Source organism: Stenella coeruleoalba, assembly GCF_951394435.1.
Source record: "Stenella coeruleoalba genome assembly, chromosome: 14".
Taxonomy (NCBI): Eukaryota; Metazoa; Chordata; class Mammalia; order Artiodactyla; family Delphinidae; genus Stenella; species Stenella coeruleoalba.
The window spans coordinates 553,644-825,581 of record NC_137160.1 but is presented as its reverse complement, the minus strand read 5'-3'; the positions used below and the strand labels follow the sequence as shown (position 1 = coordinate 825,581).

The following is a 271,938-nucleotide window of genomic DNA, read 5'->3' as shown; positions in this document are numbered from 1 at the left end:
CCACAAAATTTGCATAAACTGGTTTGGGATTAAATTCGATCACATATAATTCAACTGGTGACAGCAAAAATGCACAGATGTATAGGGAGCCGCTTGAGCATTCAGCTTGGTTTGTGAAGAGAATGAAGAAATGCAGTTACTCCTAAGAATCTATTAGGTAGAGGTCAATTTGAAGATCTTTGAATGTATATGGAAAGTGATGTTTGCATGCTTGTAGATTTTACAAATCTATGTTATCACACTGAAAAAACATAGTAATATGGAGACTGCAAAATACAATCGATTTTTTTCATTTGTTTTTATTTATTTTGTTTTTCTCCCAGTTTTATTGAGATGTAATTGACATATAGCGCTGTATAAGTTTAAGGTGTACAGCATAATGCTTTGACCTATGTACATCATGAAATGATTATCACAATAAGTTTAGTGACCATCCAGTATCTCATATAGCTGCAAAAGAAAAGAAAAAGAAAAAATACTTTTTCCTTGTGATGAGAACTCAGGATGTATACTCTTAACAACTTTCATACGTAATATACAGCAGTATTAATTATATTAATCATGTTGTACATTACATCTCTAGTACTTATCTTATAGCTGAAAGTTTGTACCTTCCGACCACCTTCTTACGATTCCCCCTCCCCCCACCCCCCCACCACTGGTAACCACAAATCTTATCTGTTTTTCCATGAATTTTTTGTTTGTTTTTTGAAGTATAATTGACCTACAACACTGTGTTAGTTCCTCGTGCACAACATCGTGATTTGCTATTTCTGTATACCACAAAACACAATTGAGTTTTGTATAGTGATCTTGTAGTCTGCAACCTTGCTGAATCATTTATTATTTTGAATAGTTTTTTAGTGGATTCCTTGGGATTTTCTATATATAAGATCATATCATCTGCAAATAGGGACAGTTTACTTCTTCCCTTCCAATCTGGATGCTTTTTAGTTTTTCCTTGTCTAACTGCCCTAAAACATCCAGTACAATGTTGAATAGAAGTGGCAAGAGTAGACATTTTGTCTTGTTCCTGATCCTAGGGGGGAAGCACTCAGATTTTCACTATTATGATATTTACTGTGGGCTTTTCACAAATGCCCTTTATGAGGTTAAGGAAATTCTCTTCTATTCCTACTTTGTTGAGTGTTTTTTTTTTTTTTTAATCATGAAATGTTGTTAGGTTTTGTCAGATGCTTTTTCTAATGCATCTGTTGAGATGATCGTGTGAATTTTGTCCTTTATGCTCTTAACATGGTGTACCGCATTGATTTTTGTGTGTTAAACTAGTCTTGCATTCCTAGGATAAATCCTATTTGGTCACAGTAACTTTTCAAAATATGTCGCTGGATTTGGTTTGCTAGTATTTTATTGAAGATTTTGTGTCTGTAACTCACAAGGGATATTGGTCTGTAGTTTTCTTGTGGTATCTTTGTCTGATTTTGATAATAGTGGCCTCAAAGAATGAGTTGAAGTCACCAGCCCAGACAAGAAAAATCGATTATTTGACCAAGACTCTGCATTTCTACTTCCATTTCCTCAAAAAGTATCTGATCATTTAGAGAATGGGAATAAATAGGCTAAATCATCTCTGAGTTAATCAAACTTCTTGAATTACATTTTTTAAAAAGATTTATTTATTATTTATTTATTTATTTTATTTTGGGCTGCGTCGGGTCTTCGTCGCGGCACTCAGGATCTTCCTTGCGGCATGCGGAATCTTTCATTGAGGTGCGCGGGCTCTTGGTTGTGGTGCACGGGTTTTCTCTTCTCTAGTTGTGGCACGCAGGCTCCAGGGTGCATGAGCTCTGTAGTTGTGGCGCGCGGGTTCCAGAGTGTGGGCTCTGTAGTTTGCAGTAGGCGGGCTCTAGTTGAGGCGTGCTAGAGCTCAGTAGTTGTGGCACACGGGCTTAGTTGCCCCTGGGCATGTGGTATCTTAGTTCCCTGACAAGGGATTGAACCCATGTTCCCTGCATTGTAAGGCGGATTCTTTACCGCTGGACCACCAGGGAAGTTCCTTTAATTACATTTTGTCTTTAGAAATTGAATTCTTCATTTAAGAAAATGACTAAACATAAGCATTAAATAATGCAGTCTCATGTTCTCAAGTAAGAGCAAGACAGATGTTTGGTGGAAGATGTCCCTGTGTCTCCTAACTGGGAAAGGATACACATGTCCAGACAGAGTGCCCATTCCTGCAGAGCAACTGGCTTGAGTTAAGTTGAGAAGGCGGCAATTTGACTGAACTAATTGTTACTAATAAAAAAATCACTGGAGAGGCTTATAACTTTTCTAGAGGGATTTGCATTTTTAAAAGAAGAAATGTTTTAAGTCATATGTAAGACAGTGTTACAGTGAGACTTTCCTCTCAATTTCAGCAGAGGCCCCAAATTGAAGATTAAATGATTGAAAATGCCATATTCCAAATAAAGAAGGCAGGCCAGCTTTTTCCAGATTTTGCAGAGGAGGTAAGAAAATGTGTTAGGGAAAAATTGTGACATCGTTTCTCTGGAGGAACTTGTGGAGTGATGTACAGTCCCGTTCTCATTCTCTTCTCTTTGGGAAAGAGAGGGATGCTTCCATCCTGCCTCAAGCCAAGCAAAGGAGTTCTAAAAGAACCCCTCACTTTGGGCGGGAAATGGTCAGGAGGCAAAAGACGCTGTCACCCAGGACTGTATGCTTAGCTGAAGAAATTTCTACATCCAGGCCTGCTAAAGGGACCAGAGTTGAACTCTTGGGAGAAACCCTCAAATTTATGCAGTGTGCTCTCTTTGAAAGTGGCCAGCGCTCAACCTTACTTACCCTAAGAGCAATGCAAATATCTGACTGCAGAAAAATAGATAAACTGAGGTGTATTTACTGATATTATATAGCTGTAAAGATGAATGACTACACCTCCATGTATAAACGGGGATGAATCTCACATACTGACAAGCTTAGAAAAAAAGCAGGTTACCAAAGACTACATAAGGTATAATTCCATTAACATAAAATGCAAAAATATGCCAAACCAGACAATATATTATTTAGGCAGATTTTCTATCTATCTATCTATCTATCTATAGCATAAAATTCAAGATAGGAGTTATATCTGGAGCAGCAGGGAGTGGCACAGGGAAAGTCAAAAGCAGCGGTAATGGTATATTTCTTAAGTTTGGTGGTATGTAACCAGGGGCTCATTTTATTGCTGTTTTCATAACATGCATATTTTATAACATTGTGTATTTGTAACGTGTATTTAATTTAAAAGTTAAGGCCAGTTTTATCAAATTCTAATTTTTTCATTATATTTACTCCCAACTGAACACAGCAGGGATTCTGGCAATCTGTGAATTCTTCTTGCTGGACCAAATTCAATAGAGGCCCTCTGGCTAGGTAGCTGGATGGTAATAAAACTCCAAATAATCTTTTGTGACAGGTAGTATTCACTTTTGCAAGGCGATGCTTTCTCAAGAGCTTTTTTATGATCTTGAGATAGAATAGTAAAACTCTATGTCCTCTTTCAGTCTAGACTTTCCAAACAGTTCTAAGAAGCTTTCCTCCCTTATTTGTATTTTATTTATTCTTTAGTTTTTCAACAAATATTTATTGAGCATGTACATGTGCCAGACAGGATATCAGGTGCTGTTATCAAGAAATAGAACAATAACAAGACTGAGTCCCTGCCCTCACGGAGTGTAGTCTAGCAGAAGGCCTGACGTTACACAGAAGATCGTACACTGAATTTGGATTCACAGCAAAGTCCTACAGGTAAAGAGTTTAGGGTATTAAGAGAACATTTAGCAGGAACACACTTAGTTTAAGGAGTTCAGGAAAGGCTTCCTTGAGGATATTACGCTTAAATGGGGACCTGCAAGATGAGTGAGAACTAGGGGAAGAGCTGGGGTCCAGTCCAGGCAGCCAGGGAACAAGTCCAGTGCCAGGAGCATGGCAGTTTGGGTAAATGTGCAGCTGAAATGATCAGCACACACAAGTGGTTTGCTGGGTGGGCAGGCCAGATAATGGGACCTCTGTGCTTAGGATTTTGTACTCTACCATATGAACAAGGGGCTTTAAGCTGGGGATTAACATGTCAGATTTATATGTCCTTCAGGCATCTAGGCTGCCATGTACAGGAGAAAGGATTGCAAAGGGAGTACTTGAAGAGAGGGAAGTAGGGAGACTAGCATCAGGGCAATGAAAGCTGCCAGAGAGGAGTGCTGGGCTGGAGATAAAAGTTTGAGAGCCATCAGAGTAGAAGGCAGCAAGTGAAGCCAGGACACTGGATGAAACGCTTATCAGTGTTTCCTAAAGAGGACTATACCTGTTCATTACCTGCTCTCAGTAGTACCATCTAGCCTAATTTTAAAAATACCAGAGATATCCCCAGATAGTATTATTTTTGACTAGGTAAGTAAACACTTGAGTTGATTTTTAATTTACTTAGGGGAGAAAATGAGTAAATAGCAACACAGATGGTGTGTGACTATGAAAAATGACTGAATTTGTGACACACTGACCCAGAACCGTGGAGACACAGGAGTAAACCCTCGCGGGTGACTTAGAGCAGGGCCTAGGCAGCGCCAAAAAGGAGGAGGCCTCTTGCCGCAGGGAGGGCCTGCGTCATCCCCTGCCCACTTTCCCGGGAAGAAGGCAGTCCTGATCTCAGGGTGAGACTTGCTCTTTACAGAAGCCAGCCAGGCGCCAGCGTGCAGACCCTGCCCAACAATGCGCCCCCGCAAGGTCCCCCCACCCGACCACCTAAAACAATAAAATAGCTGATTACCAGCAGAATGGGCTTATTCAGGAACAGCAAAAAAACTGCAATTTAAAACGTTCAACCTATAGCAAACCACAGGCAAGTGCAAAGAACAACGCAGGGGAAACCCTTTTATAGAAGAGAAGGGGGAGTTGGGCGTGGCTGCTTGTTATAAACAAAGAGCCCATTGGAGGGAACCCCGAGTTGGAAGTGTAGTAGCTTCCCATTGGCTGGGCTGTTTCCAGACTCGGAGAAAGGCTTCCTTCCCCGCCTGTAGCGAGGTTGTGCCCTTTTTCCTGCTGGATCTCCAATCGAGGGGGAGTGGTGCCAGAGCTATCCCTTCTGGACTCCCGGCTCCATCTTAAATGAGGTTTCTGTGTATTAATTTTCACACTCCTCACGCTGAAGCAGGCCAGCAACCTTCCCCACCACACAGTCCCCACACTCGACCACCCAGACTCCGCTCCTGAAGGAGGCTCCACCCCAAGCCCGCCCGCCAGGCCCGGGGCCTCGGCAACCTGCCCTCCAGGTGGCTTCTCGCATGCGCACTCCTGGCGCCCAGAGTTCCCGGCCGCGAACCGAGCGCCGGAGATGTGGACGCGGCCTAGTTGATTGGGCGGGGCTAGCAGACGAGGACCAAGCTGTGGAGCTTGGGGCGTGGCCTTGGGCACGGCAGGCGGGCTTAGGGAGTGGCTGAAGGTGTGTGGTCGGCGGTTTGGGGGCTCGGCTGGGAGGTGTGGTCGACGAGCTTTGGGGCCTGGCTCTAGCGTGGCTGGCCGTAGGACTGGGGCGGGGGCACTACTCTCTTTGACCTCGCGCCTTCGCTGTCCGGGTCTTGCCTGGGAGACTGGGCCTGCTGGAGCGTCCCTTAAATCTGGGGTCTTTTTAAAAGACCCGGATGTCGCGTTGTGGGCGGGAGACTGGACTGAGCTCTGCCGCGTGGTGTGACTGACCTCGAACTTCACCTGGGGCAGGTGGGCAGCATTAGAATCCTAAGACCCTTCTGGGCTTGCAGGGCACGATCCTGAAGAATTTAATAAGGAAAATACATTGTTGTTATTTGTACTTGCCTTGTTCGAGAGAAGACTTAAGGCGGCTTCAGACACGGCCAGAATCTAAAGGTCATTTTGCACAGGTACTGTTTTCTCAGCTCCAGGCCGTGGCAGATTAAGCTGTAAATGAATAGATTCAGGTATCCACATCAGATTTTATAGTTTATTCCCCTGCATGAATCCAGGTTGGTTTGGTTTTTTAAATATATTTATTTTTGCCTGTTTTGGATCTTCACTGCTGCATGGGCTTTCTCTAGTTGTGGCGAGCAGGGGACACTCTTCACTGCGGTGCGCGGGCTTCTCACTGCGGTGGTGGTTTCTCTTGTTGCGCAGCACGGGCTCTAGGCGCGCACGGGCTTCAGTTGTTGTGGCTCACAGGCTCTAGAGCGCAGGCTCAGTAGTTGTGGTGCACGGACTTAGTTGCTCCGTGGCACATGGGATCTTCCCGGACCTGGGCTTGAACCCGTGTCCCCTGCATTGGCAGGTGGATTCTTAACCACTGCGCCACCAGGGAAGTCCCTAGGTTTTTTTAATCTTGTCTTTCTTTTCCTTAATGTTTAGCAGGTCCTGACAAACCATTTCTTAGGAGGGAAGCAACTGTTTTTGCCGAGACACATTGTGACAGTATTGGTTTTAAATTACATTGGATTTGTTGATACCTGGTGACTGGAGAAACCTCACATAAAGGGTGTAAACAGTGCAGTTTTCATTAAGCTAGAACTAGCAAACACACCCTCAAGGATATGCCCTTTGGTATATCTTAAACTTTTAGGTACTCTTACCTAGTCATGAGTGAACAGATTGTTCTCCAGCAAATCCAGAATATCAAGCTAAGGATGATTATAAGAGCAGAGGGGCTAACCATGGCGTCACCTACCCCTCATTACGGAGAATTCTTTTTTTTTTTCCAAGCTGTTTTCTGAGCCTCTTTGGAGCAGAATCTGGGCTGGGGATTCGTAGAGGACAAAAAGCAAACAACTTTAATTTTATACCCATAGACAGGGCAGAGAACTGCTTGGTAGGTGAGGTGAGGATAGACTTTGAAAGGGATTGGAGAGAGGATAAGAGGACAGAGTGGCAGGGAGAGAAGTTAAAAGTCAGTTGGTGCCAGTTTGAAGCAAGTCTTGGCACGTTGGGTACGTGAGGATGATGGGGGTGGTATTGGACTCACCTCTCAAATATTAAGAGAGGAAGCTTCATGAGGAAATAGGATTTTAAGAAATGTTACTGTGTGGTATGAATTCAGTCTCCCTCTTTGGTGTAAGTTTGTTTCTAGACACCTGGGTAAATACCTAAATTGTCGTTCAGATTTAAACATTAGTAACTCCCATTCATTGAAGGCTTGCAGTAGGTTCTCCAGGCTCTGAGTGTTCTCTTTCACTGTCAGGGCCACCACGTCAGGCTGTCTGTTCCCCTCACTTTACGTTGGAGGATAGCGAGTTTCAGAGGGAAGCACAGCCAGGCCGAGCAGCCTGAACCCAACGCCCAGCTCCTCCTTTGCACTCGGTCCTGCTTTGTCCTCTTGCTGCCCTCACCCCGTCTTTGTTTCTTTCTCTCTGTCCCAAAAACTAAAACATATTTTTATTGGTTGCAGTTGGTTTTTATTTTCATTTTTGCTTTTCAAGTTAAAAATACCTTCCTTACTCCCCTGCCCCTTGCCTGCCCCCGTCCTTGCCCCTTCTGTGATTTGAATTTGTTCTCTCTGTGCTTGTGTTACCCCAGAACTCCTCCTGCCCTGTCCTCTTCTGGGCCCAGAGTCCCGCTGGGCAGTCACAGTCACTGGTCACGGGTCTGCATGCCTCCCTCCACACTTCCCTCTCATGAGTGCTATACAAACGTCGGTCTTACTTTCCTTTGAAAGAAGAGGTTGGAAGTTCATTCTACTTTTTTCTTTCTGGGTCTCAATTTTACAGGGACTTTAAAAGAAGAAAATCCTGAATTTAGAGCCTTGGGTCTGTTGAAGGCAATTTCCACAAAGTTAATACATATTCTTTTATTTTTAAATTAAGCAATCATTTCGCAAGGAGAAAACTAATTTTTAACCTGTGCTAGCAGTTCAAATTCAACAGTGTAAGGAGAATGCACGTAGCAGTTAGAAAACGTCGTCTAACTGCATTGTCGTGTCTCAACTATCACTCTGTTAACCAAAAACAAAATTTTTTTTCTGTTAACCAAAAACAAAAATTTTTGACTTTTCCAAATTTCACACATGGGTTTATCTTTTGACTTAGACGAAATGCAGTTGTGTAAAAATACACCTACTTTGTGGTGAGTTCCTTTGTGGTCAGAATGTTCCCAACCTAACCGTCATGTCAGTACTGTGCATGCAAGGACACCTGCCAGAGGCATGTCCACTTAGCTCTCTTTATGCAGAAATTAGGGGAGGAGAATGAAATGTGATCTTACGGTGCGACTGTAAAGCACTACCTGTTGATATCACTCCGGTTTCACCAAGAACGCAGGAAGCCCGGGAGACACTTGATCAGCCGCAGAGCTGTGCCGGAGCCAAAGTTCTCGTCGTGCGGCCCCGCCCGCTCCTCTGCGCACAGGGCTCGGCATCAGCAGCGAACAGGGCTCACGCTCCTTCTCAGGAAGCTGTTGACGGTGGGTCCCACTTCCGGTCTCGTGCTCCTTTGCTGGACTCCTGGCTGTGAGTGGAGATGGTCAGAGGCTGGTGCTCGTGAAAGGAATTATAGAGCAAGAGACAGAGCCCAAGGATGGAGCGAGCTCTTGAATGTGCCCGGTGCTCCCATCCCTGCTGCGTCTATCTGCCCCAGCTGGGACTGTCTCCCTCTTCACTTGTGGAGCAGCCACGAGTCACTTGGAGGATCTTGGGTCTTTTCCATGTACGACCACTGGCAATAATGGTGTGATGGCTGTGTGTCATTGCTCCATAACCAACGTTAAAGCAGTCAGGAGTTGAGACTCCTTTCTATCAAAATAACTGAGATCTTATCTTGAATGAAACTCTATTAATCTTTTACTGAAAGTCCAAAAAGTAAACAAGTTTTTTAGCCCATTGCGCTCTGAGCTTTGAACACATTGTAAACATTTTTAGCTAAGTTTGTGACCCAAAGATAAAATGCATTCACTAGCCTCGACTCTTGAAAGCAACTGGTTTTCTTTTTGGAAGAAAGCTATAAAATGTTAAAGATATCTTCTTTTTAATTAGGAACAAAGAACATAAAACATTATTTAATTTGTTTGACAGACAGTAAAAAGTATCTTACTTTCACAGTAAAAGATGGTCAGTTTTATTTGTTAGTTATTGTTGCATAAAATTACCCTAAATTTTAGTGGCTGAAAATCATAAACTTCTGTTACCCGCTATGTCTTCAGGTCGCAGTCCAGGAGTGGCTTACCTGGGCGGTTCTGGCTCAGGGTCCCTCGGGAAACTTTAGTCAAGGCGCTGGCCAGGGCTGCGGTCATCCCCAGGCTCCCAGGCCGTTGGCCAGCCTCTTAAGTCCTGCCTCTCACTCACTTGGGCCTTGGCACAGGGCTGCCTCCCAGCGTGGCCCTGGCCCCCCGGGAGAGGGGGGAGCAGGGGAGAGCAGGACCCGCCTTCGCTTCTGCTGCATTCTCTTCACGAGAAGTGCACTCCAGGCTGGGGGTCTCACGAGGGCCTGATCACAAGGAGTGCCTGTCGGAGGGGGCCCGGAGGCTGCCACCGCAGCCGAAGGGCAGAAATAAAGACCCCCATCGGGTGGGGAGGAAAGTGGCAGTGATGGGAGCATGGGTACCTTCAGAGTCCAGCTCTGCTGTGTTACAGGTTTTACAGGAATTTTTCCAGGAAATAAAATGAATTCCAGTCCTGTTGTAATTTAGAAAATCTAAAGAGCAGTAGAAGAGCATATGGGTTGTTCTCTTGAAGACTCTCTTTGACAGCAGAAATTGCATCTATCTTTCTGCAGGCCACGGGCGATCAGGACCTACCTGGAGTTTTGGTGTCTGGACTTGAAGGACAGTATGGTATATGTGAAGATCATATTTCTGCTGGAGACCTGCAGAAACGCTTTAATCTCATTACCATGCAAGAATTTTTGGAAAATAAAACACAGTTGGGTCCAAAGACCCGAGCCGTGTACATCTGGGGCGGAAGGCCCGCCGTTAGCCAGGAGCTGCGCACCCCGCCCTGCTTGAAGATCGTCGCTGGCGTAGGGGCGGGGCCGGACCACCTGGACCCGGGACTCGTTGCCAGCTTTGGTGTGAAGGCGGCCAACACGCCACACGCCCTTTCCAACCCCACGGCAGACCTGGGGATGGCCTTGCTGCTGGCCGCAGCTCGGAGAGTCGTGGAAGGTAAACAGGCAGGAGACGCTTGTTTTCCAGAGATCAGATGACAGATACTTAATATCACACCTGATAAGGCCCTGATCTCTTCACACTGCGTCCAGGACTTTGTTGCCCTGGACTTGGAGCGACTTTTGGTCGTTTCTGCCTAGTCAGGGCCAAGCTTGGCACCCAGGCACATGCAGTCCACGTGATCTGTCTGATACACTGTTTTCTCCTCCACCAAATTCCACTAACTACGCAACGTGTGAAGTAGTTTCAGCACCACTGTGGAAATGCCCTTGGAGTAGTTCACTGGCTGTTCAGCATGCTACCCTGGGGTGAAGGCCCCCAAGTGAGCAGGCAGAACCCCAGCTCCCCACACACTGGACCTGGCTGGGCACACCCCGCGAGGAGCAGCGCAGCACTTCAGCACTTGGCTGTCGTCCTGGTGGAGCTCTGGGGTGAAGGGGCTTGAGGAAAGGAGGCAAGAACCAAGCAGGTTCTGTTTCTTTTTTTTTTTTTCCAAAATTTTAATTTTTAATTTTTGGCTGCGTTGGGTCTTTGTTGCTGCCCGCGGGCTTTCTCTAGCTGCGGCAAGCGGAGTCTACTCTTTGCTGCGGTGCGCAGGCTTCTCACTGCGGTGGCTTCTCTTGTTGCGGAGCACGGGCTCTAGGCGCGTGGGCTTCAGTAGTTGTGGCACACGGGCACAGTAGTTGTGGCTTGCGGGCTCTAGAGCGCAGGCTCAGTAGTCGTGGCGCACGGGCTTAGTTGCTCCGCGGCATGTGGGATCTTCCCGGACCAGGGATTGAACCCCTGTCCCCTGCATTGGCAGGAGGATTCTTAACCACTGCGCCACCAGGGAAGTCCGAGCCGGTTCTGTTTCTGACTGCTGGTTCACGTGTGCACACTCACAGACACACACACACATGCACACACAAACAGATGCACAGTCACACACACATACATGTAGTAACAAATGTACAGACACTTGCACACGCCAAAACCAACAAATTTTTTTGTTTTTTTTGCAGTATGCGGGCCTCTCACTGTTGTGGCCTCTCCCGTTGCGGAGCACAGGCTCCGGACGCGCAGGCTCAGTGGCCATGGCTCACGGGCCCAGCCGCTCCGCGGCATGTGGGATCTTCCCGGACTGGGACACGAACCCGTGTCCCCTGCATTGGCAGGCGGACTCTCAACCACTGCACCACCAGGGAAGCCCCAAAACCAACAAATTTTAACCAGAAATCCTCCCTTAATGTGAAAGAAGTTGCTGGTTTTTTTTTTTTTATATTTATTTATTTGGTTGCACTGGATCTTAGTTACGGCAGGCAGGCTCCTTAGTTGCGGCTCACCTGCTCCTTAGTTGCAGCACATGGGCTCCTTAGTTGTGGCATATGAACTCTTAGTTGCGGCATGCATGTGGGATCTAGTTCCCTGACAAAGGATCGAACCCGGGCCCCCTGCATTGGGAGCCTGGAGTCTTAACCACTGCACCACCAGGGAAGTTCCAGAAGTTGCTCTTTTAAAGCATTCTGCCAGGAGGCTGGGGTTTGTTATGAGGAAACTTCCCTGTTCCTGTCATTCTTCCCTTGCAGAAACATTTTGCTGTCGGATAGGAATGAGTGAGCGCCCAGGGTCCGCCCTGGACTTCCTGTAGCCTCATCTCCCCTTCTGGCGGCCCAGTGAGGGTTGTGGGGATTTTGTGTGTGGTGCTGTCCACACTGCCCACTCTGCATCGTGTTTATTTTAGGCCATCATTTGGCCATTTCGCCACATACGGAGAACTTTTCTACAAACTGGATGGGTTAAGAAGTGACAGGGGCCACTCTGGGAATTATCGGCGTGGGGAGCATTGGCTGTAAGATTGCTCAGAGGGCCAGAGCATTTGAAATGGAGATTCTCTACCGCAGTAGGAAACGCAGGTAAAATTCAGAAAATGGACTTGAAATTGACTGAGCAGAACTTGCACCATCACTGCCTTAAATATAGTTTAGATATATTATTCCTCCACTTTTCATACAATTCTCCTATTCTGTTTCTCCAAAAAGCATTGATGATCAAGGAAGGGACTGTGGTGGTCTTACGATCACCCAGAAATGCAGCAGATAATCTTCTCTTCATTGAAAAAATTTCACCAGAGAGAAAAGAGATTTTGGCTCACCTACAGCTGTGCTCTGTTTCAGTTTGTACAGCGATTCTTTCTGATCATGGGAGATGCTGTCCACACTTGAACACACATAACACACAGGTGTATGCTTCCCCCCCCCCCCAGTATTCAGTCTGAAACCCTCTTCCTCATACTCCACCAGCAGCATTCAGCCCAACACCCAGTCCTGTTAATTTTGTCTCAGAACAACCCTCAGACCTGCCTGTTCACTCTCACTTCATCGCTGCCACCTGCCACCGGCCTAGGCCCCGGCCTTTCTCACCTGCCCTGCCCTCTAAGGGGCTGCTCTCTGCTCTCGAACTTCAGCCCCGTCTGCAGACCGGCCAGATGATGGCGCTGTTTGCAGCCTTTCAGTGGCTTCCGTTGCCACGGAATAGATTTCCACTCCCAGAGGCAGGGTGAGCTGGGAGACTTCACGTCAGGACTGCCCCCTTTTCAGTCACCCTGTTTGCACAGTGGATAGTGGCGAGGCTTCGGTAGCTGTCACCGCTCCCAGTGCGGCGAGGGCCGCCGCAGAGGCCAGGACAAGGCGCGCGAGGTGGGCAGGGCTTTCACAGTGGCAGCGTGTGCCGGCCGTTCCTCTTTCCTTCAGGTGCTCTGCTGGCCAAGATGTGTAGAAAGAATTCATGTATTTTTGTATTCCATGTTTGTAGGGCAGTAGCAGCTACCAGGGATGCTGTGACCTCCTGGAGCTTGGAATTTCTGTTGAATAATCAGCTGTCTGGGGTGCCCAGAGCAGGAGTTAGGATTGGACCCAAAACAGAGCACTCAATCCTGCCCGCACCAGACCCCTGGATCCTTGCTGTCTGTTGAACAGATGGCACTCCCAGGCTCTCTCCCGTTTTGTTATTTTTCTCTGGAAATTCTGATGGGTTTGCCCATATGCAGCAATGCTGGACGTCACTGAAAGCATGTCTGACACCATCGGGCTTGTACCAGACTCTGGGGGCTCAAAGTTGAGTGAGAGGAAGCTCCTGACCTCAAGGGGCTCGCAGTCTGGTGTGACACCCCACAGACACGGGGCTCAGAGCACCCAGAGACGCCCACGGCGTTTCCATGGGTGAGCCCTGGCCTCGGGGTCCAGCCGCCTCTGGACCCAGGTGGGGGTCTGGCCCACGGGAGGACAGACTGAGTCCATGGCTCCTCTCAGAAACTCCTTCCGGGAGTTGATGAATTTCTAACTAGAGAACGTGGTTTTTCTCCCTTGTTCCCTTCATAGAAAATCGGAGGAGGAGGAAGCCATTGGGGCCACTTGCTGTGAGAGGCTGGATGACCTGCTTCAGCGATCGGACTTTGTGATGTTGGCTGTGAGCCTGACGCCCCAGGCCCGGGGCCTGATCGGGAGGCGCGAGCTGAGTGCGATGGAGCGCACTGCTACTCTCTCAACATCGGGGTGCGGCTCCACCGCTGTGTGGAGGCTGGGGGGCTGTGGGGGCTGTGCCGGAGGGCCCCGTCCCCAGCCATGGCCATCCTCTCAGCATTCCCAGGCAAGCTTTTCCCTGAATGGTCTGAAAAATCCACTTAGACTGCTGGGTGGTGAGTTAAAGGGGTTTTACTTTATATTTAGAAATACGTCTGATTTTTGTCTTCACGTCATTTTGAACCTCAAATTAGTAACAAAAAGAATGAGAATCGTACACTGTGGCGTTTTCAGATCCAAGTACGGGCATCTCCTCGGGTAGCAGAATCACAGTTTGACCTTCCACGTAGAATCAAGCCTCAGTTTAAAAAAATAACTTTGTGTTAGTTAGTGTGGTTGGTTCTCTGACATTTTCGTAGAGCTTTGTGTGTTTGCATACAGGAGGCTTTAGGCCCCCCGCGATAACCAGATTTTCTGGTGGGTTGGTGTGGCATTTGTGAAGAAGAAAGCGTCGGAGTGCTCGACGCTGGGGGTGCCAGCACACGTGGGGATCGGTGCTGGCCTCAAACGTGCAGGCGGCTTGCCTTTGGGATCGGGGGCAGAAGACATGTGAGAGCTGGCGTCACCAGCAACCACCTGTGTCTCATCTGTAAAACAAGGAAAACAGGGCTTGCCGTGAAACCCCACAGGGCCAAGCTAGTATGCTTGAAGGTTTTCTGAAAATTCAGACCCTGTAGATGAGCAGGAAGGACCAGTGCATTATATGCTTTTGGTAATGTCAGAGGTCGGTGACGAAGTAAAGATTCTGGAAAAACAAACACCCCAGGTAGGAGCTTGGGACTAGGTTTCTCCACCAGCAGCACAGGCAGGCTGGGTGCCCTCTTGACCTGTAGGGCGGCTCAGCACACCAGCGGGAAGGAGGTTCCTTGAAGGTCTCTGCTGGGAGGAAGGGGTTTCCTTCTCAGCTGCTGCTGCTATCTTGTATTTGAAATGCAGTTATGGGTGATGTTTGTGGCTGTTTGGTTTTTGAACGTGTACCTAAAACTACTATCTGGGGGCTGTTTCCCGGAACCTGCGGTGGCTTTGGAAGGCGGTGTGGTGAAGTGGCAGGGCCCAGGCTCAGGGTCAGACAGACCTGGCCTCGGATCTGGGCAGATGCTTTAGAAGCTCGTGACTTTGGCTGAGCATGTAACCTACAAGCCTCATGTGTAAAAAGAGTATTGACTTTTGCTGGGTAAGTGGAGGAGGTGGCGAGACAGCATCTGTAAAGGGTTTAGTGCGCCGCCTGGCATGCAGCAGGCTCTCTGTGTCTGAGAACGAAATGGCAGAATGAAGTTCACATGCTGTCAAACCTGTGACAAGATCAAGACGTGTTTGAACAGTAGTGAATGTGACCAGAGTGCACTGTCTGTGGGACCTACCGAGGAGGGGTCTCGTCCACCCAGGTCTGTTAGTTGATCAAGACGCCCTGGTGGAAGCCCTTCAGACCGGGGTCATTAAAGCAGCAGCGCTCGATGTGACGTACCCAGAACCCCTGCCGTGGATGGAGGCTGCACAGGACAGCCGTTCTCAGATCAAGCCAAGTAGTCCTCCCTTCACCCACCGACCCTGGTTTGCCTTCTGCAGCAGCAAAGGCGAGCTCTGATTATTCTCCTCTTTACAAACCTTCATGTATTTTAAGACAACCACTACATTTCATCTTAGTCTCTTTTTTTTTGAGGCTAAGTATCTTCCTATCCTTCAGTTGCAGCCTAAATGATGTCATTTCCAGACACCTTGCCTTGCAGCACTTTAGCTTTTACAGTCCTTTGCAAATGTGCTCCTGAGAATGGCACACAGCATCCACGTTGTGGCCTGACCACTGTAGAGAAATCACACAAAGGCTGTGTTGGCAGCACCCTTCCTCGAAGCCTCACTGCACCTTAACTCGTTAAGTTTTCAGTCAGCTAAAATTGAAATTGTTATTCTCTCAACTGTTTTTTAAGTTTATGTGTGGAATTTTACACTTATTTGTATTTAATTTCATTTGCTTGTGTGTTTTGACCCAGTGATCCAGCCTGTTGGGACTGGAGTCTTGGTCTGTCACTTATTTGGAATCTTGATGCTGTCATTCATTAAACCAGCTATTCCTAGCTTTGATTCCTCCAGCTTTGATTTCTATCCAGTAAGCAAATTACTGTCAGATGAATGTTTGACATTATGACCAAATTTAATACCTAAGTTTATCAAGATTGGTCATAGAACTTACAGAGATTTCTGAGAAAAACAATAATTTATTCAGAGCAGAGTTTCTCAAAATGTGGTCTGGAGACCCTTTCAGGGGGTCTGTGAAGTCAAAACTAACTTTTTTTTCTTTTTAAAGGTCTAACTGGATTTATTTAATAATTCATGAATCAGGCAGCATCCTATCTAGCAAGTAGAGAGGAGCTCCCAAGTCAAAACTATTTTCATGATACTGTAAGATGTTATTTATTTCCACTCATGTTTTCTCACACAAGTGTACCGTGGAGTCTTCCAGAGACTTAAGGACATGTGATGACATCATCACTCTGACAGCTAATGAAATGTGTGCTTCCGTATGACTGTATTAAATTTTTTTCAGTTTCAATTTCTAATACAATAAATGTTGATAGGCATAACCCTCATAAACACATGTTCTTTGGGGTTCTCAATTTTTAAGAGTGTAAAGACCAAATAAGAGAGCAACTAATCTAGAACAGAAAATAATTTCAATATAAATGAAGAAGCATGACCATTGTAGACAGTTGTCAACTTACTCAAAAACGGAGAAGTCATGTTATCACCCCTGTTGCCTGCTAAAATGAACTTTTACTCACAAGTCACAAGGCAAATACTAGGGTTATATCCCAAAGCTTAGTTTATTCTAATAGGTGATGCACTCCCAGTGTCCCATGTGAAATCATTCTTGTGGCCAAGAGGTTTAACAACTATTTTATGAATAACTTATATTCAGATCCCATGTTAATTTCTAATCTGTATATTTATCAGATAGGTCTGAGTTTTCATCTTGGTTTTTCAGGGAGACATTTTGATGCCACTTACTGTGAAAAAAGTAATTTAAAAAGTCGGAAACCTGTGGTTATTTAGTCATACTACATAAGTATTCTTTGCTTTACAAAAGGATTTACTGTGGGTTTTTTTTTTTTTTTTTTTTGCGGTACGCGGGCCTGTCACTGCTGTGGCCTCTCCTGTTGCGGAGCACAGGCTCAGCGACCATGGCTCACGGGCCCAGCCGCTCCGTGGCATGTGGGATTCTCCCGGACCGGGGCACGACCCTGCGTCCCCTGCATCGGCAGGTGGACTCTCAACCACTGCGCCACCAGGGAAGCCCCCTGTATATTATTTTAAAAAGAAAAAATTCATTTGCCAATAGCGCCAGGAGTCCCCAAGATCACCTTCAGCCTTTATGATTTGCTAGCAAGACTCACAGAACTCAGAAAAGCTTTTCTACTCACAGTTACAGTTTATTACAGTGAAATGATATAGTTTAAAATCAGCAAAGGGAGAAAACTCATAGGGGAGTCGAGGAGAACCAGGCTTGCACTTCCAGTTGTCCCCCCAATGGAGTTGTGTGGACAGTGCTACCACCTCCAGCAATGGTGTGTGACAACACACGTTAAGTATTTCCAACCAGGGAAGCTCATCCCAGCGTTGGTATCAGGGGGTCAGTCATGTAGGTGTGGAGTGCCCACATGTCTGACACTGGCTTCGTAGTCTCCAGAACCTGCAGAGGTCAAACTGATACAGATTGGCCTAGAGCCCTAGGTGAACAAAAACAGGTATTCACCACAAATTAAATCACTAGCATAAACTATCTGGCTTTGCTCAAGGCCCCAAGTATAAGACACTCTTACCAGGCAGTATATCTCAAGGGCTCACAGGTTATCTTCCAGAGGCCAGTCAAAGGCCAGTCCTATCTTTGGAATGTGCAGGGTTCAAGAACTCCAAGCCTGCCTGCTGAGTTAATTCTTTACTACACAGGCCAGCCACTGGCCCTTGGCCTTAGCTGTCTCAGAGCAAAATGATGTTTATTGGATTATCTACACTTATTACAGTATTTATATGACAGATACAGTATGACTTCGCCTAACATTTGGAGGAGCCAATGTGGGGCAGGGATAGATTTAAAGAAACTAACCCATTGTATTTTTGTACCAATATGATGACTTGTTCCCCCCAACCCCTTGATCTACCACTATTTGTACATTATGATGAACTTGTGTAGCACTATTTAGTATATAAATTAGCTGGTATTGACCTAAATCCAGTATTTCCTCAGGCCAGTCATTTCCCATCGATCGTCAATGTCACTATTGTCATCTGACTTATTTACATGAGGTACTTAAATCTTACCAACAATGCCAGTGTTATACCATATTGCAATATTGTCGTGGTACAATGCAGTTTCATTACATAACAAATCGATAACAATTGCAGAGGTATTTGCTATGCCTTCTCAACAAAACTGTCTCTTGCCTATACACCAGATATTATTATGGGCAGGTGTTGTACAGTTGGCCGTGATTCAGTTCTTTCTGGGTTCCAAGTCAGTTGGGACAAAGCCAGTCACCCTGTCTCAGTTCGCACCCTTGTACTGTTTTCCAGCGTGTGATGTTATATAGTAGAACCCACCTCCTTCATAAGGGGAGGATGGGTGTTTTTCAGAATAGTTTCTACCACTGCTAACTGTACCACAGGATATGTCTTACTTCAGTCATTCCTGGAGGTGAGGGCAGTCAAACTGCCTTGATATAAATTACAGGTGCCCCCAGAGAACTTCCATAGGTTTGGGGGTCTGTAAGATTCTCAAGGGTGTGCCCCTTGAGCCTCAGTATCTATGATGGGGGACCACTGCCACATGTCTACTTTGGCCTCTATTAAAATAGTCAGGATGCCCGCTGGGCCAGATCATAGCACTTTCCCAATCCTGGGTGCTAATATTATCCATCATTATGCTTGAGTCTGCCTGACCCACTTCACTAAAACCTCATTATCTTTCCAGGCTAACTCCCATCCTTTGCCTTCTTCCTGGACGAGAGCTCCCTCTAATCTGCTAATTCTAGTTAATAAATCTTTCCCCTCTGAATGCTATTCCCATTACAGGCACATTCAGCTTGTCCCAAGATGCCTAGATCAACACCTAATTCCCCAAGGCCCTTTCTTGTCCTGTGGGTCAGTGTCATTTAATCCATCATGCATGTTGTGCAATTGTGAACTAATGGCCTGGGTGCAGTTAGGATATGTATTTTACACCCAGAAATGCTGGGTCACCCAAACCAGGGTTAGATGAGCAGTGGTCATACCTAGGTGTCATTAAGAGTACGCCATAAGGCTCCCACAGCCTTCCCCATCTCAGCGTAGGGGATATGAAACCATAACATGACATTAAAGAAATGAAACAACTCTGAATAGTTTTCCTCAATTAATCTGTTTTTCAGAGATCATCCTTTGTTGGAGTTGAAGAACGTCACTCTGACACCTCACATTGGAAGTGCAACTCATCAAGCAAGACGACAGACAATGGAAAATTTGGTTGAAAGCATCCTGGCTTCTCTCAATGGCCTTCCTATTCTTAATGAAGTGCTATTTAAATGATTTATGTGGGCTGAGAATTCAATGGGATGAAAACATGGCAGATTAAATGGACCAAAAACACTTACTTTGTATGTTAAGAGTCCATTATATAGATTGAATTAATACTACTTAGATGAAAAACTTAAGGAATAGTAATCATAGTTACCACCCGTTGAGAGTTTGTTAAATTCTTTCCTTACACTCTCACTTCATCCTCAAGGCAGCTGTATGAGGGAAGTTATGTTGTTATGATTCGTAATGAAACTGAGCACAGAGAATTACTTGTCCAAAGTCCAAAAGCCTGCACTAGGTCTACAGATTTCCCAGTGAGCTATGTTGCTTTCGATCCTGATAAATTCTGATACTTTATTGGATTACATAGTCCCCCTGATACTCTAATCACTATCCATTTGTTTCAATCATTAAAAAAAAAAAAAGGATTACTGAGCACCTTCTATGTGCCAAGTCCTGTTCTAAGTGCTGGGGCTGCTATAGGAAAAAAAGTCCCCACTGTCAATGCCCGGTATGGAATTATCAGGGATGACCATGAAGAGGGGTCTGAGGTGACTATGCCGCCTTTCTGGAGTAGTTTGGAAGCTGTGTCTTTCTCCACGTAGACTGGTGAGGAGGTATTACAGGAAGTGAGCAAACGAACTGGCAGCGTAAAGAGGAAGAAACTCGAGTCCTTCCTAGTGGTGCAGGCAGAAGGAGCTCTGCTCCGGGACGCCCACCCAGTTAAGACCTCTTACCTCCCTGCTCTTCATTTGATATTCTGTGGCAAGGGAGTTGAAATGCACCCTTCTCTGTTAGCTTCGTGCGTTTCCGTAAAGTGTATTCCTCGCTCCGCAATCTCCGCATCCGGGTGGTTTGTGCGCTTCCCCACCACAGAGTCCCAACCTCCCTTGCACTCGGCGGCATCTGGCTGAACCCAGCTCGCCGTGGGAGTACGGCGGGTGCGTGGCCCAGTCGCCCTGCCCCCGCACAAACGTCATCACGTCCCGTCCCCGCTCCTCAGTTACGTCATCAGGCCCCGCTCTCCACCACGTGTCGTCTGGCCCCGCCCACAGGCGTCCCGTCCTTCACGTCACCCGGCCCCGCCTACTACTAGCCGCCCCTCCCTCACGCGTCGTCACGCCTGTCCCTGGCCCTAGCCGCACGTCGCTCCGCCCCGCCGCTTCACGTCCCGCCTACCTGTCCTCCAGATGCCGCCTCGTCCTCTCGTCCCGCCCACAGTCTCCCGGCGACTTCGCAGGTCGCCTCGCCCCACGTCGCCCCGAGCCGCCTCACGTCGTTCCGTTTGCACGTCTTTCCGCCCCGCGTTTCCCCGCCCCACGTCTCACTGCCAACCTCAGCCCGCCTCGCGTCACCCAGTAGGCCGTTGCTCGGCTGAGATGTGGGCGGCTTTCGGCGGGGCCGGGGGTCTCCATGTGGGGCTCCTTCTGGGCGGCGCTCGAGGCCTGCACAGCTCGCCTGTCTCCTGCGGCAAGAACCTACTCAAGAAATTTGCTTCGAAAACCAAGTACTGTTACCCCAGTGGGGGCGGGGGCTCCGGGGACGGTGGCCCGGGATGAGGGCTTCGCGGGTGGGAGGCTTGGCGGGGCGGGGGATCCGCGGGCGGGAGGCTTGGCGGGGCGGGGGGTCCGCGGGCGGGAGGCTCGGCGGGGCGGGGGGTCCGCTGGCGGGAGGCTCGGCGGGGCGGGGGCTCGGTGGGGCGGGGGGCTCCGCGGGCGGGAGGCTCGGCGGGGCGGGGGTCTCGGCGGGGCAGGGTGTTCCGCGGGCGGGAGGCTCGGCGGGGCGGGGGGCTCGGCGGGGTGGGGGCTCCGCGGGCGGGGGTCTCGGCGGGGCGGGGTGTTCCGCGGGCGGGAGGCTCGGCGGGGCGGGGGCTCGGCGGGGCGGGGGGCTCCGCGGGCGGGAGGCTCGGCGGGGTGGGGGCTTCGCGGGCGGGAGGCTCGGCGGGCGGGAGGCTCGGCGGGGTGGGGGGCTTGGCGGGGCGGGGTGTTCCGCGGGCGGGAGGCTCGGCGGGACGGGGGCTCGGCGGGGCGGGGGGCTCCGCGGGCGGGAGGCTCGGCGGGGCGGGGGGCTCGGCGGGCGGGAGGCTCGGCGGGGTGGGGGCTCCGCGGGCGGGAAGCTCGGCGGGGCGGGGGGCTCCGTGGGCAGGAGGCTCGGCGGGGCGGGGCGTCCGCGGGCGGGGAGCTCCGTGGAGCGGGAGGCTCCGCGGGCGGGGCGCTCGGCGGGGCTGGGGGTCCGCAGGGGTTCCACCGCCGACGCATTGGCCGGCGCCAGAGCTCCCAGCCGTGTCAGTAAGCGCAGCCGCTGCCTGTTAGGTTAATGGCTGTTGAAAGCTCACCAGGGAGCCCACCTCTGACAGTTAACGTTTTTCCCACCCAGCCTTTTTCCTCTTCTTTCACACAGCTGTGACGGTAAAGTTCTAAGTCTCCTAAAAGCTAAGAGTGCATCATGAATTTATGAAGCAAAGTGATGTATACATTTACAGTCCACTCTGGGTCCGAGGTTCCCAATCCTCGGATTCAACCAACCTTGGATTGAAAATGTTCCGAAAAAACTCCAGAAAGTTCTAAAACACAAAACCTGGACTTGCCTTGCTGGCAACTCTTTACGTAGCATTAAGTAACCTAGAGATGAGTTAATGTATCCGGGAGGGTGTGCGGAGGTTATATGCAAATACAGCGCGTTGAGCATCCTCCAATTTTGGTATCTTTGGGGTCTTGTAACCAATTCCCCACAGATACTGAAGGATGATGATTCTTGTTACTAGAAGCGTTTTTCGGGAGAGTAGTTGCATCACGTAAAGAGAGAGGAAGAATTTCCTTTCCATATTAGTGCTTTCTCTGTGGGGTTAATTTGAGGAATAAAGAAAGCTTGTCACGATAGGTTTTTTTATGACGAGACGTAAGTATAATAAAATATGTTGACTTCATATCATCTTCATTTAATTGTAGATATGTATATATGTATGTTTTAATACACGTTTTTAAAAGTTTAAGGTTTACAGAAAGATTGGCAAAGATGAGCAGAGCCCCCTGTAAGCACACTCAGTTTCCCTTCTGTTAGCCTCTTATGTTAGTGCGGCACATTTGTTACAATTGATGGACCAGCATTGACACATTATTATTAACTAAAGGCCATGTCTTATTCACGTTTCCTTAGTCTTTCCCTAACGTCTTTTTTCTGTTCCAGTATCCCATCCAGGGACCGCATTACATTTAGTCGTCATCATTTTAGGCTCCTCTTGACTGTGGCAGTTTCTAACTGTCCCTGTTTTGATGACCTCGACAGCTTGAAGAGTACCGGTTAGATATTTTGTAGGATGCCCTTTTGTTGGGATTGGCGTGATGTGTTTCTCTTGAGGATACTGGGCTTTGGTTTGGGGGAGGAAGACCACAGGTGTGAAGCACCATTTCATCACATCCTGTGGACACACACATGCTCTCAACATGGTGTATCACTGTTGATGCTGGTCTTGATTGACTGCGGTCATCTGTGTCTGTCAGGTTTATCCACTGTAAAGTTACCGCCCAGCCCCCCAATTCCATACTGTCTTCTTTGGGGGGAAAGTCACCGTATGCAGCTCACACCTAAGGAGTGGGGAATTATTCGAAATTCATGAATTATTCAAAATTTTGCAGGGGAGGTGTGTTTCTTCATTTATTAACTCAGCAGGATGGACTCACGGGTTATAATCCAGTACTACTTAATTTTGCTCGAGTTGTTCCAGCTTTGACCATTGCAAGCTCTTTCAGGTGGCTCCTATATCCCTTTGACACACCCCGTTGTTATGGGGTTTTGAAGTAGTTTTTAAATTAGAAAACTTTTTTTTTTTTTTTTTTTTAGCATTTCCTTACTTTCTGGCACCACAGGATGCCTCGGCCCTAGAATCAGCCATTTCTCCAAGGAGCTCTGGTTCCTTGATTGGAAACAGGGGTCAGAAACCATGATCTGAGAGCTTAGTATGTTTATTGCTACTGGGGTGTCTGTCTTTTAGACCCTTTCAGCTGGCAAAGCAAAAAAAAAATAGTGTTTATGTTAATCCCTGTGTCTGTGCTTATCTACAAACGTTTCTGTGTGTCACCACCTGTAGCTGTAGTAAGTGAAACTTAAGTTTGTACTGATCTCCAGCCCTAATCCACTAGCACACGAATCATTCTCACTTCCTTCCCTTGCTTGTCTGCAATAGCGAGGGGCCTGGATCCCCCATCTGCCTTCTGTTTACTTAGCTGTTCAGTCCCAGTTGATGTGTGGCGGCATCAGGCGTTAACCCTCCCCTGGGAAACAGCTTTGTTCAGTAGAGGACAGTGCTCATGTGCAGTTTGGTAGGTGTGTTTTTAAGGTCCTCATTCTCTACCTTTGGGACTAGAGGTAGACTTTAGGTAAAAGTTACGAGCTTGAACTGAAACTGTTGTCTGTGTGTCCCCACAACCCGTGCTGCTGTTCATTGGGTATCTAAATCTTTTAGGCCCCTAGTAACCTAATTTCTATGTCCAGGGCTAGCCCCTTAGAAACAGTTACGACGTTAGCTTTTGTAACTGTTTGTTATTGATTTGCCGTCAGTATCCAGCATAGTTCTTATTTTCTCCCCATAGGAAGAAGTTTTGGTATGAAGGTCCTTCCTTGGGCTCTCACTTGGTAAGTATAGAGTAGTAGCGATGAGCCGCTTGAGAATCTCGGTGGGTGTGAGGCTCCAAAAGTCGGCAGCTCTCCAGCCCTTCCATTTCAGTATTGGAGGGGACACGGTCTGTAGCAGTGGGACTAGACACACTGGAACCACAGAATTTTTACCTTTAAAAAAAAATTACACCAGGGGACTTCCTGGCAGTCCAGTGGTTAAGACTGTGCACTTCCAGTGGTTAACCCTCCGCTGCAGGGGGTGTGGGTTCGATCCCTGGTTGGGGAACTAAGATCCCACATGCCGCACAGTGCGGCCGGAGAAAAAAGAAAACAAAATTTACGGGATGTCATATCTGTTATCAAATTCTAATATGGTAATGTCCATTCAGAGAGAGAGAGAGTGTGTGTGTGTGTGTGTGTGTGTGTAACACAGATACGTGTAGATACACAGGCATACCTTGTTTTATTGCATTTCCCGGATACCGTGTTTTTTACAAACAGAAGGTTTATGACAACCCTGCGTTAGCAGGTGATGTTAGCATTTTTTAGCAATATTTTTAATTAAGGTATGTATATTGTTTTTAGACATTGTTATTGCACACTTTAATAGACTACAGTATAGTGTAAACATAACTTTTTTTTTTTTTTTTTGCGGTACACGGGCCTTTCACTGTTGTGGCCTCTCCCGTTGCGGAGCGCAGGCTCAGCAGCCATGGCTCACGGGCCCAGCCGCTCCGCTGCATGTGGGATCTTCCCGGACCGGGTCACGAACCCGTGACCCCTGCATCGGCAGGCGGACTCTCAACCACTGCGCCACCAGGGAAGCCCTAAACATAACTTTAATATGCACTGAGAAACCAAAAAATGCATGTGACTCACTTTATTGTGATATTTGCTTTATTGCGATGGTCTGGAATGAACCTGCAATATCTCTGAAATATACCTGTACTGTGAGAGTTTATGTAATGAATGGTTCTTGATAGAAAAAAATACACTGTATATACTAGAAACCACCGAATTGTACTTTTTTTTTTTTGCGGTACGCGGGCCTCTCACTGTTGTGGCCTCTCCCGTTGCGGAGCGCAGGCTCGGGACGCGCAGGCTCAGCGGCCATGGCTCACGGGCCCAGCCGCTCCACGGCACGTGGGATCTTTCCAGACCGGGGCACGAACCCGTGTCCCCTGCATCGGCAAGTGGACTCTCAACCACTGCGCCACCAGGGAAGCCCCTCGAATTGTACTTTTTAAGAGGGAGAATTTTATGCTGTGTGGATTATATTTCAATAAAATTTTTTTTGGAAAAAAATATATGCTTGGCAGTACTCTTGATCTTTAAGGGATGGTAGGTGAAATCTAGAAGGGTCCTGGTCTGTAAAAATCTGTATCTTCATGAAAACTAAGATGGCCGAGAATGACCTTTATCGTCAGTTAGTACAAGTTTATGTACAGTTGTAATGTTGCCTGTGTGTCTGCCTTTCTTCTTAACGGAGACTCACAAGCCGTCTCAGTTGGCATCCCTGACAAAGAGCACCTCCAAGAGAGCCAGGAGGGAAGACCACGTGCGCCTGAGGGCCCTGAACGGCCTCCTCTACAAAGCGCTGAATGAGTTGCTGTGCACCCCGGAAGTGAGCCAGGAGCTCTGCGACTTGAATGTGGAGCTCTCCAAGGTAGGCCTCGGGGCCAGGGAGGGACTGCGGGCCTCGCGCCTCTGTCATCGCCTGACAGTTAGAAAAGGCGGAAGGGATGCTCAGCGTGGCCGTCTGGGTATTAAGGAGAGGAAGGTGCTTGTGGGGTGCAAAAGCAGTGTCTCACTGTGCACGGGTGGTGTTTGGCCAGACAGCACCGAGGGTGCTCAGAGCCCAGTAAGTGATGAAGTGGGGCGTCTGAAGGCCTGGGGGTCAGGTGAGCGGTGGGTGATCTGCCTTCATCTTGGTGGAAAGACACGGGAGGCAGCTTCTGCCGTCTGTGCCCCCAGAGCAGAGTGCGTGCAGCCAGAGGGAAAGGAGGAGGGGCAGTAGCAGCAGCTGAGGCGTTGCTGTGCGTGGGGTGAGGCTGGGCTCCCCCCGGGGAAGGGGACGTTTCCCCCGTCCCCAGCGGTGTGCTTGGGGCGCTGGCCCTGGCAGTGGGAGCCTGAAGCCAGGACTGCCCGTGAGTTAGTGCGCCTCTCGCGACGCGCTCTGTCTCCAGGAGCCCAGGTGAGCTGAGAGTAATTGGGGCTGGGCTCAGGTCTCTCTGACTTCAGACTTCTCCACCTGCCGCGTGTACTGGAGGACGACTGTCTCTGAGGCTCAGAACGCAAACGTGGGGGCCGTCCTGCAGAGGAGCGCTGCACACATGAGGTGAGGCCTCTCCTTGACCCTGCCTTCCAGCTGGTTTTGTTCACTATTTTTGCTTTTAAGGAAAATTTGGGAAGCATTTTCTTGAATTTCAGAGCAGAACTTACGCCTTCATATAAGCCATAACCTAGGTTAGCTGTTCTTGAAGTGTGATCCCGGGTCCTTTCTAGGGAGAGGTTGATGAGGTGAGAGCTTCTTCACAATGAGGTGTGGTTTTCCGTTCCCACCGTGTTGACATGTTGTACTGAAGCTATGGGGGTAAAACTGCTGGCCCAGATGTCCTGGTGGTCACTGTAGCTTCCGCACGTGCTTGTGGTAGTGCGCTGCCAGCTTTATTTGAGAGCATCCGTGACGCGTATCTCGACCCTTTGGCACATCTTGTTAGTATCTGTGGTGGGAAGTGCGCAAGAAGCTCTGGTGGTTGTCTCGGAACACTGCAGTTGCTGACTGTGACCCAAAATAGACGCTTCACTTCAAAGAACAAGTGAACCAACTGTGGTTATTCATTTTTTTTTAACATCTTTATTGGAGTATAATTGCTTTACAATGGTGTGTTAGTTTCTGCTTTATAACAAAGTGAATCAGCCATACATATACACATGTTCCCATATCTCTTCCCTCTTGTGTCTCCCTCCCACCCTCCCTATCCCACCCCTCCAGGTGGTCACAAAGCACCGAGCTGATCTCCCTGTGCTTTGCGGCTGCTTCCCACTAGCTAGCTACCTTACGTTTGGTAGTGTATATATGTCCATGCCTCTCTCTCGCCCTGTCACAGCTCACCCTTCCCCCTCCCCATATCCTCAAGTCCATTCTCTAGTAGGTCTGTGTCTCTATTCCTGTCTTACCCCTAGGTTCTTCATGACATTTTTTTTCTTAAATTCCATATATATGTGTTAGCATACAGTATTTGTTTTTCTCTTTCTGACTTACTTCACTCTGTATGACAGACTCTAGGTCTATCCACCTCATTACAAATAGCTCAATTTCGTTTCTTTTTATGGCTGAGTAATATTCCATTGTATATATGTGCCACATCTTCTTTATCCATTCATAACTATGGTTATTCAGATGTGGTATAGGACAGACATTTTCTGCAAAGTGGCAAAGTGAACCTGTCACTTCAGGGCACAGCTGACCATATTTGTTGCCAGTGGTAAAATTTAAGCTTTCAGTGAAAATCAGAATTTTAGAAAACTTGTATCCACCACTCTGAGTTTGACAGCCTCATGGTACATAAGACCCTTTTGATGAGATTGGAGGTGACGTATTGTAAAATACATCATCATCCTGAAAATCTGTGTGACCTGCTGAACCAGTATTTTCTAAAAGACCAAGGCATGAGGTTACAAAATCACACACAGGGAGAGATCGATTCGAAGGGCAAGAGGGCCAGTGGATTTTCATGTACAGAGAACGCGGTTCATGGATCTGGTTTCAGATTCCACATTGCAGTCTTTAATAAACTACTCTTTGTTGAGTTCTTGTGTAGCATCAGAGAAGATCTACACTTTTCTGAAAGGCTGTTCATATACGCTTTACCTTTCAGTTACAGATCTGTGTGAGGCCAGATTTTCTTCTATTTTAAACAAAATAACAACAGATTGAATACAGATAACAGATGAGAATCCAGCTGTTCCGTTATGCTGGGTATTAAAGGAATTTGCAACTACATAAGCAATGCCACTCTTCTCATTAATTTCTTCTAAAATATAGTAGTGGGCTTCCCTGGTGGTGCAGTGGTTGAGAGTCCGCCTGCTGATGCAGGGGACACGGGTTTGTGTCCCGGTCCGGGAGGATCCCACATGCCACGGAGCCCGTGAGCCATGGCCACTGGGCCTGCGCGTCTGGAGCCTGTGCTCTGCAACGGGAGAGGCCACAACAGTGAGAGGCCCGCGTACCGCAAAAAAAAAAAAAAAAGTTACTTTAAATGAATTAATAAATACATATTTTCAGCTTTAATTTCTAGTCTGGTATATATTGGTAGATGTAACCCACATAAACAAAAGGTCTTTGGCGTCCTCAATAATTTTTAAGAGTATAAAGGGGGTCCTGAGACCAAGGATTTTGAGAACCGCTGAGCTGGGTGAGAGTAAAGAAGCTACTCAGTTTTCTCCTCAGTCTTAAAGACGCAGAGAGACCTGGCAGAGCAGCCCTCGGGACTGGAGTTCCTGCTGTTTTCTGATTAGTTTTTAGGTAACAGAAAATTCAGTTGAACAGAATGTCCCTGTTCCCAATTCTTTTGATCACCAAGGTTTAGTGTAAAGGTTTTCCCATAACTGCGTCGCTGAGCAGATGTGCTGTGTGTCACAGCAGTGTTTTCACTGGATGCTTGTCGCCCCTGGATCCGCATGTATTGCATGACTGGGTAATATGAAGATCGTTTCTGTGTCTGACGTCCGGGAAGCACGGCCGGCAGCCACACTTCTGTGGCGCTGTTGCCGATGAGTGTCGGTCGGATGGAGGGACGAAATGCTGGCAGGTTGTTGGTGCCCAAACCACAGCCCAAGGCCACAGTGATGCCCAGGAATGTCCCAAGTTCACGTCAGACTATTTGTAAGGATCTCAGAAGTTGCATTTAGAGAATTAAAAACAATTGTGATCATGCATTTTGTATCCCTGTTGAAATGTGGCAGTTGGCTAAGGAAGACTTTTCATCTTTGAAGAATGTGATAAGCAAAACTCATGCCTCAGGGCTTCCCTGGTGGCCCAGTGGTTGAGAATCCGCCTGCCAATGCAGGGGACACGGGTTCGAGCCCTGGTCCGGGAAGATCCCACATGCCGCGGAGCAACTAAGCCTGTGTGCCACAACTACTGAGCCTGCCCTCTAGAGCTCACGAGCCACAACTCTTGAGCCTGTGTGCCACAACTACTGAAGCCCGCGTGCCTAGAGCCCATGCTCCGCAACAAGAGAAGCCACCGCAGTGAGAAGCCTGTGTACCGCAACGAAGAGTAGCCCCCGCTCGCTGCAGCTAGAGAAAGCCCACGCCCAGCAATGAAGACCCAATGCAGCCAAATAAATAAAATAAATGTATTAATTAATTAATTTAAAAAAATCATGCCTCATCTCTTTGTGAGATGACATTTTCTGTTTCTGGCACTGTCACCCCTCCACCAAGTGTCACCTGTGACTGCACAAATCTCTTTTTCTCTCCAGGCACCTTTTGATGTCCCAGCAGACCCTGAGGAACATGCCGCCAATAGTGTTTGTTCAGGACAAAAAAAATGCAGCTGCAGTGGAGGTAAGGCTTTTACATAATTACCTGTTTATGATGTAAACTTTTATATGGGTAAGATTTTAAATTTAATTTTTAAATATTCAAAAGATAACGTATACAGTTTTTAAAAGGTAATAGAAGGGTACAGATGAAAAGTAAGGCACCTGTGCCTTGTTCTCAGCCCTGTTCCCCAGAGGTAACCACTTTGTGTGGCTTTAATGTTTGAATGCTTGTCAGTATAGCCCTAACTAGTAAAGCAGATCCCTCTCTCTCTGTTTACAAACTTGAAGCAGTCAGAGCTGCCCTCCTGTGCTTACCTCCTTCTCTCACTTCCCTAGATTTCAGTCTGTCTCTGGTTACTTTACACTGTTAAGGCTGACACTTAAGTTCTGTCCTGTAACTGTAATTGTTTCATACTTATTTTCCTTGTTTTAGGTATAGGTTAATTATAAAGGTTAAAAACCTGTTAAAACATACATACGTTTTAATCTGGGTGGTGGTTGCTTTATGGTTATTAAGGTATGTTACACCTTTAAAAAGTTTACCGAAGAAACAGTAGCATTTACGGGATTATGATTAGGTTGCTGTTACTCACTGTAGGACTAGGTAGTATTCAGATTCACAGAGGGGAAAAAAAGTCTAATTGTACATTGTCGTCCTTTGTTATTCATGATACAAGCGATACTGAAAACATTATGTGGATAACTTTGATAGATGTGTGATTTCCTAGCTAGAAGGGGAACAGGAGTGAAGTTGCAGTGCCGCTTACAGCTCAAGTGGAGTTTAGGTCATGGGTGTGCTGTGCAGATACTCAGCAGGAATCCCCGGGCACGTCGGGTGGGGCTGGTGGGAGGACCCACCTGTCTCAGAGGATGAGCCCTCAGCTGGCTCGTCCCTCTCTCTGTGGAGGAAGAATTCAGAGCTGCAAGGTCCTACCTGGCTGTGTGGGTTCCTTTCCAGAAAAAGTCACTGGAGGGAGGGAGGTGCATGCGAGCTTAAGCGTTTCTGGGAGGGCCTTATTCTGGAGGCCGTGCTGATGGGTGTTTGCATTGGAGACCTCTAGCGTCTGTCCTGCCCCGTGTGCTCCGGGGAAGTGGCCAAGGGTCGGACACGTGCCACGCGGTGATGGTGGGTCCTGCATGTGCCCAGAACTCAGCTGTTGACCTGGGGGCCAAGGGTCGGTCAGGCCTCGGCTGGCGCCTCAGAGTCCTGCAGTTTCCGCCTCACTGTAGTTAGAAGTGAAGGCTGGACCAGAGGGGTTTCTGATCTGGGTAGGTGATCATTTGAGGACATGGTCATTGCTTCCTCTGGCGTAAGTCAGGGCAGTGTTTTTCAAACACTGTGTATGTTTTTAATAGATTGAAAGTCAGCTGTTGATAAAGCACTTGGCTAGAGACAGACATTTGAAATTGGGAGTCCTGGACGAAACTTTGAGTCTTCTATCAGTCTGTTTATTTCTGTCTTATGTTGGTTGCACCAAAAATCACAGGTAGTTGCAACTGCTAAAGTGTTACCAGTTTCAGCAGCTTACCTTGCATCCTCAGGATAATCTTCAGGTCACCAGTCTGGACATTTGAAAGAGAACTAGTAATGAGCTCTGTCCAAACTGCACCCTGAGTAATTCAGCAATATGATGGTACTGGCAGTAAACACACGTGGAGGCGCTCGTCAGGAGAGCGCGAACGAAAACCGGGTTCCAGCACGCACCCCTCCATGAGGGCTTTCCTTACAGGAGTGAGGGTGCGAGCGCCGAGGGGTGGGGCCTGGCGGAAGGGCGGCTCACAGTGCCGCGCTAGAGACTGGCCGTCCCCAGGGAAGCTGAGTCTGTGACCCTCGAGGCCCCCTACCCCCACCCCCCGCAGTACCCACGGACTTGGCCGGGAACGTTGGCACAGGGTCTCTGGCGAGTGCAGTTAGCAGAATGGACGGACGTGCTCTGGAACAGTCCCCTGACCCACCTCCCTCCGGCCGTGGAGCCAAGGAAAGGCCACGCGCTGAGAGCTTCTGTTCATAAAACGTTCAGGAAGAGCCTGGCTAATCCTTGGTGTTGGAAGTAAAAGTAATGGCTGTCACGGGGAGGGGAGTGAGCAGGAGGGGCCTGAGGAGGCCTCTGGGCTTCACCTTGTAAGTGTCGCGGCCGTGCCCACACGTGTGTTCAATGTGTGGGATGTCACTGAGCTACGCTTCATGGTTTGTGTGCCTTTCCCACAGATGTTGCGCTTCAGTCGAGGTTTTTAAAATGTTGACTTTTACTGTAACTATAGAGGAAACAACTTTTTTATCTGAATTTTTAAGGGAAATACATAAGCTCTGACGCCAGTGTTGTGGTACCTGCACACTCGTCTCCCCACTGACGGTCAGGCTTCCCAGAGCAGGTGTCGGGCAGCCGGCGACCACCGCGCAGGGGCACCCACTGCCCCACTGCGCATGGTCTGGCCCGCACCATCTGAGCTCAGAGCTCCCCTTCCACAAGAAGTTAGCCCGGCGGCCTGTGTTGAAAGTGTTAGAGTTTGAGGTTGTGTTTGGATTTGGTTCTTTGTTAATAAAATAAGCTTTACCGAGGCTTAATTTATGTTGAGTTGCGCCTCCTTTGACAAACGCATACCTTTGTGTCATCGCCACCCCTGCTCACCCCGGTCAGCTCTCCCCTACCACCCATCTGGTTTCAGTCACTGTAGGTTAGTTTTGCCTGCTGAGATTTCTGTAATTTCACATGAATAGAATCGGGATGTTGTCTTTTGCCTCTGGCTTTGCTCGGCACAGTGTTTTTGAGATTCATCCACGTTGTTTCACGTGTAAGTAGTTCCCTTTTTATTGGTAAGCGGCATCCATTGTACAGCTGTACTGCAGTTTACTAACCCATTCACTTTTTCATAGACATTTGTCTTTTTCCCCACTCCTTGGCTGTAAAGAGTGAAGCACTGTGAACGTTTGCGTACAGATGTTTGTGGATGTATGTTTTGTTTCATTTAGGTCAGTTCCTAGGAGCAGCAGGCGTATGTTTAACTGTCAGAAAGCTGCCAGGCTGCTTTAACCACGGCCGTGCTGTAGGCACTCCCACCGCAGCGTCAGGGTCCCTGGGCCTCCACGGCCTCGCCAGCCCCTGGCGTTGCCATCCTGATGGCTTAAGCTTGCATTTTCTTTTTTTAATTTTAGCTGCGCTGTGTCTCTGTTGCAGCGTGCCGGCTCTTCGTTGTGGGCTTCTCTCTAGTTGCAGCGTGCGGGTTTAGTTGCCCCGTGGCATGTGGGATCTTAGTTCCCCGACCAGGGATGGAACCCGCAGCCCCTGCATTGGAAGGCGGATTCTTAACCACTGTGCCACCAGGGAAGCCCCCTAAACTTACATTTTCTTGGTGACTAATTATATTGAGCGTCTTTTCATGTGCCTGCTGGTCATTCCTCCTTTTGTGGATCAGTTAAAGTCTCTTGCCCATTTTTAATAAGGTTTGCTTATTATTGAGTTGTGTAGGTTCATTGTATATCTGGTACAAGTCAGTTGGCAGAAATCTTCATTGTGAATATTTTCTCCCACTTTTAACTTTGGAGGAGGCCGCTTTGTCCTTGTTTTGTAGCATCGTCAGTCCTGTTCCTGGTATTTTCTGTGGACTGATTTGTCTCCAGTTCTTCTTTTCACCTTTGTGGTTTGATTGGTGTGTCACCGGTTGGTGATGATGCTTTAGTTCCTGCATATGACAGGGCCCAGTTGTGGACCAGGCTCGCCGGGGCTTGCACTGAAGCAGGAGGTCGGGTCTCAGTGCACGGCCCCAGTAGGACGACCTGGCGGCAGTCAGAAGAGACGTGTGAAGGTGGAGAGGCCCTTCACGGACCCTGCTGAGGAGCAGGGTCTGTCCCCAGCGTAGGCCCCTCAGCCCCTGCAGGACCGGAGCCACACGCTAGACTTGGGACGCTCACGTTACCGCACTGGGGGGTTTCCCCGCAAATTCTGCGGCAAAATTGAAGCATTTTATGAAACTTCGTTAGAAACCAGTAAGCGTTAGTAATTCAACTAATATTTAACTGGTTTCTTTGTAAATTTGACTGACATTTACAAGTTTTAAGTGTAGTTTTCAAGAAGCCTCAGTTCATTATCAGAGAAAGTGTGCTTGAGGTAGCGGGTGTGGGCAGCGGCACGGGGAGGAAGGGCGGCGGGCGGGCTTGAGGCAGCGGATGTGGGCAGCGGCACGGGGAGGAAGGGCGGCGGGCGGGCTTGAGGTAGCGGGTGTGGGCAGCGGCACGGGGAGGAAGGGCGGCGGGCAGGCTTGAGGCCGTGGTGGGGCTGGCACCGGGCAGCGGATGCTCACACTCAGCCGGCGCCCGGCTCCGACGCAGGCAGTGCGTCGAGCATCACCCTCTGTCTGTTCCTTTTCAGGTTGATCGGTTACTGGCAATCGCTGATTTTGGACCCCCGGATGAAAAAGACTTTGAGCAAAATGATTTCAGGTGATACGTGTGGGCATATGTTTTTGATTCGGGCAGACACCCAGGTGTGGACTTGCTGGTCTCCACAGCAGCTGCACAGTCCTGCCTGTCCCCAGCCAGGTGTCAAGGGGCAGCAGGTCCTGCTTTGTGCGCTTGGCTCTTGCCCTGGGGCCCAGCCCGGTGTCGGCGTGCAACTGGTGAGCTACCCAGCACCTGGGCGAGGCTGTCAGGAGGGCCTTGGGGGTCCACACAGAAGTGCTGGGGCCTGGACTCTGAGTGCTGGCAGTAGCGGTTCATCCTCTCCACTCCCTTGGCACACTGCTGCCTGGCAGGCCCTGTTCTCGTACTTAGGGAACATCTGTGAACAGTAAATGTCAGGTTAGGCCTCTGAGAAGGTGACGTGAGGATTCGGAGGTGGGGGGAGCCCCATTCCAGGTGAGGGAGCAGCTGCACCACGTGTCTGGCCTGTGTTGCATAGATCAACTGTGTCAGCATCATATGGGTACTGTCAGGGCCTCGGGGTGGGGACCCCCAGCCAGCCTGCCAGGGGATGGGCTGCAGCACTCAGACCCCTGAGCTAGAGCAGAGGCCCCAGGCGGCAGTGAGTCCCCGGGTTCCAGATCAGCAATGAGTGGACGTGGGGAGAGGCAGGTGGGGAGCCCTTCCAGATCAGAGAGTTGGGGTTAGAGGCAGGATGTGGCCAGATTTGGGTTTTGAAAAGATTGCTCTGGTTTTGCTCTCAGAATAGATGCTTCTCTTTTGGTTCATCAAGTAACCTGAGCGACAGATCTAAAGAACCCTCCCCCGTCCCCCCAGTAATTCTGTTTAACTAGCCTAGTGTACTAGCCGTGTTTAAGTGGGGAAAAAATGAAAACGCATTTAATGGCAGTACACAATGGCTGCACCAGAAGTATGCTGGCCTGAGCCACACACGGGCTCCAAGAGTGCTGGCCGAGAGGTTCTGGACTGGAGAACGCCAGACCAAACTCCCCTTCTGTCCAGTTTCCACAGTTTCCCTTAGAGAGGTGCTAGGATAGTGCATAAGCAAATGGCTCTAGGAAGTATTGTGCATGGTGTGGATTTCTTCTCCCCTCCAGCGCCCCCGAGGCCCTGGACACTACATCGCCACGTGGTACCCTGGGCCCTGCCGCACCTTCAAGTCTGTGTGGGATCGACCACGAGGCTCTCAACAAGCAGATCCTGGAGTACAAGAGGAGGAGAGAGAAGGGGTGTGGGAGCACGGGCCCAGCGTGGCTGGAGCCCACGGCTGAGCTGATGAGGAAGAGGAAGGCCGGGCCCTGCGTGGACGACAACCTCCTGCCCAAGGACTGCCTGTGGGAGACGGGGAGTGACGGGCCCCTGGACGACGGGGCCCTTCCCGAGGAGCACACCCCAGGACGCAAGGGGGCTCCAGGGGCAGAGGGGAACCAGAGGCAGAGAGAAAGGATCGCGGGTCCTGACCCGCTCCCGTGAGCACACAGATACCCGTGCTGCTGGTGCCCCTGGGATGCCCTCGTGCAGGTGCAGGCTGAGCTGTGCGGGTGTCACCTCTGAGCCCTTCAGACCTATTGCTGTGCTGCAGTGAGAGATGGGGCGAGGCTGTGGAGAGGGTGTGAAATCTCTTAGGTCAATGGCGTGCGGTCTGCTGTCCATATTTGGGGTTCCAGGCTTGCATGTTCGCTTGCTCACTAGAGTTTGTCCACGGCCCCCAGATCCATACTTGTGGCACTTTCATGGTCGTTCTTGGACACGCACAGACGAGTGGGATGCACATGTGGCCTGTGGTCACACCAGGCACTGCTCTGTCTGCTTTGTTCATCTTGGGCTGTGAACAGCCACCCTCTCTGATCGGGTTAGCGCCACGTTAGTGCCTTCTGACAGAGATTTCACTCATGGTGCCTAAGTGCAAGAGGCCGTGATGTGTTTCCTAGAGAAAGCACGTGTTAGATGAGCCTCTTTAGGAAATAAATAATCATTTAATTCTGACACAGAAACGTTGTCCTGGGCTTGGGGCATCTCCATTTCCCAACTATCATTGACCTTGAAACACTGAAAATGATAAAGTTCAGATTATTGGAGAAAGGTACACTATTAAGCTAAAGCAAGGAAACCTGTAACGTGGCTTTTCAGGGAGTGTAATTTCCCTGCCTGTAAACTGTTTCGGGAAGGAAAGCGTTGCCTTGCCTCTGCAGCAGTGGCAAGCCCCAAATGCCACTTTCCGTGTCGGCATCTGGGACCAGGTGTGATGCCCCAGCAGGGATATGGCACCAGGAAGCTCCGTCTCTGCCGGGACACTGGCCCCCTCTGAAGGGACGGCATCACGGGCCGCCCTGTGGATGCTCCAGGCATGTTGCTGTTTGAGTGGTGCTTGTGGGATCCTGCCCCGGAAGGGTGCACGTAGCCTGTGTGGGGGCTGTTTCCATTAGGAGTGTGGGTTGCTTACACAGCCTCTTACGACCAGAGAAGAAATGTCCAGAGGGAGGATTGACCTGTGTTAAAATGTGCACGGGATGTGTCCTGATCAGGTGTGGTAAGATGACAGAGTTGGAAACTGCTACCTTGAAAGAAGAGTTCTTGACTCACAACTCCCGAGAGGAGGGGTGCACCACGCTGCACGGGGCCCACGAGGAGCGCCAGGGTCTGTCAGCAGGCCGAGGGTGAGGAGGAAGCGTGGCTGAACCTGTCTCGAGGCTCCTGGAGGACGGAGTGGGCCAGGTAGGATGAGCACGTCTGGGCAGGCCTGGGGTCGGACAGCTTGGTCATTTCAGCAGGCTCCGGGCTCTAGGGGTGGCTTCCAGTTGTCCAGTCCCTGGCCCTGGGGTGACTTGGGGCAGAGGAGACACTGGCCGGGCAGGGCTCGGGCTTGGCTGGTTTGCGTGTGAGTGGTGCGCTCACGGGGAGCTAGCCAGCTTGCGGAGGGATCTCTCCCCAGCCCACAGGCCCCCAGGATGTCAGAACATTACAGAAAATAAACACCGTGGTTAATACCCGACAGCACTGAGCAGTCTTCTCCGCTGACTGCGTCTGGGCCTACACTGCAGAAAGTGCCCAGATCCCAAATTGCGAGGGCAAGCATGGTGGCAGGCGATGAGTGCACCGGCCCTGTGGGTGCAAGAAGCCGGGACCGTAGGAGAGGCGGGTGCACGATGCCGCTTGCCCTTCTTCCTGCCTGTGCCCCAGCCTAAGTTCTCTGTGAAGTTAAGTGGCAGGAACAGGAGTTTTTGGTTTCGCTCCATACTCTTACAGGAAGGAGTTACAGTGGTTTGTAAGGGTACAAGAGGGGCCAGGAGTCAGACAGACGGTGTAAAAGGAAGGAGCCTGGGACATGACCCTGGATGTCCTCCACAGGCCCTGGAATGCCGGTGCTGGGACGGCTGATCCCTGACAGCCCTGCACCTGCCCCAGGCACCTCACCACAAGTGCAGATGCCCTGTAATAGCTGCAGGCACGCTGCTCATTTGATGTGAAAAGAGACAAAACTGAATACAGGACGCACCCAGCTCACCTTTTGTGTCATTCAAAGGGCATAGAACTTTGCTTCCTCAGAGCACATGGAAGGAGCTCCCAGGCTGCTGGACGCGTGGAGCTGGGGAGTGGCCGCTCAGAGATGGGGGGAAGCTCCGTGCCCTTCCCGGTCCCTCGCCCTGTGCACCTCTTCCATCTGGCTGTTCCCGGGTTACATCCTGTCATAGTAAACCAGTGACCTGCAGGTGGAGCTCATTAGCAACCAGATGTCCTACAACTTAAACTTACTGAAGACAGAACAAAGGGACTCTGACTATGGATATCTTAGAAAGGGCCCTCTGAGCAGCCAAAGAACAAAGCTGAAGATGACCGAATATTAAGCATGTAAAAACAGCCAATAGGAAAGAAAAATTGACAGTCTTCCAGGGGAGCACTGCCCACGAAAGTTACTTTTAGTCTTGAAAAACTTCATGTTCTTCAAAAGGGTTTTTCTACCTTGAGTTTTCCTCTGATGTCTTGGCCTTCCAAGTCCTATCAGTAAAGTTCAGAATACCTAAAATTTTCTTACAGCATCTTCTGTTCAAGAATTTGTGATACGTATAGTTTTCTGTTGTTTTTTTTTAATAAAAAGAGTAAGTAGTTTTCATCATATGTTTTAAAAAGCCTATTCAAGTCATCACCATCAAAACTGTGACGTATCTAAGCTCTAGAGTAAAAGATGGGGAAAGCCTGAGCAAGTGAACTGCCCCATCGTCTACCTGCCTGTGAGCTCAACACCAGCCTGTTGAGAGGTGTGGACACCCGTATGCAAAGGTCGCGTTTCAGAATTTGCTCAACACTTAATTGAAGGTTATCAAAGCTGTGTGAATGGAACACTGGAAAGAACCATGTGTCATGTGACAAGGTAGAGCTCAAATTTGCCTTTTAAAGACAGTTCGAGATGAAGAACCAAAATCTATCAGATGAAATTTGACAGGAATACACACAAAGTCCTGTGTTTGAGATTTAAAATGTTAATAAGCTACAGGATTGTGGGTTAGGTGAAAAGGGTCTGGTGGTCCCACTGAGTTCTGGCTGAGCTGAGGCGGGCGCGCTGCTGAGGCTGTGGATGGGAGCTGCGGCTTGGCCGGGGGTGGCTGTCACTCTGGCACCGGACCCTGGAGCCTAGTTTAAACAGGACTTCGATGGTAGGGGACGATGCCCTGGGAAGGGTTGGCTAAGCCTGTTGTGAGACACGCAGGGCAAGCTGCAAGGTTGTTCCGTGGTAGAGGGGAGCTGAGACCAAGACCGGCAGCAGCAGCTGAGGAAGAGGCCTGAGCTCTGGGGCACCTGCAGGTCAGCTTGAATCTGCATTTTTACCTTGAGATGTTACCTCTGTTAGAGGCAAAGGCTCCTTGCTAAGTGTTTGACTCACATGCACCCCTCTTTTCCCCAGCCCCCCACTTGTCACCCGCCTGCAGGCTTCTCTCCAGGACCCCTCAGCACAAGAGGCCACTCAAGCCACAGCCCTGTGGGCAGGGTCCACGCTTGCGCACAGTCTCCCCTCCTGGTGCCTCACTGCGCTTGCTCCTGCAGCTGCATCAGGGCTCACGCTCGTCCCGCTGCTCCCGCCTCTCCTGGTGAAGAGCCCACATGCCCATAACCCAGTCCCCAAGGCCCTGAAATGTGAGCGTCAGCCTCTCGGGGAGAGCCACGGTCCTCGAGACCTGCTAGGCAAGAGTGGAGCACGTGCCGATCGCCAGCAGTGGACTGCTGTGCAGGTTTGCCCCAAAGTCGAAGGCAGACGTTCTTGCTCAGAGGAAGGAGAAGACAAGCAGCAAACGCAGGAGTGGCTTTGAGGCTCTTTCTCACCCTGTGCCTGAGAAAAGCAGAGAAGAAACAGATGCGGAGCCAAGAAACCAGACAGACATTGGGCATTGGGATCACTGGAAAAAATCCGGGTTTGAGGGTGAGTGGGAGAAGCAGAAAGAAGACAAGACACGATTCTCTGCATACAAGGAGGGTGGAGCCCCGGGTCATCCAGGTCCAACAGGCGGAAGAGGCAATGTGCTGCAGAGAAGGGCTTTCCAGCCATTTGACTCTTAAACCTGCTGCCCTGGGTTCAGTGCTTGGATCTGACGCTTGGTGGCGGAGTGGCCTCTGCTCCGTTTTCTCCGTGGTCGGGATACTGGTAGCATCTACCTCAGAGGTCACTGGGAGGACTGCCTGGGTGGCACGTGTGGCAGCACTTAGCAGAGCCTGGCACGTGGTGTGTGCTCCACGAGTCCCAGTTCTCGGTGCTGCCTTCCTAGGGCTTTGGTTTCAGTGACAAGTAAAGGGACTGAGGGGGGCAGTTGGTTCCGTCATGTCCTTTGGTGGAGATGCACACAGTCTACCTCGTGAGGACGTGCAGAGCAGGACTGTAGGTGCCCCTGGCTGGAGCTGGCTGCAGGGTGGGCCCACAGACGTGACCGAATTGTACACATGGCCAGGTTTTCATGTCTTTGGGACATGAAGATGAAAGGAGGAGATCAAAGTCTGCCTGTTAGAAGTGAAATTTGTTGATCAGAACCCAGAGCACCAAGGATACACCTGAAGAGCCTTATTTATGCAAACATCTCTGCAACCCCAAAATAAATCCTGTTGGGAAAGCAGAAGCACAAACAGCCTTCTCTCTCAGGTTTTGTCTTTGGAACATGAGTACCCCTGTGTGGCTCTTCTGCATTAATTTGAATACCGTCCAGCACTAGACTTGAATAACACCCGAACAGGAAGCTGAATGTTGACAAGTTGTTTTCATTCTGGAAAGTGAAGCTTAGTGTGATTCTTAGGTGTGGACTCCTTATACCCTCCTATGTTGAGATTCCCAAGCTGCGGCCACAGTCCACCCGGTTAAGCCGGTCATGGGGTCTCAGGAGCCCCCTCGGAGGAGATGGGACTCAGACATCCGGGATAAACAGTATGGAGGAGATGAAAAGATGCAACAGAGCATCACACAGTCCAAGGCCAGTGGTCAACAGAGACCCACCAGGTCCCGTTAGGGACTTCTCTGTTTTGTTTCCAAACCTCCCTCCCCAGCTTGGCTCGTTTGCAGGCCTCAAGCTCCACGTGCTCGGATACATTGCCTTGTCTTTCTGGATGCCTCCTGGGCGTTTCTGATGCTCCTGTCTTGCCAGGCCGAGACCAGAACTCACACTCATGCCCTCAGAGGCTGAAGAGAGGACGTCTCAGTTCTGCATGAAAATTCATGGCGCTGCAGTAGCATTCACGTTGAAGAAACATGTCTTCTGCTTGCATTGGGAGGAACCCCTGCTTTGCAGTGGAAACAGCACCAAACTGGCCAAGTCTAGTAGGATGGCAGCAGAATTCCAGCTTTTCTAGATCTCGGGGCACCTTCCCTTTTTAATCCCCCGCCCCTCCAACACACACACGCTCAGTGCAGTGTCTTAGTGCAAGAGTCTTGGTAGCCTTCCCTGCCACCAGGCCTTGGTTTCTGAAACTCTGAATCTTGGTGCGACGAGGGTTGGAGGCAGGGTGGAGGGAATCATGCTTCTTTCCCTTCTAGAACAGGAACTATGCAGATTGGCCCATCTTCCAGATTTCGGCCATGTGAGGTGTCAGGAGTGAATTCTCTGTCCCCCAGGTGCAGAGGGCAGATGGAAGGTACTGTCACATTCCCCTGGGGGTGGGTGCTTGGGTGCCCAACGACTCACCTCTAGAAACATCCAAGCAGCAGCTTCTTTCCCTGAGAAAACTTAAGCTCTGTCTAACCAGGCACTTTGCTGGCCATGCTGTGTGGGAAGCAGTTCTGACTCAGCCTTTCACCGTCTCCCCTTACCCTCCGTGAAGTGCACACAGGTAATCAGACCAGTGTTAAGAGAACTCCCTTCCCTTCACAGCTCTGAGGAATCTTTGGTGGAAGACGGATGTGGGACGTCTCATTGTGCCACATAATCCAAGATGACATGCAGTCACTATACAACTGCTGCTGAGATCAGAATCCAAGTGTTCCTGGTAAATGTGGAAGCAATCTAACTTACATCTATTTTTAAAAAACAGGTTTTCAGTAACTGAAGGAAAAAAATGTAGCCTACAATATATTTTATTTAGCTCTGGACAACGGTTCCCAGTTTTATAGAATGCAGGTCCCTGCAACACTGTTTTCTGTACGTATTTTCAAATTCACTTATGCCTAGCACCTCTCAACATGGAGCATGACATTACTAGGTACAGCTTTTTAAAGTAAGCTGTTCTGGGAAGAATGTGTATAGAAGGAACTCTCAAATGTCCAATAAAGCTTCTTCCCTCAGCCCCAAACATAAAATTCCCCTCTGTGCCTCCACTGCATGCAGATGGCTCAGGCACTGGCCTTGGAAACGTGCTTGATGCAGGTTCTGCAGAAATTAGTGAAATGCAATGGGGAGAGATGCCCCCGAAGCTGGCAAACATTCGGTGTGGGGTGGGGGCTGGTGGGCGGGTGCTGAGCCATGTCAGAAGAGCGGCCAGCTGTGTTCATACCGTGACCAGCATGATGGTGGCATCCGTGTTGTGTAGGCTGGTCCTTCCATCTGGATAAGTGCAATTCCTGATGTCAGTCCCTGCTCAGGCCCACGACTTGCAACTTGGCTTGTGGGCTGGATGGCTGCATCATACACTATTAGGATCAAGAAGCCCCATCTGGCTCCCATGCCCAACTACTGGATCTTCAAGGCAGGTTTCATCAGAGATATATTAATCTTGGTCACAAAGCCAAGAATGATTGTGTGTGAGTGTATTTTAGTGACCAGAAGAGGAAAAGTGGAGAAAGAACCATTGAGAAATGACAAAAGATTCATTGCAAAATCTTGCCTGAATTCTGTGTAACTCTTAGAGGCTGGCAGTGTAGTACATATAACAGAGCACTGTATCCTAACTTTCCCCCCCCAAAATGAAGAGGCAGGAATGCTTCCCACCTTACTCTAGAAGGCCAGTATAACCCCAATACCAAAGCCAGACAAAGACACTACAAAGTAAGAAAAGTAAAGACCAATATCCTTTGGACATTGATGTAAAAATCCTCAACAAAATACTAGCAAACAGGTTTCAGCAAACAGGTTTCAGCAGCATGTTGAAAGGATTAGGGCTTCCCTGGTGGCACAGTGGTTAAGAATCTGCCTACCAATGCAGGGGATATGGGTTCGTGCCCTGGTCCGGGAAGTTACCACATGCCACAGAGCAACTAAGCCTGTGTGCCACAACTACTGAGCCTGCATTCTAGAGCCCACTGTCCACAACTACTGAGCCCGTGTGCCACAACTGCTGAAGCCCATATGCCTAGAGCCCATACTCCACAACAAGAGAAGATACTGCAATGAGAAGCCTGTGCACTGCAACCAAGAGTAGCCCCCACTCGCCTCAACTAGAGAAAGCCCACATGCAGCAATGAAGACCCAATGCAGCCAAAAGTAAATAAATTTTAAAACTTTAAAAAACTAGCCTTAAAAAAAAAAATAAAAAAGGATTATACACCATGACCAAGTGGGATATATTCCTGGAATGCAAAGTTCAACACAGGAAAGTCAGTGTTACATGCCACATCAACAAAATGATAGGAAAAACCACATGATCATCTCAAATCATGCAGAAAAAAACGAGACGAAATTCAACAGCCTTTCATGAAAAAACACTCAACAAAATAGGAATAGGAGGAGACCTTAATATTTATAATATCTGTATATGAGAAACCCACAGCAAACACAATAATGGTGAAAGACTGAAAGCTTTTCCTCTAAGGTCAGGAACAAGACAAAGATGTTTGCCTGCTTTCACCATTTCTGTTCAACATGGTACTGAACGTTCCAGCCAGAGCAAGTAGGTAAGAAAAAGAAAAGGCCTCAAATTAGAAAGGAAAAAGTAAACTCATCTGTTTGCAGATGAATGGTCTTATGTGTGGAATATCATAAAGATACCACATGCAAAAAGCTGTTAGATCTGATCAATGAATTCTACAAAGTAGCAGGATTCGAAGGTAACACACAAAAAGCAGCTGCATTTCTATGCATGAGGAATGAATGATCTGAAGACATTACAGCGAATTCCCTGGCAGTCTAGTGGTTAGGACTCAGCGCTTTCACTGCCAGGGCCTGAGTTCAATCCCTGGTTGGGGAATGAAGATCCCACAAGCTGTGTGGTGCAGCCAGAAAAACAAACAACCCCCCCCACCATATTACAATAATAATTACATTTACAATAGCACCAAAAAGAATAGAATGCTTAGGAAATAACCAGGAAGGAGAAAGACTTGTACAATGAAAACTACAAGACATTCTGAAAGAAATTAAGCGAAATACGTGGAAACCTCCTGTGTTCACTAATTGGAAGACTTACTATTAAAACACCAATATTACTCAAGCGTTCTGCAGGTTCAGTGCAATCCCAATCAAAATCCTGATGATTTTTTCTCAGAAATTGTAAAACTTATACTAAATTTCATAAGGAATCTCAAGGGATCCTGATAGTCAACACAATCCTGAAAAAGAACAAAACTGGATGATTTTCGGTTCCCAGTTTCAAAACTTACTGCAAAAACTAGTCAAAACAGGGTGCTACTGGCTTAAAGACAGACATATAGACCAATGGAATAGAATAGAGAGCCCAGAAGTGGACCCTCACGTATATGGCCAGATGATTTTTGTTTTTTAATATTTTACTTCTTATTTATTTATGGCTGCATTGAGTCTTAGTTGCAGCACACAGGATCTTTGTTGCGGCACACAGGCTTCTCTCTAGTTGTGGTGCGTGGGCTCAGTAGTTGTGGTGCACGGGATTAGTTGCCCTGTGGCATGTGGGATCTTAGTTCCCTGATCAGGGATCGAACCCATGTCCCATGCATTGGAAGGCGGATTCTTAACCACCGGGCCACCAGGAAAGTCCCTGGCCAGATGGTTTTTGACAAAGGTGCCAAGATCATTCAATGGGGAAAGGAGAGTCTTCTCAGTAAATGATGCTGGGAAAACTAGATATCCACATGCAGAAGTATGAAGTTGGGCCTTTACCTAACACCAAATACAAAAATTGACTTAAAATGTATCAAAGACCTAAATGTAAGACTTAACAGTATAGGGAGTAACCTGGCAGTCTAGTGGTTAGGACTCCATGCTTTCACTGCTGAGGGCATAGGTTCGACCCCTCGTTGGGGAACTAAGATCCCATAAGCCGTGCAATGCAGCAAAACAAACAAACAAAACCCACTATAAAACTCTTAAAAGAAAACATAGGACTAAAGCTTCAGAACATTGAATTTGGCAATGATTTCTTGGACGTGTCACAAAATGCACAGGCAACAAAAGAAAAAATAGGAACTTCCCTGGTGGTCCAGTGGCAGGGGTTAAGACTCCAGGCTTCCAGGCTTCCCTGGTGGCGCAGTGGTTAAGAATCTGCCTGCCAATGCAGGGGACATGGGTTCGAGCTCTGGTCCAGGAAGATCCCACATGCCGCGGAGCAACCAAGCCCGTGCACCACAACTACTGAGCCCACGAGCCACAACTACTGAGCTCAGATGCCTAGAGCCCCTGCTCTGCAACAAGAGAAGCCAACGCAATGAGAAGCCCGCACACCACAATGAAGAGTAGCCCCCGCTTGCCACAACTGGAGAAAGCCCGTGCATAGCAACGAAGACCCAACGCAGCCAAATAATAATAATAAAAAGAAATTCATGAATCCTGATTGGTTCATAGATTTAAAAAAAAAAAAAAGACTCCACGCTTCCACTGCAGGGGGTGCGGGTTCAGTCCCTGGTCGGGGAACTAGGATCCTGCATGCTGCATGGTGTGGCCAAAAAGAAAAAGAAAAATTAGACAAATTGGACTTCATGAAAATCTTAAAATTTTGTGCAGAGCCAGTATCAGTAAAATAAAAAGGCAGTCCACAGAATGGGAGATAATATTTGCAAATCATATATCTGATAAGGAATTAATATCTAGAATATATTAAAAATGACTACAACTCAATGACAAGGACAACAAAACAATTCAAAAACAGACAAAGGACTTGAATAGAAATCTCTCCAGAGAAGATGTACAAGTGACCAAAAACCATATGAAAAGATGTGCAATATCACTAATCATTAGGGAAATGCAAATCAAAACTACAAGATACCAACTCACAACCATTAGGATGGCTACTATTTTAAAAAATAACAGAAAATTACAAGTGTTCTCGGGAATGTGGAGAAATTTGAACCCTTGTGCACTGTTGCTGGGAATGTAAAATGGTATAGCCACTGTGGAAAACAGTATGGCTGTTCCTCAAAAAATTAAAAATGGAACTGCCAAATGATACAGCAATTCCGCTCTTGGGTATACACCCCAAAGAATTGATAAACAAAATGTGGTATGTCCATACAATGGAATATCATTCAGCCTTAAAAAGGAAGGAAACTTTGCAATATGCTACAACATTGATGAGCCTTGAGGACATTATGCTAAGTGAAATAAGCCAGTGACAAAAACCCAAATTACTGTATGATTCCACTTATATGCAGTACTTAGAGTGCTCAAAAATCATAGAGACAGTCAGTAGAGTAGTGGTTGCCAGGAGCTGAGGGGAGAGGGGATAGGCAGTTAGTTTTTAATTCTTATAGAATTTCAGCTTTACAAGATGAAAAGAGTTACAGAGATGGACGGCGGGGATGGTTGCACCACAATATGAATATTTCGTACCACTGAACTGTACACTTAAACATAGTTAGGATGGTATATTTTGTTTCGTATATTTTACCACAATAAAAAGTTCGGGAAAATGTGTGCAAATAGCTGACATACAAAGATTCAAGAAAGACAAAATTTTATCTTACTTATACCAGTAACACCTCTGAAAAGTACCCATAGGGCTGTGATCCCGTATCTGAAATCCGTAAGGTGTGAGGCAGCAGCACACTGGCTCAAAAACATTAATATTTATGCAGTTAAGCATTTAAGTGTCCACACTAAGTAGTTTAAGTAGAGGAAGGCCCTTGGGAGAAAGGACGTAATGATAGTCGTAGCAGCTGACATTCACCACACTCTGACCGAGGGCAGTCTCGGGTGTTCCTTAACAACACCCCGAGGATGCAGGTGCTGGCAACCCCACATGACAGAGGAAGCTCTTTAGCGCTGGGCGCTTCAGTAACTCGTAGCAGTAACTCTGCTAGTAACTGGCAGGTCTGGACTGTCCACCAGTTTGACCAAAGTCCCACTGTTCCTGGTGGGCTTCTTGGGGTCGAAACATCACAGCATGTGGGGGTAATGGGGTCCCCCCTCCTCCTTGCTAACCAAAATCCTACTGGGGCAGCATGTGTTCCCTGCTCTTCGTGCCAGCACTGGGTTTAGAAATGGACACTCGGCCGATGAGAAGTGGGGGCCAGAGGAGACCGCCCCTTTTTCTGCCTCTGGACGCCGTGGCTGAGGTGTGCTGGGCAGACGTGACGCAGCACAGAGAACCATGGCCTGGGCAACTCTGCCCCTTTCTCTCGTTAGTGAGATGAGGAGTATCTGCACTGTTAAAGCACATTCACTTGTCCTGTCAATTGCGAACAGACGTACCCTGACAGATGTAATCCCTGAGAATTCCCCAACTGAAATCCAGGTGCTGCACGGAGGGGGATAGGCTAACTCACTACTGGCCATTAACACCTCAGTGGTGATGAGTTTATCAGACACAACCTACCACGTTTGAGAGCAGAAGCCTATGGTGCCAAGGAGAATAACAATAGAGCGCTTTCGGCATCCGCGGAGGCAGACTCCATTATCGCCTTTATTTATAGATGAGGACACTGAGGCAGAGGCTACATAACCAGCCCAAGGCCACAGAGCCAGAGGCAGCCTGCCGTCCTGACCTCCACTGCGCACCCTCATCTGTGGGCGGGGAGAGGCCGCTCTGATGCCACCTTTAGTAGGGGAAGTGTGCATCCCTGGACACACCTAAGATGGGCAGGCTATTTTCTTGCTACCAAAGATATTGTTGCCTTCGTTTTGTCTCTGGGGTCCTTTCCAGCGTGTGACAGGACTGGTGTGTCCCGGGGCGGTGAGGTCGGCACACTGGAGAAATCCAGGGACGGGAAAAGGCAAAGGGCGGGGGTCGGTGTGGAGAGCGGGACAGAAAGGCGCGGGCTTGCAAGCTCAGTCCTCATCTTACAAACAGGGAAACAGGTCCAGGCAGAGGTGAAATGCTGTGCTGGAGGAGCTGACCAGTGTCTGGGTCAGAGCCGGGCTCCTACTAGCGAGTGCTTAGTGTCTCCAAAAGGGCAGCAGTGGGCACGTCTCCGAGATACTGTCCTAGATCTTGCTGTTCGCAGAGTGAACCCAGTTAGAGATGCAGAACCTCGCTCCCTGTCCTGCGAGACAGTCCACACCTGGGGGTTTCCCGAGCCCCCCGGATACCTCAGTCCACAGTAAGCACGAGAGGCTGGGAAGTGCTCATCTAGTGAAGTCCTCAAACTAGCTTTGTGAGCACATCCGTGAACCCATTCTCTGCAAACACCTCTCGCTGCGAAATGGCTGCTGAAACGCGAAACGAGTCTACGCATTTCAGTCTGAGAAACTATTGTATCAGCGCCTGTTATTTTGTTAGATAGGTCAGCGGTTCTCAAGCTTCAGTGTACACCCCTGGGGCGCTGGTAAGATCAGACGCAGGCCAACCCTAGCCCTCCGGATTCGCAGGCCTGAGGCCTGAGCACCTGAACTTCTGTCGAGCTCCCTGGAGATATGCATGCTGCCGGCCCAGGAAGTACACTCTGCAAACCACCGAGGCATGTCCAGGAGAACTTCTCCCAGGAGGTAGCACCACTCGCCGTTCCCCGCTGCACCACGGGGGCTGCGCGCGGACCGGCTGCACGCGTGGACCGGAGCTCTCATGGGCAACATTGGCCGTCTCGGGGCCGCCAGCGCAGCGCGGGCCGCCGCGGAGTGACCGAGACACACCTGCGTCCAGGCCCAGGCTCAGGGCTTGGAGACCTGGGCGAGCCTCTTCCCCTTGCGAACCTCCGTCTCTCGTCTGGGTCTGGGGACAAGGCCCCCAGCCTCCGGCCAGCGATACCGGCCCAGCAGAGGTAGCGGGTAGGAGTTGGCGCCGCGTCCGCGCCGCCCTGAACCGCAGCCCCGGCCCAGGACGGCCCCCTGAGCGCGCACAGGTGTATTATCTTTGGGCCTCATCCCCGGCCCCCTCCCGCCGCCCCGCCCCTCCCGCCGCCCCGCCCTCAGCCCCTCCCTACCGCCCAGCCCCTGGCTATAGTCCGGGGGGTCCCCCCCTACCGCCTCCCGCACTTTTCCGTCCTTGGCTCCTGCGCCGAGAGCAGGCCCCGCGCCCCGCCCGCCCAGGCTGCGCCCATGCACGTGCGTGGGTCTCGCGCACCGAGGCTGCCCGCCTAGCTGCCCCGGCTTCGCGGCTCCAGCTCCGCCCGGCTCTCAGGAGGGTGGTCTTCCATCGGCCCGGCAGCCGTCCACCTCTCCCGCGCCCCGCGGGCCGGGGTCGCCTGCAGCGGTGGAAGGAAGGGCGGGAACCCTGAAGCCTCGCCTGCTCCGAGGTCTGAGGAGGAAACTACTCGAGCCGCTGAGCCAAGTGGACGACCTTCGCTCCGGCCCCCTCGTCCCGGCCCTTTTCACCTGCAGGCGGACCTGGGAGCTCGCGCAGGTGCGGCGCGGGGTGGGTCCGGGACACGGCGCGTGCGGGGCTCAGTGGCAGTGGCAGGGCGCTGCGGGCCGGCGCAGCCTTCCCCCAGGCCGAGCGGGAGCAGCTGCCGGCCCCGCCCGATGCCCCGGACACGTGGCGCCGGCGACCCCGGGCTGTCCCCCTCCCCTGACCGCGGGCGGGCAACTCCGAGGGCGACGTGCTCTGGCCGCGCGGGTGCCGGCGGAGACGCGGGTCTCCAGCTGTTGCAAGTACCGCCCACCTCCTTTGAGCCGGGGAGCGGACCTTCTCTTTAGCCTGGATTGGGGCGGGGGACGGCGGGGCGCGGGGCGGGGTCGGGAAGAGGAGTCTCTGACCCTGGGCCGTGGGGCAGCCGGCGGGGAGCCTGCTCCCAGAGTTTGCTGCCCGCGAGGTCGCAGATCCCGCCCAGGCCGGTCGGCTTCGGGGCTCTAGGTGGGAGAACCGCTAAATGTTCTTCGCAGGCTTGTAAAGCAGAACGTGGAAGCAAGGTCGAGGGGAAAAGACGTCAGTCCCTTGTTTAAAAGAAAATCTAGCAGATGGTTTTCTCCTGTGTTTTGTGAAAGTCAGCAGGTAAAGGGGGCGGGGACCGGACCACCTGCTAGAAACCCCTCAAGTGTGAAGCCCGGTCTCTGGTGCTCTCTCCAGGTTCCTGAGCGACTTTGAAGGGACTGGATCATTCGTCCTGGGAAGGAATGCGCCAAAGGACGGGGTAGTGTGGTCTTTTCTGAGCTGACGATTATAAGCAGAACATCCATTTGCGTTTTCTTGGTCTGAGAGCCAAAACCCAGGAGCCCTCTGCTCAGCTGTCCTTGTGAATCCCACGAAATGGATTGCTGGATCTTACGGTAGTTCTATTTTTAATTTTTAAAAGAACTTCCATAGAGGCTGCACCAATTTACATTCCCACCAGCAGTGCATGGGGGTTCCCCTTTCTCCACACCCTCACCAACGTTTGTTATTTGTTGTCTTGTTGATAATAGCCATTCTTCTAACAGGTGTGAGGTGACATCTCGTAGTTTTAGTTTGCATTCCCCTGCTGATTAGATGTTGAGCATCTTTTCATGTGTCTGTTGGCCATCTGTATGTCTTCTTTGGAAAAATGTCTATTCAGGTCCTCTGCCCGTTTTTTATTTGGGTGGCTTGTTTTGGTGGGGAGAGACCAGGGAGGGGCCCTGGTGAGCGTCTGTCTTGGACTAGAAAGGGGCGCGGGAGGCCCAGGGACTCCTGTTGGCAGCGGCTGTGCCTCCCCGTTCTGAGTCTGAGGGACTTTGGGAGGCTGGGGCCCTGGAGGCCCCTCTAAAGGCTGGAAGCAGGCGCTGTCACAGGACATCAAAACAGGACTGCACTGCCCGCTGGTCCTCACCCTCCTGCAGCTGCCGCTGGGGGCGCAGCTGTCCCCCAGGACAGCCAAGAGCTAGTGCAAACCCAAACTGTCTACAGGGCAGACGATGTAGGTTCCTGTTTATGACTTTTGAGCATTAGCAGTGTAGCAGGGCAAGGCCAGACGCAAATTTTACTTCTAATTTTATAATTTGGAGTTAGATAAAGGACAGTAAAACCCCAAAGGAGAAGGATAGGAGAAGATCACTAAGGAAGAAAAAAGAAGTGAATAGACGACACATATAAAAATTACACTACATTGTGCAGACAAGCTTCTGTGTGACATGCGATGCTGGAGACGGGGGAGATTGCTTTTATCTTAAAGCCTAAGTTTTAAGCTTTGTGCCTGTTTGAAGAATGGTGAGCATTCTGCTTTTATAGGAAAAGGAGTAAAATTTATTAAAACATGACAATTATGATAAAGGAGAAATTCTGAATTAGGTAGCGTACTGTTTTGTTTTCTATATAAAATATATAGTTTGCATTTTTGTAAATGTCTACTTTTAAAGCTTCCTTCACTGGATTCCATTTCATCTGCGCCTGCCAGGGTGCTCGGCAGAGAGGTGTGACTGTATGCATGTTACCTGCAGAGCCATCCTCTTAGCTGAGTGAGTTCAAATGAGTTCTCAAAGTGAGCCTCACTGACATTTTATTTTAAAACGCAGTCATAAACTTTTCCTCTAAACAATTCAGAAATTATTTTTCCCATGGCTTTTTGAAAGAAAGTGTGTTCTGCTATGTAAATGAACAAGAATCACCTCCATTTCCAGCTGGTTGGGACCAACACTTTATGAAAGAAAAGAAAGGCAGTGACAAAGGCGGGAGTGGAGAGGTGTGTCCGGCAGCAAAAGCTGTTTCAATCACAGTGGGGAGAACGCGGAGGAATGACTTGGCAGACAAGTCCCAGTGTCATTAAGTGGTGCCTCTGAACTTGAACAAAACCCAGAAAGTGAACCTAAATTAGATATGGAGGGAGAAGATGACCAAAAACGAGGTTTAGAAGACCTCAGTGTTCGGGTAGTTCTCTGCTCAACTTCCGCGCCTCATGGGGGGTTTGCACTCCACCTGCCGTGCGGGCTCCGTTCCGGTGTCGGAGGTGATTATGACACCTGTGGCAGTCGTGCAGGAAAATGGGAAGGACCAGGAGCGTGCAGTCCGGTGGCCTGTCTCTGCACACAGTTGGGGGTGTGAATTCAGTCACCTCCTTCGTCTCTCTGAGTTGCAGTTGCCTCACCTGTAAAATGAGACAATAACATCTCTGTGATTTTTGAGAATTAAGTATTAATTCTCCTTTCCCTTTGCTACCTTTTATGATAACTGTGTGTTTGTTTTTTAGTTTGGGAATAAGTGTGTGTAAACCAATTTTTAAATGATGACTTTTTCCCCCTAAAAATACTTGCATTCCTCTTCTTTTTTTTTTTTTTTTTTTTTTGCGGTACGCGGGCCTCTCACTGTTGCGGCCTCTCCCGTTGCGGAGCACAGGCTCCAGACGCACAGGCTCAGCGGCCATGGCTCACGGGCCCAGCCACTCCGCGGCATGTGGGATCTTCGCGGACCGGGGCACGAACCCGTGTCCCCTGCATCGGCAGGCGGACTCTCAACCACTGCGCCACCAGGGAAGCCCTCCTCTTCTTTTTTAAGATTTTTTTATTTGGCTGTGCTGGGTCTTCATTGTGACATGCGGGCTCTGTAGTTTTGGTGCTCGGGCTTAGTTGCCCCGCAGCATGTGGGATCTTAGGTCCCCGACCAGGGATCGAACCCACATGCCCTACGTTGGAAGGCGGATTCTTAACCACTGGACCACCAGGGAAGTCCCACTTGTATCCCTCTTCTAATAAAAACTTAAAAATACCACTGGGAGGCCAGAAGTTCCCAATGTTTTGCTATTTCTCCATTATGGCGGGATGAATCTGATTAAAACAGCTCGTGAGACTTAATTCTGGGGAACCTGAGAAGCAGAAGGAAATGACTGGAGGAAAGACTGGAAACACGAAAGGAAACGGTGAAGCGAGGAGGGGCTCGGGATGCAGCCACTCTGCTCTGTTAACAGTCTGCTCTGTGGTGGGACATTGCTGGCTGTGTTCTCTTCCGTCAAAGGGGCAGAGGGTCGTGCTCTGCAGAGCACCACAGGGGCACATACAGTTGATTCTTAGGATCTGAGGTCCTTACGCACAAAAAGCCACTGTGAAGCCTGGCTCCTCGGGAATTACCCGGGCAGCTTCCGCCAGGCCTCTGGTCACAGCATTCTCCTCACCCGACCAACAGAACCTTGCTTTGTGTGTGCTTTTGTTTAAAGATGCCCTTCTTCTGCATATTGTCGATGCATTAACATTGACCTTGTGGCCAGCAGCGCCTGATTCAGCCTGAATGCAGCTCATGTAACACTGTGTTTTCTCCTCCTGGGCTCAGGAACCCTGAAAACACAAAGAAAAGGCACCAAAATGCAAAGAAAGTGTCACTAAATGGACCACAAAAGAACATGTGTACCTGTGAGCTGAAACAGGAAGGCAGAGTGTGGCCTGTGCCACGTCAGCTAAGTCAGGGTGTCCAGAGCACGCGGCGGATACTCAGAAATCAGCCCTGTAGTCAAAGGCTGCGAGGCTCCTGGGAGGAACCAGAGAGGGTGCCGCTCTCGAGACGCTGGCTGGGTGGCCCAGGAAGGATGTGCACTTCATGCCTCACTCGTAGAACGCTTCCTTAGTAACAGCAAGTTTTTACTCTTTTTTTTTTTCTTTTTATTTTGGCCGCGTCACGTGGCTTGTGGGATCTTAGTTCCCCAACCAGGGATTGAACCTGAGCCCTGGCAGTGAAAGCGCCGAGCCCTAACCACTAGACCGCCAGGGAATTCCCCTTTACTTTCTATTTGAAAGCAGAATAAACCCAGCAAAGTAAGGCTTCAAGGAGCGAGAGTGACTGCGTTCTTCTCTAAATTCGCTTCTTCTCTTGCCCTTGAGCCTGCCCTAGGCTTTCTAGGGCCTCTGCCCCACACCCTCCAGCGTATTTCAGCTCTGGTCTGTGATGCACGTGTGAGCTGCGGCCTCCACACCTCTGTGCTGTGAAGGTCCCCACTTAGCTTCTCCTATCTAAGCCATCACTGCTGTTTTCCGAAACACCAGACAGTTTTGGAAACTTTCTCCTCCTCCTCTTCTCTGAATGACGCTGTACTTCCTCTTTTTTTTTTTTTTAAATTGGAATATAGTTGATTTACAATGCTGTGTTAGTTTCAGGTGTACTGCAAAGTGAATCAGTTATACATACATCCATTTTTTGGTTTGTTTTTTAGAATCTTTTCCCACATAGGCCATTACAGAGTATTGAGTAGATTTCACTGTGCTCTACGTAGGTCCTTATTAGTTATCTATTTTTTTTAAAAAATTTATTTATTTAATTTTGGGCTGTGTTGGGTTTTCGTTGCTGCATACGGGCTTCTTCTAGTTGCGGCGAGCGGGGGCCACTCCTCGCCGCGGTGTGCGGGCTTCTCACCATGGTGGACTCCCCACCGTTGCGGAGCACGGGCTCCAGGCTCGCGGGCTTCAGTAGTTGCGGCATTCGGGTGCAGCAGCTGTGGCTCGCGGGCTCTAGAGCTCAGGCTCAGTAGTTGTGGCGCACGGGCCCAGTTGCTCCACAGCCTGTGGGATCCTCCCGGACCAGGGCTCGAACCCGTGTCCCTGCATTGGCAGGCAGATTCCCAACCACTGCCCCACCAGGGAAGTCCTAGTTATATATTTTATACATAGTAGTGTATATATGTCAATGCCAATCTCCCAATTTATCCCCCCTACCTTATCCCCTGGTAACCATAAGTTTGTTTTCTACCTTTGTGACTCTATTTATGTTTTGTAAATAAGTTCATTGGTACAGTTTTTTAGATTCCACATAGAAGCAATATCATATGATATTTGTCTTTCTCTGACTTACTTCACTCAGTATGACAATCTCTAGGTCCATCCATGTTGCTGGAAATGGCATTATTTCATTCTTTTTTATGGCTGAGTAATACTCCATTGTATATGTGTACCACGTCTTCTTTATCCACTCCTCTGCTGATGAACATTTAAGTTGCTTCCATGTCTTGGCTATTGTAAATAATGCTGCAGTGTAAATTGGGGTGCATGTATCTTTTCAAATTATGGTTTTCTCAAGATATATGCCCAGGAGTGGGTTGCTGTGTCATAGGGTAGTTCTATATTTAGTTTTTTAAGGAACCTCCATACTGTTCTCTATAATGGTTTACATTCCCACCAACATTGTGGGAGGGTTCCCTTTTCTCCACACCCTCACCAGCATTTATTGTTTGTAGATTTTTTTGATGATGCCCATTCTGACTGGTGTGAGGTGATACCTCATTGTAGTTTTGATTTGCATTTCTCTAATGATTAGTGATGTTGAGCACTTTTCATGTGCTTTTTGGCCACCTGTATGTCTTTTTTGTCTACTTAGATCTTCCACGCATTTTTTGATTGGGTTGTTTGTTTATTTGTTTTTTGATATTGAGCTGCATGAGCTGTTTATGTACTTTGGAGATTAATCCCTTGTTGGTCACTTCATTTGCAAATATTTTCTCCCATTCTGAGGGTTGTCTCTTCTTTTTATTTATGGTTTCCTCTGCTGTGCAAAAGCTTTTAAGTTTCATTAGGTCCCACTTGTTTATTTTTGTTTTTATTTTCATTACTCTAGGAGATGGATCAAAAAAGATATTGCTGCAATTTATGTCAGAGAGTGTTCTGCCTATGTTTTCCTCTAAGAGTTTTATAGTATACGGCCTTACATTTAGGTCTTTAATCCATTTTGAGTTTATTTATGTGTACGGTGTTAGGGAGTGTTCTAATTTCATTCTTTTACACGTAGCTGTCCAGTTTTCCCAGCACCACTTATTGAAGAGACTGTCTTTTCTCCATTGTATATTCTTGCCTCCTTTGTCATAGATTAGGTGACCATAGGTGCATGCGTTTATCTCTGGACTTTCTATCCTGTTCCATTGATCTATATTTCTGTTTTAGTGCCAGTACCATACTCTCTTGATTACTGTAGCTTTGTAGTATAGTCTGAAGTTTGGGAGCCTGATTCCTCCAGCTCCGTTTTGCTTTCTCAGGATTGCTTTGGCTATTCGGGGTCTTTTGTGTTACCATGCAAATTGTAAACATGTTTTTTTCTAATTCTGTGAAAATGCCATTGGTAATTTGATAGGTATTGCATTGAATCTGTAGATTGCTTTGGGTAGTATGGTCATTTTGACAATATTGATTCTTCCAATCCAAGAACATGATATATCTCTCTGAATCTGTTTGTGTCCTCTTTGATTTCTTTCATCAGCATCTTATAGTTTTCTGAGTACAGGTCTTTTGCCTCCTTAGGTAGGTTTATTCCTAGGTATTTTATTCTTTTCGATGCAATGGTAAATGGGATTGTTTCTTTAATTTCTCTTTCTGATCTTTCGTTGTTAGTGTATAGAAATGCAACAGATTTCTGTGTATTAATTTTGTATCCTGGAACTTTCCCAAGTTCATTGAAGAGCTCTAGTAGTTTTCTGGTGGCATCTTCAGAACTTTCTATGTATAGTATCATGTCATCTGTAAACAGTGACAGTTTTACTTCTTCTTTTCCAGTTTGGATTCCTTTTATTTGTTTTTCTTCTCTGATTGCCTTGGCTAGGACTTCCAAAACTATGTTGAATAAGAGTGGCAAGAGTGGAAATTCTTGTCTTGTTCCTGATTTTAGAGGAAATGCTTTCAGTTTTTCACCATTAAGATAGATGTTAGTTGAGGGTTTGTTGTATATGGTCTTTATTATCTGAGGTAGGTTCCCTCTATGCCCACTTTCTGGAGAGTTTTTATCATAAGTGGGTGTTGAATTTTGTCAAAAGCTTTTCTGCATTTATTGAGATGACCATATGGTTTTTATTCTTCAGTTTGCTAATGTAATGTATTACATTGATTGATTTGCATATATTGAAGAATCCTTGCATCCCTGGGATAAATCCCACTTGGTCATGGTGTATGATTCTTTTAATGTGTTGTTGGATTCTGTTGGCTAGTATTTTGTTGAGGATTTTTGTGTCTATGTTCATCATAGATATTGGCCTGTAATTTTCTTTCTTTCTTTTTTTGTGTGGTATCTTTGCCTGGTTTTGGTATCAGGGTGATGGTGGCCTCATAGAATGAGCTTGGGAGTGTTCCTTCCTCTGCAATTTTTTGGAATGGTTTCAGAAGGATAGGTGTTAGCTCTTCTCTAAATGTTTGATAGAATTCACCTGTGAAGCCATCTGCTTCTGGACTTTTGTTTGTTGGTAGTTTTTAAATTACAGTTTCAATTTCATTACTTGTGATTGGTCTGTTCATATTTTCTATTTCTTCCTGGTTCAGTCTTGGAAGGTTGTACCTTTCTAAGAATTTTTCTATTTCTCTACTTCCTCTTAAAAGGAGTTTGTTCACACAGGGCCACTTCATTTTACTACCTTGACTCCTAAAATGGTCAGACCTTTATTCTGGCTTTTGAAAGCACTAAATCAAACAAAACATGAACTGACAGCATTAAAAAGGTGTGTGTGTGTGTGTGTGTGTGTGTGTGTGTGTGTGTGTGTGTGTGTTTTAATTATGGAGCTTTTCTGAGCTTCTAAGAGAAACTCATTACAATCTCTAAGAGAAGCCCGTGAGGATCCCCTCAAGGGTGAGGGGCCTTCAGGGTTGTCTCAGATAACTCTCAGGTAGGGTGGAGACAGAAAACAGTAATGAAGACATAAACGAGGTGAAGGATCCAGAGAGGAGAGCTCAGAGCAAGAAACTTTCTCAGAGTAATAAAAGCAGGGCTTGTGGAAAGGGGCCAAAAGGAAATCAAGGAATACTGTGCGGGAACTGAGGTCTTGGATGTACTGATGGGAAAGGGGCTTGATGGGCTGGGCAGGAACTTCCTGCACACAGAGTCCCAAGGACACCAGGTTGGTTATATTTTCCTAAGCTGTTCTCACTTAGAGTCAAAAGCAGGTGGGCTGGGCCCCAAGCTGTAAAAGAGCCCACTTCTCTGTGTTTGACCCAAATCTTAGCCTTCAGGTTTCTGAAGAACAACACAAGATGACGTCACACCTCTCCAGGCATTTTACTAAAAGGGCATTGATTGGGGAAGAGAGGAGCCCTCAGCAGTGGAATAGGGATCTTTGGGTGGATTCTGATGAGTATGAGAAGCTTGAACCTCCAAGTTCCTCTGCACCTCCCTCACTGCTAGAGTCCAGTGTCCTTCTGCCATCCGAGGAGGCCAACCTCCCCTTGTGAAGATTTTGTAATGTTCTCAGCGAGGCAGTTAGCTTTCAAGAGAACGCCATTCTCAAGACCCACCCACCACAGTCAGATCCCTGTGCATGGGGGATGCATACCAAGTCTGGCCCGGGGAGAGAGGTGTGCAAAAGGCTTGTTCTAGTTGTTATCAACGGATATCTGAGCATAACGTTTGAAAATGGATTTTATTGATATTATACGCGGAGGAAAACAATGTTGGGTTGAACAGAATCTATTGATATGGGGTACTTAGCAGATATTCTGGACTCAGCGTTAGCCTCAGCAGCTGGGAGTTGTTCTCACAATTTTCTTAGTTGGTTGACTGACAGCCAGAGTAATTGGTGGCCACGTTAAATGGATTTGAGATCCATAACTTTCTTGATTTAATGTATACAAAGGAATCTCCTGGCTTAAGGAGTTAAAAAATAATGGAATGGGTATGTCAAGTAAGACCCACTTATACATTTCCTCCCTAGGTTCTGGTAAGAAGGCACTGAGACACTCTTACCAAAGCATGGAGAAATATATTAATTAAGAGAACACTAATATAATCCACTTCTACTTGATAATGGGATGCTGCTGCACATGCACAATTTGATGCCTCTCTTGCCTCAGCCTGAGGATGGTCCTGGGGTGGGTGTCTCTTATCCAGAATCAGAGCCAAGCCTCATTATTGCTTTCTCCTTGGGTAGCAGGAACTCTGGAGAAGGTGCTCATTTTAGATGCGGTCATAGGGTGGCGAGAGAAAAATTAGACTGTTCTGTGATACAGGAAGGCTCCTCGTGCAGCAACTAAGATCCAACACATCCAAAAATAAATAAATAAAAATAAATTAATTAAAAAAAAAGAACAGACATTCACTGTTGATTCAAAATTTAATGACCAACATGCACTTAAGAATGTGTATTCTGCTGCTGTTGAGTGGAGTTTTCTGTATATGTCTGTTAGGTTTAATTGGTTTTTAACGTTGTTCAAGTCCTCTGTTTCCTTATTGATCTCCTGTTTAGATGTTCTATCCATTATTGAAAGTAGAGAATTGAAATCTGCAACTGTTCTGGTAGAACCGTCTCTCTTCCCCTCCAATTCTGTCAATATTTGCTTCATATGTTTTGAGACTCCACCTTTTTAGTGCATATATAATTATAACTGTTATATCTTTTTAAAAAATTACTGCAGTATAGTTGATTTACAATGTGTTAGTTTCTGCTGTACAGCAAAGTGACTCAGTTTTATATATATATATATATATATATATATATGCACTCATATATTTCTGTATATATATATATATTTTCATATCTTTTCCATTATGGTTTATCACAGGATATTAAATATAGTTCCCTGTGCTATACAGTAAGACCTTGCTGTTTATCCATCCTATATATAATAGTTTGTATTTGCTAATCCCAAACTCCCAATCCTTCCATCCCCCCTACCCTTGGAAACCACCAGGCTGTTCTCTATGTCTGTGACTCTGTTTCTGTTTCATAGCTATGTTCATTTGCGTCGTATTTTAGATTCCACGTGTAAATGATATCATATGGTATTTTTCTTTCTTTCTGACTTACATCACTAAGTATGATAATCTCTAGGTCCATCCATGTTGCTGCAAATGGCATTATTTCATTCTTTTTTAAAAACATCTTTATTAGAGTATAATTGCTTTATAATAGTGTGTTAGTTTCTGCTGTATAACAAAGTGAATCAGCTATACGTATACATATATCCCCATATCCCCTCCCTCTTGCATCTCCCTGCCCCCGCCTCCCTATCCCACCCCTCTAGGTGGTCACAAAGCACCGAGCTGATCTGCCTGTGCTATGCGGCTGCTTCCCATTAGCTATCTATTTTACGTTTGGTAGTGTATATATGTTCATGCCACTCTCTCCCTTCGTCCCAGCTTACCCTTCCCCCTCCCCATGTCCTCAAGTCCGTTCTCTACATCTGCATCTTTATTCCTGTCCTGCCACTAGGTTCTCCAGAACCATTTATTTATTTATTTAGATTCCATATATATGTGTTAGTGTATGGTATTTGTTTTTCTCTTTCTGACTTATTTCACTCTGTATGACAGTCTCTAGGTCCATCCACCTCACTACAAATAACTCAGTTTCATTTCTTTTTATGGTTGAGTAATACCCCATTGTATATATGTGCCACATCTTCTTTATCCATCCATCTATCGATGGACACTTAGGTTGATTCCATGTCCTGGCTATTGTAAATAGAGCTGCAATGAATATTGTGGTACATGACCTTTGTTTCTTTATAATTTTTAAAAACTTATTTATTTGTTTGTTTATTTATTTATTTGGCTGCATTGGGTCTTTGTTGCTGCTCATGGGCTTTCTCTAATTGCGGCGAGCGTGGGCTACTCTTCGTTGCGGTGTGCAGGCTTCTCATTGCGGTGGCTTCTCTTGTTGAGGAGCATGGGCTCTAGGTGCGTGGGCTTCAGTAGTTGTGGCACACAGGCTCAGGAGTCGTGGCTTGTGGGCTCTAGAGCACAGGCTCAGTAGTTGTGGCACACGGGCTTAGTTACTCCGCGGCATATGGGATCTTCCCAGACAAGGGCTCGAACCTGTGTCCCCTGCATTGGCAGCCGGATTCTTAACCACTGTGCCACCAGGGAAGTCCCCATGACTCTTTTTGAATTATGGTTTTCTCCAGGTATATGCCCAGTAGTGGGATTGCTGGGTTGTATGGTAGTTCTATTTTTAGTTTTCTAAGGAACCTCCATACTGTTCTCTATAGTGGCTGTATCAATTTACATTCCCACCAACAGTGCATGAGGGTTCCCTTTTCTCCACACCCTCTGCAGCATTTGTTGTTTGTAGATTTTTTTATGATGGCCATTCTGACCAGTGTGAGGTGATACCTCATTGTGGTTTTGATCTGCATTTCTCTAATGATTAGTGATGTTGAGCATCCTTTAATGTGTTTGTTGGCAATCTGTATATCTTCTTTGGAGAAATGTCTATTTAGGTCTCCTGCCCATTTTTGGATTGGGTTTTTTGTTTTTTTGATATTGATATGCATGAGCTGCTTGTATATTTTGGAGATTAATCCTTTGTCAGTTGCTTCATTTGCAAATATTTTCTCCCATTCTGAGCGTTGTCTTTTCGTCTTAAGGTTTCTTTTGCTGTGCAAAAGCTTTTAAGTTTCATTAGGTCCCATTTGTTTATTTTTGTTTTTATTTCCCTTTCTCTAGGAAGTGGGTCGAAAAGGATCTTGCTGTGATTTATGTCATAGAGTGTTCTGCCTATGGTTTCCTCTAAGAGTTTTATAGTGTCTGGCCTTACATTTAGGTCTTTAATCCATTTTCAGTTTATTTTTGTGTATCGTGTTAGGGAGTGTTCTAATTTCATTCTTTTACATGTAGCTGTCCAGTCTTTCCAGCACCACTTATTGAAGAGGCTGTCTTTTCTCCATTGTATATTCTTATCTCCTTTATCAAAGATAAGGTGACCATATGTATGTGGATTTATCTCTGTGCTTTCTATCCTATTCCATTGATCTGTATTTCTGTTTTTGTGCCAGTACCATACTGTCTTGATTACTGTAGCTTTGTAGTATAGTCTGAAGTCCCAGAGCCTGATTCCTCCAGCCCCATTTTTCTTTCTCAAGATTGCTTTGGCTATTCGGGGTCTTTGGTGTTTCCATCCAAATTGTGAAATTTTTTGTTTTAGTTCTGTGAAAAATGCCATTGGTAGTTTGATAGGGATTGCATTGAATCTGTATATTGCTTTGGATAGTACAGTCATTTTCACAATGTTGATTCTCCCAATCCAACAACATGGTATATCTCTCCATCTGTTTGTATTATCTTTAGTTTCTTTCATCAGTGTCTTATAGTTTTCTGCATACTGTTTTTTTGTCTCTTTAGGTAGGTTTATTCCTAGGTATTTTATTCTTTTTGTTGCAATGGTAAATGGGAGTGTTTCCTTAATTTCTCTTTCAGATTTTTCCTCGTTAGTGTATAGGATTGCAAGAGATTGCTGTGCATTAATTTTGTATCCTGCTACTTTACCAAATTCATTGATTAGCTCTAGTAGTTTTCTGGTAGCATCTTTAGGATTCTCTATGTATACTATCAAGTCATCTGCAAACAGTGACAGTTTTACTTCTTCTTTTCTGATTTGGATTCCCTTTATTTCTTTTTATTCTCTGATTGCTGTGGCTAAAACTTCCATAACTATGTTGAATAATAGAGGTGAGAGTGGGCAACCTTGTCTTCTTCCTGATCTTAGTGGAAATGGTTTCAGTTTTTCACCATCGAGAATGATGTTGGCTGTGGGTTTGTAATATATGGCCTTAATTATGTTGAGGTAAGTTCCCTCTGTGCCTACTTTATGGAGGGGTTTTGTCATAAATGGATGTTGAATTTTGTCAAAAGCTTTTCCTGCATCTATTGAGATGATCATATGGTGTTTCTCCTTCTGTTTGTTAATATGGTTTATCACATTGATTTGCATATATTGAAGAATCCTTGCATTCCTGGGATAAACCCCACCGATCATGGTGTATGATCCTTTTAATGTTCTGTTGGATTCTGTTTGCTAGTATTTTGTTGAGGATTTTTGCATCTATGTTCATCAGTGATATTGGCCTGTAGTTTTCTTTTTTTGTGACATCTTTGTCTGGTTTTGGTATCCGGGTGATGGTGGCCTTGAAGAATGAGTTTGGGAATGTTCCTCCTCCTGCTATATTTTGGAAGAGTTTGAGAAGGATAGGTGTTACCTCTTCTCTAAATGTTTGATAGAATTCACCTGTGAAGCCATCTGGTCCTGGGCTTTTGTTTGTTGGAAGATTTTTAATCACAGTTTCAATTTCAGTGCTTGTGATTGGTTTGTTTATATTTTCTATTTCTTCCTGGTTCAGTTTGGGAAGGCTGTGCTTTTCTAAGAATTTGTCCTTTTCTTCCAGGTTGACTATTTTATTGGCATATTGTTGCTTGTAGTAATCTCTCATTTTCCTTTGTATTTCTGCAGTGTCAGTTGTTACTTCTCCTTTTTTCATTTCTAATTATATTGATTTGAGCCTTTTCCCTTTTTTCTTTATGAGTCTGGCTAATGGTTTATCAATATTGTTTATCTTCTCAAAGAACCAGCTTTTAGTTTTATTGATCTTTGCTGTTGTTTCCTTCATTTCTTTTTCATTTGTTTCTGATCTGATTTTTATGATCTCTTTCCTTCTGCTAACTTTGGTGTTTTTGTGTTCTTCTTTCTCTAATTTCTTTCTTATTTGAGATTTTTCTTGTATCCTGAGTTAGGATTGTATTGCTATAAACTTTCCTCTTAGAACTGCTTTTGCTGCATCCCATAGGTTTTGGGTCATTGTGTTTTTATTGTCATTTCTTTCTAGGTATTTTTTGATTTCCTCTTTGATTTCTTCAATGATCTCTTGGTTATTTAGTAGTATATCATTTAGCCTCCATGTATCTGTATTTTTTATAGTTTTTTTCCCCTGTAATTGATATCTAGTCTTATAGCGTTGTGGTTGGAAAAGATACTTGACACAATTTCAGTTTTCTTAAATTTACCAAGGCTTGATTTGTGACCCAAGATATGATCTATCCTAAAGAATTTTCCATGAGCACTTGAGAAGAAATTATATTCTGTTGTTTTTGGATGGAATGTCCTATAAATATCAATGAAGTCCATCTTGTTTAATGTGTCACTTAAAGCTTGTGTTTCCTTATTTATTTCATTTTGGATGATCTGTCCATTGGTGAAAGTGGGGTGTTAAAGTCCCCTACTATTATTGTGTTACTGTCGATTTCCCCTTTTATGGCTGTTAGCATTTGCCTTATGTATTGAGGTGCTCCTCTGTTGGGTGCATAAATATTTACAACTGTTATATCTTCTTTTTTTTGTGTGTGGTACACGGGCCTCTCACTGTTGTGGCCTCTCCCACTGTGGACCACAGGCTCTGGACACGCAGGCTCAGTGGTCATGGCTCACGGGCCCAGCCACTCCGCGGCATGTGGGATCTTCCCGGACCGGGACACGAACCTGTTTCGCCTGCATTGGCAGGCGGACTCTCAACCACTGAGCCACCAGGGAAGCCCCGCTATCTTCTTCTTGGATTGGTCCCTTGATCATTATGTCGTGTCCTTGTTTGTCTCTTGTAATAGTCTTTATTGTAAAGCCCATTTTGTCTGATATGAGAATTGCTACTCCAGCTTTCTTTTGATTTCCATTTGCATGGAATATCTTTTTCCATTCCTCACTTTCGGTCTGTATGTGTCCCTAGGTCTGAAGCAGGTCTCTTGTAGACAGCATATATATGGATCTTGTTTTTGTATCCATTCAGCCAGTCTGTGTCTTTTGGCTGGAGCATTTAATCCATTTACATTTAAGGTAATTATCAATATGTATGTTCCTATTACCATTTTTTAAATTGTTTTGGGTTTGTTATTGTAGGTCTTTTCCTTCTCTTGTCTTTCCTGCCTAGAGAAGTTCCTTTAGCATTTGTTGTAAATCTGGTTTGGTGGTGCTGAATTCTCTTAGCTTTTGCTTGTCTGTAAAGGTTTTAATTTCTCTGTCAAATCTGAATAAGATCCTTGCTGGGTAGAGTAATCTTGGTTGTAGGTTTTTCCCTTTCATCACTTTAAATATGTCTTGCCACACCCTTCTGCTTGCAGAGTTTCTGCTGAAAGATCAGCTGTTAACCTTATGGGGATTCCTTTTATGTTATTTGTTGCTTTTCCCTTGTTGCTTTTAATATTTTTTCTTTGTATTTAATTTTTGATAGTTTGATTAGCCTGTATCTTGGCATGCTTCTCCTTGGATTTATCCTGTATGGGACTCTCTGTGCTTCCTGGACTTGATTGACTATTTCCTTTCCCATAGTAGGGAAGTTTTCAACTATAATCTCTTCAAATATTTTCTCAGTCCCTTTCTTTTTCTCTTCTTCTTCTGGGACGCCTATAATTCGAATGTTGGTGTGTTTAATGTTGTCCCAGAGGTCTCTGAGACTATACTCAATTCTTTTCATTCTTTTTTCTTTATTCTGCTCTGTGGTAGTTATTTCCACTATTTTGTCTTCCAGGTCACTTATCTGTTCTTCTGCCTCAGTTATTCTGGTATTGATTCCTTCTAAAGAATTTGTAATTTCATTTATTGTGTTGTTCATCATTGTTTGTTTTCTCTTTAGTTCTTCTAGGTCCCTGTTAAGCATTTCTTGTATTTTCTCCATTCTATTTCCAAGATTTTGGATCACCTTTACTGTCATTACTCTGAATTCTATTTCAGGTAGACTGCCTATTTCCTCTTCATTTGTTTGGTCTGGTGGGTTTTTACCTGCTCTTTCATCTGCTGTGTTTCTCTGTCTTCTCATTTTGCTTAACTTACTGTGTTTGGGGTCTCCTTTTTGCAGGCTGCAGGTTCGTAGTTCCCATTGTTTTTGGTGTCTGCCCCCAATGGGCAAGGTTGGTTCAGTGGGTTATGTAGGCTTCCTGGTGGAGGGGACTGATGCCTGTGTTCTGGTGGATGAGGCTGGATCTTGTCTTTCTGGTGGGCAGGACTGCATCTGTTGATGCGTTTTGGGGTGTTTGTGAACTTATTATGATTTTCGGCACCCTCTGTGCTAATGAGTGGGGTTGTGTTCCTGTCTTGCTAGTTGTTTGACATGGGGTATCCAGCACTGTAGCTTGCTGGTCGTTGAGTGGAGCTGGGTCCTAGTGTTGAGATGGAGATCTCTGGGAGAGCTCTTGCTGATTGATATTATGAGGGAATGGGAGGTCTCTGGTGGATCAATGTCCTGAACTCAGCTCTCCCACCTCAGAGTCTCAGGCCTGACAACCGGCCAGAGCACCAAGACCCTGTAAGCCACGTGACTCTCGGCCCTGGTTCTTGTGCTTCCCATCACTCTGCCAGCTCCTGCCTCTGTGCTTCCCTCACTTTCGGTTTGATATTTACTTCCCACGCCAGGTCGGGGGGCGGAGGGCAGCGCAGAGAATGCCAGCAGGCAGCTGCCCCACCGCGTCCTCGTCCGCACCACACACCAGGCTTGCCAGGTCCCTCCCAGTCATGGGGCAGTGTCCGCAAAGACAGCCTGACCGCTGACAGATCCACAGACCTGGCGAGGAGGGAGGGATTGGAGCAGGCATGGCCTACGTGTCACCCACCGGCAGCAGCGCCAACCTATTTCATTCTCTTTAATGGCTGAATAGTATTCCATTTTATATCTATATATATACCATATCTTCTATATCCATTCATCTGTCAGTGGACATTTAGGTTGCTTCCATGTCTTGGCTATTGTAAATATTACTCTTATATCTTCTTGATGAATTGACTGTTTTATCAATATGTAACGCCCTTCTTTCTCTCTTGTAATAATCTTTGACTTAAATCTACTGTCTCATATTAGTATAACCAGCCACCCTGGCTCTTTTGGTAACTATTTGTATAGAATATCTTTTCCCATCATTTCACTTTCAGCCTATTTTTCTCTTTGCATCTAAAGTGAGTCTCCTGTAGGCAGCACATAGTTGGATCATGTTTTAAAATCCATTCTGCCAATATCTGCCTTTTAATTGATGAGTTTAATCTATTTACATTTAAAGTGATTACTTACAATGATGGATTTACTTCTGCCAATTTGCTATTTGTTTTCTATATTTGTTATTAGTTTTGTTCTTTAATTCCTCTGATACTGCCACCTTTTTTGGGGATTGATTTTGGGTCCCTTTTTTTTTCTGTATAATTTTTAGGTTTTTTCTTAGTGGTTACTATAGGCATTAGAGTGAAATTCTAAATTTACATGACTCTAGACTGAATAAACACAGACTTAGCTTCAACAGCATATGTTGACTCTGCTCCGATCCAGCATCATCTCCCCTTTGTGTTGCTGTCATCACTAATTGCATCTATATATGTTGTGTACCCATTAACATAGATGTAGAATAATTGTTTTATGCATGTGTCTCCTAAATCATATAGGAAAAAAAGAAGAGGAGTTATAACCCAACAACACAATAATACTAACTTATATATTTACCTTTCCCAGAGATCTTTATTTCTTTGTATGACTTTGTGTTACCATCTAGGTTCCTTTAATTTCACCCTGAATTTCCTTTAGAATTTCTTGTAGGGGAGGTCTACCCGTGATGAATTCTCTTAGCTTTTGTTTCTCTGAGAATTTCTTAATTTCTCCTTCTTGAAGGATAATTTTGCTGGACATAAAATTCTTAGTTGACAGTTTTTTTTCCCCCAGTAATTTAAATATATTTTCCCATTACCTACTGGCTTCAATGGTTTCTGAAGAGAAATTGACTTATTGGCTTACTGAAGAGTGCTTTTACAAGTTGCTTCTCTCTTGCTGCTTTCAGGATTCTCTCTTTGTCTTTGTCTTTTGACAGTTTGATTGTAACATGTTTCAGTGACATCTCTTAGAGTTTATCCTGCTTGGAGTTCATGGAACTTGAGTGTGTAGATTCAAATTTGGGAAATTTCTGGCCATTATTTCTTCAAATATTTTCTGCTTCCTTTCTATCCTACTTCTTCTTCTGGGACTCCATAATGTGGATATTGATACACTTGATGTCTTGTAGGTCTTTTTTTCTTTCTGCTCCTCAGACTGGGTAATTTCAGTTGCCCTGTATTCAAGTTTGCTAATCCTTTCTTCTGCCTGCTCAAATCTGCTGCTAGATCTCTCTAGTGGATTTTTTTTTTTTTGATGTGGACCATTTTTAAAGTCTTTATTGAATTTGTTACAATATTGTTTCTATTTTATGTTTTTTTTAGGCCACGAGGCATGTGGGATCTTAGCTCCCCAACCAGGGATCAAACCCGCACCCCCGTGCATTGGAAGGCAAAGTCTTAACCACTGGACCACCAGGGAAGTACCTCTAGTGAATTTTTAATTTCAGCTATTGTACTTTTCAGCTCCAGAATTTCCATTTGGTTCCTTTTTTATAATTTCTATCTCTTTATTGATATTTCCTACTGTTTATGCATTGTTCCCCTGATTGCCCTTAGTTCCTTGTGCATGTTTTTTTTCTGCTTCCTGAGCACATTTAAGACAGCTAAAGTCTTCATCTAGTAAATCCAGTGTCTTGGTTTCTTCAGAGATGTTTATGGCCAGTTGCTTTTTTCCCCCTGTGAATACACCACATTTTTCTGTTGCTTTGTATGCCATGTAAATTTTTTGTTGAGAACTGGATATTTTGAACATTGCTATGTGGTAATTCTGAAAATCAGCTTCTTCCCCTTCCACAGGGATTGGTGATGTTGCTTGTTGAGGGGTTCAGTCATCTGTACAGTGACTTTTCCAAGGATAGATCATATGTAAGGCATATAACAATTCTCAATAAATTTTAAAAGGTTGAAATCATACAAAGTATCTCTTCTGACTACAGTAGAATGAAGCTAGATATCAATAACACAGGAACACTGGAAAATTCAAAAATATATGGAAATTAAACAACATACTCCTAAACAACCAATGGACCAAAGAAGAAATAGCTAAGCAAATTAGAAAATAATGTGAGATGAGTGAAAACAAAACCACAATATACCAAAACTCATGGCCTGCAGTGAAAATAGTGCTCACAGAGAAATTTATAGCTACAAATGCTTACATTACTAAAAAAAGAAAGATATCAACAGTCTAACTTATACACCTTAGGAATGAGGAAAAAGAGAGCAAGCCAAACCCAAAGCCAGCAGAAGGAAGAAAATAATGAAGATTAGAGCAGATTTAAATGAAATAGAGAATATAAACATGATAAAGTCAATGAAACCAAAAGTTGGTTCTTTGAAAAAATCAACAAAACTGACAAACGTTTGCTAGATCAACAAAGGAAAAAACAGAGAAGATGCATATAACGAAAATTACAAATTAAGGGAGGTCATTATTACCTAACTTATAGAAATAAAAAGGATTAGAAGAGAATACTATGAACAACTGTATGCCAACACATTAGATAATCTGGGGGAATTTGACAAATTCATGGAAACAGACAAATTACCAATACTGACTCAAGAAGAAATAGAATATTTCAACAGACCAATAACAAGTAAAGATTGAATCAATGAACAAAAATCTCTCCCCAAAAGGAAAGCCCAGGCCTTCCCTGGTGGCACAGTGGTTATGAATTTGCCTGCCAATGCAGGGGACATGGGTTCAAGCCCTGGTCTGGGGAGATCCCACATGCCACAGAGCAACCAAGCCCGTGCACTACAACTACTGATCCTGTGCTATAGAGCCCATGAGCCACAACTACTGAGCCCACGTGCCTAGAGCCCATGCTCCACAACAAGAGAAGCCACCGCAATGAGAAGCCCGCGCACCGCAACGAAGAGTAGCCCCCACTTACCACAACTAGAGAACACCCACGTGCAGCAATGAAGACCCAACACAGCCAAAACTAAATTAATTAATTAATTAGTTAGTTAGTTAAAAAAAAAAAAAAGCCCAGAACCAGATGGCTTCACTGATGAATTGTACCAAGCATTTAAATAAGACTTAAACACCAATCATACTTAAACTTTTCCAAAAAACAGAAGAGGGAACACTTCTTAACACATTTTCTGAGGCTACTATTACCTTGATTCCAAAGCCAGATGAATATACCACAAGAAATGAAAACTACAGACCAATGTCTCTTATGAATATAGTGTATTAGTTTCCTAGGGCTTCTGGAACAAAGTACCACAAACTAAGTAGCTTAATACAACACAAATCATTGTCTCAAAGTTTGGGAAACTAGAAATCCAAAGTCAGTGTCAGCAGGGCCATGCTCCCTCCAAAACCTGTAGAGGAATCCTTCCTTCCTCTTCCTAGCCTCTTGTGGTTTGTCAGAAATCTTCGGTGTTCTTTGGTTTGCACTGCATAACTTCAGTCTCTGTCTTCATCTTTACATAGCATTCTCCCTCTGTGTCTCTGTCTTCACATGGCTGTCTTCTTATAAGGACATCTGGAACATTGAATTAGAGGTTCATTCAACTCTAGTATGACCTCATTTTAACTAATTTCATCTGCAGTGAGCTCATTTCCAAATAAGGTCACATTCATAGGTATCTGGGATTAGGACTTCAACATACCTTTTCTTCAGGGGAACAGAATTCAATTCATAACCTAAAAATTGAGCAAATTGAGTCCAAAAGCACATTAAAGAATTATACCCCAAGACCAAGTGGGATTTATTCTAGGCATGTGAGGGTGGCTCAACATAAGAAAATCAATCAATGTAACCTACCATATTAATAGAATGAAGGAACCCCCCCCCCATATGATCACCTCAATAGATTCAGAGAAAACACTTGACAAAATTCAACACTCTTTCACGATAAAAATGCTCAGCAAACTAGAAATAGAAACTTCCTTAACATGATAGAGGACATTTATGAAAAATCCACAGCTACTAAAAACCAACGTCCTACTCAATGGTAAAAGACTTTCTCCCAAAGATAAGAAACAAAACAAGGATACTCCCTTTCACTACTGCTATTCAACATTGTACTGTATGTCCTAGCCAGAGCAATTATGCAAGAAAAATAAATAAAAGGCATCCAAATTGGAAAGAAAGAAGTAAAACTATCTCGAATTGCAGATGATTCTACATATAGAAAATCCCAAAGAATAATTAAAAAAAGTAGAGCTAATAAATAAATTTAGCAAAGTTGCTTGTAGATTAACATACAAAGAGCAGTTGTGTTTCTCTGCATCAATAATGAACAGTCTAAAAGAAAATTAAGAAACAATTCTATTTACAATAGCATCTCTCCAAAATACCTAGGATCTGACTTACCCAAGGAGGTAAAAGACTTGTTTACTGAAAACTACAAAACATTAATGAAAGAAAGTAAAGAAGACCTAAATAAGTGGGAAAATATGCCATATTCTTGAATTGGAAGACAATACTGTTAAGACGACAATACTCCAGAAACAAACTACATATTCAATGCAACCCCTATAAAAATTCCAATGGCCTTTTTTTTTGCAGAAATGGAAAAGCCACTACTCAAATTCATTAGAATTCAAAAGAATTGCAAGGGTTCCCAAATAACCAACAACAAATAGAAAAAGAAAAACAAATTTGGGAGACTCATACTTCTGGTTTTAAACCTGATCACAAAGCTGCAGTAATCAAAACGGTATTGGTACTAGCATAGGGATAGACACATGTACTAATGGAATAGAAGAGTCCAGTAATAAACCTATATATTTATGGCCAATTGACAAGGGTGCTGAGACCCTTCAGTGTGAGAAAGAAGAGTCTCTTCAACAAATAGTGATGCAGCAACTGGATGTGCACACAGGAAATAATAGAGTTGGATTCCTACCTCACTCCGTATACAAAAATCAACTCAAAATCAACAGCCAAAGTGTGAAAGCTAAAACCATACAACTCTTTGTAAAAAATATAGGGGTAAATCTCTTTGTCCTTGGATTTGGAAAAAGGCATTCTTAGGTTTGACACCAAAACATGGGCAACGTAAGAAATAATAACTGGACTTCATCAAAATCAAAACTTTCGTATATCAAACGACATCATCAAACAAATAAAAATAAAAGTACGGAGTAGAGAAGATATTTGCAAATCATGTGTTGATAAGTTTAGTATTCATAACACATAAAGAATTCTAACAACTCAACAACAAAAAGCAAACAACCCAGTTTATAAATGGGTAAAGACAGGCTTCCCTGGTCATGCAGTGGTTAAATGTCTGCCTGCCAATGCAGGGGGCACGGGTTCGAGCCCTGGTCTGGGAAGATCCCACATGCCGCGGAGCAACTAAGCACGTGTGCCACAACTACTGAGCCTGTGCTCTAGAGCCCGTGAGCCACAACTAATGAGCCTGAGTGCTACAACTACTGAAGCCCATGTGCCTAGGGCCCATGCTCCACAACAAGAGAAGCCACTGCAAGGGAAAGCCTGTGCACCACAACGAAGAGTAGCCCCTGCTTGCCACAACTAGAGAAAGCCTGTGCACAGCAATGGAGACCCAACACAGCCAAAAATAAATAAATCACATTTTAAAAAATAGGTCAAGAATCTTAGTAGACATTTCTCCAAAGAAGTATATAAATGGCCAACATGTACATGAAAAGATGTTCAACATCACTGGTCATTAATAAAATGCAAGTCAAAACCATAATGAGATACAACTTCACATCCATGAGGATGGTAACAACAACAAAAACAGCAACAGCAACGATAACAGCAATGAAAAATAGCAGGTATTGGCAGCATGTGAATAAATTGGAGCTTTCCTAAATTGTTGTAAAATGGTGAAACCACTATAGAAAAAGGGTTTGGCAGTTCCTCAAAAAGGTAAACACAGAATTACCACATGATCCAGCAATTTCACTCCTGTATATATAACCAAAAGATATAAAAACATATATCCTCATAAAAACTTGCACATGAATGTTTATAACATCATTATTCCTAATAGCCCAACATGGAAATACCTCTAACGTTCGTCAGTGGATGAATGGATTAAAAAGTGTGCATATGTACAGTGGGATATTATTCAGCCGTTAAAGGGAATGAATTATGATAGATGCTATAATTCGGACGAACCTCAAGAACATTATTCTAAACGTAAGTAGCCAGTTACAAAAGCTCACATATTGTCTGATTCCTTGTATATGAGTGTCCAGAATAGCCAAACCCATAGACAGAAGAGACCAGTGGTTGTCAGGGGCTGGGGGTGGGGGAGGGGGAGTGACTACTTCATGGATACGAATGTGATCCTGGGGGGATGAAAATGTTTTTAAACAAGAAAGAGGTAGTGGCTGCATGGCACTCTGAATGCACTAAATGCTCCTGAGTTGTGCACTTTGAAATGATTCAGTGCACATTGTATAAACTTCACCACAGTGAAAGCAAACATGAGTGATCCGTGGATCACCCTCTGCCTTCCTCTCATCATCTTCACTCAAAAATGACAATTTCGCTTAGATTTTTGACCCTACGTAAACACTGCCGTGACATATTGCTATGTGTTGAAGCCCCCCCCATTCTCCCTTCTCCATCTACATAATCTTGTAAAATCAGGTAATAAAGTAAATTATTGGGACTCTTTTGCCATCTTCCAATCAGTAATGGACAATTACAACCTATCTTTGATACTACCATTCTCTAGAAGTAAGGCTGATAGCACTCAGCTGACACAGATACACGTCTGCAAGCAGAGAGACAGGTCACCCAAGTGCTGGCTGGTTTCAGGCACTGTGCCCAGATACTTAGAAACGACATCTCATTCCACCTTCACACAAAATCCTGAGATAAATCTGATCGCCAACTCATAAATGTGGCGGTGGCAGTGGGGTCCCACCACGGTCACTGCCCAGAGGGGCGTCCAAGGCGGGGGACTGGACACCCAGGGTGAGGCTGCCTGTCCCCGGGCTGTTAGTGCGCGGCCGCAAAGGGGCCTGGACGGCCCTAGGGTTCAGGAGGAACGGACCCTTTCTCAGGTGAGCAGGTCCCGAGAGCCACCAGTCCACCGTCACAACTTCACTCCCTGCGTCTTAAGGACTTTCTGGGGTTGAAGCACAGACGCCTCAGGGGAGGCCAGGTTCCCCTGACTTACGCCCCTTTGTCTGCGCACAGGTCAGGTGAGTGCAAAGACCCCGAGCTTCAGCCCCGGCTCCAGGGCCTGAGAGAGGAGGTGGGACGTGGCCAGTGATGCAGCCGCCTTGTCGCTCACCCTGCTTCCAGCTCAGAGAAGGCGAAGCCTGAGACCCAGGGCGCCCTGCTTCAAGGAGCCACCTGCAGCGCCCTGGTCCCGGAGCCTCCTTGCAACACACAGAGGCTTCCCTTTGACCCACTCCAAGGCTCTCCCACGCCCCACCAGCCTGTGACGGGGGCGGCTGACCCCTGGCCACAGCAGCTCTGATACCCAGCCTCTGCTTGCTCTCATTTCCAGTCTGTCCTGCCTGTCACTGCAGACCCCTGCCTCTGACCAGCTGTGGTCCCCACAGAAACCCTTGCGGGAGGTCCCACTCTCTTTGATGTGAGTTCCTAAGCGTTTACTGTGCTTGGTGCCCAGGTCTTGTTATTCGTTCCCATCTGTGCGGCATCCTTGCTGGAATCAGACCATTCCTTTCTGTCCTTTTTTGCTGCCTTGGCGTTGCTGTTTTGCGCTGTGCTGACTAAAAGTAGTTTGGTCATAATTATAATCACAGAGTAGAACCTGGCATAGGTCCCATGAGCCTGTGGCTGGAGCTGGCCTCCCAGACCAGCGGTCTGTGATTCCTGTGGACCAGCGTCCTCTTGGGCAAACTCTGCTTGGGGTCGGCAGCGACATAGGATGAGATTGTTCTTTCATCTCAAGCTTGTGTCCTGAGAGCCTGGCTTTGGTCCAGAGACAGCGGTTCTCTCTGGTTTCCACCTGCTGGGGCCAACGGTCAGCGGGGAGCTAAAGGCACCATGTTCAAGAGCATCACATTCCTTCCGACTGTCAGCAGCTCTTGTGGCTCATCCACGTCTACATCCCCCGCCCCACCCCGCTTCCAGGACAACCCCTGCTTCTTATATGTTCTCTCATTGTAACCCCAGTTATTGCACCTGTCGTTCTCAATGACATCACTTCACCAAGGACAACTTGGGCCTTCAGTGGCCCCTCTGGGGAACATCTGGCTTGAAAAGAGGTCCATTTGAGAGGTATGTAGAAGAGAAAGGGAGCCGGATTTCTCAGGCTCAAATGGCGCTGAGAGATCTCAGCACTGTTTGATTAGTGGAGACCTCCCAATTAAATTCTGAATCCAAATTCTTTCGCTGGAAGTGTATTTGGCCAAAGCTAATGAACAACTTGACAAACTTCAGCTCCCACCAACTACTCACCTCCCTAGGAAGCCCCGTCCCGAGGGGCCTCCTGCACCCAGGTCTCCCTCCCCCACTCCTATCACTTCCCTTCCGCACCTGCACCCACTCTCCCTGCCTCTTCCCCCGTCCAGGCCCCCTGCCTTTCCCCAAAACTCTCCTAAAACCCCAAATTGGCAGGTACCTTTCATAAGCCAAATATGTAGGCAGCTGTGGACTGTAAACCATGGCCTCAAGCCAAATTAAAAGCTATAATCAAGGATTTCCCTGAACCCAGATAAAACCAGCAACTCTTCATAGGATTGAAGTTCTTTCAGATTCAGGGGCCCCCCGGTGGCCCCGTGGCCCTTCTCCCAGTGCAGGGGGCCCGGGTTCATCCCCGGTCAGGGCACTGGATCCCGCATGTCGCAGCTAAATAAATAAATAGGTAAATATTTTAAAAATAAACAAATTCTTTTGGACTCATATGAGCCAGGGTTGCCTGACCTATATCAGCAGAACCTCAGGTTCTAAATCCTGGATGGCAAAAGCTGACTGGACTGACTTGGAGAGGGATCTGCAGAATAAACCTGAGGGTACAAAGAAGGCCAGATAAGTAGGCCAGAGTTTCCTAAAAGCCATACAGGAAACATTTGCTGTAAAAATTTACTGGACGAAATTCATCATGCAAACAAAGAAAGGTGAAACTATAGGAGATTTTGAGGACATTCTGGAGTTAAAGAAGGTGCTGATGAAACAGCAGCTCTTTTGTCTCATCTGGTCTATGCAGTTAGACCTGAGATTGGAGGCCTAATTCAAGAACAGAAATCAGAACGGGAAATAGCCCTTCACCTGAACGACAGCACCTGGCTTTAGAACAAAAATGAGGCAGGACCCAGAATAAACCTGGGACCCTGCAGATCAAAGAGCCAGCTGGCCCACCCCCCAACCAACCATCTCCTGACGGAACGTGTGTAGATACCGTACACAGAGGGACACTCGAACAAAGATCATCCCTTCTTGCAAAAGAAAGACCAAGACCAAGACCAAGCTTCGACTCAGATCCCTGAGGGTGCTGCAAGGAGGGAGCAGCGCCCTGAAACACTCAAGGTGAATTAACTCAGCTAAGATCACTGAGGTTATGGTCAACTTCATCAGTTCCCGGTCCATACGGGTGCTACCCTTCCTACATTAAACTCTGCTACCTTTTAGTCAACACATCACAACAGGTGGGAGGTATCTCTGATGACCCCCAGATTTTCCAGATCTCTCAGCCCTTAATTGTAATGTCTGAGCCATTGGCTGAGAAGCATTCCTTCCTGCTCTGTGGTACCACTCCAGCAAATGCAATAGGGAGCGACTTATTCTGCTGATGGAATTGGAAGATGAAATGCACACCACAGGGACTATTTCTTGAGTCCCAAAAGACTCCTGTATTCATAATCAGGTTGTGTCTGCCCTGGATATACCTTTGCCTCCCCCATGATATTTATGCAGACCCCAGGTAAAGGTCTCGATGCAGTACCTGACAAGGATAAACATAATTGGACCAGACCTGTAATAGTTCAACTAGATCCTACCAAACCATTCCTAAGCTTCCCCCATATTCCTTGAAGCAAGAAGCAAAGGAAGAGATCAAACCTCTGTGGAAGGCCTTACGTCCACAGGCTTCTCATATCCTGCGCTAGCCTTCGCAACACTCCGTCCTGCAAGCAAAGGAACCAAATGAGTGAGGCCACTGCTTTGCTCAAGGCCTCAGGGCCATCAGCAAAATTGTGATTTCTCAGTTCCCAGTAGAGCCCAGATACCATCCTACGTCCAATTGCTCTGGAAGCCACTTGGCCACTGTGGTGAACCTCTGCCCCTGTCAGGCTGCCCCCCGGATCCTGAACCAAGACCTGAAGGATCTAAAGTTCTCTCATGATTTAGTTCTGGCGCAACATGTACATGATTTCCTACTTTTCTCAGAGAACAAAGCCTGTGAGAAGGACTCCATTCACTCTCTCTCAGCTTTGGAAGAAAAGGGACTTAAGGTTTTGGAAGATAAGTTACCAAATTTTACCAAAACAGTCCATTATTTAGGGTATGACCTACCTAAAGAGGAAGGCTCACTCCCGGTAGACTAAAGACGAGACACAGTTATCCCAGACCCCTCACCAGAGGACACTGGGGAGGACTTCTAGGCTTAACTGGATGTTGCAGACAATGGGGGCCAAATTTTTCTAAGATTGTATCATGTCTTTACGAAGTAAGTCCTCAGTGAGGGTCCTCTTCCTCTTGGAGCCAAATATCAACAGGCATTCAGAACCTGAAGAAAGCTCTTCACCAGCCTCCTTCCCTGCACATCCTGGCTACAAACTCCCCATTGTCTGTTTGCGGAGAAGCAGTCTGGACGAGCCCTTGGAATTTTAACTCGGCGTCCTGGGAACCAGCAAACCCATCACTCACTAGAGACCTGGGCAGAATTGCTCCACTGTAGAGGTCATCAGCTCACTCTGAATGTCTTGTCTGAATGGGCTGCTTCTAAGGAATCCCTGGATTTTGAGGTCCCTTTTGAAATAGTCTTCCAGCTAGATGGAATTCCGGACTGCTTCTCTAGTTGGGAATCATGAACCGAGCTGTGAAATGGGACTCTGGAGTTTAACTGCTGGCTTTTGTTGTTAACAGTAGGTGGTAAGGGGCCTTTCAGTGAAATTTAGGCGCAGTTTTCTCAGGTGTCTCTTCCAACAGACGAGCCCCCTGAGCTGAAGATCGTGAAGAGACTGCTTAGGATGATGCTGCGGGGAGGTGGCCTCAGCCGCTGATGATGGGACTGGGTGTAGTAGAGAGTCCTTTGCAATGTTTCGCCGTGATCTGTGTGCAGGAAGGCGGAGTCTAGTTTTGGAGGTGAAACTCCTAAATGCATCGGCCTTCCCTGTTATCAGATCACAGGGTAACTGATGTATCCCTGGAGGAGTCAACCATATGCCCATAGGGCTATTGGAGCGCTCTTGGTCCAAGGAGCTCAGGGTTTCTGAAAACAGCTAACTTTTTGTTTTTTTTTTTTAGTTTTTTTTTGCGGTACGCGGGCCTCTCAGTGTTGTGGCCTCTCCTGTTGCGGAGCATAGGCTCCAGACGCGCAGGCTCAGCGGCCATGGCTCACGGGCCCAGCCGCTCCGCGGCATGTGGGATCTTCCCGGACCGGGGCACGAACCCGCGTCCCCTGCATCGGCAGGCGGACTCTCAACCACTGCGCCACCAGGGAAGCTCTATAACAATCTATTGATCAGAGTCTAGGTAATTATAAATTTGAATTTAACGACCTTCATAGAGCAATGGGCCAAACACTTGCCACCTGAAAGAGCCCAAAGCATGTAAGCGGCTGAGGCCTTGCGTCCCAGACAACTTCTCTTTAACCGGGTCTCCATGGGCCCCTCCTGGGCACTAGTTTTGGGGGACCAGGACCTTAGGTGCTGCTGCCTCAGACCAACCCCTCATGAACTTTAGGAAGCGTATTCTCAGACTTGTCTATACACAGAGGCCCTAAATCTAGAAGTCACTAAGGCTGGAAATTCTAACTGAGACATGAGCTCTGAAATGAGGCCACCTTGATTACTCAGGCACTTTTCCTGGAGGAATCAGACTCATTGTGATGCCAACAACCAGAGCAGTGTTCCCAAATGTGGGACCACACAAAGAGAAAGGCTCTAAGAGAGTTACCATTAACTCTGGGGAAGCTATGACCACCCCCCACCCCCACCCCCGCCTCCCCACCCCCGGGAACTGCAGACTGGCAGGGCAGAGAGGGATGACCACAGTGCTCTAGATTTCGGGTTGGCCAGTCATGCGCCACTGCTAATACTTGCTGTGCTTGGATCAGTGAAACAGGCCAGGCGGAGCACATGATACGTCACCTTAAAGAAAAAGCTGTTTGTCTCTTTAGGGTTAATCCTCATGGTCTACGGGACTTTCTTCTCTCGCCCTAGGTTGGGCAGCTGCTATTCCTAGTTCAAAGCAACCTACAGGGACTACTGACAGCTCTTGTTTTTGTTGTGGTCACGACGTTCTATCCAGCCTCATAGGCTTCTGTGCAGCTGCTCCCTCATCAGCTCAGATGATTGCCATGACGGGACAACTAAAAGAAAAAATAAATCCTGTGATATGATTGTTGATGGAGACAGCTAGAGAATCCCCAAGCTGTGAAGACCTGGATCCCTCACCGTCCCTGAACTGATCAGCTTCCCACAGGTGAGACAGAGACCCAAGTGGGAAGGGGACTGAGAGACTAAATACACAAATGGACAAGGGTCAGACCATTTATGACAGTCTCTGACTCACAGCCTCTGCAGCGATCAGCCCGGAATGATCAGAACTTCGTCAGTGACTGCCAGCTTCCTTATTATTATTGTTATTTTTTTTTGCTTCCACTTCCAACTTAGGACCAGCCAGAAAAAGCCAAATGTGCCCCCTAGCCCGGTCTGCTCCACAAACATGAGGGGTCCCAACTCTACTTAGCCGCCTGCAGCTCCCCAGGGCACCTGCCTGAAGCCTTCCCTTTTCGCTCCAAACGTTTCTCACTCATCTGCCTGCCTCTGAGTCTCTACCAAACACAGGTGATGGCGGCTGACACGCCTGCTACAGCCAGACCCAGATAAAGAGCCTCTGTTTGTTCTCATTTGGGGGATCTTCATTTACTTCCACGTGACAAACTGGACTTACGTAGATTGTGAAACTGTCTGAAAAAGAAGGATGCTAACAACTGAACCTGGAGTGACCTTTCCGAAGCCTGTGCTATTTAGATCCCCGCCCCCGCCCTGCTTCAGGGCCTTTACTGGCTCCCCTGCCGCTGCTCTTCTAAGCTATCTTGCTTGGCTTCCAGCCTCTCTCCCTTACACTGGTAACCAAACTGACCTTTTATTTTCCGGAACGTGCCTTGCTTTCTTTTCCTTCCTGGCTTTGGGACAGGCAGCTTCTTCTACCTGGATTTCTCCCCTATTTCTCTCTTCAACTGGATGCATCCGCACTGCCCCTCAGGTGCGCGCACGGACATCACTTTGTCTGGCCAGCTCGCCTCCATGCCGGCCTGTGTTAATTGCTCCTCCTCTTGTTACCATAACAGACCATTTTCCCGCTGATTATTTGGTTGTGTTCACCATTCAACTGTAAGCTAAATTATAGTGGTCATATACCACACCAAGCCTAATCCCATCAGCCCTCACAGTAGTTTTGCAATTCCTTATCTAGATAATCTGAATGAACATATCTGAAACGTTTCCTCTGAAGAAATTATTTCTAGAATTATTTTCTATCAGTATGGGATCTAATGCTTTGCTGATTACATAGTACCACCAACTGACTGTACAGTTCAACTTTTCCGTTATCTTATTTGTCATAACTAACCTAGGAAGGCAGTTGTCTACAAAGTGTTTTGTATTTTAACTTTATTATTATATTAAAATCATAGAATCTCAGGGTGGAAGTGACTTCAAGAACAAGTCCCATCTAGTACACTCCTTTGTGCTGGTTCACTCTTTACTCTCTCTCACCCATGTTCATGGCTTTGTAACTGAGCAGGACCCTATGGGGTCTTCTCGGGACAGACCCCTCCCCCATATCCTCTGCTGCAGCTCCTCTCTGAAGTACCTGGATAATAGTATCTGATGCACGCTTCCTGAGTTGTTTTACAGATGCTAAAACCACCACCAAGTGGAAGAAATTGACTACCTGACGACCATGAGCATATAGCCCCCAGGCCTCCTGGAGCCTAAGGATTGAGCCTACGGTGAACCCCTGTGACACCACCTTGGTACCCCATCATCAACCAGTCAGAGAATTGTGCACGAGCTGATCACATACCCCGCGACCCCCACTCCCTCCCTCACCCGGCCTTTAAAAATGCTTTGCTGAAACCCTTCAGGGAGTTCGGGCTTCTTGAGCACTAGCTACCCTGGACTCCTTGTACGGTGCCTGCGATAAACGCCGCCCTTTCCTTCACCGCAGCCCAGTGGCAGCGGATTGGCTTTGCTGTGCGTAGGCCGGCTGACCCAACTTTGGTTCAGTAACAGCTTTGATTATTATCTGTATTATGGTGACTTTATATTTCTAACCCAGACCTGCATTCTTAGATCCAGACCTGTATTTCCAACTATTTGATTTTAGCGTCTAGAGGTCTCAACAGCCTTCTTCAACATTGTCAAGACCAAACTTGTGATCCCTTCATTCTCTTTCCAGTGTTTCCACTATCTGTCCTCACTGCCCTCATTCTTGACACTTCACTCACAGCCCCGTCCACACTGTCAGGTCTGGTTCACTTCACTTCCTAAATACCTCTTGGAGCTATCTGCTCTCCATCTCCAGGGCTACCCGCCAAATCCCGGTTCCAAATGGCCATCTTCTTCCCCCTGCATCTCTCCGGCACTCTCCTCTGATTCCCACACCTGCTCTCCTCCACACTAGAGCCAGCTGTGCTCTCCAAAAGCAAATCGCACGCTGTCATCCCACTCACTGAAAACACTTCACTGGCTTCTCACTGGTCTTAAAAAAGACCCAAATGGTTTGCTGATCTGGCTCCTAGCTTCCCCTCGTAATGTACTTTCTTCCTGTGACCTGACCTGTAAGTCAGTCCTTCTGGTTTCCTTGGTCAGCCTGTGCCACACCTGCCCCAGGCACCGGGCTTTGCAGGGCTGTTCCCACTGCCCGGAGTCATCTCCCCTCACCACCTCTCTCTGCCTTGATCAACTCATGCCTCCTTGCCCTCTGACCTCAGGTTGCCACTGCATCAGGACTGCTCAGCCGGATCAGGTCTCTGGGCTATAGATACCTGGAGAGCCTACCTTCTGCTCAGTGGGTAATTAAACTTTCACTGTGTACTTATTTCACTAATGACAATCTCCCTCACTGTTCTCTAAGCTCTGTGAAAGCAGGGATTGAGCTTCTTTTTTCTGCTCATCGCCGTCTCCTTGGCGTCTAGTAGACACACAAATAAACGTAAAACCAAGGTGAGAAAGGGAAGATCCCATGTCGGGTTCACAAGGAATATCATCTCCCCTTCTATAGACGTTGCAGCGGTTTTGGATTAAGCGTAGCAATGAATTTGATTGTAGGTGAGCACGTGGACAGTTGTCTCTGGGCGTTGCCAGGTGCAGTTGCAGAGGGTGCTAGCCCAGCTCCGCCCAGAGGAAGGGACACTCCTTTCTCTTTCTTTCTTTGTCTGGAAGCTGGGTGGGGCCCTCAGGGCAGCACACGCCCAAGGGCTCCCTCTGTGGGCCAACGTGTCAGGCTCTGGGGCCAGTTTAAGACTTCTCTCCGTTCTGTGGTCACCCAGATTTTGCTCTTTTTACGGTGGACAGCGAGTATTGCAAAAGCTGATGCTGATTTTATAGAAGGAACCAGATGAGAGAGTAGGAAAAGCCCAGCACATCTGTAGACTCAACTGAAGCTAAAATCAAAGCATCTGTACTCGTACTGACACCAAGTAGGTTGAGAAGAAGCAGAACACACTTGTTTGTGCTACGACGTGGCCAGCATATAAGTCCTCAGGTCTAACTTCTGATTTTGAATGATTTGATGACTGAGTCCCTCTGGGTCATATTGCTCATGCCTCTGTCATGGGGAGGGACAGTCCTTGCAACATCAAAGCCGTTGACTGTAGTTTTAAATGTCATTTGTTACATATCCATGCATACTCAAGTGTTTAGCGACCTTAGCGACATAGTAGACCAATGTCTGCAATTTCCTTTGAATGCATCCAAAAAACAACAAAAAAAAGATGGAACAAGAGATGAATAGTTGATTCACATTAGCCAAAACATGGAAACAACCTAAATGTCCATCAACAGATGAATGGATAAAGAAGATGTGGTATATATACACAGTGGAATATTACTCAGCCATAAAAAAGAGCAAAATAATGCCATTTGCAGCAACATGGATGGACCTAGAGATTATCACACTAAGTGAAGTAAGTCAGAAAGAGAAAGACAAATACCATACGATATCACTTATATGTGGAATCTGAAATATACCACAAATGAACCTATCTATGAAACAGAAACAGACTCACAGACGTAGAGAACAGACTCGGGGTTGCCAAGGGGGAGGGAGGTGAGGGAGGGAAGGACTGGGAGTTTGGGATTAGCAGATGCAAACTGTTGTATACAGGTTGGATAAACAACAAGGTCCTCCTGTAGAGCACAGGAAACTATATTCAATACCCTGTGATAAACCATCATGGAAAAGTATATAAAAAAAGAACGTCTGTATGTGTAGAACCGAGTCACTTTGCTGTACAGCAGAGATTGGCACAGCATTGTAAATCAACTATACTTCAATAAAAAAAAGAATTGAAAGAGATGAATAGTTAGATAGCTGGGTGATAAAGCAAATAGAGTAAAATTGTTCATTATAAGATCCAGGTGGTGATGGGCTTCCCTGATGGCGCAGTGGATAAGAATCCGCCTGCCAATGCAGGGGACACGGGTTCGAGCCCTGGTCCAGGAAGATCCCACATGCCGCAGAGCAACTAAGCCCGTGTGACACAGCTCAAGCTCTGAGCCCAAGCTCTGGAGCCCATTGAGCGACAACTAATGAGCCTGTGTGCCACAACTACTGAAGCCCACGCACCTAGAGCCCGTGCTCCGCAACAAGAGAAGCCACCGCGATGAGAAGCCCGCGCGCTGCAACGAAGAGTAGCCCCCGCTCGCCACAATTAGAGAAAGCCCACGCGCAGCAACGAAGACCCAACACAGGCAAAAAATAAATAAATTAATTAAAAACAGAAAAGAATACTGGATACTCTTAAAAATAATTGTTAAAAAAAGGATCTAGGTGATGGTGTTCACTGTGCATTTATTTCAACTTTTCAGTATGTTCAAAGTTTTGCATAAGATGTTGGGAGAAAATTCAACATTTATTAAAACCTTGTGATATTTATTAAAATATTTATGAATATAAATTTTATTAAAGTAACCTAGGCATCAGGGATACAGTGATGATCAGAAGACATGGCTCCTCTTGGTATAGCACTCGCTGAGAGAGACAGACACGTCAGCAGGTGATGATCAAACAGCATGGTGAGTGAAGTGATAGATACACACAGACTTCTCTGGGCGTGTCAAGAAGAACCCACCACATTTCGCCATGTGTATTTGTGCGGTCGTGGTGGTCAGGGAGATCTTCCTGGAAGAGAAGCCACCAGAACTCAGCCTCTAATGGCAATGGGATAGAGATCAGGTCAGGTAGTAGGGAAGGAAGGAATTCCATGAACAAACCCTGTATAGTGTTTGCAGCAGCGGGAGATGGGCTGGACTGGTCAGCTCTGGGGAGCTTGTGTTCCAAGCTGGCCAGCTGGGCTTGCTCCTTGGTGGTGGGGGGAGGTGGAATGGCTGAAGGTAAGACTGGATATGGCAGGGTCAGATTCGCTTTTTGCTGCATCTCTACCTAGCTGACTGCAGAGCATCCCTGAGACACCAAAGCTGGAGGTCAGGTCGGTGCCTGACTGTGCAGGTGTTCCTGTCAGGAGATGCACACATGGCAAGAGGGCTGTAGGTGGGGGGAACAGATTTGAGGAGCATTAGGATGTAAAATTAGAAAACTGGAGATGGGAAAGATGAAGGGTGGTAAGCACGCTGCTTACGGTTAGAGGGGCTGTTGAGGAGGGATGATGGGCTCAGCCTTGAACACCTGGGGCACCCAAGTGGAGCTGCCAAGTTGGCAGCCAGAAAACAAAGCTGAAACTTAGGGAAGAGGTGGATACACTTCATTACTGGAATCGAAATAATGAAGTTTGAATCTGCAGTTGAGACTAACAAGGGAGAGTATGGAGAGTGATAACTGAAAGGGATGGGGTTTCCAATACCTGGAACAGTGCCTGGCACATAGGACGTGGTGATGAATATGAACAAAAGTGGGAAGAATTCTGGGACAAACATTCAAGGATGGTCTGAGAAAGGGAAGCTGGTAAAGGTGTAAGGACCGATCAAAGAGGGTGGAGAAGATTAAAGGTCATGTTTGGGAAGGAAGTGTTTCAGGACAGGGAGGAGGTTACAAATAAAAGATGAGGCTAAAATCTGTTCATGGGTGTAACAGTCGGGAGGTCACTGGTAGCCAAGGGATATCTACAGAGTGCAGAGGGTGGGGACAAGAGAGCACAGGGTGAGGAGTGGAAGCAGCTGAGGCATCGGGAGGAATGTGACACGATTCCTCCATACTGGAGCGCCGTGGTCTAGATCAAGGGTGACTGGAAGGCTTTAACTTTTCATCACACCCATAATTACTTGAAGAAAGATATCTAGGGACGTCCTACCCATTTACTGCTGTGATCTATTATCAAATTAAATCATGATTCATAAATAACTATAAAGAGCAAATTCTCCTTCAGTTATGGCCTGTATTCCTGTAGGAAAAAAGCAAATTGTGGCTAAGTAACATCAGCCCAGCATTCAACACAATTTTTAAAAATAAATTTTATGTATGTATGTATTTATTTTTGGCTGCGTTGGGTCTTCGTTGCTGCACGCGGGCTTTTCTCTAGTTGTGGCGAGTGGGGGCTACTCTTCTTTGCAGTGAGTGGGCTTCTCATTGCTGTGGCTTCTCTTGTTGCGGAGCACGGGCTCTAGGTGCGTGGGCTTCAGCAGTTGTGGCTCGCGGGCTCTAGAGCACAGGCTCGGTAGTTGTGGCGCACGGGCTCAGTTGCATGTGGGATGTGGGATCCCGCGGCATGTGGGATCTTCCCAGACCAGGGCTCAAACCCGTGTCCCCTGCATTGGCAGGCGGATTCTTAACCACTGCGCCACCAGGGAAGCCCTCAACACAATTTTAAATTAACTCAGACATTTATTTAGTGCCTGTCATGTTTTTAGTCACTGGGCTAAACTGAACAGAAGTTACCAGTAGAAAGAGAGAAGCTGGAATTACGGGAGAGGGAGGGCTGGACAATGAGGTGCTGGGCAGGGCAAACAGGCCAGGGGTGAAGGTGCTGGCCAAGGGCGTGAGCAGACGCAGCCTCTGATCAGGACGGTTGCTCAGGAAACAGGCGTGTGCGTGGGGCCAGGAGCGGGTTCCAGGGAGACCAGGTCTGATGGTCTTGGTGTTCTGGAAGAAGGAGGAGACTTGGTCTTCTGCTGAAAAGGAAGCTGAGGATTATCCCGGCAGCTTCAATAAAGTGAGAAAGGTCTGGAATAGTTATTGAGGAGCGATAAATTAAAGTAGCTGTGTGCAGACACACCAGGCCTCTCGTTAAACTGCAAGTTCTCTGAGGGCAATGTGGCCCTTTTCTTCCCCCTTGGGCGCTTGACTCCACGAAGGAAGACCCAAAGGCATTTTGAAAGCCTCCTACTCCATGATTTCATTCATTTTGAAAAATAATTATTGCCTCACAATTTTTTAAAGAGTTGGGCATCAGTGAACTTCTAGGCCGTTTAAGAGATTTAACAAATGTATGCAATTAACTTTTCTCCTACACAACATGTAGTAGCTCTAACTTAAAAATCAGAATTCTCAAGAAAAGGTGTGACATTAATTTTCTCAGAAAATAATTACTAAGTCAGGAGACCCTATCCAGTCAGTTCACCGAGATGTGTCAATCAAGGGCATACTTGTCAAAGTTCTGATAGTCCAAGTTCTATCCTCCAATGGCAGGGCAGGCTTCTCCTCACATCTGGTTTCCCATTGGCTCTGAGATGTGGGCGGGGCCACCCATTCCTGCTGCTGCCACTAGCTCCACCCCACCCCATGCAAATGAAATCAAAGCTTTGGTGAACCCACGTGATTGGTCACGTGGCACGACACACTCGCCCCACCCCCTCAAATGACATCATCACCCTCTCAAACTCTCACGAGAGTTTGCACAGATGCTGGTGAGAGGCTGGCAGGCCAGTCCACTGTGGCAGGAGGGGGGGTCAGGGGAGGGAGCTTCAATACAGACCCCCATTCCCACTGCTGAGTCTCCAGTCCAGCTTAAGACAGGGGCCCCTAGGGGCCTGTGGGGCAGTGCCCAGGGGTCCCATGCACACTCTTCCCCCATTGGCTGGCTGCTCCGGCATGCAAATGAGGGCGCGCGTCACTTCCGGAGGCCAATCGAGCGCCATTTTCTCTTTCTGGCCGAGCTGGGAGGAGGGGACGGGGTCGCGCGGGGTGGGCGCGCGCCGAGCCGGGGTCCCGCCGCGCGGGGCTGAGGCGGGCGGGCGCGGGGCCCCAGCGGGCGCGGCGAGAGCGGCGGGGGACGCGGCGGCGCTGCGGTCGCCCAGCGGTAGGTAACCCCGGCCCTCGCCGACGCCCCTGGCCCGGCCCGGCCCGGCCCGCGAAGTCCCGGCGGCGGCCCCGCCCCATCCCGCCCACACCCCGCGGCCCGGGGCCGCCTCATGAATCCCGCGACGTTCTCCCGGCGCGGGGTAGCCGCTAGAAGGGCGCCCGTCGTTCCTCCGCGTCACGTGGGGGCCGGGGGTGGGGAGGGGGCGGGGATGGGGGTTCGGGGGGCGGGGCGGGGGGACGGGACCGGGGTGAGGGGGACAAGGGGACTGGGCGGCGGCAGGGGAGGTCCGGGCGTGCGGAGGGCGGCGGGACGGGGATCCGGGGAGCCGCCCGGAGCGAGTGCGGACGCGGGCCGAGCGGATGCGAGCTCACCCGGCCTGCGCTGTGGCGGCTGTCTCAGGAGGAGAGAACAGCCGGTAGCAAAGCCCAGTTCCTTCACCCCTGAGCGTTTGGTGTGAATATTGACCACATGCAGTTGTTGACATGAACGTTTTAACTTTTCATATGTCGTCGCTTCCTGCGTTGACGTACAGTCTGGGTGCAGAATTTCTCCTCTCACTTGGCTTTGGAACGTCCAAACCTGTAGCCACCAGTTCACCCTGTACACAGTTGCAAAATGATAAGTAGTTAAATATTTAAAGTATTTTCTTTGAATTTGAATGGGAGGCTTACCTGAATGCTCTTAAAACTCGTTCTGATTGAATGGAATGGGTGATGGCAGCCTCTTGAGACCTGAAGCACTCTTCTGTGTGGTGATTTACAATGCAGATGGACAAGTGCCGGCAGACAGCGGCGGGTACCCCGGTCTCGCCAGATAGGGGGGGCGGGGAGTCAAGGTTGTGGGGAGAGGACCGCGTGAAAAGTGCGGCTTCTGGGAAGTGAAGTAATGCGTGCGTGACTTATTTAGAGCTGAACGAACTTTGATATTCCGGTTGGAGATGCAGCTGTGTTGAGCCAGTGGTCTTTAGGCGTGGAAGTGACAGACCTGTGTGCAGGAAGGGAACGGGTGCTGGCCTGGAGGGTGGGGCGGAGATGCTCACCCGTCCGTCTGAGCAGTGGTGAGGACGTGAGAGCTGGATTCAGGGTTAGGAATTGAAGGTCGGTGACGGGAGGTGAAGGTGGAGTTGTTAAAAGATTTTTAGCTGCAGAGATCTGGGACACCTTTTTAACTTGAACCCAGGTTTGCGATGTGCTTTTGGGGAATTTGTGGTTGAAGTCCCTTTGAGGGGTCACGCCCCAGCTTTCTGCCGTGGCCGCCACTCTGGATGTCACACACCTGTTAGGGCAGTGTTTAACAAGTGGGGAGACTGACTGAAAGATGATGACTTGCTGAAGGCCGCAAGTCTGAGAAGGGGTCTTCCTGTGTTTGAACCCAGACCTTTGAATCTTGCTTTCATGCATTGTACAAATACTGTGTGTGTTTTTTTTTAAATTAATTAATTAATTTATGGCTGCGTTGGGTCTTCGTCGCTGCGCGCGGGCTTTCTCTAGTTGCGGCGAGCCGGGGCTTCTCTTCCTTGCGGTGCGTGGGCTGCTTCTTGCAGTGGCTTCTCTTGTTGTGGGTCACGGGCTCTAGGCGTGCGGGCTTCAGTAGTTGTGTCTCCCGGGCTTCAGTAGTTGTGGCGCACAGGCTTAGTTGCTCCGCGGCATGTGGGATCTTCCCGGACCAGGGCTCGAACCCGTGTCCCCTGCATTGGCAGGCGGATTCTTATCCACTGCGCCACCAGGGAAATCCCTGAATATTATGTGTTTTCAAAGTTACTTAAAAACAAAAAAACAACAAGCCTGTATTCCAATAGTTGGGACATTTCATGTAGATTTTTTGGAGTTAGATAATGGCAACTCACAGTTCTAAGTGCTTTTCTTGTATTAAACTGTTCTTTCTGAAAAGTGCTTCTCAGAGTAGGTTGTGCAGAAGGAACTGAGGCCCCAGGATTAAGTGACTTGTCGAAGATCACACAGCTAGTCAGCTGTGGAGCTGATTTGAGCTCAGGCAGTGCAGCTCCAGAATCTTTTGCTCGTGAGATGATTGTGTGGGGTTGCTTCTGAAGTGAAATCTTTTTAGAACTGAAAAGAAACTGAACTGAAAAGAACTGAACTGAACTGAAAAGAAAGTTCTGTGGCTTTAAAAAGTATTATATTACCTGAATGATTTTCTTTTTTGCAGTGTATTTTTTCAATAATGGAATATTCTTAAATAATCATGATACTAAAAAGCAACAAAAGAAACCCTTTAAGTGCCTCTTTGGGAAGTAATATTTTCTTGTGCACATCAGCACAATTTTTGGTAATCCCGTGTCTACCACACACTGTGAAATTAAAGGTAATTTACTATGAACAGAGGTGGATAGATTAGTGCAGCTGCATTAGCCTGCTGTTTTCTAATGGTGAAGATACAGATTTAACCGAGTACTAAGAATATATAGAGAACAGCATCAGTAAAGGATCTATAGATATGGAAGCACTGAACAACTTCTTTCCTAGTTAATTAATCCACTAGGTCCTCTTTATGAAATCTTGCATCTCTTAGAATGGAGAAATAATGGTAAAAGTCACCTTCTGTTCCCCAAAGTGATTGGCAACAGTAGACCAAGGATTTTGAAAGAATTGTTTTAAGGTTATGAAACTTCTATGATTTACCTACGTTTTATTTTTTATTATCTTTACTTGGTTTCCCTAAAACAGCAAACTGCTGAAAAGGGGAAACTTTTTTTTTTAATTAAGAATGGATCTGTGTACTTGTTTTGGGAGGGGGCGGGGAACCACAATAGCGATGATGAGGGAATGGGGCACTTGCAGTTGAGAATAAAAAGCTCCGATTCTCCAAATCGAAGAAGACAAACTTCCTTGGCCCTCCTCCCAAGCCTTGAACAAGTAACTGCCGAGCCCTTTAAAACTTGCCCAGTCACTGGAAGCCTCTTTTCAGTGCCTTCCTCCTGAGGGTCGGCCTGTCCGTAGCAGTCTTGGGAACCATCCTGTGAAAATTGGCCAATCCCTAAACTGCTTCTGAGAGTGTACCAATCGCTGTACTCCTTGCTTCTCAAAACTGTGATAAGATCAGCACTTGCTTTGTAAGGCCAGATTTCTTTGCAAGCAAAAAATTCAGCTTTTTTGTTTTGGATATATGTGGATGGTGGTCTTAACCTTGGACAATTCTATTTACCAGCTTTGGGGAAAGAAGAACCCCAAAGGATAGAGAGGAGAGTGGGACTTTAAGGAGGAAATAACGGCAAGTCTGATAAAGTGAGTGGAAAGCATAAAGAAGGATTTTTGTTGAGGCATGCTCTGGCCAAGGAAGCCAGTCTGGGCTTGAAAGTGACCTTGTGCTTAATATTTAGGAATGCCACCACGAGGTTCTTGACAGCTCCTCTGTTAAATTATGCTTTTGAAGGCTAGAACCCAATTCAGTGAATTTTATTGTTAATAATTTTATTGTTAGTTTTTTTTTTTTTTTTTTTTTTTTTGCTGTACGCGGGCCTCTCACTGCTGTGGCCTCTCCCGTTGCAGAGCACAGGCTCCGGACACGCAAGCTCAGCGGCCATGGCTCACGGGCCCAGCCGCTCTGCGGCATGTGGGATCCTCCCGCACCGGGGCACGAACCCATGTCCCCTGCATCGGCAGGCGGACTCTCAACCACTGCGCCACCAGGGAAGCCCTAATTTTATTATTTTTAACTTTACTTCCTATGATTTTTATATCTCCCAGTTCTAAAATGCTAAATGATCCTTCAAGCTCACTTTCTACTGAGCCTGAGATATACTTTTCACATAGATAACTTGTCTGAAAAGCGTGTCTGTTCCAAATCAGCTTCTCAAACACTTCATGTTTCTTTATTACCCACGAAAAGTTCCTCCCACTGTTAACCCTCCCTGCCCCGCTCATCTCTCGTTTTATTCCAGTCCACCTTTTTGGTTTTACTTACCTTTTGCCCAGTATATTCAGACTTTTACTACCTTACCTCAGTCATTTTCTGATGCTGATCTATTCACTTGGAATGTCTTGGACTCCAAGTCACCAACCCTCCATAGCCTTTCCATTTTGAACCTCAGTGATAGGCCCAGATGTGCAAAGAAAACATGATTCCTGCCCTGAAGAAGTTCAGTCCAATAGGGAAAATAGGTGTAGAAGTAGATAATTACAACGTAGTGAGGTGAGTGCAATGAAATAAGTATAAACTGGCCACTCTGGGAATTCCTCGGAGGGGCACCAAGCTTATCCTTGAGGGAGGAGGGGTTATAAGAGGGTATAGAAGTGGAATTGCGGGCTTACAGAAATTATTTAAGATCTTGGGAGGTACTGCCAGTTGTCCTGTAAACATGCAGAAAGTACAGTTTTTCTACTTATCCTCACTACCAGCGGATATTATCAATCTTTAAGTTACTGTTTTGATAATAACAAATTGGCATTCATTGTTTTACCTGGCATTTCTTTAACTCGAGTTTAACTGATTTTGTTTTATAGCTTGCACATTAAAACTTTTTTTGAAATAGTTTCGGATTTATAGAAAGTTGCAAGGACAGTACAAAGAACTTCTTCCCCTGAATCATTTGAAACTAAGTTGACAAAAATGATGCCACATTACCCCCAATATTGTCTGTTTCCTACAGTAAGAACATTCTCATGTATATCCAGAACACAACCATCAAAATCAGGAGATCAATTTATTACCATCTAATCCTCAGACTCCATTGAAGTTTTGCCAGCTGTTCCAATAACATCATTTATAGTAAAGAATCTAGTTAGAATTGCGCATTGAATTTAGGTATCTTTAGTCTCTCTCAATCTGGAACAGTTCTTAGTTTTTCCTTCCATGATCTTTTTCTAAGTGTATAATTAGTTGATTTTTAGTAAATTTATAGAGTTGTGCAACCAACAGCGCAATCTAATATTAGAACATTTCCAGCACTCTCCCCAAAAACCTATCCATGAGCAGTTACTACCCGTTCCCACCCGCAGCCGACTGCTACTCTACCTTCTATCTCTGTAGATTTGTCTTTTCTGAACATTTCATGTAAATGGAATCAGACAGTATGAGGACTTTTGCGTCTGGCTTCTTTCACTTAGCGTCATGTTTTCGAGATTCATTCATGTTGTAGCGTGCATCGGTACCTAGTTACTTTTATTGCCAGATACTATTTTGTGGTATGGGTATGCCATATTTTGTTCATCCAGTCAACATTTGGTGGACACTTGGATTGTTTCCACATTTTGGCTATTATGAATAGTGCGCCCTTGTATCATCTGGACACTTTTGAAGATTGCAGGTTAGATATTTTGTACAGTGTCTCTTAACTGAATGTCTGCCAGACTTCTGTGAATTACACTTTCCCCTTTGGTTATTAACAAGTATTTTGTGGGGAGATGCTTGGAAACCATGTAAAATATCCCATTCCTCACTAAACTTTCAATTTATTAAATTGTTTATGTTACCATGGACTTAAGTTTACATTCTAGTGGGTTATATTTTGGTTACTATTTCTGAATACCAAACCACCCCAAAACTTTGTAGAATGAAACATTTTATTAAAAAAACTCAGTAATTCTTTGGGTCAGGAGTTCAGGTGGGAGCAGGGAAGCTGGCTTGTTTATATTCCACAATGTCTGGGGCCTCATCTGGAAAGACTCAAAGGCTCAGGGTGACTGGACAGCTGCAGGCTCTAGAGCATCTTCACTCTTGTGTCTGCTAGTTGATGTGGAGCCTCTCCATGTGGGCTAGTTGAACTTCTTACAGTAAGGAGTCTAGATTCCAAGAGTAATGGTACCCAGAGGGCAGGCAAAAGCATGTGGCATTTTTATGGTCTACCTTTGGAATTCACATGGCATTACTTCTGCCACACTTTATTGGTTGAGGTTGCCGGAAAGTTCTGCCCAGGTTCTAAGGGTGGGAGCATAGATGCCCCTACTTTTTGGGAGGAGTGTCAAGGAAATATTTTAAGGAAAGCATGTGGGATGGGAGATCCTGTTACGCTATCTTTGGAAAATTCAGTGCCACAGATTAATCTGTTATTGTCATTACTTATTTGGTACCCACATTGTCCCACATTTGGCTGGCGGGAACTTCTTCAAGCACTTGACTTCTTTTGAGTCCTTTTGACATGTCTCACCATTCTTTGAGCAACTTCGTTATTTTCTGGCATAAGACATTCTAGGCTCATCTTGTCCTTTATGTGCTCCAGCCCTAGAATCAGCCGTTTTTTCCAAGGAGCCCTGTTTCCTTTTAATGGAAAGTGGTATTTAGAAAGTAAGATTTGAGGGACTTCCCAGGTGGCACAGTGGTTAAGAATCTGCCTGCCAATGCAGGGGACACGGGTTCGAGCCCTGGTCTGGGAAGATCCCACATGCTGTGGAGCAACTAAGCCCATGAGCCACAACTACTGAGCCTGCGCTCTAGAGCCTGTGAGCCACAACAACTGAGCCCGTGTGCCACAACTACTGAGCCCATGCCCTGCAACAAGAGAAGTCGCCGCAATGAGAAGCCCCCATACTGCAATGAAGACTAGCCTCTTCTGTCCGCAACTAGAGAAAGCCTGGGCGCAGCAACAAAGACCCCACGCAGCCAAAAATAAGTAAATAAATAAATAAAATTAAAAAAGAAAAGAAAAGTAAGATTTGGGCCCAAGGAGTGCTCACTGCTACTGGGGTGTGTAACTGCTTCCAGGCTCTCGCAGTGGACAGAGCTATACAATATACACAGACACATTAACAAATGTATTTATTTTTAATCTATGTATGTGTTAAAAATAATGAGGTCACAGCTATACCTCTTATCATGGTCAAGTACCACAGGATTTATTTTAATTTTATGCTTTTTCAGGTATTTTAAAAACAGCTTTATGGAGATGTAATTTACATACCATACACTTCACCTTTTTAAAAAAAAATTATTTATTTTTATTTATTTGGCTCTGCCGGGTCTTAGTCGCGGCACGTGGGATCTTCACTGAGGCACACGGGATCTTTAGTTGCGGCATGCAGGATCTAGTTCCCTGACCAGGGGTCGAACCCAGGCTCCCGGCATTGGGAGCGTGGAGTCTTAACCACTGGACCACCAGGGAAGTCCCCAGTTCACCTATTTAAAGTGTACTTACTAAGTGGCTTTTAGTAGGTTCACAGAGTTGTGCATACATCACCACAGTCGATTTTAGAATATTGTCATTATTCCAAAAGGAAACCCTGTTCCCCTTAGCCATCACCTTCCAGTCCACCTCAGCCTTAAGCAACCAGTATTCTCCTTTCTGTCTCTATAGATTTGTCTGTTCTGGATACTTCATATACATTGAATCGTATAATATGTGGTCCTTGGTGTCTGGCTCCTTTCACATAGCATAATGTTCCCTCACACAGGATCTTTGTTGAGGCATGTGGGAGCTTTCGTTGAGGCACCAGGGCTTCTCTTTAGTTGTGGCTCATGGGCTCAGTAGTTGTGGCCCACGGGCTTAGTTGCTCCACGGCTTATGGGATCTTCCCAGACCAGGGATTGAACCCATGTCCCCTGCATTGGCAGGCAGATTGTTAACCACTGCGCCACCAGGGAAGTCCCCTTAGCCTATTTTTAAGTTGGGTTTTTTATTTGCCTTTTAATTATTGTTATGTATTCTGGATATAAGTTTCTTATCAGAAATAAAATTTACAAATATTTTCTCCCATTTTGTGGATTCTCTTTGCTTTTTTGATGGTTTCCTTCAAAGCAGGTAGGTCTTTAATTTTGATGAAGTCCAACTTATCTATTTTTTCTCTTGTTGCTAGTGCTTTTTGGTGTCATATCTAAGAATCCATTGCCAAATCCAAGGTCACGAAGATTTATGCCTATGTTTTCTTCCGAGAGTTTTAAAATTTCACCATGTGCATGTATGATCCATTTGGAGTTAATTTTTGTATATGGTATAAGGGAAGAGTCCAACTTCATTCTTTTGTATGTGGAAATCTGATTGTCCCAGAGTAAAAATGACTCTGCTTTACCAGCCCTGTTTTAAAAAATTTTATGTGTGTATGTGTATATGTACTTATTACAGTTTTGTTTTCTTCCCTTTTAAGGAAAATTTCAAAAATGTTTCAAATTCCTGTGGAGAATCTTGACAACATCAGGAAGGTACGGAAAAAGGTGAAAAGCATTCTTATGGATATTGGGCTTGACAGCTGCAAGGAGTTGCTGAAGGTAAGAAGACATAAGTAACAGATTAAGAGAAGACAGTAATATTGGAGATACTGGGGGTGGTGAGATTTGAACTGGGAGGTTTTGGAGAATGGGTAAGATGCCTCAAGATGGAAATTGCCGACTCTTGAAATGAGGCGTGGGAATAGCATTCGTTTTTATTCATGTTTTTGACTTAAAGTGGGCTACTTTAGGCTCTTCCAGTTTTTAACGTTACGTTTAGGAGAGACTGTTTATAGTCATTAGTTGCAACATATTTTTGTTTTTGATCTTTGAGGGGAGTGTCTTGAATTACATAAATTATTTTATCAGAAGAAAACTAACTCAATTTTGTTAGAGTGATCGTCAAATGGGGATGCATTCTTTTATGATAGGGTTGTTTGTTTTCTTTTTCTGATTTGTGAATTTAATACTTCAGTCTTACAAAAGTTTAAAAATTCAGGTCACAGTCACACACTTTATTGATAAATTATGGTCTCATATAATTTTATCTTTTCTTATAACTGGAGAATATATGGCTGGCATAAAGAAATAAAAATTGTTAAATAAAGCTTGCTTTGTAGCTTTATAGCCACTTATAATTCTATGCATGTTTAATTCATAGCTATTGAAATAGGGACCGTGTCTGCTTTGAATTTTTCAGACTTGTGAAGAATTCGATTCAAGGTGTTATTGGCCTGGGAAGAGTTCAGTTTCTTAATTTTCAAATCTCAGACTTTGAACCAGATTGACTTTTATTTATAAAAAGGTGTTCAGGTGTTCTGATGCTGAAAGACCAATACGTAACCAGGATTCTCATTAATGGTCAGAATTGATTTTTGCTCTAAAGTAAAATTTCTCAAAGGTAGACCTCAAATAGTTATCTTCAAACATTACCACCCCAGAGAGATCTTCCCCCTAAAATGCTGCCCTTTTCACTTTGTTATCTTACCTGTTCTTTCTTCAGAGCTCCTGCAATACCTGATGTTATTTGTTTATCTGTATCCCTCACTTGAATGTAAGAAGGCATGGACCACATTGTTTTGTTATCCACTCTATTACCTGTACATGCTTAACATATATATTTTTTTTAACAAATATTTTTCGAGTGAATGAATGAAAGTAAAACCCAAGTAGAGAAGTACTTTCAATAACAGACTGTGCCTGAAAGTTTATTTGGAAATAAAAGGTCGGAGGAGATACTGAATTGGAAGCTCTTAGACACTGTTGTTCAAGAACAGTCTTAAAGTGAGAGCATGGTCATTGTTCCTGCAGCTCTGTCTGTAAGTCATATTTTATGCATGAGGAAGAAGGCAGGATAATCTTTTGGAGACAGGTTTGAGAAGGTAGATAGTGGACACATAGTCCATTAATAATAGATAAGTATGTGAGTTTAAGTAATATTTGCAGAGAATATAAAAATAACAAGCTAAGAGCACAATATATATAGACTGAGGAAATTTCAAATGATAATGTATGAGAAAATTTTTGGAATGGTGCCTGGCACACAGTAGATGCTCAAAAAATGTGCCCTGAAGGTATAGCAGTGCCTTCAGTAACAGACTGAAACTCTCTTTGGAATATTTGGGGGATGAAGGCGTGGCTTTCACTTTAGTCCTGGCTAGCAGCTAGCGGTGTGGCCTTGGGCACATCGGTGACTCTTTGGGCCTCGGTGTCCTCGTTCCAAGGAATGTAGAGAATTAGTCAGGGTACTTACCCTTGAAAGGGGTTGACAGTCTAGCAGGAGCTGAGACAAACTTGAAACAGTCATAGTGAGAAACAGACAGATCACTTCTAGCTGAGGAGGCTAGAACAGCCTTTATGGAGGAGATGAGATTTGAACTGTTTTTTGTTTGTTTTTATTTGTGTATTTATTTATTTATTTTTGGCCGTGCCGCATGGCATGAGGGATATTAGTTCCCCAGCCAGGGATAGAACCTGTGCCCCCTGCGATAGAAGCACAGAGTCTTAACCACTGGACCGCCAGGGAAGTCCCCATGTTTTTAAAGATAGGGTAGGATTCTCCAGTGGAATTAGAAAGAATATTTCAGGAACATGGAATTTAGAATCACAACCCAGTTGATTAATCCCCATCACACTAGGCTAAGTAAATTCAGTTTTTTAAAAAACTGTTCTATTTGGAAATAATAATTCAAACTTACAGAATAGTTACAAGAATAAAAATAGTACAGGGAACACTCATTACCCTTTACCCAGACTTACCAGTTGTTAACATTCTCTCCCATTTGCTTTAATATTTGCACACTCTTGCCTGTGCTGTGTGTGTGTAGTATTTTTCCCTGAGCCACTTAAGTAGGTTGCTTATCTCATGACCCTTATTACCTAAATACTTAAAGTGTGTGTTTTCTAAGAATAAGATTAGTCTCTTATATTGCCACAGGATGGTTATGAACTTAGGTAAATTTAACATGGATATGACATTTTTGTCTAATCATTTATAGCATTTTTTCCCCCTGTCAGTGGTGGACCCAATTTAGGGTCAGGTATTGCCTTTGGTTGTCATCTCTCTTTAGTCTCCTTTAATGTGAATTTACTTTTTAAATGGAATTTTTACAGAATTAGTTTTATTTTTAGGTAAAATGCCAGAAACAACTAAAATTTTTCATCCTGGAGTCCTTTGTTTTTGACATGGCGTAAAACTGGACAGTCCTCACTAACTTGCTTCCTCAGTCAGCCTAAGAATTGTTTACTCATCTGAATTTGTTCAGGACTGTTTACTTTTTCTTTCCAAGACTATAGTGACACAGAAACATACATACTTCACAAGAGAAAAGTAAGAGGTTTGAATGGCGTACCAGGATTGTTAATTAACTATTGGGTTAAATTTTACTATTTCTTTTGGGGGAAAATTTTTGTTTTATTAATTTGTAGTCGGTCCTATAGTTTGCAAAATTTTTGAAAATTCAAGCAATGTAGAAGTTCATTATAGAAAAATTAGAAAATATACACAAACTTAGAGGAAAAAAATGACTCAATTGTAAACCATTACCCCAGAATCTCCATGGTAAACACTGTTATATCTTTCCAGATTTTTAGAAACAGGACATGATCTAACTATAAAATACTATACTAGTAGCTTTGTTCTTACTTTTCTCTGAATCTCCTATGAAGAACTTCTTTCCACGTCAAATGCATTTATTCTTAATCCATTGTATTATTTAGAGTCTCTTGGTCTCAAGCAACGAAAACCAGTACTGACCAAGTTAAGTTAAGCAAGAGGGAATTTATCTGAAGTCTGTGGGTGCTTACAGAGAGTCAGCCCTGGGGACACCTGTCCATGTGGTCCTTTCCGTTTCCTTAGCCAGCATTTCAGATTTCATAGTGAGAAATCACTCTGCCTTCTCTGATTTCCAAGGTATATATGACTCCACTTATCCTAAGAGTTAGGCCCTCAAATCGTAGGCTGTACAGTTCTTGTCAAAAGCCTGGCTGAGAAAAGTGAATCTTAGGGGAAATAGGCTCTTCCAAGAACCTTATCTCCTTTTCTAAAAATAGATCTAAACCCTGCTACTCCTTAGAGTATCTTGAGGAGTTTTTTTAAAAGTTAACATTTGGGGCTTCCCTGGTGGCCCAGTGGTTAAGAATCCGCCTGCCAAAGCAGGGGACGTGGGTTCGAGCCCTGGTCCAGGAAGATCCCACATGCCGCAGAGCAACTTAACTTCTGTGCCACAACTCCTGAGCCTGCACTCTAGAGCCCGTGAACCACAACTAACTGAGCCCTCATGCCACAAGCCCGCATGCCTAGATCCCATGCTCCACAACAAGAGAAGCCACCGCAATGAGAAGCCTGCCCACCACAACGAAGAGTGGCCCCTGCTCACTGCAACTAGAGAAAGCCCACGCGCAGCAATGAAGACCCAATGCAGCCAAAAATAAATAAAATAAAAATTTAAAAAATAAAATAGGGCTTCCCTGGTGGCGCAGTGGTTGAGAGTCCGCCTGCTGATGCAGGGGATGCGGGTTCGTGCCCCAGTCCGGAAGGATCCCACATGCCACAGAGCGGCTGGGCCCGTAAGCCGTGGCCGCTGAGCCTGCACGTCTGGAGCCTGTGCTCCGCAACGGGAGAGGCCACAGCAGTGAGAGGCCCGCGTACCGCAAAATAAAATAAAATAAAATAAAATAAATTAGATCAAGATACTCAAAAAAAAAGTTAACATTTGATCAGTTCAATTAAAGGCTACCTACATAATTTGGAGGACACTGTGCAAAACGAAAATGCAGGGCCATGGACAGGCCCCATAGGCGCACTGTCCCAACCCACAGCAGATGGGTGACTCCCAAGAGATTGCAACTTCTGTGCCAGGATGCTTCTGTTGCCTGGATTCAGGGTGGGCTCAAGGACCCAAGTTATCTACCAAACACCTTGGTGCTGCCAGTCCAGGGTTGGGCTGGTTACCACCTTCCTCCTCCTCTCCCCGGGTCTGCCTGGCTCCCACCAGGGCGACTGGGGAATATGGACCTCTTGACAACTTGGTTATTGCCCCAGGTGGTGGACAAGTGTCTAGGAGTGGTTGCAGGGTGAGGGGAGTTTGGAGGGTTGTGGAGACTGAGGGCAGGGACAGAATCTGTCCCAGGACAGTGGAGGTAGGACCACGTGTGAGCTGACGCTTCAGGCCCCTGACACATGCTCCACGGTCCTATCAGACTTCACTTTATAAAATAAATTCAAAGATGAAATTATTAACACTTTCAAAATGCTGACAACAGGGATTACACCCCAGCACTGGCCTGTCTGAGCACAGGGCTCTGTGCAACTGCATCGGTCGTTTTGAAAACTTTCCCAGTTCTTTATTTTTTTAATTTAGTTAAAAAAAAATTTAGTTATTTAACCTCATGTTGAAAATATTATTTCAGTATGTAATCAGTATAAAATAAGTAATGAAATATTTTAACCTCTTTTTTCTCTTAAATCCTCCAAGTGTATTTATAGAATTTTTTTATTATGGTAAGATATATATAACATAAAATTTGCCATTTTAGCCTTTTTTTTGGGCCACGCTGCACGGCTTGTGGGATGTTAGTTCCCTGACCAGGGATTGAACCTGGGCCCCGGCAGTGAAAGCGCCGAGTCTTAACCACTGGACCACCAAGGAATTCTGCATTTTAGCTATTTTTAAGTGTACAGTTCAGTAGCATTAATGATATTAACACTGTTTTGCAACTAGATTTTCATCATCTCAAACAAACTCAGTAACCTTGAAGTAGTAACTCCCCATGTCCCACCCCAGCCTCTGATAACCTCTAATCTACTTTATGTCTCTATAGATTTGCCTATTAAAAATACTTCATGTGAGTGGAATCATGCAGTATTGGTCCTTTTGTGACTTGTTTATTTCACTAGCTTAATGTTTTCAATGTGGCATGTGTCAAAATCTTAACTCCTTTTTATGGCTAAGTAATATTCCATTATGTAGACATATACCACATTTTATCAGTTCATCTGTTGATACACGCAGGTTGATTCCATCTTTTGGCAGTTGTGAATAATGCTGTGGTGAACTTTGCCTCACAGATATCTGTTTGAGTCCCTGTTTCAGTTTTGGGGTATATACCTCAGAGAAATGCTGGGTCATGTAATAATTGTTTAGCTTTTTGAGGAACCACCTAACTGTTTCCACAGTGGCTGCACCTTTTTCAGTTGCCACCAGCCAGGCATGAGGGGTCCAGTTTACCCACAGCCTTGCTAACATTTGTTCTCTCTTTCAGTCTCTCCCTCTTTCTCTCCCTCCCTCGCCATTGTGGCCACTAATGATGTTGAGCATCTTTTCATGTGCCTATTGTACTTTTTTGCCCATTTTTAAATTGGATTGTTTGTCTTTTTGTTGTTGAGTTGTAGTTTTTTATGTATTCTGGATATTAAACCGTTATTAGATATGTTTTGTAGATATTTCCTCCCATTTTTACTTTCTTGATAATATCTTGATGCACAAAAGTTTTAAATTTTGATGAGGCCCAATTTATTTGTTTATTTATTTATTTATTTTGTGGTACCTGGGCTTCTCACTGTTGTGGCCTCTCCCGTTGCGGAGCACAGGTTCCGGACGTGCAGGCTCAGGCGACCATGGCTCACGGGCCCAGCCGCTCTGCGGCATGTGGGATCTTCCCTGACCGGGGCACGAACCTGTGTCCCCTGCATCGGCAGGCGGACTCTCAGCCACTGCGCCACCAGGGAAGCCCGGTCCAATTTATTTTTGTGTTTGCAGTGCTTTCTATGTAGTATCTAAGAATCCATTGGCAAATTCAAGCCAAGAAGATTTTCTCCTTTGTTTTTTTCTAAGAGTTTTATGGTTGTAGTTCTTTTTGTTTAGGTTTTGATCCGTTTTGAATTAATTTTGTATATGGTGTGATATAGGGGTCTAACTTTATTCTTTTGCATGTGGAAATCCAGTTGTCCCAGTGCCATTTATTTGACTAATTTTTCCCACATTGAATGGACTTGGCGGCCTTGTAGAAAATGATTTGGCCATAGGTGCATGGATTTATTTCTGAACTCTCAATTCTAGTCCATTAATCTTTATGTCTATCCTTATGTTAGTATTACACTTTTGATTACCCTAGTTTTGTGGTAAGTTTTGAAATTGGGAAGTGTGAGCTCTCCAACTCTGTTCTTTTTTTTTTTTTTAACATCTTTATTGGAGTATAATTGCTTTACAATGGTGTGTTAGTTTCTTCTGCACTTGCCCTTAGTGTGTTTTCGATTACCTCCATTATTTTACTCAGGTTTCCCCATGTAAAACCCTAAAAGAAGTTTTTTTCAGAACTCGCGCTAGGAGAGTATGTGGCATGTCTTGAGTGTGCTGGACCCACATCAGGGATCGGTCCTGACCATCCTTTTCATTGCTTGGTCAGCCTTGTTAGGCAGGCCCATCCCTTGAATCTCATTAAAGTGTAGAGGAAACTAGTACTGGGTTGCTTGATTAAAAAAAACAAAAAAACACATGTAATCAGTGGGAAAGTGGAAGAGACATTGGATGTTCTTTCTGTGTATGATGTGTGTGTTGCTTAGAGGAGAGATTTCTAATGTATGATGTGGACCCTTGAGGAATCATGAAGTTATTAGGGAGTACTACAATCTCTCTGGTGGCTGCAAATTCAAATGAAGCATTGTCTGAGAATTGAAAGTAGTCTCTCCCATTAAATTACTGTTATATATCAAATGTTCATAGATACTGAGGTGATTAATATTATCCAAATTTATTTAAAAGTATTACTCTTCCTATCAGCTTTTGTCATCCTCTGTTTTCTCAATTAACAGCTATCAGAGATACAAATACTGTCACATGGAGGCCAGAAAGCTTTGAAGAAGCGGTAGGGAAAAAGGGGATTAAAAAAAGAAGGTCCCTAGGTTAGAGTGTCAAAGTATCTATCAGATTTATTGAGGGAGTTAGAGATAGAAGGAATTAATGTTGACTGTCTAGTAGAAGTTTGGATCCATGATCATTTTCGCCTTTTTGTCACCTTGTGGGTTATTACCTTGTAAGCCTTTTTTTCCTCCCAGTCTTGCCTTTGGTGCAAAAGCTTGACTACTCTAGCTCTTGCTTCTCACTGCACTGCACCACGTTCCTTTCTGTGCTGTTCTGCTCAGAGCTGCCATTTCTGAGGCAACTAGTGCACTTCTTTGCATCAAGTTACAGATTAGATGAGAACATTTCAACCAATGTTTACGAATTTGGGGTTGCTGCATCTAAATTAGGGAAGCTTAAACAAAAAGAGTGCACTGAACCCACCCCATGTCAATCTTCTGAGACCTATATATGTACAAACAGATTTTTAAAAATGTGTTAACCTATGTTTCTACATCTTCTGTACAAAAATATATTGAAATATTCTTAATCCATTTATTTCCTAATGATTGTGGTTTTTTTCTTACTAGCTCTTTTTTTCCTGCATCTGACAATGGAAAGCACTCTTTCCTTTAAACCCTTCTCATCGCCTGTCATAGAACATTACTGCTTCCCTCTTCCTTTTCCAGTATTTTCTTATGAAAAATTTAAGCCTACAGAGATACTGAAAGGCTTGTACTGTGAAAACCCATGTACCTACCACGTAAAGTCTACAAAATTAACATGAATATATATCTACACTCATCATTTTATCTTATTTTTTGATGCATTTCAAAGAAAGTTGCAGGCATTGATAAATTTGCTGTTTTTGTATTTGAAGTGAGACTTTCGTAGACAGCATATAATTGGATCGTGGTTTTTAACCCAATATGACATTCTCTACCTCTTATTTGAGTGTTTAGACCAGAGGTAGGCAAACTATGGCCCATGGGCCAAATCTGGCTTGCTGCCCATTTTGTAAATAAACTTTCTTGGAATACAGCCATGCTCATTAGTGTTTACATATTGTCTGTGGCTGCTTTTGTGCACAATGGTGGGATTGAGTAGTTGTATCAAACAGAGACTGCATGGCTGTCAAAGCCTTAAATATTTATCATCTGACTCTTTACAGAAACAGTTTACCAGCCCCTGTTATTTAATGTGATTGTTGACATGATTGGGTTTAAATCTCCCATCTCACTGTTTGTTTTTACCTATCTTATCTGTTCTTTGTTCTTTTTATTCTTTTTCTGCTTTCGTTTGGATGAATATTTTTATGATTACATATTATCTCCATTTCTGGCTTATTAGCTATACTTTGTGGGTACCTTCCTCATATAATACTGCTTCACATATAGTATACAGCAGCATGCTTTCATTTCCCCTTCCAGCCTTTGTGCTATTGTTGTCATATATTTTACCTCTATATATGTTACAAACCTCACAATAAAAGCAGTGTTCTATCCAATTTCTTTTTATTTTATTTTTTTTTGCGGTACGCGGGCTTCTCACCGTTGTGGCCTTTCCCGTTGAGGAGCACAGGCTCCGGATGCGCAGGCTCAGCGGCCATGGCTCACGGGCCCAGCCGCTCCACGGCATGTGGGATCTTCCCGGACTGGGGCACGAACCCGTGTCCCCTGCATCGGCAGACGGACTCTCAACCACTGTGCCACCAGGGAAGCCCCATATCCAATTTAAATCCTTGTAATAATTTGCACTTTTCTCTAGTTCTGAATTGACCTGGTAGCAATGTATTAGCCTAGGTATAGTCCAAGGCAGATGTGATATTAATTGTCATTCTCTGGCTTAACTAATTCTTTATTTTATATTAAAATAGTTTTTAATTATTAAAAAAACCCAGTAATATATACTGTGAAAGTTAGAAAGTACAGGTTATCATTTCTTTAGAAAATAGAAATATTAAATGCCACGTACCTACCGTTCAGAGATTTAGCTTTCTCTTTGTGTGTAAACGTATAAATGCGTGTAGTATTTGCCACAGTGAGCTCATAGCGGTCACTCTTTTTATTGCATGCTTTTTCAGTTACCTTCATCTTTCTGTGTCATCAAATGTTCATCCTATCTAATACCCAGTCCGCATTCAGATTTCTCCAGTTGCCCCCAGATATTTTTCACACTCTGTCTCTTTGAAGCGGAATTCAGTCTGAACCCTGCTGCATCTGGCTTTAGTGTCTCAGAGTCACGTCCCTTTCCGTCTTGCCGTCCCTGTGGTGTTGTTAGCCACACACTTGAGCCCCTACGTCACTCCCCACCCTGACACTCTTCTCCGTGGTGCTCGCGCTGATGGAAGACAGTGTCTGCTCATGCAGTTTCTGTCTTTCAAAACTTACTTGTGGAAATCTCATCTGTTTATTTCTTATAAAACTGTAACTTTAAAAAATATATATATATATTTATATATATTTTTGAATTTACGGAAGACTAAATACATGGAAAAAAATCCAGCACCCTAACAAGTACGGCCAGGAAGGAAATCAGCTCTGTAATAGGATGGTTTAATGAACTACAATCAAGAAAGGATGGGAAAGGAAGAAAAAAATGTGCATTGAATTTAAGACACTGTAAAAACTCGGAAGACATATTCATTTATTATTCAAGTGTAAACTCAGTAAGTACTTGGTATAAATTAAAAGGCCGCTGCTGAGGTACAAAAACTGTAATATTAACTTGGATTATTTCAGCATTTTCCCCAGGTCTCCAACTTGATGGGAACTCTGTCACAACTTGCCCTGGGCTGCATTTTCATTTCACTCTTCCCAAGTAGATTTCTTAGGTGCCAAGTAATCCCATCAGGTTCTAATTAAATATTTCTTTATCTTCTGAAATTATGTAATAATCTCTCTTTTCTCCCTTTTTAAAAGGACCTTAAAGGCTTTGATCCAGGAGAGAAGTACTTTTATAACACATCATGGGGAGATATTTCTCTCTGGGAACCTTCTGGAAAGAAAGTGGTATGTATTTTCATTTTTGATTTTCATGTTTCCTAAGAACTTGGGGGTAAGTGTCAATTTAGTTCTGAGGAACATCATATGTTTTGGGGTTGCAGATGAATGAATGGGAGGAGGAGGAGGTGTAGTGTAAATATTCAGGGAAGTAGAAAGAAAAACAAAGTTAAACGTTTTGTGATATAGGATTATTGATGCTTTGAGAGTTTTCCGCCTATCAAGTTGGTAAAGTGATGTAGTGAAACTATTATTTGTCCTTGATTATTATATGTCTGATGTAAGAAGGGCTTCTGATTTATATAACTATTCTCAGTAAAAAGAAATGTCATGACTTTATATGTAATGAAGGTACATCCTGGTTTCAAAAATTAAAATAAGAATATGGAGTTTGAATCGAGGAACACAGTTTATAATAATTTGAAGCCTCACACTTAGGCAGATTCGAGCTAAAATATGTGACATACCGCTGAATTCTCCTTCTTAAAGTGTTTTCTTCTGGAACACCCTTCCTGCCCCCCAGCCACTGGACCTATAGCACCTTCATCAGCGTCAAACCAGCACGTCCCAGATATGACGTCACTGCCTCCCCTCACCGCTCCCCACCCCCATTTGGCCAGATCGTGCGTCCCAGATATGATGTCACTGCCTCCCCTCACCGCTCCCCCACCCCATTTGGCCAGACCGTGTTGACCTTGGGAATTCTGGCTTTAACAACAAATTCCTGTAGCCAGTGAGTCATTTCTCCGTCAGAATTTTACTTAAAAAAATTTCCGTTGTCACCTTGTCCTCCTGAGTCCTGCTTTCTGCCCTGTTTTGTGTCTCTTATCCTCCTTAACCCGAAACTCCCTTCTCTACCCACAGATACAGGGTTCCTTGAAACTGCTTTGATTTGGTTATTCTGCGCAGAACAGCTCATAGCTATTCAAATATGCCTTGTTTTGAAGACCTTGGCTTTGTGAATATTTTCTTGGGCCTCCCTGATTTTTCTCATCCGAATTCTTAAAAGATTCTGTAACATAACATGCAACATAATTTATAATTTATGCTTTTCATCAATAAACATATTTTGAATTCCTGTTACAAACTAGGTAAAACTTTGAGTGCTTGATACAAAGAGGTGAAAGTTAGGGTTCTTTTCCTCAGGGAGTTTATGTTTTTGTTCGGGTGAATAGGGCCTAGCATAAAAAGTTAAATAACCATATGAAAGAGTGGAGATTGAATTTGTTAAGTAGGTACCATATTGAGAAAAAAAACCAATAAACCACTGTTGCCTGGCATGGTGGAGGCTGTGTTGTCTGCTCGTTTTAGTACCTTACCCCTCTCTGTGCCGTAGGTAGCTTCTTGCTTTAATTTGTCTCTGGGTAATAGGATATGTGAACAGAGACAGTTTCGGGCACCATAGCAGAAAAGTGTGACCCTGCTGGATTATGTGGCTCATGCTGCACAGAAGTGAGATGTGTTGGACTTTTGGGTTTGGGACTGAGACGCTCAGGTTATATCAGGTGATGGAGCCCAGCTGTTGTGGGACCTGAGGACGAGGCCTTAGGCTGACAGAGAGACAGGGACTATCACAGGGACAGGATTTCCACCAGCACCCAGAACACCTGACTCCCCTTCTTTTCTGCTTCTCTCCTTGGTTATTTTTTCTAACTCTGTTACAGTGAACCAAGGTCTCACGCTCAAATTGTTTCTGATTGGTCACTGTCCTAGAACTTTCACATACAAGTTTTTCTCTGAACATTTTGTCAGGGATTTTGTGCTTATGGACTTACTATTTATTTTCCATTTTAATAGGTTTGTAGTGGTATCTGCTCTGGTGTTAGTTTGCATTTCCCTAGTGACTAATGATGTTGAGCATCTTTTTGTGTGTTTGGCATCTGGATACCCTCTTTACTTTAAAGTATTTGATGCTTAAAATGTTTTGCCAGTTTTCTAAAAATTGGGTTATATGTTTTCTTACTGAGACTTCAACATGTCCACAAAAATGATTCTGGACACAAGTCCTTTATTAGATATGTGGTTTGCAAATATTGTCTCCTAGCCTGTGGTTTGTCTTTTTATCTTTTAAACAGTGTCTTTCAAAGAGCAGATTTCTTACTTTGATGAAGTCCTGTTTATCATTGTTTTCTATTATGGATCATACTTATGGTGTCATATTTAAGAAATCTTTTCTTAGCCCAAAGATCTGTTCAATACTAACAGATAGTAACAAGTTGTTAGTAAGTGCTATTGACTCTTTAATTGGGTGTAATTTTCATTAAGTATCTGGTTTTTCAGTACAGCATTTTGTGGAGTATAAGATGCACCATTTTAAAATGAACCACTAATGAAACTAAAGTAATACTTCACACTTAAGCTGTGTTGCAGCATTGAACTGTCAGTTGTAAGGTGTTTTCAGATTTCAGAGATATTAAAATATGGGGGGAAGAGTGTGTCAGAGTTAGTGAAAAATGTTTTTTTACTTTGTGATCTGTGGTTGGCTGTTGCCCTAGGTTTATTATAGATCCTCCTTGAAGTGCCAGAACCCGGGATTTCTAATTGCTGGGAAGGCAGTAGTAACATGTTGTTGAATGAGTTTGGGTGATTTCTCTGACCAGTGACCCAAGAGGAAAACTGCATGACTAGGAGAGAAGGTGACAAAACCCACAGGAGGGGAGTATGTGTATGTGTGTATGAGAGAGAGCGGTCACGAGAGCACAGATCTGGGAAGGAGCGGGGTGGCCTGTGGCCACTGCAGTAGCTGGAAAAAGGGTTGCAGAACGGGAAGGCCTCTGCCCCAGTGTTTAACCTGTCCGCACCTTAACCTCCCTCCTTTGTGAAACTAGGGCCCGTGTTTCCTGGGGCACCAGCTCTGGGGTCCGGAGGCTGTCATACTGCTCCAGGTTGTCAGACCAGCAAGGTTTCCTGGATGCTAGAACAGACTGTGCTCCTCAGTTGGCCAGCTGCTGTACAAATGTCTGTTCTTGTGCCCCAAGCTTGTTGAATTTCCCGTATTTGCCTTACAAAGAAATACCGTACTGTCAGAGTTACAGTCTGTGGCCTGAACTTACCTCAGGATTATTCACAGTGAGTTAGGCACAGTCCCTCTTTCTTCAGTGCTTGTCGCATGGTTTATTGGCTACTTGCTTGTGCCATGCGCTGTCTGTGTGTCTCCTGCCTTCTCCAGGAATCTGGGAAATGGAAGACAGTGATGATGGGGTTAACAATTTGCAAGTTTGGTTATATTAGATAAATTCCAGAAGTTTTAGAATTTGGAGTAAAAACAGCATTGGAACTAAGAGAAGTGGGATGAGAAGGGGAGACAATAACTTTTTCGTGCAGAAAATTGAGTTCATTTTAATTAATGCAGTTAGGACTGCATCAATTCAAAGTATAGGACTAAGTAATGAGATTTGTGGTTTAATGGCTGGCTTGGAAACAGGGTTCAGCTAACTGTGATTTTGGGGCCAAACTGTGTTTGTATGGCCTACATGCTGAGAATAGTTGTTACATTTTTAAATGTTTGAGAAGGAAAGAATACTGTTTTGTGACATGTGAAAATTTGAATTAGGGTCTCTAGTGTTATTTACACGTTATCTGTGGGTACTTTCCCCTTACAACACAGCACTAGATCTAGCCAGTTAGAAGAAAAAGAATCATATACTTGTCAACTGTAGAAGGTGTAGCATCTGATAGTTTTATTAAACTATGCTTGACTTTCTTTTCTTTTAACAGAGATATCGAACAAAACCATACTGTTGTAGCCTCTGTAAATACTCCACAAAAGTGCTTACTTCATTCAAAAATCATTTACATCGTTACCATGAAGATGAAATTGACCAAGAGCTGGTGATCCCTTGTCCAAACTGTGTGTTTTCCTCTCAACCCAGAGTTGTGGGGAGGCACTTCAGAATGTTTCATGCACCTGCTCGGAAAGTCCAGAACTACACTGTGAATATTTTAGGTGAAACTAAATCATCTAGGAGTGATGTGATAAGTTTTACATGTTTAAAATGTAACTTTTCAAACACTCTGTACTACAGCATGAAGAAGCATGTGCTGGTAGCCCATTTTCACTACTTAATTAATTCCTACTTTGGCCTGAGAACTGAGGAGATGGGTGAGCAACCAAGAGCTGACGACCCCCGTTCTACAGAGAAGATGCCCCCATCCGACAGGTATTACTGTAAAAAGTGCAGCGCCAACGCCAGCAGCCAGGATGCTTTAATGTACCACATCTTGACGTCGGATATACACAGGGATTTGGAGAATAAGCTTAGGTCTGTGATCTCAGAACATATTAAGAAGACTGGACTTTTGAAGCAAATGCATATTGCTCCAAAACCAGCTGCACGTGTGGCTGTACCACCCAACAGCAGTGCTCCGGGCATCCCAGCCACATCTCCTTGCTTCCACCTGGCCTTGCCACAGAACAGTCAGAGCCAAACTGTGGTACAGCCAGTTCAGGGTGCGCCCCCCCCGGTGACTGGGGTCTCGGGCGCTTCTGGAAGCCTCACCCACTCCCCGCCTGCCGTTGCCCAGTCTCATGTGACTCTGGTCTCCAGTCCTCTGCCAGTGGGCCAGAGCAACCTCACTCTGCCGCCCTCAACACCTCAGCCTGTCTTTCTCTCTCATGGAGTTCCACTTAATCAGGCAGCAAACCCTCCTGCGTTGCCCTTGAGTCAGCCAGTGGGACCTGTAAATAAGTCGGTCGGAACCGGCGTCCTCCCCATAAAGCAGACCATCCGCCCGGGGGTTTTGCCGCTCAGCCAGCCTGTTGGGCCCATAAGCAGACCAGTTGGGCCTGGAGTTCTCTCGGTAAATAGACCTGTTGCGTCCGGTGTCCTTCCTGTCAATCCCTCTGTCACCCCTGGAGTTCTTCAGGCGGTCTCGCCAGGGGTGATTTCTGTGAGTCGGACAGTCCCGTCAGGGGTCCTTCCTGCGGGACAGATGACCCCTGCTGGGGTTATCCCTTCAGGACAGACAGCAACTTCTGGGGTTCTCCCTGCTGGCCAGGTGGTTCAGTCAGGGGTTCTCCCCATTGGCCAGACAGCGCCATCGGGGGTGCTCCCCACTGGGCTGACAGTCCCGCCGCGGGTCCTCCCTCCTGGCCAGACGGTCCCACTGAGGGTTCTCCCTGCAGGCCAGGTAGTCCCACCTGGGCTCCTTCCTCCCAACCAGACGGTCTCGTCAGGTGTTCTCCCTGTGAACCAGGGTATTAACTCTGGTGTTCTTCAGCTCAGTCAGCCTGTCGTGTCAGGGGTCCTTCCTGTGGGCCAGCCAGTGAGGCCGGGGGTCCTGCAGCTTAATCAGTCTGTGAGTACCAACATCCTGCCTGCTCATCAGCCCATCAGACCCGGGGCTTCGCCAAACACCGCTTTCCTAACATCAGGCTCTATTCTCAGACAGCTGATACCCACAGGGAAACAAGTGAACGGGATTCCCACATACACACTTGCCCCAGTATCTGTCACTTTGCCTGTGCCCCCTGGAAGTGTCGCCACTGTCGCCCCCCCCCAGATGCCCATCCAGCTCCTGCAGTCGGGCACGGCTGCACAGATGGCCAGCTCCATGGCCAGCCTGCCCTCCCCACCAGTGGTGGTAAATGCCGCTCAGAATATGTTCGTTCAGCCTTCTTCGTCTGTGGCAGAGGCAAATCAGGTGCTCAAACAGGCAAAGCAGTGGAAAACCTGTCCAGTTTGCAACGAGCTCTTCCCTTCCAATGTCTACCAGGTCCACATGGAAGTGGCACATAAGCACAGCGAATCCAAATCCGCTGAAACACTGGAGCCGGAAAAGCTGGCGGCGTGTGCACCGTTTCTAAAGTGGATGAGAGAGAAAACAGTTCGGTGTTTGTCCTGTAAGTGCTTAGTCTCAGAGGAGGAGCTTATCCGCCACTTGCTGGTGCACGGCCTGGGGTGCTTGTTCTGCCCGTGCACTTTCCACGATATTAAAGGCCTCTCAGAGCATAGTAGGGCTATGCACCTAGGGAAGAGGAGACTGCCCGTGGACTATAGCGACAAAGGATTTCAGCTGGATGTCGATGCCAATGGCAGCCTGCTGTTTCCCCACCTCGACTTCATCACCATCTTGCCCAGGGAGGAGCTGGGTGAGCGGGAGGTCTACTTGGCCGTGCTGGCTGGGATACACTCCAAGTCACTGGTGCCCGTGTACATCAAAGTGAGGCCACAGACCGAGGGTGCGCCCGGGAGGCCTGGCAACCAGGCGCTGACCTGCCCTTTTTGCTTCGGCACCTTCGTGACGGCTGAGGCGTACGAGCTGCATCTGAAGGAGCGGCACCACATCATGCCAACGGTGCACACGATTTTGAAATCCCCGGCTTTCAAGTGCATCCACTGCTGTGGGGTTTACACGGGCAACATGACTCTGGCAGCCATTGCCATACACCTGCTGCGCTGTCGGAGTGCTCCAAAGGACAGCAGCTCAGGCCTGCAGGTCCAGCCTAATTTTATTGAGAACAGTGAACTGCTTTTAGTCAATGGTGAGGTGATACACGACTCCAGTTTTTCTGTAAAGAGAAAGATGCCTGACGGCCAGTTTGGGGCTGAGGAGCAGAGGGAGGGCGAGGAGCGGCCTGTCCCCACGAGCGCTGACAGAGAGCCATCCCCGGAGAAGGCGACGAGCGCCGTGCCTTCTAAAAGACAGAGGAGCGAAAGCAGGACGGAGGCGCCCCTTGTTCACGACGACGCTCTCCAGGTTTTAGCGTTAAATCCTAAAAGATATGAAGACCGTTCTTACGAAGAAAAAAAGCAGTTTCTTAGAGATTATTTCCACAAGAGACCATATCCCAGTAAAAAGGAAATAGAACTGTTATCCTCACTCTTATGGGTGTGGAAAATTGACGTGGCTTCATTTTTTGGAAAAAGAAGGTATATTTGCATGAAAGCAATAAAAAATCACAAGCCTTCTGTACTTTTAGGCTTTGATATGTCTGAACTTAAAAATGTTAAACACAGATTGAACTTTGACTATGAACCACAAAACTTGTAAAAAAAAATTAGGAAATCTAAAGTACTAGATACTTAGTAGTCTTTTTCAATTGAGATTTTTAAAAATGTTATTTTCTTCACTGTATGTTGAACTAATCAATTTCAGTGGTCTTTATGCTGCTCTTTAGATTTATTTCAGGTGCTCAGAAAGACTTTTATATAAAGAACTGAATAGTTCTTTCAAATTTATTGTTTCCTGCAGCTTGATTTTGTAACAGTTGTTTTTCATTTTTTCCTCTGTCATGTAAATTAAATCTTTTGATATTTCATGCATGCCTTGTTTTCCCAGTAGTGTCAGTATCGTATGATAAAAACTGAAATCTATATATGTTTGTTTTTCATTTAAGGAAATTTCAGCTTGTTTCAGAATACTTGATTAACTGCGAATTAAAACTGCTCTCCCTCAGCTTCACAAGTAGCAGCAGATGATACAGTAAATGTTTAGAGAAGTGAGTAGAAGCCCCTGTGACATGTCTGGTTCCTTAAGGATGCACTGCATTAACTTATGCTGATTTCTTCTTGTAAGGTATTTGCTTATTAGATTATACTTTCGATTTACGTTTTTTCAGGTTTGTCCTAACAGCTGTTTTTGATTGTAACTCAGAAAACCAAATGTTTTCATTTGTTAAAAATATACTGAACCTGAAGTCTGGTATTAAAGCTCATAAGTCAAGAGTTATTTTACAAATAAAGTAATTCTGTAGGTACAAAAATACTTCTCAGTGTAGACTTTTCCCCTCTTTTTGATACGCTGATAAGTCTTTTCTCCATTCAAAGATATGACAATAAATCTTTAGTGCCTTTAGAACAAACACTGAAAACACACACACAAGCTCTCCTCCTAACCTAACTGTTCATAAACCAGTGAAAGGGAAGGACCGTGTTACTCAGGAATGAAATGTTGACCCCTGGGTGTGGCTACTAACTGAAATATAAACACAGGTTTTCAGGGGACAAGGTGAAATGAGTAGACCGGAGCTAGTCTCCCGGTTGGTGTATTAAATCTCTGACAGTTTCCTAGAGGTAAATGTATTCATTTGGGGGAAATGGGCTTTCCCATGGCCTAGTTGTCCAGGTTAATGGGCTGGGGTATTGCTAAGGAGCTCAAGTGTATTACTCTCCTTTGGACAGCTAAGCCTCGGTTTTTTCACACAATATAAAATAACTTAAAGCACCAGAAGCAGTAATGGAGACCATCCAGTTTAGACCTTAAGTCGTAGTGCTGGTGATACACAGCAGAGGCACCTGTGCAACATACTCAGAAGATAAGACAGTCTCTGGGAAATAAGATAATGTTACCGTATGGATTTTTGAAATATAGCTGCATGTCATTGCTGTAATGTGCGTTTTTGAGGCAGTCGTGAAACTGGTGTGTGATTGTTGGTGTGCTCTGTTGTAAATTCAAAGAGCTTGTTCAAGTTTATTTTTTTTTTACCTATTGTTTTCAGAGTGTCTATTTTGAATTAAAACTTGTTACACCACTGCAAGTAGAACTGTTTAATTCTTTTAACTGTTAAAACATCACGGTGACTCAGGAACAATCTAAACGTAGAAGTAGATACCATATTTATTTTCTAAAAAACATTACTTGTCATTGTGAAAATAAGCACAACCCAAAAGGGCTAATTACAGGGTCACCAAATAGATGTGGCTAGAGATCCTTGCCGTGTCTGGCAGCGGCTGGGAGTCGGCCATTCTCCAGGTTGTGCTCTGCTGAACGGCGCAGCTTGCCGTGTGCATGGTTTGACCCTCCCTTCAGTTGTGCACGTTAGGGGTTCTGTTGGCATTGGGGCCTGATCATTCTTTGCTCGGGTGACTGTCCTGTCCACTGCAGGATCGGGGCAGCATCCCTGGTCTCTACCCTCCAAGTCAGTGGCACCTCCACCCACCCCCCGGGCCCCCCGGGCTGGCAGATGTGTCCCTGCCAGGTGTCCCTGTGGGGCAGCATCAGCCCCTGAGGAGAACCACTGTGATGAAGGAATTCTGATTTCTAATTGTATTTCAGCTTTCGATGTGGAGTCTTTTTATACTACGCTAGTTACTGGTTATTAAATAACGTTTTAGGCTTATGGATCAAAATTTGATATAAGCTGAGCTTCAAAAAGTACATGGGAGTTCTTGCAAATGTAAAAAATGAGTAAATTTAGTACTGTTTTTGCCTCTGCTGTGCGGCATGTGGGATCTTAGTTCCCTGACCAGGGATCGAACCTGTGCCCCCTGCAGTGGAAGCGTGGAGTCCTAACCACTGGACTGCCAGGGAAGTCCCTATGTATAATTTGAAAATGAAAAACTAAACTATAGATTAATAGTGGTGGAGGTTTTTTAAACTACTCCATTAAAAGATTAGAAATTGAGAAGGAAAGGAGACAATCCTTTTTATTACCACGGTTACGAATAATTGTATACTTTAAAAAATTTTGTAATCTATGTAGCATGAACTCTAAAAATATTTCATGTTTGGAGACACTGCTTAGGAAAGATCCTCCGTGTTCTCCTTGCTGCACGTAGTAAAGCCTCCCTTCTCCTACCCTCTCCCCCCCAGATTACATATTTGAAGTCTATTCAGTGAAAGACAAATTAGAATGTAGGATACTATTTTAGCTTCTGAATTCTGTTAACACATCCTTGTTTGGGATGTGTTATTTTTTAATAAGTAGGAACCACATCACTTCATTTGTTACAGTGACTAATAAATGAGAGACAGTAATTCAGGAGTGCTCCAGAAAGCTTTTCATCCACCAAATAACAGGATAAGCACCTTCACCACCCACACCTTTGGTTATTTCTTCTTTTGATCACTGCTCTCGCACGCATCCCTCAGCATGCTGCTTCCAGAGTGAAACTGCGAGCAGATCTCAGTCTGTCGGATTTTGCCTTAGCGACTCAGCTGAGGAGCTAGTTGGCTTTGATTTCACCTTGTCCTAAGGCCCATGAATGTTTTCTCTAGAAAGCTGCAGGCGAGTGAGGTAGGAAGGGCTGAGTGTGGACCCTACAGCTCTCGAGGACAGTAGGCCTCGGAGTCCGACACAACGGCAGGAGTACCTGCCTTCAGTTTCTGTGATGTGGGCCACAGGGCTGGCATGAGGGCAGGCAGACAGCAGAGGTGGCCGTGTCGAGGACAGTGCTGGGTACAAGGGCAGTGTTGGTACCACAGTAGCTTGAAGACTACATGGTATAGGTGGTGTCCGCCCACTCTTCCCCCTTCACGCTCATCAATGAGATCAAACAAAACATAGCCAATCAGTGAAGAGGCCAGGCCGGTCCTGAAAAGCCCACAGGGGCCAGAAGACCCTCATCCACGTACCACCAGGTAACCACAGAAACTGGGCTTCTGCACCACCGCGCTGGACTGGCATTCCCGGGCCAAGGAGCTCTCCCAGGAATTCCTGGTCTGGGTGGTTCTCAGGAAAGGGCTGTTGCTCATATGAGACTTGTCAGTTGGCCTCCCTGGTGTTGTGGACACATCATCCTCTCCCTCAAGCTCAGGCCGGTTCAGTCTCCCTTGCAGAAGCCATGTGGTTCTGGTTCTTCTTTCAGTATTGAAATAAGACCTCTGGAAATCCTACGCTGTGCTGTAGTTGGGCAGCAGCTGGGCCAGGCCTGCAGTAGACAGTTGCTCTTCTGCCCCCGAGTTCCCAGGGGTGTGTGGCCAGGGAGGGCAGTCGCCCACCTCCTGTTACCCTTTTCCAACAGCTCTTCACATATGATGATTATGTGCAACTTTCTAAGAGTTCACTAAAGAAAGCAACAACCCCGACCAATTAAGAAAAGAAAAAACAGCCCCAAAACTAACCTAGTTTTTACATTGTTTTTAAACAGACCTTCCTAGTAGATAATAAACATTTATCCACAGTTTACTATTGCTAGGAAATGGGCTGAGTATTTTAACGACAATGATAAGGATCTATTTAGTGCTTACTCAGCTGTGCACAGCTGACATGCATTTTAACTCTCAACCATCCTACAAGGTAAACGGTAGTATCTCGTTTTGCCTAAAAGGAAACCGAGGCATGGAGAGCTTAAGTAAGTTGGCCAAGGCAGGGAGCTAGTTAGGTGAAAAGAGCTAGGGCGATACCTGAGGGCCGAGCGCCATGCTCTTAGCTGGTATGATACATTCCTATGTTCACGTATTTCCCCATTTAAGCCTCATAATACTCTTATGATGTAGGGTTTATTTTACTTGCATTTTAAAGATGAAGAAATGGGATCCAAGGTAGAGTGACCAGCTGTACCAGTTTACTCAGGACTGAGGGATTTCTCTGAACTTTCAGTACCCAAACTGGGAGCATCCAGGCAGGTGGGGATAAGTTGGTCACCCTACTCAGAGGTCAGTTCACCCCCCACGGTGAATGTCCCTTAACTGATGCAGTACTGTCTGTAATAAATCTCTGTCTGCTCTCTCTAGACGCACACGTAGCCCTTTAGGGTGTCGAGATATACAGGGCATCCTGATCCTAGATGGTTACAGCACCAACAGTAACAGTGCCCTCTGTGTGCCAGGTATTGTTCTAAATGCTTTGCGTAATGAACTCAATGACATGATGTGTTGTGAATGAAAAGTGAGAGGAGGGAAGTCCTGGTTAGAACAACAATAAAAGAAGTACACACAGATTTGCTATTTAGATATCTTATAATGTCTCCCCATGTTACTAAATAGAGTCCCTGCTGAACTATCAACTAAGGAATAAAAATTCCAACTATGAGGTACTGCCAGAAAACTTCTCTTTAGTTTTTTAATATTTATTTATTTATTTATCTATTTGGCTGGGCCAGATCTTAGTTGTGGCATGCGGGATCTTTGTAGAGGCATTTGGGATCTTCAGTTGCGGCATGCGAACTCAGTTGCAGCATGAGGGATCTAGTTCCCTGACCAGGGATTGAACTCGGCCCTCCTGCATTGGGAGCGCAGAGTTAGCCACTGGACCACTAGGGAAGTCCCACTTTTCTTTAGTCTTAAAAACTTAAACTTAATTTCATTCTCTTACTGATAGTTATAATTTTAATGTTCTCAAACCAATTCCTTTTTCATAGGTGCTGAGAGTAAATATCTAAACATGCATTCCTTAACATAAAGCTTCACCTTGTAGCACACCTGCTGATTTATACTTCTGGAATCTATTTTTTCTGTTATGCAGTTATTAAATCTCAGCTTTAGAATTTTTCTAGTTTTTGATAACCTGTCCTAATTACTACTTAGTTTTTAAAATATAAAAGTTAAAAATCAGATATCTGGGAGGGTTACCTTGTAAAGTAGATTAAAATCCAGATCCAAATCTGTTGTATCTGACAGGGATCTCTTAAGGCCACCATATTGGCAGCTGGAAAACAAACACTAACGCCATTCACTCAGATGGCCTAGCTCACTTTTTTTGTTCTAAGTCCTTATTGAATTTGTTACAACATTGCTTCTGTATTATGTTTTGGTTTTTTGGTCAGGAGGCATGTGGCATCTTAGCTCCCTGACCAGGGCTCAAACCCTTGCATTGGAAGGCAGTCTTAACTACTGGACTGCCAGGGAAGTCCCCTAGCTCACGTTTTGAGAGGGAAAATGTATGTAACGCTGCTAAACAGTAGCTAACACGTTTTCCACAGCCCCTTAAAGGAGGTGCTTCCCAAACCACTTTTCTTTATCCGACTCATAAAATCATGAGCAGTGTTCGTTTACTTTTAAACAAACAAAAAATGACATAAATTCCTTTTCAGAAGGAAAACTTTAACAATTAAAATTTAGAATTTTATCAATATTTAAATTATAAATCAAACCAGCTATATAGGTATGTTTGCTATGAACAAACTAAGACAGATCATGTGGTCATACTATCAAATGCAAATTCAGAATTAGTTGTCATAAATGAATATATTTTTTCAGAAATTAGTTGCTTACAGTTTACAGTCCACGATATGGAAAGTTTAATATATTAATTTACCATTTGCCTAAACATAATCTGGAGAAAATTGAATAATAGCAACGAATAATGATTCGGTAGTTTTTCTTAAAACAATGTTTCTATATAGATCTATCTTGAGCGTTAGTTGAGTTGTAAAATCCGTAAAAACAACAGTTTTGCTAGAGTTTATAGATAAGTTGACTCATTCTGCCTCCCCAGTCCTCTGTGGAGCAGCTTTCAGAATTGTTAGACTGAAGACCCGGAAAATCCTACATTGACTATGAAATAGTGATACTGACACACATACACACGCACAAACACACACACAAGTTAATATGATATCAAACTTGGACTACATCTCACAGATTCTAGAAGGAGTTTCCATGCAGACTTAGATTCAAGGTCTTCTCATTACAAGGAAAGCACCTTTGGTCCTGAAAAGGACAGGAGATTTATCCTCAGTTTGCTGTTGTCTTGTGGAAGATGACTTAAGAATTCTTAACACTGGGAAAGTCATGAGATCATTTTAAAGAAATTATGCGTTTTGCAGGGAAGGTAATTTTTGGTTATTTTTAAAATTTAATTTTGTCTAGATTTTATATGTGCTTTCAAATAACTAACTGGAGTGGCTACGTACATCAATAAGACAACTTACACAAAAGAAGGAGGGCAGCTGATGCAGGAATTTCTGAAGCTCACTGGGGAAGCCTAAGTTTAGCCGGGCCAGTGGCTCCTCCCCACTCCAGTCACATGACTCCAGGCATGTTAGCAGAGGCCTTTTCACTACGTTCAGCTCTAAGGTGAGTGCCCTTCTCATAACTAATCAGAAGATCAATAGCCTCGCACCAGCCCTCACATTGTTATCACAGTAGTTCTTGGTGCCCTGTTTCCTTGTTGCCTTATATTTCACTGCTGACCTTGATTTTCTTCACAGGTGGTGGTAATGACCATCTTGGTCCAATAAGCCACTAATTTAGAAGTAAGCAGGATACACATATATCAACACCCAGTACGTAGAATTTTCTAACCATATCCTAGCTATTGGCATTGCCAATTTTTTGGCCTCTACATAACATTCTGTGTTAGATGATTTGATGACTAAAGGTGAAGCTGGGATACTGAAAGTAGATGTATTGTTACAACATGGAATCAACTCAGAATTTTAAAAACGAAAATGGAAAATCTTGGTAAATTCATTATGAGATCTATTCAGTAATGAAAGTAGATTGACATTACTGTGATTACAGGTTCTTATCTGAGTCCCACTTAGAAATGAATCTTTAAATATATGTTTAGAACTGCACACTTTTTTTTTTTTGGCTGTGCCGCGCGGCTTGTGGGATCTTAGTTCCCCGTCCAGGGATTGAACCTGCGCCCTCCGCAGTGAAAGCCACTGTACTGCCGGGGAATTCCCAGAATTGTACACTGTTGTCCAAATGAAACATATCTTATTTCCAGGATCAAAATACCCGTAATGTCTGAGGGTTGCAGTGTAATTAAATGATATCCTCAATCTAATTTCTCAACACTTAAGAAGTTCAGGGTGTGAACTACTTAACCTTACTCTGCCATCTGAGAAGCTACGCCGGTTCTGGCTGTACTTTGCCTGTTTTTCCATTCACAAAATGGCAGGTGGGGAGAGGTGATTCCTTCTGTGTTTCATAAGATATGGCCTCAGTATAATCATATGTTTTATTTTCAATGCACTAGAAATAGAGAATGGGTCTTTGCCAATTCCTGGACAGTTAATTAGTAATTAACTACTTCCTTGCAATGACTTGTGTAAGAATAGATTATTAGTTTGGCATCAATGCATTCCTGCCCTACAGGGTTGCCAAAGTGTCTACAAGAAAAACACTAGACACCCAATATCTTGTAATAACCTATAATGAATATAATCTGCAAAAGAGCCTAGTCACTGTGCTGTATGCCTAAAACTAACACAGTGTTGTAAATCGACTATACTTCAATTAAAAAAAAGACTAGACGGATTCAAAGAGTTCAGAACACAGTATATTCTTGAGGGTAACCATAAGAGTCTTTTGCCTTCTGATATAAAGTCCACCTCAATCTGGGTCATTTGGTTGTAACTCAAACTATGCAGACTAGCATAAAAGTCTAAGAGATTGTCTTTCATTACATTTCTCCATGCACCCCGCATGGTCAGGACCTTTTGCCCATGAGGATGAGCAATGTGAAGGAAGACAGTGCCAGAATGATTAATTTTCTTTGATTTAAAATTTAATATTCATTTATTAAAAAAATTAAGCTGCTACCTACATTTGGTAATGTTATATTCTTCCAGTAGTGGTTTCTCACTGCTAAGACACTATTTGTGTGCATAGTCTAAGATTATCAGCAACATTATTTTATAAGTATTTCACTATCGGGATAATATTGCAGACTTTTCTTCCTAAAGCAGTAAAGTACCTTTGGACCAGGTTTTCCTGGGTATGTGCTATATATATCTGTCTGCCTATCATAGTTTATATCGATTGAGATGATATGTCCAGTAGTAGAAAGATGCTAATAAAAATGCAAAGGGCAACTTGAGTCGCAGTAAAACAAGGTGAAGTGCTTTGACTGTTGAGTTCATCTGAAGCTGTCAGAATATGTTACACACATCAAGTGTGTCTGCCTCACTTCAGGGGCTTTAGGGAAGTGGGAGGTGCACTTTCACGTACAAGACGTGCAGAGTCCCTACAAACCTAAAATCTAAAAGAAAAGGGTGAGGCTAGAACAAGTTACTCTGATGACATGATTTTGGATAAATGTGGTCTTCATTACTGTATAACGTACTATAGGTTTCCAAAATTTGTCAAAATCAGCCTTTCATGTTGGACCTTTTGAGTTCAGTGGTTCAGTCCCTCGTCACTGGAGGCTCTGGGAGTTTGTACAAGCGTGTGTGACTTGGGTCTGTGTTTACATTGCTTCAGCCCCTTCCCCCTGATTCGTTCTCATATTTTCACCTGAGCCCACCTGTGAGTTGGCGTTAAATTGCCACAGACTGAAGCGTGAGCTGCCCTAGAGATTTAAATCCTAACATTGATTCCTTGCCAGGTGTTAGTTACAAAATCATAACCTGAAATGAAAAGATGGTAAATAGATCAAAGAGCTTTTTTTTTCTGTTGCAAATTCGGTTGGCATCTGAATATTTGGATAGATTAGTTAAAAATCCAAATATCTTGGTAATTTAATCACTGTATCTTAGTGTTTAAATCACAGCAATGTCTGAGATATAATCCAACATACCCGCAAACTCATCAACTGTCCTTAGAAGTCTCCAAGACTCCTGTCTGAATCTTCGTTCTGTAATAAAGAAACATTAGTTTAGGATTAACTGAATTTGTGCATTTGATTTATGAATAAAATTTATTTTTAAGTTTTTAACGACTGTGCAAAGAATAGTGTTGGTTATTAACTTGGTAATTTGAATTGCAAAACTATTTTTACATGGAATGCTTATGTTTTTAAGTTGATAGCGTTGCTTAATAGAAGTAACTATTAATTCAATTTGATTAACTTCTTGTTTCCATTATCGCCATTTGTAAAACCTGACAGGAATTTTACAAATGAGCAGGGGCTGAGGTGCTTTCTGACTTGTATTAATTTTAAAGGATACATATTCAAAACCTCTTGATCACGTGCAACGGTGGCATGCTAAGTATGCAATGCAGCCACTGAAGATGGCGACCAGTGTGGTTGTAGACGGGCACTTGTAGCCACGAGGTACCTCACTCATCCATTCGTCATTCCCAGCTACTTCAGTGGCGATGCCAGAGGGAGCAGACTTGCCTCAGGTGTGACCTGAGCCCGAATCCAGCACCTGTGCCCTGTCCACTAAGAAACGTGCCTTCCTGAGCTGCTTCCTTAACAAAGGTTCATACTCCTTGTGCCTTATACGTTGTTTGACGGTAAATGAGGCTTTCTTTAAAGGCAAGTTTTGAGAGTTGCAATAAGAAATAGGTGTGGTTTTTTTTGGATGTTTCAGTAGAAAATGTTTCTGAGAGTATGTATTTTGCATTTGCTTAGTACCTGCAGTTTGCTCACCTGAGTCTGACAATCCTGTGGAAGAGATAAGTTAGGCTTTGCTTCTTGCTGATGAGCAAACCGGCCCAGAGAGGTAAATGACTTTTCTTAGGCCATATGATACAGTGGTTGGCAGAGCCAGATCTAAGTTGGAGTTACTGACTTATTTTCTAGCATACACTGCCTCTCCATGAAGATAAGTCTTTAAAAAATAATGTTTTAACGTGGGATAACAGATGACCTCAGTGAGAGAGAAATGGGGAAGCTGCTCAACCAACCCAAGTGCAGCCGAGGTTGCTCACTGGTGGAGGGGAGGGAGAAGAGGCCGGCAACACCTGCAAGCACTTGAAGCAGCACCTGAAAGTGGGGTCCTTGTAACAGGAATCCCACAGGCCTGCTGCTTTAAACTGATGTGATTCCCACAAATCGAAGGAAGCGGCAAACTGACGCAACTTATGTTTGACTTTCAGATTCTCCAGCAGTGTTTTTCAACCTGGGAAGGGCCGAACACCCTACAAAGGTTAAGGAGCGTGAGAAAGAAACACTTTCAAAGCTGGACAGCCCTAAAGCCCAAGCGAATCGCAAGCTGCTAACAGCAGTGCACGTGACGGCGCTCTCTCCACCCCCGACCCTGACGTCAGCAGACCTTCCCGTGGGCTTCAGCGAGGACGGATTCTGCTCTGGACAGCCCAGAACTTACTTGAAGAAAGCGTTCTGCTGTTTGAAGAGGTCAGGATAAGTGTTGTCTGAGAGGACGTGAGTGATTCCATGGCCCTGGAGCCTGCCTGCTCTGACACCTCGGCCTTACCTCATTTCAGGTTCAGAGAAAATTAAAGTCTCCGGCTCCACCAAAACCCTAGGACACTAGCTCCACCCCTTCAGCAGAGGCACAGCCCAGGGGCGAGGACGAACACCTCCAGGGCGGCTGGAGCACCTTCTTCTGACACTGGCTGCCCTTCCAAGGTGGGTGATGGTATCTCACTCATCGCTGTGCCAGCTGGGCTTGTGCAAGGACAGTGGAAAAAGCTTCGTTCTTTAAAACCTGTAGAGTCTGAGTGGCACATGAGTCCTGTCTTTGCTGCAAGGGTCTGGGGTTCATTCCGTGCTTTTCCTTTGGGTACTGAATTCTGCATTCAGTTAGGAAGCATCACATTCAAGTTATTCCTTGTCCCCAGACCTCACTGCCCTCACCTTTCTGCCTGGAACACTCCAAACCACACTTAAAGCAGCTACTCCTTTTGTTCCTCAAACTAAGACCGGCGTGATCCTTAGATGCATTGTCGAGAAATTAATGTAATCTGGGAACGTGTCATGTGACCTTTCAGGCCCGTTCATACACGGACCCCAAAATGGTTCATTGCTCCACATATTCTTGGTTATCAGACCACAGGTCAACAGGGCAGTGTGTGTGTGCAAAAGGATGTTTGTACACAGGCACCTGAAGAGAGAGGGAAGCAGCCTGGATGAACAAATCAGCTAAGAATCCAAAGCGTTATTTCTAGACTGCTTATGACCAGAAATTTGTACTCGTTTCCTTTTTTCCCCCAATTTAAAAAATTGTTAGAATACACGTAATATAAAATTTACCATCTTAACCATTCTTAAGTGCAGTTTGGTGGCATTTAAATACATTCACATTGTTGTGGAACCGTCACCACCATCCATCCAGGGAACATTTTTATCTTCCCAAATTGAAACGCTGTCTCTATTCAACACTAACTCCCATATTTCCCCTCCCCCAGCCCCTGGAACCCAGCGTTCTACTTTCTGTCTCTATGTATGATTTTGCCAACTCTAGTGATCTCCTTTAAATGGAATCATTCAGGATTTGTCCTTTTGTGACTGGCTCATTTCACTCAGCATAATTCCTCCAGTTTCATCCATGTTGTAGTGTGTGTCAGAGTGTCCTTCCTCTTAAAGGCTGAATAATATTTGGTCATATGTATTTCCATTTTTTGTTTATCTGTTCATCCTTTGATGGACACTGGGGTTACTTCCACGGTTTACCTACTGTGAACAAAGCTGCTGTGAACATGGGTGCCAAGATGCCATGCTCATTTGCTTTCAGTTAACGCTCAGCATGTCTGGGCTCCCGTGAGGCTCAGCTGTGACCTCTACGTGTCCGGGGAGATGGGCTGCGAAGCCCTTGCTGCACCTGGTGCGGGACGAGATGTGACTCCCTTCTGTATGTTTTTCTGTATTTTACAAGTTTTCTAAAATTAAAGTGTGTTTATTTAGTTCTTTAAAAATACAAGGAGTGTATCATCGAACAGTGCTACCAGTTGGGAAAGGTGATTAAATCCAATCGACCCACACATAAGTGAGATCACTGTATTTGTCTTTCTCTGACTTACTTCACTTAGCGCGATGCCTTCAAGGTCCATCCATGTTGTCGCAAATGGCAAGAGTTTATTCTTTTTTATGGCTGAGTAGTATTCCATTGTGTGTATGTATGTGTGTGTATTTATGTAAATATGTATTAATGAAAATTATATGTATATAATTACGCTAGGCCTGTCAATATTTTCTTTATATACTTAGGAGCTCCTATGTTGGCTGCATAAATATTTACAAATGTTATATCCTGTTGTGGATTGAGCCCTTTATCACTATGTAATGCCCTTTTTGTCTCTTATTGCAGACTTTGCTTTAAAGTCTCTTTTGTCCGATATAAGGATAGCAGCCACAGCTTTCTTTTGGTTTCCATTTGCATGGAACATCTTTTTCCATCCCTTCACTTTCAGTCTGTGTGTAATGGAGACAGCATATAGATGGGTCTGTTTTTTTAATCCATCAGCCACTCAGTCTTTTGGTTGGAAAGTTTAATCCATTTAAATTTAAAGTTATTATTGGTAGGTATGTACTTATTCCCATTTTGTTAACTGGTTTCTGGCTGTTCTGTAGTTCCTCTGTTTCTTCGTCTCTTGCTCTCTCCCTTGTGGTTTGATTACTTTCTTTAGTGCTGTTCTTAGAGTCCTTTCTCATTATCTTTTGTGTGTCTGCTATAGGTTTTTGTTTTGTGGTCACCCTGAGGCTCACATCTAACAATCTGTATTTACGACAGTCTACTTTAAGTAGATAACAACCTAACTTTGAACACATTCTAAAGCTCTACATTTTAATTGCCCCTCAACATTTTATGTTGTTGGGGGTCACATTTTACACCTTTCATCTTGTATATCCCTTAATATTATTGTAGTTATCGTTACTTTTACTACTTTTGTCTTTTAACATTCATATTAGCTTTGTAAGTGATTAATGCAATACCTTTACCTTTATCAGTGAGAATTACACTTTCATATGTTTTCTTCTTAATAATTAGAGCTTAAAGTCATCCTTTTAACATTTCTTGTAAGGCCGGTTTAGTGCTGATGAACTGCATTAGCTTTTGCTTGTCTGGAAAACTCTCTCTCTCTTTCAATTCTGATTGATAACTTTGCCAGGTAGAGTATTCTCGGTTAGAAATTTTTTTCTTTCAGCACTTTGAATATATTGTGCTACTCCTTACTGGACTGCAAAGTTTCTGCTGAAAATACTGCTGATAGTGTTATGGGGGTCTCTTGTATGTAATAAGTTGTTTTTCTCTTGCTGCTTTTTTGGAAGTGTAGTAGATTTACAATATTACATTAGTTTCAGGTGTACAGCATAGTGAATACATATTTTTATAGATTATACTCCATTAAAAATTATTACAAAATCATGATTATAATTCCCTGTACAATATATCCTTGTTGCTTATCTATTTTACACATAGTATTCAATAGTTTCTATAACTTAATCCCATCCCCCTAACATGCTCCTCCCCACTTCCCTCTCCCCAGTGGTAACCACTAGTTTGTTTTCTATATCTGTGAACCTGTTTCTGTTTTGATATATACATTCATTAGTTTTATTGTTTAGATTCCACAAATAAATGACATCATACAGTATGTGTCTTTCTCCGTCTGATTTATTTCACTAACATAATATTCTCTAGGTCCATCCACATTGCTGCAAATGGCAGTGTTTCATTTTTTGCTTATGGCTGAGTAATATTCCGTGTGTGTATCGTTTATCCATTTGTCTCTTGATGGACACTTAGGTTGCTCCCATATCCTGGCAATTGTAAATAATGCTGCTCTGAATGTTGGGGTGCATGTATCTTTTCAAATTAGTGCTTTGATTTTTTTCTGGGTAATACCCAGGAGTGGAATTGCCAGGTCATATGATAGTTCTATTTTTAGGTTTTTGAGGAAGCTCTGTACTATTTTCCACAGTGGCTGCACCAGTTTAAATTCTCACCAGTATGAGTTCCCCTTTCTCCACATCCTTGCCAACATTTGTTATTTGTAGACTTTTTGATGATAGCCATTCTGACAGGTGTGAGGTGATATCTCACTTGTTGTTGTTTTGGTTTGCATTTCTCTAATAATTAGTGATAGCATTTTTTCATGTGCCTGTTAGCCATCTGTATGTCTTCTTTGGAAAAATACCTATTCAGGTCTTCTGCCCATTTTTTGATTGAGATGTTTGTTTTTATTGATATTGAGGTGTATGATGTGTTTATATATTTTGGATACTAACCTCTTGTCAGTCATATCATTTACAAATATTTTCTCCCATTCACTAGGTTGTCTTTTTGTTTTGTCAGTGGTTTCATTTGCTGTGCAGAAGCTTTTAGGAGCTTCTTAAAAGCTTCTTAAAAGCAAGCAAAAGCTTTCTTTTGCCTTAGGAGACAGGTCCAAAAAATACTGTTATGATTTATGTCAAAGGATGTTCTGCATATATTCTCTTCTAGGAGTTGTATGGTTTCAGGTCTTATATTTAGGTCTTTAATTCATGTGAGTTTATTTTTGTATATGATATGAGGAAATATTCTAATCTCATTCTTTTACATGTAGCTGTCCAACTTTCCCAGCACCACTTATTGAAGAGACTGTCTTTTTTCCATTGTATATTATTGCCTCCTTTGTCATAGATTAATTGACCATAGTAAGTGGTTTTATTTCTGGGCTCTCTATTCTGTTCTGTTGATCAATGTGTCTGTTTTTGTGCCAGTACCATACTATTTTTTTTTTTTTTTTTGTGGTACGTGGGACTCTTAGTGTTATGGCCTCTCCCGTTGCGGAGCACAGGCTCTGGATGCGCGGGCTCAGCGGCCATGGCTCACGGGCCCAGCCGCTCCGCAGCATGTGGGATCTTCCCGGACCGGGGCACGAACCTGTGTCCCCTGCATCGGCAGGCGGACTCGCAACCACTGTTCCACCAGGGAAGCCCTATCATTCCATTTTGATTACTGTAGCTTTGTAGTATAGTCTTAAGCCAGGGAGCATGATACCGCCAGCTCTGTTCTTCTTTCTCAAGATTTTTTTGTTATTTGGGGTCTTTTGTGTTTCTGTGTAAATTTTAGGATTCTTTGTTGTAGTTATGTGAAAAATGTCATGGGTATTTTGATAGGGATTGCATTAAATCTGTAGATTGCTTTGGGTAGTAGGGCCATTTATTTATTTTTATAGCTGTTTCAGCTTTTTAAAAAAATTTTTTAAATTTATTTTATTTATTTTTGGCTGCGTTGTGTCTTAGTCGCAGCATGCAGGACCTTCGTTGAGGCATGTGAGATCTTTTGTTGCAGCACGTGAGCTTTTCGTTGCGGTGCGCGGGCTTCTCTCTAGTTGTGGCGTGTGGGTTTTCTCTTCTCTAGTTGTGGCGCGCAGGCTCCAGAGCGCGTGGGCTCTGTAGTTTGCGGCACACAGGCTTTCTAGTAGAGGCGCACGAGCTCAGTAGTTGTGGTGCGCGGGCTTAGTTGCCCTGCAGCATGTGGCATCGTAGTTCCCTGACCAGGGATCGAACCCGTGTCCCCTGCATTGTAAGGCGGATTCTTTACCACTGGACCACCAGGGAAGTCCCAGTAGGATGGCCATTTTAACAATATTAATTGTTCCAATCCAAGAGCACAGGGTATCTTTCCATTTCTTTGTATCATTGTATCATCTTCAGTTTTCTTCATCAGTGTTTTATAGTTTTCAGAGTATAGGTCTTTCACCTCCTTGGTTAAGTTTATTCCTAGGTATTTTATTCTTTTTGATGCAATTTTAAATGGGATTTTTCTTGGCTTTCTCTTTCTGATAGTTCATCATTAATGTATAGAAAAGCAACAGACTTCTGTATATTAATCTTGTAACCTGTAACTTCACTGAAATCATTTAGTGGTGGAGACTTTAGGGTTTCCTATGGATAGTATCATATCTTCTGAAAATACTGACAGTTTTACTTCTTCCCTTCCAATTTGGTTACCTTTTATTTCTTTTTTTTGGTCAGATTGCTGTGGCTAGGGCTTCCAGTACTATGTTAAATATCAGGGGTGAGAGTGGGCATCCTTGTCTTCTTCCTGATTTTAGAGGAAAAGCTCTTAGCTTTTCATCATTGAGTGTGATGTTAGCTGTGGGTTTGTTGTAATGGCCTTTATTATGTTGAGATATATTCTATCTGCTGCAACTTTGATGAGAGATCATGAATGCATGTTGCACTTTGTCAAATGCTTTTTCTGTGTGTATTGAGATGATCATGTGATGTTGATCCTTCCTTTTATTAATGTGGTGCATCTCATTGATTGATTTGTGGATGTTGAACCATTCTTAGGTCCCTGGAATAAATCCCACTTGATCATGGTATATGATCCTTTTATATATTGTTGTATTCAGTTTGCTAATACTTTGTTGGGAATTTTTGCATCTATATTCATCAAAGATACTGGCCTGTAATTTTCTTTTTTTGTATTGTCTTTGTCTGGTTCTAGTGTCAGGGTGATGGTGGCCTTGCAGAATGAATTTGGGAGTGTTGTGTCTTCAGTTTTTTGGAATAGTTTGAGAAGGATGTGTATTAGCTCTTGTTTATATGTTTGGTAGAATTCCTCTGTGCCACTGTCTGGTCCTGACTTTTGTTTGTTGGCAGGTTTTTTTCTTTCTTTTTTTTTTTTTTTTTTACTACAAACTCAATTTCACTATTAGTGTTTCACAGATTGTCTATTTCTTCCCGATTCAGTCTTGGAAGATTGTATATTTCTAGAAATGTATCCATTTCTTCTAAGTTGTCTTACTTGTTGGCATGTAAGTATTCTTAGTGTTCTTTTATGAATTTTTGTATCTCTGTGTTATTGGTTGTTATTTCTCTTCTTTTGTTTGTTTGTTTCTTTTTTTAGCCTCTATTTTTATTTGTTTCCTCTCTGATCTTTATTATTTCCTTCCTTCTGCTGACTTTGGTCTTTGTTTGTTCTTCTTTTTCTAATTCCTTTCACTGGTAGGTTAGGTTGTTTATTTGAGATTTTTGTTTGTTTCTGTATCACTTTAAACTTCCCTTTTAGAACTGCCCTTTTGCTGCATCCCATAGATTTTGGAAAGTTGTGTTTTTATTTCCATTTGTCTTGAGGTATTTTCTGAATTCCTCTTTGATTTCTTCATTGACCCAATGTTTTTTTAGTAGCATGTTGTTTAATCTCCACATGTTTGTGCTTTTCCTATTTTTTGTCCTGTGATTGATTTCTAGTTTTATACTGTTGTGGTCCAAAAAAAAATGTTGATATAATTTCTATCCTTTTAAATTTGTGAGGCTTTTTTGTGGCCTAGCATGTGATCTGTCCTCAAAAACGTTGCATATGCACTTGAAAACAATGTGTATTTTTCTGTTTTTGGATGGAATGTCCTGTAGATATCTATTAAGTTCAACTGGTCTATTGTGTCATATAACCACTGTTTCCTTATTGATTCTCTGTTTGGATGAAATATTCATTGATGTAAGTGGGGTGTTAAAGTACACTATTATTATTTTATTATTGTCAGTTTCTCCTTTTATGTATTTCAGTATTTGCTTTATATATCTAGAAGCTCCTATATTAGGTGCATTTATGTTAACAAATGTTATATCCTCTTCTTTTTTTATAAATTTATTTATTTTATTTTTGGCTGCGTTGGGTCTTCGTTGCTGCGTACAGGCTTTCTCTAGTTGCGGCGAGCGTGGGCTACTCTTCGTTGTGATGCGCGGGCTTCTCATTGCAGTGGTTTCTCTTGTTGTGGAGCACAGGCTCTAGGCGCGCGGGCTTCAGTAGTTGTGGCAGTCGGGCTCAGTAGTTGTGGCTCGCAGGCTCTAGAGCGCAGGCTCAGTAGTTGTGGTGCACAGGCTTAGTTGCTCCGCGGCATGTGGGATCTTCCCAGACCAGGGCTCGAACCCATGTCCCCTGCATTGGCAGGCGGATTCTTAACCACTGTGCCACCAGGGAAGTCCCTATAGCCTCTTCTTGTGTTGATTCTTTTATCATTATAAAATGCCCTTCTTTGTCTTTTGTATAGACATTGTTTTAAAGTCTGTTTTGCCTGATATGAGTATTGTTACCCCAGCTTTCTTGACATTTCCATTTGCATGCAGTATCTTTTTCTATCCCTTACTTTCAGTCTGTGTGTGTCTTTAGCTCTGAAATGAGTCTTTTGTAAGCAGCATACATATGGGTCTTTGTTTTTTTGGCTGTGCTGTGTGGCATGTGGTATCTTAGTTCCCAGACCAGGGATCAAACCTATGCCCCCTGCAATGGAAGCGTGGAGTCTTAACCACTGGACTGCCAGGAAGTCCCTAGCCAACCTATGACTTTTGATTGGTGCGTTTAGTCCATTGACATTTAAAGTGATTACTGATAGGAATGTACTTATTGCCATTTTGTTACTTGTTTGCTGATTGTTTTTGTAGTTCTCTGTCTTCCTTTAGTTTCTTCTCTTGTGGTTTGATGATTTGCTTTAGTGTTCCTTTCTCTCTAGTTTTTCTGTATCTATTGTAGGTTTTTGATTTGTGGTTACCATGGGGTTCATATATTTTGACCTATAACTATAGCTACCTGTTTTTTTTTTACCTGTTTTAAACTTGTAGTCATTTAAGTTCAAAAAGATCTAAAAGATTCTTCTAAAAGAGCTACATTTTTCTTACTTTCACATGTTACGAGTTTTTGATGTCATATTTTACATCTTCATGTTTATCCCTTAACTGTTTATTATAGTTCATTTTACAAGTTTTTGCTTTTTAATTTTTGTACTAGCTTACTGAAGTGGTCAATCACAGCCTTTAATATACATTTGACTTTACTAGTGGGATTTTTCCTTTCCTATGGATTCTTTGTTCTTGTAGCCTTTTGTTTTCCGCTTTAGCATTTCTTTTAGGGTCAGTTTAGTATTGATGAACTCTTTTTGTTTTTGCTTATCTGAGAAATTCTTGATCTCTCCCTCAATTCTGACTGGTTATTTTGCTGGGTAGAGTATCCTAGTTTGTAGATTTTTCCCTTTCAGCACTTTATATCATGCCCTTCCATTCTGGCCTGCAAAGTTTCTGCAGAAAAATCAGCTGCTAGCCTTTTGGGAGTTCCCTTGTATGTGACTCTTGGTTTTTCTCTTGCTGCCATTAGAATTCTCTCTTTAACTTCTGCTGTTTTCATTATGACATGTCTTTGTGTGGGTGTCTTTGGGTTCATCTTGTTTGGGACTGTTCTTCCTGTACCTGAATATCTGTTTCCTTCTGCAGTTTGGGAAGTTTTCAGCCATAATTTCATCAAATACATTTTGACTCCTTTTTCTCTCTTCTCCTTCTGGGACCCCTATAATTCAAATGTTGGTATGCTTGATGTTGTCCCAAAGGTTCCTTAAACTGTTTCCTTTTTTATGTTTCTCTTTTAGCTGTTCTGAATGAGTGATTTCCATTACTCTATCTTCCAGATCACTTAGTATTCTTCTGTATCACCTAGTCTGCTGTTAATTCCTCTTGTGTATTTTTCATTTCAGTTATTGTATTCTTCAGTTCTGAGGGGTTCTTTTAATATTTTCTAGTTCCTTGTTAAATCTGTCATGTGTTCATCTCTTTTTTTTCAGTCAGTATTCTTATTCCCAATGCTGTGAACTCTTCATCTGGTAAATTGTTTATCTGTGTTACATTAGTTGTTCTCACAAGGGTTTTTGTGTTCTTTCATTTGAAACAAATTCCTTCTCATTTTGCTTATCTTTCTCTGTCTCTGTGAAACTAGATGAAGCAGTTACCGATCCCAGTCTTGGAGGGGTGGCCTTGTGTGGGGATGTCCCGACACAGTCTGCGTGTGCCAGCTGCTTTGCTGGGAGAGCTGGATCTGACGTGAGCATGAGTCACATCTTCCCCCAGGGTGTGCTGGCACCTACCACCTTGGTAGGAGGTGGGGCTGGATGTGGAGGTGGCAGAGTCAGGTGTGAGCTGGGTTCTCAGACCCTGAGGGTCAGTCTGAGCTGGTTCGTTCCCTGTAGGTGTGTGCCCTCCCTCCGAGCGTCAGCACCTTTGCTCCAGAGGGGAGTGCACTGGAGCGGGCGCCCAGGGCTTGCTGGGGGGTGCCTGAGCAGCACGGGCACCAGTCACAGTTGCAGCCAATCCTGACCTGCTATGAATGCCAGTAATAGCCATCCTCGCCCTGTTCAGGTGCCGTGCTGGGTTGAGTCAGCTCTGGCTCCTCAACCAAGCACTCTCCTCAGCTGCAGTGGCCTTCACCCTCCTGAGTGCGGTGCGGGCTGCACCACAGAGCGAGAGGGGCCACAGGGGGTGCTCAGTGTGGGCCGGGCCATGGCCCGGGTTGGTGTGGAGACTGACCAGAGCCCGGGCAGTTTCTGTCTGCTTCCTCCACTTGGCCCGGGAGTGAGCAGGCATGTGCCCACTCTTCACGAGTAGAGTCTGGGTTTGTCACATCCCCACTGCTGGTTCCACTGGTTTTCAAACCAGCTAAGGGGACTTGGCCTCCTCGTGTTGGACCCCAGGGCCGGGGTGCCCAGAGGTGGTTCCAACTGCTCACTCCCCAGGGAGGGTCTCCTGAGTCAGTGTCATCCCCCTCCTTTGTGACCCCTCCCAGGGGCGCAGGTCCCGACCTGATCGCTTCTCCCCCCTTCCTACTCAGCCTTGTAGGGCTCTGTCTTACAGCCTTGGTTATAGAGGAATCCTTCTGCCAGTTTCCAGTGAGAATTGCTCCACATGTAGATATATTTTGATGTGTTTGTGGGGGTAGGTGAGCCCCGTGTCCTCTTCCTCTTCCATCTTGATGTCCTCTGGAAAAAGCTTTTTTAAAAAATTGTATTGAGGTATAGTTAATTTACAATGTTGTGTTTAATTTCTGCTGTACAGCAAAGTGACTCAGTTATACATATATATATTGTTTTTCAGTTCTTTTCCATTATGGTTTGACATGGGATTTTGAATATAGTTCCCTGTGCTCTACAGTAGGACCTTGTTGTGTATCTGTGGCAGTAGCTTTTACAGTATAGAAATATGTAGTCCTGTGGGACTGCTATGGAGGCCTTGCTGGCCACCAGACGGGCGATCTGAGGTGTCCCCTGGGCAATAGTTGCAAAAACTGGGGCTCTAGACGAGTTTATAAGCTCCTTTCTGGAAGATACCGCTGAGCGGGAGTGTGAGGCAGAGGGGGCGCATAGGATGGTGTCCCAGCCCGCGTTCCCTGAGAGCACCTCTGTTCCAGGGCCTCGGGCTGAGCCACACCTGGAGCCTGACCCTCAGGCCGAAGCTCCGGGACAGGAAGTAGGCCTCTTTCACGGAGAGAGTCGGGGTGTGTTCCGGTGTGGTGTCTGTGCGGTGTCCTGGGGTGGGACCCTGCCAAGAGCTGTCTCTGACCGTCACAGTCCTGTGGGCCCAGGAGCACAAGCCCACTGGCCGCCAGAGCCGGGTGTTCACGGGCATCCCGGGGCAGCAACAGTGGGACACCAGCGGTGTGTAGGAGCTCCCCCCGAGCCGTGGGCTCTGGACGTGCTGGAGCGAGGATGCAAACACCCAGCTCTCGAGGTCTCTGGAAAGGTTTGCGCTCAGCCCTTAGATGTTGTGTGTCAGCCTGCTCCTCAGGCTTCTGCCTTGCTGGTGAGCCAGTAGGGCCTCTTTCACAGGAAGACTGAGCTCCTGGGCCTGCTGCCTCTTGTTGTGCCCTGAGGGTGGTAGCTGTCTGAGACTCCGCCTCCACTGGTTATGGTGCTGTGGGACCTGTCCGTGTAAGGCCCACTGGCAACTGGAGCCAGGTGACGTGGAGGTGTCGCCTGGCAGCAGCTGCAAAAATCAGGGCGCCAGAGGGTATAAACTCCTCTCTGGGAGATACCAGTGAGGTGCAGCAAGGCAGGGGGTGGGCAGGAAGATTGCATCCACCAGCCTTCATTCCCTGGAGCACCTCTTGGGCCCCTGCAAGCCTGCCATTTCAGAGGCCTGCCCCTCAGGCCAAAGCCCCTGGACAGCAAATAGGCCTCTATCTCACAAAGACGGGCGAATGTTTTGGTCTGTTATCTGTGCAGCGCCCTGGGTTGTAGCCTGCCAAGAACTCTCTCCAATGTTACAGTCCCAGGGGACCCAGAAACGCAAGCCCTCGGTGTTCAGAGCCAGGTGATCAAGGGGCATCCCCTGGGCCGAAGCCTCAAAAACCAGGCACCTGACGTAAGAACCGGGGCACTGGTGTGTGTAAGAGCTCCCCTCCCAGAGGTGCTGGTGCTGTGGGCGTGGCAGAGAGAGCGGTGAAGACATGCACCCTCCCAGGAGACAGGAAAAATGATGGGGCTTGCCGGCCCTCACGAGGCAGAGAGAGAGCCAGGATGGCTCCACAGAGACAAAAGGAGAAAGGTCTCAGTTAACCAACAGGCCACCCCCAGCTTTAGCAAGAGGGAGCACAGTGGCAGCGCCAGCGCCCTGTCCCTGGAGAGTGTCCCACCAGGCCTGGCTCCTCGGGCCGAGGCTCTGAGATCAGCCAGTGAGCCTCTGCCGTCAAGTCTGGGCCCTGGGCTGAGTGAGCCTGTGTGTCAGGGCGCCTCTGGGCCTCCTGAAGCCTGCTGGGTCTCGCGGATGCGGGGCTGGGTGGGCTGCAAGCCAGATGTTTTGGGGGCCCGTCTCTCGCCGGGGCGCCCTTTGTGGGGTGCAACCTCTGGCTCCTCAGGGAGAAGCTCCAGGTTTGTGATTCCCTCCTTGTGGTGGGCAGCTGTGCCAGGGGTGGGTTTATGGGGAGACTGTGTCAGCCTCTCCTACCCGCTTCCACGTGGCTCTTGTCTCGTTTGTCAACGTGAGGTAGCTGCTCGGCGAGTTGAAGGTCTTTTTCAGAGGAGATGGTCGCACCTGCAGCTGTAGACGTGTGTCTGGAGGAGGGGAGTTCAGGGTCTTCCTGAGTCACCCCACTCTGGGTCCCGATGGCTGCAGTTTGGGGCATCAGTTTGGCAGCGTTTCAGCTTTCTTTTTCCTGCTGTGCTTGCAACTTTTCCGTGAGATTGTTTCCAAAGAGAAAGAGAACTTCAAAAATGTTCATACCCTTTGATTCAGTGATTTCGTCTAGGAATCTATCCTAGAGAAATAATCAGAAATCTAAGCCACGATGGATGTATAAAGCTTCCACACTTTTTGTAATATAAACACTGTAAATAACCCAGTGTCTCAGGGCCTTTGTGCTTTTCGTGTGTCTACGCTTTGTTACTTCAGTGCTGAACTGTCTAGACGCCTACGGGGCCATCTTTCTTCAGGGGTTATATTTTTGAGAGTCACACTTTGTGAAGCACCTTGTGGATAGTTTGGGTTGGTACACTTGAAGACAAGGCGGAAGGAAATGGCTCTGTGGCTAGAAATCTAGGTTCAGTATTTGAAGGTGTCTGATGTGCACTTCTGAATGGGCTCAGATACTTGTGGCGTTTCAGGGCTCCCGCCTGAACACCCAAAGAGCCCGAGTGGAAACAGGTGCAGCAGAGGCTTCCGATAGCACCACGTCTGTGCAGGGGCAGGAATATGGACGTTGAGCCGGAAGCCTCGACTTAGTCTCGGTTGGCCTTGCACAGCCGGCGACTGGCCTCGCTCAGCCGGGCACTGAGGGAGGCGTCGTGAGGGCCGCGAGGGGTGCCGCTGTCGGCTGTGAAACTGCTAAGGGGAGTGGGGATGAAGCGTCTGTACGGACGGAGCAGCTGCAGTGGGCAGGCGGAGGCTTGTCCCGGGGTCACAGTGTTTCTCAGTGGAGCGGCGCTGGCAGTGCAGTCCCAGCAGCACCATTTCCGCGCTCCCAGCACGGCGTCATCCACGGGGGTCTAACTCGTTGCCAGCAGCCCCGGGAGGCACTGTTTCCGTCACCCCCACCCCACCGCCAGCCTGAGGGTCCACAGGGACCTCCAGGTTCCCTGCCAAAGTGTCTTCACTCTGCCAGGCATTTCAGACAGAGGAGATTTCACGTGGGGAACTGATTACAGCTGCCCCCCAACCCACCGCCAGCCGGGGCTGGTGGGATAGAACAGGGGTGATGACCAGTTTGGCTATAGAGGCAGGAAGCCAGGTGACGAGGACGGGAATGCCGGAGAGGCTGCCCTTCCTCCCACCTGCCAGAGACCGCTTGGAGGCCGGTGTCTTGGGGTCCGGCGCTGTGGCTGGCACACTTCTCCCTCGGCACCACAGAGCATGGGAGGGCGGGCCTGCATCCGAAGAGCGGAAGGTGAGCCACTAGCAACTTAAGGTGTTGTCAACTCACCTCAGATTGTGGCACTGCTGCCAGGCAGCCGGTGTGATACGTCCCTCTTCGCTGCCAAAGCCCCAGTTTTGTCTGGGTGGCCATTCCTCCCATCGTGGTGAAGATGGGCTCCACATCCAGGGTCCACGCCCACTGCCCTGGCTAGTGCTGGATTTGGAGCGTCACGTGGCCTGGAGCTCCACTATCTACCCGTGTGGACAGAGCTGGCCTTTTCTCACGTCTAGTGAGGTGTCGCCAGTCCTGGCGGGTGAGTGTCCTAAGTCAGGAGCAGTAAGGTACTGCCGACCCCACATATGCGTTCTCATTTACTGTGTTTATTTAATGCATATGTGTTCTTTGATCTTAATTTGTACCTGAACCTGGATTTATAGTCTGAGAACTTTCACGTTGCACAAGGGCGGGGCTGGGAAAATCGGGCTCTGCGTGGTTCACCCGCAAGGTCAGACTGATCCCAGCCCCGAGCTGTGGCCGCAGTGGGATGATGTTTCGTCAGCACTAAACATCCTGACCACAAACGTAGCCTTTTCTGCGTTTTGAACCCGAGTTCAACCTGGGATACTGACAAGGGGCCGGGATGGTGGGAGTGGAAACCATGCAGCCCCTGAGGGAGCAAAGAGAATATGAGCACACAAATTAGGAACAACGTACAGGAGTCCAGGGAGTGCACTTTGTTCCTGTCTAAGAAAGTTCTCACTAATAAACACACCTGTCCCATGCCGGGGAGCCTGACCCCTGACCCCTGACCCTGGGGCATGAGGAGGAGCTGGGGTGAGTGAGCCAGAGGAAAACGGGCTGTGGTTAGGGTAAGCTGGCTGCTGCTGAGCACGGCTGGGTCTCCCAAACAGGCTACCATTCTAGCAGCATTCAGTTCTCTAAGGTGCTTTTAAACACAGAAATCATGATTCTGAAGACAGGAAGAGAAAGGATGTTTAGGGTCAGTGGCCCAGAACAGGGAAGTTTCCCTTTGATATTTTCTACCTGAGTGATCCTGGTATGAGCAGCCCTTCAGTGTATATTCTTTTTTTTTTTTTTTTTTTTTTTTTTTGCGTTACGCAGGCCTCTCACTGTTGTGGCCTCTCCCGCTGCGGAGCACAGCCTGCAGACGCGCAGGCTCAGTGGCCATGGCTCACGAGCCCAGCCGCTCTGCGGCATGGGGGATCTTCCCGGGCCAAGGCACGAACCCGTGTCCCCTGCATCGGCAGGCAGACTCTCAACCACTGCGCCACCAGGGAAGCCCAGTGTATATTCTTGATGTCATTTATGCTGGATGACAAATCCTGGAACCACTATTGTTAGATGGACTGGAGGTTTATGGCTCAGTCCAGAATAATTCAAGGAGGAGACTGGTGTTTTTCCTTAGTGGGAACTGTGTGGATGAATGTTGCATTTCTTTTTTTTATAAATTTATTTATTTATTTTTTGGCTGCATTGGGTCTTCGTTGCTGTGCTCGGGCTTTTTCTAGTTGCGTTGAGCGGGGGCGACTCTTGGTTGTGGTGCACGGGCTTCTCACTGTGGTGGCTTCTCTTGTTGCAGAGCACGGGCTCTAGGTGCGTGGGCTTCAGTAGTTGTGGCACACAGGCTCAGGAGTCGTGGCTTGTGGGCTCTAGAGCACAGGCTCAGTAGTTGTGGCACACGGGCTTAGTTACTCCGCGGCATGTGGGATCTTCCCAGACCAAGGCTCGAACCCATGTCCCCTGAATTGGCAGGTGGATTCTCAACCACTGCATCACCAGGGAAGCCCCGAATGTTGCATTTCTGGAAGCAGATAGATGGGGCGGGAAAAGTACTGGATGTCAAAAAATATGGGTGTGAATTATGGCTCTGCAAATTACCATGTGATCCCGGAAATATCAGTCTACCTTTACTTCTTCGTTTTATAAAGTAATGGTAAAAATTTACAATATCCTCCTTCTGGTTTTGTTTTTATTCATAGCAGTTACTGGCAAACAAAATATTACATCTTATACTCATTTTTTATTATCTGTTTCTAAAGTACAAGGTCCATGGAAACATTTGTATGCTCCCACTCACTAAATAAAAAAACTAAGAGAATATAACAACCTCTGAACAAAGAGCTTATGCTGGTTTAGGAGACAAAACACATAAAACCAAAACAGCAACCTGAGGATATTGAGTAGGGTTTGCAGTGCTTCCCTGAGTCCCTGGAAGCTGGTCTATGGAAGCTGCTTCTCACCTGTGCTCTGGGCTTCGGGTGGGGTTCATATGAAAAATGTAACTCGGGGGGCTTCCCTGGTGGCGCAGTGGTTGAGAGTCCGCCTGCCGATGCAGGGGACACGGGTTCGTGCCCCGGTCCGGGAGGATCCCGCGTGCCGCGGAGCGTCTGGGCCCGTGAGCCATGGCCGCTGAGCCTGCGTGTCAGGAGCCTGTGCTCCGCGGCGGGAGAAGCCACAGCAGTGAGAGGCCTCTGTACCGGAAAAAAAAAAAAAGTAACTTGGTCCTGGAGCAATCAGGCAGACGACTCAGTTTGCCGTGAAACACCTGTAGTCTCGCTCAACAGATCACTGGGGTCCCTACTAGAAGTAAAACTTGTGTGCAAAGAGCTCTTCCCCCGGCACGCTGGCTTGGGGTCAAGAGGGTTCAGGTTAAGAAATGTGTTTCCTGTCAAAGCTCCCTCGGGAGGGAGCGTGGAAAATGGCACTGGTTTCCTGGGCTGGGGACACCAATGGTGAATCATTCTGTTTGCTTTTTAGTAACATAGGAACAGTTGATGCCACTCCTTGGAAATGTTGTTCAGTAACGCAATGTTCTCAATCCCTGAAAGTTATCTTTTTGTGAAGGTAAAGAAGAAAACAAAATAAGTGAGGAAACGTAAGAGGGTAAAAGAATTTGTATGTTGACTTGGGATGTGTTTGGGATACGAAATACTTAGCAGACTGATGTCAGAGGCAGACAGGAGGAACAGGTGTAGCTGGAATAAAAAGTAAACCACAGAACAGTATTTCTGCCCATCAGGAAATACTTTTTGCAGGCTACCTGATATTAGGGTCTCAGTACCAGCATTATCCAGGTATCTTTGCGACTTGCAACAAGACCCCGCTCCCTGTCTCTGGCTACTTTGTGTAAAACTGTGAGATACTATATAACCTCACTGATTCGTGGACAGGGTCTCCCTATCAGCTGAAAGGTTGGCCCTCCTGAGATGTCACAGGCTCTGGGGCTGGCAACGTGCATTACTACGAGGTCAAGTGACCTGCGCTCCCTGGCAGGTTAGCCAGGTATCTGCCCCTGCATCTCCGACTCCATCACAGGAGCTAACTCAGAGCATGTATCCAGCTTCAGTACCTGCCTGCCTCAGCTCCACCTCACAGGCTGCGGGGGTGACTGTCCCAATGCTCGAGTCCCCCCAACTCCAAATGGAAAAGGGCTGCCTGCAGCTCAGCGTCAGCGAGGGGATTCAGCGAGGTGGCGCACGCTGGTAAAGCTGAGATAGCTGCGCCTCCTTCTTCCAGGAGTCATTGGCGTTTGCTGCTGTCGCCTTGACATTTGTAATTTACTGAACGAGATCTTGATGTATTTATTATACATTTAGTAATGTCCGTGATGATAAAGTGTTAATGGAGGTTTTGCAAACCAGGGTATATTTTGAAAAAGCTGTATAGTAAGTAAGTATTCAGAAAAGCTTTTTCAAAAGGACTTCAAAAGAAGGTTCTGGACCTACAACACATCTATCTCCTATCAAATACGAGTATAATTTGGTTACCTGAAATGCCTTACTACCTGCTTGAGTTTGAGCCCATTTTTCCCATCTGTAAAATGGGGCTACTACTACTTGCCTGTGGAGGAAGTGTGAGGATTACGTGAAAAAAAAAAAAAATAAGGCACACAAGAGGCACTTGGTAAATATTAGGTATTTCATCCTGAGGCTGAGTTTCTCTCTGCTGATCGTTAACCGACATTCTCTCCAGTATTTAGAACACAGCTGAAAGCAGCAAAGAAAAAGTTTTATTGATATAAAAGAAAACTTTAATGTGTATACAACATAGTTTTTTTTGTCCTTTTTTTTTTTAAAAAAGAAAATTGCAGAAATATAGACCTGGATAGAAAAATACACTCAAGCAGCTGCTCAAGACAATTCATAACTCCTAAAATAATGGACAATCGCACACAAATCTCAGCGTAAGCCTTTTTTTCCTTTAAAAAAGTATTCACATTTACTTAAAAACACACCTAGTTATTTGACAAGATATTCAATAACCAGCAATAACTTAATAAAAGAACATTTCCTTTGTGATAGTAAGTTAGCATGAGAGTTTTGGTTCTACAATGCTTGTCATAGTAAAAAACACTTCTGACTCCTGGTGCCCCGAAACGCTCATACAGTTCATTGGAGCCATAAAGTTGGGGGTCCTAGACCTCAAAGGGGAGCATCTTTGGTCTTCCCTGTACTTAGGACCAAAACAGACAGTGATCCTGGCATACAAATAACAAAAACAAAGGTGCAGGAGACCACAACTACTCAATAAAAGCCATTTATGCCCAATAAATAGTTTCCAAAAGAAAAATAATTTGCTTTTCACTGAATGAATTCAGGAGAAATGAACACATTGAGATACACTGTTTTCCACCTGTTATCAACCTGCCATCCATAAAGTCAGTTCTGCCACTACCAGCAGGGGGTGCCTGACCACAGGAGAAACAGCCACATAGTTTCCCAAAAGGCAACCTACAAAAATACGTTTACCTGTATTTACATGAAAACTTCTTTGGGTGAAAGTTTAGTTTTCAAAGTACAAGTGTAACATTTTCTCCTCGACACTGGATTCAAGTAGAAAATACAGGTCATATAAAGTTTGATTGGCTGAAACATGAATAAACCTTTAAAATTACTAAATATGTGAATATTGCTAGAATACCAAAGGAAGTGACAATGAATTTAATCTGTGTTAGAAATGTTTACATTCCATGTGACTTGTTATTTAAAATCAAAGATAACAGAACCCATACATCCAAATGACTGACCTTTCAAAGGCCTGTGTGAAGTGTTGGAAACACTTCAGAAACTGCCCTCAGAGTCACAATCCACAGGAAAAGACTGGTTTTTACCTCAGAGTAAATGCTGGCTTTTGATCACAGACGGTACTGGTGAGCTGTGCCTTCCACTCTCTTCCCAAAATTGAATTCACCTCAAAGGCTAAACAGGGCACCTCTGACGGCCTCACAAAACTGCCTGTCGGGGCGAGTCCACCGCTGCGGCCACCACGACCACTTCACGCTATGTGAGACAGGACTGCGAACAGTGCAACGTTCTGAAATTCATCCTCTACCGCCATGCTTATTATTCCAGGTGTGGGTGCATTTGCTCTTGAAAACCAGCCTCTACCTTCCTGCCACGTCCCATCTTCATAGCCTCTGGCCCGTCAGCAGAATCAGTGCAAGTCGGCAGGAAGCACAGTGAAAACCTGCATTCGACTATTTTAAAAAAGTAATTTTAAAGCTTCATTTTAAAAAGTATATTTTTAAAATTTAAAAACGAAGTATTTTCTGCACTTGGTCGGATTCTTTCTACCACCTGACAAAGGTGCTAGGCCCCCACCCAGCCTCGTGCAGACGGTGCAGGTGTTTCATGTTCTGTGGAGAAAGTCTACAAAGTACAATACGCTTCTCTCTCCGTAAGTTGGAATAAAGAGCAGGGTGGTGGGAGAAAAGGAGGGATAAGTAAAAACAACACAAAGGAGGCGTGCAGCATACAATTTTTTCTTATTTTAAGACTGGAATAAAACTTGAAGAAGTATTTCCCCTCGGGAAACTGACCTGTCTGACGCCTGGCCCTACAGGGTGACTGCCGGCCCGTGCTCTTCCACCCCTCCGGGGGGCAGGGCCAGGCTGTGGCGGGGGTCAGACCGGAGGGAGCTGAGCAGCCTCTGGACACTGCCCTCCCGCCCAGGGCTGTGCAGGCCGTGCGCCAGGCCAGCGCCGTTGACCCGAGCGAGGCTGCCTGGTGGCGGCCTGGGTACCAGCCGGGGCTCCAGGACGCCCTCGAGGACCACGTCGGCCTCTTCGTCGCTCTCCATCTCGTCAGGGGGCAAGTTCTGCAGGACGTGGGCTGTAGGCAGGCTGTGGCGGCTGGCCGTGCTGTCCGAGGAGCGGCCGGAGCTGCCCAACGCACGGCTGCCACGCACCACGTTGTTCCTCTGGTTGGCCGGCTTGACCGTGACGATGAGGTTGTGGCTGTTGGCGATCATCATGTCCGTGACCTGGTCCAGTGTCTTCCCGGCCACCTCAATCCCGTTCACCTCCAAGACCTCATCGTCCACGGCCAGCAGCCCAGTGCTCTCGGCCAGGCCGCCAGGCACCATACGGGAGATGAAGATGCCGGGCACCTTCTCCAGCCCCTGTGGGGCCACGCGCACGCTCGTGCCGTCGCGGATGTAGAAGCCCAGTGGCTTCTGGCAGCCATGCCGGTACAGCCTCACACGGCGGTGTGTCTCGGGGAGGATGTCCACGTCGATGATGGAGGACACGGGGCGGAAGTCATGGGGCAGGCCAATGTGCAGGTGTGTGCGCCGGCGAGGGCCGTCCTCCCGCAGGGCCAGGGGGCGCCGCCGCCTGGACAGTGAACCCACCCCGAAGCTGCAGCGCTCGGCCTCTTCTGGAAGAGCACAGAGGAGTCAGTCAGAGGAGAGACCCGCGGGCAATGGGGAAGCACAAGTCGAACAGCATCGAACACCCAGAGCCTGAGGCTGGCGGTCCAGGTAAGGCCTGGCCTCCTGCAGCTCCCTTCCCACCACTTCTCTGACTTGTGGTGTGACCCCAGGGAAGTCTGAGGCAATGGGCAAATCAAACCGTATAGAGAACTGACTGAAACACAAGTCTCCCACACAGGCCCAGGAGCTGAATGATCGATTCATTTTGTCACACTTCAGTTTTGGGGAAAGTCCCAACCTCCTGGATGACATGCAAACACAATGCAGTAACCTTATGGGTGGTTTTGCTGAGCCCACAGCAATCCTGGCCTCAGGCGAGCTGGCCCAACAGTATTCACCAGGCAAAGGTTTGATGCCGAGTTCAAGCACAATCACCTCCTTAACATTAGCTCTCCGGGCAACCAACAGAATGGTTGAAAGGTTAAGAGAATTAACAATAGATGAAAGGTTTAAAAGTGCCTGACTGGATTCTGCAATGACAGTGGAGCGGGAAGCACCAGGAACGTCTTCCAACCTGGACCACAACTGCAGGGGCAGAATCTGTCTGATGTAACTAATTTGGAACTTGAGAGTCTGTTGAAGGCTCAACTTCCAGGGGAAGAACTGGATGGTAATTGCAGTCAATTTTGCTCAGTTTCAACTCTCAGCACAGTAGCAGCTGCCTAGCCCACCCCCCAGCACCCTGGGAGGCAGCTGTGCACTGTTCCTGGAGAGTATGTGGGCCAGGGTGGGCAAAAAGGACGCTGCTCTCCAAACATCAGGCATCTGTGCCCTGATTACGGACTGCTACTTCTGATCACAAAGGTGTAGACAGAGGTAGGTGGCTATTGTGCCTCCCTGCATTGTTGCAAGCCCCTCTCCTTCTACCTGAAGGAACGTCCAGGAGAGTTAATGGACTGGCACCCTTTCTCTCCCTTCATTTTTCACCTTTTTTCATTTTGGGAGCCAGACCTTAAAGTCTAGGACAGTAAAAACAACTGCATATATGGGGAAAGTTAGAAGTGACTGTGCATGCTCAAGGAAAGACTCAGAAAGGACCTTAGAAAACCTTAAATTCACACCTTAATGTTGATACTCAGCAAAGAGCCTCCAACAATTAAAAAAAAAACACCCCAAAACAGTAACAAAAACCCAGCAAACCCTGGGGAAGGGGTAGAATCTGATTTCCAGAGCTACCATGTTATTAGCTTAATCTCCAGTGTTCAACAACAACAAAAAAAGTCACAAGACATACAAAGAAACGAGAGTGTGCCCCAAAGGAAAACAGTAATAGAAACTGTCCCTGAAACAACCTGACGGCAGATTTACTAGACAAAGACTTTAAAACAATGGCCTAAGACATGATCAAAAAACTAAAAAAAAAAAGAGATGTGGGTAAAGTCAAGAAAACAATGTATGAACAAAATGGAAACATCGACAGAAAACCTAAAAGGAAACTAAATAGAAATTTTGGAGATGAAAAGTACAATAATGGAAATTATTGAACAGGGGACTCAAAGGCAGATTTGAGCAGGCAGAAGAAGGAATCAGTGAACTTGAAGACAGGACAGTAGAAATGATCATATCTGAGGAACAACAAAAACAAAAGGTTAAAGAAAAGAGAACAGAGTGTAAACAATCACTGGGACACCATTAAGCAAACTGATATATGCCTTGTGAGAGTCTGAAAAGGAGAAGAGAAAGGGGTGGAGGGAATATGGGAAGAAATAATGGCTGAAAACTCCCAGACTTGAGGAAGTGTGCAAATGCAAACATCCAAGCTCAACAATCTCTATGTAAGATGAAGTCAAAGAGACACAAGATTACAAAATAATCAAACTTAATAAAGACACAATATAGGGGGCAGAGTCAAGATGGTGGCATGAGAAGATGCCAAGTTAACATCTCCCCACAACTAGGGCTCCTGCCTGCCACTGATGGGGGACCCTGATGCCCAAGGAGACGGGAGGAATCCTCAAGTAAACCGGTAGGATGTGGGGGCCTGGGGGGGAGGAGAAGTGGAAGCCAGACAGGATGGGGCCCCTGAGGCCGGGGAGATCAGGAGAGGCAGGGGGAGGGGCCCTGTGAGAGAAGCAGGAGAGGAGTGGAGGGCAAGTGCCCACCCACTCAGGCCTGGGGAGCCTGCTGGGCTCCCAGGCTGATCCCCGCCCTCCAGGACAACCCCCCCACCGGCAGCATTCGTCCTGGAGGCATAGGAAGGAGGCCGAGAGGAGAACAGGAGAGGCAGGTGGGAGGGGCCCTGTGGGAGGAGCAGGAGAGGAGGGGAGGGTGTTTGCCCTGCCCACTCAAGCCCGGGAAGCTTACTGTGCTCCAAGGTGAAGTCCCCCGCCCTCTGAGACCAGGAGTGGGGGGCACGCCTTGGCCCCTTCTGTTCCGTTGAGCCTAAGCCCCACCCTGCACAGCCCCCAGGGCCTTTTCCAGCCCTGTGGGTCCTAAGCATAGGCCCCGCCCACCACCCAAACCTCGCTCTTGCTTAGGCCCCGCCCTCCACAGCCGAGGCCTTCTCCCCCCTTTCTTCCTCCTCTTTTTTACTATTGTGGTACTGCTGTACCCTCTGGTTGTTGATCCATCGATATTTTTACTCATATGATTTCTAACACATCTGTTAGGTTCCTAGTCTAATTCTATTTTGGGCTTTGTTATTGTCCTCTTTTTTTGTTTCGCCACCCCACATGGCTTGCAGGCTCTTGGTTCTTGAGCTGGGGGTCGGGCCGAAGCTCCTGCAGTGGGAGCTCCAAGTCTGAACCACTGGACTAACAGAGAACCTCAGACCCCAGGGAATATTCATCGGAGTGAGGTCTCAGAGTTCCCCATCTCAGCACCAAGACCCAGCTCTACCCAACAGCCTACAAACTCCAGTGTTGGAAGCCTCAGGCCAAACAACCAGTAAGAAAGGAACACAATCCCACTCATAAAAACAACAACAACAAAAAAAAACATGGGACAGCAAAAAAATATTTCCAGATGAAGGAGCAAGGTAAAAACCTACAAGACCAAATAAATGAAGAGGAAATAGGCAGTCTACCTGAAAAAGAATTCAGAGTAATGATAATAAAGATGATCCGGAATCTCGGAAATAGAATGGAGGCACAGATTGAGAAAATACAAGAAATGTTTAACAAAGATCTAGAAGAACTAAAGAGCAAACAGAGATGAACAACACTATAACTGAAATGAAGAATACACTAGAAGGAATCAATAACAGAATAACTGAGGCAGAAGAACAAATAAGTGACCTGGAAGATAAAATGGTGGAAATAACTGCCGAGGAGCAGAATAAAGAAAAAAGAATGAGAAGAATTGAGGACAGTCTCAGAGACCCCTGGGACAACATTAAACACACCAACATTTGAATTACAGGGGTCCCAGAAGAAGAGAAAAAGAAAGGGTCTGAGAAAATATGTGAAGAGATTATAGTTGAAAACTTCCCTAACATGGGAAAGGAAATAATCACCCAAGTCCAGAAAGCACAGAGTCTCCCATACAGGATAAACCCTAGGAAAAACACACCAAGACACATACTAATCAAACTAACAAAAATTAAATTCAAAGAAAAAATATTAAAAGCAGCAAGGGAAAAACAAAAAATAACATACAAAGGAATCCCCATAAGGTTATCAGCTGATTTTTTAGCAGAAACTCTGCAGGCCAGAAGGGAGTGGCAGGATATACTTAAAGTGATGAAGGAGTAAAACCTACAACCAAGATTACTCTACCCAGCGAGGATCTCATTCAGATTAGATGGAGAAATCAAAAACTTTTCAAACAAGCAAAAGCGAAGAGGATTCAGCACCACCAAACCAGCTTTACAACAAATGCTAAAGAAACTTCTCTAGGTGGGAAACACAAGAGAAGAAAAATACCCACAAAAACAAACCCAAAACAATTAAAAGAATGGTAATAGGAACATACATATCGATAATAACCTTGAATGTAAATGGATTAAATGCCCCAACCAAAAGACACAGACTGGCTGAATGGATACAAAAACAAGACCCATATATATGCTGTATACAAGACACCCATTTCAGACCTGCGGACATATACAGACTGAAAGTGAAGGGATGGAAAAAAGATATTCCATACAAATGGAAATCAAAAGAAGTTGAGTAGCAATACTCGTATCAGATAAAATAGACTTTAAAATAAAAACTGTTATAAGAGATAAGGAGGGACGCTACATAATGATCAAAGGATCAATCCAAGAAGATACAACAATTATAAATGTTTATGCATCCAACATAGGAGCACCTCAATACATAAGGCAAATGCTAACAACCATGAAAGGAGAAATCGACAGTAACACAATAATAGTAGGGGACTTTAACACCCCACTTACACCAATGGACAGATCATCCAAAATGAAATAGATAAGGAAACACAAGCTTTAAATGACACAATAGATGAGATGGACTTAACTGATTATTTATAGAACATTCCACCCAAAAGTGGCAGAATACACTTTCTTTTCAAGTGCACATGGAACATTCTCCAGGACAGACCCCATCTTGGGTCACAAATCAAGCCTCAGAAAATTTAAGAAAATTGAAATCATATCAAGCATCTTTTCTGACCACAACGCTATGAGATTGAAAATCACAGGAAAAAAAAAACTGTAAATAAACACAAGTACGTGGAGGCTAATCAGTGAGCTACTAAATAACCAAGAGATGATTGAAGAAATCAAAGAAGAAATTGAAAAATATATAGAAACAAATGACAATGAAAACATGACGACCCAAAACCTATGGGACACAGCAAAAGCAGTTCTAAGAGGGAAGTTTACAGCAATTCAGTCTCACCTCAACAAACAAGAAAAATCTCAAATAAACAATCTAACCCTACACTTAGAACAACTAGAGAAAGAAGAACAAAGATAACCCAAAATCAGTAGAAGCAAAGTAATCATAAAGATCAGAGCAGAAATAAATGAAATAGAAATGAAGAAAACAATAACAAAGATCAATAAAACTAAAAGCTGGTTCTTTGAGAAGATGAACAAAATTGATAAACCCTTAGCCAGACTCATCAAGAAAAAAGGGAGAGGATGCAAATCAATAAAATTAGAAATGAAAAAGGAGAAATCACAACTGACACTGCAGAAATATAAAGGATAATAAGAGAGTACTACAAACAACTATATGCCAATAAAATGGACAACCTGGAAGAAATGGACAAATTCTTAGAAAGGTACAATATTCCAAGACTGAACAAGGAAGAATTAGAAAATATAAACAGACCTATCACAAGTAATGAAATTGAAACCGTAATTAAAAATCTTCCAACAAACAAAAGTCCAGGACCAGACAGCTTCACAGGCAAATTCTCTCAAATATTTAGAGAAGAGCTAACACCAATCCTTCTCAAACTCTTCCAAAAAATTGCAGAGGGAAAAACACTCCCAAATTCATTCTACGAAACCACCATCACCCTGATACCAAAACCAGAAAATGATACCACAAAAAAATTATAGACCAATATCACTGATGAACATAGATGCAAAAATCCTCAACCAAATACTAGCAAACAGAATCCAACAGCACATTAAAAGGATCATACACCACGATCAAGTGGGATTTATCCCAGGGATGCAAGGATTCTTCAATATACGCAAGTCGATCAATGAGATACACCATATGATCATTGAAATAGATGCAGAAAAAGCTTTCAACAAAATTCAACACCGATTTATGATTAAAAACTCTCCAGAAAACGGGCATGGAGGGAACCTACCTCAACATAATAAAGGCCATATATGACAAACCCATTCAAGCATCATACTCAATGGTGAAAAACTGAAAGCATTTCCACTAAGATCAGGAATAAGGATGTCCACTCTTGCTACTCTTATTCCATGGCAATCAGAGAAGAAAAATAAAAGGAATGCAAATTGGAAAAGAAGAAGTAAAACTCTCACTGTTTGCAGATGCCATGATACTATACATAGAAAATCCTAAAGATGCCACCAGAAAACTACTAGAATTAATCAATCAGTGAATTTGGTAAGGTTGCAGGATACAAAATTAACGCACAGAAATCTCTGGCATACCTATACACCAACAACGAAAAATCAGAAAGAGAAATTAAGGAAACAATCCCATCTACTATTGCAACAAAAAGAATAAAATACTTAGGAATAAACCTGCCTAAGGAGGTAGAAGACTTGTACTCAGAAGACTATAAAACACCGATGAAAGAAATCAAAGATGACATAAACAGATGGAGAAATATACCATGTTCTTGGATTGGAAGAATCAATATTGTGAAAACGACTGTACAACCCAAAGCAATCTACAGATTCAGTTCAATCAGTATCAAACTACCAATGGCATTCTTCACCATTGAATTAGAACAAAAAATTTTACAGTTTGTATGGAAACACAAAAGACCCCAAACAGCCAAAGCAATCTTGAGAAAGAAAAATGGAGTTGGAGCAATCAGGCTCCCCGACTTCAAGCTATGCCACAAAGCTACCGTAATCAAGACAGTATGGTACTGGCACAAAAACAGAACTATAGATCAATGGAACAGTATAGAAAGCCCAGAGATAAACCCATGCACATATGGTCACCTTATCTTTGATAAAGGAGGCAAGAACACACAATGGAGAAAAGACCGCCTCTTCAATAAGTGGTGCTGGGAAAACTGGACAGCTACATGTAAAAGAATGAAATTAGAACACTCACTAACACCATACACAAAAATAAACTCCAAATGGATTAAAGACTTAAATGTCAGACCAGACACTATAAAACTCTTACAGGAGAACATAGGAAAAACACTCTTTGACATAAACCACAGCAAGATTTTTTTTGACCCACCTCCTAGAGTAACGGAAATAAAAACAAACAAATGGGACTTAATGAAACTTAAAAGCTTTTGCACAGCAAGGGAAACGTTAAACAAGACGAAAAGACAACCCTCAGAATGGGAGAAAATATTTGCAAATGAAGCAACTGACAAAGGATTAATCTCTAAAATATACAAGCAGCTCATGCAGCTCAATATCAAAAAAACAAACAACCCAATCCAAAAACAGGCAGAAGACCTAAATAAACATTTCTCCAAGGAAGATATACAGATTGCCAACAAACACATGAAAGGGTGCTCAACATTACTAATCATTAGAGGAATGCAAATCAAAACCGCTATGAGGTATCACCTCACACCAGTCAGAATGACCATCATCAAAAAGTCTTCAAACAACAAATGCTGGAGAGGGTGTGGAGAAAAGGGAACCCTCCTGCACTGTTGGTGGGAATGTAAATTGATACGGCCACTATGGAAAACATTATGGAGATTCCTTAAAAAACTCAAAACAGAGCTACCATATGACCCAGCAATCCCACTACTGGGCATATACCCTGAGAAAACCATAATTCAAAAAGAGTCATGTACCACAATGCTCATTGCAGCTCTATTTACAATGGCCAGGACATGGAAGCAACCTAAGTGTCCACTGGCAGATGAATGGATAAAGAAGATGTGGCACATATATACAATGGAATATTACTCAGCCATAAAAAGAAACGAAACTGAGTTATTTGTAGTGAGGTGGATGGAACTAGAGTCTGTCATACAGAGTGAAGTAAGTCAGAAAGAGAAAAACAAATACCGTATGGTAACGCATATATATGGAATCTAAAAGAAAAAGAAAAAAATGGTACTGATGAACCTAGCTGCAGGGCAGGAATAAGGATGTAGACGTAGAAAATGGACTTGAGGACACGGGGAGGGGGAAGGGTAAGCTGGGAGGAAGTGAGAGAGTGGCATGGACATCTATACACTACCAAACGTAAAATAGATAGCTAGTGGGAAGCAGCCGCATAGCACAGGGAAATCAGCTCGGTGCTTTGTGACCACCTAGAGGGGTGGGGTAGGGAGGGTGGGAGGGAGGCTCCAGAGGGAGGGGATATGGGGACATGTGTATGCATATGGCTGATTTGCTTTGGTGTACAACAGAAAGTCCACACCATTGTGACGCAATTATACTCCAATAAAGATGTATCAAAAAAAAATACTAGACTCAGTATAATCTTACATGCTCCAGGACACAGGGCAGGAGCAGTAATTTGAAAGGAGGCTGGGTCACACCCACCTGCTGATCTCAGAGCGCCCCCTGGAGTGGCAGGAGGCATCTGCAGCTCACCATGGGGACACAGACGCTGGTGGCAGCCACCTTGGGGAACTCATCCTACCACATGGACACCCGTGATGGAAAGTGCTGTTTTTGAATTCTCCCTATAGCTTATCAGCTTCAGGACCCAGCCCTGCCCCGCCCAGCAGCCTGCAGGCACCAGTACTGGGAGGCCTCAGGATAAGCGACTAGCCAGGCAGGGACACAGCCCCACCCCCACCAGCAGGCAGACTGCCTTAAGACCCCCCCCAGCCCCCAGCCACTCCTGCCGACAGCCCCGCCCACCAGAGGGCCTAGGCCCTGGCACCACACCCTGGAACTAGATGCAAGACCCCCACGGCCTTGCCAGAGGGGGTCTTGGATCTAGCCAGAGACTAGAGACTAGATCCACAGCCAGAGACTGCAGGACCCAGCTCTGCCTACCAGTGGGTAAGTACCAGCCCCAGAACCCCCTGGGCCCCCAGCCCTGACCAGAAGCAGGCAGACACCAGCCCCAGGACCACGGCAGCCAGAGACTCCAGGACCAAGCTTCACCCACCAGTGGGTGGTCGCTGGCCCGAGGATCCCTGCCGCTTGCCTTTTCAGGTGTCAGGCGACATGTCAGCAGGCTGGCAACAGTATCAGGACACCCCAGGACTCAGCCCCGCCCACCAGTGGGACGACACCAGCTGTAGGACCCCAAGGACCCTTCAGCCAGAGGCCTCGGGACCTGGCTTCACCAAGCAGTGAGCTGGAACTAGCCCATGGACCCCCCAGTCCCCAGAATCACCCACCAGAAAGCCAGACCAGCTCTGAGATAACCTTAGAATCCTCAGCTAGCTGCCCAGGGATACAGTGGGCCAGCACCAGCCTTGGGATACTGTAGAACCCACAGCCAGCCATGTCAGGAGCAGGACCCACCCACCAACAGGCCAACACTAGATCCAGGAACCCCGGTTCCGCAGCCATCTGTGCCAGAGCCAGGCTCTGCCCAACGGTGAGCACCAGATCTGGGACCACCCTGGGTTCTGCAGCCAGCCACCTTGTGACCTTGTCCTGCCAACCAGAGGCCAGCAGCCTCCGCACAAGGCAGGGCCTGGCAAACAACCAGACGGGGCCAGCTGCACCTACCAGACTGCCCACAATAGTCATCCTGCCACAACAGAAGGACCAGCGCAGCCCTCATATAGCCCTAGAGCAAACAGCTCTGGTGACTAGAGGGCAGTGTGCCGCAGGGAACATAGGACATCTCCTAAAAAAGACTACTTCTCTAAGATCAGGAAATGCAACCAACGTATGAGACACGCAGAAATAAAAACAGCAAAATAGGTAAAATGAGGCAACAGAGGAACATGTTCCAAATGAAAAAACCCCGAAGAACTAAGAGAAGTGGAGATAAGCAATCTACCCAATAAATAGATCAAGGTAATGATCATAAAGATAATCAAAGAACTTGATATAAGAATGGATGAGCAGAGTAAAAAGTTAGAAGTTTTTAACAAAGAGTAAAAAAAACAGAAGGACCAGAGACAAAGAATACGACATCTAAAATGAAAAATACACTAGAAGGAATCAATAGCAGATTAAATGATGCAGAAGAATGGATCAGCTAGCTGGAAGATAGAGTAGTGGAAACCACTGAAGCTGAACAGAAAGATGAATGAAAAGAAATGAGGACAGTTTAAGAGACCTCTGGGACAACATCAAGTATACTAGCTTTCTCATTATAGGGGTTCCCAGAAAGAGGAGAGAGAGAGAAAGGGGCAGAGAACATATTTGAAGACATACTAGCTGAAAACTTCCGTAACCTAGGAAAGGAAACAGACGTCCAGGTCCAGGAGGTAGAGAGTCCTAAGCAGGATCAATGCAAATAGGACCACACCAAGATACATTGTAATTAAAATGGCAGAAATTAAGATAAAGAGAGAATATTAACTGCAGCAAGGGAAAAGCAACAAGTTACATACAAGGGAACTCCAGTAAGGCTAACAACTGAGTTTTCAGCAGAAACTCTGCAAACCAGAAGGGAGTGGCACCATATATTTAAGGTGATGAAAGGCAAAAACCTACAACCAAGAATACTGTGTTTGGCAAGGCTCTCGTTCAGATCTGATGGAGAGGTCAAAAGGTTTACAGCTAAGCAAAAGCTAAAAGAGTTCAGCACCATGAAACCAGCCTTACAAGAAATGTTAAAGGGGGGGCCTCCTTGGTGGCGCAGTGGTCAAGAGTCCGCCTGCCGATGCGGGGGGCGTGGGTTCGTGCCCCGGTCCGGGAAGATCCCACATGCCACGGAGCAGCTGGGCCCGTGAGTCATGGCCGCTGGGCCTGCGTGTCTGGAGCCTGTGCTCCGCAACAGGAGAGGCCACAACAGTGAGAGGCCTGCGTACCGCAAAAAAAAAAAAAAAAAAAAAAATGTTCAAGGGACTTCTTCAAGCAAAGAAGAAAAGGCCACAACTGGAAACATGGAAACTATGAACGGAAAAAGCTCATCAGTAAAAGCAAGTATACAGTGAAGGTAGCAAACCTACCATGTACAAAGGTAGTAAGAAGGTTACAAGACAAGAGTAGTAAATCACCTATATCTGCAATAAGTAGTTAAGGGCTACAAAAGCAAAACAAAATGTAAACTATAATATCAAAACAGTTAATTGTGAGGGGAGGGGAGTAAAATGCAGGGTTGTTTACATGTGTTTGAAATTACGAGATCAGCAACTTACCATCCCTCATGGTAACAACAAACCAAAAATCTATAATAGATACACACAAAAGAGAGAAGTTTCTAAACATAACACTAAAGATAGTCATCAAATCACAAGACGAGAACAAAAGAAGAAAGTATCAAAAAAGGACTACAAAACAAACAACTAAAATGGCAATAAGTATGTACCTATCAATAATTACTCTCAATGTAAATGGACTAAATGCTCCAATCAAAAGATACAGAATGGCTGTATATGGATACAAAAACAAGAGCCATGTATATGCTGCCTACAAGAGACTCACTTCAGATCTAAAGAGACACACAGATTGAAAGTCAGGGGATGGACAAAAGTTAGTCCATGCAAATGGAAATGAAAATAAAGCCAGGGTAACAATACTTACATCAGACAAAACAGACTTTAAAACGAAGACTGTAACAAGTAACAAAGGACTTTACATATTGATCAAGGGATCACCCAAGAAAAACATATAACAACTGTAGATATATATGTACCCAACAGAGCAGCACCTCAATACATAAAGCAAATATTAACAGATATAAAGGGAGAAATTGACAGTAGCACAATAATAGTGAGGGACTTGAACATCCCACTACCATCAACAAACAGATCATCCAGACAAAATCAATAAGGAAACTGGTCTTAAATGACACATTAGACCAGATGGACTTTTATATATATATATATATATATATATATATATATATATATATATTCCATCCAAAAGCATCAGAATATACATTCTTTTCAAGTGCACGTGGAACATTCTTCAGGGTAGATCACATGCTGGGCCACAAAGAAGTCTCGGTAAGTTTAAGAAATCATATCAAGCATCTTTTCCAACCACGATGCTGTGAGACGAGACAATCAACTACAAGAAAAAAAGTGCAAAAAACAAAACCACGTGGAGGCTAAACAACACTCAACAACCAATGGGTCACTGAGAAAAATCCAAGAAGAAATTAAACATATCTGGAGATAAATGGAAACGAAACACAATGACCCAAAATCTATGGGACATGGCAAACAGGTCTAAGAGGGAAGTTTACAGTGATACAAGCCTACCTCAGGAAACAAGAAAAATCTCAAACAAACAGCCTAACCGTACATCTAAAGGAACTAGAAAAAGAACAAACAAAACCCAAAGTTAGTAGAAGAAATAATAAAGATCAGAAGAAATAAGCGAAATAGAGACTTAAAAAAATAGAAAAGATCAATCAAACTAGGAGCTGCTTCTCTGAAAAGATAAACAAAATTGGTAAAACCTTCAGGAAGACTCATCAGGAAAAAGAGAGGACCCAAATCAATGATATCAGAAATGAAAAAGTTACAACTGACACCAGAGAAAAACAAAGGATCATAAAGAGATTACTATGAACAGCTGTATGCAAAGAAAATGGACAGCCAAGAATAAATGGACAAATTCCTAGAAGTGTACAATCTGCAAAGACTGAACCAGGAAGAAACAGAAAATATGAACAGACCAATTACCAGTAATGGAATTGTTGGAGGTTTTTTGATTACTAATTCAAACAAAAGTCCAGGACCAGATGGCTTCACAGGTGAATTCTACCAAACCTTTAGAGAAGAGTTAACACCTATCATTCTCAAACTGTTCCAAAAAATTGCAGAGGAAGGAACACTTTCAAATTTGTCCTATAAGGGCAGCATCACCCTGATACCAAAATCAAAACCAGACAGAGCTATCAAACAAAAAAGAAATTTATAGGCCAATATCACTGATGAACATAGACACAAAAATTCTCAACAAATTATTAGCAAACCAAATCCAACAATGTATTAAAAGGATCCTACACCATGATTAAATGGGGTACATAGGATGGTTCAACACCCACAAATCAATCAGTGTGATATACCACTTTCACAAATTGAAGAATAAAAATCATATGATCGTCTCAATAGATGCAGAAAAAGCTTTTGACAAAATTCAACAGCCATTTATGATAAAAACTCTCTACAGTGGGTGTAAAGAGAACCTACCTCAACATAAGCAAGGTCATATAGGATAAGCCCACCGCTAACATCTTACTCAACGGTGAAAAGCTCAAAGCATTTTCACTAAGATTAGGTGCAAGACACCATCGCCAATTCTCACCGCTTATATTCAGCACAGTACTGGATGTCCTGCCCACATCAATCAGACCAGAAAAAGGAAGAAAAGGAATCCAAATTGGAGAAGAAATAAAACTGTCACTACTTACAGATGACATGATACTATACATAGAAAATCCTACAGATGCCACCAAAAGACTACTAGAGCTCATCAACTAATTCAGTGAAGGTGTAGGATACAGTTAATAGACAGAAGTCTGTTGCAGGTCTGTACACTAACAACGAACTATCGGAAAGAGAAGTTAAGCAAACAGTCCCATTTATAAGCATATGAAAAAAGAATACATAGGAATAGATCTAACTAAGGAGGTAAAAGACCCGTGCTTGGAAAATTAGAAGACACTAATGAAAGAAACTGAAGATGACACAAAGAGAAGGAAAGATGTACTGTGCTCTGGATTAGATCAGTATTATTAAAATGACCACACTGCTCAAGGCAATCTGCAGATTTAATGCAGTCCCTACCAAAATACCCATGAGACTTTTCACAGAACTAGAACAAATCATTTACAACTATATATGGAGGGACTTCCCCGGTGGTCCAGTGGGCAAGACTCTGCACTCCCAATGCAGGGGGCCTGGGTTTGATCCCTGGTCAGGGAACTAGATCCCACATGCATGCTGCAACTAAGATCCTGCCTGCCACGACTAAAGATCCCACGTGCTGCAACTAAAGATCCCATGTGCCGCAACTAAGACCTGGTGCAGCCAAATACATATGTATGTATGTGTATTTGTGTGTGTGTGTGTGTGTGTGTGTGTGTGTGTGTGTGTGTGTGTATATAAACACGAAAGACCCTGAACAGCCAAAACAATCTTGAGGAAGAACAGAGCTGGAGGAATCAGGCTCCTGACTTCAGACTATTATAACCTACAGTCATCAAAACAGTATGGTAGGGGCACAAAAACAGACACATAGAGCAGTGAAACAGAATAAAAAGCTCAGAAATAAACCCATATGCTTATGGTCAATTTATCTATAACAAAGGAGGCAAGAATACACAATGGGGAAAAGACAGTCTCTTCAGTAAGCAGTGCTGGGAAACCTGGACAGCTACACGTGTAAAAGAACGAAAGTAGAACATTTTCTCACACTATATAAAAAAATAAACTCAAAATGGATTAAAGACCCAGATGTAAGACCAGAAACCATAAAAATCTTGGAAGAAAACATAGGTAGAACACTCCTTGACATAAATTGTAGCAATAATTTTTTGGATCTGTCCCCTAAGGCAAAGGAAAGAAAAGCAAAAACAAAGAAATGGGACACCATTAAACTACAAGGGTTTTGCACTGCAAAGAAAACCATTGACAAAATAAAAAGACAGCCGACTGAACAGGAGAAAATATTTGCAAATGATATGATTGATAAGGGGTTAATATCCAAAATATATAAACAGCTCACACAACTCAATAAAAAACAAACAACCTTTTAAAAAATGGGCATCAGACCTGCATAGGCACTTTTCCAAAGAAGACATACCGATGGCCAACAGGCACGTGAATAGATGCTCAACATCACTTATCATCAGAGAAATGCAAATCAAAACCACGATAAGAGAGCACCTCACACTTGTCAGAATGGCTATCGTCAAAAAAATCGCAAATAACAAATGTTGGTGAGGATGTGGAGAAAAGGGAACCAGTGTTCACTGTTGGTGGGAATGTATATTGGTGCAGCCACTGAGCAAAACACTACGGATTTTCCTCAATAAACTAAAAATAGAACTACCATGTGATCCAGCAATTCAACTCCCAGGCATATATCCGAAGAAAACAAAAATATTAACTTGAAAAGATACGTGCATCCCAATGTTCATTGCAGCATTATTTACAATAGTCACAATATGGAAGCAACCTAAGTGTCCATCAACAGATGAATGGATAAACAAGATGTGGTATATATATTCAATGGAATATTACTCAGCCACAAAAAGAATGAAAATTTGCCATTTGCAACCACATGAATGGATGTAGAGAATATTATGCTTAGTGAAATAAGTCAGACAGAGAAAGACAAATACTGTATGTTCTCACTTTATGTGGAATCTAAAGAATGAAACAAACTAATGTATATAACAAAACAGAAACAGACTTACAGAGTAGAGAACAAAATAGTCGTTACCAGTGAGGAGGAAGAGGGGCAAGATGGGAGAGGGGATTAAGTGGCGCAAATGACTATGCATGAAATAAACTACAAGGATATATTGTAAAACACAGGGAAAATATCCGGTATTTTATAATAACTTTAAATGGAGTACAACCTATAAAAATTTTGAATCACTATGTTGTATCCCTGAAACTAATATAATTTTGTAAATCAACCATGTAAAAAATATATTTACATATACATGAAGCAAAAGCTGACAGAATTCAAGGGAGAAAGAGACAGTTCTTAGGAGTAGTTGGACTTCAGTACCCCACTCCTAAAAGTGGATACAATGACTGGACAGAAGTAAGGAACTAGAGGACGTAACACAATAAACCAATGAGATCTAACAGACACACACAGAGCACTCCACCCAACAGCATAGAGAGTCTATTCAAGTACACACGGGACTTTTTCCAGGGTAGACCATATACTAGGCCACAAATTACTTCTCAGTAGATTGAATAAGACAGATATCACAGAAATTATCTTCTCTGATAACAAGAGGATGAAGTTAGAAATCAGTAACATAAAGAAAACTGAAAAATTCACAAAAATGTGTACCTAAACAGCACAGTTTTAAACAAGAAATGGATCAAAGAAGAAATTACATGGGAAATTAGAAAATACTTAGAGATGAATAAAAATGAAAACACAACATACCAAAACTTAAGGGTCACAGCAAAGGCCGTGCTAAGGGGAAAATTTATAGTTATATGCTTGCATTAAAAACCAAGAGATCTCAAATCTACAACCTAATTTTACAACTAGGAACTAGAAGAATAAGGACAAAATAAACCCAAAGCTAGCAGAAGGAAGGAAATAATAAAGATTAGAGCAGAGATAAATGAAATAGAGAACAGAAAAACAATAGAGAAAAATCAATACAACAAAAAATTTGTTCTTCAAAAAGCTTAATGAAATTGACAAACCCTTAGCTAGGTGAACTAGGAAAAAAGAAGATTCAAATTATTAAAATCAGAAACGACTGTGGGGCATTACAACCATTTCTACAGGAAAAAAAAAAAGGATTTTAAGAGAGTATTACAACTGCACACCAACAAATTGGAAAACCTAGATGAAATGGACAAATTCCTAGAAACACCAAACCTACCCAGACTAAATTATGAAGAGATGGAAAATCTGAATAGTCCTATAACTAGTAAGGAGATTATACCAGTAGTCCAATTTCTTCCCACAAGGAAAAGCCCTGGACTTGATGTGTTCACTGGTGAATTCTACTAAACATTTAAAGAAGAACTAATACCCAATCCTTCTCAAACTTCTCCCAAAATTCAAGAGGAGGGAACCTTTCCACCTCATTCTATGAGGACTGCATAACCCTGACAAAGCCAGACAAACACACTAAGAGGAAAGAAAACTACAGACCAATATCCCTCATGAACATCCTGGGCAATTCCAAGTGTGAAGGATTTGGGGTGGGGTGAGGGGGCGGGCGGATGCTCTGAGCGGCAGCATCCGGCCCTCCACAGCCCAGAGCATCCGCCCAGAGCATCCTCTCCCCGGACTCAGGACCTGCGCTGTGATTCCATCAGAGCCGCTGGCCTTCCAGCCCCCCCATTCCTCCAGGCTCCCTTCCCCGCGTCCCCAGGCTGGGTGGCCCCAGGGCAGTGGGCACTCCAGGCGCGGTCACCGGACGGAGGCCCAAGGGCTGCGTCCCTGTGCGTCCACCCAGGACTCGGGGGACAGAGGACAGCAGGGCTCCCCACATACACAGGTGGATGAGGCCCCCACACGAGACGGGGTGGGCTTCTGCCTCCCGAGGGGGGGGGAATGCCCACCTGCCCACCCTACTCCGGGTTCACCGACGTCACACAAACCGCAGGACGACCCCGAGGGTGGTGAGCGGAAGGCGGCCCCAGGACCGTGGCCCCAGGGACCACTTGCTGTCCAGTGCCTGGGTTTTCTGTTTCCAAGGCCGCAGCCTGAGACGCCAGTGTGCACAGACCCCGAAGCCTAGCAAAACCGCTCTTTCCACCCGAAGCACCACGAAGGGGCAGCCTGAAGAGACAGCACTTTTAGGAATCTCTTCCCAGTCCAAGTCCAACAGCGAAAAACGCCGCTTTACCCGCATCCGACAGCAAAGGCGGAGGGAGGAGCCCCCCCAGCCCCCAGGCCGGAGAAGCCCCCGCAGGTCGGTGAAGGCCGAGCCCGGAGGCTGGATGTCCACCCTGGGCGGGGGCGTCAGAACAGGACCCGCCCAGGGTCAGCTGCAAGTCCAATCCAATGTCCTAATGTAGGCGGGTTAAAAGGACGGAGGAGCCACTCAGACATAAATCAGAGGAAAGCAGAAGCTGCGCTGATAGGTAACGTGTACCTCGGGCAGAGGGACAGACGGGCCACACGCAAGACGGTCCACCCGGGAAGCCCCAAGTGCCCCAGCGGGGCCGCAGCGGGGCGGAGCAAACCAACAGAACGAAAACCGAGCAAAACGCCCTAGAAGAGCTGCAGGAGAAACCGACAAGTCCCGTCACAGCTGGAGACTCGCCCTCAACCCTCCTGACCCAGCACAGGACCCAGCAGGACAGCCTCTGGGGACAGCCCACGGGGGGGACACCCACTCTTCCAAGCGCCCAAGAGCTCCGTGCCGGGACGGCCGCGCCCCGACCTCAACAAACTCTTCACACCTGGAGTCACACCGGGTGTGCGATCAAAGCAGAGATCAGCACTGGGGAGGCCACGGGAGGGTCTCCAAACGCTGGGGAGATAATCCAAGGTAAATGGCCGTCTCTAAGGAGAAAACCCGGCACTGGCTGGAGTGGAAAGGAAGCGCAGCCGTCCAAGCACATGAGACGGGGCGGCTGGGATGGCCTGGGGGGAGAGGAGTGCGGGGTGCAGGGACGGGAGAGGCACCCAGAACACGTCAGACAAGGGGAGCAGCCTCTGGTCAGCAGTCAGGGCCCACACCGGAAGGAAGGAAGGAAGGGATAAAGAGAAGAAGTGACTCAACAAGCCTGAAAACAACAGAGAAAATCCATGACGCTAGGAGCCGAGTCCGTCACAGTCTGATGGGGGCGCTGTCACCCTGTGGTCCTGGGCCCTTGCCCTGGACCGCGTCCCCATGTGCGCTCCAGGCCTGCTGGGGCTCACGCACCATCGCGCCGCACCCCCCCGCCCCCCGCACTCAGCTGCCTGAGCGGGTCCTCCACAGCTCTCCTCCCTACCTGCCTTACATGCTCTTGACACGTTCACCCCACCGTCATGCCAAGTCCAAACTACAGCAACCGCACGTCCCCCCTCCTCTGGAACCCAAACCCTTCAGACTCCAAGGGCATCCCCTCCATGACGTGTTCCCTTCTGGTCTAGAGGGCTCCAGCTTTCCACTCTCCTGTCCGAGTGTTTTCTGAAGGGTCCGTACTGTCCCCACTAGTGTCGTGTGTGAGTGTTGTTCAGCGTCAGAGCACAGAACCACTGGTCCTGGGCCTCCCCAGACCCTAACAGAGAGGACAGGTATGAGGGGGCCTCGCTGGCCCACAGACAACAATATAAAAATCCCAGCCAACTTCACGCTGATAAATGTTTTTAATGGTGTTGAATGACTAACCTCTAGGAAGTTGCCAGAAACCATCATTTATCATTGCTACTTACTTCCTGAGTGAAAAAGCTACCCCTGTCACCATCTGGACGTGGAAACAAATGCTGTGACGCTTCCGCTTGTATTTTTCCTTCTGAAATGAAGGCAGGCCCGCCTGCAATGCTGCCCACACAACACAGCCTCGCTACCTGAGGCTGTACGGCCAGGGGGGCACTAGGCCACACGCCGCCCAAGCGTCACCGCTGTGCCCCTCCACCCAGGGGCGCCCACCCCAAACGAAACAAGCCCAGGAGCGCGACTGCGAGGTCTTTCCGCAGCAGTCCTGGCCCCGTGCCCTGGATAACCCAAGGAGGCAACACAGCCTGGGCCACCTGTGTGCGGACGGACGCCCCTGCTGATCTGACCTGCCTCCCCAGCCTGCAGGCATGAGGAGGACTCCTCAGCTTGGTGGAATGTTCTGGAATTAGATATTTTTTGAGAAGGGCGGAGCGCTGGCAGGAAGGCCTCAGAGCTGCACCCTCTCGGCATGGGTGAACTATTAGTGTGTTCAGGGCTGGAAGTCGTAGCTGGCGTGCTCAGTCACTGATGAAAACGTAGTTCAGGAAATGGGAGATTTTCCCATTTGTTGTTAAGTATTTCTCATATTTGCCTAACCATAAGTCAGAAAGTGCCTGGAAGAAAAAGCAGCCCTTCCTTCCAAATAATACGCCACAGGTTTTTTGTTCAAACCGCTGGCAATTCCATCCGGGAAGCGTATCAGCCGGGTACGGTTACTTCCTTAATGACCCTGACATTTTGGACACAGTTTTTGTTTTGACACCTTCCCGTGAACATGTTATTGTTATACACTAGTTTTTCAACATTAAGGTTGTCAGTCTGTTTCAAATGATAAGATTCTCACGCTGAACCAGATGAATGTTTGAAACTGAATCTCGGTGTTATCAAACTGAAGGCACACAGCTACACACACCACCCCCTCCTTCAGAATCCAAAGAGTTCAATACGTTTATCGTAAGCAATTAATTACAATCTCCCTGGTCAGGGCAGGGCCTGGAACCACGCTTCCACCGTGAGGTTTAATTAGCTGCCAGATGAGAAAACACAGCTGCTCAGTGGCCGCTTATTATTTACAAACAAAACAGGATTTTCCATTTTCTGCTAAATGTCCTCAGTAGAGATCATCAGACAAGTGGGAGGAAACTTGCTTATTTCAGCCCATTCCTGCTTCTTGCAGCCACATGTGATGATTTACAAGCCTGTTCCCATCTTCTTGGTGACCTTGGAGAAGCGACCAGGAGTGTGAGGTGAGGGCTGCAGGCCCACGGCCAGAGGGGGCGGCCGCCTCGTGGGTCCTGATCACACTGTTAGCCAGACCGGGTCCCGGCTGCAGCACCTTCTTGCCTTTCTCCATCTGCTGGCGAGGAGGCCTGCTCACCTCTGGGGATGGCAGGGGAAGCGGGAAGGGGGTTAGCCGGTGGGGCTGGAGCCTGGAGGCTGACCCGGTCCCCTCTCTACCACTTGGCCTCCTTCCTTTGAGAAGGGGACACAGACACTGGAAGGCCCAGCATCTGACCCTGATCATGCTGGCTGAGAGCTGACACTCCATGCTGACCCTACCCTGTGTGCCCAGCTGCCCTGGTTTATTCAGCAGTGCCTCCAAAGGAGTGTCAGCAAATCTAAAGGGGACCAAGGCACCATACCGGGTGCTCAGTCCTTCCAGCGAAGACCCTGTCCAAAGTGAGCAGCTACATCTGGGGACCTCATGGGCCCTGTGGGTGTCAAGGAGCAGAGGACATTCTGTTGTGTGGTTCCCATCCTGGGAGTGCCCTGTCTACCGGGAAACACGTATGAACACGCACGGAAGCACGAAGACACGGGGACCTGGGGGCAGGGCAGTAAGCCTGGGTCCAGGGGCCCTGAGAAGTGCCCCCTGGAGGGTGGGACGGGGTCCAGAAAGGCCTGGGGGAGGCGGGTCCTGAGTGGAGCCTTCACCACATTCCCGGGGGCTGGGAGAGGATGCTGGTGAGAATCGGGTGGGAGTGACCCTGTCCTTTGCTTTGTCCAGCACAGATCCCCTCTCTGGAAGGGAGGCGTCTCAGATCCCTGAAACTATAGCGGCTCAGGCAATTATGGAGACCGAGAAGTCGCACCATCTGCTGTCTGCAAGCTGGAGGCCCAGGTGAGCCAGCAGTGACCCAGGAGCACTGATGTCAAAGGGCAAAGAGGACGATGCCCCAGCCCAGCAGAAAGAGGGAGAATTCTCCCTCCTCCACCGTTTTGTTCCATCCAGGCCTCCGGGGACTGAATGCAGCCCAGCCTACTTCACTCAGTCTATTGACTCGAATGCTCACCTTTTCCGGAAACGCTCCGAAATGCCCACCCTCTGGGCCCCGTGGCCTGGCCAGGCTGGCACATGCAGCCAGCCGTCGACGTCTCCTCCAGGCTCGGGGACCCCTGTCCTCCTTTCTCAGGTGTGGCTGGCGGGGACTCGCAGCGAGAGGTGAGGTGGTCCGGACCCGACCCCGGGTGAGCGCGTTTGGGGTCCTGGGGACCTGCTTTTCAGGCAGGTTGACGCTGGGACTTGTGCCAGGCAGGTTCTGTCCCTGGCCTGGGACGCAGCCCGAGAGCCTCAGGTGATGCACGCGGTTCACGGCTGCTTCTGAACGACGAGGGGGCTGGCGCCAGGCCGGCAAACAGCGGTTTGAACGGAAAGGCAAACGAGTCTCGGCAGCGGCGGCATCAGAGCAGGTGGCTCAAGGGGGAAAGAGCCGACGCCCTCACGAGGAGGCGGGGCGCCCAGGCTTCACCGCGAGTCCCGAGGCCAGCGGCCCCGCGCCCGGGTCCCAGGCAGCTTCCCTCCGTGCTCCCACGTCCTAAGCAGCGCGGCAAAGCTCCGGCCAGACGCCCGGTGCCGACCCCGGCGGGGCAGCCCTGCGGCTCAGGTCGTTTCACACAGAAGCCGTCGCACGGGGACCAGGACCTCAAAAACGAAACTTGGTGTCTAGAATGTCCCACTCCTAAGATCCCGGCTTTGGTTCCTGGAATTCCTTTCCGCAAGAGCAGCACGGTCACGGCTTCTTTATCCCGCAACGCGTTCGATCTTGTTTTCCATGCAGTCAAGCATGAAGGGAGGCCCCCGTTTTCTGGGCGCATGGCCACCGCCCTCTCCCGTTTCACCTTTCCACTCACGTGAAACTATGTTCCCTTCCCCACCTCTGCTTCCAGACGCCGTCGGCAGGAGGGGAGACAAGCCTGCCCGCTTCCCGAGCGCGTCTCCCTCCTCGGCCCAGGTCCAGCCGGGGGAGGGCAGGCCGACCGCTCCGCAGTGCTTCCTCACGGGCGACAAGGCCGCTCAGCGCGCCGCGCTGTGACACACGTTCGTGGCGCGAGGGGGATCCTTGGGGCCGTCCTGGGTCCGAGGGCCGGCTGACCGGCCGCAAACCGGCCTGTTTGCCAGCGAACAGGCGCCGGAGGGCCGCCACCTGCACGTGCTCCACTTCTGCCCATGTGGAGCGCGCTCAGGCCCCGAGGGCCTGGCGGATGCGAGGACACGGGTAGGTGGGCGCGGGCCCCGTCGGGAGCACTCGTCAGGCGGCGGAGAGGAGACGGGCAGGGCGAGGGAGAGCCGTGACCTGAAGTGCCTCTGGGCGCTGGGTTAGGGACCGGCCCTCCCCCGCGAGGAGGGAGCCGTGTCCAGGAGACACGGGGGCGCAGGCCAGCTGAGGGGAGGCTGGGCAGGGGCTGACGGGGGCCCAGGCGGAGGGCTGCGCGCCCCCCGGGGCAGGGTCAGTAGGAGGAAGGGGGCCGGGCGGAGGGAGGGAAGCGGCAAGGCGCCCGCGGCTGGGGAAGGCGCCGTGTCGTGGGCCGCTCCGCTGGCTCAGGTCTACTCTGGAAAATCGACCAAGTTACATGAAAGGAACTTTAAAATTTTTAAACTTGAAACTTTTAAATTTGGAAAACGCAGAATCACGTAGGGTGTCCATGGTATTTTCCATGTTATAAACACGGGAACTTGTGGACGAATAGTACTTCCTTTCAAGCAAATTGTTTTTTGGCAATTCACTAGAAACTGGACATTGAATTGAAATTTTATTTTAAAAATTCACTGAGAATTTTTTAAATCCAGGTGACCAGTAAAAATGCTTAAAAAACAATCCCGGAGTTCATAAAGATTAGCGGCTCCCCCTGCCAAAGCCCCAAACCCTCTGATTCTGAAGAACAGGAAACAATGTCCTGAAGTGTAGAAGGCTAAATCTTCATGGGGTGCATACGTCAAACCAAGTTACTCCCTTAGTGTAAGTAAACATTTTACTGTGTGGATGTCAACAAACCGATTTAAAGTTTACACAGAAAGCAAAAGGACCCTGAGTAGCCCGTGAAATACTGAAGGAGGAGAACAGGGTCGGAGGACCGACGCCCTCGACTTTAAGACTCACCGTAAGGTTGTGGTGAAGGGACAGAGACACAGCAACTGAACAGAATAGAGCGCTCAGAACAGACCCGCATAAAGACACTCAGCCGATTTTTCTGACAAAGGGGCAAAGGTGATTCAACGGAGAAAGGACAGTCTGTTCAACAGACGGAACAGCTGGACGTTCACACGCAGAAGGTGAATTCAGACCCAGACCTCACAACCCTCAAAAAACTAACTCAAAAGGGGCCACGGACCTAAATGTAAATGTGAAACTGTAAAACCCCTAGAAGCTGACAGCGCAGAAAACCTAGGCGACTCTGGGCGGGCAGCAAGTTTTTAAATACGACACCAGACATGATCCGGGAGAGGAAGAATGCAGAAATGGGACCTTACTGAAATAAAAACTGTTCTGTGAAAGACACAGAGAATGGAAAAAAAAAAAAAAGGAGCCGCACACTGGGAGAAAATATTTTCAAAACACACATCTGATAAAGGACTTGTTTCTAAAAAACACAAAGAGCTCTCAAAACTCAACAATAAGAAAACAAACAACCCAATTAAAAAAATGGGCAAAAAGTGTGAACAGATACCTCGCCCAATACACAAATGACAAATCAGCACTGAAAAACGCTCCACGTCACATCATCAGGGAGACAGAAGGTAAAACAACGAGATACCACCACACCCCTATTAGTTCGGCCATTCTAACAGAAGAGCCAAACTCCAGAACACTGGCAACACCAAGTGCCCACGAGGACGCGGAGCAACAGGAACGCTCACGTGCCGTTGGTGGGAATGCAAAATGGTGCAGCCATCGCAAGACGACAGTTCAGTGGTTTCTAACGAAGTTAAACATAATCTAACTATATGATCCAGCAAGCGCACGAAAACTTATGTCCTCACAAAAACTGACCCGTGATGCTTACAGCAGCTTTATTCGTAATTGCCGAAACTTGGAAGCAACCGAACTGTGAGGAGGTCACCCGTGGTAAAGCCAGACGATGGAGAATCATCCAGCAATAAAACGAAACGACCTATCGAGCCATGAAAAGAGCAGAAGGAACTTTGAAAAAGTCTATAACTACGTGAAAGAAACCAATCCGAAAAGGCTGCGCACTGTGTGATTCCCACTAGATGACACTCGGAAAAAGACAGAACTGTGGAGACACTGAAGAGACAGACCCGTGGCTGCCCAGGATGGAGTGGGCGAGGGGGGCGGGGGAGAAACAGAGCACAGATCTTCAGCACAGTGAAAATACTCTGCATGATACTGTTGTGATGGACACGGGTCACTGTGCACGAGGCAAACTCACTGAACACCACAGCACCAAGAGGGGGCCCTGATGTAAACTACGGACTTTAATTAACAGTAACATATCAATACTGCTCATCGGCTGTAAAAGTGTAACGCGTTAATGTGGGACGCTGTCAGCAGGGAGAGAGGGCGATGGGAATTCTCTGTACTTCCTGCTGCATTTTTCTATAAGTCTAAAGCTGCTCTAGAAAATAAAGTCTGTCCATTTTTAAAAATGCCTTAAAGCATAAAAGGCTAGAAATCAGTCTGTGGTTCTTACACAAAACAAACTACTCCCTCAGTAGCACTGACCGTTTTCTTTCAAAGTAAACTAGGTATTAGTGGTCGAAAAGCCATCAAAGCAGCTAGAACTGCCTGGAACCATCTCCCCTTGGCCCTCGCAGCCCCGACTCGAGGGCCAGCCCTGGCCAGCTGGCCGGGCGAGCACCCCAGACACAGAGCTCAGATGGGGGCTCAGCCTGGCAGGTTGAGGAGAACTCGGGTTGCCCCAGAGGCCGGGGGATGGTACCTCACTCCCCGCCACCTGCCCGCACCTGTGAGCACAGGACAGACAGACGGAACCTCTGTGTCACAGAGCCCCAGTCCAGCGTCGGAGTCAGGAGAACACGCAGCCGGCAGCAACGTCCAGCAACTGTGCCAGGAGGAAAACAGGCCCGGGAGAGGGTCCGGGGCAGCCCTCTGTGACGGGCGGGACAGGCCGGCAGCCTAGGCAGTGCCAGGAGGCTGCAAGTCACTGTGCTGTAAGCAGTGGCACAGTTAAAGGCCTGCTTTCCCTTTAAAGTAACGCCCGGCAGGTGGGCAGGGGACCCCCAAGAGACAGACGGAAGCTGGGTGCGAGTCCAGGAGTCAGCACACACACCTTCTCCGTCCCCTCTCCCACAAAGAGTTCCCACCCAGCCTCCCCCCTCCTGGGTCTGGCTTTGCAGGCCGCTTGCTAACACTCTTGACCTGGAGAAGGGGCCTGTGCATGGGGGGCTGGCACTCGGCGCCCGGAACCCCGTCCCCTCTGGGAAGCACAGGGCGCCCCCGGGTCTGCTCCACCTCCCTGGGTCTGTGTGTCCTCCTGCTGCCTCATGTGGGCCCTCGAGGTCAGTCCACGGTGGCCCCGAGAAGCTCCAGCCCATCCTCAGTCCACACTGCCCAGCACCCTGGACACAGCTTGAGGCGAACCGCAACCTGCCGGATCACGGTGCCGAGCGGTCATGCCTTGCTCATGCCCAGGGGCCCCACTGACCGAGACTGGATGGGGGGCGGCGGTGAACTACCACCACTGCCACGGCTGCCCCTTGCAGCCCGGTCCAGGCGCGAGCTGCTGCGAGCCGGCTGCGTGGCCCTCAGAGGCAGCCAGCAGAGGCCAGGCGTGCGGTCCCACCCCAGGCCGAGTCTGGGGGATCCCTGTCTGGAAGGACACCCGTTTTCCCTACCACTGCTCTTCTGGGTGTTGGCTGTGCTTTAAATAACACGTTTTCATCTGATTTCAGAAGCAATACACGCTCACTGCGACACTTCCCGGCTGCGCACACGCGGCATCATAATCGCGTGGCCCCCGGTGTTGGGATGCTCTCTGTGCCCTTCTGCTGCTGCCTCCCTGTGTGCGGCTCGTGCGGTGTCCCTGTTGTTCACTGCTACACTTCCCGGCTGTGCACACGCGGCATCATAATCGCGTGGCCCCCGGTGTTGGGATGCTCTCTGTGCCCTTCTGCTGCTGCCTCCCTGTGTGCGGCTCGTGCGGTGTCCCTGTTGCTCACTGCTACACTTCCCAGGCTGCTCACACGCGGCATCATAATCGCGTGGCTGCCGGTGTTGGGATGCTCTCTGTGCCCTTTGGCTGCTGCCTCCCTGTGTGTGATGCTTTCCCCATTAATGCTGTGCGTTAGGAGTCTGTTCAGTAACTGTTCTGCTTTTAAAGACTACATAAGACACCAGGACATGGATTTGCCCGCAGCTGTCTAACCTACCCCTCACAACTGGATATTTGGTTTGACACCACTTTGCAGTCCTACAAATAACAACGAGGTGGCCGTACATTCCTCCATTTCCTTAAGGCAGATGCCCGGACGTGAGTCGCCAGGTCAGCTGGCCAGCGCATCACCAGGACCCAGTCTGAATGCACTCAACCAGGGCATCACAATGGAAGCACAAACGTGAGAAAACACCACCCATGCCGCTCTAATTTGCAGTTCCAGGAATGGTCTTGCGTGTCTGCAGGTGGTACAAGGAAACAGCTCGGGGTACACTTTCCGCAGAGCCGGGCTGTGTCCAGAGAAGGCAAGCTGGGCGGGCCGAGGGCAGGAGGCCGGGGGCGCGGCCTCGGCCAGGCTGTGCTGGACCTCAGCGCCCGGACGCCTCGAGCCTGCAGGCCACGCTCCACCCACAGGTCCCTTACGTTCCTGTAACTGCTCAAGGGGGGGACGCACCAGACAGATGCAGAAACCTCTGGCAGAAACCCTGTGCCCCATCGGGCGCTCAGTGGCGCTCCTCCTCCAGGATCAGACAGACCAGGCCTGCGGGGAGGGGAAGGCCTCTGCAGGCGCCCTGCCTTCTGTCCAATAAGCTGTCCCCACTGTCCTCCATCCTGCTGCTGCTGACTCAGCTTCTCGAGACACAAGCTGAGGAGGCCTCCTTCCCTCCCAGGACAGTTACCCGACTTTAAAGCACCTCGAGGAGAAGAAGGAACAGCTCCCCAATGAGCCCGATTTGCCACCAGGATCACAAGAGCCGCTGCGAGTCGGCTGCGTGGCCACCAGAGGAGCATCCTGGGCCCCGCGGTGCAGGAAGCGGGGCCAGCAGACGGCTGCTGGCTTCTGTGTAAAAGGATTCTAGAAACAAAAAGTGAGAGGAGGGAGAGGGATGGAGGGGAGGGGGGAGGCGGGAGGAGGCCGGAGAACAGGCCGCAGAGAGCTGGAGGCCCTTGCGGTGACGTGCCACACGGGACGGGAGGCTCACACGGGGGACTTTAATCGGCCGTCAGCCTGGCTGCACGGAAACACCTCCTCCAGGCTTGGCTTGTCCAAGGGTGGTTAAGGCCAAACAGCTCCCCTTCCCACAATTAAGCAAACACTGCAGACACATACAGAAAACATCCCAGAAGAACCGCACCACTGGATCAAAACCCAAGTCAGAGCAAGATGTTATTCCTAGAGACACTGGAAATGTCAACATTTTAAAAGTCTGCCACATACGCTGAAGAACAAAATATGCCACATATTACAAAGGAAGCCGGAAGCCCCGCAGTTTTCTGCCTCCCCACAAACTCTGTCGTGCAGACTTGGGACCTGTCTCCTTGCTCTATTTCCCCCCGGCGCCCCCAGATGAACTCGCGGAGCGGAACTCCCTGGAGCCCCCGCCACGCACCCAGCTCTCTCCACTCCCGGCTCATCCGATTGGCTGGGCTGAGGGACTCAGCTGGGCCACTCCCGGATGCCCCCCACCCCCCTGAGTTTTCCTCAAAGGACGCCATCCCGGTTAGTCCCCCATCTTCCCCAGGAGTGCAGTCCTCTGGGTTTGGGACGGCTCCACAGGGCACCCGGGGGCCCAGAGCTCAGGAACCGGCTGAACGTGCTCTGAGCGTCGGTCCTGGCATCACGGTTGCTTCTGTCGGGGCTGGTTCCAGCTTCAAAGGAAGTTTAAAGAGCATTTCTAAGAAATGACTCGAAATGGATGCAGAATCAGGCCTAGGGCGGTGAACCCTTTAAGGGCCTCTGGCGGTAAATAGCTCCGAGGATCGGGGATCGAGGAATGCGTGGCTTGGGAGCGGAAAACTCTAGCCCGTCACCCGTCAGTGTGTCAGTCTGTGCCCTTCTGGAAACAAGGACTTGGGCGGGGCTGGGCTGGGCTCAGGCCAATCAGGGCCCCCTGGAGCTGCGGTGCTAGGGCCCCTCCCCAAAGGTAAACATGCACTTCAGTCCTTCTCCGGAAGAGGCTGTGAGGCCCTGCTTCAGGGCAAGACGCCTCCTGACAGCTTGGGGCCCCTCTCGGAGTCGTGGTCCTAGGAGCCCTGCCGACAGCAGACACAGACCTGTCCTCCAGGGGCTGCACGCAGGCTCTGGGGGGCTCGGCACGGCCACTCGCACGTGTCTTGAGCGTCTGCTACTCACCCAGCAGAGAAATTCGGGTAGGTCTGGGTCACCGAGGCCCATCTAGGGGACGAGGAGCGGCAGATCCTTGCTGTGACGCCACAGACGGCCCCGGCCGCGGTGACCCCCAGGCCAGTGTCAGGCGGCTTGGAGGGAGGGCACCCAGTGGCGGGGCCTGGGCATCACTCACAGGGCTCCTGGGGTGGGGCCTTCTCGGTGGCTGTGAGCTCCCCGACACCCCAGGGCAGGGTGTGTCCATGAACTAGAGTCGGCTTCTGGGCCCTGTGCTCAGGTGACGCGATCTCTTTTAACGGCATAGAGGTGTCTCCTGTGCTTGTCTTCTGTTCCCAGGCGCTTGTTTCTTCTTGGGTTTTTGCCTCTGTCCACGGCAGAGCTCCCACCCTCCTGCCCCAGCTTCACCGGGACGAGCTCTACTGTGCATCTCACGCAGAGGCTGGCTGTGGCTTGGCCGAGCTGCAGACGGTGGTCGGCAGGGCACCCCAGCCTGGGAGCCGCTGGCACTGGGAGACAGGCCGGTGACCCTGAGCAGCTCCCAGCACCTCCGTCCCCACCTGGGTCAGGTCTGGGAGGGCTATAAGCCTCCCCCAAGAGCTGACTGACCGACACAGTTTCCTTAGAATCATATCTGTGGGTCCACCCTTTCTGGTAAACTCTAAACATCTTCAGTGCTTTGTTCTTAGCAGTACTAACTTATTTGTAACCCAGCTCAACGTAGACTAGGACCCTGGGTCCTGTATAGAAGGATGCCATGCAGTACTCAGGTAAGGACGAGCTCCCAGCAGGTGGGGTGAGGCACACCTGTCTGCTAGGTGTGCACAGAGAGCCTAAGAACGCTGAAAACAGGCAGGGACTCCGGTGCAACTGAGAGCTGGAAGGTGGGGGAAGAGGGGCACCTCGGACTCGCCACAGACGGAGGAAGGGAAACAGGCAAGAGCACGCAGCCAGGGACCCCTCGGGGAGAAAACCTCCCTAGTAACACGGCCAGTCCTCCAGCCCTCCTTCCCTCTCACTTTAAAACACATTCTTTCAAAATAAACTCTCCTCACATGAGCTTCAGAGAGCCTGGGTGCTTGACAACAAGCTTTCTTTTGACAAAAAACCAAAAAACAAAACACAGTACAGTCATTCCTCAGTATCCGAGGGGCACTGCTCCCAGGGCCCCCCGTGGACACCAAAATCTGCGATGTTCAAGCCCCTTAAAATGGCCCAGTGTGGTCGGCCCTCCGTATCCGTGGGTTCTGCATCTGTATCCCCTTCGATCCTCGGCTGGTTCAAGCCATGGATGTGAAACCCGTGGATACACAGGGTCAACTGTACTAGTTTTCCCCTGGGTAGTGTCTTCTGTAACTAGGGCATGGAATTCTTTACTTAGGGTGCTGTTTCTGGAAGGCCCCCCACCCCAAGTCCAGGGCAAGGAAAGGAAGAGAGTTTATGTTTTCTTTTGCTTCTGGGCGTCTAGTATCTCATTCTATTAAAAAGTTAACCAAATCATCCATATTCATTATAGGAAAAATGGAAGCAAAGAATAATCAGAAACCCCAGAGCTGGAGCCCCACTCCTAGGTCACCAGCGTCAGCGTCCCCACTAGAACTGTCTCAGAAAAGACTCAGGCCGCCCACCTGCTCCTCTGTGAGCCTCCAGCACGTGACCATGGACACAGCTAGAGGGCATCGTCATCCCAGGTGGGTGTTTCCACACGCCGCCCCCCAGCCCCCCGACCCCACCCGAGAAAACCTCTAAGACAGAGGAGCTTCCAGGCTCCCACCTCTGCCCCAGTCCATGGGGGCGGTGTCAGCAGCGAGCACCAAGTGGTCCATGCAACAGGCACCGCCCAGCTGTTCACTTCACCAGCCCACGTTTGCTCCCTGTGCATCTGGCTCAAGGAAAGGTGTTTTTTTAAAAAAATTGAGATAAAATTCATGTAACATAAAATTCACCATTTAGATCATTTAAAAATGTACAGTCCGGGGCTTCCCTGGTGGCGCAGTGGCTGAGAGTCCGCCTGCCGATGCAGGGGACACGGGTTCGTGCCCCGGTCCGGGAAGATCCCACGTGCCGCGGAGCGGCTGGGCCCGTGAGTCATGGCCGCTGAGCCTGCGCGTCCGGAGCCTGTGCTCCGCAACGGGAGAGGCCACAACGGTGAGAGGCCCGCGTACCGCAAAAAAAAAAAAAAACTTTTCCTTTAAGATATTTCCAAACAACAGTGAGAGGCCCGCATACCGAAAAAAAAAAAAAAACCAACTGTACAGTCCGGAAGTTTTTAGTAAATTCACAGTGTGTGGAAGCATCACCACTGCCTAATTCTGGAGCATTTTCATCACCCCAGAAAGAAACACCGCCCTTCAAAATGGCTCCCTCCCTCCAACCCCGAGCACATACTAAGCTGCCTTCTACCTCTACAGATTTGCCAATTCCGGACGCTTCCTGTAAGTGGAATCACACCGTATGTGGCTTTTTGTGTCTGACTTCTTTCACGGAGCATAATATTTTCAAGTTCATCTACACTGTAGCAGTTATCAGTGCTTCATTTCTTTCTATGGCTGAGAAATATACCACGGTGTGGATGGACCACATTTTAAAAATCCTCGCCTCCTTGATGGACACTTGGGTTGTTTCCACTTTTTGGCTATTGTGAATAATGCGGCTACGCATGTTTCTGTGTGGACATATGTGTTCATTCCTCTTGCGTAGGTGGCTAGGAGTGAAATCGCTGGGTCGTATGCTAACTATACTTTCACCTTTTTGAGGACTCGCCGAATGGTTTTCCACAGCGGCTGCACTATTTTTTATTTCCATCAGCAGTGCCCGAAAGTTCTAGTTTCTCCGTATTTGTTTTTATCTGTCTTTCATCGTTTCCCATGCTTATTGGCCATCTGAATATCTTCTCTGGAGAAACGTCTTTTCAGAGCCTTTGCCAAATCTGACACATTCAGGTTTCAATTTGTCTTTTTAATCATTGATGAGAATGTTCTTTATATTCTAGACACAAATCTCTTAATAAGATACAAGACTTTAAAATATTCTGTTCTGTGGGTTATCTTTTCATTTTCTTGATATTGACACACAAAAGTTTTAAATTTTGATGAAGTCCAATTTATCTATTTTTTCTTTTGTTGCTTGTGCTTTTTTTTTTTTTTTTTTTTTTTTTTTTTTTGTGGTACGCGGGCCTCTCACTGCTGTGGCCTCTCCTGCCGCGGAGCACAGGCTCCGGATGCACAGTCTCAGTGGCCATGGCTCACGGACCCAGCCGCTCCGTGGCATGTGGGATCCTCCCGGACCAGGGCACGAACCCCCGTCCCCTGCATCGGCAGGCGGACTCCCAACCACCGCACCACCAGGGAAGCCCCTGTTGCTTGTACTTTTGATATGATATTTAGGAAACCATTGCCTGACCCACAGTCACGTCCCTGTGCATTTCTAAGCAGAGCAGCAAGCAAAAGTAGCCGCGGCCCTGGTTTTAAAAAACAGAAGCATAAATAGCACCCTGTGTGTGGGGTCTGGTCTCAGGAGCTCTCTTCTGGCTTCCCCGGAGAAGAGGCCCAACACAAAATACCAGGCGTTAATAGAAGCTGTCTGGAACCAGCATGAGGTAAACATGAACAAGCCAACCACACAATGTAGAAAGTCCTAATTTGAGAGGCTACGTGTGGCGCTCAGCTCCCCGTTTCCCAGCCTCATGTGAGGGTGGTGAACACCGGGAGCCTGAACAAGTTTACCAGGAAAACAAGACTCAGACCAACACTTGGTGTTTTCTGTTAAAAGCTGCCGCAAACAATGGATCGGGTCTTGAAAGCCACCTCAGAGTAAAAATAAAGTCAGCTCTGAAATACCTTTCTCTGCCAAAGGAAGCCATGCCCGAGGTGGGAGATGTCTGGACCACTCCCCGAAGGGTCTGCTGAGATGCTTTCCAAGCCCACAGTGAAGAGTGCTGGGTCCTGTGTGGCCAGTTCTGGGCAGCACTCGAAATTCTCCACCGAGATTCAGGGTCCAGGCTGCTGGCAGAACCACTGAGGTCAGTGACAAGTGAAGCTTTAGGTCGTCAGGACACGGGAGAAGCCCCGGCTGAGGCTCAGCCCGGTCAGCCCTGAGAGCTGTTTGCCGTTGCTGAGCCACGCTCGACCTCCCCCAGGGCTCCAGAGGAAGAACGCGAAGGCGCCTGCAGCCAGGAAGTGGAAGCCGTCCTCTCCAACCCTCTGTGGGTGCTCAGAGCCCACCCTTCAGGCCCACAGACACGGGAGCCACTCAGGCGGCTTTCCTGAGGCCCGGAGAGGCCGGCTCAGCCGGGAACAAACCTTCCTGGAGGCCGAGCCGACTAAGAGCTTCCCAGCCCGTCCTCCTCGGTCCTCACAGCTCCTGAGGCCCAGGGTACCTTCCTTTGACAGATGGGGAAACTGAGGCTAGAGGCAGACGCCACTAGGCACGGGACCCAGGTGCTCGCCTGCGGCACTGCGCCGGTGGCCGGGAGGAGTGTGAGCCCCTCAGCAGGGGTAAAGGTGGCATCGTGAAAAGTCGCTACCTCCTGCTGGCGCATTCATTTAAACAGCGTGCAGAGAAAGCGCTCGGCACGCGCTGGGGGCAGAACAGCCCAGACTGGATCACGGATTCAATACACAAAACAGAAAGAAAATGCCCCGATGCCCTCCTTCCTAATAACTGTCTCGCGCACACTTTCCCAGGCTGTTTAGCGCGACTAAAACGTATCTGTACTCTTGGGGTTCTCAGCGGCATGGAGCTGACAGGACACATACAGACACAGACGTAGGAGGAGACTTCTCACGGGAAGCGGCTCCGGCGGTTACAGCGCCAAGGCAGCCCCCAGCTGTAGGCGAGCTGGGGGCCCAGGAGCTCCATGTCCGAGGGCAAAGACAGGGAGATGCCCCAGCTCCAGGAGAGAGAATTTGCCCTTCCTTCACCTTTGGTCCCATTTGGGCCCCTAACCGACTGCAGGGGGCCGGGGGTGACCTGCTTTACTCAGTCCACTGATGGAAATGCTCATCTCTCCTGCAAACACCCTGACAGACACACCCGGAAATAATGTTTTATCCGCTTTCCGGGCATCCCTTACGCCAATCAGGTTGACACAAAATTAACCATCATGATACCACAAAGAGAAAATACATAAAACAGCACTTTAGTAACTGGGAACTTCCTACGCTAGCTCGAGCTGGGTGGTTTAAACGGAAGACATTTACTTCGCACAGTCCTGGGGACTGGAGTCTGCCCTCGGGGCGCCGCGTGGTGGGTTCTAATGGGGCCTCTTCGTGGTGGAGGGGGAGCTCTGGTGTCCTCTCCTCTTCTTAGAAGGACACAGGCCCCCTCCCATGACCTCATTTAACCTTAATCGCCTCCTGAAGACCCTCGCGTTGGGGTGAGGGCTTCGGCGTGTGGCTTCGGGACATAGCTCGGTCCGTGTTGCTGGGTGCCCGGTTCACAGCTGGCTCCTTCATTTACCGTACCCTGGGCGCTCTCCAGGTAGGACAGGTCTCTCTCTGTCATAGTTATCAGGTGCACACTGCAGGGAGAGGCCTCCGCGTGCCCACCTGGACGCTCGAACCACTCTACGATGACCCTAAGACCGTCACTGTGCCTCCGAGTGGGCTCTTCCCGGAAGCGGGGCTGCGAGCTTTGGGTCAACGTGCACGATGAGCCACGCCGGGCCTGCTGCTGTGACGCCGCCGCAGGCAGCGCCTCTAAATCCGATGACCCCAACGGTCCACCAGCGCCAGCGACACTGTGACGTCTTTCCGGTCAGAGGACAGTAAATCCTGAGAGGCTTCCTGGAGGAGGAGCTTTGCAAGGAGAGGAGAGGTTTGTGGTTTATGAGGACCAGCCTTGAAGGCGGACGAGGAGAGAAGAGCTACGGTCATGATGAACAGAGAAAGCGGTGAGGGGGTGGAGTTCACATTTTACCTGGAAAGGATTGGCGACAGAAGCAAGTGTGTAGAAGAGGAGGGAATATCGGCTTAAAGGGACAGGTGAGAAACAGAAATCAGAGCAGATACCCGACCACTCTTAAAGTAGCTGACACCTGCTTTTTATTTATTTCTCCATTTTGAATTGTATTTATATTTTTATACATCAGGTTCTCATTAGTTACCTGTTTTATACATATTAGTGTCTACATGTCAATCCCAATCTCCCAATTCATCCCACCATCACCACCACCCCCAACCTGCTTTCCCCACTTGGTGTCCGTACGTTTGTTCTCTATATCGGCGTCTCTATTTCTGCCCTGCAAACCGGTTCACCTGTACCATTTTTCTAGGTTCCACATATATGCGTTAATATACGGTATTTGTTTTTCTCTTTCTGACTTCACTCTGTATGACTGTCTCTAGGTCCATCCACGTCTCTACAAATGACCCAATTTCGTTCCTTTTTATGGCTGAGTAATATTCCATTGTATACAGGTACCACATCTTCTTTATCCATTTGCCTGTCGATGGGCATTTAGGTTGCTTCCATGACCTGGCTATTGTAAATAGTGCTGCAATGCACATTGGGATGCGTGTGTCTTTTTGAATTATGGTTTTCTCTGGGTATATGCCCACTAGTGGGATTGCTGGGTCCTATGGTAATTCTAAGTTTAGTTTTTTAAGGAACCTCCATACTGTTCTCCATAGTGACTGTATCAATTTACATTCCCACCAACAGTGCGAGCGGGTTCCCTTTTCTCCACACCCTCTCCAGCATTTGTAGTTTGCAGATTTTCTGACGATGCCCATTCTATCTGGTGTGAGGTGGCACCTCATTGTAGTTTTGATTTCTCTAATAATGAGTGATGTTGAGCAGCTTTTCATGTGCTTCTTGGCCAGCTGTATGTCTTCTTTGGAGAAATGTCTATTTAGGTCTTCTGCCCATTTTTGGATTGGGTGGTTTGTTTTTTAATATTGAGCTGCATGAGCATACCTGCTTTTTAATAAAGTCTTTCCTAGTGTCTCTACCCAGAAAACTTCATGCCCTGAGAAAAGACTGATGGATATACCTGTAAGTTACGTTTTAACTTCGAACACGTTAAGTGTTTTTCAGAACCAGTTATCCTACTTATAATGTGTATTTCCCACTTCCTTCAAAGCTGAAAAAATGCCCCCAAACCCCAGAGAAAAAACCCAGCACCTGCTCTGGGATCTCAGCGCCCACGCGGGCCTCGCCTGAGAGTGGGCACAGCAGGTAACCCGGGCTGGGGAGCAGGGTAAGGGGCGGTGGTTGTGTGACGGGGGTGAGGGGTCGGCAGGGAGAACGGGAAGGAGTGAAGCACACTCGGCCTTACAGCTGCCGCCTGCCTGCTTTCGGAGGGCTGCTTCTGCAGCTTGCTGTGGGCTGCAGGCCCCAGGACAGCTCCACGGGGGAGGAAAGCGCTCTTGGGAGGCCGTGGCCGCGAGGGCTGACAGGTGTCAGGCATGGCCCACAGACAATGCTGATGTGAGTAGCCCGTGACCGAGCCCTACGAGGTAGGAAGCACTCGTCAATCGCCGTCTGATGGGGCAGAACGTCCTGCCACAGATGGGAAGTGGCTCGTCTTTGTGTGTTCAGTCTTACCAGACACTGCTGTGATTTGCTCTTAAAAATCATGCCAGCACCCACAACTGGGTGCCAAGTAAAGTTAGGCAAACCTGAACAAGGCGCAGGTGTGTCACGTGTGACACTTGTGACAGTTTCGTAAACTACCACCACGGGGGGGAACTGGGCAAAGTACACTGGGATCTCTGTATTATTTCTGAAAACTGCAACCATCTCAATAAAAACCTCAGTAAAAACCCCATGCCAGCGGGGGGAGGGTCCCGCATGCCCAGCCCCCACTCCGGCTGAGGCTCTGCAAACTCAGTGTCTTCGGGAGAGTCGGGTGCTGCCGTGAGGGCCCCTGGGCCCCCACTGCAAGGCCCCAGCACCGCACTCCTGGCTGCATTCACGGCAGGAAAACTTCTCCCAAACCTTCTGCTCTCTCTGCAATGCAGAGATGAGCAGAGACGCCCAGAGCCCACAGGGATCTTCCTGGAGAATTCCTAACGTGTCCTGCTGGCCAGCTCCCAGCTCCCCCCACCCCGCACCTGGGCCAACACACACACACACAGGCTCCCGCCAGACTCCCGGGTCATCTCTGCTCTAGGGCTGCCCCGCTCACTGGAGCGGGGTGGAGGCCCTCAGAGTGTGACGGAGCGTCACCTTCAGCACAACCCGCTTATCCAGCCCTTGTGGGAAACCAGTCTTTATGTACATAACACAGGGCAGGAAGCAAACGTCAACAAATCTGGGTGAGTGGAGACCCAGCCCTGGGGAGGGGTACGTGGGAGGGGCTGGGGCTGACTGCCCTGCGTTGCTTCGAGAGGACGCGGATCTAAGGCAGAAGGGGTGAGGATCAGCGTTTGGGGGCATCCAGCATGGTTTCCTTGAATGTCTCTGCCCGAGCCAAGCCTGCAAATGCTGAGAATCAGGCGTCCTCTCTCCCCTTCCTCGGCCCCAGTCCCTTCCTGCCACCTACGGGACCATGTCTCCTCGGGAAGGAGCGGGGGAGGACGCACCCAACCTGGGCAGACAGCTAATAAAGAACACGCCGAGTCAAGCGGAGACACAGCCAAACTCCCGAATCCTTACATTTTTGCAGAAGCCACGAGGCGGGGCTGATCACAAAGCACCAATCGGAACCCGGCGTCCCCGCCTCAAGCCCACGTGGGGGGACGTCTCGCCAAACCTCCCGGCCTCGTGCCGTGGCCCGGCCCCCGCGGGAGGGGCCGGTAGGAGGACTGCAGTCATGGTTTTAACTAGAGGGGAACATTTTCACTCGGAAATCCCGGGAACTGAAGTCACTCAGGTGTGTCTCGGTGAAGCAGCCTCAGACGCACGTCGAGGCCGGGGCCGGACGACGTCGCCCCTCTGCAAGCAGGCTCGCGTGCCCCCAACTGCAGCAGCACGCCCCCCGGCTCCCTGGCCGTCGCAGGGGAGTACCGCAGGCCACGGGCCTCAACGTCACTGCCAAAGGGCTGACAGGGGTGGGAGCCCCCAGTGAATGCCCCGCTCCCCCATCCCCAGCTCCCCAGGCAGGTCTCGTCTGAGGTCTCCTGCCTCTGCGCCTGAGGCACTGCACCAACCATGGCACCCTGGGAGCCACTCCGGCCCCAAGGCCGCGTTTTCTCATTGGGTACGTGAGCACGGTGACAAACACCAATGCCGTGGGCTACCTGAGTGTTCGGAATACCTGGCGCCCGACACTGTCTCATCAGAGCAAATGGCCTGGGTTACGCAAATTTCAGAACGCGCCTCCACGGCCTGCGTGCTGGCTCGGAACACAGCTGACACAGATGCTCCTGTCGTCTGAGGGCCAAGGAAGCTGCCCCGAGGCTCCGAGAGACAAGGAGAAGGCAGGCTGCGGGGGCCTCTGCGAAGGCGTGACAAGGCGGCGGCAGCAGTAGGCGTGTGCCTGGCTGGCAGAGCTGCGGACAGAGGCAGAGGTAACAAAGTCCAGCGCCCTCCCGAGAGATGCAGAAAGGAGACTGAGGTGCCCCGTGCGTAAGTGACCGGAAGGCCTGGTCTGGCAGCCCCGGATTCAGGGCTTGGAGCTCACTTTGCCTGAAGGTACGGTCCTGGCAGCCCTACCGGCCTGAGCTCCTGCTGAGGGAGTTCGCAGCAGGGCCCGTGGTGCAGCGCTCGGCTCTCACCCTGGGGGGCTGGGACGCTCGGCCCACACGGGCTCCCCGGCAGCCCTGCGAGGGGGAGGGACCCCTGCCCATGTCTGTGCCCACGTCTTTGGAAACATGGGCTCCAGGCTCTCCTCGGACCAGTCCCCGAGTGGGGACCAGAGCTCACTTCCCTCCAAGCTCCCTGGTCACGTTCACCTGCAGCTCAGCTGGGAGCCGCCCGTAGCCGGGCAGGCAGCTGCCCCCAGAAGTTTCCAGCAGGACCGTCTCACGTTAAGCTTGCTTGTCTCTGTCACACCACAGTGACGGGGTGCCCAGTGTGATGGGGCCGCTCCATCTCTGTAGGAAGCAGGCCTGGCCCAGCTCCTAGCACTTCAGTACACACTCCACACGCCCCAGACCCCAGGGCCAGCCTTTCCTGGGGAGGCCAGACCCTCAGCCTGAGAGCACAGCGCCTTCCTCATGACCGCAGCACAGAAAGTGACACCCAACGCAGGGAACGGCCACGAGGGTCCCGACCCCCAGGGGACGTGTGGCGACGGTGGAGACGCCTGTGGTTGTCATCAGCCGGGTGCTACTGGCGCCGTGCAGGTGAGGGCCAGGAGCGCCGCCACGTGCCCGCAAAGCACAGACACCCTGCAGCACAGGGTCATCTGGCCCAAGCGTCAGCAGTGCCGCAGGGGAGAGCACCCGCCACGCGCACGTCTCCAGCAGGTGGGAGGGGCCCCCGCAGAGTCAGGCCGTCTAAGGCGCGTGGCAACACACGAGTGGTCGCGACGTGGAAACGTGGGTCACAGGAGACAGCCGGCCTGGGCGGGCGGGGGGCAGGTGCAGCCCAGAGGGTCCATCTGTGGTCAGGACGCTGTGAGGACCAGCCGTGGTGCTGACACCGGGGCCTGCAGGGCAGGCCGAGCATCCCAGGCCAGGCCCAGGGAGGCATCCCCACTGGGGCTCTGCACTGGCCCCTGGTTTCCCGGTGCTGTGGCCTCAGTGCCCCCGACTGGCATGGCCTGCACACGCCCAAGGTGGACATCAGGCCTGGGGCGCACGTGCGCGTTACACACACTCGGGCACCAGGAACTGGCCGGAACGGGGCCGTAAGCACCCGGGGGTCCGCGGGCCTTTGCTCCCGCCCCCTCCCCAGCTTTAGCGGTCTCACCAAAGCTGCGTCCGGAGACCCCTTCTCCTCTGCACACTCCCTGAAGGGTAGCTCTTGCCGTGTCCGCTCACAGCTCCCTGCCGCCAGGACCCCAAACAGCGAGAGGGCCGGGGGGCCCCCGGGCTGCCGTTAGCGCTGGGAACCGGGGGCACCGTATCCACGTGATGGAGAAGACTGTGGGCCAGCGGGTGACCCTGCTGGCGGGACCTGAGGCCAAGGGGGCTTGGGGGCAAACCTGGAAGCCGTCTGCGGCGGACGAGCTGGCACAGACGGGCGACCAGCACGTGGCCGTCCTCTGCCCAGTCCGCTCTCCACCTGGCGGCCCACATGGGACACACGGGGGCAGCGCTCGGGTGCCTGTGAGCCCGGGCCACCCTCTGAGGACCTGCGCCCCAGCTGTGCTGGGTCGTGACTGGGGACACAGGGGCGACCTCCCAGCCCGGTGCCCCACCCAGTGTCAGAGCTGCTCACCACAGCCTGGGGCCGTGGCAGGCTGAGACAGGGGCGCCTGGCCTTTTGCCTGCCGGGAGTCGCCCCCTTCCTGGCGGGGGCCTGGTCCGGCACCCTCCTCGTGCGGAATGAACGCGGGAAGCAGGCCCTGGGTCTGCTGAGCGGGCTGGGCCGTGGAGCTGCCCCAGAGATGAGACCAGGCCCCGCCCGGCGGAACCCGCATTTAACCAGACCCGGGAGCACACACGCGTGGCCGTGGGAAGCCCGGCGCCTGGCTCCGCCCCCTCTGCCCCTCGTCAGGGGGAACCTGAGGCTGGAAGCGGGCACCCAGAGCACTTACAGCCCTCCTGTGTCTGCAACTTGACAGCTGCCCTGGACCTCGAGCCACTGCGTCCCTCTCCTGAAACGCCCAGGCCGCCTCTGCTGAGGGCCTCGGAGAAACGGCAGCCCCGCCTTCCCTTCTGTGCCCGACGTCCCCACGAGCAGACGTACGCCAGGCAAGGGAAGGTGGCCAAAGGACAGGTTCTGTGTCTAATTCTATGTGTTTCTTTTACTGTAAGCAGCAGAAGCTGGCGAGGGTGTGTGTTGAGGTCAAGGGCAGGCAGTGTGGGTAGAGGCTAGGGTGGCTGTGAGGCTGAGCAAGGGACCTGGGCTCCCTCCCGCTAAGCTGAGCTAGCCATGGCTCCAGCTCGCCCATGGGTGGCACCCTGGGGAGTCAGCGGCGGGGGCCTGCCGGTGGCTGGGTGGTCACTGGTCCTCACAGCTTGGCGGACTCCCTGGTCGTGCCCTTGTCCCTGAAGGTGGTGGCGGCTTTGTGGTGGGTCTGCAGTGGCTCGTCTCCCCCTCTCCCCTCCTTCTACTTGCAGAGTAGTGGCTGTGCAAACTCTGGAACTGCACTTAGAAAGCTATTAGCTTTTCTAAACGTCTTCGTCTTCGTTCATGGCTGAGGAATCAATCTTCCACGTTTAGACACCTCAACTCTGAATTTATTTCCAACGATATTTGAAAATACACACTAAAAATTACTTCACACTTTAAGGTAATGATTTTGGCCAATGTGTTCTGGGAACAAACGGACGCTGCATAAAGATAGCTGTCACGGGAAAAAAAGGGTGCTAATCCAACACTTTCTCCAATTCCCTGGAAACCACCTGGGAGGCGCAGCCTGCAGCCGATTCCACATCAGCAGTGCCTCAGACAAAGCACGTTCTCAGCGCTTACAAAGCTCGTGTTAACTCTTTAAAAACGCACACTTATTGTTTGGGCAGGACAAACTTCCAAGAAGACAGCTGTACGCTTTAGCTCTGGGGCAGGGCTACACACTCGGCTGAAGGTGGCACGCGCCCAGAAGCCCAAGGCCCTCCTGCCGCGTGCCCCTGCCGCGTGCGGCTGGACCTCCCGGACGGGCTGGCCGGGGGGCAGTTGGCAGGGGTCTGGGGGGGGTCACAGGCGTCCTCCCCTGGAGGTGGCAGGATGCGCTCAAGGGTTGCACCCAGCCCACCCTCGTGAGCTCCGTCTGAAGGAGCACCTGTGGGGAAACTGAGGAAGGAGCAGGAGCTGAGGACGACAGAGAGACACAGGCTGGGGGACGATGCTGTGAAACAGCACGAAGGGCTCGGGGAAAGCCACTCACAGGCAGAGTGGAGAAGCACGCCGCTCTTCCCACGGGTTCTTCTAAAAACGAAAACAAAGCCACCCAGAAGACAAAATCCCCAGCACCATTCTCCTTCCTTTGCAGTCAGACAAGCCTCACCAGCCCCGAGGGCACACGCTGGTCAGAGAGGCAGCGCAGGCTCCCGAGGTGAGGGCGGCCCCAGCTGAGCCCACTTGCAGGATGCAACGGCAGGGCAGGGCCGTCTCTCCCCTCCAGCTCTGTGCTGGGAGAAACCCCGCATTTGTTTCTGCAGACATTCCTAGGCTCGAGCACAGCACGTTCCCAAGACCACAAAGGTCTGCATTTAGCCAAGCCAGGCATAATGACCTTTCCATATCAAACCCAGCCCGAACGACCTTTCACACAACGTTTAAATAAAAGCGAACGGAAAATACAACAAAATGAATCCTCTAAATGGAGCTGCGGTATAAAGTTTCAATGCCCTAACTCAGGAAATCAGCTCAGTTTTCCTAGGCTGAGCTGAGAGCCCGTGGCACACAATGAAACCACAAGTACAGATACACACTGAACTGTAACTGTGACGACGTGTGTGCCGTGAATGCTGACGCTGATAAAAGTGCTTTAACTCTCGTGTTTATGGGTTTTCTTCTTATAAATATGTTAGTAGTCAAGTAGCTCTATTCTCTTTGGTCGTTTTTATGAAGAAGATGAAATTAAGAACCCACTCCCAGATGCATTTGCCCCTGATACAAAAGGAAACACTAGGTCTTCAGCCTGATAAAGGGCATTCATGAAAAAGCCACCACAACCTCACACTCAGGTGACAGGCTGGGTGCTTGTCTCTAACCTCAGGCGCAAGAGTGTCTACTCTTTACTCAATGCAGCACCTGGAGGTTCTAGCCGGGCGATTAGGCAAGAAGAAGAAAGAACAGGCATCCATTCAGGTGGGAAAACGTGACGTACAGCCATCATTAGAAGTAGGACCGCTGGGTCCCGTGGTAATGCCACGCTAAACCTTTTGAGGAGGCACCGAACTGAACTGAATACATACGTCTACACAGACACTTGCACAGGAATGTTTACAGCAGCCAAACGGGGGAAACGACCCCAGTGTCCGTCCACTGAGGGATGGATGCACCCATACGTGGAACATTATTCAGCCATAAGGAAGGACCGAAGTACCGACACAGGACACAGCACGGATGTGTCTCAAGAACACGATGCAAGTGAAGGAAGCCAGTCACAAAAGACCACGCGTGATGGGACCCGTTTATGCGGAACGCCCAGGATGGCAAATCTGGGGGGACAGAAAGCAGATCAGGGGTTGTCAGGGGCTGGGAAGAAGCTGTTTTCTGGGTTCAGGGCTCTTTTTGGGGTGATGGAAATGTTCTACAATCGCTGTGGTGGCCGCACAATTCTGTGAACACCCTAAAAGCCAGTGAACTGCACACTTTAAATGGGTGAATTACATGATACAGGAATTACATCTCAGTAAAGTTTTTATTAAAACAAAGAAATAAAATTGTTCCTTCCAGCTCTGGGGGAAGAAAAAGAAATACTAGATACAGCCCAGCGCTTCCTAGTTGTTGCATCCTCAGAATGCCTTTTAAGAAGAAGACATTTGTGAGACATTCTCATCTTCTCCCTACTTTTAATCTACTCTCCTTCCCCCAGTTAGGCTATAATCAACACTAACGAATTAAAACCTGAACGTTTTTGCCTTTAACTGGTTTTGCATTTTATCGGGTCCACACCTTGCTTGTCCACATTCTCCGCTTCCAAACAGGCTCACCTGCACCCGTGTCCCAGGACGGGGCCTTGCGAGGGCAGGGCCAGGAGACCGCTGGGGAGGCTCCACACACCACAACTGGACGGCTCTGCAACGCCCGTGAACATGGCGGCCGTTCATTTCCGCTGAGGCTCTTTTTCCTCCTGACTAACCTGGACTGCTTCCATTTGCGCTACAAACCTGGAGCTTTGGGTCCTTCTGGCTTCTGTGCAGGGCTCTGAGGAGGCAACGGTAAGGACCGCAGGCTTTGCAGAAGGAAGGAGCAGCAATTTGAGGGGTGGCCTCAAACGTCTGCCTTTGTTTGCAGTCCCCGGGAAGAGAGGCGGGTGAAAGGAACCTGCTCCCTACTGCAGCTTCAGGGACGCTTCACGCGGACACAGAGCCTCGCCACTCAGAAGCTTGCCGTGATTTGCCAACGTTACTTCATTAACTCTAACACCACCTTTATCAGATGAGCAACTGACAAGTAAAATAATCCTCATTCTGTTGAAGACAAAAATTAGACTTGACACAGGCCAGACGATGATCGGCAAACAAGTGGCCAGTGCCTCCTTCACTCTGAATTCCCCGCTTCAGTGAAGTCCTGCCCCGTTGGGCAGCCCCGAGAGCCCGAGCCCACTCCTCGCGCCTTGGAAAGCAGCCTGCACTCGGCCTTGCCCCCCCACAGGGGCAGGTCTGAGCTGGCACCCCTGCTGCCCACCTCGGCACAGCCCTCTGGGAAGCTGAGAATGAGCAGAGCCGATCAGACAGCGACTGACCTGCCGGCGCGGTGGGAAAACAGGCAAACGCCAGGGAGACACTCCCGGGGGACCTGGGCCAGGCTTGCTGTCGGGCTACTTCCTCACGTTGCCTGTGCTGGGTGGCCTGGAAGTGCACGGCGGGTCCGGGTCGAGCTCAGGATCTGACGTGAGACGGTGCGTGTGTCTGAACCAGGGCGTCTCGTCCTCCCAGGTCTTGCTTGGGGCCCAAGGAGACTGTTCTTTCGGGTGTATTATCGGAAGATCAGGTCGTCACTGAATTGGAAGGTCCCGCCCTCTTCAGGGTCTTTTCCAGCAACTGATCTTGATGAACAAAAGTCTAGTCAATGCTGCTTCGCTTTGCTGACGTCAGTAATCAGTTCCCTTGAGCACACAGGTGGCAAAGTCTCTACTTACAAATCCATTTTGAATGGCCAGTTATATCCTCAGAAGGTGATTCAAGGTTCAGTGTGTTAGGAATAAGTGATTTTAAAACTAATTTTAATGAAGGTAAATTAACTTTCACTGTCTTTCCTATCTAGCTACACTTGGGCCCAAAGGTACCTAAGTGTCACACCACCGGGGTGCAAAATCATTCCAGGCACACAACCAAAGACCTTGGGACACAACAGGACACACACACACGGGCACGTGCACACGCAGGCACACGCCAACCGCTGGCTGTGATCAAGCGCTAATAAGCATTTCTTCTGTGGCCGCTCGTCTTCCAACTGTTTCAGAAGTTAACGTGTAAAATGTTATCCTCCATCCCTAAAGTCTGTTTCGTGCCCAGTGGCTTTTCATCTTTTCTGGTCTTCAGAACCAGCTTAAGTAATGGGGGAAGAATCCAACAGGAGTCACTCTAATGCCCCTGAAGCCCAATTAGAACGCGTCCCATGGTGGGGTTGCTGGCTGACAGCTCAGGACGCAGGACTGCCCCAGGCTCCAACCTGGCTTCTGGGAGGAACCGGCAACACACGGGTGCGTTCTGCTCAATGGGCCCTTTCCTAGAGAGCCCTGGGTGTGCAACACCGGCCCTGACCACTCTTAACTTGTGCCCCAGAGTGGAGGGAACTGTGTCCCGTGGGCAGGACACGGAAGACGGGCGGTGTGAGAGCCACGTACCCCTCGGGCCGAACGACCAGCTTCTCGAGGGGGAGGCTCACTGCTGCCCTGCACTCAGGGAGGTGCTGGGCAGCGGCTGGGCTACTGTGGGTCTGAAGGACACCCAGCCCCGCCCCCGATGCTCAAGGACCGGGACCCCTGGGCCCACACCCCGTCACACACACCCCGTCGTCACTCACACCTCAGCCAGGTGCCGTGGGAAAGGGGAGGGTGGTAACAGCTAACCCTCACAAAACGCCCTAAGGGGTCAGGCACAGTTCTGAAGATTTAATCCTCCCAAACTGAGGCTTCACAGATGAGGAAACTGAGGCACAAGAGGGATGAAGTGATTTGCCCGAGGCCACGTGGCTGGTGGGGTGAGGAACGGGGACTCACTATCATCACTGCCATGTCCGAGGAGCACGACCGACCCAGAAGGGAGAGCACGCTGGTGGTCCTAAGGGAGCCAGACTGAAGAAACTCCAAGTTCTGGGGGCTGATCTCAGACAAGAAGCTTAACGGAAAGACCTCGGCACCAGCAGTGAGACAGCTTGGACTCAGTCAGTCCCACTCACTTTGCAGGACTTCTGCCCCTCCCGAGTCTGCAGTGCAGTGTAATTAAGGTCCAGACTCAGTAACCACTGAGAAGTGGGCCGTGAGCAGGCCCTCCTGTAGACCCAACACATCTCTGGACATCAGGGGACAGAGCTGGTGTCTCTCCCAAGCAGAACACTTTCAGAAACCTAGCATCGAGGGGCACTGATGCCAGCCGTTCTGAGGCTCCACCCTCAAGTCCACCCTCACCTCCAAGCGGGGCCGCTGTGCTGACCCGCGGCCCAGACACCATCAGCAGTAACGGCCTGGCCTCACCAGCCCCAGGGCGGCGCGCTGGCGGCTAAGCCCGGCTCGGGCCCCCGGCGGGTAGTCCTTCCTGGTCCCTCTGCCTCGCGGAGGTCGGCCCGAGGAAGAGCTCTCCCCGTTCCCCGCCCTCTCATACTTAACCTTTGTTATGACGTAGGAGAAAGGAGATCAGATAAAAAGCAAGGAAATATGAACCCCCAAGTTCCAAGGAAAACACTGGGCCTCTCACAGCCTGTCTCAGGAGCAGGGTTGGATCGCCGGGGGCAGAACTGGGTCAGGCATTTCCGAAAAGCCAGCTCTCCGACGCCCATCAGAGTCGGTGGCTCTGCCCCCAGCTCACAGCGGGTTCCTGAACGCAAGGTGATTTCAGGTGCTGAGCAGAGGGTGTGGGAAGAATAGCACGATCGATTCAGAGAGAAGGGGCGCCATTCACTGGCTCCCCTTCCTCCGAGCGGCCACTTAAAAGCCCCACGGGGTCGCCGTCCCCTCCAGGAGGAGCGGGGCCATCCACGTGTCCACCCTCCCCCGCTGGCTCCACAGCCGGGGGCTGTGATTCGGCCTGTATTTACGGGACGCTACAGCGGTTACCAGAGGGGACAACTGTAATTGAAACAGCCGAAAATAACTGCTGGCAGGAAAGCCTGTACTTAGAGCAGACCTCCTCCAGCAGTTCCCATGGCCAGCCCTCCACGCTGCAGGCCAGGCCAGCACAGCACAGGGCGTCACGGGAGCCTGGAGGAGGGTCACAGGTCCCCACCCCTGCCCTCAGCGGCCAGGTCTCTGCGCCACCCGGCACTACAAGCCTCACAGCACCCCGTCAGCTGAGTCCCACCCACGGCAGCTGCCCCTCCGCAGCAGAGGCCGCTGGGCAGTGGCGACGACGGGGAGAGGTCTCTGTTCCGCGAGCCCACAGCCAAGGCCGCCGGCTCCAGCTGCCTCTCTCACCAACAGCTCCTGAGCGTGAATCCCAGGGGGCAGTTCCCGGGACCCTACGACAGAGCACCCAGGGGCCAGCCCTGCCCTGGGTCCTCCGCCTGCTTCACCCCAAAGACGCTGCGAGAGACACAGCCTCACGGGCCCTCAGTCCACGAATCCAGAGACGGGGCGAAGACCAGTGCAGCTCCGCTAGCGTTAAACACTTGGCTCAAAGAGGCTCGGAGCCGAGCGAGATGCCTGCTTCAGGAAGATGCTTTAACCGCAGGACTGAGCTACACGCCACGTGACTGGCTTCCACAGCGCCCCTCGTTAAGGGGTACAGTTCATCGGGTTTGGCGCACTCGGCTGGGCAACCATCGCCACTGCCTAATTCCAGAACACTTGCATCACCCCGAAAGGAAGCCCCAGACACGTCAGCAGTCACTCCCCACCCCGTACTCGAGGTTGTGACTTTTGCTAGTTTATCAATCACTCCAGGTCTATTTATGCAACTACAAGCAAATATGAACAAAGATTCGTACTCCCTCATTTTGTTTCAGGGGGTAACGAATTATACACACAATTTTGCACCTAGGTTTTCCACTTAATACATCTTGAAGACCCTGGATTTTAAGAGCTGAACAAGTCGTCTTCCTGCTGTTTCTACAGAGCTGCCCAGTCCACCGGCGACAGTCTGGGTCAGGGGAGGGTCCTGACCGGCAGGATTGTCCAAGATGGGCAAACCACGGCGACCAGGAACCACAGTGCGTGTCTTTCTCCCGTCCAGAGGAATCTGTGGTCCGTCCGGGGGCCACTTCCTGATGCCCCCCCACCTCAGGCCAGTGGAAACTGCAGCCTGCGGGCTGGGCTTGTGCCAGTGCCTCGGTCCTCTGCTGACCGCTCGGAAGCTCTGCGGCCTCCTCCTTCACTCCCCACTTCAGCCACGGGAGGAAACCAGAGACACCTGGACAGCCGTGTGGACCTCTCTGGGACTCAGGTTCGTCCTCTGTAAAAGGGACAGGTCACCCCACTCGGGGAGACCATGGACTTGAGGACGCCTGCCTCGACCATGAGCGCTCCGCAGCCCTCGGAGTCTTCACTGGTGCCAGCGGCCCACGCGCCACACCGCCATCTTGACGCAGAAAACAGGGCTCGTTAAGTTCCCGCTGTAACAACAGACCCTGACGCCGTACTCCCAAGCCCCTGTGAAACACACACAGCTTCTGCAGCTCCCTTCGCTCACTGTCCTGGGAACGCCTGCCCGTTACGAGGGGGCCGGCAGAGCAACACAGGTGGCACACAGCACAAGAGGACCAACTGGGTCGGGGGTGCCAGGTGGAGGAGGGTTTAAAAGGCACACAGGGTAAGAAGGACGCATTTTCATTTCAGAAGCACCTCGCCATAGTTGCGGTCAGCAGGAATTCCCCGGGAACTCGAGGAGGGTCCACAGCTAAAGGGTCTGGAAACCTCCTTGTGTGAAGCCCTGGAGCCTGCAGCACGAAGTACACGGTCTTCCTCGCCTGTCCGTGAGCGCCTGCACCAGAGAGCTTGTCAAGCTTTGGCAATTGCTCTGATCGACTCTGAGAGCGCAGGAGGCCCGCCAGGGTTCACTAGCTAAGTGTGCCCCCACGCTCGACAGTGAGGGCCGCCAGAAAGAGCTGCTGGAGGGAGGGTTGAGGAGGGTCAGGTCCTCGGGCGGACACACCCCAAATCTACACGTGGGCCGGTCTCAGGCTCTGCCCGCTGATGAGCCTGAGCGTCAGAACCGTGCTTCCAGCGTCAACCGCACGAAGAACTCCATCCGCTAAATGATGCTCAAAAAGATTGGGATGGTTCCAAGGTCAAAGGCGACATCAGGAGACGAGGCGCCCTCTGCCTGGCGCCTGCTCCCAAAGGCCAGCACACTTTTTCGTGGTGTCTGAAGCTGGCAGGAGATGGGCAGGGGCCACGTGGGGCAGATCTGTGCTGGAGCGCCCCTCCCCCCGAGGGGCCTCAACCAAACGTCCACCCCACCCGAAGCCCACCCGAGAGCGAGCCAAGGCCAGGGCTGGGAGCACACCCAAGGCTGCGGACAGTGGCTCTTGGGGCTGGGAGTGAGGACGTGCTCGCACACCGCCCGGCGTCCACCACCGCCAGGACAGGCTGGGCTGCAGGGAGGGCCAGGAAGACGCGACCAGCACACCGGCCTGGGCAAGGAGGGCCGCCAGCCTCAGCCTCCCCATTCTCCTGCTATTCTGTCCGCCAGAAGAGAGTCCCAGGCCTGTTAGCCACAGGAGGAGCCACGGGGGCCCGGCCACCTCCAGGCTCCCCTCACCGGAGTCTGGGAGGCGCGGGGAGAAAGGTCTGCAGGCAGGCAGATTTGCCACACTGCCGCAGCCGCCCTGGCAGAGGGCATCCCGCCCCCAACACACAGACACCCGTCACGCTGCATGCTGCACTTCCCCGCTCAGAGGGGTCCCAAGCAGGAGGAGGACAGGTGAGGCTGGCTGACCCCTCCGAGTCACTGCCGATGCCCTGACGTGTCCAGAGGAGCTGGATTAATTTAACCTGAGACTCTCCACGTGCGACCTGAAGTCCAAGAAGCCCGGCCCTCACTGCCAGCCTCCGGTCCAGGCGCGGTCAGCACACGGGAACCAGAGGGATGAGCGTGGGCCGCAGACACAGCCCCCAGGGAAGGCCTGGGGGCTCTGCAGGGACACGATGATGCCACTAGTAAGTGACAATTATTTCCTAAGCGATTTGCTCTTTGCAAAAGTATAATCCCTCACCCTTTGATCTGAAATTCTAAGAAGACCACAGACACTGTCAGTTATCAATGTGCCCTATGGGCGTTTTATAGGAATTCATACTTACACGGACGGAGGTTACTTCTTGGCGTCTGACTTTAACTCACCAACACACATAATGTTTTAGTGGGTACAGTTTCAGCTGGGAGATGACAAAGTTCAGGAGGTGGACGGTGGCGGCGCAACCATGTGAACGTCCCGAACACCCCTGCACCGCACACTCATAAATGGTCAAAATGGTAAATGTTACGGTGCATATGTTTTACCACAATAAAAACAGCCTTTCTTAGTTGGTATGTACTGTACCAACACTCTCCTTTACAGTTTAACAAGGTACAGAACTCCCAGCCGCAGCCTCTCCCCGTCCGTGGTTCTAGCAGGCTGTTGGAATACGGGGGGCGGGGGGCAGGGCCTAGAGGGCGTATCCTGCTGCATTCACGTCCCCATAGAAAACAACACAGGAGTAAACAGCTCCAAATCCAACTGTCGGTCTAATCCTAAATCTCCGCCTGCATTTGTTAAATGCTACAAAGTGGCTCGGGGCTTTACGAGAGTCCGGGTGCAGGTGGGGTCCGCTAGAGATGGTGGCCTCTGTGCTGAATCACTTTCCCACAGGAGAGGATGGAAACTACAGAGATACAGGGCAAAAACAGGAAGACAAATCACTATGCAAGAGGAAATCCAAATCTTGCTTACGCTTCTGGAAAAGAAAAAAGTTCATGATGGAAATTTTAATCTCTGGACTCCAAACTAGTACAGGTAAATCATTTGTACAGTAAACTACTTGGCACTAAGGTACCACTGAAGTTTACTGTATTCTAAATAACGATTCTCCTGGCTATGGGAAGACAGTACGGTCTTTAATGTGCCCTTAATTCCAGTTCCCAAGGCTGACTGCTTGTTCTGAGCTGCGGACCGTTGCATGTCACACCCATTACAGTGAAATGGTTGGATGTCACCGGCTCTGCATCCTTTGTTGAAAGGTGCCGGATAAGCCCTCCCCAGGGGGTATTTTAAATAAATTCCAAACAACTTCAGTTGAGAACTATATTTGGAATGTTTAACCTTTCCTGAAGCTTCAGTTTCAAAACGAGAACAATTATACAACTTGGTTTGTTGTGACAGTCACATGATAGCTTCAAAGCCCTTAGTCAACAGCAAACTGCTAAATGAGCATTCGTCTTGAGAGTAGAAGGGATATATGTGTTCTGAGGCTGTGTGCGTGAGTCACTGGAGAAGCCAACTCTGACCTTCACCCCAGAGGTTCTGGTTCCTGGGTTGGGACGAGCTCCAGAATCTGCGTCTCACAAGCTTCCTCCCCTCCCTGGGGTTCTGATGAAGGTGGTCCCCAGGCCACACGGGAATTACTTTTAAGGACTCCTCAAGTAAGATGGTAACAGCGGTGGAACTTAGGAAGGAATGGATGTTAAAGGGAAACAAGCGGGCTATGACGGAGCCGGGGAATGACATAAACAAACACAGAAGCCAACATGCGAGATGCTGGCGTGAGAAGCCATGAGGCGCGGTAACGAAAAATGTGACGAGGATGCTCGCAGCTGCTGTGGGGCGTGAGCTGTACGTCCGGGGCCAGTCCAGCCTCTAAGCTGCTGAACCAGGTGTCCGGGCAGAAGGAGGGAGTGACAGGCAGGAGGCCAGCTCAGCCCACCGGGGGTGCCACAGGCTGCCCGGTGGAGCCACAGAGACCAAGAGGAGGGGTCAGGCAGGCAGAACATGGAGAAGTAGTCAGCAGAGCTGGAAGACAGGCCAGAGTTTGGGAAGAAAGGAGAAAGAAAGTTAAAAAGGAACAAACCAGCAAGCAAACGTCTCCAGAGCTGTGAGTTTAAGGGCCTTGGACGAAGGTGGCACCAAAGCAATTTCACTCAGGGCTTTGGAACCATTTTTCTAAAACAGAGCGTCCTCTTCCCCCCAGCTGCCTGTTTAGAATGATTCCCTCCTCTTCACTGGTGAATTCCACTGAGGACAGATCACAGCGGATGGTGGGCTTCAGACGAGCCCACCCGGACTGCCACCAGCTTCCGGTCTCCACAGCTGTCCTGCGCAATGAGAAGCCCTTTTAAACAGAAATGGCCGCGCAGAACTAGCGGAACCTGTCACAAGAGTGTCCTTGAGCTTCTCCGTGGGCTGTGCTTTCATGGGAGCTGCACCCGGGGTCCAGTCTCCTCCCTGGGGCTTCCATGGGGCCCACACCAACTGTAGGCTCTCCTCCAGCCGTCTTCATTCTCTCCCCAAAAGAATTTCTTCCAAATGGAGTGGCATTTAATTGGACTGAAAATGACTACTAACGGGAACATAAACAGCTTCCCAGCCCAGCGACCCTAAGGACACAGGTAGGTGTAGGTTAGATGGGCTAGCCTTTAGCTAAGAGGGAAGACGTCACTGTTTTGAGTAACCTGGAGCTTTTTTCTAGCAAAAATGTGTCAAATGCAAAATGCTTAAAAGAACACAATTTACGATTAATACCGAGCTTCCCTGGTGGCGCAGCGGTTGAGAATCCGCCTGCCAAGGCAGGGGACACGGGTTCGAGCCCTGGTCCGGGAAGATCCCACATGCCGTGGAGCAACTAAGCCCGTGCGCCACAGCTACTGAGGCCCGCGCGCCTGGAGCCTGTGAGCCACAACAAGAGAAGCCGCTGCCATGAGGGGCCCGCACACCGCAACAAACAGTGGCTCCCGTTCGCCGCAACTAGAGAAAGCCTGCGCGCAGCACCGAAGACCCACTGCAGCCAAAAATAAAAAAATAAAATAAAAATAAAAAAAGATTAATACCGATCAACTACTTCTCACCTACGCGAAAGATGTTTTAGCCAGTCACTTTGTAAACACGCTAAAAAGAAAGGTCTCGACTGAAGGCAACTGGAATATAGATCTCCCAAGGGATGTGCGATTGGTCCCCAGATCTTATCAAGACCTTGAAGGGCTTCTCCTATGTGCCCCCTCCTCTCATCTGCAAGCTCTGAGGGGGATCTGTCATCTGACCGCATCCTTGGCCAGAAGCTCACTAACGTAGCCACCAGCTCACGAGTGAGCTCCTCCTGTTTGCAGGTGGGGATACGCAATCCCCAGGCTCTCCTGGAGCTCAGAGACCCCTGGTCACCTCCCACCATTTCCTCCCGTCACAGACTTCAGCCTGGCGCTGCGAAACAGAGCCCCTCCCCCCCGCAACTTCCTGCTTCTCCCGCGGCCCCGCACACGCTTTTTAGTCGACACTCAGCTCTGGCACCGCCTCTTCACAAAGCCCTCCTGGTCCCTCCACCTAACGCAGCTCTTCCCAGTTCCCGAAGCACAATCCCGTGAGCGGTCGCTGTTTTCACGGCAGACTGTGGGGCTGCAGGCCCCTTGTTAGCGCAGGAGCCACGAGCTGACCTTGTGCCCCAGGGCTTGGCGGTGCTGAGCACAGAGCAGGTGCCCATCAGCGAGGTGAGCCTGTCAGTAGAGCATGTTAGCCGAATGAGTAAGTCAGCAAAGAGCTGGCAGTTCTGTGACCATTATGAATGATGGCCGAGAAGCCACATCTTTAGCAGGGGCTCTGCATTTTCCAGTGCAGAGTTAGGGCTGGCTGACCTAGGAACCATTATCCGGATCAAAGGGGAATGAAGCAAGGACCTGACTTTTGGAAGCTGCCCGAGGCCAGGTCACCTCTCCAAGATCTCTGTGCTGACACCTGTGGACACCCGTCCCCAACAAGGGCCAGGAAAGCTCAGCCTTAACCCCTTGCTTACAAAGGCCCACGGGGGCTGGCGCTTCTCGATCTGCTGGCCTTCAGAAACACTCGGCAAAACCCGGTTTTAACTCCAGGCACAGGGCCCTCCCCCAAAGCTGCACACCTGCTGCGGGGACGCTGCAGCCTGCTCAGCAAAGCAGCCCTTCCGGACGGAAAGGAGCGGGGCCCCAGCTCACGGAGAGTGTGGCCCAGGACATGCAGCGGGCACGGGTTCCCTCGGGCCGAGGGGAAGCAGGTGCGGTGGGCAAGGCACCACCCACAGGGCACCTCGGCCCCTTCACACAGGGCGTCTGCTTCAACCTCCCCACGGCTCTCCATCAGCCTTGGAGCAACCCGCACGGCCCTGCAGCAGCTGGCCCAACCCTGGGGCTACAGTGCCTCCCTGCAACATGCCTCCCAGTAGAACCTGCACCCAGAGAGCAGGAACACGACCCAACCTGCGTGCCGCAGCACTGGGGGGCGGGCGTGAGGTTCAGCGAGCCCAAGAAGGAATGACCACTTGCCGGCCTGAACGCAGGTGGGCCCCACGGGAGGTGCCTGAGCGCCAGGCTCTGAGCGCCTCCAAGGCCTCAGGCACACATGGGAGGCTGGGGCGCGGGTGCAGAGTTTACAGGCTGGGATACTTCAGAAGGCCAAAGAATCCCTCCCTTCTAAAAGCAGGTGACACCACATAACCCTCACACGCTCTGGAAACAGAAACACAGCCCTGTTACATTACCTGAGGAGTATGTTGCTTTACGTTTAAAAAGAGTTTTCAAAGAGAAATACTATGGAGAACAGCATGGAGGTGCCTTAAAAAACTAAAAATAGAACTACCATACGACCCAGCAATCCCACTACTGGGCATAAACCCTGAGAAAACCATAATTCAAAAGGGTCATGTACCACAACGTTCATTGCAGCTCTATTTACAATAGTCAGGACATGGAAGCAACCTAAGTGTCCATCGACGGATGAATGGACGAAGAAGATGTGGCACATATATACAATGGAATATTAGCCGTAAAAAGAAACGAAACTGAGTTATTTGTAGTGAGATGGATGGACCTAGAGTCTGTCATACAAAGTGAAGTAAGTCAGAAAGAGAAAAACAAATACCGTATGGTAAGGCATATATATGGAATCTAAGAAAAAAAAAAAGGTCACGAAGAACCTAGGGGCAAGAAGGGAATAAAGACACGGACCTACTAGAGCATGGACTTGAGGATGCGGGGAGGGGGAAGGGTGAGCTGTGACAAAGTGAGAGAGTGGCATGGACACATATACACTAGCAAACGTAAAATAGATAGCTAGTGGGAAGCAGCCACATAGCACAGGGAGGTCAGCTCGGTGCTTTGTGACCACCTAGAGGGGTGGGATAGGGAGGGTGGGAGGGAGACGCCAGAGGGAGGAGATATGGGAACATATGTATACGTATAACTGATTCACTTTGTTATAAAGCAGAAACTAACACACCATTGTAAAGCAATTATACTCCAATAAAGATGTAAAAAATAAAAAAAAAGAAATCCTACTAACACAGGCAGCCTGACAACCAGGATTATCAGCTGAAACATGAAAAGAAAGCCCCAAACGGTGCCTCCGTTCCTGGCCTTATTTCCCGTCAAAGCAGAACTCCTTGAGCTCGTCCTCACCGAGAACTGGCTTAAATACACGTGTTGATCGTCACAAACGAGCCACTCTGATATCGAAGACAGGAAAGAAATGATACGACGCCCACGTTCAGCCACACGGTCCTTTGGCCTCCGTGGAAGCAAGCGGTCAGCTGGTACCGTCCGCCCCCCTGGGCGGCTTCCCCCCAGGAGCTCACGTCCTGCGGGTCTTCAGCTCCCACCCAGGGAGGCCAGGCTGGGAGGGGCTCCCTGAGCTCAGGAGCCCGGAGCAGGATAATCAGCTCGCAGGGGCAGGCTGGGACCTGCAAGGCACCGGACTCAGGAGTCCACGGCGGCTGCAGGAGGGCAGCCCTCCCCCCAAGCCACTCGCCAGCCCCTCACTGGCCTTTGCTGCAGCGTTCAAGAAGGTAAATCCAAAGCTCACGAGCTTCCATGCCACACAAGAACGGCCTTCAAAGGTATGTGTTAAAGGGCCCAATTCAAAGGCCATTCTAATGCCCTGCGAAAGAGAGGCCCACTGGCAAAAATATACTTTAGTTAAAGATACGCATGCCTTTTGATCCAGCAAGAACATTTCTACCAATTAATCCTGAATCTGACATGCACATAAAAAGGTATAACAGTTTATTATAATGAAAAATTGGAACAGTTTAAATATAAATTATTATGGGATTGGCTACATTTTGTTAAATTCATACAACTGCTATGTCTGTTAGAAAGATGGTGTATATCTATGTATCTACAAGGAGTCAAAAATATGATGCTAGGGGCTTCCCTGGTGGCGCAGTGGTTGAGAGTCCGCCTGCTGATGCAGGGGACACGGGTTCGTGCCCCGGTCCGGGAAGATCCCACATGCCGTGGAGCGGCTGGGCCCGTGAGCCGTGGCCGCTGAGCCTGCACGTCTGGAGCCTGTGCTCCGCAACAGGAAAGGCCACGACAGCGAGAGGCCCACGTACGGAAAAAAAAAAAAAAAAAAAGATGCTAGGCTGAAATAATCTCTACAGTATGTGTATTATGACCCTGTTTATGTGAAACTATATCCAACTAGTTGTATCTACAGCAAGGGGTGTGGAGGGGGCTCACCAAACTGCTAACAATGGTCACCTCAGGGCGGTGAAGTTATTTCCATGTTGTTTGAATTTTCTTTTACAAATACGCTATAAACAGAAAAAACATCTTTTAAAACAAAAGTTTCACAAAGGGTTTAATGACATAGGATATGTTTATGATATGTAAGGATTTCAAAAAGAATCCAAATTGTTAGTATACTATGGGCTTGAATACATAAAAAGTACATATGACTCTCAAATAAATAAGGGAAGAGGAGAATGCAAAATTCCATCCCTGTAAACTCTCACTGTTTATACGCAAGGTGTTCTGTGGGACAGTGAGAGAATAAAACCACCATCCGATGTTCTCCCCTCCCTCCCAGAGGCCCAACTGGAGGGGAAGCTGCAGACCCAGCGACATGCGTGGAGTGAGCCGCGTCCAGGCCACGGCGAGGCCCGGGCTGCCCGGCAGTGCCTGCACAGTGGCCAGCTTTTCCAGGACAAGCTCTTTCTGGACGGTGGGCGGCTCTGGCTCTGTTTGCTTTTTAATGAGCTACATCAGCACATTCTCTCCCCCCATCCACTCCCACTCCAGGGGTGAACACCGCTTCAGGCGTTTTGTTTTCTGCATGTTCCCACGGTACAGCAGTGGCAGAGTTTTTGCCCTTTTTCACAGTTGGAAAAAAAAAAGGAAATTCTCCAAACACACGAATTTCCAGGAATCAGTGACAATTAAAACAGCAAATGTGTCTCATGAAAAAGACCCCAGAGCAGAGGGGTGTTTAACTGCAGGTTCTCCTCACACACTTGTTCCTGTATGTGTGGGCGCATAGATGAAGCTGATCCAGCCAAACCACATCTTCACCCCGCCCTCAACACACAGCCTCAAAACCTTAGGCAGCATCTGAGGAAAGCGAGTAAAACGGGGAGAGAAACAGAGAGATTCAGCTGCGGCAGCTGAACTGTCAGACCCGCTGAGCGCTTCCTGCTAAGCAGTAAGCCACCAACGTAAGAGCCAAACACGCCTCCTGCTAATTAATGACGCATCCAAGGAAAGCGTCTATAAGCAGAATTTGCAGGCCTGAGACTTTTAAGGGTCTGCCAGCGTCTATAACCAAATTTTCAACGATTCTATACGTTTCACTTTGAAGAACTTCCCTTAATTACTTTTTGCGGCAACACGCTTAAGTGACATCACAAGCAAATACCCCTACCTCCCCACCCTGCCCCAGTCATGCAACTTTCCGATAAGTCAAAAGTTTTAAAATGTGTCTTCCTCATTCTAGGAACCCCAAAGAATGCTAGAATGCCAAGAGCAGTTAACAGACACATGTAAATGAGCAATATTTACACTTATTTTAAAAGTAAATAGTTGAGAGCGCTCTAATTGTGCTGGAAATCTTTTGGTATAATTGTCTTCAACAAGCCTCCTCGACACCCTGGGAGGCCCCTTACCCCAGGGACAGAAAGCAACTGAAATTCCATCAGGGTTCCTCCTCTGGTCCTGGGCTGGGACCTGGGGGTAAAGGGCATCTCTTAAGTGATGAGAACACAGGGGTTGCTAGTATTGGGAGGGTTTATTTGATGGGTAAGTGGTGACAAGTGAGTGTCTGCACTTCCTGTTTATTCTGCTAAAAATAGACTCCCAGCTCCTTTGCTGGTCTCGTCCTGCATTCCCTCTGACTTGGGTCGGTTTCCCCAGTGTTCCTGCAAGCTCGGGGAGGACAGGAGTATGCAGGGGATGGAGAGGATCTGTGGTCCAGGTTCCCCACTGTGACTACTTCATCCTGGTAACGGCTCTTCTTCTTCCCTTAAATGGGCAAAGCATTAAAGTGAAAGGCATAATGACATCTTTTATTCACCCAAGGGAAACACCCCACAGCTGGTAACAGTAGCCAGCCCAGGACAGAGGACTGACAAAGTCTACTAAACGCAGAAGGAAAGAAGTCTGCAGATGTGAAGGCCAAAGGCATGGTTCTCTGCCCCCTGTGGACACAAATGCCCCTGACGGGGTCCCAGGAGGGCAAAATCCCAGTCATCGCTGGCCTGTTGTCTGAGCGCCCAAATGCAGACTATCTACAGCTGGGTTCTTAACTCTGCGCCCCAAGAACCCTCAGCAATCTCATGAGGCCTGGGAACTCCTCCTCAGAATAATGTTCTTAAATGCATAAACTAAGAGACATGGGATGACAGAAGAAAGAAATTCCTTTGAAGGCAATGATCAAAGCAAGTGTGGGATACAACACTACATATGCTTTCTCACTAATGCATTCAATAACAATCTGCACTATTTAAAAATAATGATTACTGTAAATGATATTCAAGATCTCTGGCTGATATGATCACATGATATGAAAATGCTATCTGTGATTTCTACTGGTAACAATGTTGCAGGTCCTGCTAATTTTACTGTGCCTGCCACTGACATTCCCAATGAGTTCAAGGATGGCAGCCAGGGAAGCCCCTTGGGAGCCACTTGGGTGTCCTGAGCGCTGTCTTGAGTCCCAAAGCCCGTGCGTCAGGACAGCAGGTGGTGCTTACAGCTGAGGCCACAGCGAAGAACAAAAAGTCCCTATTACCAGGGGAAAAGACGATTTTAAAAAAACCTGTACAAATAAATGAGTTAAAAAGTCAAAGTATTCACACGGATTGAGGATGGCTGAAGTTTGGAAATAAAGGCTGGAGACGAGCCCAGATGACTTCACTCAGGGCCGAGACTCAGATCCAGGAGAGTCTGGTTTGGATCTCATACTTTTAATTTTTAACAACTTTACTGGGATATAATTTACATCCCATAAAGTTCACCCATTTAAAGAGTATAATTCAATGGTTATTACAGAGCTGTGCAACCAGCACCACTATCGAATTTCAGAATATTTCCATGATCCAGCAAAGAAACCCTGTACCTCCCACCCTCATGAATGTGCCTTCTGTCTCTACAGGCTGCCCATTCTAGACTTTTCATATACAGTTGATTCTCGTTATTCACAGTAGTTACGTCTCACAGAGTCTCCATGAACACTGCATTACTGAACACTGAACCATGGCTGCCAGGAAATACAGGGTCCTGTGAGCCTCTGATCACAGCATTTTCATCCACCGAGCAATAAACTTGCATTAGTGTGTTTCTGGTTGAGACGCCGGATTTCATATACACTATTGATTCATTAACACCAAACACATGGCCAAGAGCGTTTTCTAAGTAAAGCACATCCCATGCACCCTGGGCTCAGAGAAGCCCTACGGCACTCTGGCACTACGCTTGGGGCAATGTTAAACAGTGAAATCACACGCACACACACGCACACACAGGAGAATTCTGGGATGACGGTAGAGAAGGGAGCACCAGGGACACCCCCCACCTGGACAACAATGGCAGGACCTGTCTGGGGTAACTAATTTGCAAATCTGAGGCCTGTTGGAGGCTCACGACTTCAAGGGGAAGAACTAGAAGGTTACTGCCCTCAACTCTGGTTCATTTCAGGTCTTAGCACCCACCCATCGCACCCCCAGCCACACAGCAGGCAGCTCTGCATGTATGTCTAGAGCAGCTTGCAGGAGCCAGGGTGGGCAAAGAGGACTCTGCCCTGCAAACACCAGGAATCTGTGCTCTGATGCCGACTGCTGCGTCTGATCGCAAAGGTGCAGCCAGAGGCAGGTGGCCACTGTCGTCACACTTTCCCCCACTGCTGCAAACCCCTCCCCAAGAGGCTGAAGTGACCTGAAGGGGATTTCAAACGTGAGTGCCCTTTCATCCCCCCTTTTTCTCTTTTCCCCTTTCATGAACCAGACATTAAAGACTAGGACATTGAAAAACAACTGCGGAAACCAGAAAGTGACTGTGTGTGCCCAAGGAAGTCTCAGAAAAGACCTCAGAAGTTATTAATTTTACACCTCATGCTGATGGCTTGGCAGAGAAAGCCTACAACAATAATTTTAAAAAACCAAAAAAAACAAAAACAAAAACAAAACCCCCAGCAAACCCTGGGGGAGGGGTAGAATCTGATTTCCAGAGTTGCCATGTTATTAGATTAAAATGTCCAGTGTTCAACAAAAAATCACAAGGCATACAAAGAAATAAGAGAGTATGGCCCATTCACAGGAGAAAATAATTCAACCGAATCTGTCCCTGAAAAGACTTAATGGCAGATATATTAGACAAAGACTTTAAAACAGCAGTCCTAAAAATGCTCAAAGAACTTTAGGAATATGTGGAGAAAGTAAAGAAAAAGTATGAACAAAATGGAAATATCAATAAATATACAGAAAACCTAAGAATAAACCAAAAAGAAATCCTGGAGCTGAAAAGTACAATAATTGAACTGAAAGATGCCCTCGAGGGATTCAAAGGCAGATCTGAGCAGGCAGAAGAAAGAATCAGTGAACTTGAAGATAGGGAAATGTAAATCATCAAGGCTGAGGACTAGAAAGCAAAAGATTGGGGGTGGGGGGAAAGAAAATACCCTAAGGGGCCTGTGGTACACCATCAAGAGGACCAACATATGTATTATGGGAGTCCCAGAAGAGGAAGAGAGATAGAAAAGAGCAGACTATCTGAAGAAGAATGGCTGAAAACTTTCCAAATTTGAATAAAGACATGAATATAAAATTCAAGAAGCACAGCAAATTCCAAATAAGATGAACTCAAAAAGACCCACATTGAGACAAATTTTAATCAAACTTTCAAAAGCCAAGAACAAATAGAGAGTCTTGAAAGCAGCAAGAGAGAAGCAAAATCATCACGTGCAGGCCATCCTCAATAAGATTATCTGCACATTTCTCATCAGAAACTTTGGAGGCAAGTAGACAAAGGGCAATGTATTGAAAACGTGGAAAGAAAAAAACCTGTCAATGAATAATCCTATACCCAGTAAAACTGTTCTTCAAAAGTGAGGGAGAAATCAAGACATTTCAACATATACAAAAGCTGAGGGAGTTCATTACCACTAGACCTGCCCCGCAAAAAATGCTCAAGGGAGTCCTGCTGATGAAATGAGAGGACAGTAGACAGAATTTCAAAGCCAACTGGAGAAATAAAGATCTCTATAAAATTAAATATATGGGTAATTATAAATGCTATAGTATTGTAACAACGTTTTAGACTGGACTTTTTTTTTTTTTTTTTTTTTTTGTGGCTATACGCGGGCCTCTCACTGCTGCGGCCCCTCCCATTGCAGAGCACAGGCTCCAGACGTGCAGGCCCAGCGGCCATGGCTCACGGGCCCAGCCGCTCCACGGCATGTGGGATCCTCCCAGACCGGGGCACGAACCCGTGTCCCCTGCAACGGCAGGCGGACTCTCAACCACTGTGCCATCAGGGAAGCCCCAGACTGGACTTTTTGTTTTCTACATGGTTCAAAACATTAACACATCTTTAAAAAAAGAAAACAATTATAAGTGTAAAGCCAATATTAAGGTAACTTTGATTTGTAACTCCAAATCTTCTTTTCTACATAATTTAGGAGTCTAATGGACTTAAAAGAATTATTAATTTACGTCTGGGGGCACACAATGTAAAAAGATGTAATTTTGTGACATCAACAACAAAAGTAGTAGGGATAGAGCTGTAAAAGAACAGAGTTTCTGTATGTTACTAAAGGTAAGATGGTATGAATTCAAATTACAGTGTTATAACTTTAGGATGTTAAATGTAATTGTCATGGTAGCCAAAAAGAAAATAGCTGTATAATATACACAAAAGGAAATGAGAAGTGAAGTTAAACATTTCACCACCAATAAAACCCACAAAAGAAGATAGGAGTACAGAAAATGAGTAACATAAAAGACAGTCTTATATGTTACTATAAGACATATACTAAACAAATAGCACAATGGCAGAAGTAAGCCCCTCTTATCAGTAATCACCTTATATGAAAACAGATTAAACTCTTCAATCAAAAGACAGAGATTGGCAGAATGGATAAAAACATATGTTCCACCCATAGGCTGTCTGCAAGAGACTCACCTCAGACCCAAGGACACAAACAGGTTGAAAGTGAAAAGATGAAAAATGATATTCTATGCAAAGAGTAATCAAAATAGAGCAGGGGTAGCTATACTTACATCAAATAAAATGGATGTTAAATCAGAAAAGATTACAAGAGACAAAGTATAACACTATATACTAATAAAAGGTTCATACAGCAAGAAGATATAACAATTATAAACATTTATAAACCAAATGACAGATCATCAAAATATATGAAGCAAAGCCTGACAGAACTGAAGAAACAGACAGTTCTACAAGAATAGTTGGAGACTGAAATACCCATCTCACAATAATGGATACAAAAGCCAGACAGAAGATAACTAAGGAAACAGAGGACTTAATACAATAAACCAAATAGATCTGACACACACGGAACACTCCACCAAACAACGACCACATACACAGTCTTCTCAAGTGCACATGGGACATCTTCCAGGACAGACCATATGTTAGGCCACAATGTAAGTCACAGAAGATTTAAAAAAGACATCATACAAAGAATCTTCTCTGTTTACAATGGGATGAAGTTACAAACCAAACAGAAAACTGGAAAATTCACAAAACTGTGGAAAGTAAACAACACACCTTTAAACAACCAATGGGTCAAAGAGGAACTCACATGGGAAGAAAGAAAATACTTAAAGACAAATGAAAATGAAAATAAACATACCAAAACTTATGGGATGCAGCAAAAGTAGTGCTAAGGGTAAATTTATAGCTATAATGTTTGCATTAAAAACCAAGAAAAGCCTCAAATCAACAACCTAACTTACAACTTAAGGAACTAGAAAAATAAGAACAAACTAAACTGAAAGCTAGCAGAAGGAAGGAAAGAGTAGAGCAAAAATAAAAGAAATGGAGTATAGAAAAACAGTAGAACACATCATTGAAACTAAATGTTGGTTCTTCAAAAAGATCAAGAAAATCAGCAAATCTTTAGCTAGATAAACTAAGAAAAAAGAGTGAAGCCTCAAATTACTAAAGTAAGAAATGACAGTGGAGACATTACTACCATTTCTACAGAAATAAAGATTATAAGAGAGTAATATAAACAATTTTACACCAACAAATTGGATAACCCTGATGAAATGGACAAATTCCTAGAAATACAAAACCTACCAAGACTAAGTCAAGAAGAAACAGAAAATCTAAATAGACCTATAACTAGTAATGAGATTGAATAAGTAACCAAAAATCTCCCAACAAAAAAAAGCTCTGGACCTGATGGCTTCAGTGGTGAATTCTACCAAACATTTAAAGAAGAACTAATACCAATCCTTCTCAAACTTTCCCCAAAACTGAAGAGGAGTGAACACTTCCCACCTCATTCTAGGAGGCCAGCATAACTCTGATGCCAAAGCCAGACAAAGATACCACAAGAGAAGAAAATTACAGATCAACATTCCTTATGAACATTGATGCAAAAATACTCAACAAAATACTAGGATACAGAATTCAGCAGCAAAGTAAAAGGATTGCATACCATGACCTAGTGGGATTTTTTTCTGCAATTCAAGGATGGTTAAACACAAAAATCAATCAATCAACAACATGAAGGGAGAAAAAAATCACATGATCATCTCAAATGATGCAGAAAAAGCATCTGACAAAATTCAACATCCTTTCATTATAAAAACACTTCACAAAATTAGAAATAGAAGGAAACTACCTCCAGATAATAAACTATATGTGAAAAACCCACAGCAGACATATACTCAATGGTGAAAGACTGAAAGCTTTTCCTCTAAAATCAGGAAGAAGGCATAGATGCCTGCTTTCACCACTTCTATTCAACAAAGCACAGGAAGTCTAGCCATAGCAATTAGGCAACAGAAAGAAATAAAAGGCATCCAAACTGAAAAGGAAGAAGTAAAATAATCTCTGTTTACAGATGATATGACCTTATATGCAGAAAATCCTAAAGATTCCACAGAGAAGCTGTTAGATCTAATAAATGAATTCATCAAAGTAGCAAGATTCAAAGTCAACACATAAAATCAGTGGCATTTCTATTTATAAGCAAGGAACAATCTGAAAAGGATATTACAATAACAATTCCAGTTATAAGAGCATCAAAACTTATAAAATATTTAGAAATTAACAACCAAGGAGGTGAAAGTCTTATACACTGAAACCTTAAAACACTACTGAAAAAAATTAAAGACATAAATAAATGGAAATATATCCTATGTTCATGGATTGGATGACTTAATATTGTTATAATGCCAAGATTACCCAAAACAATCTTACAGATTCAAAGTGATCCCTATCAAAATCCCAATGCTATTTTTTTTCTTGCAGGAATAGAAAAACCATCCTAAAATTCATATGAAATCTCAAAGGACTCTGAGTAGCCAAAACAATCTTAAAAAAGAGACTAAAACTGGAGGACTCACACTTCCTGATTCTAAAACTTATTACAAAGCTACAGTAATCACAACAGTGTGATACTGAGATAAAGACAGACATAGAGACTGATGGGATAGAATAGAGAGCCTGGAAATAGACGCTCACATATAGTCAAATGATTTTTTACAAGGGTGACAGGACCACTAAATGTTTAAAGGACACTCTTTTCAACAAATGGTGTTGGAAAATAGGATATCCACATGCAAAAGCATAAAGTTGAACCCTTACCTAACATCGTACACAAAAATTAACTCAAAATGGATCAAGAACCTACACTGAAGACCTAAAACTATAAAACTCTTACAAGAATACGTAGGACAAATGTCTTATGACATTGGATTTGGCAATGATTTCTTGGATATGAGACCACAGGCACAGGTAACAAAAGAAAAATTAGACAAATTGGACCTTGGGAAAAATTTAAAATTTTGTACATCAAAAGACACAATCCACAGAGTAAAAGGCAACCCACAGAATGGGAGAAAATGTTTGCAAATAATATATCTGATGAGGGATCAATATTCAGATAAATACAGAACTCCTAAAACTCAACAACCAAAAACAAACAACCTAGTACAAAATGGGCAAAAGACTTGAATAGACATTTCTCCAAAGAATACATATGAATGGCCATTAAGCAAGTGAAAAGATGCTGAACACCACTAGTAATCAGGGAAACACTAATCAAAACTACAATGAGCTACCACCTCACACCCATCAGGATGGCTATTATCCAAAAACCAGAAAGCAATGAGTGCTGGTGTGGATGTGGGGAAACTGGAACCGTTACACACTGTTGGTGGGGACGTAAAATGGAACAGCCACTGTGGGAAACAGTATGTGCGTTCCTCAAAAAAAATCAAAAATAGAATTACCACGTGACCCAGAAATTCCACTTCTGGGTTTATACTCAAAGAGGGTCTCAAAGAGATATCTGTCACTCATGTTCACAGCAGCATTATTCACGATAGCTTAAATGTGGATGAAACTCACGTGTTCATCAACGGATGAGTGGATAAGCACAATGTGGTTTCGTCATAGAATGGAAGGAGGACTAAATCGTGACACAGGCTACAACATGGATGAACCTGAAGGACGTGATGCTCAGTGAGATGAGCTGGCACAAAAGGACAAATCTTGTATGACTTCACTTATAGGAGGTACTCAGAGTTGTCAAAATCCTAGAGACAGAGAGTGGAGTGGTGGTTGCCAGGTTTGGGGGAGGGGAAATGGGGAGTTACTGTTTAAAAGTCAGAGTGATTCAGTTTTACAAGATGAAAAGGGGACGGATGGTGGCGGCTGCACAGCGCTGCGAATGTGTTTAATGCCACTGAGCTGAACGCTTAAGAGCGGCTATGATGCTAAAGTTTATGTTGTATGTATTTTAATACAATTTCACAAAACAAAGCAGTACAAAAATGTGGAAAATGTGGCATTAAATAGACCATGAAAAGCACGCTTGTTCACAGCGTGAGCTGAAACAAGCGGGCAGAGCAGTGCCTACTTAGCCTCGTCTGGAACATGCGTTGGCAACCTGTGCACGTCTGCAAACGATTGTGAAAGGGCCCTGCGTACTGATGTTGGGTTACAAACAAACTGGACTGAGTTCACAAACACAGAATCTGCACAGGGTGAGGACAGATCATAAATGGAATCCTATAACCCATGGCTGTTTCATCCACTTGGCGTTCTTTCCCATCCATACTGCAGTCTGGACCCTTTAGTACTTTGTTCCTTTTTATGGCTGAATAATATCTCATTGGATGTATATACCACATTCTGTTTATCTATTCATCCACCACGGAAACATGTTTTCCATATCCTAGTATTTTGCTGAGGGGTTTTTACATCTATATTCATAAGGGGTGTTGGTCTGTAGTTTTACTGTGGTGTCTTTGTGTGGTTTGGGGAGGGGATTAGTAAGTGGCAAACAAATTCATTTTCCTAAACATCACTGTGGGTCTATTTCAACATCTATTAGAAGAATGACTCTTCATTTGTGATGGTCAAACAATTTCCTCTTACAATACACATCAATGTACAGAAAGTTATTAAGTAAACTACAGACCAGGTGTGGTTACAGTAAGATCATGAGGATGGCATTACTGTGACCCAAATCTCAGGACCCACGCTGTAGGGAAAGGACATGGGACGTGAGTGTCACCTCCAGAGGAACCTCATCTCTGCCCCACCCGTGACGGACAGCCCCTCTCACACGGTTAGCGAGTCCTTCCTGAACACGCAGGGCGCCAGGATGACTCCTGCTTGCCGCCGTCCACAGAAACACAACTGCCCTCGCCTCTCCCCCTGGGATGCAGTCTTTACAGTTGGACTCCATTGAGGAGAGTGAGAGGAGAGCCCCAGTCTCCCCAGTGATGGAGCGAGGGGCCAGGCTTTGGGACCATCAGGAACATTTTCCTCTCGAAGCCTGACAATAACCTGAGGTAGGTTCTCCCCCTGTACAGATGAGAACATTAGGGTGAGGGGTCGTAGAGCCAGCGAGAAAGTGCTGGGGGCAGGGTATGAATGCGGCTCCCTGCCGTCACCTAACAGAGAAAGGCAGGGGCTGGAGGCGAAGCCTGCACCCTTACAACACAGGACGGCTAGAAACCCTAAGGCAGCTAGTTAAACTCTGGGCTGTTCCTCTGAGGCCAAGGGAAAGAGAAAAAGAAAATAATAAAGACAGGAGGCAGGGCCTGAGCCAGCAAGCTGAGCAGCAAAGCCATCCGAGCGACCCGCGGAAGCTGGTACATCCCCGCCTGCGGCTTCCCGCCTCACCTGAGCTTCGGTGACTCGACAGCACAGGCCGCCAAGTGTCCCTAGGGCTGCCCTCACAAAGGGCACGAGTGCCTGCGGCGGTGCTCCCAACGCAGCAGTACAGAGACGCCTGCTGCCTACACAGGTGGCAGAGCCCGTGTGCACATCCGTCACTCACAGGGCTTCACACCCACTACTCACCCTTCCGCACCCTGTGAGACAACACCGCGACCTGGGATGGCCAGGGCAGAGCTGTGGACGTGGGATCTGGACCACGCGCCAGCCCTGGGAGCAACTGATGATACAACACAAAGAGAGCAGAATAGAGACAAGGGGATGGGGGCGGGGGGGGACACAGGCCAATCGAGACCAGGCCTCGCCGAGAGGGTGGACGGACGAGAAGAGGCACCCAAACGACGTGAGGAGCGGCAGGCTCCCCGCGGCCCCTGCCGCTCCACAGGAGAGCGAAAGCCAGTTCCCCCAGGCCACCGTGAGGAAGTGACAGCTGTGTTGACTTTCGGTACCATCAGCAGGACACCCAGGCTAAACCAGGGCTGCAGATGCACAGCTTTCTGATCTAGTGCCAGGGAACCAGCCCGAAGTGAGGTCAGCAGATCCCCTGCCGTTCCCTTGCTACACACTCCCTTCCAACACCACAGACGAGAGGACAGCAGCAGCCAGTGTTCAGAGCACGGGCTGCCGGCCAGCACGCTCTGAGCACTCGGCATGTGCGGCCTCCCAACCTCGGGACGGCTTGGCGGGCGAGCACGCTTCGAACGCCGTCATGCAAAGGGCGGGACTCGGGCGGAGGAGAGAGAGCCAGGCACCTGGGCCCGCACTTCGGCCTCCTGCAGTCTCACGCTTACCAAGCCTGGCTCCGGCTCCCGCAGCCTGGAGGGCGCCCCGCCCAGCACGCTGTGCTGCGGCTTCTAGTGTCCGTGAAGCTGCCCCACTGCCCCAGAGGCTAAGACCGTTCTCTCTCCTGCGCTACGCCGGAAGTCCACAACGGCGAGTACGGTGTCCCCACCGCCATGCTGCTCCCCCGGGGTGGTCAGCACTTGCTGCGGGCACAGAGGTCTGCTCAGGGAAGGAGGGACGGTCGTGACCAGGGCAATCATAAGGTGCCTCTTTCTTTAACCTCAGGCCTCGCCTGCAGGTGGCTCTTTTCTTCAGGACGTTATGTAGAATGTTAGGGTTCTCCCAAGTTCAGAGACGATGAAACAAATCTAACACGCAGCTCTGAGAAGTGACTCCACAGCAGGGTGCCCCACCTTTCAGCCGTTAATCTGTGTTAGTGACTTATTCTCACATAAAATGATATTGTTCTTACTTACAGCAAAGCTAGGCCTTCAGAGCTAAAAGTTGACTAAAGTTATAATCTAAAGCTAACATTTTTTTCAACCCTAAGAAGACAGTGGAAAACATATACTAACAACCTTAAGTTTCACTCTTGGGTGACTGGCTAATGCATCCAGTTAAAATACTGAAAATATCGAGATTATTTTTCCTCGGTATTTACAAATCATAAGTCAACACGATTTCAGGTGGAAAATGCAGCTTAAATATTGTTAAGCCTTTCTAAGAAATTAACGTCGACCAAACAGATGTTAATTTCTTTCGTCTCCCACCAAAGGCTAGAAAGCAGAATAACATGGTTCTGAAATTACAGACAAAATAGAAAACTGTATTTATTTCTTAAACGAGTGCCAAGCAAGAGCACGAGCTCAGCCTCCTCGGTACCTCGTTTCTGGATGAAGACCCTGAGCAGGGGGTTTGCGCTGGAGACCGCTTTGCAGAAGTTGTCATCGTTGTTGATGGGCAGCAGGTCGCCATGCACGTCCGCGTAGCCGATGGTCACCTCGGTGTTGGAGATGTGATGGGTGTGCACAACCAGCTTGTAGAAGTCTTCGAACTTTCCAGGCTTTTGTCGGTCCAAGGAGAACCTTCGGAACTCGGCTCCAAACTACAACGAAATAGACAGCGGGTCCGCGGACAGCAGGGAAAGGGCAGCAGCGCTGTGGCTCGTTAGCCTGACAAAGGAGCACTTACAGGGCCTCCAGGAGGCCTGGGACACAGCTGCGAACGGCACCCCAGTCCTCGGGGCTATGCGAGCCCTGAGGGGAGGGACCGGCTCGCTTGAGTGCAGGACAGGCGCTGGAGCTCAGTTTGTGGGGGACCCTCACCTCCTCTGAGGACGCTGGGGCGCATCTCCAGGCCCAGGCAACAGCACAAGCCCGGGGCAGCCTTAGACACTCAAAGGTGGGAGGGAAGCAAAGGCCAGCTGCAACTTCTGCACTCTTTCCTAAGGGCGATGGGAAGTCCTGGAACAATTGTAATATTAAGGAAGGAAACGACTTGATATGATTTGCATTTTTAAAAAGACCAAACGGCTGCACTTCAAAAGGATCAGATGCTTCACAAATCTCTGGGGCAGGAGCATGGGTTCTGGACTGGCCAAAAGGACAGAGCAGGTCTTTTCAAAAGAGATGCTATTCACTCTCCTGTTGTAGGAAACATGCAGGGCCCACCTCCTTCCTGTCAGCCCCTGGCTCTGGCTCAGATGCCCACAGAGTTGCCTGCAGACCTCCAGGCCACCTGCCAGGGGAGGACCCTGGGGCAGCTCCCATAGGCCGACTGTCCTGCGATCTCAGGAGAGGACCCTGGGTCAGCTCCCATGGCCAGACTGTCCAGTGATCTCAGGAGAGGACCCTGGGTCAGCTCCCATGGCCGACTGTCCCACGATCTCAGGAGAGGACCCTGGGTCAGCTCCCATGGGCCGGACTGTCCCGCGATCTCAGGAGAGGACCCTGGGTCAGCTCCCATGGCCGGACTGTCCCGCGATCTCAGGACACCGCCTGTTTGTTTGGCCTGAGGCTGCTGGCTTAGGACATGCTGTTGTCCCGCACTTGCCAAAGGGACCTTTATTCATCAGGCAGGACAGATTCTGTGCCCTTGTACATAATTGACAACTAATTATATTGGTTCCAAAATACACAAAAATGAAATGTCTAATGTTTACACAAACTAATAGTTACATCATCTGGACATTATGTCAACTACTCAAGGGCAATGCGACTCAAACCATACAGGTGTGAGTGGTTCTGAACTTTGGGGAGGCATCAGAATCACCTGGAGGACCCCAGAGTTCTGGAATTGCCTGATTTGGAATGCAGCCCAGGAATGTGCATTTTAACAAGTTCCCAGGAGAAGCTGATGGTGCTGGTCTGCAAAGCACACAGACAAAACCACAGGTTTAAAGGGTTAGTCTTCAGACCTCAACCTCCACAGATCTTTTAGAAACAGAGCCTCAGATCCCATTTCCCTTTTAAAAAGCAAAGGACAACACCCATCCTGCACTGCCCCAGGAACGAAAAACTTCAAGTTTGGGAAAACCACCTTCAATGGCTAATCGAAACTGAAGCCTGGCTCCGCAAGCCAGGGCCCAGGGGAGCACTCTCCTTCATCCCCTGCTGCTGCCAGAGATGCCTCCCCTTGAGACGGGGTCCCTCTCCCCTTTACTTAAAAGACAAGCCCCATTCTCCTTCTCAGTATTTTCTCCAAGCGCTCACAAGAGCAGGCTCACAGTGAGCAGGGCGCACCCCACGCCTTACACACAGGGGAGACACCCCGGCCGGCAAAACTTCCAGACACAAGAGACGAGCAGACAACACAAGGTTAATGGCATTCTTCATCATCAGTTATCCAGTCACATCACGAATGTTTATTTCAACAGCGGTCAACCACCATCCTTCCAGTCTCATATATCTCACACATGCTGACTTCCAGAGCAATCAGTTTTCATCAGTCTATGCCTTATTCACTAAATACACAAGAAGAGCTTCATCATGTCTAATGAAACCGGGTATTTTTGACTTTTATATATAATTCCCAGTTGAATATTCCCCCAAACTGGACACAACACACTCACTTTCATCCAAAGGACACCAGGGAACTCTCATTCTTCTCCCTCACGCTGGACTTATGCCGCATCCTGCAACTTAAGTAATGAGGAACAGCATGCATTAAATAAGTCAGCTCTGCAATGTTTTAGTCCTAACTGCACTTGGTAATTAATTTCAGATGAAGTTTCATTTGTTTCTCAGTTCTTTTAATAATTTCCCTCAAAGTACATGTTAATTTGAAGTGCAAATGGTTCTGGCTTTTTCCTGACAGAAAGTCTGATTTCTGTTGGATAAAGAGGCTGGCTTTGTCAGTCCAGCTGTATGCTGAATATGCTTTAGACGCTGAATGAGCTCCACAGTTGGGCAAAGGGAGGTGTGAAATGATAAAAGCATTTTTTCAAGCTTTCTTTTATTGTGGCAAAATACACACGACATCCACCCTCTTAACCATCTCAAGTGTGCAGTTCCGTGGCATTGAGTACGTTCACACTGCTTACAACCATCACCACCGTCCATCCGCCGTAACTCTTTATCTTGTAAAACTGAAAGCCTATACCCGTCAAGCAATAACTACACATCTCCCTGCCCCCCAGACCCTGGCAACCACCACTGTGCTTCCACTGTGCTTCCTCTCTCCCTCCCTCTCTCTCTCTCCCTCTCTCTCTCCCTCCCTCTCTCTCTCTCTCTCTATATATATATATACACACACACACACACACACACACACACACACACACATATATATGCATATAATTCTTTATCAGATACATGCTTTGTAAACATTTTCTCCCATTCTGTCTTTTACTCTGTGGATCTGGGTCCTTTAAGTAACCAGCGTGCTGGGAGGGAAAGCTGGACTTTTTTTTTTTTTTTTTTAAGCTGGACTTTTGATACAGTTCTGTAACTTACTTCCTAACCTAGGTCAGGCACATTTAAGGCAAGTTTTTCTTAAAACTTTCCTTAGTAAGTATTGAACTTCATTTGAAATTGGTAATGGAGTGAGCCATTTTATGGGTCTGATTATCGGATAATAGGTGAAGCTCTGCGGTCACCCTTTCGTGAGTCCTGCCGTGGGAACACAGTCCAGTGAGATGCTGAACACCTTAAAGGGGTGGTGAGTCTCCAGTGAAATTCACTGCTGGTTCAGGCATTTCATAGGGATCCCTCTACCCTAATGCAGTGGTCTCCAAATGTCACATACCCCTCAAGAATTTTGGAAAACCTACCACTATGAAGAGGATAATATACTTTTAAGTTGGCATCTAAATTCTTCATAATAAAAATAAATAGTTGCAAAGGATATAATTTCCAGCATGCTGTAAATATTTCATTTAAAAATATTTTATCATATGATCTTTTAAATATAGTCAGTGAACTCTAAATGCCATAGTGATTTGATACTACTGTCACGCATTTTAAAATAGAATGAACAAGCTCTTTTATAACAATCAGAAATTCAACAAGGATGAGAAACCCCTGCTCGCCACAACTAGAGAAAAGGAAGCCCATGCACCGCAACGAAGACCAACGCAGCCAAAAAAAAAAAAAAGAAAGAAATTCAACAAGGTTCCTTTTTCTCTTTGATCTCGTTTCCATTACACTGCTCCAAGAGAATTTAACCCTGATATTTTATCCTAATAATTTATGCTTGATTACCCTATCACTCTTCTCTACAACAAAGTTAGATAAATTGAAATTAAACATTTTCCCCAAGGCCATAAGGCTCTCCTTGTGAAAAGTATTTCCAAGTTGTTTCTAATGGGTGTAGAGTTTTAGTTTTGAAAAATGGAAAACGTTCTGGAGTGGATGCGCAACAATGTGAATGCAATTAACACTACTAAAGTGTACACTAAAAAATGGCTGACGGTAAACGTTATGTGTGTGTATTTTATCACATTTATAAATCAAGTGATGTAAAATAAACAAAACTAGATTTTTACAGTAAAAAGGTTTCTAGGTTGAGTCATTACAGTTATTAAATCAAGTTGGGACACATTTATAAAACCTGACAAATAATTATTAGCCTTCCAAAGCAAACATTTAAAAAACCTTTTAACAGAAAGTATTTATTGCTAAATGAGGCAAGGGCAGCATCGATTCTTCTGCTGTTTCTTGTTGTTGTGGTGTTGGCACTGCGAAGCCTTTTCACATGAAGCAGGAGATAGGCACAAAGATGCTCAGCCCTGTGAGTCTCACCAAGTCTTGGGCCAGAAGTAACCACAGAGCAGCCTATCATTAGAATTATTGCAGACGAACTATTCGCTGACAATTCAATTAGGACCACTTTCAAGTTTTTTGAAAACAAAGAATTGGAAAATACTTGACTTGGAAGATTTATTGCCCAGTCATTAGAGCCATTCACTTTTTCAATTTCTGGTAACTATACCGAGAATTATACGACAACGAATTGTGCCGGCTAATTCCTTCATTTAGAGGCAACCTGTCTGATCTGATAGAACAGGGAAGTAAAAATATAAAATTAGTACCACATGCCAATATTTTTAAAAAATAAAATAGTTTTGTCATAGTAAAATTGGACCCTTACCTAACATCATTACAAAGATTAACTCGAAATGGATCCATGACCTAAATGTAAGGCCTAAAACTATAAAATTCTTAGACAAAAACATAGGGCAAAAGTTTCAGTCCATGAGGTTTGATAATGAGTTCTCGATATGACACCAAAGGCACAGGTAACAGAATTAAAAAAATAGACATTGGACTTCTTAAAAACTAAATTCTGTGCATCGAAGGACAGTATCCACAGAGTAAAAAGGCTTTAAACAGTGATAAATACAGTCGTACCTCTGTATCAGCAGAATCCTAAGAAGCCCAAGTCCCTTATAAGATGCCACACTGTACGCATATAACCTGCGCACATGCCCCACCCCCACACTTTAAACCAACTCTAGATGACATGTAATACCTAATACAATGTAAACACTAGGTCAATAGTTGTTGATACAATGTAAATAGTGGCCAGTGCACACCAAATTCAAGTTTTACTTTTTGAAAATTTCTGTAACTTTTATTCTGAATATTTTCTATCCACAGTTGGTTGAATCCACGGATGCAGAACCTGTGGACACTGAGGGTCCACTGTATTCAGAATATATACAGAATTCCTAAGCAAAATGTTATTCAGCCTTAAAGAGGAAAATTCTGGCATCTGCTACAGCATGGGGCCTTGAGGACACTATGCTCGATGAAATCAGTCAGCCATGAAGGACGATACTGTAGGACTCCACCATATGAGGTACTCAGAGTCGTCAGAATCATAGAAAGTCCCATGGTGGTAGCCATGCGCTTAGGAGGAGGGGAAAATGGTTAGTTACTGTTTAATGGGTATAGAGTTTCAATTTTATAAGATAAAAAGAGTTACGGGGATGAATGGTGATGGCTGCACAATAATGTGAATGCATTTAACATCACTAAATTTAAAAATGATTAAGATGGCAAATTTTATATTCTGTGTATTTTTAAAATTTATTTATTTATTTGTTTATTTAGTTAGTTAGTTTTGGCTGCGTTGGGTCTTCATTGCTGCACGCAGGCTTTCTCTAGCTGCGGCGAGTGGGGGGGAGACGCTTCATCGTGGTGCGAGGACTTCTCATTGCGGTTGCTTCTCTTGCCGCAGAGCATGGGCTCTAGGCGTGCGGGCTTCAGTAGTTGTGGCACCCGGGCTCATGGGCTTAGTTGCTCCGTGGCATGTGGGATCTTCCCGGACCAGGGCTCAAACCGTGTCCCCTGCATTGGCAGGCGGACACTCAACCACTGCGCCACCAGGGAAGTCCCTGTTCTGTGCATTTTAACACAAATTAAAAAAAAAAAAGATCTAGGGTTCCTTGTCAAAATGGCTAATTCTAGATATGAGTCAAGAACTTTATATGACCCCGTGAATCTCATCCTTCTAAGAAGCAAGGAATTATCAAAGACTGTTAGGGTCATATGAAAAGGACTCAGGAAGTAGTTTGAATGATCTCCCAACAGCTGAAGATGGGACATTTGTGCATTTATCATCTATAAGGATAATAACTGCTATGGATTGGAACACATCCAATATGCATAAATAATGCATATTTGTTTATAATGAGAACCAAAATTTTGTTTATTTGTTTATAATGAGAACCAAAATTTTATTTTTTACTTTTTGGAGGGTGCCAGGGAACCAACCTACTACTTTGAAATAAGTAAATAAAAGGAAAGAATCAAGCACTTTCCCCAAAGAAACAACATTAATTATTGGGAAATTAACAGATGTAACAACTCCTTATTTCCCAAAGCTTGCAGATAAATAAACTGTCATTCCATTATTATCTTGACAATATTTATTGAATTTTACAGCTGACCCCACCTGTTATTCCCACAATAGGACAGTAAAAATGGGGGAGGGGGTTCACCTCTTTAAATTTTTTAGTTATCTCAAATATGAAATAATTAAGTCAGTAATCAAAAATGAATCGGCCTCTAAATGAAATGTACTTTTATTTCCTTTAAAAATATTACATAAGTAATAAAATGATCATTATAATTAGAAAACAAAGATTTACCTACACATCTATTTTGACCCTCTTTCCCTTCAGGAAGAAGGGATACTTCTGACAAATGCTTGTTGAATGAATAATACCTAGAACTTAGTTGCTACAAAAGTAATATGCTATTGAGTACACTATGTTACTGATAAAGTCCTTTGTCAACAAGAAGCTTTTCCTTGGTCAAGAAGCAAGGAGACAAAAAAGAGTGGTAGAAACCCAAGATAGCTAAGACCTGGGGAAGTACAAGTTATTTGTTGTTCTAAATGAATCTTGAAGTACTTCTAGAGCAGTGGAGTCATGATCTGCAAAACTCTGTTCCTCCATAAAAGCAATGAGAACCCTGGCAAAGGTCGTGAAAAGTCAACTTTTTGAGAATTCTGGAAATTAACCAAAGGTTTGCAAGCAATAATCCACGGTGCATTTATTCCAGAAAAGCAGCTGAATCTCGGAACAGCAAGTTTTACGGTGTTTGAACTTCCCCCGTTCCTCAGCTTTGAAAACAAGCAGCCAAATAGCTTTACAGGGGGCAGAACCGGCTTGGAGCTCACCCAAAAGCCCCATACTTAGAGAACTGTCATCTTTAAACGTGTCTCACAAGTCCCTGGAAAAGCCCTGTTCACAGGGCTTGTCTCTATGTGACCTGAGTCAGAGATCACTCATCGGGAAAAGCCCTTTCCTCAGGACATTTGTTGAGAACAACCAGCAGCAACTGTTTAATGATTAAAGATTATAAAATAAAAGTTCCATTTTTAAATGGAATTTTTACAACATGAAGGAAATTATATTCTTTCTAACTATATTTATTACAAGAAAACTTAGATGTAAACTTCAAAATATGTTATCTGTTCTATAGAGGTAATTCTCAAAATTCTTTTAGGGGGTTGTAACATATGAAGATTACTGCATTAGGGTATAGGAATCTCTACAAAAGTACCTGAGTCAAGTACCAGCTGGGACAAACACAATAAAAAGAAATGCTGGGGATTCCCACCTGTTAGGATGACTACTGTCAAGAAACAGAAAACAAGTAGTCGTGAGGATATGGGGAAAGGGAACCCTTGTGCACTGTTGTTAGCAATGTAAAATGATACATCCACTGTAGAAAATAGTATGGAGGTTCCTCAAAAAATTAAGAATTACCATACGGCCCAGCAATTCAAATTCTGAGTATACCTCCAAAATAACTGAAAGCAGGGTCTCAAAGAGATATTTGTACACTCACGTTCATAGCAGCATTATTCGCAACAGGCTAAATGTAGAACCAACCCAAGTTTCTATCAACAGATGAATGAATAAGCAAAATGTGCTCTATCCATGCGATGGAATGTCATTCAGCCTTAAAAAAGGCAGGCAATTCTGGCATATGCTACAACATGGACGAACCTGGGAGACAGTATGCTCAGTGAAATGAGCCAGTCACAGGAAGACCAACACTGTATGACTCCACGTACATGATGTACTTAGAGTTATCACAAGCACAGAGACAGAAAGTAGAACGGTAATGCCAGGGGTTGGGGGAGGGGGAAACTGGAAGTTACTGTTTTTTCTTTTTTTGAAGGGAGGTCACTTAGTACACCTTCTTATTTGTTGTTGTTGTTTTTTGGCTGCGCCATGCGTCATGCAGGATCTTAGTTTCCCAAGCAGGGACTGAGCCCGTGCCCCCTGCCCTAATCACTGGACCGCCAGGGAATTCCCAGAAGTTATTGTTTAACAGGTATAAAGTTTCAGTTTAACAAGATGAAAAGAGTTACGACGATAAATACTGGCATGATTGCACAACAATGTGAATGCATTTAATATCATTAAACTGTACACCTAAAAATGGCTAAGATGGTAAATTTTATGTTATGTGTATTTTACTACAATAGAAAAATGGAGGAAAATTTTTAAAATGCTGGGGAATGAGGTATCCATAGAAGGCTTTGATAAGCTCTGATATATTCCTGGAAATATAAGGGCGCATTCATGTGCAGGACTGTGTGCATGGTCAGGAAAGACATGAGAAGGTTGTAATCTCTCATATCTGGCTGACTTTGAGATTCTGTGCAATCAGGAAGTGAAGGTTAAAGCCAAGTTGTAAGCTACTGAAGTGTTGACTGTGTGCCCCAATACGTGCCCCTTTTGGTACGTATAACCAAAAGGACTGGAAACTTACTGGTTAAAATCACTTGAGGAAATCTGTGTCCTATCATCAGATGACCATGAAGCTAACTAAGCAGAGCTTCAGTGGTCATCACATAAGAGAAAGAATACACTTTTTTACAGCATTAGTCCAGGAAAAGTCACTCAACAAACCAACAGCAGCAACAACCACAAACCCCTGAGGGAAGAGTCTGGCTTTCAGAGTTATCATGTCATGTTATTTAAAATGTTTAGTTTTCAACAAAATTATGAGATATACAAAGAAATAGGAAAAAATGGCCAGAGTTAAATAAAACAGTCAATGCAAACTGTCCCTGAGGGTGCCCAGAAGTTGCACTTACTAGACAAAGATTTTTAGATAAGCTACTATAAATATGTTCAAATTAAAGGAAACCATGTATAAAGACTAAAGGAAACCATAAAACAATGTCTCACCACTAGAAAATAATAGAGACTAAAATCATTTTTTAAAAAAGAACCAAACAGAAATTCTAGAGTTGAAAATTATAATAACTGAAATGAAAAATTCCCTAGAGGGACTCAGTAGTAGATTAGAGGTGGCAGAGAAAGAATCAGCAAACTTGAAGATAGGCCAATTTAGAGTATCCAGTTGGAGAAGCAAAAGAAAAAGGAATGAAGGAAAATGAACAGAGCCTCAGAGACATACGATCTGTGCCGTACTATCAAGCATACCAAGAAACACATCTTGGAGAAAATCCTAGAGGAGAGAGAGAGAGAGAGAAAGGCGAAAGGACATCTGAAGAGATAGTGGCCCCAAACTTCCCAAATCTGATGAAAAAGTTTAATCTACATATCCAAAAGTTCAACAAATTACAAGTAGAATAAACTCAGTGAGACCCACATCTAGATGCATCATAGTCAAACTACCAAACTCAAAACCAAACAGAGAATCTTGAAAGCAGCAAGAGAATAACAATTTGTCACGTCCAAATGATCCTCAATAAATTAACAACTGACTTCTCATCAGAAACCACGGAGGCTAAAATGCTGCGGAATGACATGTTCCAACTTGTGGGTGGAAAAAAGAATGTCAACCAAGAATTCTATATCCAGCAAAACTATCCTTCAAAATGAAGGAGAAATGAGACATTCTTAAATAAACAAAAACTGGGAGAATTTGTCACTAGCAGAACTGCCTTACAAAATACTAAAGCCATCCTTTAGGCTGACATGAAAGGACACTCTACATTAACTTAAATTCACATGATGAAATAAAGAGCACTGTTAAAAGTAACTACATAGGAAAAAAAATAACTACATAGGTATGTACAAATGTGTTGCTGTTTGCTTGTAACTTTTTCTTCTCTCTGATTAAAAGACAAGTGCAAGGACTTCCCTGGTGGCGCAGTGGTTAAGAATCCGCCTGCCAGCCTCTTCAATAAGTGGTGCTGGGAAAACTGGACAGCTACATGTAAAAGAATGAGATTAGAACACTCCCTAGCACCATACACAAAAATAAGCTCAAAATGGATTAAAGACTTAAATGTAAGGCCAGAAACTATGAAACTCTTAGAGGAAAACATAGGCAGAACACTCTATGACATAAATTACAGCAAGATCCTTTTTGACCCACCTCCCAGAGAAATGGAAATAAAAACAAAAATAAACAAATGGGACCTAATGAAACTTCAAAGCTTTTGCACAGCAAAGGAAACCATAAACAAGACCAAAAGACAACCCTCAGAATGGGAGAAAATATTTGCAAATGAAGCAACTGACAAAGGATTAATCTCAAAGTTTAAAGGATTAAACTTTGCAAGCAGCTCAATAACAAAAAAACCAAACAACCCAATCCAAAAATGGGCAGAAGACCTAAATAGACATTTCTTCAAAGAAGATATACAGATTGGCAACAACCACATGAAAGGATGCTCAACATCATTAATCATTAGAGAAATGCAAATCAAAACTACAATGAGGTATCACCTCACACCAGTCAGAATGGCCATCATCAAAAAATCTAGAAACAATAAATGCTGGAGAGGGTGTGGAGAAAAGGGAACACTCTTACACTGCTGATGGGAATGTGAATTGGTACAGCCACTATGGAGAACAGTATGGAGGTTCCTTAATAAACTACAAATAGAAGTACCATATGACCCAGCAATCCCACTACTGGGCATATACCCTGAGAACACCATAATTCAAAGAGTCATGTACCAAAATGTTCATTGCAGCTCTAATTACAATAGCCCGGAGATGGAAACAACCTAAGTGTCCATCATCGGATGAATGGATAAAGAAGACGTGGCACATATATACAATGGAATATTACTCAGCCATAAAAAGAAACGAAATTGAGCTATTTGTAGTGAGGTGGATGGACCTAGAGTCTGTCATACAGAGTGAAGTAAGTCAGAAAGAGAGAGACAAATACCGTATGCTAACACATATATATGGAATCTAAGAAAAAAAATGTCATGAAGAGCCTAGGGGTAAGACAGGAATAAAGACACAGACCTACTAGAGAATGGACTTGAGGATACGGGGAGGGGGAAGGGTAAGCTGTGACTAAGTCAGAGAGTGGCATGGACATATAAACACTATCAAACGTAAAATAGATCGCTAGAGGGAAGCAGCCGCATAGCACAGGGAGATCAGCTCGGTGCTCTGTGACCACCTAGAGGGGTGGGATAGGGAGGGTGGGAGGGAGACGCAAGAGGGAAGAGATATGGGAACATATGTATATGTATAACTGATTCACTTTGTTATAAAGCAGAAACTAACACACCAATGTAAAGCAATTATACTCCAATAAAGATGTAAAAAATAAAAATAAAAAATTTGAAACATTAAAAAAAACGATGAATGTTGGAAACTTCAATATTCCACTTTCATTACAAAATAGAACTAGATAGAAGATCAAAACGGAAATAGAGGACAATACTAGACCTAACAGTCTATACAATATGACACCAAACAACTGTGGAATGCACATTCTTCTCAAGTGAACATAGAACATTCTCCAGGATGGACCACATTTTAGACCCTAAAACAAGTCCTAATAAATTTAAAAGGATTGAAATTATACAAAAATATGTCTTCCAACCAAAATGGAATGAAATTAGAAATCAATAATAGAAGGAAATTGGGGAAATTTACAAATATGTGGAAATTAAACAACACACTCCTAAATAACCAATGGGTTAAAGAAAAAATCACAAAGGATATTAGCAAATACAGAGAGATTAAAGAAAATGAAAACGTACCATAGCAAAATTTATGGGAATCAGCTAAAGCAGTGCTTAGAGGAAATTCACAGCTATAAACACCCATAGTAATAGAAGAAGAAAGATATCAAAACAATAACCTAAACTACCACCATTAGAAACTAAAAAAGCACAAAAAGAACCCAATGCAAGCAGAAAGTAAGAAATTATAGAGATTAGAACAGAATGAATGTGATAGAGAATAGAAAAAAATACAGAAAATAACAAAACCAAAACTTGGTTCTTTGAAAAGATCAAAGATCAACAGAAGTGACAAATCTTTAAGTAGGTGGACCAAGAAAAAAAGAAGATTCAAACTACTAAAATCAGGAGTGAAAGAGGAAACATTACTATTGAGCTTAAGGAATTAAGAAGGATCATAGGCATCCCAGTAGTAACAATCACACCTAACACCCAAGAAACTCCTTGAAGAATCGACTGGTTCTAGAACTGGTACACAAAATACATAAGATGAGCCTAGGAAATTTTATAACACCAGAAAGTAAGAAAGTGCTGAAAACAGAAACAAAACACATCATCATGGGGGTATGTCAAAGGAAACAGGAACCAACTGAAAAAGCTCCCAATTGCTGAAGCTGGAACCATATGAGCAAGAAGATCAACAAAGTATACTGGATTATAACTCAGCATACAAAATAAATGTCCATGTGTCCATAATGACATAATAAATGGTGAATAAATAAATGAGAGAGAAGAGACGGATCTCCCATGCAGAAGAACACCAAATAATTTAGGTAGATACACCAACTTCAAGGAGGTAGAACTCCTTAAGTGTAGGCTGCACACAGAGTTCATTCCAAAGAATACAGTATGGAAAGGGAGAGAAAGAGTAACTTTAAGTGGAGCAATCTGGCAAACATTCTCAGCCAGGTCATCAAGGTCAACATCGACAGTGATAAGCCATGTTGATGGCATGTGCCCTTGATGTGGTGTGATGAAAATGACACTTCCTATAACCCCAGTATAATCACGAGAAACACAGCAGGCAAATCCCAACTGAAGGATAATCCACAAAGGATCTGACCATTACTCCTTCAAAGTGCTGAGGTTTTCGCTGCTTGAGCTGCTACAACAAAATACCGTAGCCTAGGAAGTTTAAACGACAAATATTTCTTCCTCACAGTTCTGGAGGCTGGGAAGTCCAGAATCAAGGTGTTGGCAGATTCAGCATCTGGTGAGAGCTCTCTTCCTCATTTGCTGATGGCCGCCTTCTTACTGTGTGTCCTCACATGATGGAGAGCTCATGCATCTTTTCCTCTTTTTATAAGGACATTAATTCCATCATGAGGCTTCTACCCTGATAACCTAATCTAACCCTAATTACCTCCCAAAGGCCTCATACCTCCAAATACCTAGAGTCAAATTGGGGATTAGGGCTTCAACATATGAACTGAATTCAACATTCAATTCACAGAGGTAATAAAAAACAATCAAAGTCAGAGAAATTGTCATGGTCAAGAGGAGCCTAAGGAGACATCACACAAATATGATGTGGTATCCTGTACAGGATTTTGAAACATTAGGCTAAAAAGAATACTAGGTGAGAACTAAGGAAAAATAAAGTATGTATTTCATTTAAATGTATCAATATTTACAGACTATAACAAATGTACCATTAGATTTGATTTTATTAACATTAGACGTTAATAACAGAGGAAACTAGATGTGGCACATACATGGAAACTCTCTGGGCTATCTTTGCAACTTCTCTGTAAATCTAAAGCTGTCCTAAAATTAAAAGTTTATTTTTTAAAAGTATGACAAGGGAATACTACTAATAACTGTGTGTCAACAAATTTGATAACCGAGATGAAAAGGACAGACTGCTAGAAATACACAGATTACCAAAACTGACTCAACAATAAACAGACAATCTGATTAAACTTATTGCAAGGTATTTATTTAATTTTCAAACTGCCCACAAAGAAAAGCCGATGCCCATATGGCTTCACTGGAGAATTCTAGTAAACATTTACAAAAATAATACCAATCCTTCACAAATCTTCTAAAAAGTAAAAGAGGAAGGAACATTTTCCAACTTATTCTATGAAGTCAGTATTACCCTGGCAAAGCCAGAAAAAGACATTACAGGAAAAGTAAACAACAAATCAATATCCACTGTGAACAGAAACACAGAAATTCTCAACAAAATACTAGCAAGCTATATCCAGCAAAGGACTATATAGAAAGGACAATACATCATGACCAGTGAGACTTATCACAGGAACACAAGGTCAGTTTAACACCTAAAAATCAATGTAGTGTATAATAGTAATAAAGAGCAAAGCCACGTGATCATCTCAAAAGATGCAGAAAGAGCATTTGACAAAATCTAACACCTTTTAATGATCTAAAATACTCAATGAATTAGGAATATAAGGGGACTTCTCCACCCTGATAGAGGGCATCTAAGAAAACTCACATGTAACCTCTGGAAATTAATAAAGGAGACCTCAACTAAAATTAGAGTCAGGAATGACCTGTAGAGGGAGCTCTCACGCATTCTCACTCACCATCATTTGCATGCCCTGAATTTCATGGGTATGCCCCACAGGAAGAAGCATACCTTGCACTCCCAGACAGGAAGTGACTACATTACTATCCCAAAGGAAGAATTTCTCCTCGCTCAGCAACAGTTCAGCCAATGAGAAACATCACAGCTCGACCAAGGAGAAGCCATCACCATCCTGAACTACTACCTTCCTCCAATGAACTTTCATTTAGAACAACCCCTGCAGCTTCCCCATTTTCCCCATAAAAGCAGACTCCCTTTGTTCTCTGGACATGCCTGTGGTTTGCCATAGACTGCATGTCTCAAACTGCAATTTTTTTGCTGTTCCCAAACAAACCCTATTTGTTGGTAAAGTAACTGCTTGTTTTAGGTTAACCCCTCACACTTAACGGTCAAAGACAGAATGATTTCACCCTGAGATGAGGAACAAGAAAAGAATTTCCACTTTCACATCTACCATTTAACACTGTTCTACAGGTTCTACCAAGGCACTTAGGGAAGACAATAAAGGACATCCAGATTGGAAAGGAAGAATTAAAAATACGTCTGTCCCCATCTGGTATGTCCTTACATGTAGAAAGTCCTAAGGAATCTGGAAGAATTAATTATTAGACCTAATAGATGAGTTCAGCATGGTTGCAGGATACAGTATCAACACACAAATATAAATTTATTTCTGTACACTAGCAATGAACAATCTGAAAATGAAATTAAGAAAATTTCACTTACAATAGCATCAAAAAGGATTAAAGTATTTAGGAATAAATCTAATAAAAGAAGTGAAAGACTGGTACACTGAAAACTACAGAATAGTGTACAGAATACTGTTGAAAAATTAAAGAAGACCTAAATAGTGTGAGCACATATATGGACATCTAAAAAGAACAAAACAGAACAGCTTTTAATTCATAAAGTAAGACGACTAATACATTAATAACAATTCCCTGATGAGTTCCCATTTTGTCAAGTATTTTTCTCAAAGTTATTGGCAGGTGTCTCCAGGGAGCAGATGGCTACCTATGCCATGAAAGGAAGGGGGGGGGGAAGGAAAAAAGATATTCAATGCTTATGAAGTGCAAGACTTAAGACTGTTAAGATGGCAACAATCCCCAACTTGACTGCAAATTCATTTCAAGCCCTATGAAAATCCTAGCCGCCCTTTTGCAGTAACTGGCAAGCTGTTCCTAAAACTTATGTGGAAATGCAAGGGACCCAGAAAATCCAAAAGATCCTTGAAAAAGAAGAACAGGGAGGACTCACACTTCTTAATTTCAAAACTTACAGACTAATGCTGGCAAAGAAGTAGACATATAATCAACATTATAGAATTGGGAGTCCAGGAAAGTAACCCTTATATTTGTGATCAATTGATTTTTGACAAGAATGCTAAGGCAATTCAGTAGTGGAAGAGAATAGTCTTCAACAAATGGTGCTGAGGCAATCTGATACTCACAGGCAAAACAATGAAGTTGGACTCCTACCTCATGTCGTATACAGCTAAACTAAAATTGGATCACAGACGTAAATGTGAGAGCTAAAATTATAAAACTCTTAGAAGAATACATAGGATTAAATTTATTACTTCACTTAGGCAATGATTTCTTCGCTATCATACTAAAAGCATAAGCAACAAAAGAATAAATTAGATAAACTGGCCTTCATCAACACTGAAAGTGCTGTGCATCAACAAAGTGAAAAGATAATCTACAGACCGGGAGGAAAATGCTGCAAAAATATATAAAGACCCCTTAAAACTCAACAATGAAAAGACAAACAACCCTATTAAAATGGGCAAAGGACTTGAACAGACATTTCTCCAAAGAAGATATACACATAGCCAATAAACACATGAACAGAGCTCAACATCATAAGTCATTAGGAAAATGCAAATCAAAACTGTAATAAGCCACCATTTCATCCACTATGATGACTACAATCAAAGAGATAGATGACAGGGACTTCCCTGGCGGTCCAGTGGTTAAGACTCCACGTTTCCACTGCAGGGGGCATGTGTTAGATCTCTGGTCAGGGAACTAAGATCCCACATGCCATGAGGTGTAGCCAGAAAAAAAAAGAGAGATAGATGACAATGTGTTGGTAAGAATGTGAAGGAGTCTGAACTCTCTCATACATTTCTGGTAGGAATATAAAATATGTGTCTGTTTTGGTAATCAGTTTGGCTCCTAAAAATGTTGAACAAAGAGCTGCCATGTGGCCCAGAAATGTCACCCCCAGGTATGTACCCAAGATTAATGAACACATAAAAACTTGCACACGAATGTTCACAGCAGCATCGTTCACAATAGCCAAAGAGTGAAAATATCCCCATGTCCATCAACTGATGAACGGATAAACAAAAAGTGGCATATGCCCTGTTAGTGAATATTACTCAGCCATAATAAGGAATGAAGTATGACACACGCTGCGACAAATTTGAACCTTGAAAACATTATGGTTAATGAAAGACGTCAGACACGTAAGACCATATACTGTATGATTCTATTCATATGAAATGTACAGAATAAGCAAATTCATAAAGAAAGCAGACTAGTGGTTTCTAGGGACTAGAAGTAGAAAGGAATTGAGAATGGCTGCTAATCGGTATGGGGTTTCTTTTTGGGGTGAAGAAAATGTTCTAAAATTAAATAATGGTAATGATTGCACAACTCTGTGAAAATACCAAAAACTACTGAATTTACACTTGAAAGGTATGAATTTTATTTCATATAAATTACAGCTTATAGAGCTGTTTTTGTAACTTTCACTTCAAAGAATAAGTTTTTTAAACCGCCAATTGAAGGCTTATTGGCGGCTGCGTTGAGAAATATGGAAACCCCGGAAGACGGTGGTGGACTGGCTGGTGCACACGGAGGCTCGGCTTTTGCCCCAGGAAATCCCAAGAGACCAAGGGTCCAAGCATCGGCTGCCAGCACACCTCAGTTTGGAAGACGAAGACTTACAAAGAACTCAGGGAAGCCCGCCCCCCGCCCCGCCGCCATTGCTGCTGGCCCTTGCAGAGGAGAACGGGATGTGAGACTTCGTCCAAGCTGGTAGGGCAAGCTTTTCCAGTTCGAATTGGTCCAACAGCGTAGAGCTGGTAGGGAAGACAGAGGGCAGGCACTCTGAACAGGGCAGAACTTGCCTCCTTCACACGCCCATCTCCACCCTGACCCCAAACTGCAAAAGGCCCTCAGTCCGTCTCATCCAATTTAGAAGCTACACCTCCATATGAATGACGTTTTCGGAGCCACAAGGCTCTGGCAATACAAATGTATTTTCATCATTCAATGTCACGTGACTCCAAGGTTAGTTCATTACCATTACCATAATTATCTCTTACTTTCCAGGTTAAAAATAGTAAAAATGTAAAATTTTCTTTTTCTTGATACCTAAGGAGTTCTCTCTACAGTTATCCACATGTTTAAACAAATCCTTTTTGTATGGAAACATATTTAATTCAGAGCGTGAAAGGCTCATTTGGTGTGCACTGCAAGTCTTGTTAGCTGTCTTCACGCCCACAATTAAATCATAAGCTTCCCCAGTGGAAGTGCACTTCCAAGCTCCTATGCTGAGGGTCTCAGAGAGAGAGATTTGCCCAAGGCCATAGAGCTACTTGACTCCAGGCTGGAAATAAAGGCCATTTTCTGACTCTGCTCCTGTGTTCCCTCTGCAGCAGTGAGCTGCTGCCACTTCAAGCCGACCAAAAAGTTCATTCTTTTCACGACGGAAATCATGGTCCCAGGTTTCATCTTAAACTCACTTAGCTACTCTTTGCTTAAAAACTCTAAAATGGCACATTTTTGATAATTAAGATGCAGCTCTGGCGTAATACCATTCCCAGAGAAACTGAGTGAGTCAAGCAGCTGCCGTCCTCCTGTGGTCTAACACCAAAGGCAAGGGTAGGAGAATGATAAATGGTACTGTCTTCTCACCTAGGTCCTTTCCCACTGTTGTCTTTCTAACTAGGGAGGGCTCCTAGGGCCTGAACCCCACGTGATGTCCCTCGACGGCCCCCGGTGGGGGGCAACCAATCACCATTTCCATCAGTTGGGGGAAGGCTGTGGGAGGTAAAGGTGCACCCGTGGCTGCGTCTCTAACAGCTATATGGGGGCAGGAAACGCACCACACTACTGTTACTTTCAAGCTGCCCCCTCCTAGATGTAGGCAGCTAAAACCCAGAGACAAAGGGGCACTTGGTCACTCTTTGCCACAGCGTCTGAGTCAACCACCCCCAAGCCCCAGCTCACCTCCCCTTTCAGGTTGCCTTTCACAAAAAAGGGGAATTGAACTTTAAGGACAAAGGTCTGTAACTCTGAATTTCTATCCTCCTTCATCATTTCCTTAAGATACTCCGCTGTTTTTAAAAAAGCATCCTTTCCTCTCCTGCATGCAACTCACGGTAATCTTCGCCTCAGAGGCAGTCAGAAAAGCCGACCGCATGTGCCTGTGAACACAGTCACTCTGGAGAAACCAGCAAGATTCATGCTGGACCGAAAAAGGGGCGGAAACGCCAAGGGCTGGTGTCTGGTATGACACTTGAGGTGCCACTGGAGCCCAGGGCTCACTGTCCTGCGGCCGTTCCAGTCCTGCCTGGGCCGGGAGGGACAGCTGACTGAGAGAGCTCTGCGCTCGGGAGAGGACGCTCCTCCAGGCTTCTCCAACATGTGTGCTTTTTAAAGAATTAGGATCACACAGTTTGGTACATTTTATTTATCTTTATGGTTTAAATGGGATAGAACCATACAGCTCAAAATTCAGAAGGAATCCCAGCCACCCAGTGTCCCCTGCACAGGAACCAATGGTTTCAGTTGTAGTGCCTTCAAAAGGCATCTCCTGCATGTAAGAGCAGTATCTGTGCCTTGTATCCATATTCCCTCTTTTTTAAACAGGAGCATACTGTATGCACTGGTCTACTCCATGCATTTTCCACTTATCTGCTGTACTTGAAAAACATTCTTTTACTGAACGCTTGTGGTCCTATGAGGTAGGTATCTCAAACTTGCACGTCACCTGGCTCCTGGCTTGTAAGGTGCCCACAAGGTGCCCACAGGGGCGTGATGAGGTATTGTCAGACTCACCAGGCAAGGCCAGAGGAGCCAGGCATCAAGGAGGAGTCTTTACCTGTTGGAATCTGCTTAGTAACTGAGTCACTTATAAGCTACCCCCCAAACCCCAAGCAGCCACAGACTTTCAATTACCGTATGAGCGAAAGCAGGAACCTGCCACCAGACCACAAGCCCGTGAGGGCAGGGTCTGTCTGCTGCAGCCTAGCACGGTCCCTGCTAGACGGTAGGCACTCAAATCTTTATTGAATTAATGAAATAAACCTGTGTTAACCAGCGTCAAAATAGAAGTCTATAAGCTGACATTACCGGACAAAACAGGAATGCAGCAGATGTGAGCACGGAGTCAGCAAGCAGGCCCCGCGCCTCAGGCCAGCCCTGCCACATCCCAGCAACCTGAAGCTGAACGCCAGCCGCCCCTGCCCGCCACGTGTCAGCACGAAAGTGAAGACACCTTCACCAGCAAAGGCACTGTTCCAGTGAATATTTGCAAAGGGGTGTGACCTGGCAGGTGTAACACACTCTGGCTGTGCCTCTGCTTCCGAGGGCACAGCTCAACATCAAGTACCAGCTTTAGGACACAGAGGCTCAGGGGGTCTCAGTCAGACCCAGTGGCTGCCTGAAGGTGTGCCCTCCGCTGGAGACCACGCGGTGGGCACCCTGCATTTGCGGCAGGAAGGGAGACCCCGAGCCTCTAGGCCGCTCCCACCACTGCCCGCCCCACACCCTCCCTGCAGCAGAACTGACCCTAGAAAGAGAACATCCGAGAAGCATCGTTTGCTTTCGCCGCTCCCTTTCACAAGAGAGGCCCCAAGAACCACCAGGACACTTTTACAGAAGTGTCGTTTCACGTGACATGTGTCTCTTCATTCATGTGAACTCACTCCTCCAAGCTACCAAGTAGGAACTTTTTTTTTTTGATGTGGACCATTTTTAAAGTCTTTATTGAATTTGTTACAATGTTGTTTCTGTCTTATGTTTTGGTTTTTTTGACCTCGAAGCATGTGGATCTTAGCTCCCCGACCAGGGATAGAACCCGCACCCCCTGCACTGCAAGGCGAAGCCTTAACCACTGGACCGCCAGGGAAGTACCCCAAGGAGGAACTTATTCATTGAAAAAATATTTCCATGAGCTGGACTTTATAGCTTCAAAAAGCAAACTACGGTCTCCATTTTATCCCCACTGACCCTGGCATAGAGCAGGCACTCAAAGTACATCTGCTGAGTGGACAGCTAGTAATGAGGTATGGGCCCTGCTCTCACTCACGCAGAGAATATCCATGGAGAGGTTCCAAGAAGCAGGTACGACCCCTCACACTGGGGCACGTGAGTGAACAAAACAGAAAAAATGTCTGCCCTCATGAGACTTACATACTAGTGGGGAGGACAGACAGCAAACAGTAAAAATAGTGAATAAGCAGATCCTATAGTGTGTAGGAAAGTGGTAGGTGCCACGGGGAGGAGAGAATGTAAGGAGATGGGCTGATGGAAGCCACGCGTTTTCCATCACCTGCCGGACGCTACACAGGAGCACAGACCATGGCAGCTCAAAGGCCTGCTGGATCCCTTCCACAGGGCCTGGACAGGTCGCCCCGGTGCTACAGCTCTCTGGGCTTCAGTTATCCCATCTGTAGGGTGGGGCTACCTTAAGGTTTTATGCACACAGAGCAGGTTAGCTGCTTCTGACCACTGTAACAATTTAACCATTACTGTGAAAGCAGTACTTTCCTTCCAAAATCTTCAGAGCTAGACTCTTCCCAGTGATCCTGAGACTCTGCCCTAACCTTGAGGGACCAAGGAGGATGCCAGATGCTAAGTCTTCTCATTCCGATCCCCACTGCCTGCTCCCGGGCAGCGGCCTGGGGCTGAAGCACCCACGACTCCTCTGCTCATTTTCCTACCATAAAATGTGTTTCTCTTGAAGATACCTGAGGGTTATCCAGGGGGCTACTATGTTCTTCCACACACGAACGACCCCTTATAAGTAAAGGCTGTCTTACAACGCAGACTTCAAACGACGTACACACGTTACCCTGCCTTCTCACTGCAGGAAGCGACCCGGCCCAGCACCCTGGATCCTGCGGTAGAGGCTCCACCCCCAGGCGACCCCACCCCGGGGCACCACCCCATACCAAGGCCACCACCCCCGGCCTCTCAGGTGAGAGCAATCACAGGAAGAGAAGCACAGGTAGATTCTGACAGAAAATCTTCATCAAAATACGATGAAAAACGGAAACTGTAAAAGCTCGTCAAACAGACGAAGCACGCGCGCGGGATGAAACACGATGAAGCCAACACGCGCAGGATGAAACACGATGAAGCCAACACGCGCAGGATGAAACACGATGAAGCCAACAGAGGTGCTGTTTCAGCGCTCAAGGAAGCCTTTACAATATGGACAGTGAAAGAAAACACGACCCAACGGTAAATCCACAGTGTGATCCCAATCAGGTTGAAAATTACTTGGGTGCAACTCAGAACAAAGCAGCAAGGCCCCCCGGGGCCTGGGACTCCTGCCTAGGCCAAGAGCCCAGGGAGCGGTGTACACCCGGCCCAACTTTGGCCAGTGAAACCAGGCTCTCTGGGCTGGGCCCAGGCACAGGGAATCAGAATCTGCATTCTAACAAGATTCCCAGTGACCCAGGTGCACACTAAAGTCTCAAAAGCAGTGTCATAAACATCCCAGTAAGCATCTTGCCAGTAACCACTACGGGCTACTTTTTATTTTTTTGCGGTACGCGGGCCTCTCACTGCTGTGGCCTCTCCCGTTGCGGAACACAGGCTCCGGACGCGCAGGCTCAGCGGCCATGGCTCACGGGCCCAGCCGCTCCGCGGCATGTGGGATCCTCCCAGACCGGGGCACGAACCCGTGTCCCCTGCATCGGCAGGCGGACTCCCAACCACTGCGCCACCAGGGAAGCCCTGGGCTACTTTTAGTACTCATTCATTCATTCAACAAGATTTCACTGAACGCCCAATACGGGCCAGGCCCTGCGCCAGTGACGAGCGTCTTCGTGAGGCTGATGGTTTAGCCTGAGAGCCCAACACTGAGATGCTGAACAGTAATCACATGTGCAAATGTGTAATGACAAACTGAGAAACGTAAACGAAGAAGCGGCATGACACAGGCCCTGGTTTAAACTGTGCGCGCGAGGAAAGCAACAAACAGGTGGAGAAGGAGCTGCAGCACATCACCCACGTGTGGCCCGAAGGAGCTCCCAACAGCCCAGGCACCGGCGGGCAGGACCTCGCTGTGCACCACGAGGCTGCTGGGGCAGCCCTGTGGGCTGTGACCTATGTCCTGCTCTTCATCGGGGTGGGTCCTGGAGTCACAATCAACACGACATTCCAACCATAAAAGATCTCAGGAGTGTACATTCATAGGGTAAACGCCAGCACCTCGGGACCATTTCAGGACGGGGCCAAGGAACATGTGTACACAGCATGCCACGTGGAAAACTGTGGAGAGACCTCCGTTTATGGGATGATCAGGTAGTACAGGCTGTCGTCCTAACGAGGCATCTGTCAGAGCGTGGGACCTGCCATGGGACGACCTCCTGGGCTGACACGCTGGGACAGTTTACAATCGGGCCACAGACCTGTGAGTCAGATGGGGCGGAGCCTGGCCCCTTGCTGTGCCCCGTCCACCCACCTCAGTCCACAGCAATGGGGGTACAGCTGTCAGCACCTGCACAACTGCTCAGACAAGCACCGATTCCTGCATGAGGCTGCCAGACAGCTGCTGGGGAGTGAGAACCCACTGCACTTGTGGTCACCTCTACGAGCCCCACGTGTGCTCCAGACAGGCGGGCACACACTCCTCTGCTCACGAATGCGTGACCGGCACCCGTGGACCCAGTACTGCTAAATGTAGCGGTGGGGCAGGGTTGAGAATGGAGGAGAGATTTAGGAATATGGCCTGTGGTCCCTGCCTGGCAGGGGTTTCCACCGTGGTAGAGGAGGTGTGGTGGGCGCCAAGCTTTGCGTGCATGCTCTACGTGACCCTGACGGCGACCCTGAGGTGTCACTGTTCCCATTTTACAGACCAGGAGACTGAGGCCTGGAAGGATTCCATAACAGTGCACGGGTACAAGGCTAGTAAATGAAGGCACTGAGGCTAATACAGGGGAGAATTTAGACAAGACCTAAAGAGCGCCCATGGTGTGGGTGAGAATTCCAAGGGACAGGGACGCCCTACGTGGGAAGGGACGGCACCCAGACCAGCTGACAGCGTGGACAAAGGGGGGCCATGGTGGGGTTAGCAGCATGAACCAGAGTCGGGCTGCTCTAGAAGCTGGGGGTAAACATGCAGGGAGACCCTGGTGTTGAGGTGGGGCTGGCGGACTGGAAGGTCCACCTGGGCCAGAGTGTGGAGGCAAATGCCAGGGTGCTCATCTGTCTTTGCCTTCACAGAACTTTCCTGGAACAGAAATCCGCTCAGGCAGAGGACTGGAGCCCCAGCCTGAGTGGGGAGGCAAGGTCACGTTCGGACATGAGCTCAGGGTGCATGGAAAACCGTCAGTGTCCAGGGAGGGGATGGGCTGAGGCGGGACGCTGCCTGGGCCAGTGGTAGCTTATCACACAAAAGGCAGAGTCACCGAGAGCGAAGGCTCTGGACCAGTGTACTAGGTTCAAAGTCCTGACTCACCTTGACTGGCTGGGTGACTCGATAATTTCAACTTCTCCAAGCCTATCTCCTCCTTTGTAAAAGAGGGACAAAGCATATTCCTCGTAGGGTTGTTGTGAGAACTGAATACACATCCATGTGCTGCTCGGAGTGAGATTCCAGCAAACAGCAGCTGGTCACCAGCTCGCACTCGATCAGCCTTGCTCCCGGAGCTTTTGCTCTTCTTGGCCAAGCACGCATGGAGAAGTTTTGCACTGAGCTAGACCTTCCACACGCATTCCCAGGGCTGTACTGAGCCCTCCTCAAAGAGTCAGACTTGCCAGCATCATAAAGTGAGGCCTTCTGCCGGTGTGGGTTTATAAATGACAGAGCAGGAAGCTCGCGGGCCCCCAACAGCAGCGTTCTCTCCTTCAGCTGAGCCACCTTCCTGATTTCTGAACGCGAGTCACGGCTTCCATAGGCCCTGTCCCTTCCGCCACCGGCAGGCAGCTGTTGTTCAGGGCATTTTTCACAACGAAACCACCTTTTTGTAACTCTGTGAGAGAAAAGCTGTGCTCAGGAGTGTGGCCCTAACCCCAATCTCTGCATGGGGACTCAGCGCTAAGCTGAGCAGGCGCTGCCCACCCCAGCCTTGCAATCCAAGGGGCCTCCACTGAGTCACATGTCCAGTGCGCTAGGGACCTGGGAGGTCACCGCTAACACTGACCCCAGTTGCAAAGAGCCTCTGCAGTGCTACAGAGGAAAAGGCTCTCCCTGTACCCTCCCCATCTCCCTCCAATCAGACTGTACACAGGCCAGAGCTCATGGGGCTGCCGAGGAGAGGGGATTTCACAGGATGCAGGAGGGATATTTAAGAAGCAGCGCAGCCCTGAGCTGGTGTCCAGGAGGTGCTGGGGAGGAAGGTGGAGAGACACATGCTGTGACTTCAGAGCACGTCTGGACCAGGTAGGTGTTGTCTGTCCTCCATGAGGTGGAACCAGGGGATAATAACTAGATGGGAAGCAGGACGGCACAGCAAGTGAGGGTTTAAGATCTGATTCTGCCACTTGGCTGGGGCCTTGGCTGGGCGAGCTAACAGCCTGGTCAAGACCCCAGGTCCTCCCCTCTACAGCCCATGTATAAGGTGTGAGGAGCGTCAAGGAAACATCTGTGACGAGCACCCGGCAGAAGGGCCAGCAGGAAGCTGGTACACAGCCGATGCTCCGAGAAGGGAAGCTGCAACCATGAGACGCCACTGAAACTGACGAGAGGTCACACCTGCCCGGACTCTCCTCCAGGTGAGGTGACCTGGGTGGCAACCGCTCCCACCAGTCTGGACCTAGCTCCTAGGGCAGGGAGGGAGCCCAGAGACTGTGCGTTCCCCAGAACCTCACTCCAGGAAGGACTGCAGGGCAACCCCGATAGCACATGCTTGCTCACTCTCAAGGGCTGGTCCCTGCGGATCCTCGGCCTGGCGGTGACCAGAGTCTGTGACCCACCACCGGGTGGGCTGAGAGGAGGCACCACTGACCAGCAGTGTGGTCGCATTCCTGGGAAACTGCTCCCAGTTCGGGGCGGCGGTTCACAGGACCGGTGACTCCGAGCTCGAGACGAGCAGGGACAAAGCTGCTCCAGGGCAGCTCCTCTCCGGAGAACCCGACACAGTGCTGCCCACAAGAGCGTCTAGACGTACGGGCTTCTGCATCCCCTTCCAGGCCAAAGGAGCACGTCCTTGTGCAATCCGGGTGCCCCGCGCGTCCTGCACCTGTAGCTGCTACCAGGAGCCAGGGGCCACCTCCTGCTCTGTGTGAAGGACCTTCGTGCAGGCAGAGTAGTTTGCCCCACAGCAGCAGCCCGTCATTATTCCAGGCCAGCGAGGGAAGTAAGGGCAGGGCTTGTGGGTGGGGAAGCAGTCGCTCAGGCCCCCAAGCGTGGAAAACAGGACGCGAACATTCCTTTAGTCTCCCAGTTCCTCTAGCATAGCTGACCATGGAAAGACAGCCGCTTAATGGTCCTCACAGGTCTTTTCCACAGCCCTTAACCGGGGACCCCAGGGTCCTCCCACGGCAACACGCACCCCCAAAGGAGGCCGTCGGGGGCGCTTTCTGCCCCTGTGCATCAGTGCCCCACGTCCTGTCTCGGAAGCAAAGGCACAGAGAGATCTGCTCTGTAGACTGACGGACATACAATCCAGCTTTCGACAGGCACACTCACGCCGTGAAACGGAAAATAAACATGCCGGATCACTAGGCAGGACTTTCAGGGAGAGCGAAGAAATTCCCGAAGGCAAAGGGTGCAGCTCACCAACATCCTCAGGTGTGCGAGTGGTGAGCTGCAGGGCGACACAGGGACACCCCTAGGTGAAGGCCACGTGAAGCTCCTGGCTCCACAGCCCGCCACGGTCAAGGCCGCCGTGGGGGTCTTCGTTCCGCGTGGGAAACTCAGACAGTTTTCAAAAGGACAACTGTGCACCGTCACCAAAGAGACTGTGGCAGAGGTAGAGAACAAGCGTACGGACACCAAGGGGGGAAGTGGCGGGGTGGGGGGGGCGGTGGGGGGCTGAACTGGGAGATTGGGATTGACATGTACACACTGATGTGTATGAAACAGATGACTAATAAGAACCTGCTGTATAAAAAATAAGTAAAATTCAAAAAAAGAAAGAGACCACGGCACGAGCTGTCCTGGACCCGTCAAGCAGCACCAGGCCCGTCCTTGTTCATGTCGTGTCTCAGTTTCTCCCAGAGCACCTGGCCCACCAGAAGGGCCCACGCAAGGTAGTACGGGGTAAAGCGGGGCAGAGGAAGGCAGGACAGCAGCAACTCAAACTGCAGAATTAAATGAAAGACCGGGGCGGCGGGGGGGGGCTTCCCTGGCAGGCCAGTGGGTAGGACTCCACACTCCCAATGCAGGGGGCCCGGGTTCCATCCCTGGTCGGGGAACTAGATCCCGCGTGCGTGCCGCATCTCAGAGCCTGCGTGCCACAACTGACAGTCTGCGTGTCGCATCTCAGAGCCTGCGTGCCACAACTGACAGTCTGCATACTGCATCTCAGAGTCTGCGTGCTGCAACTAAAGATCCCGTGCGCTGCAACTAAGACCTGGCACAACCCAAATAAATAAATACATAAATATTTTTTAAAATAAATAAAGGAAGGACTAGGAAGGCCCTTCAATTCTGTAAGACAAATTCCTCATTTGTTTGGATTCAGTAATCAACAACCTATTAAAAAGCTGTGGCTCAAGGCCTTCGGGAACTCCTTAACCCTCAGAACCCTACAACAGCTGCTCCACCCAAATCCACCCAAGTCCAGGGTTGGCGCCCGCACACCTGACGCTCCAGAAGAGCCACAGTGGGCTGCACGCTAGCCTGACGAGGGCCTCCGCCAGCCGGCCCCCAGCAGCACCGAGAACGGCTAGTGAAACTCACAAGCACGCTGAAGGGGAGCTCACAGGAGGCTTTGGCCGCCTGGTCCTCCAGCAACACAGACGGATGCATAAGAATACTTTTTTTTTAACATTTTTATTGGAGTATAATTGCTTTACAATGGTGTGTTAGTTTCTGCTGTATAACAAAGTGAATCAGTTATACATATACATATGTTCCCATATCCCCTCCCTCTTGCGTCTCCCTCCCACCCTCCCTATCCCACCCCTCTAGGTGGTCACAAAGCACCGAGCTGATCTCCCTCTGCTATGCGGCTGCTTCCCACTAGCTACTATTTTACGTTTGGTAGTGTATATATGTCCATGGCACTCTCTCACTTCGTCCCAGCTTACCCTTCCCCCTCCCCGTGTCCTCAAGTCCATTCTCCACGTCTGCCTCTTTATTCCTGTCCTGCCCCTAGGTTCTTCAGAACCATTTTTTCTTAGATTCCATATATATGTGTTAGCATACAGTATTTGTTTTTCTCTTTCTGACTTACTTCACTCTGTATGACAGTCTCTAGGTCCATCCACCTCAATACAAATAACTTAATTTCGTTTCTTTTTATGGCTGAGTAACATTCCATTGTATGTATGTGCCACATCTTCTGCACAAAGGAATACTTTGAATCCGTAAAAAGCAGATCTCTGGATGCACACAACACGGATGGACCCTGCGGACACAGACTGCATTGTGACATCGCGCCTGACGACCAGCACGCTCATCTCTGGTGACAGAGACCCTGCTGGCGGTTACACTGGGGATGGGGGCTGACTATACCGCGCACGAAGGCACTTCCTGAAAGCCGAAATGTCCCACACCGTGTGCACAGTGCTCACCGGGTGTGCAAACATGTAAAATTTCATCAAGCCACACGCCTGAGGTTAGTGTACTTCACTGTCACACACACGGCACTCCACACAGGAGAGATTCCCTGGTGTGAGGCGGGGCTGGAACAGTTTCCTGAAAAGGCAGCTGTTTCAGCCTTGAGGCATGGCAGAGCTTCCCGCATAAGTGCAGGAGAGGATCGGGTTGCAGACGGTCAGCCCGTGGACCTGGGGAGGGTGACAAGCCCGTGGACCTGGGGAGGGTGACAAGCTAAGAACTTAACAGGGATGGGCCATGCACGAGGCTCTGGGTGCTTTCCACACTCCTCAAGCGGCAAAAGCTTTTTTTTTACTTCCCTCAAGTAAAAAGCTACACATATGCCCCAAAATACAGAGCACATGCGCTCTGGCTGGGGATGGCGAGAGGAGCCCGCCCGCTTGGTCTCCTCTGCCGGCGAGCATCTTTGCAGAGCCCCAGAGGAACACAGTCTTGGCGAGTCGGAGAGACGGATGGTGGGGTGGGGGACACATATCCCTGGCCCCCAGGAACCTGGGAAGCACTGAACTTAGGGGACAGGGAAAGGAGGCATCGAAGGTAACTGCTGTCCCAGCTGTAACAGTGAGAGCCCTGTCCTGCTACCCCTGTCCTATGCGTAACACAGGGCTGCCCAGGCAGCTCTGGCAGAGGAAGCAGGTAGGGCCAATGGGGTTTACAGGGAAGAGGGGTGGGCAGCGCTCGTGGAGATGCACAGGAGCTGGTTCTGACGACATGCCCCGAGCTGGGCCCCTGCAGCTCTCAGCCTACAATTTAGCACTAAGGAAATAAGGAGACACTAACAACAGCAGCGGTGTCCACGTGGACTTTTAAATCAGCTTCCTTTGAACTTCCAAATTTTCTCTTCTTTGTTCAGCTCATCTGCTACCCCGTTCTCTCCCTTCCCCTCCGGGGCACTAGCAGGCAGATGACAAGGCCCCTGACCCCTCTCAGAGATGCCCTGGGAATAAGTCGATTGGTGAATCCAGCTTTGGTCACCTGCCCCAAAAAGCAGTTCTTTTTGAAAGTACTCTGACAGACCACTTCTGAACTAGCAGCTATCAGGAAAATCATCTGATTTCAACTCAACTAACATTTATTGGGTACCTACTGCATGCAAAGCACTGCTTGTCACATTTTAGCCGCCGAATGTTTTCCCTGGAGCGTGCTACTGAGAAAGGCAGCACAGGGAGAGAGCTAGAGTCCCCAGATGCGCACAAGTGGGGACCAGAGCCCAGCTGCTTCTGGAAGCAAGGAGGGGAGAAGATGCTCTGACTCATCTCAAAGCAACCCGTGGGGGCACCGCTGTTGCTGACGCCAGAGAAGATAAGAGCAGCTCCTGGATGCCCGAGCACCGACTGCTCTTGCTATGTGGGCAAGACAGCCAGGATGCACCGGAAACCTCTGGTCTCAAGATGCGAAACTGTGGATTTGGTGATACTTCGGATATCAGAATGAAGGACCCCCGCATCCACCCACTCCGATATGCCCATCAGTGACTGATCCTTCATTGGATCATACGTTTTTAAGGTGAGGATACTGGCTGTCTTGGTTACCTTTGTACCGCAGCACGAACCCCACACCTGTCACACTGTAGTTGCTCAGTAAATGAATACATCAATGGATGACAGGCTTTTAAGAATGACTACTGAACACTGGACTTCCCTCAAGGCCACACGGCTAGAAACTGCTCCCGGATGGAAGAAAAGTAGAGCTTCCTCCCCGCAAAGCACTAGGCCTAACCCTTCCAACTCCAGATCCAGACAGCCCGAGAGGAACTGCCTCGTTCTACACGGGGTGAGCTGTGAACACTTGCGTCAGTATCCGCACCTGGACGTGAGGGCTTGTCAGAGCGAGAGGGGCAGCAGTCCTCCTCCAACAGGGCCACAGACCGTTCATGGTAAAGAGCATGGGGTCTGGAGCCAAACTGCCTGAGCCCCCTGACCTGGGCCAGGTTAGTGGCGCCACCTTGACGTTTCAGTGTTCTCTCGTGTAAGGGAGGTTATAACAGAACCCATCCGGCAAGGCTGTGATGGGGACTAATGAATGATTATTTGTAATGTATTTAGAATATATATGTATGTGGTTAACCAAATACTAAGAAATACTTCGGAATGCAACCTATACACAGAGGGCAGCACCCAGCCTGGACCATCTCTATACCCCTCGTGTGTTCAGGGCAGCCTCAGAGGAGGGCTACCAGGTGTGTGTTGGGGCTAGAAAGGGGCACAGCACCTCACACTGCTCCCCAGGTTCACAGCTGAGGAGAAATCTGCCGAGAGGAAGTAGGGAGCCTATAAACATGGAAACAGCTAGTTGACCAAATGCAACTCCCAGACCCCTGAGGCCCCTTTCACAGACGCCTCTGGCATCGTCATTCCAAGCTCCTTCCTTGCTTGCCTCTAAAAGTCCAGGAGGCCCCTTCATGGGAAAGGGGCAGGATGCCTCTCTATTTTCACCGATTCAGGATGTGATTCACAAACATTAGAGCTTCTGACACCTAGAAGCAACCTCGAATGGTTGCATCTCCCAGGCCCTGACACTCCTTTCCTTCCCTAAAATTGGAAGAGCCCTCTATCTGAAATGTCATGGGTCCTAGGAAAGGGCTTGAACCCCTGCTAACTGGGGTGCCCCTAGGAACGCCCATAGGGCTTTCTGCTGCTCACGGGTCACAGACCCACAGGAGGTGGGCCGCAACACCATCCATGCCCACCAGACTGACACTCCCCACCTGGGTCCCTGATGAGAGTCTCCTCTAGATGCAACTTCCCAAGTCAAGTTACCGAACCTGTTTAAACGCAGACATGCACGGATACAACAAAACCGGAATCTTAAAAGGGTGTGGCCAAACACAGAGGTGAGTCAAACTGTCAGGCGGTTCTCAACTGGCCCACAGGAGGCAAGTGCCCAGCCACCCCATGGGGAGGGCCTGGCCCAGGCTCCAGCCCCCAGGTGGAAGGGCATGGCCAGGCAGCCGACAACCTCAGCAGAGACACGATCTGGGACCACAGGGAACACTGTCACCTAGCACCATCTGCACTGACTGGAAAATCTCCTGGGACGAGCAGCTCCATCACTCAGTAGAAAATAAGAACACTAATCAAAAAAAAGAAGGGTGGAAGGAGACAGGCAGCTAAAAATAGACATAAAGTAGCTAACAAATATAAGAATTTTCTATTCACTAATAACCCAAGAAAACAAATTAAATGGGGTGGTGTTTCACTTATCTAAATGGGATAGAATAAGAAAATACCCAGGACTGGAGGGAGGGAGAGGGCTAGACATGCAACAAGGTACACATGTATAGAAGAGACTTTCTGGCAGGAAATTCAGCAATACGTACTCAAAGCCTTAAACATGTGCAGACTTTTCACTTAGTAATTTCACTTCTAGGAATCTGTCCTAAAGACATAATAAAAGTTCTGCATTGAATTAAGGGAATCAGTATTCTTTGTATACTTTTTATGATATACGTTCTATATGTACTCTTTATATAAAGATTTAAATGCAAAGTTGTTATTCACAGCATTGTTTATTCTAGGACAAAACTGGAAATAACCCAATAGGATATTAGTTAGATTAATTATGGTTTACACATAAGATGGAATACTACGTAGTCATTTCGAAAATATGTTTTCTAAAATTATTAATGACATGAGAAAACACTTCACTGTTAAGTTCAAGGCGGAAACTTGAAGGCTACAGAATAATATACCTATAAAATATGCCTCTGATTCTGTAAAACAAAGACATCTGCATGTATACATGCATAATAAAGGGTCAGAAGGACACGCGACCACACTTTGGATGTGAGAATTACCCCCTTGTGCCTGTTATGGTTTCTACATTTTCTACAATGATAATGTATTTGTTTAGAATGCAGAAAAGTCTCCAACATTAGCTAAACCAAGCAGCCAAAACTGGATTAAAACCTTTAGAGGTGTTACTCTCCCCTCACACAATGAACACAACAAGCCATGGGGGTGTAAACACAGTCCTGGGTTCCTGTCACCAGCACCGTGACAAAGGCCGTAAGATGAGAGAAACACGGGGAAGGGGTCAGAGGATGCAGAAGGCTTGGCCTGGTGAAGACATCAGGTGGGCCTTGTAGGAGAGGGTGGTCAGGATAGGGCAGATTCTTCGAGAAAACATTTCAGGTGGGGGGAAAGCCACATAAACGGGACCCAGAGGCTGAAGAGAACACGGATGAGGCCTGAGGGGTAAGGAAACCGGGACAACACGGGCCTCATTTAACACAGGGGCCTCCAGCCAGAGGGTGAGGGCTCAGTGAACAGCAGCTTGCGGACATGGGTAGCTGTGCTCCTCTAGGCTTTTCAGGCCTGTGGCTCGCAATGGCCCCGGGCGGCCTTCTGCCTTCTCCTCAAACAAGTCATCCCCAATTACTCTGCCCCTGCAGACCCCTCCCCCAGCACTGGCCTTCCTGCTGCCCCTCTGATGGGCCAAGACTTGCTCCCCTCGGCCTGAAACATGCTCCCGCAGACAGCTGCACAGCCCCTCCCCACTGCAGGTCTTACAGGGAGAGAGGAAAAAGAGTGAGTGTGAAATGGCGGCCCCATGAACCAGAACTGGGGAGTCACAAGTGCGTGCACCTAGAGGGGTGGGATAGGGAGGGTGGGAGGGAGACACAGAGGGAGGGGATACGGGGATATATGCATACAGACAGCTGATTCACTTTGTTATAAGGCAGAAACTAACACACCATTGTAAAGCAATTATACTCCAAAGTGCAGAGCAATGCAGCTGGTGGGGAGAGAAATAGATGCATCACAGGTATTAAAACAGAAATGCTGGGGGAGAGCCAGGGGCTATATGGGGAAGACCCACCAGGTCAAGATAATGTCTCTGCCTCCGACGCTTTGGGAACTGACCAGCTGTGGCAGATGGCTAATGCCAAAAATTCTGAAAGGATCAGATTTTCAGACCTGATATCCTGAAATGCCACAGAACCCTGACCTGCAGTGCCTAACTCTTACAATTGTGGGTGCTCTGCGGTTTAAAAGTACTTCACATTCATTACCTCATTTGATCCTGGGGGGCTAGCGGAATAGGTACAATGACCATTTTACAGATGAAATAACTAAGGCTCAGAACAGTTAAATAACTTGCCTGAAAACTCCAAAGGGTAGGTGGCAGAACCGGCCGGACTCAGCTCCCGGGCACCACTTTCTCCACATACAAACCCAGGTGTTACGGTGCTACCTTTAGATGGTGGAAAGCCATCACTGTCGTAACGTCTGGCCTCCCATATTTTGACATCAGCAGCTGGACTAACGCTCCCTGCACAGATGGACTCCATGCGTGCAAGTGTTCACTACCAAGTGGGTGGGTGGGAGGGCGTGTACAGACGCACGAGCCGCGTGGACCCTCTGGACAAACAGTAAGGCAAGCCCCCTCTTCCAAAAGGGCGGGGGTCAGTCGTGGTGCTGTGTGTATAACCAGCCAGCCCGGCAGGGCGCAGGCTGGTGTGGCCTGCCAGGGGTGCTCCCAAATTCAACCAAAACTCTCGCTCTGCCACTCACCCCCGGGGGAGCATTCAATGCATCTGCACTTGAACCCAGGCTTGGGCCATGGGGCAGTGCCCCTTCTTCACTGGGCAGTCAAGAAGGTGGGGCAGCCTGAGGCAATCCGCTGGGCCACCCGAACGCCCACAGCCCCCGGTTCCCCAGGAGAGGCAAAGGCAGATGCCTACTCTCCAGTCCCCAGGGGTCCTCACAGTGTCCACAGTGCAGAACTGCAAGATAAGGCCTGGTGAGGGCATTTCCTCCAGGGCTGTCCCTCTGGACGGACCCTCTGGAGTTGAATCTGGTCAGGCAGCTGCAAGCCGCCCGTGGCTACTGAGCACAGGGGATGTGGCCAGTGAGACTCAGGAACAGCATGTGATGTTAATCACTTAGAACCAAACTGCCACTGTGAAAGGGCAGCAGGAGGTACCCTTGCGTTCGAAGTGGTCTGTGTTGTGACCGTGCTGGGTCTCAGGAATGAGCACACGACAAAAGTGTGTGACCCAAAAACACCCCGTGAACAAGTCTGATGAGGTCCTGAATGCGACACTGTGATACAAGATGTTACCTTTGGGGAAGTCTCTGTATTCTTTTCCACAACTGCCTGTTAATCTGTGATGATCTCAAAATAAACAGTTAAAACGAAACACCACACGGGCTCAGTGGCTACTGCAGGCGACAATGAGCTCCACAAAGCCACCTTCCCACTGAGTTGAAGAAACGTCAATTATTTGGGGCTCCCACTCACGCCTGTCAGTTCTTCTCCCCCACGCAACTCACAGCGGGCACTTCTGATTCCGGGGTGTGGGCACTCTGGGGCTAAAAGCGGGGAGGAGTGCAGGGCGAGGGTCCCGGAATTAGCACACGGGGTAGTTAGAGATGAGGGGTTCCTAAAAAAGACTGTCCAACAAGATGGTGATGAAATGCCGCAACTCACTGCAGTGGGGTTCCCGCAGAGAATCCCCCATCCTCGGAGGAAGCCCTGGAACTCCTACGCCAAAGCACCCCCCTTGCCCGGTAGGGGCAACCCAGGCAGGGGGCCGCCGGGTTCGTCTTCCCAGAGACCGGACCGGGTCACACACGCCCCGCGACCCAAGCGTGCGCAGAGTTGGAGGTCAGAGCCCACCCTCGGGTCCGGCCCCCTCCCACCAACCACTCAGTTGCCTCTGCCTTGCTTGACCGAGGCGGGGGGCGCGCAGAGAACGGGCGAGAGCCGGATCCCAGGCAGCGGTAAGCTGGGCCCCCTCCCTCCAGGACCCTGAACAACTGCAACTCCTCCTCCGCCGCGGGGTCCACCACTGAGACCCTCGCAGACAAAAGCGTCTGCCGCGAAGTAGCCGCCCCCGCAAAGGGCAGAAGCGCCAGATCCTATCAGCCAATTACCCAAACGCGCACAGCAACCCGCAAGTTCGGGCACGCTGGGGCCGGGGCGCGGGCAGCGGGAGGGGCCGCCGGCCCGGCGCGCCCGGGCAATCTGGGCCTGGGGCGCGCCGGGAGGCTGAGGGACTGGTACAGAGGGCCGGGCCGGGGGCTGGGGGTCCGGTCCGGGGATCGGGGACCGGCTGCCCGTCTCCCCTCACCGATTCCGAGACTCCTCCGCAATGAAGGAGGCGGCGCGGCCAGGGCCCTCCCCTGGCCCGGGCCCCCGAGGCCCCTCCACGGCCCCGAATCCGAGCAGCCCCTGGGTCGCCCCGGAAATGTCGCCCCTCCACCGTGCGGCGCGCCGGGTCGCCGCCAGCTTGTGGAACAAAAGAGCCGCTCTCGCGAAGGGTCAGGCGGCCGCGCGGCCCTCCGAGCGCCGGGGCTCCAGCTGAACCCTATCGGGCTGCCGGGCTTTGTGCGCGCGCAGGGGCGGGAAGGATTGCGGGACCCCTGCACATCCCACGGACGGCGCCGCGTTCCAAAGTTGGCGCCGGCCCGTCTCGCACCTCCCAGTCCCCTTCGGGGTGCCCATTCATTCGCGGGGGTGGGGGGCGCAGACCGCCGGCCCCCGGCTCACCTTGCTCTTGACTTCCACCGCGCTGCAGTCGTAGAAGCGCAGGGTCTGAGACTTGTGGAAACTCCGGTTCATGGTTCCGGCCCCGCTTAGCCTCGTCTTCGCCCTCGCTCCTCGCTACGGGGGCTGCAGAAGGACCCTGGGTGCAATACCCACCGCCGCGGCCCCGACCCCGGCCCGCGCTCGCTCGGCCGCGGGGCAGCTCGAGTGCAGCGGCCCGAGCTGGGCTGGCCGCGCGCCTTGGGCACTCCAGGGGCCGCGCGCGGGAGGAGCAGGGGAAGCCGGCGCGCGCCGCCCCGAGGACCCGCCCCCCGAGCCCCTAGAACCTACGTCCCGCCCCGAGCCCAGAGTATCCGCCACCAATCCCCGCCCCGCGCCCAGAGCATCCGCCGCCAATCCCCGCCCCGTACCCAGAGAACCCGGCCCCACGCCCCGCCCCGCGCGCCGACGACCTGCCCCGCGTCGCCAGCACTCGTACCCCGAGGACACGCCCGGAGCTCGGAGGGCACGCCCTCACGAGCCCCAAGGGCCCACGTCCTGCTCCGCGCCCCGTGGATCAGTCGCCTGTTCCCGCCCCGCGTCCCGAGGACCAGTTCCCCGAGGACACGCCCCACGCCGAGAAAACCGGCTCACGTTCCCGAGGACCCGCCCCACGAGCCTCAAGGCCCAGACTCGCGCCCTGAGGATCCACCTCCCGAGTCTGGAGGACACGCCCCCTTCCCCCGAGGACTCACCCAACGCCCCGCCCAGGGCTCGCCAACCCGGCCCCCCGAACCCGCCGTCAATCCCCGCCCTGTGGCCCGAAGACCCTCCCCTAGCCCCGCCCCGCGGTCCCGCCCCCAAAGACGCCGCGACCGGGTAGGTGCGTGCTCCAGTCCGCAAGATCAAGAGCGGGGAAGAGACGCCGCGCTGACCCACGCGGGGCGCCTCATTCCCACCTCGGCGCCCACGCTTTTTCTCCCTTGCTCGCTCCCGCCAAGATTTTGTTTGCCTCCACCCGTCGGCCAGGGAAGGGGACTGATCTAGGGTGATCTTTAACGTTGTCTTGGATAATAGGGGAATCATCGGAGGCGTGACGCCCTTGGGTCCACGTGTCCGTAGGAGCTGCCAGGTGGTAGATGGTCTGGGCGAAGGTTCTGCCGGAGGCAAACTCCTAAGGCATAGTATAGCATAGGCCGAAGTAAAGGGATAGGGAATGGTCAGAAGCATCGTATAGGCCTGTCTGATGAGAAGGAAGACTTCTGCCAAGGCTGGTAGAAAAAAGAACATGTTAGGAGAAAGAGGTCATCAGTTGTTAGCAATGACATGAGTACTTATTATCTAGAGAGCTGGGGAAGTGGGGCTGCCAAAACCAACATCCTCGCTCTTGAGGAATTTGTAATGAAGTTAAGAACACAGGTCAAATAGGTGTTTCAAAATTATTATAAAGTATACGAGTTTACAATCCAATTTTAGTTTATTATATAACTTTTCTTAGTGTAAATTCATAGGAGGAAAAGGAAGAGGAAATACAAACATGCTAATTTAATTATTATACATACAGAAGGGTGTGTTAGTTAAATCTCTGGTTTTATATGTAATCAAGGACTTCCCTGGTAGCGCAGTGGTTAAGAACTCGCCTGCCAATGCAGGGGACACCGGTTCCATCCCTACTCCGGTAAGATCCCACATGCCGCGAAGCAACTAAGCCCATGCCCCACAACTACTGAGCCTGCGCTCTAGAGCCCGTGAGCCACAACTACTGAGCCCGCGTGCCACGACTACTGAAGCCTGTGCGCCTAGAGCCAGTGCTCCACGACAAGAGAAGCCACGGCAATGAGAAGCCTACGCACCGCAACGAAGAGTAGCCCCGGCTCGCTGCAACTAGAGAAAGCCCACGTGCAGCAACGAAGACCCAACGCAGCCAAAAATAAATAAATAAAAAATAAATTTCTAAAAGAAAAATTAAACTACGTTAAAAAAAATAAAGGTAATCAAGAACAAATTTAGAAAACAATATAACCCCTCAAATTTTCAGAACAGTTTATGTATATATACATATATATATATAGAGAGAGAGAGAGAGGGGGGTGTGAAACGAATGCAAACACGTGAAATACTTATTAAATTCTATAGACAGAAAAAATAACACAGTAAATAGGAACTGTGAGTATATATATATATATATATATATATATATATATATATATATACATCTGTCATGCCTATAAATGTGAGTGAGATAAAATTCACCTATTTTAAGACTTTCAGATTTGTTCACTAAGTAATACCCAGTCAAAAACAGCAAACAAGAGGGGCCCTCCCTGACGGTCCAGTGACTCAGACTCCACGCTCCCAATGCAGGGGGCCCATGTTTGATCCCTGGTCAGGGCACTGGATCCCGCACGCCGCAACGAAGATCCCCAAGGGGCAACGAAGATCCCCGCGTGCAGCAACTAAGACCCGACGCAGCCAAATAAATATTTTTTTAAAAAACGGTAAACAAGAGACATAACTACAACAAAGTGACAAAGAAAGGATGAAATTTAAAATACCAGTAAAAGAGAGAAAATGGGGGTTCTTAATTTAAGATTATGTTGCTTTAGGGACAAAGGCATTACCTCATTTAATGAAAATGAGCCTTCAGATACCACAGACGACAGGAGTTTTTTTTTTAAGGAAAACAAGTCATATGGGCAAAATTTTTCTTTAGGAATAGTTATTCCTTACTCCTGTTATATTAAGCTTACTCAGTCATTGTACAGACTTTAGACATCTCTTACATGATATTTAAATAAAAGGCTCTATATTTTGGACACACACACAAAAGGAAATGATCCTTCATAATGAAAATGGTCCTTCATAATGAAAAATGGTATGCCAACATGAAGATCTAATATATATGAACACTACACGGCTCAGCATTCATAAAATAACATGGCAGGAAATAGAATGAGAAGTTAACTAATGTACCTTTGTTAAAATGCACAGTAATAGGTAAAGAATAGTAAACTTAGTCATTGAACTTATGTAACTATTGAATTCTGCCTAAATACAGACAATGGTCCTTTTGCAGTTTTCATAGAACATCCACAAAATAACTGTGTATCAGGACATATGTTAGGACAGGGCCACACGCTACGGCCCATGTGCCAAATCTGCTCTGCTGCTTGATTTTGTAAATAAGCTTTTCTTGGAACACAGGGATGCTCGTTCTTTCATGTCTGTGGCTGGCTTTGTGCTCCAGGTGCAAAGCTGAATAGCTGAGAGGGAGATTGCATGGGTCACAAACTCAAAAACTCTTGCAGTCTTGCCCATTATACAAAAAGTTTGCTGATCCCTAAATTAGTTTGTAAACACTAATAATTCCAAAGTATAAAAGGAGTATTAATATATATGTATCAATATATAGATAGATATTGATATGTATATGTAGTCACAATGTTTTAAAAATAGGAATGAAAGAAACAATTAGAAAATAAACACCACAACAAAAATCCTGACTGTCTGGAAGCTAATTTTATGAACTCAAAACTGTTATGAAAATACACACACCTTGAATAAATGAGTAAATAAAAATCAGATTAAAATATCTAAAGTAATAATGAAAAACCATAGATTGGAGTGTATATGATATAGTTCAAGTAGTGCTCAGAGGAAAATGTTATAGTAAGTAATTATACTAATAAATAAGTGAGAATGAAAATAAATGAATAAAAGATCAAATGTAAAAATTTAAAACAATAACAATAAAATAAAATTGTAGGATGGGAAGCAGAAAGATTGAATTAGGAAAAGAATAATAGAATCAATAAATAAATGCAGGAGGTGGCTTTTTGAAGAAAACAAATAAATATTAGGTAACCTAACCAATTAAAACATTATTATCAAATATACCATAAATTACTATAATTTATAAGTTATGTAATTATAAATGTACCATAAGTTCATTGTAAAAGAAATATGGAGAATACAAACACATAATAGAAAGAAGTTAAAATCACCCATAATCAAACTACTCAGCAATCCACTGTATTTATTACCTTTTTGGTATATTTTACCTGTATTTCATTTTTCTGCATTTATATTTATATATTTCACAAAATTTTGATCATGCTGTTTAACCAGCTTCACAACCTGCTTTTTTTTTTAACCTCATGTTATATAAAAAACATTTTCATTAGATGTTCTTAGAAAATATAGTTTTTAATAACTGCATATATGAATACAGGTATAATTTTTAATCATTCCATTATTGAATATTTAGAATGCTTCCAATGTTTAGGTTTTATGTAATGCTGTGTTTATTGAATTCTCTTATTTCTGATTTCATTAGAATCAACTCCTAAAAATGGAATTACTAGGCCATAAAGCACACCTAACCCTAAACCCTTCAATATAGATTGACAAACTGCAGTACACACAATTTAATTTTCATTTCCTTTTACTACATATGCTGTTACATGCCAGGGACTACAATCAGAGAGGCAGCGATTCACGGTCCCTGCCCTTAAGAGAAGGGTGGCCAGTGGTCCAGACATGTAGACAGAGTTCCACAACAAGGCACAAGTGAAGTAAGCAGGCAGACAAAATGCTGAGAAATTTCCACAGAGAGCCAGGAGAAAACTGTTCCAGACAGCAGGCTGAGGATGTCCGCTTGTCTGAAAGCTACAAAGGACCTGATATATTAGTTTGCCATCTATGCAAAACTTAATAAATTCCAGGTAGAACAAAAAAATGTCAGAGAGATACACAGTGGGCAAGTGGGAGAGTAAACTGTGTACAGAGGTGCTGACTTTCTCTCAAAGGGAAATTTCCTAATCTGAATGCAGGTCTTTGGCTCCGAGGAGAGTCACAGGTTATGGCTGACAGTGGGCACCTTCGTCTGGTGTGGGTAGGAGAGGCTCCGGGCATGCTCACGGCGAGCTCCCACCCAGATGTTTTAAGAAGGAGGGCTAGAGGCAGAGGGAGGATGAACAGCGCCCTTGGGGCAGAAGAGAGGAAAGGCTGGAAGCCACAGGATTCCAGGCTTGGCGGAGGAAAGATCGCCTCTGCCACGTTTGTGGCCCATGTGGTCCGAGGCCCCATAACACGTGTTCCCGTGGCACTTGTTAGGGATCCCCCAGGCCCGCTGCAGCGCGATCTGCACCTGAACATCTGCACCCTTTCTCACCCATCTCTCTTCTCTTCTCTCTTCTGTTGCCGGTCACTTGTTGGTCGGCGTGGTCAGCAGGAGGGAAGGCTGGGAAAGCTGCCTGTCTGCATGTGGGGCCTGAGTGTCCAGCTGAGACTTGAACAGGATCCTTTAGGGCTTCAAGGCTGTGGGTGGGTTGGGTGTAGACAAACCAACTTGCCTAGTGGAGCCTTCAGGTGGAAAAATCTCTTCAAAGTTCAGAAGCATAATTGAAAAGCGCTCCACAGGTCCTGGCCTGACACACACCGTGGGGTCACAGAGCCCTGGGAGGCCTCGTTGGGAGGCTCTCTATGGCTGGAAGGTGCATGCTTGCCCCACAGGCCAGATACAAGATGTTGATTGCTGTTCCGTTAGTTGTCTCTGAGCTAGCTGCCTAGTCAGGTATCCAGAGATTTAAATGAAGTTAAATTTGGGGTCTCTCAGCAGAAGTGTTGGGAGTGTGTGGAGGCCTCATATTTCCATTGTGCAGCCTGCAGGCATCTTATGAAGGACCTGGATCTAGGTCAACTTGGACAAGTCACTTAACTGAGCTTCAGCGTTCTTCCTTCATAAGGTAGGCACCGCCGTGCTTCCCTCGCCTACTTCAAGGCCATATCCTGGCAACAAGAGGACACCATGTGGGCCCACTTTGAAGTCTTTAAAGCGGTCTGCCAATAAAAGCGGCTGGAGGTTGCACCTTCCCAGCAATGCCTCACCTGGTCTGGGGTGGAGAGGGTGTCAGGAGTGAGCACACTGTCCTTGAGATGAACGAACACAGCCCAGCCAGAGGTGTTCCTTCACTGAGGCCCGGGCTGCAGAGGTTCACACTTTCCATGTACACAGGCTAGTTTCAGATGGAGACTGGAAAATAGGCAGGTGTAAGGGTGCAGTCCTCCTCAAATCTTTGGCTTCAAACAATCCATCCCAAACTGGTACCCGAGCCCGCCAGTATCAAAAAGGAAACATGCTACAGACCCCGAAAATCTGTTTCCCAAAAGGCCTAGATTTGCTCTCACAGTCATCAGTATCCAAGATGGAAGTAGCCGTAGGCTTAAAATCTTAAACTTCTAGGTACTCGGGGACCAAAGGCACTTTCATCAGAAAGAAAGGGATTTAATAATGAAAACGCAGAGAGATAAGTTGTTTTCAAACCCTGAAAAGAGAGAAGAGAAATGTCAACCTCATGGGAGTGGCAGAATCAGCAGTTAGGATTTTTGGATGTCAACTCTGGTGGAGAAGAGACTCCAGCCTGTACCCTCCCTGCCCACCCTCCCCGGTATGCCTGGTTAGGAGGTGAGTCCTGCATGCATGGTGGCCCCTGGGCTGGCCAGAGCAGCAGGGTAAGTGCAGCGGTTCCTGAACAGAACAGTTTTACCCTCCCTCGTCAGGGACACCTGGCAATGTCTGGAGGGTGGGCTAGTGGCAGGTGGCCAGGGACGCTGCTAAACACACCATAATGCCCAGGACGAACCCCACCACAGAGAATGATTCAGCCCAGAATGTCAGCAGTGCTGAGGATGAGAAACCTATGTATGTGGTAATGCTGGCCTCCAGGAGAGGCTCAGGAGACAGCCAACCCTCTTCCTGCTCACAAGGGGGTGATGGTCCTCTCCTGTAGCTTGGTCAAATTTAAGGACCTTTTGCTGTCCACTCTTGGTGAGTGACCCACTGCCCTGGCCTTAGGATCTGGGAACTGAGGGCCTTGTTAGCTCTCCGAATTCCATGGACTCAGAGTGCAACTTACCCCACCCTCCCCTCTGTTGTAGAGCAGGGTCTGAAAAGCCAGAGGGAGTGGCTGCTGGATTTGGCGCTAGCAGACTTGGTCTTGGTCTCACTGGTAATGTACAATGTATATTTGGGGTAGAAAGAGACAAATTAGGCCAATGAGTAGTGAGGTGGCGGCTGCTCTGTGGAGCACCCTTGAGTCGCGACACTCCAGGGTCAACTGATAAGTAGCAGAGGTGTGACGAAGACACAGCCTCCCACCCTACTCCACAGCCGGGGCCTTTCGGAGTTGACCCTTCAGAAGGCTCTTCCAGGCACCGACAGCCCCATCCCCAAGCCCCAGCACGCTGCCGACTCTACACTGGACATCTGGGGTAGTGCGGGGTGTGGTGTCCATGCCAGACTGAAGTCCAGGCCCGAGGGGCTCAGCCTGAGGCTGAAAGGAGACGGGTGGATCGGTAGGTTAGTGGCGCGTATCTCTTGGGAGGGAATCACAGGGAACTTTGACTTCTTCTCAGTTATCTTCTGCCGTAGGTGTGCATTTCTGCAATCAAAACCTTACTAGAGGGGAAGCTTAGTGGAGCAGCTCTGCAAAAGGATCCTGCCTGACTCCCGACCCACCTGTGTGCCTAAATGCACGTGAAGCTGGGGGTTTGGTCGGCAGCGGTGACCTCCTGAAACTACTTACAACCTGTAAACGGTGTGCGCTCCTCCACGGGAGACTTCAGTTCTGTGATTCTCAGGTTCTTCATCTGTGCAGAAAAAGGGCAGGTATGTTCTACAAATGTGCACAGTTCCCCGTGGAGAATGTGCCTCTGGGCATGAACATGTGCTGGAGTGCAGTGATGCTGGCGTCTGCCCCTCACAGCTCGATCTCAAACACTCCAAGCAGAGCTACTTATTTTATACTTTTCTTCCCTTCTGAAGACATTGGCTGGCACTTGGCCTTGGTCCAGGTTGTACGCCTTCTTCAGGACGGGGCTTTGAGAGGGTACACACGCCCCTCCTTCCCAGCCACACACCTTCTTTTCCTTGAAGAAAGCTTGTAGAAGCTCTCCCTTCTCCTACTTTGCCAGCGAAGCAGCTGCTTCGTCCTCTTCTGTAACCTGGGCTCTCCCATCTGTCTTCAGTTTTTCATGTGCTCATAGCTGGCTAGAAGCCTGCCAGGGGTGTTTTTCAGATGAACTTGTGTAACTTGCCCTTGTAGATTAGTTAAGAGCCTGTAGGTCTCGAAGGGATTTGTGGAAAAGACCCAGCAGAGTCTCCTAGAACCCGAGGTGGCTGTGGCTGGAGCCAGGTGAGCCACAGGTTAGGGGCGTCTGGGCCTCATCCTGTGTGAGGTGGATGTGCTACTGCTCTTCTCTGCCTCGGACCTTCATCTGTGAAATGGGGATACAGTGAGGACTCCCCTCCCGAGGTTGTCATGAGGCTTAATGTATGAATGCACTGACCACTCAGAGCAGCCCTCACAGCAGGGAGCAGTGCGTGCGCGTGTGTGTGTGTGTGTGTGTGTGTGTGTGTGTGTGTGTGATTGTAGCCACCGGGCTTCGCTTTTCTCCACTAACTCCTTCTTCAGGGGAAGCAAGGAGAGGCATGGGAGGGAGGGAGGGAGAAGGCTAAGGAAACTTGGCAGAGGGAGGTCCCTGGGAAGGGTTTCTACCACTCATGCATGGGTGGCCCGGGGTCCAAACTTGGGGTTTTATACCAGGGCATGTGAGCAAGGGGCTGCAGCTAGGAGCAGAGCATTTACCGACGCACACAGGTCTGGACAGAGCGGGACGACACCAAGGCTCTGCTTCCTCCCAGCTGTCAAGGCCCGAGGCAATAGGTTACTCCTTCTGAGTCCCTGAGAAATTGGGAGCTGCTATAGTCCAAGGGCACAAAGTTTCAGTTATGCCAGATGAACAAGTTCTGGAGTTCTGCTGTATAATATGGTGCCTGTAGTTAACAATACCGTATTGTGTGCTTAAAATTTACTGAGAGGATGGTTCCTTTCTTAAGTGTTCTTGCCATACACACAAATGATGATAATAGGAATAATAATAAATAAAGGAATGAACAGGTCAGGAGCAAACCTTTGGAGTGACAGATATGTTTACGGTGTAGGTTGTGGTGATGGTTTCATGGGTGTAATCTGTCTCCATACTCACGAAGTTGCATATATATTAATTATGTACAGCTTTCTGTAGGTCAATGATACCTTCATAAAGTGGGTTAAAAAAATAAAATAGGGGAGAATATAGTCACTCCAAGTACTGAGCACATTTCCTGTCACAATAAATAAGCAAATAAATGTAATTATGGTTTAACCTTAGCTCAGGACTGAGAGTGGGTGCTTGGCAGGTGGTGTCTGTGGCCAGCTGCTCCGCCCTGGCTCAGCACCGCTTCTGTGAAGCACAAGGGCTGCCCAAACACAGAGACCAGCTCCAGGTGCAGCTCCTGACGGAGGAGGTGGGCTGCTCGCAGACACCTTGCTTTGGTTGCTTGCTATTCCCTGCCCTGCATACCCTTTCACTGTCCTGGTCCTTAACCTTTAGTTCTGTAAGAAGTGGGGTTTGCAGATTCCTGAAGACATTTTGCAGTGTGCAGACCTGTTTTGCCTTTGTTCCCCATCCTTGGGTCTGGAGATAAGCGTGGGAAAACAGTGCTCTATGAAAGCAGCAATCGTAAACATCAGGCACGCTCACCTCAGATGCCTCAGACTTCAAGGAAATGGCACGCTAGGCACATCACTTTCGACACGGCCCTCTTTAAGTACACGTGTACGCACATAAAACGAAACTGTACTGAACATAAATCGTATTACTGAACGTTTGCTTTCCAGAAGACACTTTGGTGTAAAAGTTCCTAAGAAAATGTACTTTTTAAGGGACCAAAAATGGGGTGAATGTGTAAATGCAAAGTATGTTCCACGGGTAAAGACCTTTTTCTTAACGACGGAAGGTGAAGTGAGCAGGCTGTGCAATTTGGATTCCAGCTGCATCTCCATCACTGCACTTGGGCGTGTGCTGGAAGGACCCAGAGGGCTGGCTCGCTGGGATGAGCTTATAGACTTTGACCCCCGACTGGGAGGATGGTACGCATCCCTGCTGCTCTGGGTTCATCAAGACCCAAGGTGGGTGAGGAGGGGGCTGGGTGGGAGGTGAGCGAGGGCACAGTTTTGCCCAGAGCTGTCTTGGTGGCCTGTGTTAGAGGAGCAGAAGGCCAGAGCAGGCCTGGGTGAACCCGAGGTGCCGGCTGAATGTCTTGAGCTGGGGTAGCAGTTGCCTTTTCCTGGTGCCTGGTCTTCCCCTCAGCGTCCCCTGCTGGTCATTTTCTGGTCCGGTGACCTCCCGCCAAACCAACACCTGTAGCTGTTCAAGGAAACAGCTGCGTCCTTCCTCGCGGAGGCTCTCCACCCCACACCCCGGTCTGGCCGGCCCAGCACAGCCCCTTGGTCCTCCTGCTGGCTTCGTTGTTCCCCTGAATGTTCCCTGTCATAGCACTCGTCACACCATACTGTCATTTCTGTCTCTCTGTCTGTCCTTGTCTGGATACAGTTTATTCATTCTAGATTGTTACGGGTTAACCCAGCACTCTTAGAACTGGGTGGAAATCTTCCTGGAAGGTGGTGCTCCAGTACGCGATTATAAAACTCACAGTAGCGCGTGAAGAAAGTGAACAAGGAACTTCCTTAGCCTAAGGAAGACAAGGTTTGGATTCAGGCAACACCCAGTTTGACATCCAGTCCTTTAACCAGAGGCCCTCTGTCCTCAATATGCACCCACTCTAGCTGTTCTAGCGTGTCCTACGAAAAACCCCAAGGACAAACTGGAAGCCCACTGGGTTCCCTCGGACTATCCTCTTCTGATCTCTGGTCCTGTTCACTTCCCCTTGTCCACATGTCTGCATCCCCTTCTGGTGTCTTCTTCTCCTTGATTAGTCCTGGATCTCCCCATTTTACTGGGAGAATAACTGCTCAGACTTTCACTCACTGTGGAATCTTCACATTCCTCCTATCCTCAAAGTGGTAAGCAAGTAGCAGAACTTGGGCTCCTCTTTCCTCCTTCCTTCCTACTCATATTTCGCAAGATCTAAATCATGCACTCAGGCAGACCGTCTGGACACTTGTCACTATGGCTTGACCTATACAGCGAATCTCATCGTTTCTGCCCTCGCTCCTCTCTCCCCAGATTGCTGCTCCTAGACGCTCCCCGTGATGTGCCCCCTGTCTGCCATCCCACCCCACCTGCCCAGCAGTCACCCAATCTCGTCTACCGCCTGTATGTGGTCACCTGGCGCGATCTTGTTCTGGCGTCTGCTTGGATGCCTGCAGCCTTTCCTAGCTGCTCTCTGCAGGGCCCCGCTCCCCTGCATCATCCTCACAGGGGCCCAGGGCTCGCTCTAAACCCTGCAGTCTCCCAACCCTCTATCAGGGCCTCCCCGTTGGTCCCACCAGCAGCTCAGCCCCCGTCCTCAGGGGCCTGTGGTCCTGTCCACACAGTGTCTCCCAGGCCGTCTTGTGAGGCAGCCTCGCTGGCCGGAGCCCTGGGTCCCTTCCCTTCCTCACCAAGCCTCCTCCTCCTGCGGCTGCCCCTCCCACCCCGCATCCCCCATAGGGATCCTCGACTGTGGCTGGCTCTGACACTTCCACTCTGGGGAGGGGCACAGGAATTATCCTCTGCCTCCCCCATCAGCCAGCACCTTGAGAACAGAAATTCTGCTTTTGTGTATTTATTTATTTAGGCCGGGCCATGCAGCATGCGGGATTTTAGTTCCCCCACCAAGGATTGAACCTGCCTCCCTGCAGTGGAAGCGTTGAGTCTTCACCGCTGAACCACCAGGGAAGTCCCAGAGATTCTGCATTTAAACTCTATATCTGCCCAGTTTCTGTGTCCTGTGTTCCTGAATGGCACGTGTTTGTAGAAGGGAGGTAAGATGTGTGGACTCTCTTTCCTGGTTGTTGGCTGTGTATCTAATGTCCACTGTGGGTCATCTAAGGGCCGAGACCAAGTACTCTGTTCCTCCTGTGACCCGTGCTTCTGCTACCACATCCTGCACAGGGTAAGTGCCTCAAAGTCCTAGCTGAACAGCTAATAGAGAGACAGGTCTCACCGTTGCTTCTCCACCTGCATCTTACAGAGGTGGAAAGTAGGAACTGCAGCCCAGCAAGCCACGGACCCAGGCAATCCTAAAACTGCAAAGTCACCTGTGTTGATTCCAGCCAGCTTTTAGTAAGTAAATCCGTGACTCTTGTAAGAATAGATGTCTGAAGATGTGTACCTTCTACAGAATTCACATTTAGTGAGGGGCATGTGAAAAGGTGTACACAATTTTAATCTTTTTATTTTACTAATAATACATCTTAATGATTGAAAAATAGACATTCCTGTAAATAAAAAGAAAAGCAGAAAGCACTCATGCTTTACACACCTAGTGTTCACGATCTAATGGGCCTGCTTCGCCTGCCCCTCTCTCGTCTATCTGGGCCTCCACGATGGACAGGACTCACCTGGTGCAAGTGACGTGGGGTCAAGCTGGACTGTTGGTTTTCTGCTCCACCTCTGCTTCCTCTCTGCATCCTGGACTTTAAAGAAGGTGAAAGAAATGTCTGCTCTGGTTGCTGATTGTTTCATCTCCACCTTAACCTCAGTCTGTGGTTGTGGAGGGCCTCGGAAGTCGGGAAGGTCCCCGCCGCCAACATGGGGAGGGTGGGGCTAGACCCAGGTTCCAGCCCAGCTCTGACACGCAGTGCGCTCAGTGGGACGTGTTGGCATGCCTGCAAGGCTGTAGCGCTGCCGGCCCCCATGTGCTGCCCTCCTGAGGGCTGGCGGTGCCCTTCAGGACGGGCTGCGTCCGTCGTCCCATTTGAGTGGGCAGTAGCAGATAATAAAACCTCAGAATATCCTTGACCACTGACCAGCCAGGCAGGCATCTGTGGTCCTCCAGCTCAGGCCTGCCTGGGCCCTGTCAAGCCCCTGTGGCCAATCACTGAGCTGACCTTGCTGCTGGGCAATTGAACAGCTACCTGGGCAGCGTAGACGGTCCCTTGGGATGTTTCAGTTCCCTACATCCATGTGATTGAGAAAAGGGCCTCCTCCCTCATAGCCTCCCAGCGTTCCAAGAGGAAATAACCCTCCAGACATTGAGTGTGGCCCTGGCCACCCTCAGCATACAGCAGACCGTGGCCCTGCAATGCTCTGGCCTTCGGGTTGTTGCAAACCTTTGACATTCATACTCGTGAAAAATCAAAGGTATGGGAGCAAGTGGCTTCCCAGCTGGTGTTTTCCCACTGAGGCTACGTGGTCTCCAGGAGCCGTGTGCATCCTGGACCCAGTCCTTGTGGCCTCCGGAAAGCCAGCCAACTGTGGCTTCCACGGTGTAGAATAATCCTTGAGACACTGCTCCATTGAGTAACAGTTTCCTTACCACCTACCATTTGGTTTCTGTTCTCTGTAAAGGAGAGAGCAGAGACAGGAAAATGAGCAGATGTGTTCTGTGGAGATGGGTGATTAATATAGTCAGAGGGCAGGTGTGACTCCTGGGCTCCCACCTCCCAGGGACACAAATGAAGTCTGTGTGCCTTTTGAGGTCCACAGGCAACCAGGGCCAGCCTCGGATGTGAGGCCCAAAGCAAGAGTGTTGAGTTTACCACCAACAGCAAGGTTGCTATTTTAGCAAGTGGAAGAGCTTCCTGCCATCAAGGGAGGACAGCAAGAGCCCTGGATGGGTGACCACAGCGCCTGACCTTAATTGAACCTCTTCCTTTCTGGTAAAATGGACATTGAGTGGGTGTCAGCCTGGAGTTGCTCCAGGAAGCCCTGGATGCAGTGAGAGAGGCTGTTCCTGTGAATGGGGCCACCCAAAGGCATTTACAGGACAAAGGATTGGAGAGAGACCAGACCACACTGCAAGAGAGTGAGCCACCAGAACTGCCAAGTCCAAATCCACTCTTAAACCTGTCTCTTACCGTTGCTAATTTATTTCTATCATTTAAAAATATTGGGGACTTCCCTGGTGGTTCAGTGGTAAAGAATCCGCCTTACAATGCGGGAGACGCGGGTTCGATCCCTGGTCAGGGAACTAAGATCCCACATGCCGCGGGGCAACTAAGCCTACGTGCCACAACTACTGAGCTCACCTGCCTCAACTAGAGTCTGCTTGCCACGAACTACAGAGCCCACGCACTCTGGAGCCTGCACGTCACAACTAGAGAAGAGAAAACCCACTGCCACAACTAGAGAGAAGCCCGCGTGCCGCAACAAAGACCCAACACAGCCAAAATTAAATAAATGATAAATAAATCGTTTCAAAAATATTGATTTATTTTACTTTAGTAAGTGTGTCAGGTCCCTTGGAATCAAAACTTCAGAGCTGACACATCAGAACCAATAATCCCTGAGACTCCCTTGGGTGTCCTACTGGGGGGGGCATGGCTGGGGGAGATGAAGACACTGAATGTGGTCAGATCTTAGGGGAGCTGCCGATTGCTCTGCCTCTGTTCCTTCCCTGTCTCAGGAGAGTGAAGTCTCAGAACAATGAGAGGAGAAGCAGCGTGGGGAAGAGGTCCTTTGATGGCTAATTGTTGTTTGTATTTTCCATAGTTACGTTCCATTTTGTTAATGTGTTTTTACTAGGAAGTTGCCCATTTGCTCTAGATTTCTAGTGCGATGCAATAGGTTTCTCCTATTTCACTTTCATTTTTTCCTCTCGTTCTAGTTTTTTTTACAGAATTGTCACAATTAATGAACAAACATCGATACCTTATTATTAACTGACATCCATATTTCACTTGGGTTTCCTTCATTCTAACTTTTTCTCTTCCAGGATGCCATCCAGGGTATCATGTGACATTTAGTCATCATGTCTGTTTAGGCTCTTCTGGGCTTTAGCAGTTTCTCAGACTCTGCTTGTTTCTATGACCTTGACATTGGTGAGGGGGACTGGTCAGTATTTTGTAGACTGTCCCGCATTGGGATTTACTTGGTGTTTTTCTAATGGTTAGGTATGAGTTGTGGGTTTTGAGTAAGCAGATCACAGAGGTAAAGTGCTTTCTTTTTTTTTTAATTTTATTTATTTTTGGCTGTGTTGGGTCTTCGTTGCTGCGTGCGGGCTTCTCATTGTGGTGGCTTCTGTTGTAGTGGAGCACGGGCTCTAGTCACGCGGGCTCAGTAGCTGTGGCTCACAGGCTCTAGAGCACAGGCTCAGTACTTGTGGCGCACGGGCTTAGTTGCTCCGCTGCATGTGGGATCTTCCCAGACCTGGGCTCGAACCCATGTCCCAGGCATTGGCAGGCAGATTCTTAACCACTGCGCCACCTGGGAAGCCTGGTAAAGCGCTTTCTCATCACTTTATATCAAGGCAACAGGTTCTCAAGGCCAACTTATCACTGTTAATATTAACTTTGGTCAGCTGGCTAGGTAGTGTTTGTCACATTTCCCCATAATGAAGTTAATTTTTCTCCCATTTCCATACTGTGTGCGTTCTTTAGGAGCAAGTCGCTTTGGGAACCAGCACCTATGGAGACAGGAGTTAGCTCCACCTGCACACTCCATGGATGGCTCAGTGTCTACATCAATTTTTTGGCATTCTTCTACATAGGAGACTTGTATTCAACCCCATTCACAAAACAAACAAACAAACAAACATACAAATAAAAAGAAACAAAAACTCTATGCAGTTACTTATTTTTACCAGCGTGGACACCTGTGGCTAGTTTTTTTGTTTGTTTAGAATTTGTGTTATAATCCAGCAGTACAGAGTTGGTTGCTAAGTTCATTCCCACTTTGGCTACTGAGAGCTCTTTCCATTGGCTCCTCTTTTCCTTTGACATAAATCCATCCTGTGGATTTTTTTTTCTTGGTACTTCCTTACATTCTGATAGAAGATTCAAGATTCTCCCGGCTCATATATTTACTGTGTCAGTCTTAGTGTCAGCCATTTTTCCAAAGAGCTCTTGTTCCTTTTACTAGAGAATGGTATTAAAAAGTTACATATAGGGGCTTCCCTGGTGGCACAGTGGTTGAGGGTCCTTCTGCCGATGTGGGGGATGTGGGTTCGTGCCGTGGTCCGGGGTGGGGGGGGCACGGCAGTGGGAGGCCCGCATACCACACACACAAAAAAAGTTACATATAGGACGTAAAAGTGCTCAGCTGATAATGCAAGGAAATATGCACGTATCCCCATCTCTGTGTATTGTTGGGTCTCAGAGAGGGCTGCTTCACAATGGCGTACTGATTATTTTGAATTAAAGTTACTTAATAAATGGCTGATGCAAGAGGGACACTCTATCTCCCTGAAAGAAGGAAATAAGTCTGTCATGTGAAAGGTGCGGAAGCCTGTATAAACAACCTTTAATTTACCGCCCCAAGCCCAAACTCTGTTTAGATTCTTCACGAATTGAATATCCAAAACCTAAGTTTCTTTGCCTTGTAAATTCTTCATAAGTTTATTGTGTGATGAAATTAAGCCTTACTTTCTGTTAAAGCTGGGGAGGGGTTTGTAAAGCACCTTGGCTTTTAAGGCAAAGGTTTGTTACTAGAACAAAGTATCCCCCCAGAAATGGGTTGAAGCTCAAGATGTCTCTGTCTGCTTCATGTAAGAGTCCAGGGCAGGTGGGTGTCAGGGCCCAGGCTCTGTCCCCCTGGTTTCTCCTCCCTGCTTCCAGGTGAGGGCTCCAACCAGCAGGGTGGGGTGACCACGTGGGCATGATGTCCTCCGTCCTAGGATGCAGGCTTGTCAAGGTCCTCACCACCTCCACCATTTCCCCTTGGTAACACGAGACACTGGGTCCCAGTTGCAAGGGGTGGGAAAGCTGGGAGGTGCAGGGTAGCTGTGAGCAGGAAAAAGGGAAATGGGATCTGGTGGGCAGCTGCACAGCTCTGCTGTGAGGGTTGCCCAGAAGCTAGCACACAGACTCTGGGTCCTGTGAAGCTTCGATGCTTTGTGGTTCTGGAAATCCTATAGGAGACGGTCCACAGCAGGTGAAGCTAATGCTCTCAGTGGAGCTGGTGAAGCCCAAGATCTGCAGTTCAGACTGAAGGTGCCGATGTACATACAGGACAAAACCATCTCGTGGGATTGGACTTCAGGCACGTTTCACATGAATGCAGCCATGTTAATGCCTAGCATCTTCTATCTTGTGCCTCCCCTCACGGACCCCCTCCTCAGTTCCTGGGGTTCCTGTAACCCACGTATAGGGGGATGGAGAGTGGGCTCTGTCCAGTCTGAGCCCTGAGTTAACCCTGCGTGTGAGTCTGCTCAGGACCGCCGTAACAAATAGCACAGACAGGGCAGCTTGGATAACAGACCTATCTCCCAGTCCTGGATGCTGTCGGAGATCAAGGTGTGTGCACGCTGGCTTCTCCTGAGGCCTCTCTCCTTGGTGCTTAGACAGCCGTCTTCTCCCCAGGTCCTCACATGGTCTCCCCCTGTGCCTATCTGTGTCCTAATCTCTTCTTGTAGGACATCAATCCTATTGGATTAGGACCCACCCTACTGACCTCATTTTTACCTTGATCACCTCTTTAAAAATCCCATCTCCAAATACAGCCACATCCTGGGGTCCTGGGGGTTAGGGATTCAGCATGTGAATTTGGAGGGACGTGACTGAGCCTATACCATCCTCCTTAGGAACCAAGTGTGCTTCAGTCCTTCCTTCCCTCAAGTCACATGAGGTGATGTAATGGCTCAAGGAGAGGCCACTCGTGCAGAGTTTGTGTCCCAGCCGGGGAACCCTTCTCTGCTGTCTCTGATCAGGCCGTGGCAGTGCCGGCCCCGTCCGGAGGTGAGCAGTTCTGGGCTTTCCTGCCGTGTCTCCTGGCCTGCTGACGTGCTCATTGTCAGGGAACTCAGGAGCCAGCAGCGTAGTGGGGATGCCGGGGACTCCCAGGGCCTTGGCCGATGTCTCTCCCGGCAGATACCCTAGCGAAAGTGGGGAAACATTTGGGGGATTACAGGTGGGAGAGAGTCAGTCTCGTTTATGCTTCAGAAAGACCACGTTGGGGTGGGATGTGAGACGCACCATGGGGCAGGGAGCTTTGTCAGGCCTGATGGAGGAACCAGGCACCAGATCGGGCTTGGGCCAGGGCTGTGGGCGTAGAGGGGAATTAGTGTGGGAACTGGCCACAGACTCCGGAGGAGGAGCTGACAGTCACTGGGGCACAAGGAGAGTGGGAGACTGGGAGACCCCAATGTTAGCGAACCAAACTTGGGTCGGCTCTCCCGAGTGCAGTAAAGCCAAGCTACTGACACCGGGTGTGGTGAAGGCAAGTGCAGCTTTAATTGTAAAAGTGCCAATACAAGGAGGCCAGGTGGCTTGTGCTCTAAAACCCCAGGCTCCCTGAAGGGTTTCAGTAAAGCAATTTTAAAGGCCGGGTGAAGGAGGGGGGTCGCAGGGTATGTGATCAGCTGGTGCACAACTCTCTGGCTGATGGTGAGGTAACAGGCGGTTAACATTATAAATTCTTAGGCCCCAGAAGCTCCGGGGCCACCTGTTCATGATCATCAAATAGTTAATTTCTTCCACTTGGTTGTGGAGGAAGCGTGCCTCAGACACTGTTATCCAGGTACTTCAGAGAGGAGCTACAGCAGAGGGTATGGGGGAGGGGTCTGTCCTGGGAAGGCCCCACAGGGTCCTGCTCAGTTACACCTGGTGTCTGGGATCAGAAACCTGGGAAGGTGGGGTTGCTCCTGGGTGTGGGGAGCTGCGGGCCTAGTCCTCTGAGGGGCCTGTTAGCCCCCAAGGTGAGATGGGGATGCAGCGGCTGGACAGAGGCGTCTGGCCTGGGAGAGGGATCCAGTCTGGAAATGTCACTGGAATCATCGCAGGGAGGGAGAGGAAAGGCCAGTGGGGGCAGGTAGGTCACAGCAGACTAAGTGCAGGTGACTGCGGTCCTGTTGGAAGCAACTCAGAGCCAGAAAGGAGTGGCCGTCAGGGGCTCAGCTCCATTCTCCTGTTCCTTTGTAAAACCGCTGTGTCAGAGTTTGAGACACCGCCAGGAGACGTCTGGGCCCAGTGCTGCCATGGCTTCATCAAAGGGCCCAGGGGGAACAGAGAACCACTGCAGGCCCCGCCCATGTCCGCACTGGGAATGAACCCCACCGGGGCTCCTGGGCTCACAGACTTGAGGGAACCTCTGTCCTCAGGACCAGTCTTCCTCCCTCCTCTCACCTGCTGGTCAGAGGCCCAGGAACCCCCAACCTGGCTCCACACCCAGGGCCTGGATTCTGGGACAGCTTAGGGGTAAGCAAGACCCTCACGCTCCTTTATCTGCCTGGGGGTGAGAATGTCTAAAAAGCTGCAATTGACTGATTATGGAGGGATGAGTGTTTCCAGCAGTTATGGTGGAAAGATGGGGTGTGAGGTTCCTATGTCTGCAGGGTCTTCCCAGCATGAAGATCTGTGTGTTTTCCCTCGGCCCGTCAACATCCTCCCAGGAAGCCCAGATCCAGGATTACAAGGGCAGAGGCTCTCCCCTTGCTTATCTGTAACTTCCCACTCCCACAGCAAGGCTGTGGCTGGCTCCCTGGCTCCCACCATCTGCCATTTATCTGTGCATTGCTCCTCTCCACGTTACATGTGCAGAGGTTTCAGAATTGTTAGCTACTACACCCTGGAAAGAACTTCATAGAATAAAGCCCACTGTTTATATACGGTCCATTTTGCCTTTAGTTTACAGATCCTGTTCATTTCCAAAGTTAACTTAGGTCAGCACCTCTTACCCCATCCTCTACAGTGAGATTTTTCCATGCATTTCTAATACAGTTGGATTCTGTCACATTGAGTATTCCATCCTGCAATATTCCTACACCCTAAATAACTAAATTTGAATAAATTTTGATTGACCCCTTGGGCTATACAAATCTATGGGCTTAGACAAATGCATAGTGACAGGTATCCATCATAAAGTATCACTTCAAACCCCCCAACCCATGATCTGCTTATCATCTTTGTAGCTTTGCCTTTCCCAAAATGTCATAAATGGGATCATACTGTGTGCTGCCTCCTCAGACTGGATTCTTTCACTTAACAATATATACTGAAGATTTATCCATGTCTTTCCATGGGTCGATGGTTCATTCCTTTTTATTGCTGAGTATTCCACTGCATGTGTATGGGAGGAAAAACAATTTTCACTCTGTTTTTCTAGGTTCTTGGTTGAGCACCCCCCCCGCCCCTGTAATAAAAGACAGATTACCAGGAGAAAAGCAGAAGTTTAATAACATGTATACCTTCTGAATACAGGGGGGATACCACGGAAAACTGAGTCACTCCCTGAAATGACCAAAACCATCCCCTTAAATATCATCATCTTCAGCTAAAAACAGAAGAAAGATGCTGGGGAAGGGGAGAAGCCAGTTATGGCAGGTTATCATGCAAAGTACAGTAAACAAGGGTATGGTTGTTTGCAGATTTAAGTCAGGACTTCTCCGTTGACAAAAGTTACTTGAGATTTCATTATCCTTCTATTTCTGGTGCAAAGAGGGACATACCCTTATAAATGGAGACTGCTCTATTGTAAATGTCCTTCACAAAAGGACAATCTCTACTCAGTTTTTTTTTCTTTCTTTTTTTCAATCAGACTGAAATAATCCTTATGATAGAGAAGCACAGTTTGGGGTGGCATATTCTACTCATCTTGACATGGATGTACTCCACTTTGCTTATGCATTCATCTATTGAAGGACATCTTGATTTCTTCAAGTTTTTAGCCATTATGAATAGTGCTGCTGTGTATAATTGCATCCTTGTTTGCATTTGGACATAGATTTTCAAAGCAGTTGCCTAAATACTGGAAGCATGATTGTTGGATCCCAAGGTGAGACTTGTTTAGCTTTGGAAAAAAAACTGCCTAAGTGTCTTACAAAGTGGCTGCACGTGCATCCTCCCAGCTATGAGGGAGAGTTTCTGTTGTTCTTCACTCTCCAGCAATTGATATTGTCATATTTTTGGAGTTTAGCAATCCTAATAGGTGTGCTGTGATATCTCATGATTTTAATTTGTAATTCCCTAATAGTATATGATATTTTTGTATGATTTTTACTAGCTGTATATCTTTTTTGGCCAGGTGTCTTGTTCAAATCCTAACCCATTTTTTTAAAATGGGATTGTTTTAGAACTCTTTGCCTGTTTTTAGTCCAAATTCTTTATCGGATATGTGGTTTACAAATATTTTTCTCCCAGTTTGTGGCTTGTCTTTTGACTTTCTGAATAAGGTGTTTCAGAGTAGAAATCTTTAGTTTTTATAAAGTCCACGACATTTTTTTCTTTTGTGGATTGGCTGTTTGTGTGTCTACAGACCAAACCCAATGTCATGTAGATTTTCTTCTGTGTTTCTACGTAATTTTGATAGCTTTGCATTTTAAATGTCTGATAATAAATTTGCATGAATTTGGTGTAAGTTTTAAAGTTTGTGTCTACAGTCATTTCATTTCATACAGTTTCCAGTTAATTGTTCCTTAACTATTTTGGAGAAGTCATGGGATACTTGACTGTATTTCAGTCTGAATTTCCAGTTTAGTGGATGCAGCGGAAGTGCCCTCAGGGGCGGAGCCTCCACTGAACTGGGAGGTGGCTTGGTCTGCACGTTCCCATTGGCTGGCAGGGAACGCGAGCCCGCCTCCCTGGCCCTCCGCGGGAAGGCCTGTTCTGCCTGCGGACTTGGCGCCATGCGCAAATGATGGGAGCCCTGCCACCTCAGGACCCGCTGGGGCTTTGGCTTCTGGGACACGCGGGGCCGAGTCCACGCTGATGGCCGGGCTTAGGGACAGCCCAGGGTCGAGTCCACACTAACAGAAGCCGGGTCTCCTCAGGACCCGCTGGGGCTTCAGCTTTGGGACACTGTGGGGTCCAGTTCATGCAGACAGGAGCCTGGTCTCCTCAGGACCTGCCGGGAGGTGATGCCGCTGAGGGAGAAGGTGAGGAAAAGTGGGCAGAAGGTTCCTGTGCGTGGCTGACCACTGAGGGTGTCTGTCTTCAGAGGACCCAGGAGAGGAAGGGCTTGATGTGGAAAACTGGGTTTTTGGCCCCTTTTGTGTGTGGTGTAGACAGAGCGCAGTGTTGTTCTTTGGCGCGTGGCATCTGGTTTTCCCAGCACCGTTTATTGAGGGGACTGTCCTTGCCCTGGTGTATGTTCTTGGCTCCTTTCTTGTGAATTAACTGACCACATACCTGTAGGTTGATTCCTGGGTTCTCTGCTCTGTTCCTCTGGTCTGTGTGCCTGTTTTTGTGCCAGTTCCACACTTTTTGGGGACTGTAGCTTCATAATGTAGAGTGAAATCAGGGAGGGAGACGCCTGCAGCCTGTTCTGCTTTCTCAGAATCCCTTTGGCTATTCAGGGTCATTTTGTTTCCACACAAATGTTAGGAATGTTTGTTCCGTTTCTGTGAAAAATGCCATTGGAGTTTTGAGCAGGCTTGCTTCGAATTTGAACATTGTTTTGGGTAGAACGGACATTTAAACAGTATTCTTTGCATCCAATAAATGATAGCTTTCCATTTATTTGTGTCTGTTCAGTTCCTTTCTTCAGTGTTTTACATTTTTCAGTGTGCTTTCACATCCTTGGTTAATTTTTCTTTGATACATCTTTATTGGACTATAATTGCTTCACTGTACTGTGTTAGTTTCTGTCATACACCAAAGTGAATCAGCCATATGCATACACATGCCCCCATACACCCTCCCTCTGGAGCCTCCCTCCCACGCTCCCTATCCCACCTGCCGCTTCCCACCCCTCTAGGTCATCCCAAATCACCGAGCCGACCTCCCTGTGCTATGCGGCTGCTTCCCACTAGCTAGCTGTCTTACATTCGGTAGTGTGTATAGGTCGATGCTACTCTCACTTCACCCCAGCTTCTCCCTTCCACCCCGTGTCCTCAAGTCCATTCTCTATGTCTGTGTCTTTATTCCTGTCCTGCCCCTAGGTTCTTCAGAACCATTTTTTTTTCCTTTTCCTTTTTTTTTTTTTTTTTTGCGGTACGCGGGCCTCTCACTGTTGTGGCCTCTCCCGTTGCAGAGCACAGGCTCCGGACGCGCAGGCTCAGCGGCCATGGCTCATGGGCTCAGCCGCTCCGCGGCACGTGGGATCTTCCCAGACCGGGACACGAACCCGCGTCCCCTGCACCGGCAGGTGGACTCTCAACCATTGTGCCACCAGGGAAGCCCTTTTTTTTAGATTCCGTATATATGCATTAGCATACGGTATTTGTTTTTCTCTTTCTGACTTACTTCACTCTGTAGGACAGATTCTAGGTCCATCCACCTCACTACAAATAAGTCATTTTTGTTTCTTTTTATGGCTGAGTAATATTCCATTGTATATATGTGCCACATCTTCTTTACCCATTTGTCTGTCGATGGACACTTAGGTTGTTTTCATGTCCTGGCTATTGTAAGTAGAGCTGTAGTGAACATTGTGATACATGACTCTTTTTGAATTATGGTTTTCTCAGGGTATATGCCCAGTAGTGGGATTGCTGGGTTGTATGGTAGTTCTATTTGTAGTGTTTTAAGGAACCTCCATAGTGTTCTCCATAGTGGCTGTATCAATTTACATTCCCACCCACAGTGTAGGAGGGTTCCCTTTTCTCCGCACCGTCTCCAGCATTTACTGTTTCTAGATTTTTAAATAATGGGCATTCTAATCGGTGTTCATTGTAGTTTTGATTTGTATTTCTCTAATAATTAGTGATGTTGAGTATCTTTTCATGTGCCTCTTGGCCATCTGTATGTCTTCCTTGGAGAAATGTTTATTTAGGTCTTCTGCCTGTTTTTGGATTGGGTTATTTGTTTTTTTGATTATTGAGCTCCATGAGCTGTTTGTATATTTTGGAGATTAATCCTTTGTCTGTTGTTTCATTTGCAAATATTTTCTCCCATTCTGAGGGTTGTCTTTTTGTCTTGTTTATGGTTTCCTTTGCTATTCAAAAGCTTTTAAGTTTAATTAAGTCCCATTTGTTTATTTTTGTTTTTGTTTCTGTTACTCTAGGAGGTGGGTCAAAAAAGATCTTGCTGTGGTTTATGTCAAAGACTGTTTTTCGTATGTTTTCCTGTAAGAGTTTTATAGTGTCTGGTCTTACATTTAAGTCTTTAATCTATTTGGAGTTTATTTTTGTGTATGGTGTTA

General features: G+C 47.3%; 4 protein-coding genes and 1 long non-coding RNA gene across 18 annotated transcripts in view; 4 read left to right on the top strand and 1 right to left on the bottom strand.

Moving 5' to 3' along the window:
- Positions 1-8,099: 8,099 nt before the first annotated feature.
- Positions 8,100-20,100, top strand: LOC307196960 (putative 2-hydroxyacid dehydrogenase; the record flags this gene model as incomplete). Its single annotated transcript, XM_079942442.1, is given in 8 exon segments — positions 8,100-8,105; positions 8,212-8,394; positions 9,702-10,089; positions 11,813-11,868; positions 11,872-11,984; positions 13,449-13,627; positions 15,035-15,128; positions 19,049-20,100. Coding segments are annotated over 8 exon segments (1,176 nt in total). The 3' UTR covers positions 19,206-20,100.
- Positions 20,101-20,437: 337 nt separating this feature from the next.
- RBFA (ribosome binding factor A) lies at positions 20,438-35,773 on the top strand. 2 transcript variants are annotated; one of them, XM_079943337.1, is made up of 8 exons: positions 21,406-22,495; positions 23,380-23,515; positions 23,786-23,828; positions 25,300-25,476; positions 26,036-26,148; positions 29,300-29,384; positions 33,730-33,800; positions 34,877-35,773. In XM_079943337.1, the coding sequence occupies exons 1-8, from the start codon at positions 22,330-22,332 to the stop codon at positions 35,250-35,252; spliced, it is 1,167 nt and encodes a 388-aa protein (XP_079799463.1). In that variant the 5' UTR covers positions 21,406-22,329; the 3' UTR covers positions 35,253-35,773. The 2 variants fall into 2 exon arrangements, with proteins under 2 accessions (XP_079799464.1, XP_079799463.1); XM_079943338.1 differs by lacking the exons at positions 21,406-22,495; positions 23,380-23,515 and adding an exon at positions 20,438-20,703.
- A 50,615-nt stretch (positions 35,774-86,388) lies between these two features.
- ADNP2 (ADNP homeobox 2) lies at positions 86,389-122,473 on the top strand. 12 transcript variants are annotated; one of them, XM_079941694.1, is made up of 8 exons: positions 93,784-94,677; positions 104,879-104,968; positions 108,677-112,477; positions 116,357-116,451; positions 118,433-118,639; positions 121,599-121,718; positions 121,872-121,962; positions 122,339-122,451. In XM_079941694.1, the coding sequence occupies exons 1-3, from the start codon at positions 94,504-94,506 to the stop codon at positions 111,950-111,952; spliced, it is 3,540 nt and encodes a 1,179-aa protein (XP_079797820.1). In that variant the 5' UTR covers positions 93,784-94,503; the 3' UTR covers positions 111,953-112,477; positions 116,357-116,451; positions 118,433-118,639; positions 121,599-121,718; positions 121,872-121,962; positions 122,339-122,451. The 12 variants fall into 12 exon arrangements, with proteins under 12 accessions (XP_079797818.1, XP_079797820.1, XP_079797825.1 ...); XM_079941692.1 differs by lacking the exons at positions 121,599-121,718; positions 121,872-121,962 and adding an exon at positions 86,389-86,520 and having other exon boundaries at positions 94,557-94,677; positions 122,339-122,473; XM_079941699.1 differs by lacking the exons at positions 121,599-121,718; positions 121,872-121,962 and having other exon boundaries at positions 108,677-111,831; positions 112,299-112,400; positions 122,339-122,473.
- A 17,866-nt stretch (positions 122,474-140,339) lies between these two features.
- On the bottom strand, positions 140,340-248,208 carry PARD6G (par-6 family cell polarity regulator gamma). Of its 2 annotated transcripts, XM_079941701.1 has the most exons (4): positions 214,069-214,087; positions 212,324-212,461; positions 211,881-212,103; positions 140,340-142,979 (listed from the first exon to the last, which is right to left on the bottom strand). In XM_079941701.1, exons 1-4 carry the CDS (start codon positions 214,072-214,074, stop codon positions 142,159-142,161), a joined length of 1,188 nt encoding a protein of 395 aa, XP_079797827.1. In that variant the 5' UTR covers positions 214,075-214,087; the 3' UTR covers positions 140,340-142,158. The 2 variants fall into 2 exon arrangements, with proteins under 2 accessions (XP_079797827.1, XP_079797828.1); XM_079941702.1 differs by lacking the exons at positions 212,324-212,461; positions 214,069-214,087 and adding an exon at positions 247,960-248,208.
- Positions 248,209-269,554: 21,346 nt separating this feature from the next.
- The window catches only part of LOC307196972, a 6,234-nt gene continuing 3,850 nt past the window's right edge, over positions 269,555-271,938 (top strand). Inside the window, exon 1 of the long non-coding RNA XR_013831297.1 lies at positions 269,555-269,731. This is a non-coding gene — a long non-coding RNA (uncharacterized lncRNA). The remainder of the gene's footprint in view (positions 269,732-271,938) is intronic.

Coding starts and splice junctions, on each gene's coding strand:
- RBFA (XM_079943337.1), top strand. CDS start 22,330: ATGTCTTATTCACGTTTCCTTAGTCTTTCCCTAACGTCTTTTTTCTGT. Junction 23,516..23,785: donor CAGTGCTCATGTGCAGTTTG/GTAGGTGTGTTT, acceptor TTCTCCCCATAG/GAAGAAGTTTTGGTATGAAG. Junction 25,477..26,035: donor TGAATGTGGAGCTCTCCAAG/GTAGGCCTCGGG, acceptor GGCTGGGCTCAG/GTCTCTCTGACTTCAGACTT.
- ADNP2 (XM_079941689.1), top strand. CDS start 94,504: ATGTGTGTATGTGTATATGTACTTATTACAGTTTTGTTTTCTTCCCTT. Junction 94,678..104,878: donor GCTGCAAGGAGTTGCTGAAG/GTAAGAAGACAT, acceptor CCTTTTTAAAAG/GACCTTAAAGGCTTTGATCC. Junction 104,969..108,676: donor AACCTTCTGGAAAGAAAGTG/GTATGTATTTTC, acceptor TTCTTTTAACAG/AGATATCGAACAAAACCATA.
- PARD6G (XM_079941701.1), bottom strand. Junction 212,104..212,323: donor CCCCAGCGTCCTCAGAGGAG/GTGAGGGTCCCC, acceptor ATTTCGTTGTAG/TTTGGAGCCGAGTTCCGAAG. Junction 142,980..211,880: donor GGTCTTCATCCAGAAACGAG/GTACCGAGGAGG, acceptor GTGCTCTTCCAG/AAGAGGCCGAGCGCTGCAGC.